Source organism: Pagrus pagrus (assembly GCF_965226575.1).
Source record: "Pagrus pagrus genome assembly, chromosome: 7".
In the NCBI taxonomy this organism is placed as follows: domain Eukaryota; kingdom Metazoa; phylum Chordata; class Actinopteri; order Spariformes; family Sparidae; genus Pagrus; species Pagrus pagrus.
In genome coordinates, this window is record NC_140191.1 from 10,111,610 (window position 1) to 10,396,960 (window position 285,351).

A 285,351-nucleotide genomic window follows, 5' to 3' on the forward strand; every position below is an offset into this window, starting at 1 on the left:
ATGTATATATTTATTTATATAATGTATCTTTGATGATACTTAAATTCAAGTTGTAATAAATGGCAGATTGATATTGATAATGCATTAGTTAAAAAGAAACTAGTTCTCTGAGTAGTGTTTGAGCAGAATACTTTGTACTTGTACTTAAGTATTATTTTAAGACCAGTAGTTTAACTTGTAATTGAGTAGTACTTCAGTAATATCACTGTACCCATAAGTGAGTGAAGATTTTCAGTACACTTTCCACCACTGATGATTAAATTAGGGTAATTAAAGTTTTAAAGGGGCACCATGTAGTTTTTTCGGAGAAGAAATTCATACATGGAATTTAAAATGTTTAAATTTAAATGAGGTAATGATACTAACTCACATATTATAACTTTATAAACAAGCTGTTCTAAGAGAAAATAAGGTCCCCAGAACACTGTTTGAAGCTAGAAAGGTAGGGCAGGGTCCGTCACATATAAACGATCTTTCTCTTCTGATTAAAAATGTCTTACTACTACTACAGAGTGCACCTTTAATCAATGACTATCTGATTGATGGGTTGATCTGCGGATTATTATCTTGATTAATCAGTGGATGTCTATTCAAACAAAAAAAAAAAGGCCAAGGGTGCTCCATCAAATGTCTTGATCACCAAACAGAACGGCAAATTCTCACATTTCAGTGCTTTTCCTTTTAGGGCATTTTTGCCTAAAAATCAAAGATTGACGACTACTAGATTAATCGCAGCTCTAAAAGCTATCCAAGGTGTGTTCTGTATGAAAATCCTTAACAAGCAGTTGATGGAATAATTATTACAAACTGAGAACTAAACTTTAACTAGGAGAGCAAAAACTCCTGGACCATAAAAAATCTCGGTCAGATAAGTTAATGTTCTTAAACATCCTGCGGCTTCAGTAAAGAGTTGGAATAAGTTTATTTAGAAACTAAAGGAGTGTGTTGAACTGTATTATAAGATTAAAAAAAGGAAAACTGGATGTTAAGAGGTCGAGTAAACATGCAAACCTAATTACATGTAATTTTCCTGCAGTCGGTCGATGAACGTCACCGTGAGGCTGTGTAACACATCTTCTATGCTGCTGAAAAGAGGTCCAGATGCTCCAGGATGGATCAGGCACTTCCCAGCCAGAGCTCAGCTTCGGACCTGCTCCAACCAGACAGCGAGGAGCTCCAGCTCAGAGTGGACTTCTTCAGGAAACTTGGTTACTCCTCAGCAGAGGTGAAGGCTGCTCTGAGGAAGCTGGGCCTGAGCACGGACACCAACTCCGTGCTGGGAGAGCTGGTCCGGAGCAGGACCAACACTGCACCCAGCACGTCCAGTTCTGACAGTGATAAGAGGAGCACAGGCCAGAGGGACTCTCTGCTGCCTCCCAGTTGGGCCCTTGGACCCTGCAGGATCACACCGCAACCCGGGGACCAGAAGAGTACTGACACAGAATTGAGGCCTGTCGTTATTGACGGCAGCAATGTTGCCATCAGGTAATCTCAAAAAGCTTTTTTCTCTCTTTTATGGGATGAAAGATCCTAAATTAGAATTCGTGGCTGTAATGTTTTGCTACTTTGAACCACAAAGCAGGTCAAATACCTGCACACATAAAGTGACATAACACCTGTATACTGACATGTCTCAAACAGCCGTCAATCATCACCTCGTTGCTATTCAGCCATGACCTTATTTTCCTCCAGTGTCATGTCAACGACTGTTTCAGATGGGCGTTCACCACCCTGCCTGTGCATGTTTCATAAAGGCTATGGCTAATATGCAAATTGTAGGCACACACCTCAAAATCTCCACCTCTCGATAGGCAAGACGTGTTACACACCAAGTAATAATAGCCTGAAGGAAGGTTCCCTGAAAGAGAACACAGACAGGCATGTGGTGTTTACACAGACCAACTGAAGTTTTGCCTCTCCCTCCCATATTATTTACGGTCAGATTATTTCTATTCATGTTCTCCTTTCAGTCATGGAAACAAGGAAGTGTTCTCATGCCGCGGCATCCAGCTCGCAGTGAACTTCTTCCTTGACAGAGGACATAATACCGTCACTGTGTTTGTTCCCACTTGGCGCAAAGAGCAGCCCAGACCCGACGCCCCCATAACAGGTGAGGATCCAGGAAATGCACACGCAAGCACACAAATGGTTCTGATCCAGCAGATTGGAGTTAGTTTGGCCACACACAAACATTTCCCAGTCAAAGAAGGAACTATTTAATTGTCAAAATCTTGAGCAAATAGAGGCTAAAACTCCCATTTATACAGTGGTGGACTCGGGATGTTTGAGGGGCATGGGCAGAAAAACAAAAGGGGCACCAGTTGTATGCGATGGGGCACCAGCGCCCAGAAAGTTGTAACACATACAGTGAACTGGGAGGGGCACTACAGGGCACTTTATCACATTCCTTTTTTATTTTTATTGACCTTTGCAGTCATAAACTTGAGTGGTAGGCTAACTAGCTTACTTTTTCAGTTTATAGCCACGGCACTCTAATTACGAGCATACAGGACATAATCGAGGTAGAAATAATCAGTTCAGGTCAATTCAAATATTTATAGTCACTGACCGTTTGTCACCTGACTAAGTGAACACATCACAATCTGTACAGCACTGTCTGTTGCAAGTTTGAGTTGTCATGTTCAGTTCAGTACGAAACTAGCTGCTAAAGCTGCTGTCAGCACTGTTCATAGTTTTTATGTGACTTCCTGCCTGTTTTTGCAGTCAGCAGTTCCCTCCCTCCTCTCTCCGTCACCACATGAATGCTCAGTCACCCGTAATCGCCAGACATAGCAGCAAACAGGAGGATCCTGCTCTCTGCGTGTTCACGAGCAGACGGGACCGCCTCTTTATGGAGTTCTCTGTCCTGATTGGATAAAGTGAGCAGGGATGCCAGAAAATGATCACACATTTTGATAAATAAATATCACTTCCAGCAGCTTTAATAGCTCTGCAGCTTAATTTTTACAATTGAGCTGTCAGATTATCGAAGTTCCTGTGGCTTTGCAGTCTTTAATAAGCATTTAACTGTGAAGTAAGGTGCTGTGCAGTGCGGCTAAGCTAACAACGGTCAGTGACAATACAGTTCACATTAAAAACTTGTTGTTAAACACTGATTTGTACATGCAGGCTTACTAAACACATCTAGAGGGCAGTTAAAAAAAGAGACTTTCCTAGCCTGGAGTGCCTTACGTGAGCAGCACAGCAGATACCAGCGTCTACCAGCTGGGCGGATGCCAGTATGCATATCTTACATGATGTTAATCTTTTCTGGCTCTGCTTAAATCAAAGGGACTTGTCACAGACTATTTTGATGAGTCACTCTCAGTCATTCACAGCCAACGAAAGAAAGCAGTCTCGCAAGTCTCATGTCTGCTGATGAAAAATACTGATAGGTGAGAAACTCAAGCTTAGCTGAGGACAAAGACTGGAAACGGGGCAGAACAGCTAACCCGGCTCACAGTAAGAAAATCAGCCTACCATCACCTCCAAAGCTCGCTGATTAACACATTATATCTAATTCGGTTATCTGCGCTATAGAACCGAATTTCAAAAACTTCAATTTACTATTTTACAAGGGACGACCCCTCCTTTATCTATCTCTTTGCTGGGATCAGTAACTTCCTGGAATCACACCCACCCAAGGGAAAGTCCGGCACAAAACACCCATAAAAATGAATTGTCCTTTTAACTCTCAAAAGTTCACTAATTAACAAGATGTGTTAATTATTGAGCCTTAGAGGTGTTTGTACAAAAACATATAAGCATGTTTCCAAAATGTGGAACTCTTCCTTTAGTTAGAGAGAAATCAGCAGCTTTTGTTTCGTCCGACTGTAGAGCTTCTCCTTTACCAAGAAATGTGAATGCAACCACTGCTTAAATCTCCCCCAGCGCTGTAGTCATGCATATTCCCGTATCTGTGATTCATTCCCACAGCAGCCATGAGATAATGTTTCAATGTTGTCAGAGGAAGAATTACTGAATGTAGCCTGTGGGCAACACAGTTAAGATTGTGAAACAGTGGTTAACCCAAGTGGATATCAAGTTATGTTCCAAGATGCCAAGACAGCACCAAGTGTGGGTATACACTAAGATTGATTTGCTGTTTTACACTTTCGGTGTGGGTGCAGTGTGAACACAATAAAGGGTTCTACATTTCTGGCAGCTGAGTCAGAAACGTTTTTGGGTGTATCTGACAAATCCAGATTAATATCATGTTCACACCACACCATCCCCGATGTTAGAGAAGCTGCCTTTTCTTTCAGGCTTAATGCATCAGGTTTTCAAGCCAACCTTTGAGTCCCTACAGCTATACAATAAAGGGCGGACCCTCCCTTAAAAAAATTATGTATCATCGCCTTGTGGCTGTCATGATTTAGTAGCCACGCAGCCCACGTGGTGCAATCCAAAAGCCTCTATTTTAAACCAGCGAACAAGGAAGTAAAAATCAGCCTGCAGTCATTCGTGGGAAAGCCCCACCAGGAAGTCCAGCTGTGTTTTTTCTTCCACACCTTGCTTACTTGCTGCAAGCTGTGGTTAACTGCTGACAATAATCTACAGAAAGAGATCATATAGAGCGAGAGGTTAAGTGATGACAGACCAGACAAACGGAAGCACTTAGTGAGAAAAGTACCTTTTAAGTGTTTGAGTGTATTGTTCATTTAAGCAAATTTCATGGTTCATTTCACTTCTAATGACACACAGTGAGTGTCATATGCCTTCATAAACTCACCTTGCAGGTACTGTAATATGATACATTGTACACAGAGATAGTTCTGATGTTGGCACAGGTGATGTAATACCTTCTCCGACGTCTTTTGCTCTCTATGATTTATTGCTGGGGCTTTGTAAGATGCAAATTACATTTTTTTAAAAGCATTGTGGTTTTTGAATCTTGAACATGCGGTTGTGGTGTGATGACAAATGAATGTCAAGGGAAAAAACATAGCTACCCTCTTGATACAGTACTGTCAATCAAAAACTGCAATGTAACCGCAGTTGCAAAACAGTTTTGGATAGAGAGGCCAAGTCCTTCTTCTTCCAGTGGTGAATGACAAGAGAAGAATATAGTTGTTTTTTTTATCCTGTTTGAATTGTGCCCTGAATTACGCATGTGAAGTGAAGAAAGCACCAGCACGCAGAAAGGGCTCAGGAAGGGCACCATAGAGGGCACTTTATCATGTTGTATCTACCTTAGGGGCATCCAAGAGGGACATGGCCGTCACATAGGCACAGAAAAAGTATTAAAAAAGATGAAAATTGCACTAAATCTGGCATATTGACAACTGCAGTTATGCAGCAAAAGAAGAGTTAGTCAGTTCTGTAAACTAGCTAATATACGGGCCCAGCTCTACAAGGTTTTGGGTGTGGGTTTTGGTGAGCATTAAAGCAACTAATCTAACTTTTTTACCTTAAAATAACAGCTTCAAAATCATTTCGATGGTACAGTGATTTATAACAGAGTGAATGGTGTCTCTGTCTCAGCCACTCCACCCCCCAATGACTTGTTTCTGCACTATGTAACTTCAGTGAGAGGGTGGCGTTACAGGCAAGATACAAGTTTTCAACACATAACATTGTTATGACATAATGAGTTTTGTTTGCAGTTAGCACCTACATTCATTCAGACAGCACTTACACAACATAACATAATTAAATAATTTCACAGTCTTTTACTTCAACAGTTTTATGACAAACTGCGGCTTCCTCAAGCTGAAAAATGATCTTATTTGTAATTAATCGCATCATTTAAACAGGATCCAAAAGTTATTTGTTTTTTCCAAAATAAGGTCCCTTGGTGGTCCACTGGACCCCTTCTGACTTCGCCTCTCTAATAGAAAAGGGTAATACAACTACCTCCTATACACTACCTCTCCACAGCCATCTGACACACGACTGTTTGCACTTTCAGATCAACACATCTTGTTGGAGCTTGAAAAACGTAAAATAGTGGTCTTCACTCCATCCCGCCGCGTTGGTGGTAAGCGAGTGGTTTGCTACGATGACCGCTTTATCGTCAAGTTGGCGTACGAGTATGACGGAGTGATCGTATCCAATGACACCTACCGTGACCTCCAAGGAGAGAGGCCCGAGTGGAAGAAATGCATCGAGGAGAGGCTCCTTATGTACTCCTTTGTGAACGACAAGTAAGCAATTAGCCTGTTTTTCTACCTGAGCCTGTGCAGTTTCTCATCTGACTTCCATGAAACCTGTTTAATGTTGCTCCGGAGGGCATATTGCATCCTGAGGGTGTAATCAGGGAAACATAATTATGCTGCACCCAGCTGATTTCTCACAAGGAAAATGAAGAAGTCAGCAGTCAGTCATGTCTGTTGTTATTTTTTGGCCAGGTTCATGCCCCCAGATGACCCTCTGGGTCGCCATGGCCCCAGTCTTGACAACTTCCTTCGGAAAAAGCCTCTGCCTACGGATCAAAAGAGACAGCTCTGTCCTTATGGTAAGTTATGAATAGCACAGAGCTCAGGAAGGGGAACTGTTTTTGCTACAGTATGCAGTATTTTTATGCAGATTGTGAGACTTTTGAACGAGGAAAGAATGCACTTCCCAAATGACATGACCTATAACTTTTGTTTGTGCGTGTGTCTTCCAATTTTGTTTTCCCCAGACAAAAAGTGCACTTACGGCATCAAATGTAAGTTCTACCATCCAGAGCGGACGAACCAGTCCTACCTCTCCTTGGCTGATGAATTGAGAGAGAAAGCCCAGATTTCGACTGTAAAAGAAGAGAGAAATGCCAGATTATCACCCAGACATCTTCAATCTGAGCCTGGGCCGGCTCACAGTGCCTGTTCCCATCATCAAGACGCTAACACAGAGTACGTCAGAGACCAGAAAGGTTCTCTGCATCCTGGTCAGGTTAGTGAAAATAGACTGCTGTACAGGGAGGATTCTAGAAAAAGTCCAAATCATATGCCCTGCTCTGTGACAGTCAACCATTGTCAGAAAGACTGGCCCGGGCTGCACACGATGCCCAATCATTACTATGCCAACATGTCTCACGAGTACCTGGATTCTGGCCTTGGCTCTTATGAGAGTCAGTACTCCGACTTTTGCCTCAGCAACTCCCACATGCCCATGCCCCAACCTCCAAGTGGCCTCGCCGGACCCAGACATGCCTCAGTGCATTTAGAGAAAAATAACACCAGCCAGTCCTGCAGGTGCTGTTCACAAGTCCCACACTCAGCAGCTCATCAGCAACATCACGGAAACCTGGACTCAAAGGGTCAACCCAAATATGACACCTACCCTCCCCACATGTTCCCGCCTGGTGTGCCACACCACGGCAGCCTCCCCAGCCATCTCCACTACAGTGGAGCCCCACATCATCAGCAGAATTACTGGTCGGATCCCTTTCAGGGGATGCCACAAGCCAGGACGTCACACAGTCTCCCCTCCTCGGCCCATACCTCACACGGCCACAACTCTTGCTGCTCTCACGAAGGCCAGCAGTACCCTTCTTGGGGCCAACAGCAGTCTTCCTCTTCTGCTTTTGACCCACAAAGGTTGGATCTCCGCAAGAAACTGCAAGCAATCTTCAACCCGCACGAGGTGGATACAGTCATGCAAATGTTCCCACATCTGATGGATGCGGAAAAACTGGCCGCAGAGATCCTCAAATTGAAGGCTCAGAGAGGGATATTCTGAGGATTTTCTTCTGTTGTGTCCTCTCCAGTCAGAACTAACATGGTACTTATGTTGACGCTCAGTCATAGCAAACAAGGAATGTATTGAGAAGTTTGTATCGCGTCTGTCGTTGAGTGATTTGAAAGCTGATTGCAAAGATGTTTCGTTCTGTCTAAAGTGCCATTATGGAATTGCAATGTGCCTTCATATTTATGAAAAGCTCAGATAATCTGTTCTGAGTTTCATGCATTTGTATGACATTGTAGTCAAATGTGACCTTGTCATCCATGTTCTGGATGAAAAGTGCCTCTAGACCGAATAGTTACTGCTGAGTTTCTAGAGTTTTGACTGTTGATGCATATTGTGTCAAATGTGATGTATGTTAATCGTTGTCCGACAGTAAGTTCTCATCTAATCATGGTTTAAAGTATTATTTCTTTCTGCTAAGAGCCACCGTAGTTCTCCAGAACAACTTGCTGTTCAATGTTATCTCTGTGAGGTGTGACCATAGTGTATTTCAACATGCCGGATTTACAGTGAAAAATCCTAACCAAACAACAGAAACTGAGAATAAGACGCTGACAGCAGCGAGAGGAATTTGCAGTTGTGTCGACACCTTTTTCCTGTAAACCAGAATCAGTTTCGTGAAACGTTCTCGGAACAAGTGTTGCTGTAACATTATACAAGTATTTGGGTCAGGGTGCGATTGAGAAATGACAGTAGAAATGTGAAAATGTAGTTCTCATGAACATGCAGATTTATGTTCTCTATGAAAATCATTTTTTAAATGTGTACTGCAAGATGAATTCATGGTAAGCATGTGTAGGAAAAACTATGTCAAAAAAATTAAAACATGTCATGTGTCAGATATTATGCGTCAGTTGGTCTAACTCGTAAGGTTAGTGCTGTACATAGCTACTGTTTCTGTAATCATGCCCCTGAAGTTTATCAGGAAGTGAGGGACTTGGCACTCACTCACGCTTGCATCATAACATATTGCCTGAAATTCCCAATAAACTCCCTTGTTAAGTATATGCACAGACCTGTCTGCTCCAACAGTTATTCTAGGGAGAGCCCAGGGATTTTACAGATTACAAATGTCCTCTGCAGCTCATGTTGCAAGCTTGAGCAAATCATTTTGTTTTTATCACAGGAGAAAGGTCAGCCTGTGTTTGTGTGCGCAAGTATGCTCATGTGACAGACAGATGTCAATTGAATGACGTAACTGCTGAATAACGCAGCTTAATTTCCTGAAAATATGCTAAAACGGACCTGAATTTTCGGTTGGTTTGTTCCAGAGTGAAATATTTTGACAAGTCTTTGATGGATTGCCATAAAATCTTTACACAGACAATCTCTGGGTCCTTTGGATGAACCCTAAGTACTTTGATAATCTTCTGACTTTATCTCTAGTGCTACCATTACTTTGACAATGCTTTTTGTTTTAAACTATCTCAACAACTATTAGCTGAATTGCTGTGAAATCTGGTAAACACATACATGGAAACACAAGTAATCACCTAGGTCCCCCCCTGACTACTTTGGTATATGGCTAAACGCAAAAATTAAAGACACTGCCATCAGCTGTACTTTGTGTTTAGTGCCAATTAGCATATTATAACACCAACTTACTCAACAAAAGAACAGCAATGACTTTGCGCAAATGTAACACCACCGTCTGTCCAGGGTCACACACTTGAATGGAATTGTGTTTTTGTTTTTCTTTTATTGTGAATAACAGACAAGAGACACCTTATTTATGTACTTTTATACAAAGATTTGTCTCATTATAATAAGCTATTAAATCCATGGCTGCAACTACTGTTCTGCATCCAGTTGGCCCTCTTTCCATGCATCCAGATGGGGGCGTCTCGACATGATAGTCTGCGCTGTTGTCATTCCCAGGCCATCAGCAGCTTGTCGAATGGTACAAAGGCACCATAGCCAGGCTTGCTAAAAGGAACAAGATCAGAAAAAAGAAAGTATCACAGCGATGGGCTTGTTTGAAGTTAATTTCAAATCAAATCTTCCAAAATAAAAGAAAAAGCACATAGATGTGGTTTTACGTGTTCACTTGAAGCTTACAGTAAAATGTATTGTATTTCACTGCATGGGCTTATGAAGAAAAGACTAGATGTAAGTCCCATGGCAGTCAAGTGAGTTCACAACCCGCATCGCAAGTTAACGCTTCACTTCTTAGATATTGTTATTTGAGCATGCCAAGTTTACCTCAGCCTGGGATTTGCATATTGAGCTCAGCCACTAAGTGCGCAGGATTTGCTCAAGTATGTCTCGAGGCATTGTTTGCCTGTTAAATACCTGAGGGCCACAGTGTGACGCCTTCGTTCACCACACGGCACTTTAATGTAATTGTATGTGTTTAACGCCGGCTTTGGGAATACTTTAACGATGGATGATCCTGCCAAAACATTAACAGTTAATTAAAGTGCGCTGTGTAAATTTGCAAAGTAATAAATCAACTTCTGGTCCACAAGCTCTGAAACACAATAATAAGGATTTGTAGGAGGCATCTGAATTGTCAAAATTCAAAAAAGCAGTGAAATTATCCCGGTAAAGCGCCGCAGTTCAGCACTGAATGTCAGGTTGATCACCCTGAAGAAGCTACACGTTGTTTGTGCTCCAACAATATTAGATCAGTTACCATTCAAAGTAGCTGTGTCCCCTGTGGCTGCCATCATGCAATCCGTGATCAGGTGTCAGCAGCTCCACCCCGAGGTGGAGCTCTGCCTCCCCCTGCAGGTGACCCAGGAAACGAATCGTTCCTGTGCTGATCCGTCCAGATGGCAGCATGACCCTGACACGGTGACCCAGCTCCAGGTCCATGGGAGAGTGGGGTACAAAAACCCGGTGAGGCCCATGGGACGTCCTCCATGATCTCACACTGGAGGAAAAGAGGGTTCAGCCAGTAATGTCACAAAAATTGACGTGTATATGATAAATTCTGTAGTACTTTAATTGACAGTTTTTTAAATATTTGTGATATACAGGGGTGTTCAATACCGCTTTCATGTCTGTACAGCAAATATGAAACAACAGTCAGCTATGGAGTATATTTATGTTCCCAAGGTCCTACGTTCCCAAGTTTAATATTCTGTTAACACACATGAACCCTCCTATTGTCTTGGGGGTCAAAACCCTAAGCCTAACCTTGGAAACACAGGACCCTGAGAGAGCACATAATGTGGAACTGAGGCATGTAAACATAGTAGTGACCCCTCAGAAACCAGTTAGCTTAGCTTAGCTTAGCACAAAGACGGCTCTGTCCAATGGTAGCAGAATCCGTAAAACCAAGTTCACCAATTTGCACAGTATCTCAGTTGTTCAGGCTACACAAAAGCAGACTTTTGAGGAGACCTTGAGACAATTTCCAGCCGTGTTTGTGCTGACAAAAACTGGATATTTTTTGACAGGCAATAGCAACGTCTTCAGCCGAATTTGTGGCAATGAAACCTGGTGTTTTTCATGAGGCCATCTCCAGCCTTGATTGTGGTGACCAAAGCAGGTATTTTAAGCCAAAACATGATCTTTTCCTAACCCTAACAAAGTGTTTTTGTGCCTAAACCTAACCAGATCCAAAGAAACAACAACATAAAACAGAGAATTGAACCTAGAAAAAAACGTAGAATTGCAACATAAAGAAATGTCAAGTGGGAACATATCCGTGATTTTGGAAACAAACATTGCCAGCAGTTATTCTAGGAATTGGGTTGGTTGTCAGGCAGCCTGTGAAGACTACAGAAAGATACCGCTCCCTCCCAATCAGGAAGTAGTTTGGTGCACAACCCCTCTGAAACCTTGATATGGTTAATTTCACTCTTTGGGCTTTGTGTAGATGAAACAAATGGCAGTGATTCCTTCAAGGCCTGTACCTGGTGGCTGAAGATGAGGAGGAGCCAGCTCTTGAGCTCAGTGCCGACAATGAGGACAACTGGCTGCCTGACAAACTGCTTGTGTCGCCTCTTGATGACACATCAGACCCTCTGTGTTGGAACATCGCCCTCGGGAGACCGCCTGTTCATTAGAGAATAGCAGTTGTCGTCATTATTTGATTCAGAGGCATGGATAGGAACTTCTGAATGATCTCAGCGTTCATTAATTTCATTTACTTGAACACTCCTCGAAAACGCCATTGTCTACTCCCGACTGGTCGTCATGACTGCCAACTTTCACTAACCCTCCAGCCTGAGAGGCCAGCGAAGGAGAGGGAGAGGGAGACAAGTCATTATAAGTGAAGTTATCGACACAACTCCGACCACACCCACACACACACACACACACATACACACACCTGATTAAGTAGCTCTTCCTGTTTTCTCTGCAGCTCTGCAAACCTCCTTTCCCATGATGCTCTCTCACAGGCGATCCTGGTCTTGAGTGACAGTATGTCTTTCTCGGTTTTGGTCAGTCTTTTATGAAGTGCAGCTGTACGGTCAGGGCTACCTGGAATGGCTGCGAGCCCTTTACTTTCAGGACCTGACAAATAAAGTCAAATAAGGTCATCTTAGCTCTACTTACACGTGTGCTGATTAGATCTAAAGCAGATTTACAATAGGATGTATAGACCTTTGGCTCCATAAACTAGATAAGACATTACAACTTGTTGTTGGTTTACATTTGACCCCGACAAGTGTGATAGAGCGACTTTTATTCCATAGTAACAGTTGTTTCCGAGGGCAGGCATCCTTTATGATCGCTGCCAAAAAGGGCCAATGCACATTTAAGGCCCAACACACCTGCCTCCATGAATTGATTTAAGCCAGCTAAATAAAGATTTTTCAATTAAAAGTAGAGATTTTTTATGAGATCCTTACCCACAACTTGTTTCAGCTGGCGGCTTGTTTCCTTTGTAATGTGTCGTTCCCTTGGCAGGAATTTGATTGCATTGTATGGGCATATCTGCAGTGCAAATAAACCTGGCTTATATATTCGCATAGAAAATCCACCTTTATGTGTTATTGACGAGATATCCAAATGTCGATACAAACTGCACGGAGCAAACACTCACCCAAAGGAACCTGCAGGTGCACAGTATCCCCTTGAACGTCCATGTAAACACGGTCCAGAGGATGTATGTCGTCATGTTGAAGCATGTTCACCTCACATTGTGGTATGACTGGGGGGAGAATCATCTATTACAGCCAGTGGTGGGATTACTTACTTAAATAGTAATTACACTGACTCAAATTTTTAAGTATCAGTACCTTATTTGAGCAACAACACATTCTTCTTCTACTACATTTCAAAGAGAAATATTGTACTCTTCACTTTTCACCCAATTTATCTGACAGCTTGACAAATTGAGATTTTACATACAAAACGTTTGGGGAGCTTTTAAAACGTGATGTCGTGTGATTATATTACATTTCAGCCCTAACTGTTAGACGACTAATCGATGAGTTACATAATCAATTAAAATTAATCAGCAACTGTTTAGACAATCAATTAATCAAGTAATCTTGTCAAAAACAAAACATTTAGCTCATTTTCTCTTCATTAGGTTAATTTAAACTGAATGAGTTTCAGGTTTAGACTGTTAGTTCGATAAAACAAGACATTTGAAAGTGTCACTTTGAGCTTTGAGCTAATTGTGATAGGTAACTTTTCATATTTAAAAAAATATATAAATAAATAATCAAGAAAATAACCTGTAGGTTAATCTATAATTCAACAGAATCACTAGTTGCTGTACAAAATGAGACAGCCGAAAATTAGCTCCAACTCAACAACAATAAAATTCTGCTTAAATATAAATGCTTGAGTGGAAGATACAAGTGATCATAAATGTATATAGTCTATAATGAGATTATATTAATTCACAGGGAGCATTTTTCTGCATTCAATAAGTTTACATAAGTAACATTTCCAATGACTTCTACGTGTAATTGAGTATTTGTATCTGAATACTTCCTCCAACACTGATTACACCCCGTAATGAGGTGAAGTCATTCAGGTGAAATGATACCGGATCTCTACATTGCATTGTACTGATGACTGTATTGATTTTATTTCTAGTGAACTGTGGTCAAATGAGTCCAAAGAGTCCATCAGGTGAAGCGTGATAAAGATAGCAGGCTATGCTATATGTAGGTGGCTGCCCTGCTGTGACCTCATACACAAACAAACACACATACAGCAGAAACATAGATGGCAGTGTGCCACAGGAGAATGTACAGACGGAGCTGGACACTGACCTTTGCCAGGAGCTCAACTGTAGGATGGGAGGAAACAATCCCATGTAAGGTCAGGAGGAAATTGTAGCACTCATTTCTGCTCAACGTGTCTCTCCTAGTCCATGGTGAATGCTAATGTGGCGCACAGGGCTCACTGACTGACCTGTTGCTATGCACCGAGTGTGTGTGATGCAGTGCTGCTGACGACTGCTGGGTAGGTAAATCTTGTCTAATCTTCTTACTTGTGCAGTTAACACAGTCCATTTACATCCAGGCAGCTTAATTTGGTCCACTGAGCCTCATCTATAAACAATGTGAATAAGCCTCCACATGCAGTGCAACTGTTACCCCTCTCTGTCGAGGATTCAGTGTCGGCATCCATCTGTTCTGAAGAAATAAACAAATGTCAGGCCAAAAATTTACAATTTACACTTTGTTCCCCATTTAATTTATGACATGCTTTACAACATCACATATATATATCCTCTGTTTGCTTGTTCCAAGTGTTCAATAATGTTTCCTATACTGAGTAATATATTAAAACCCAACTGTCTTTGGACTTCAGACTCTTCTTTCTTCCACGATGACCCCTCAGAGGTATGTGGACACAGATAAACATAAAGAACAGACGAAACATATATGAAAGTGCACAGCGACACTTGTTGCCCAGTATGAGCAAATACAACACGATAAAAAATAAGTAAATAAATAAATATACATCTTTGGTATCTGAACCAGTGACGGGTCCAGTAGAGTTAACAGTGAGCATGTCTTAGGGCGGTTTACATGGTTGAAAAGCGTAGAACTTGAAGCCCTTTATGTATTAAAGGTAGGGAAGGAGATTCTGGACAATCAAATACCCTTTCTTCTGGATTGCCTTCCCTACCTTCAGTATCGTGGCTCTGTGAATAAAGGGCTTTAAGTTCTATGATGTGCTGGACAATGATTTTGAACATAATGTTCTTCTGTTGTATTGCTCTCTATGGACATTGTGCCCTTTGTTCAGTCATTTCAAGACAAAACTTCCAGGGGAATGCAAATGATTTCTTTCATAATCATATATTTCTCATTTTGTGGTTTTGGGTATCAAACTGGAACAGTGGCCTGGTGTGGCACACATTTAAACCTCTGCATCCTGGAAAGTTATACTGCTGTGAATATACAACGTTTTGAGAGTCAAATAGACCTTGATGGTTAGATTTATCTGATTTCATGTAAATAAACCAGTGTATCTTTCTTTTCACATGTAGATAGTGGTCATGAATGGGATTATTTAAGAGGTGTTTGTCCGACCGAAACCGCTGCATTCATATATCTAGCTCTCTGGGAAATTAGGTGTGAAAATGGTCTCTGCTTCTTCCTAGTTGATAATCCTATTGATTTTACAATACAAGAGTCTTTGGTTTCAAGGTAAAGCTGGGCATTCAAGTGAAATGTGAGCCGACAGGCAATATCTACATGTGTGTGAATAGGCCTATAAATTCAGCTCTTACATCAACAGCTTCTGTACAGGTTTGTTTTGTTTATCTGTTTTATAGAGACAGAAAAACATTTTTCATTTCAAGTCATATGCACACAAACAAACAGTAATGCTAAATTCCTCTTCTCATCCAATGACGACGATGTCTCACTTATGTCATCGTTCATTTGACTGAATTTGCAGCATGTGACTATATTAGACGATAGTGTTGTCATGAGAACTTTTTGGAATGCAAATGATGAGGATATTTACATAGAGATATCTGAGTCACATCTAAGATACCACTGTGAATAAACGACTCTATGGATGTTAATGTGTTTGTTAGGATATATTACGTATGGTTATGTGTGTTTTTCCATGTAATAAGTGTACATGTCTGAAACCGAACCCCCAAAGACAATAAAGACTTTCATTTTGATAAAGAATTGCACATGTAGGGATTCTTAATGATTTTTGAGAAGTACATTAAAAGAGCTACTGGTTAAATAAACAACTTCATACCCAACAGCAGTGATAGAGATTGTGTGGGCACATAAATGCTAACCATTCCCACATAGTCTGGTGACATGAAACCATATTTTGTTCCTTTATCTTTAAATATTTTAGATTATAAAAATTCCATAAAACAACAAGATGACCCTAATTGTCAGAATAAATGCTGGCAATGTTTTGGGTTTTTTTCCGCAAAACTTGGATATGTTGAAACATTACATTTCCTTGTGTTTTTAATGTACGTTCTTATAGGTTCAGTGTTTAATATTGACTTGTGTAAATGCTGTGCTCATGCTCTGGTTAAGTTAAGGCACAAAAACCACTTGGTTGGGGTCAGGAAAAAATTATGTTTTGGCTTAAAATACCTGTTTTGGTCACCACAGCACAGCTGGAGATCTTAGTCTTAGAGTCTTAGTAAAAACACCTGGTTTGTTGACACAAATCTGACTGAAAATCTCACGAATGTCACCACAAACACTCAAGGTCTCCTTAAAATATCCAGCAATATCACACTTACAAATGTTGAAACGCCGGGGTCTCCTGTCAAAACTATGCAGCGGTTTAACCTTTACAAATGTTGAAACACAGTCTCGAAACTGGCTTAGCAGCCATCTCACCTGTGATGTGATCATGATGTGACACACTGTGGACATGTCAATATGCTACGTAGCCTATGACACATCAAATGTTAACGTATCAGTGGTTTGCAGAAATGTCAACTGCCAACATTTCTGGCAACTGGGCTAATAGGATAAGGTATCTTGGATTCATAACAGAAAAAGTCATATTAGTCGGTGACCTCTCAGTCCTAAACAATTGATAGATAAAGTAAGGAGCATGTATCTGATGGACAAACTGATGTTTTCCTTGAGGAAATGGGGGAAGACCATTCCCAGAAAATAGAGAAATGGATCACCTCAACTGCAACATATCTCAATCTGGATAAATCACAGGGATAATATGGGCATAAAGTCAGTAGACCAAGAAATGTTAGCCCATTTGTCCCTATGCCTTGTTATAAATTGTTACAATTAAAAAGTGACCAAAGAAAAAAAGAGATTTTGGTCATTGTTGCTACAAAAACATGCTTCCAAACATGATTTGATTGTAAGTGATGGGAAACAAAACCAACAGTCCTTTTTCAAAGTAAAGCCAAAGCTAATATGTGGCAATCACTCAAATTTGGTGGTTGTTTTCAGTCTTTATTGTGAGAAATGCCCTATTTTGTACTGCTGAGAGGAAATGTTGTGTTAAAAAGGCCGTAACTTTGGTAGATAACTTTGATGGTCTTAGTCACGGTTATAGGTATTAAATTCTCATGTTAGCTTTAACTTTAAATTCCATTTTTGCACAGAGCAAGGACCCGTCTCTTTTTACATCTTCTATGCATTGAACTCAACAGCAATTATCATAGATACAGATGATACAGACTGAGTGTTTTTGGAGTCTTTAAAACACAAACACATGACACACAAAATCATTACAAATAAAATCCAAAGCTTGATAATTCTCTGGTATGCATCTTTGGTCACAGCGCCTTGAATAAGCCACACCCAGCAGACAAAATCTCATGTGTGTCATGCAGCTGCAATGAAAAAAAAGGAAGGACTTCTGTCACCTGAATTGTGCAAGTGCCTTTTGTGCAGTGCCCAAGAATTCTACGTTCTTTTGGCCACAAAGAGGTAATTGTAGTCTGTGGGGGCTGTATGGCTGGCAGGGAGCAGGGGTCTGATTTCACATTGTGTTGAACAGAAACTAGCAGTTTCCTATACAATCGCCCCACAGGGCACTGAAACCTCACCTGTACTCTTATGCGTTAGCGAAGGCTTAATCCACTGAGTTATTTACGTGAATCTTAAATTACTGGGTGCACAGTTTTAGTTAACTTTCATAAAAGCAACCCGACACTTTGAGGTTTGGATGTAATGTAATATCTTCTTTTATGTAACGCTGACATACAGTAAAGTGGCATTAAAAGAGATATTTACAGAATATGTTCAAGTATTTTTAACCTGTTAATGAAGCACAGTCTTACTAAATGTTTGTTTTTTTGTTTTTTTTATTACAATGGAGTAATCTGTTCTGTAATTGAGTTAGTTTTTAATTTCAGCATTTAACTTGAATTTCTCCCAGGTCAACCAGATTTAAAATTCATGACCGTCATAATGGGATAATTGTGCAACATGTGCTTTCAGTTTTGACATGTGATGCTCTTACTTAACCTGCATATTGAGATAATACCCAAATGAACTTCCGGGAATCATTACCACATCAATTCTGGGGCATCTTTAGACCCACCCAGCAACAGCGGGGCCGTTAGTCTCCTCCTCTCACGCTGGTGTGGCTGTGCAGGTGAGAGTTTCCACTTGTTGGGTCGCCACTACAGTGCTGTCGGCAGGAAGAGGAGGGGGGAGGTGACAGAGAACAGCAGAGAGAGAGAGCTCATTCACTTCAACCACAGCTGACGAAAAACCCTACAAAGTGCACCGCAGGTGAGCGGACTTTTAATGGAAACATCACTGATTTTAGATGATGAATTTTGTGAGTCTTATTTAAATGTAGCTTAATAGAGCTTTGACGTGTGTGCACAGGGAATCACAGGTCGATGCAGGTCAACAACAGTGGTACCATTGTAGCCGGTGAATGATGCAGCAGGGAAATGTTTGTTTTGAGGTTTCCGTTAAAGATGTTTTATGTATGCACCACTAATAAGTTGTATTAAGAAAATGTTGATCGGTAATAGTCATTTTGATGAATAAGAGTGAATTTTTCTAATCAAAATATATTTCAGTCAATTTAAGACTCAAGCAAAGAATTTCTATTTTTTAAAGCTGCATTTATCTAATCATTTTCCTTGATGATTTGAATTTGTTTGACTTTATAAGTCTCAAAAATGACTCAAAAATGACTCAAATGATTCTATTTTGACTGATTATGAAATTATTCACAATCATTGTCAGTTTTCTGTTGGTAGCATCAACACATAGACACCATTTGATCACATTACACTCATTGATAAAATAGTGTCTTATGAGGATAAGACAACATATTGAAAATGTACATGGGGAGATTATGTAACAAGACCAAAGGGAAAGTGTGATTAACAGCATTATGATTTAGCACCTGAACGCCTCTTGAGTGTCATGAAAATTAAGTCTCATCTTTACTTTTTCCAATTAAACTCTCCCATTTTGACCTGGAAGCCAAAATGGCCACTGTTGTCAGTCAGTTTCCAGGGTGTAGAGCCCACAGGAGCCCGAGCTGGGATCCAAGGGAGAGGGGAAAAAAACAAGCCGTGCCGCTTCGCAATTCTCCCAAGGGAGCAGATAGAGGAACAAACACATTTTAATTATGTTCACTGATAAACCACGTGAACAGAGAGAAGCTGAAATAATTTTAGCAGGAAAGACCTCAAGATATTTAATGATCTGACCAATTCAGGCTTTGGTTCTTGGTGTCACGACTGTGAGAAACGGTGTGTAAAAGTGTGAAGACGTGAGCTTTAAATCTCACATTTATCAATTTCTTCTACTGTGACTCAGCCAAACAATTAAGAGATCAGTTTCAACAGAACAATTAGAGGATTGTAAAAAGAGGAGGCCACAGATGACTTAGCTCTCACAGATCAAAAGAGCTGCCCGGGTGAGTTACAATGAGTGACCACGGCTGTAGTTCAGAGACTGTTAGCATGAGTAAACTGTTTGTATTGTACTCACATTACCATCCGTCAAACAAATCTTTTGTCAGCGCACACATTAAATTAGTGTTAGTGCTCAGTTTATTCTGCAAGCAGAGATTTGTCATTTGGTCTGCGTCAAACTTTATGGACAGTAATAGCAGAGCATCCGTCGGCCGCTTTATTCAAGTGAATTGTTTGTTTTACTCTTCCCTTTTACAAGGATTTTGACAGATGTGACTTCATTACAGGCTGGACAAAGAGCTCCCTCCCTTTCTGCCAATGTGATAATGGCCTCCACCACTTTTCTAAAATACACAGGTATGAGTGTGTTTGCTTATTTAAAATCACTGTCATGGATCATATAGATGTCTGCACTCAGAGGTATACTGTGAATATGTTCTTTCTGCCAACCTCGTCTGGCAAGTCAAGTCAATTGTATTTATGTGCAGCAGGCCAAAATCACAACTTTGCCTCAAATGGCTAAATCAATATGTACAGCATTAGACACCCGCATTCCTTAGACCCTTGTTCAGGTAAAGAAAGGAAAGAAGGTAGAAAAACGTATATTTAACAGAGGGAAAAACTCAACAATCCTTCAACCAGGACAAACACATCTGCATTAGATGTCGTATGTACAAAGAAGAGACAATTAAGGAAAAAACAGAATGAGAGTGACTTATAGGTAGACTCCTGCAGTACAGGGGCCTCATTCATGAAGTGGACTTGATCGATTTTAAGTATGACTTAAGCTGGTGATGTCAGGGCATTGCATGAGCAATGAACAACATGTAGTGGTAGCAAAACTCCCTGGCTGCATGTTTGGTTTTGTTTGTTAACTCACTATTTAGTCCACTAAATAATACATATTTCCTTCAAACTTCAAACTCCTCTACCATCGCCATGATCTCGTTTTGGATTTTCTCTTTTGGCCCACAGCTATTTCTGACTGAACCCTCCTTTGTGCTGCCATTACATGAGGGGAAATCGCAAGGCAGATGCCATCAGTTTAGGTTGGACAAGGCTTAAGCGAGGGTTTTACGCTCAGCATCTGTTATGAATCATAAGCACACCGTTGGAAATTATCTTAAAATTGAGTTCAAGTATAAATGTAAGATCATTTTCATAAATGAGGCCCCACGTCTTGCTCAAAGACACTTCGGCAGGCTACATGGCCAAATGTGGTTCAACCTGAAATCTCCTGCCTCTTGAGCATGCTGTTCATTCATGTTTTCTATCTAAAGCATCATATGAATTCAATATACTGTAAAGTGTATATTTAGTCCCCTTTATCCACATGAAATCGTACTCAATCATAGATATCAGCCACCTAAATACAGCTGATTCTTTTCAAGATCCATGCATTATTCCCTGAGAAATAAATAAAATGTAAAAAACATCTATCTCGCAGTTTTAAAGAAAGTGAGAAAAAGATCCTGGATCTGTTCCTTTATCCAGATCCACACCAAAAGTTAATGAGGTCTATTCTGGGCCGAGAACATCCTCAGTCCAAGTTCTGTGGATGTCATTTTTGCGTAATCCTGTCGACAAACCAACCAACCTGCAAACAGGTGGAAACAAAACCTCTTTGGCAGAGGTAATAACACACTAAATGGGTGTTTGTCAAAAAATACATGCAGGTAGAAGCTTTGAAACACTGGGACTCCACTGTCACCGTCCCTAAAGCAAAGATGTCATACTGTAGCTCTCTTATGAATAGATGTCACATGCATGTTGGCATAGCTACTGTACAGTGCACCAGGGCTGCACGTGTGGCCTCGCACGTACACAGATGCACGGTTAGATAAGTTTAAACTCTGTCTGCTTCATCTATTTCTTTGTTGCTCTCTTTATTTACATTTTCTGTGTGTTGAAGGTGCTGTCAGTCATCAATCAGTTAAGTAGATGTTGAGATGTGTGAGTGAAAACGCCAATTAGGATTCATCCTCTAACTATACAGAAATATCTTCATGCTAACGGTCTTGTTTGATTATGTAGGTCATAAAGGTGCATCAGAATTTACTTGAGACTGTTTCATAATCAGTTAAAAGTTCCTTGTAGTACATTTAACTAAACAACTAAGTCAACCTAATGATGGGAAAAGGCAGGAAAGTAAGGAAACTACCAAAATCAGTAGGCGTTACCTGCAAAGTTTGATGGCAATCCCTCTCTGGCTATAAAGTTTTCTAGCCACACTTGCATTTCAGTATCACCAGAGTATTTCTTGTTACCTTACAATCACTATTCCACTATTTATTTCTACGGCAACCGAAGAGTTAAAAGTGTCTGGCTAGGCTAAATAACTACAATTGATTTCACGTGTTCTGCTTCCTGTAAACTAAAATACATGTCTTCCCATTATGTTTTCCAACAGGCTTCACTGGCATGCTGGGCCTCCTCCTGTTAGGAATACTTCTGCCATCAGTATTATCAGTAACTACCATGGCGCCCAACACAACCTATGCCGGTAAGGCAATGACCGCCACCAACCAGTCCCCCACAACCTCCATAAAAAAACCTGGAGGCACAGCAATTAATGTTGAGCTGTTTCAGGCAACTTTTAAAGAAAAATACTGTTACTTCTATCTCTTTCCTTACCCTTGATCTTGACATCCATCTTTTTCCCACAGGTATGAATGGAACCGCTATGTCAAATACTACATCAATGAGCATGGCAAGTCGACCTTATTAGAGTGAAGTGTATCGTTGTGTTTGTCTGTTTTCACCCCTTCTTCTTCATCCCATTAGCCTCTCATCTTCATCATTATCTTCCGTCTCTCTCAAACAGATATACTGCCCCTCGTTCATGTGTAACTACTCAGACTGCTACACGATGTACAACAGTCAGAATGCCACTTGTATTACTTGGGCCTTCTGTCAGGTAGGTGGAGCAAAAGGCGCTGACTTCTCTTATCCGAAGGGTCAATCACTGTTTTTGGACGGCAAAAATTCAAAAGCGATCATAACGTGTCTTCTAATTTATCATTGTGCTATGTATCAGCTGTTGAGACAGACGGACATATGCTACGTTGCTAGCTGCGTCGCCTCCTGTGCTGATAGCTGCGTCAACGCCTCTCAGACCAACTGCTCTGTGAACTGCTGCAACTCTACTGGCTGCCTCAACGGCACGTTTGCATCCATGATGACGATGACAACAACCACAGGTAAACTCAGACCCATCTTCCACATCTTCAACCTCCTCCTTTCACGGCTCTTATAATTGCTGACCATCTCCGGTAGCCACTGCATCTTCCACCAACTCATTCCCAGGAATAAATGTTGGCTTTGTACATTTCTGTAAACAACAGATTTGTTGACTGTCTGGTTAGGTTTAGGCTTGGTTAGGGCTAGGAAAAGATCACAATTTGGCTTACAATACCTGTTATTTTGCCACAAACACAGCTGGAAAATGTCCCAATCAGCCAAAACATGATCTTTTTCTGACCCTAACCAAATGGTTTTTGTGCCAAAACCTAACCAGAGCATAAGAACAACTTTGCCAAAATCTAAAATTGAAAATTGAAAATTGAAACGTAAAGTTGCAACATAAAACAACAAAGTTGCAACGTATCCGTGCTTTGCAGAAACGTACAATGCCAAAATTGATTCTGCCAATTGGGTTGCCCACCAACACTACCACCTCCGGAGGCTGTGCATTCACCATTACCACCCAGTCCCCCACAACCACCTCAGCAAGCACATAGTCTGGCGCTAGCACAACCACTGCATCTTCGACACCTATCACCTTTAATTCAATTAGTGCTTTTAACTCAGGAACACCCTCTGCTCCCTCCACAGTTGGACCAACAGCCATGACCCAGTCCAGCCCCACCATGACAACTTCAAGTTCAACCAGTTCATCTTCCGCTACAACTTCGAGCTCTGGTTCCTCAACCTCAATGAATAACTCCAATGGTATGTTTTGTTTCACCAAATAACTGGATGTTTTCTCTTTAGGATTTGTTCTTGAGACTTTGGGACGTATTCCAGCCATGTTTGTGGTGGCAAAACTGGGTGTTTCAAGCCAAAACATGATATTTTGCTGACCCTGACCAAATTTTTTTTTGTGCCAAAACCTAACCAGAGCATAAGAACAACTTTGCCAAAATCTAAAATTGAAAATTGAAACGTAAAGTTGCAACGTATCCGTGGTTTGCAGAAACGTACAATGCCAAAGTTGATTCTGCCGATTGGGTTATCCACCAACACTACCACCTTCGGTGGCTGTGCATGCACCATTACCACCCAGTCCCCCACAACCACCTCAGCAAGCAAATAGTCTGGCACTAGCAATAGCACTGCATCTTCAACATCTGTCACCTTTAATTCAATTAGTGCTTTTAACTCAGGAACACCTTCTGCTCCCTCTACAGTTGGACCAACAGCCACGACCCAGTCCAGCGCCACCATGACAACTTCAAGTTCAACCAGTTCATCTTCCGCTACAACTTCGAGCTCTGGTTCCTCAACCTCAATGAATAACTCCACTGGTATGTTTTGTTTCACCAAATAACTAGATGTTTTCTCTTCAAGATGTTTTTGAGACTTTGGGATGTATTCCAGCCATGTTTGTGGTGGCAAAACTGGGTGTTTCAAGCCAAAACATGATCTTTTTCTGACCCTGACCAATTTTTTTTTTGTGCCAAAACCTAACCAGAGCATAAGAACAACTTTGCCAAAATTGAAAATTGAAAATTTAAACGTAAAGTTGCAACGTATCCATGATTTGCAGAAACATACAATGCCAAAATTGATTCTGCCGATTGGGTTGTCCACCAACACTACCACCTCCGGAGGCTGTGCATTCACCATTACCACCCAGTCCCTCACAACCTCCTCCGGAGGGTCAATAGTCTGGCACTAGCACTAGCACTGCATCTTCAACATCTGTCACCTTTAATTCAATTAGTGCTTTTAACTCAGGAACACCCTCTGCTCCCTCTACAGTTGGACCAACAGCCACGACCCAGTCCAGCGCCACCATGACAACTTCAAGTTCAACCAGTTCATCTTCCTCTAAGACTTCGAGCTCTGGTTCCTCAAACTCAATGAATAACTCCAATGGTATGTTTTGTTTCACCAAATAACTAGATGTTTTCTCTTCAGGATTTGTTCTTGAGGCTTTGGGATGTATTCCAGCCATGTTTGTGGTGGCAAAACCGGGTGTTTCAAGCCAAAACATGATCTTTTTCTGACCCTAACCAAATGTTTTTTTGTGCCAAAGCCTAACCAGAGCATAAGAACAACTTTGCCTAAATCTAAAATTGAAAATTGAAAAGTTGCAACGTATCCGTGGTATGCAGAAACGTACAATGCCAAAATTGATTCTGCCGATTGGGTTGTCCACCAACACTACCACCTCCGGAGGCTGTGCATTCACCATTACCACCCAGTCTCCCACAACCACCTTCGGAGGGTCAGCAAGAAAATAGTCTGGCGCTAGCACAACCAATGCATCTTCAACACCTAACACCTTTAATTCGATCAGTGCTTTTAACTCAGGAACACCTTTTGCTCCCTCTACAGTTGGACCAACAGCCGCGACCCAGTCCAGCGCCACCATGACAACTTCAAGTTCAACCAGTTCATCTTCCTCTATGATTTCAAGCTCTGGTTCCTCAACCTCAATGAATAACTCCACTGGTATGCTTTGTTTCACCAAATTATAAGATGTTTTGGTTGACATTACAGACTTTTTTTCCCCATGCAAATAAAAGAAAAATATTGTTTCTATGTCTTTCCCTACCCTTGATTGTGACATCCATCTTTTGCCACAGGCATGAATGGAACCACTATGTCAAATACTACATCAATGAGCATGGCAAGTCAAACTTATTCAAGAGAAGTGTATTGTTGTGTTTGTCTGTTTTCCCTTGTCACTCATTGTTCTCTGCCCCTTTAGACTCTCATCTTCATCACAGTCCTTTCATCTCTCTCAAACACAGGTATACTGCCCCTCGTTCATGTGTAACTACACAGACTGCTACAAAATGTACGACAGTCAGAATAGCACTGCATGTCCTTTGGGCTGCTGTCAGGTAGGTGGAGCAAATGACACCGAACCATCTTACAAAACAGTCATATGCATTGACCTTAACAAATTATGATAAAATGTCCTAAGATGCATCAAAACCTATGCACAAATGTACTGACATGCACATATAGCAAAATAAACTACAATTGTTATACTGTATTAGTAATCCATAACATTACATTTAAAGGAAGAAAAGAAAGGCGAATGCACCTAAAATGTGTCTTTTAATGTGTCCTTCTGCAATGTATCAGCTGTTGAGACAGACAGACATATGCTACATTGCTAGCTGCGTCGCCTCCTGTGCTGATAGCTGCGTAAACGCCTCTCAGACCAACTGCTCTGTGAACTGCTGCAACTCTACTGGCTGCCTCAACGGCACGTTTGCATCCATGATGATGACCACAACCACAGGTAATCTCTTGACTCTTATAATTGTTTTATTTTTTTTATCATCCTCGCACTGTCCTTGATTAGATTTGATCTTAAGAGTCATGCCTGCATGTTTACGGGTGTGCTCTTTTAGTCTTAAGTCTGGAGTTATTTTCATATTGTACACTGTTCCTTGCATGATTTTAGGAAGAACAACAACAATGACAACGACAATGGCAACAACCAGACCAACAACTACGATGATTGCCCCCAGTACAACAGCAGACAATGTAAGGACAAAAGGCTGCATGTGTGAGTGTGTGCTGACGTATGAACGGATGCATAATGTAAAAAAAAACAGAGGAACTCATTCAATTCTGCCGCTGAAAGTCAGCTTGCCAATTCCCAGTGGATGTAATAACAATCTGCCATTCATCTGATATTTTAAATAGAAAGATGAAACAGTTTGCCATACAGTGTAAGCCAGGCCTGGTGACAGATTGGTATCATCCTTTTCTTCTGTGCTGTTTTTTCAGGGAAAGAAATGCCATCAAGGTACATGCACTGGTTCAACCTGCTATACAGATTTTGCAAACATGCAAACATGCTCCTCCACACAGCCACACTGTCAGGTGAGAACAGACTCATATAACGTGAAAGATCCGTCAAGTTGAACAACTTAACACAATGTACTACAATTCTAGCAAATTCCTGAATATAAGACTGAGATGAAAATGTCGAAACCTCTGGAGTCGTGGCTTATTTCAGTAAATATTTGACAGCTTTCTCTGCATTGGTTTTTGTCTTAAACTGTCCTTCCCCCACATGCACAAACTCAGCCATAATACTAATCATTTGATCAATTTAACAAAGTATAAAGCTGCCAGGAAACCAAAATCCAAGAATAATGACGCAGGCTTCTCTTCATTTTTTGTGATTATCTCAACTCCCAACAGTCCCCTTAAATTCGATCAAACCTAATCCAATATCAGATAAAATATAGTTACTTTTATTTGGATCGGCATCAAACTGATACTCTCAGACTTGAATAATATGCCTGATTTGTTTTTTCATTAAAGCCTGCCTACAAATCACTGAAAATAGTAACACACAGTTTTGGTTTCCTCAGCTTGTCTCTACATGATATAAAACAAATAAAGTTAAGTGACTTTTAATAAAACCTGGTAAGTGTATCCACCAATAGGTACACGGACTCCAGTGGGTTTAAAACTAATATCTCAGTCTCACATTTAGACTTTCTACCACTTATAGGTCCCGCACTGTTCTTCTTCACTCACTTTTTTGCCTTTGCAGCTGAAAAAAGAGACCGTAAGTTCCAACATTCAGTGGACAGCAGGCTGCACCACCAACTGTTCATCCGAAACCCCATGCAAGAAATCCACAACCCCTCCATGTCACCTAGAGTGCTGCAACGCCACCATGACCTCCTCCTGCCTATGGCTGAATGGCACGCTGAATGTCCCCAATTCCTCCACAAGAGGTCGTCATCTTAACACAGAATTGGTCGCTTCCTTACTTTGCCTGCTCGCCATCACCTTGCTGCTGTAAGTGAATGCCAGCATGCTCAGCTCAGCTGCTGTGTGGATCATAAAGTAACCAGAGCTTTGTTTAATTCTCAGTCCCGCCAGTCGGGGAAAATAAAAAAGCTTAGCAGCGCAGAGGTTAACACTACATCATTTATCACACTGTTGTTCATATGTGATTGTACTGTATATATGTATGGAATTATGTAAGGTCTCAGTTACAATGTTGATTTTAATTCTTGTTTTTATTAAAAAATTCCCCAATCATGTTTAATCTCTGGTTCAAGACCAATGAAAAAATGTCTTTGAACAGTATTTCTGAATGAAAATCAAAAATCGAAACATGGCAGAGGCAACTCGGTCCTCACATCATTTCAGATTCAGGGTGCAAATCATGTTTGTAATTACCAAACACGAAAACATTTATATGAACTTTCATCTCAGTGAACTACTGAAAACCTCGTCATTTGTTTTAGCCATGACCTTGCCCATAACTGGAATTAAATCCAGTTGTTGTCTTCTTAAAGAAAGCCAAAAACAGTTTTTTTGTTTGTGCCTTCCCACTTTCAAATGATTGTAGACTAATTTCATTTTTTGGAATTGGGCGAGTGAGCCTAAAAAATAAACATCTCTGTGAACATATTTTATTACCGAAAGCTCTCTCTAGATGATCTTTTCCTCAAGCCATTGTGAGAGTGACGCAGCTATGACTCTAAATGCACTTTATGAAACACAAATGTTGAGCTGTTACAGGGTGTCGTGAAGGTTTGCTGAAGCATTTCTGTAGATGTACTCGTAAAAGAGATAATATGTGAATCGTGAGTTGGATGTTTATACTGTGTGGTTTACAAAGTATATTTTATGGTATAATGGTGTTGTGTAAATGTTAAATGAAATCTTTATTAATCTCTTATTCTAGTTCTGTGTGCTGTATAAAATATACGGATTGTAAGAAAAATTAAATAAATTACATGTACAAATGGATATTTATTTGATTATGTCATTTTTTTGTTATTAAATTCAAAATTCTGCAAACAGGGCTGCTGATAGTCTGGCTTGTGACATTTTCACCCTAGTATGTTTCAGTAGGAATCTGAACGCAGGCTCTTTACTTGTAATAGAGTATTTTTACATTGTTGCATTGGTACTTTTATTTAAAGCAACATTATGTAGAAGAGATTTGGCGCCCCCCACAGTTTCAACAACAGCACTGTCGTGAATACAAATCCCAGGTCTGTTGTCAGACGTAATGTATGTGCTAACTACAAACAAAATTCATTACGTCATAACAATGTTTTGTGTTGAAAACTTGTAGTAAACTTGAAGTAAACATGTGTAATGCTGTGATCCTGCCCTCTCACTGAAGTTACATAGTGCAGAAACAAGCGATAGAGGGGCGGAGTGGCCGAGACAGAGACACCATTCATCCCATTACAAGACACTGAACCATCAACATGATTTTAAAGCTGTTATTTTTGGGTTAAAAAGTTACATAATGTTACTTTAAGTACATCTGATATCGGATACTTTTACTCAAGTACTATTTGCAGGGGTGACTTTCACTTTTACCAAAGTAATATTGTGACACGATGCCTTTACTTTAACTCAAGTCTGACTTTTGGGTTTACAACACTGTCCACCACACAGTAGAGGTGAGTTTAAAAAAAATCTGAGATATGTGTGAAGATAGTAGAAATTCATTGTATACACCTGTACAATGACAATAAATGTATTCTATTATAATATAACATTATCAGATTTTTAAAACATTATCTAAAACAATATTTAAAAACCTCAAAAATCCAGTATCAGCATTACTGTGTGTAGACCAATGGGACTCTGCAGCAGAGATCCTCCCTCTTCAGGTTTATGCCAAACTAGGTCAAAGATAAACTAGAATATGTCAGTATGATATCAGTTCATCCATGTTTGGTTTAGTTCACTACTGAGCAACAAAACCGACCCAGGAGAGCAGCATGCTCCTGTTAGTTTAAGCTGAACACATGTATTGCAGGTCCAACAAAACACCACTTAAATCTCCGGACCTGGTGGCTCATCGGACCTCCTCGAAAGCTCTGATAGAACTTTGTAGTCACTTTATAGGCTGCTGCTCCATTGTGAGACGTAATCCTCTTTGGATCGCCCGCCTGAGGCCTAAATCCAAACCAAACTGAGCTGATGACAGCCCAGATGTGACGTCACTGCGGGCGCACAGAGCGATTCGGGATTCAGTGCGTGGCAGTCGGAGTTGGGTCGGGCCAGCAGCGGAGGAAAGAAGAAGAAGAAGAGGAGACAACATCTGGATCTAAAAGGGGAAATAATGCGGGATTACGCGGGACTCCTGCGGCTTTCACACGACAGTGTCAACTGAGCTGGTTGAAACTCCTCCAGGTATTCTCGTGAGGGGCAGAAGTTGTCACACAAGTCTTCAACATGGATCAGTCCGTCGCGATTCAGGAAACTTTGGAAAGGGAAGAAAACTGCATCATAGTATCCTTTTGTTTGTTTGTGCGAGGGTTTATGGTTTAACAGCAAAAAAAAGAGGAAGAGTTGGAGTCTGTTGGAGAATACCAGAGCTGGGAGTGGAGGCCTGTCAGATTGTAAGACTCTGCCCCACACATGAGGACATGTCTCTGAGCAAACAGTGCAGCCGCGTTAAGGCTGTGATTTAAATCCGATGTATACACAGCGCGTGGAGCTTAAAGCACGAGTGTAGGTTTAGTCGGGTGTGACTTCCCAAGGAAGTGGTCCAAGGCTTGTAGTAACACCTGTCATCCACAAGGTGGCAGCTGTGTTTCACCAGCTGCAGCTCTCTGAGTATCTGTGGAGCCTTTACTTAAAGGGAAACTCCACTCATTTTTCACAGTAAAGTGTGTTTACTAGTCTCAGGGAGTACTGCTGCATATGGGGGGAAAAATGTTGTATAAAGCCTTTTGTGGCTCCAGAGGAAGCTGCGTGCAATCTGATAAACTCCCTCCAGTGATGCCATGTCCAAGCATTGTGGGTAATGTAGGCGGAAGATTTTGGAAAACAGTGTTGGACTCATTATGGACAGCAGAACCAGAGATATCGGCTCGTCCACTCCACGCATTCGTCTTCCTGTTCAAAACCTGGCGCCTACATTACCCAGAATGCAACTTAGCCAGTGAGTGACATCACTGGAGTCAATTTATCAATTTACATGCAGCTTCCTCTGGAGCCACAAAAGGCTTTATGCTACCTTTTTTTAACATATGCAGTGGTACCACCCAAGACCTGTAAACACACTCAATGAGTAAAATTGGTGGAGTTACCCTTTAAGTAAAACTAAACACTAACTCAAATCACATAATAATGTTAAGGTGTACTCTCAGGAAAATGCCCTTCACCTATCAAAGGTAAAAGTATACTTCATTTCAGTATTATGATATGATATAATATAATATAATATAATATAATATAATGAATAATATGTGAAATATAGTGGAAATGTTATAAAATAAGTACCTGACTAAATGTATTTAGTAGGGGAGAACCTGACAACTATTTTCATTAACAGTTAAGTTGTCATTTATTTTCTCAACTAATGGTTTAGTCAATAAAATGTCGAAAGATTGTGAGAAATCACACATTTTTTGTTTTTTTACGTCAAACCAACAAGCTAAAACTCAAAGACTCTTCGTTTACTGTCATTAATGATGAAGACAAGCAGCAAATTCTTACATTCATGAAGCTGGAACCATCAAATGTTTAATTTTTGCTTGAAAAATGACTGAAACGATACATCGATCACAAAAATAGTTGGGAATTACTTTTATTTCAGTCGACTAAACCATTGCAGCTCTAGTACTTAGATCCGTTTTTATAGTTATAGGTTGCAAAGAAAGTTTCAATTTTGCTCACTGTACCCAAAATATCAGCTGAAATGAGAGGAAGGTCATATTATCTGGTGAAATGTTAAAGGAACACATTTCCAGTAATATCCTTAACTGAACGAAACATGCTGTCCAATGTGTCGTCCTCTTCGGTGACATTGCAGAGAGCAGACTGCTGGGACTGGTGGCGTCTACAGAGGAACATGCGTGAGTTTTAATGGATAGTACAAATTAACATGGCTTCTCCGTATCACTGAACAATATAATTGTGTATTATGAAATCCAGGGCAACAACACAAACTGGCTTAGAGAATGACCACAGAGTTGCGTCAACCTGTCTGACGCAGTAGTCTAAATTATATCTTATTTGAAAAGGGTAGTATTTACTCCAGAGCTGTAAGGCTGTTATGTCGGCTTGCGTTATATTTTACTACAGGTGTCTTTTTGTTGCATCCGGCGCTTCATCCTGTCTTGTAATGTTTTGTAGAATCTTTATTTACACCCATCGAAGGATGGCCATTACTGCTGACGACGTGTCACTGGAGGACGTCATACCCATCTGCCTTGACTTTGCTGTTGTAGAGGGTGAGCTGCCTTCATATGTGCGCAAACAGACTACAGATAAAAAGGAGGCTGATAGTCAGATAATCTTAAGATAACCACTGTTTCTTATGAAATAATGGCACTATGGTGATATCTCTGAAGCATCCTGACAAAGTTTCTCATTCTCTCTTTCTAGTTTCCTCACCAGAGCAACTTGCGGTTGTGGGTGAGTTGCCCTCGTTCTCGTCACAGCACAGCACATTTAAATATGCCACACAGGCGCTCCACCACATGAAACAGAGAACATGTGTTTTCTTTGTTCTTCATCTGTTTCTAGGTGGTGACACCAGAGTGAGAGTAAGCTACCAGGAAGAGGAGTTGGAGCTCAGACTTCCTTTCGGGTCTCACTCGCGGCTCTTCCTCGGCGAGGTCAACAGGGCGTGGAGTGGTGGGTTCATCCCTCAGAGACATACGTGTGTGATCTGTCAGCGTGACATCCTCACAGCCTTGAAACGTACTATTTGACAGGGTTTAGTAGTTCACAACTTCAGATATTCTATTCTGAACAAAGTAGGAGGGACGTGGGCGTGAACGAGCTCAAATAATCTGCTCTTATCATCTGTTTGGAGGAAACCTGCTCAGCCAGTCTTCAGTTGCCTTGAGGTGACATCACGTAGCCACAGATAAACTTAAGATAGATAGAGACAGAGATATTCTAAAAATTTGACATTACTTCACCAGAAAATACATTTAAAAACAGAAATAGAAAACACAAATACATTTGTGAGACTGCTGGCAGCTGTGGTTGACAACTTGCATCACTTTTAGAGCTACAAACCGGTGGTGTCGGTCCATCTGTCAGTCACTGACGGGGTGTACACGACGCATAGCTGACGAACAAGGGAGAGAGAGAAGGGGTGGAGTTTGGATGGTGTACTCTGCATAGTTTCTTTTTTTGTCATGGCGAGCACACAGACAGGATGAAAACAACTTAAAAAAGACGTGAAACTTCCTCTTCGGTGCTTCTCTCGAAGTGCTTTTTTTCACTTTCTGTATCCTGTTCGGCTGAATGGGGCAGGCCATTGAGAGTCTGATGGACAGTCTGCTTTGTTAGGGATGCGTCACTCTGGTTACCAGATCACTGTTTTTCACCATGGACCCCCGACGTAAAAAGGGATGAATACTGTCGTTTGCGGTACATTTTTCGTGGTACGAGCCGCAAAGGCCTTCAACCTGGTGAGGGAAACCAGTGATGGACAGATTAAATGACCTGGCACCTGCTGCTGTTAAGAGGAGGAGTGTGAGAAATGGTCAAGGTAAGCAGATAAAAGACCAAGAAGTTGGAAGCTGTTCATGCCATGAATCTTACCATCGCTGTTGCTCTAGCTCCTCTACTTCTGACTAAAAAACAAAGCGGAAAAAGCAGTTTAGATCAGGCTATTGTTGTATTCGTCACTCACACACTATTACCGCCATCCTAACTAATCCTAAGTCTCTTGCTTTCTCTGTCTGTCTCTCTTCAGATGTGTGCAAGTCTCCCACACAGGTACCAAAGTTTGAATGGATCAACAAGTACCACAAAGGAACCAGAGGCCAGGGAGTTGTCAAACAAGCACTCGCACCCCTGAGCACAACGCTCAATAAACTCAGCCAGCACCGGAAAACAGGTTTGTCCTCTTATTTCCCGTAGTAGATGTTCACAGCCTGCGTCATGATTTCCCATGAATGACACTCAATTGCAAAAAAAGGTCAATGAGCATTTGTGCTGGCGATGACAGGAAACGCTCTTCTTTTGTCTCTTCAGTGTTCGCTCAGTTTTGTGGCATGATACCCTCGCAAAGATAAAAGACTACATCAAAAGTGTTATGTAATAAAAATAGGTGGTTTTGCAACTACCACTTCCTCTAAATGCACTCGGCCCCAGTCCGCATCCGGGCTGCGAGAAATGTACTCATTCCCAGCAGGGTGCCATGTGGGGTTGGCCTTTCTCAAGACAGACATTTTGACATGTCTTAGCAGAAACATACAGGTACGACTAATAACATTAATTATACGTGTTGCTCCATTCCCTTTGCAGGGATGTTACGCAGGATTCGTCTGTTGCTGTTTTACACAGAATTCAAAGTTGATTGTCGAGTCTTATTGGCAAGCCACCAACCTAAAACGTCAGTATTTGATGACCTGGGAATGAGACTCAACATGCAACGATGGGCCTCCAGAGTCGCTGACGCCCAGAAACGTCCCAAACACAGCAGAATAATCAGAAAATAAGTAAATACAGGCAGAGGGCAGGGTCTCTGCAAATACAGGCAGTGAGAGGATTGTTTTTGTATGAGCCAATACGATTTTTACATAGCATACCTTTAAGTGTCAGAGTAATGGGGCTGGCAGAACAAAATGGAATTCATTCTGTAGAAACCTTATTAGTAACGCCTTATCCTGCCTGCCATGACATGTGGAAATGACTACTATGAAATAGCAAAAGCATGATCCTCTTTGTTTTTAGCCTGGACTGTGGACGGCATCTGTTTGCCAAGTCTAAGGAGTGTAGAGACAGTACTATTCAGCTGGCGGCCTGTAAACCTAATGTAGCCCTTTGATCATTGTGTGAACATGCTAATTAAGCCCTTCATTAGTTACGTCTGTTGCCAAGCAGAAACATACACCTATTTCATCAAAAAGATTTAACACCAGGCCGTTAAAGCAGAGGAAATCAATCTGACGGCCTACTTCTAAGATTTTAAAGGTACGTTTTTAACTATTCTTTTTCAAAATAAAATGAAAACTAATGTCTGACATAGGGAATGTAAAAGTCTGTCCCCTTTACACTTAACACTTGGCCCTTCTAAAAAAAAAAAAGGTTGATTAGGCAAATAAGGAGTTAATGATCAAACATATAAGGGAGCTAAACAGTCAGGGCTTTAAAAGTAAAGTAAAGTTTCAACCTATCAAGTAATTAAACAATATACACATATATATATAAAAAAAAACTCTGCAAAAAGATTCATTATGAGATGAGTCATGCTGTGAAACATACGATTTGTATGCCTTACATGCTAATGGGCCATTTCGCATGGATGTCATGCAACATTATGCTTTTGCATGCTCGGTTAGAGCCGTGCCGATTATTCATATGCATGCAATAAACAAAACATATCATGTGACAAGTATGCCAATGCAAAAGAGCAAACAAAAATCTAATCTTCATATACAAACACGTTTTTTTTTTATCAATATTTGCTTTTCACAGTGTTTAAATAGACAACATGAAACATTGCCTAAGGACATTTGTTGTCCTTAAGTCACACAGTTACATAAACACAAAGGCTATTTACAGATATGATGTGCTTCTTGGAGTGCACCAGAGTCACTTCCTCACAGTGCTGGTGTGCAGTAAAGCACTTCCGGCTGTGTTTTGTGCACAGTGGACTGGCGTGTGTTGGCTCAGCCTCCTGTCTCTGCAGCAGGGGAGCGAGAACTCCTCCTACTACGGCGCTAGCATGGGCAGGTCTCAAACACACTGGACATTGCTCTGCTGCACAGTATGCGTGGGAGCGGTGCAGGGAGATGTCTAGGGTGATGAGAGACTCTGGTATGAAAACTATTCCTACATTTGTCGATGTCAGAGGCGGTGAGAGGGGACGCCGTTGCCTCACTTTGTCAGCACTCGGTCTGTCCTTATTAGGTAGCTTCGTTGCTAACGCTAGCGCGGACAGTGGTGTTATTATTCTGAACAAGCTAACTTTAGCCAGATTAGCTTGAGGGCCAGTTGTCGCAAAGGCGGAATAGTTTGTAGTTTTGAAATGTTTGTAGTGTTATTAATGTTGTCCGTTGCTGCTTTAATATCAAGCTAATGTGAGTGTTGGCTCGTTTGACGGTTGGTACTGTGTTAACTGCTAACCATAGTCCAGGCTAATTAATGTGTGTAATGTTTTTGGTCGCCACTGTGTGTGACAGAAAATGACACACCTGCTGTGGTTGGTGGAGCAATAACGTGTTTCAGTGACAGTGAATTGTGTCAGTCATTGAGACACTGTCTCTGTCCTGCTTCTTGGGCAGTTTTGCTTCTTTATTCTCAGGCTGTTTTCAGTCTCAGACTCTCACTTGTGGTTTATCCTCTTAGCTTAGCCTGTTAGCTTTAAATCAGTTGACTGTAAACTTTCCCTCTGGCCTCCTCTCAATGAGATCAAGGTGCTTACTGTCTCCACTTGTGAGAAAAACTGTGTCATTCATTGGCAAACCATCAAAGTGTTTTAAAAAGGCGGGATGGACATATTTTTAAAAGAGGTAGATTAGATCTTTAGTTGGGAGTAAAATTAATTCACTGAAATGGTTCCTCTGCAGTTTTATTACCTGTAGTTTCAGATCACTAAGGGAAGTTGTGTAATGCTGACCTTTGTGCAGATGTGGTTGAAAAGCAATGGCAGTTTTAATTCGGAAGAGTCTGAGGCCCGATATGGCAACTTGACATTTGCTACCGATCGCAGATAGAAAGGTGTGGGGTCTGTGAAATCGCTTTTAGTCAGACTTCATGCCCTGCACAGCGGTTGATGGTTTAGTTAAGCTCATTAGCTGGTTAAGAAAACTGAAGCTTGTGCATGAATGTGAAATATGCAATGTAATACAATAACTGAGCTACTCACTCAAAGGACCCTCACGAGGCTCTCCTTCAAGTGATGGTTGCAAAAAAACAGTCTCAGTATTGGGAAAGTATTACGTTTATTATTCAGCTCTAAGGTGAAAAAAGATATGCGCCATATTTTTTCAGCAAGACTATTATCTTGTGGTTGTGTTCAGCGGGGTGCAACGCTTTCACACGTTCTGTTTTAATGACACCACAAACTGTGCTGTCAGGGCTATTCATCTGAGACCGTGTATAAGTTAACATTTTCTGATAATAACTACCATATCTGGTTTTATATATCACTTTTCATCCACCTTGTATACAAATCGGTTTAGAATGAACACTTTGCTTAAAGATACAAATTATAAACTAGGAATATCTATCAAAATGAGTCCTTGCAAAAGGTTAGGGTAATAATTACTCTGAAGATCTTTTTATTTCTTAAGTTGAGGGTTGAGTCACTTCAGTCTTGACTCGTGAGTCAGTTTGACGGTTACATGTGGGGTTTTCTATGCTGGAACAAAGATTTTTTACCATCTGAAATGCTCTCTCAAAAGTGTTTCACAGTTTGCTGACAGTTTTCTCAGTCAAACAAAAGGCCTTTTTTTCCTTTTCCTGTTCACACGAACTACAGTGTCACTGGTTTTGAAGTCAGACTTCAGTTGATTCTTCTGGGCTTCTTTCAAAAAAAGGAAATTTGTTATATGGTAGTTGACCTTTCATTTTATTTTTTACAAAATGAAACGAACAGCGTAAGCATTTCTGACATGTTGACCTTTTATGGTACACAGATCACAGCCTGTTTTCTTAGAAAAGTTGGACAGATAAGAAAGTCCTTTTATAAAACAAAGTTTCAGTAAAAATAATGTTTTATGACCACTGTGGTGAGAATGATAAAAGCATAGTTTTTTGTCATCACTGACTCACACTTTGGTGCTGCTTTAGACATAGCTGCGACAAAAATTGTACCTTTGTGGCACAAATTAGATTTGTTTTTACAGTAGATATCCATGTCCAGTCACTAAATGTCAGTGTACTAGAGACACATGTTTCTCACAATGCATGCTGCACACAAACAGATCTGTAAAGTGCGTTACAGATTGTGAATCAGTTTTAAGAAACAAATTTCTTTCAGTTTGGAAGTTATACTTTCTTACAACTCTTCTTGTTACATTATGTTTTATTAACCAAATGTTTTTGGCTTTACATCTTTTTCTTTAAACATTCTATTTACAAAATCCCCTAATCCTTGATTTAAATTAACCACCAGTCACTTTGATAATTCAGTTCATCGGTTTGGGTGATTTGTGGGGGAAAAAAGTCAAACTTTCGTTGAATCCAGCCTCTTAAATGTGGATATTTACTGGTTTCTTTACACCTCTATGTCAGTAAACTGAATATCTTTGTCTTTATCTTCATCTTGAAGTTGAAGTGTTGTGTCTGTATAAGGAAACTGGAAACAGCCTTGAGCACCACCCTGATGATGGCAAGATAGCCATTGTGTGGCATGTTTTAGCTTTGGACTGAAGCCCACACTGGTCTTAACCTTGTTTTGTGTATGCTCTTTTTATTTTTTTTATTTTTCTATGAACATGACCTCTCCTTGATGGATTAAAAACTATTTAAAAACATGTTAGGTTTTCTTGTGGGATATATGTCATTAAACAGTGCTGTTGGTCATGTGCACTGCCACAACTTTGTCAAGTTAAATTTCCTGCTCAAAGAACCTGACTTTCCCTTTGAGAGGAGCCAGCTGTGCTCCCTGCCAAGCTGCAGGGGACAGGGGCCATGCTGTCTCATACTCCACACTCACCCATTAAATCCAGCTACTTAGGATGCAATAACTGTAACCGACTGCAAAAGACTGCCACAGTCGATTGAGCACAACAACTGAGCCCTGACTTGGCACTTTTGTGATTGACTTTTGTGTTACTGTGAGTGTAAATGTTTATTTTAAGACACATTTGGCTTTAAGTTATTGTCCATATCAGTTATTAAAGGTGAAATATGGGTTTGCTTTGGGCTGGGTTGTTTTTATTAGAGTGAGTTGTCCTAGGGCAGATTTTTTAGGTAATGTTAATGAGTAGGTCTACAGCAAGACACATTGATAAGTTGTCTAAAGATATTAGTTTGTGCGTCAAAGTGCAGCCAGTTTTGATAAACATGGTGCAGAACTGTACATTTGCATTTATGGTATTTGTTTTATTACCGTGAACAAGGAAACTAAACACATACTAAAACAATCTCCCTTTTCTCTCCTCCTGCTCTTCCCTAACAGAGAAATCATCGGACAAAAAGGGAACTTCAGAAAGGGAGAAAGGTTCTAACAGTGGCACACAGAAGTCCAGAGCACCTACCAGCCCAGAGAGGTAAGACCATTTATTCATTCACATGTACATGTCCAGTAATACTGCTAAAGTGGAAGTGGTGTTAATCCTTGAGGCTTAACAATTTTGATAACCAGTTTTGTTTATATCCATGATGACTTGCTAGCTGTATTCTTCTTCCCTTCCTTTTGTTTTTGCGGTGCTGTGTTTCTTGCCCAGTGGAATAGTTTGAAAACACTGGCAGGAATGGATATTGCATGCTTATGCAGGGGCACAAGAACAAACACAAAATGAGGTCAAAACTAAAAGTTTTAAAGTAGATACTTTGAAGATGAAGCTGAGTGAAGACTTAACCATGTACCATGTAGCTCGTGTCTAAAGTACGAGTGATACGAAAGCAGCATTGCAGTGATTTGAGTACTTTCCTCAATACAACAATAACAATTGTTTAACATGATTACTCCTTGACTTTGTAAACATCACATATTTATTGAACTTGAAAGATATTTCAACTGGAAAACGAAGCAGTGTCTTAGGATAAAAATATATATATAATAATAATATATAGAATATATAATGGCATGAATTGATGCACATAAAAATCCAAACAGCGGCTGGCTTGACCGTGTTTTTGCCAATGAAAAGTGAGCCACTAGACCGCAGTGAGCTGAGGTAAATGTGCCACAATGTAGGACGGACAAAGTGTGCCGCTATAAAGGAAAGGGTCGCACTGGATTTATAACAACACGAGAGCATCATTGCGAAAGGGAATGCTGCATAATAGCTTTCATAATCTTTGGAAGCCAAAATCATAATTACCCAGCCCTACTTTCCTCCACAAGTTTCACAAACGCAAACGTTAAATGCATTAAAAAGTTGTTCAGGTGTGAATTGTGAGGTTGTTCCATTCAGTTGTTTAACCTGGAAGCCACTGCTGCCACTCTTGGAATGAAGCCTATACCCCAAGATGGAGTTTAGTTACAGTATATTCCTGGAAGATTACAGGGTCCAGACATATTACATTTCTTCCTCTCCCGCCAGCCTCATTCCATATTGACGGCATGGAAATAGAGCTTCTCTGCATAGCTTGGGTCACTGTGGCGATCTACTGTACATTAGGCTTCACGCCTGGTGCAGAGTGTAACGCCTCTGTTATGCCATAATCTGATTTCTCGCTTTAAGGAGCGGTTGATGCAGTTAAAGTGGAGTATCCTGAATGTGACCTGGCAAATGTAGAAAGCTATTTGAATAGAAAAATCGAAACAACCAGGCGATGAAAATCTATTCCCTCTGAGATCACGCCAGTGTGACAAAATGACCTTGTTTCTATCTTGGTCCGTCTCCACTCCCTCCCACATCTAACTGTTACTTCTCCTCTCCCGGTGTTCAGTCGAGAGGACCGGGATGACCTGGTGCGATCCTCCAGCCACACCCCGTCTAACAAAGCTCAGATACTGGCCATGCCGCAGTTCGGCCTGCGCGACAACCTTATCAGGTGTGAGCTGCTGAAGAATGAGGACCTTTACACTTACCTGGAGGACTACAGGTATGTTTTTCTGTATTGCTTGTTGTGTCCGTTTTGAATCTGTTTTGAAAATGTACACATGTGGCAGGATGTAGAACTAGATGATAGCACTGCCATCGTAGAAAGTCTTAACATTTTTTCCTTCCTTGACGTCATCAATGCTTTGATACCTAGGGTGAAGCTATAGGTGCTTTCATATACTATTTTATCTAGAGGAGGAGTGTGATATGCTCCCGGGCTATTTTCACACCATATAGTCATGTTGAGCTGTCCTCTGCTCACCAGTTAAGACAGTTTTTGAAGGAACAGCATGAGCCCACAGTGTTACTGTGAGCACAGTTTGGTTCTCAGAAGTGTCATGTAAAAAGAATGAGTCAACATCTGTGGTGTTGTATTTGCAGTGACTTTGCTCTTTGCTAAATTAAGCCCCTCTGTCTCAGACGCTGTCAAGAACAGCACCAGCATTAACATACTGGAGCTCAGCTTGTTGCTCTTCATCTCATTTCTTATTTATTGCAGAAATTAATATCCCTGTAGAGGTCTCGGCATCCTTTATTAAGGCTGTTTTGAGCATTGAAAAATAAGCATTTGCTGAAGTCAGCATCACGGTTTAGCTCTGAACTACACTGCCTCCTGCTGTTAGATCTGTGCCTTAATATTTACACCCAACATGGCAAAAAATTAAAAGGAATCTAGACATAATGGGAATGGGAGAAGGAATGTTGTTAAATTACCATACGAATATTTTGCTAATATTATCGTACATCTTAAATTACTTTAAGATGTAGGATGTGCTGACTGGTTTATAAGCTACAATAGTTTATGTGATACAGCAGATTCACCTGAAAGGTTACATTGTGCTTGGACACATGTTTTCATCTCATATTACAATAAATGCATAGAATGCACTCAATACACATGCTGACGTGCAGATTCAGAAAAAAGCTCATGAAAGCAGAAGTCCAGGATTTTTGTGTAAAGACAGCTTCAGCATCTTTCTAGGTAGCTGAGGGTAGGGCCATTAGGGTAGAAAGCGTTGTACAGTGCGATGACAGTCAGCACAAAATAAAGAGCTCTGTGCTGCGCCTGTGCAGCAGCATGAGCAGGCCAGCAGCTGCCTGAAGGTCAGAGAAAAGGGCTATTGAATGAAAGGAAGCTGCAAAATAAATCTCAGTGGAGATGTAAATGACAAGGGCTTGGCCCTCTTACCGTTCCTCACAATTGAGGTGCCCTTCAGCAAGGCACTTAAGTTTCAGTGGTCAACAGATGACCCCTTTTGTACTCTCTATTGTCTCCTAGCTTCTAGTTTTAACTGTGTGTGTGTGTGTTTAAAGAGGCAAGGGTATACACAACGGAAATCAAAAGTTGTAATGAACAGCTGTACCCAAAGGCAGACTGACAAGCTTTCTGTCATAGCGGGGGATGGGAACAGTTTTTAGATGAGCAAAAGGATGGGACGTGTAACACAACACCGACAGCGTGTAGTCTGATGTTTTACATAAGTGTCTGGCAGCACTTTCTAAACAATGGCATAACATGGCACGAACAATCAGTTAACGCCCCTGTTATAAATGGCGGTTGATTTCATCCTCTGACCGGAGGGTAAGTAGCGCCCAGACCTCACATTGTCCCCCCACTTTCTTGGTTCTTCTTTGGTTGATGTTCTTCCTCTTTTGAGTTAGCAGCTGACTGCTGCCAGCTGCTTTTTAATATGTGTTGCCCACATAACCATAGCTGTCAAACCGTCACACCATCATGTAGCCTTGTTGCCTCACTCTTTTTACATATGCTCATTCATCGCTGTCTCTACCTCTGCTGCTGGCACAGAGGCAGAGGAACAATGACCCTCCATTCTGAGACTGTACCTTAGAGAATGAATGACGAGGCAGAATAATTGCGCAACAGGCCCACCTTAAACAGGCCGAGTAAAAGATGCAAGCAACACTCCCTTGGTGCTTCGAGTTCCCAGTCCATGCAGCATCAGCTAAAGGTGTAGTGGGAGGGGGGTCCTGAAGCTTTACAACCATCTGAGATCTTTTGATTAGAACGGTCCCTTGAATTAATAGGAACATGGCTGAAAAAATGCTCATATAGCCTCCATAAAATAAAATCTCTTGACATGAGCTGGTGAGTTTGGCAGTAAAGCAGCAAGGCTTCAGTTTAATATAGATTGAGGTCATTGTTTTGCTATTTTAATCTCCCCTGGTGTGAACTGAAAATGACAAGAGACCCACACGAATCAGCAGGATGAACTCAAAATTGTAAGCACATGTTTAAACAATCTGCCACTGCATTAATCTCCTTTGTTTCTCATTCTCATCGCTCTCCATTCTGTTTCAGCCTTTTCCTCGGCACATACAATGTCAACGGACAGCCACCGAAGGAAACCCTCAGTCCTTGGCTGAGTCACACTCCCACCCCTCCTGACATATACTGCGTGGGGTAAGTCAAATGTACCCTGCTGGAGTAATAGCCTTGCAATGTTCTTGCTTAATCCCATTACACAGACAGGCATATTCTGCTCCAACCTCTGACAGACGTATGCAATATTGATCTTAGTTTAAGTAGGAGAACATGGCCACCCACAGATTCAGCACTGAGTCCACTGATCCTGCCTACGTTTCTGTTTACTACTTTGGTGTTGGGGAGTGAGAAAGTTTTGAGAATTCATGAAAGCACGGGGTCGAAGCTCAACATGTGCGTCAAACTCTCTTCCGTTTGTCCTTCTTGACAGTTTTCAGGAGCTTGACCTCAGCAAAGAGGCTTTCTTCTTCAATGACACCCCCAAAGAGATGGAGTGGACGAAGGCTGTGACTGAGGCCTTGCATCCAGATGCCAAGTATGCCTTAGTAAGAAAGTCTTTTTTTTTCCCTGTAACCTTGTTTATCTTGTGTTACTACAGCTCTTAACCGCTTATTGATGCTTGGATGGGACCTATTAATTTAACAGCAAAGTCTGCAGGGCTTGTTTAGCTCTTTTTTCGCATGGAGGCTCGTACCGTATTTAGTTTTGGCCATAGCATCACATCACATGAATTACGACACTGGATAATCCGAAGGAACAGTTCTGATACTCCTGTTTGATGAGCTTAGTCAGGCCTTGTATTTTTGGTCCTTCTCTTTCCCTCATTCGCTTTCAACCACTTCCGTTTTCTCAGACTGCTGACTGCAGCTTATTAGCTTCCCCTTTTCTTGGCTAGGCTGTTTTCTTCTAGTCATTTTGGGGCTTACAGGATGTCCGTAAGTCACAGAGCCGATATGATGACGTGTCATTTCTTCATCCACAGTTGATGTTCTTACTAAAGCACACTAGGCTCATCTGTAATTGACACTGTAAAGCTCAGCAGGCTGAAAAATAAATGTTTTCACCTTCATACTTGTTGGTTTATGTAGGGTTGACAGAAAGTCTTATAAAAGTGCTTCACATTCTGGGATGTATTTCTTTCTTCTGTTTTCCTTGAAATAGACTAGGTAGTGAGACTAGATGTCTTCAACTTTAAATAAAGTCGTTTTTCGTGGTTGCAGTTGATATAAGCAGCAAAACTGCATTAAAGCACTTGTACACTTTATGACTTAAAATTTACAGCAAATTCTCACATTACATTACTTTGAATTGTGTATCTTTTCCCTCTCCTTTCTAACATTATATTCTACTCGTCTTCTGCTACAGGTGAAGCTGGTGCGTCTGGTGGGCATCATGCTTATCTTCTATGTGAAGAAGGAACATGCAGAGTTCATCTCCGATGTGGAGGCTGAGACTGTGGGCACTGGCATCATGGGAAGGATGGTAAGGACTGATTCTAAAGGCCTTATTCTTTCATGCACTGGTCCTCATGTAGGTTTGCTGCTGTTGTATAAAGATATTATTACCAATTTTACACCAAAATTAGTGTGTAAATGCAGGATTTTTAAAACCTGGGTGTCACGTTTGTCATCACCAATGTGCCATTAAAAGCAGGGAACAGCAGAAAGCAGCAGATCATCTACTTCATCAGACTGCATCCGGAATACATCCAGAAATGCCGTTTAACAAATCTTAATCAATATTAGACATATGATTTTTTCCGGAGCTGATAACGGAAATTGCTAAGGAGTGAGACATCTCGTTTCTTTCACATCTCTGTTGAAAGTTGCGCCACCAACAACTGTTACTTTTTTGATATCTTTTATGTCAGATGTATTAAAATGTCTTTCATTGTTGTCGAGTTTCAAACCAACTTTCAGGCAAAAGGTGCAAAAAATGATTAAACTAGCCTTTGTAAATACATTTTGTTGACTCTGCTTCTCGTAAGTTAAGACCTCCCATTGCCTTTGTACTGAAATAGATTCATTATCGCACACAAGAAGGAAGTGTTGAGTAAGTACCAACTGTAGCTTCACACATCAACATTAGATTATCTCAGCAAATGATCAAATCAGAAAAAAATACAAATTTAGGTTCCCACAATGACAATGTTGTTTCATTAGATAACAACTGCAGGCAAATCGCAATATATAGGGCCCAATATTATGCGCAAAAGGTTTTGTTGTGATGATAAAATGCCTTCCTCTTTTGGATTGCATTTCACTTTAGAGCTCATTCTTCCATGAAGCATTAAACCCAGCAGCTCAAACTTCACTTGTCATGCACTGTTGCCGAATATGTTATTCTTGTCTCGTATGCGGCCGTGCTTACTTAGCAGTCCCTGCACTGTCAAGCAGATGGCTGGCTGGTGACCAGTGGAGGCCTTTGTGAGGTTGCTCCATCCTTTCCTGCAGTAATGAGAGCCTGGTTTATATGATCTGCACCAAGAGCCATCTGAAACACGCCGCGTATCAAAGTGTTTGCATAATATCGGCTTACTGTCAAGCAAAAGGAGTATATAGCTGCTTACTTTATAAAACTTTTTCTCTTCATCTTTTTGCAGGAACTTTCAGTTGTGTTGCTTACATAATGCTGATAATTCGCTCTCTCTCTTTCTCTCTGTCAATCACTCATTGATTCGCAGGGAAACAAGGGCGCTGTATCGATCCGTTTTCGCTTCCACAACTCCGATATCTGCGTGGTCAACTCTCACCTAGCTGCCCACATTGAAGAATACGAGAGACGTAATCAAGACTACAAGGACATTTGCAGTCGCCTCCAGTTTCGCCCGCTTGACCTCACCCAGCCTCCACTTACGATCATGAAGCACGAGTATGAAACCTTGAGAATATTGTGTGGTTACAGTGACGTATGTATTAAAGGAAATAATTAACGAAAGGACAGACTAAGAATTTGTCATTTAAAATCCATTTTGCTGCCATTATTGTTTAAAATCCAGACATGTTTAGATTTATCTGTAGGATTAATGTTTGTACTGTGATGATAATTGATACATATTTAAGTTGTTTCCATGTTTCTCTTCCTTTAGTGTGATACTGTGGATTGGGGACCTCAACTACAGGATAAGCGACCTTGACGTCGACAATGTGAAGGAGCTAATCAGCAAGAAGGACTTTGAAACGCTGCACAGTTATGATCAGGTAATCTTCTTAAATCAAGTCTTAAATCGTCTTTCATTCATGTTTATGAGTGGTTATACTTACCGGCTGCATATGGTCCTCAGCTCAAGCGGCAGATCGACGAGGAGGCTGTGTTTGTCGGCTTTGTGGAGGGAGAGATTGATTTCCAGCCCACCTACAAATATGACACCGGCTCTGACAAGTGGGATACAAGGTAACTTCATACGAACGCCTGACTGTAAATAGCAGGATATAACATTTTTAGTAAGGCGATGACTTTTCAATGATACGATTCTTGTACATGTTCTACTTTAAAACCTCTTAAAAAAGAGCAGCATTGAATCAGAAAGCTACAACAAACTTTAATTTGCACTTGTGGCCCTAATAAATCACTTCAGCCGTCCAGTTTAACGCTGTTAATTAAAGTTATCAATAAACACGCCTCACGGTTAATGTGGCCCTAAATTGGAGGAGCAGTGTTGTGTGATATCTTCTGCTCTTTCCCCTCCTGCCAATAGAACTTCCCAGCAGAGATCAGGTCATTAACTTTGTTGAAGCATGTACAAATACACTGTAAAACAGATGTCATTTCTGCCTTATTTATTTTGATACTAAACACTGTAATGATAAACATGCTTGAGCATTAACATCTGTTCTTCCTTCTCCTTTTAGTGAGAAATGTCGTGTGCCTGCGTGGTGTGACCGTATCCTGTGGAGAGGGAAGAACATCAAGCAACAGCACTATCAGAGTCACATGGCTCTGAAGACCAGTGACCACAAACCAGTCAGTTCCCTGCTTGTCGCCGGGGTAAGCGATTTTGCCTTTTGACCGATCTCATCTAAAATATCTTTCAGTTTCTTGTTGTTTGATTCAGTGGTCTTCTTTTTGAAACTCATGCAAACTTTTGACAAATAGGGGAGGGAGAAGAGAGGTTGAATCAATGAGCAGTACATTGAGATTCAACTTTTTTCGCTCCCTTCCCATCAACAGGCCATATAAAATATCTGTTGCTGTATTATTTAAAGTTTATGTAACACACAGTTATATGCTGCATTGCCATTTTTCTCATCTGTTCCTACAGATCAAGAGAATAAACACTGAAGCCTATAAGAAGACGTTTGAAGAGATTGTACGCAATATAGACAAAATGGAGAACGAGTGTATTCCATCTGTAACCTTGGCCAAGCAAGAGGTAAAGATTCCTGTTACACTCAGTCATATTATATTGTAATGGAGGCTGTAAAACCTCTCTGATAGACGTGGTACAATAAACTGCCTTCTCATTATGTTCCTTTGATGAATTCGGTAAGATCGCAGGCTGTGAGCCTAATGTAGATATTTAAAGGATACATTTACATGAAATAGAGTAGATTTTTTTTTTTTCCTTCCTCATGGCTCCCTCTCTTCTCTTTCAGTTCCACTTTAAAGACGTGAAATACATGCAGCACCAGGCAGAGACATTGAGCCTCTTCAATGACGGGCAGGTCCCGTGTCAGTTTGAGTTTATCCAGAAGCCGAATGAGTCCACGTACTGCAAGCCCTGGCTCACAGCCAACCCCCCCAAAGGCTTTATCGCTCAGGGTGAGTAGCACTGAAAGTCAAGAGTTTCATCCTGGAGTCAAAGATTTGATTTTAATAAAACATCATTGTCATGCCTTTTAGGTTTTAGAAAATTGTTAAGTACACCATGAGCTATGAGGCCAATCTCTCTTTGATATTGACGCACAGAGGCAGTCTTTGTGTCTTGCAAGATTAATTTTCTTCGTGTTTTCCAAATCCCAACAGTACTACCAACTGAATTCTGACAGTTCAGCCATGCCCTTACATTTTTATGTGCATCTCTCAACATCTAGGCGGTTCTGTGGACATTGAGCTTGAGGTTTTTGTAAACCGCTCAACAGCACCTGATCTCAACTCTGGCAAGGAGCAGATCGAAGACATCCTCGTCCTGCACCTGGAGCGTGGCAAGGACTACTTCATCCCTGTGACAGGAAACTACCTGCCCAGCTGCTATGGCACCTCTATCCATTCCTTGTGTCACATGAGGGAACCCATCCAGGACATGCCACAAGAGACCCTCCGTAAACTGGTGAGTGCTCCCATGAGCAGAGCAGGGGCGGTGTCCTTGAAATGCCTCTGCTCTGTTCAGGGTTGTCTCCATAAGAAGCATGGTCGCTTTTCTTATAGCTTTGCAGATTTGGGGTAAAACAGAGTCCATTTTGACTTAACTGCTTCTCTTTGCTCTGTTTGTTCTCCACATCAGGCGGGGTTGTCGGTAAATGAGAGTGCAGCAAACGCTGAAAAGCCTCTAGACATTCCTAAAGAACTCTGGATGATGGTGGATCACTTGTTCCGCAATGCAATCAAACAGGTCAGTTGTTTGTTTTATGGCTCCTTCCTAAATGTTTTGTTTTTCTTACAATGACAAATACATAAACTTTTCTGCATGCAACAGACATTTAGAAAAGTGAAAGTCTGAATATTTTAAAGACTTTCTTGAGGCTACAAAGACAGTGGTGTTCGTACCTGCCAGACAAGTAGCTTTGCAGAGCCACTGCATTGATCTGGTGGAGGTGATTAATCTTCATTTTTAAAAGCCTTAATCCAGGTAATTTAAACACAGGGTTGTGCCTTTTAATTATTTAGTTTCAATTAAATAAAAGTCAATTGCAGCTACACTGCGCCTCAAACCAAAAGAGCAAGAGCTCAGGTGAACCTGTTTGTTATTTAGCTCCTTTGCCTAATAAATGTGTTTTTAAGGACACAAAGATTTAACAATGATTGTCCTCTATTTGCAGGAAGACATATTTCAGCAACCTGGACTCCGGAGTGAATTTGCAGACATAAGGGATTGCCTCGACACTGGCATGCCAGATTCTCTTCGTATCCTTCCAAACTATTACCATCATAATCATCGGCTGAAAAATATATTGTTTATCTTTATGTAATATTTTAAAAGGGAAAGAAGTGTGATCCAAACAGATTTTTTTGTTGTTTTGACACTGTATCCCCCTGAGGAGACATAAACAGGTACATTTGCGACACTGTTCAGTTGATGTGGATATAAACGGAGCTGAAAGTCAGCACTTTGCCATCATAGTCATTTTTTCATTTCAGATACGGTATGCTGAAATGCTGAGGCAACAAAACAACAATGTCGCTTTCTAACTACTGTATTATATATCTGTCAAATCTGTAAATAGGTCTGATGTTTAACTCACCCCCTTGAATGAATCCTGGGATAAAACACTATTTGATTCCTTTTTTTTGCACCTACTACATTTCAAAACATTGCAGACTCTGCTGAGGAGTTATGTCCTTGACTCTGTATTGACCTGCAGCGGGTAGTAACCACTCAGTGGCAGAAGCCTTGCTTCTATTCCTAGATGCCCTCCCAGAGCCTGTGGTTCCCTTCTCCTTTTACCAACAGTGCCTCGAAAGCTGCTCCTATGCCAGTCAGTGTGAGAAAGTGAGTGAGACGGCCCACGGTTAATCAATTATCACCATTATTCTGTTCCTAGATGTGTTAATGCTTGTTCTTTTATATTATTTTTCTCTACAGACAATATCCATGCTACCTCAGTGCCATCAAAATGTGTTCAACTATTTAGCTGCCTTTCTCCGTGAGCTATTGAAGAATTCTGCTAGCAACCGATTAGATGCCAACATCTTGGGTGAGCAAAGGAAGCAGGTCGCACTTCATTTGTAAATGTGTTGGGTTCTTTTAGCTATTGCTTTGTATTTTGACCAGCTTGTTGAGTAAGTGAAGAGCAACTTACGAATAAATCGATGGAAAATGAAAATTAATGAAAAAGTGGTTTATTCTTCTGTTTAGGGACGTTAAAGAATTTAACTGATTTAAAAATGTATTCACAAACAATCAGATTTTCAACAAATTATTTTTGTTGTCAAGTTTATCAATCAAGTGTTTACTTTATCTGTTCTTCTAACTCTTAATGTAGCCTACTCTGATTTAACATCGAACATAGGTCATGTCAGGGTTAAAACAATTTTCTACCGGTAAAAACATCCGACATATTTCATACATTAAAGCATCCAACTATCGATTAAAGAAACTGCAAAAAATGTGCATCCTCGTTCTGTTAATAGACTGTTTGCACTTATTACCTTTTTCTAAAACAGGCAGTCTTTCTAAAAGAGAATGACCCAACGTCCCACGTATGAATGTGGTTAACAAAAGGAATTGTAGTGATTATCTAAATATGATAATTATATTAAAAATGTTCATTTATTATGTTGAACCTCTTCTCATCTTCTCGCTCACATTTGTTTAGATAGTACAATACTACAACCAAGAGAAAGAACCCTTTGTTATACTTATAATAAATAATTCATTTTTTTCTTTCTGCACAGCCACCATTTTTGCCTCCTTGCTCCTGAGGTCACCAACAAAGCAGGATCTTGCAGAAAAGCGGAAGACTCAGGAGTTCTTCCAGCACTTCCTGACTCAAGGGTCCACCTAGACGGAGGACTGAAGCTGAACACTAAAAAGAAACTGTACAGTCCAGTATTTGAAATAAATTGTAATGACTTGTTATATTTTTTAGATGGCTCTTTGTATAGATACAGAGTATAATTAAGTGACAGTTCTTAATCTGATATTAGGTTGTGTCAAAGCAATGTTTGTCAGCTGTTGATGCACCAAGTTTATTGTATATCATCGAGCATCTGTAGAGATAACAATTTTTAATGTATATTTTATTTAAAAAAAAATGTATTTTAATGTTTCTGATCTCAACATCATGTTGTTTTTCTATATAAAACTATTAGAAACAAGGTGTGTGTCACTGTGTGTTTCATTATCAGCCCATGTTGCCAGTCACAAGTAAAGAAATTAAGAATAGATAAATATGACTTGGTTTTCTCATATTGTGTGTCAGAGAGAGAAAGTACCAGTCCCTACATTCAGATTATTGAATGACAATTGCCATATAAAAAGTCAAAATTGCATCATTTTCATGTTATAATGCAACATTGGGTTTGATATTTGATTTCCCATAATTCATCACGAATAGCTCGAGCCTGTGACGTTGTGGGGAGGAGATAAGTGCTAAACATCAGAGCATAGGAATAAGGCTTAAAATTTATCACAGGTAAATATACTTCATTGTCATGTCAGTTCAGTCGATGAGCTTAAGCGTTTGCATGCCAGTTTCTCACTGGGGTAACGTGAAACGTGTTATCCTTGCAGGGAGGATAGGTTATGTCAATTGCCGACAGTAAACAGGCTAACGTTACTAGCTATCTCCCTAGCGTAGCTTGCTAACTGTGAGCAAAATCGCTGCTAGCTAGCTAGCGAAGCTATCATGTGTAGGGAGATGAGTGATAGTTGATTTCGCTAGCGTATAGCTAGCTAGCTAGCTGCTTACGTTATTTTCGCAGGACAACAATTGTTAGCTTTTTATTGACTCGGTCGAGTCAAGAGGTGCGAATACCAATAGACGTTTTATTTAAGATAAGAAAAAACGTTATGTTTGATAGATGTTTGTAGCAGGCAGCTAGCGACATGTCTCTGAGGCTATTAACGATGTAACAGTGTGTACTGTGAAGACCGTGAGGTTAGTGGTCGAACGGACTCACCCAGCCTGCTAACGGCGTACGTTTAACTACTATTTCGGTACCGGGACATAAAGTTAGGTACGTGTTACTTCACTGTCAGTCAGACAAGGTAAAACTCAACAGTTCCTGCGTGTTTATCAGGCCACTGTTTTTGCTGGATTGTAAAACGTTAGCTAGCCATGTCTAATATGGTAAAGTTAACTGGTATTGTGATGGGGAGTGTGTTATCTTTTTATACGTTGCTCATGACGGTTTTTTTTTAAATATATATATATAAAAGCTAAGCCTGAGGGGTTTAAAATCGAGGTGAAATCATAAAGCATGTATACGTTAACTCGGCTGAGTTTAGCTGCTGCTGCTGTCTCGTGACTTCTGTCAATGAAATCCGAAAGTTCGAGATGTCGTTGTTTCCTCCAAACACGGCTAACATGTCCCCTTCACCGCTGGGTTACAGGCGAGCTTTGCGTATTATCTGACACACGGAAGTCAGCTCTAGGAGTAGATGCGTATATTTACATCGGCGTTTAGTATCGCCAGAGCCCCTCTCTAGATATAACACCACATATTTAATATTTATGGCGCTGTCTAGCCAGTTGGTAATTGTTCCTGGCTGTCAGAACAGGCCTTGTAGATGTCAGCTCTTTCTAGGAACATATAAGGTTGTTTTTATGATAAATATCCGTGCTGAGCTCTTTCAGCTAGTCACTTATCTGGTTCACTGCCATTGTTAGACCTGCTGCTATGGTAGGAACTGTCCAAAAACCTCTCCAGATAATTTGGGACAGGTTTGCTGCTCCAAGAGTCGAGCTAAACATGGATCACATATCTAGAGACAATCTCCCCTTAAATCGTGATATCTGCTCCAACACTCTTGACCGAACAGGTCCAGTGTGGAGGATTTATTGGATGAAATTGAATTAAATATTCTAATAATGCTTCGCTAGAGTATAATCAACTACATCCTACTCACTGGTCCTTTCAAAACCTTGTGTTTCTCTCTGTCTTAATGCCTTTTTTATGTCTTATTTAAAGCTCTTTGAATTGCCTTGGCGATGAAATAAACTATGCAACTAAATTTGAATAAATACATTTGCTTATCTTCCAGGCTGTAACGTAACAGTGTCAGTGTGCAGTCCTCCTTGCCAAGGAAGGAGAGGCACCAGGGACCATGAGCGAGAATGGCCCTCATACAGAGGCGCCCATGTACTTTGAGGTGGAAGTGGATCCCTTGGGAAGGGATGACGAAGAAGAAGAAGACAAGATCCACTTTGACAAAGACGACGACCTGATCCCTGAGCCTTCGTCGTCCTCCGGTCGGGTGTACGACCGCACCACAGTGCTCATTGAGCGGGACCCCATCCGTCTGGATGAGGAGGGCGAAGAGGAGGGTCACTGCGGCGGGGACGAAGATGGGGTCACCTTCCTTACAGAAGGGGAAGGCGATGGAGATGAGGAGGAGGGCTCAATTACGTTTATGACCGACCCTGATGGCATGTCGCAAGGTTACGTGCACCATACCATTTCTCCAGACCAGATCCAGTTCACAATAAATCCAGGCTCAACCCCGATGCCACGCAACATCGAGGGGGCTACACTCACCTTGCACTCCGAATGCCCTGAGACCAAGCAGAGAGAGGTAAGCCCAAATGAATAAATGTTTAATATGTAGTCCACCTAGTAATATATGGCGTGAATGAGCCGTCACATACCAGTTACAACACAGATGGTCAGAAGAATGTGGTTAACCGTAATGGCTGAAGTAACACTTGGTTTTGTTTGGTTATTGCTCAACCATTGCATGGTTATAGCTGAAGTTATTGCTTGGTGTGTTCAAAACCCAAAATAGCTGGCGATTAATTTAATAGTCAATTTATTGATTTATTGTTGCAGCTCTAGTTTGATTATTAATGACGTTATTGCTCGGTTTGGTTTGTGGAAACTCTTCAAATCATTCCAGCTAATTGCCTCACAGAGCCGCTGATTGTTTTAAGTTTTTTCTCACATGCCTAATGTTCTTACAAAAGATAAGATGCATTATGTAACAATATAGGAAGTAAATACATTGATGTGCTAGATTGTCTTTAATAATGAGCTTCCCCAGCAGCTTGACCCTAGTTGCTCTTTCAGCTTAGGTACAAGCTATCGCCTCAGTGCACCAAATTCAGCTCATGTCTGTCGGTGTAGTCACACTCCTTCCACAGTGTTTGCACCCAGTACTAGACCTTGTCTTAGCCACTTTGCCTCCTACCTGTTATCATGTGGTAAATCTACCATATTTTGACACCTAACCCAGCCTAATAAGTGGAGTTTGGACTATCAAACCTCAGCTAGTGTGCGCTGGTAAAGCAGCCAGTTGTGGCTGAATGAGAAGCAGGTCGTTGAAGGACTGCAGGAAACAATGTAGTCCTTGGTCAACAACTCAGTCCTGTGTTTAGCCAAATGTCAGATGACTCAATGAAAACAGCACATGTGGTTCTTGTGACAAATGCATGAAAACAAGAAGTTGCTATAATGAAGAGTGTTGAAAGGATTGTAGTAAATCCGGTTCCTTGAGTTGTGCATAATACATTTGATCCGTTACAGTTTTGTATAGGAGGGGCAGAAGATGCTAGTTAGTATGCTGTTTGAAGTTTACAATCATCTTTATAGTAATATCATGAAGCAGTAGCATCATTAGATGGGTGGAGTGCATGCAGTGTTTTTCCCTGACGTTATTAACACAGAAGCCCCACAGGGGAGCACCTTCTCTCCAGTGTTGTTTTTAATCTGACATTTTTCTGGTGACAAAGCCATTGTTGCTTTGAACAAAGAAGATTACACAAGATATTGTGGATGGACTGATATGTTTGTTGGTTGGTGTCAACACAATTTTCGAACGAACCTTCCTTGGAAAAGAAAGATTTTATTGAATTGTTTACTTAATTACACTACCGCCAGCAACACCAAGAAATATTCTTATGAGGGTAAGAACAAAGGACAGTAATAGAAACATACTGTCTGAGACTTGGTGGTACCTTTTCTCATCTGTAGGACTGCACAAATAGTATTTCCAACAAGACTTCATCAACAAAATGGTGCAGTGCTGTTCTGATGGTTCTGAGTCACAGGAAAAGGACAGTCAATTCCTGGTCACGTACTACATCTTCTGTTAAGTGAAAATAATTTGTTGACATGTCTTTGTAAAGGGGCCGTCCACCCCAAGAACGATAAGGATAACGATGCGAGCATCCGCTCTGATGAACGATAGCGTTCTGTAAACAAATGCGCCGAGCACACGTTACACTCTCCAGCTGTGTCGGCTGCTTAGGAAAATGGATTTTGATGACCTGTTACTGCTGGACCTTGTGCTGAGGAAAAACAAGAAAACCAGAGGGAAATGGGTTTCAAGGAGCAAGGAGTTAGAGTAGTCATATGAGGACAGTTTGTTGGCATGTCTCAGGTAAAATAAAGGGGTTATCTTTACACGTATTTTGCAGCCTAAAATGGCAAAAGCATTTAATGAGTTGTGCAAATGACGCCCTCTAATTTCAGCTCGATTTTGATTTGCCTGTTAGTGTTTCCATCGTTCGCTGTCGTCGTCATTATAGTTTTGCTGTGGACTCTGCCATCCACTTGAGTAAGAGCACCGTAACTCTCTCAAAACCCACCTGTATAATATCACTAAACAAACACAATTGTGAAATATGGTTCAATGTGTGTGTGGAGGTCAGTCTGTGTTACTGCTGAGCACGGAGCAGTGTATTTGTTTAAGCTGTTTGTATTGCTAGATTGTCTTGCTCGGCGTCATCAGGCCTGCATTTTTGGTTGGATATGTTAGATTTATCTGTATTGTCGTCTTTGTCCATGTCATTGTTATGACGTTATGACTTGATTTGCTATGACATTGTTATGATGATTTGCCACGGGCACAGAATGAATTTCCAAGAGGACAATACACTAAACCATATGAGATACTTCCCTCAGTGGAGCTGCACACTCAGGGAAAAAGGCAGAAACATATAACAAAATTAAGCTCCAAACAAACTTGAAAAGCATGAGGAGAGGAGAGAGGACACACGAGTGGCTATTCCCTGCGAACAACAAAAAGAGACTTGCAGCCTCTCGTGCAACAGGTGTCCGGAAAAAAAATCTAATGACGAGCCACGTCATGCACTTAGTGATATTACTGTAAATACTCTCGTGCAACCATTTCATTTTTAATGAAGTGGTCTTTTCCACAGTGCGTGTGAGAGCCTACAGTTCTCTCTCACAATGAATGAACTGATGGTGGAGAAGAGTCACGACGGTGTGGGAGATGAATACAGTACCGAGCTACAAGCTTTAGCAGACTTCCCACGGTGGCTTTGCATGGATGTTTGTTTAACAAATGGTCTCTCCCACTTCCTTGAAATCAAAATGAATGGCCGTCGATTACCCATCACTCAGATTAGTGTTTGTTAGTTAGACCGATGGGAAAGTTAATCAGCCTTATAATCACTTTTTCTTTATATATAACAGCTGAGTAGGGTTTGTCCTTTTCATGGTATGATTTAAAATATAAGTAGGTGTGTCCTCAAGTTAAGAATTGAGATTGTTACAGCATATAGTTTAAACTGTGTCCGTTATTTTCCAAACAAAGACATCACTTAATGCACCATAAGAAATTAAGAAACATTAGCACTTCTAAACTTCTTTCTTTCTTCTAAACTCTTGCGAAAAAAAAAAGGTCTTGCTTCTGCTAATTTTCCCACTTTTCTAGCTACTCGGCAGCGGGGAACTATCTGATCTAACATCGCCAGGGCTAAACATGCTGTCTTTTGTCTTGAGAGTCATGCTTATGGGAAACTCTATGGTGAGATCCCAGAAAAGGATCAGTTAAGGACACTAAGCTACAGGAAAAATGTTAGCTGAGAAAGGGGATTCGCTTGTCTAGGTGGTCAACCAAGAGCTTCCTCCTGCTGAATTTATGTTCAGTGCAGCATAGCATTTTTTTTGAAGAGGAGAATGGACTGCTTTTATCCACAGTGCCCCAGGGCTTTTGTGTGAGGAGAGAGCAGGCGACTGCCACACTGCAGTGGAGATTGGTGCTGTGAAACGGAATTGGATGGGATGTATTGCATGGGGGGTTAGTCATCATCGCTGTCTTTTGTGCACACCCGCTTCATGTGCTGATGGCTGGCTGAGTCATTGAGTTCAATTCCCATCAGAAAGGTCATACTGACTAGGACTGTCGCTTCATAGTATTGCAAAGCTGCTTATAACTGAGATGAATTAACAAATTACTTTCTCGCTGCCTTCTTGAAAAACAGGGTAAAGACTCCTTAATTGATTTTTAAGAGGGGTGATTTTTTTCTTTTTGCCTTTGCTTCAGAATAATTTCATACAGTAGAGATGAGTTCAGGCGCTGATTTTTCCCCTCTTCTTCCTCTATCAGGTGAAGCGCTACCAGTGCATGTTTGAAGGTTGCACAAGGACGTACAGCACGGCAGGAAACCTGCGGACACACCAGAAGACACACCGGGGCGAGTACACCTTCGTGTGCAATCAACAAGGCTGTGGAAAGGCCTTCCTCACCTCTTACAGCCTCAAGATCCATGTCCGCGTTCACACCAAGGAGAAGCCGTTTGAGTGTGATGTGCAAGGTTGTGAGAAGGCCTTCAACACGTTATACAGGTAATCCGTCACATACCTTTTGTTGCGTTGTGTTTTTTTCTCCTTATGGTGCTGGAACTTCAACCTTTTAATTTCCAAATAAAAGAAATGTATGTGGTTAGAGATGTAAAAATAGACTGAATCAGTGCAAAAACACACACAAGGAAAAACCATAGAAACACGCCACGAAAGAAACAATACCAAGAAAAGCTGAACATTGTCACATCAGGGAGCTGTGTCCTGTATGTTCTCCCTCCCTAATTGCTAGCTTTCCAATTATCCATTATTCTCCCAAAATGAAAATAGCCTCCTCTAATCCACACACTCGCACACAATGCTGGAACTTAACACCAATAACAAAGGATTTCCTAAATCCTGTAGTTTCCACCTCACATTGCAATTTTTTGGCTCAAGGGAAAACTTTGCTAAGGGTGTGAGTTTGGTCATTTAAAACGTTTTGTACCTTTTTTCAAAATAAGGTAAATCTGTTGTCTGAAAATCTGAGATTGATAGTGCAGAAAAGGGAAATAACAAATCTATATCAAATCTACTTTGACCAATGCCAGACGGGGTCTTTGTTCGTAGCATTTTTCACCATTTAGAAATGTTCCTGTGATCTGAAGTAGTCCACATCCGAGCCCTTTGGCCTGTTTTGGTTCAGTTGCTGTGACAACAGGTCCTGGGCTTGGTGAAGCTGTGCCACTGCCATCAACTCCCTGTCAGAGGTTGTTACTCAGGGCAGCCAACCAATGCCACACATGGGTAGATTTTCCTTTCAATTGCCTTCCACCTCCCATCTCCCAAACCACCCAGATTCTACCACCATGCTATTGTCACCTGAACGTGGACCTTGTTTTCCAGATGCTTTTTAGTCGTTCTTGAGATAATTGCAACGGGAATCGCCACCTGCCATTTAATGCCACTGTGCTTTGTTTGTTTCTCTCTCTGCATGTGATTTAATGAAACACTCCTGATTGTCCCTGCAGACTAAAAGCACACCAGAGACTTCACACAGGCAAGACATTCAACTGTGAATCAGAGGGATGCACAAAGTACTTTACCACACTCAGCGACCTGAGGAAGCACATTCGCACACACACTGGGGAGAAGCCATTCCGGTGAGCATTTCTATTATCACACCACCAGGTTTAATCCACCTGTAGTAGAAGATAAATGAACTGTGATCCTAATACATATTCACTTACAGCTCTTTCAGTCCTTTTTGAAGTTTGATTGTTTACAGAAATACAGGGTTTAGGGTTCATATTAAAACATTTCTACTCATACTGTCCTTTACTTTGTTTTGAGAGCTGCATTATGGTTAGACAAAGGCCCAAAATAGTGGTCTCCCATCTGCCGACCGTAGTATATTGTTGGCTGTATGTATACAGTGAGTCGATGGTGCTCGCTATTCCAGCAGGAGCATGGCTTTACTGTATGTGAACTACTTGCATCTGGTTTTAAACATATCTGTTTTATGTTTTCATCTGTTTCTTTGTAACCTTCAGGTGCGACCACGATGGCTGTGGCAAAGCCTTCGCAGCAAGTCATCACCTAAAAACGCACGTACGGACGCACACAGGTACATATTAAATGTTTTATGTAGCCCTGATTTGTAAAGGGATGCTTGACAAAGGACATCCTTATTTTTCAGCTATGCCTAATTTGCATTTACATTGTTACCAGTGCCTCCCACACAGTTAATTTGAATAGTCTCACCAAATAGATTTTTACTGCAGCCTACAACATTATGTGGTTTTGTATTTACTATGTCTCCTGTCAGAAGTGTAGATAAAGGAGCAGTAAATATAAAGGCTATGTCAATGTATACTTGCATTGATTGGACAAAAAAACCTGATTATAGTTGACGTTCGCTTAGAAGCTAAATTTATTAAATTAGCCTGTCAAGTAATTATTTTCCCTTGTTTTGTGTCCCTTAGATTATTGAATTTTATTTTCAAGAATATTATTTTTTAGTAGTATGTTTTTTTATATAAATTTCCATGTTTTTTGTGTCTGCGCACCTTCTTGAAAATGAGATGATTAATCTCAAGGGTTTCACGTCCTTCCCAAAGTGCCAGCTACTGAACAGATAGCCAGCTACTTAATCATGTCAGGGAGGTTTCTAATATGTGGTTCCCTATATCTAGTTTTCAGGTGGATGTCTCTCCCAAACTGTAAATTTAAAATGATGTCCTTCCTGTTCCGGTGATGAAGGACTGACATGTGTTTTTGATGCTTTTAATGTGTCCAATACAAAAAGTGAAACAAAAGTAAAACTGAAGAAGCTGCTGAAAATACATAAAGTTAGATTAGCAACTGTTATATTGGCTGACTTTTAAAGATTATTCTGTGAACATTAGCTCTTTAATCTCAGTCTCTCTGTCTACTCGTTCTGTAGGGGAGAAGCCATTCAACTGTCCCAGTGACGGCTGCGAGAAGACGTTTAGCAGCCAGTACAGTCTGAAGAGTCACATCCGAGGCCACGACAAAGGACAGGCCTTCAGCGTCACCCTCACCCATCCGCTCTCTGAAGTGAGTCACAGCACAGCAACTTGTCAGCGTGTCCGACACTTTGTCGCTCGCTGTTGGCACAGTTGTCACGTTCTCCATGTACAGCCTGTGAGCAACATGACACCACAGTCCTCATGTTATTCACTTAATTAAAAACTTGTGAATGTACAGTCTTGGGGGCATTTCTTGAATTGATTAACATGCACATATTCACACAATTCTTGCGTTATGCTCTCACACACATACCATTGCATGTCTTATTACTAGATGGGAGGTATTCTAGAGTGCATGCTCCTTTCAAGTAAATGCTTAATTTTTACATTAACATACAGTAGATGTCGCTTTATTTTCTAATTTCGCTCCCTGTCTTGTTTGCATGACTCAGCACTTGATCCCATACCAGTGGCAAGTATAATTAGGCCCTGTTCATCTGTTAATTACAGGATGCAAATCACTCGCTGTGCCTCAGTGACTTGAGCCTCATCTCTACAGACTCAGAGCTGCGAGAGAACATCCATAATGTAAGTCTGGCCTTTTTCTTCAGCTTTGTCAAGCAGACTTTGGATTGACGATGTTGAGGAGCTGTCAAGATAGTCAGTAAAGATGTCAGTTAACAGGCAGCTACGTTGACACCCTAAGTGTAACTGTCACTGTAATAAGATTTTAAGAAGTAAAACAGGAGTTGTTGTAATGCTGTAAGGTCAAATTTATTAAGTTTTATTTTTATTACAGGCTCAAAATTTGGACCTCAACAATGTGACCCCCGTGAAAATCTTTGAGCTCATGTTTCAGAGTCCTGAAAATAGTGTCAGCCAAGATGACACCCATCCCAACGGTCAGTACATTTCAAAACCTGTCAGCTTATATTGTGTCACACGTTCTTGGTCGCTGATGGAGTCTTTTCTCTCCTTCCTCAGAGAGCTTTGTTGAACGATTCAGCCTAGAGACCTGTAACCGACAGGGAGTGACTGATGCCTCAGCTATCATCTCTTTCTCTATCAATCCTACCTCCTCATCTTCCTGTTCCCACTCAACTGCAGTCATGGAGGCTCCTACCCAGCTCAGTCAAAGCTCTTCCTCTCAGACCTCTGCCCCTGCCTCTGTCACCGCTACTGTAAGCTCCACACAGCCTCCCCCTTTCGTGCAACTAACCCGGCCTCAGCAGATCTCTGATGTGCCTGCTCAGGCTTCTGTCCAAGCTCCAAACCACGTCACCCCCCAGCACTATGTGGCACTGCCACCCACATTCCTGCAGCCAGATAGTGCCACCCAGACCACCCCTCTACCACCTCCACCGCCAGTGGCTCCAGCACTGACAACCACAGCACCAGGCACTGCTGCCGTGCCTGTTGTTGCAGCCACCACAGTAGATGCTCCAGCAGCTGTGGTCCAACCTGTGCCTTTGGCCAACAACCCTGTCCCCAACTCTGGCCCTGGTTTGCCTCCCACCCCTGCCACCATCACCATAGCACCCACCCAGAACCTGCTGCAGCCCAGCCTAGTCATGTCTGACCAGAACCTCCAGTGGATCCTCAGCAGTGCTGCCAACAGCCAGCAGAACCCAGAGCAAGCAGTGAGTAACGTTGTCACACAGTGTTTGCACTGACTCGATTTGTTATAGTCTTGACTTTGTGATTTGTTCTACATTTAAAAACACATTCATACATGCATGAAATTAGGGATTTCTTGCGTTCTGTTTTCTTATTGTTAGTATGTTCAGGATGAGCTAACAACATTGCGCCATGCATATGAGTAATTATCAGAAAACTTAAACAAAAATTTTAAAAATTAATATGTTAAGTAAAACAGTGTAGATGTGGCTTTTTGCAGCTTCTTCAGCATCGACTCTGAAAAACGAAAGGCGTTAACACTTTTAATACAGTGTGTTGTATTACGTAACATCATTATCCCTTCATTACAATCAGGTGCCACTCAACTACATCATATAAACCTGAACTGTGTTGTTTTAATGTTTATTCACAGACACATCAAGGAGGTCCAAAGGTGGAAAAGGTTTTCTTCACCACAGCCATACCAGTTGGAGCAAACGCTGGTAAGTTAATGAGTAGTGAATTATTATATTTCTTCATGTTGCAGAGATCGGTCAAAAGATTGTAATGACATCATACATTTGTTTTGACACCCAGCACAGTACTTAGCTTTGATAGGATTAATTAAATAGTTAGATTGATGTCCAGAGAGCACCACTTTGGTACTGTCGCAACAACAGTTTATTATACAAATTCATTTCCAAGACGCTGACACTCAATTAATTCACAGTGCTTGAACAGATGAAACAGTATTTCATTATAATATTTGATAATAAAATTGACAAGTAACAGCACAGGAGCTGTATCATTCTAAACATTCAGAAACTTTAAGTGTTGTTGGATAGTCTTACAGTACAAGTGATGGATTTGGATTGTTCATTTAATTTTTAAAATGTCAAAGTAATTAAGGCAAATCTTTAATTTGACCCCAAGACTCGTCTTTCAGTGTTGGACCAACCGTTGAAAACACAAAAAATATTGAATTTACAATTATGTATAACAAAGGAAAGCAGCAAATCTTCAATCACATAATGTTTTATGCTGAATGCACTTCAATGCTTAATCAATTAGCTAAATTGTTGTAGACTAATTTTCTGCTAATTGATTATCCTCTTCAAATAAGTTGTCTGAATATCTCCGATTGCAGTTCTCATAAATGTTCAGACATGAACTCTTCTCAGTCAACTTCTCCAAAGCACTTCGTAATTTCTACCCTTGCATTCAGCATACTGTAACTCATACTCGCTTTCTTTTCATATGCTTTGCAGGACATTTTAAAAGCAAATGATAAAAGACTGTTATCTACTTAGCCACTTTGTTTTGTATTTCTGTTTTCAGGCAACTCGGTCCAACAGATCGGCCTCAGCCTGCCCGTCATCATCATCAAACAGGAGGAATCCTGCCAGTGCCAGTGTGCCTGCAGGGACTCTGCTAAAGACAAGAGTTCAAAGAGTGCCTCCTCCATTGTTTCAGCCCCAGCACAGCCGCAACCATCAGAGCCCCCTCCTCCTCCTCCACCATCGCAGCCCCCAGAGCCTCCTCACAATCCAGGCCCCTCATCTCCCTCATGCTGTCCCCCTAAGTCTTCCTCCAAAGTGGGTGAGGTGAGGCCAGAGGCCCCCTCATCCTCCTCCTCCTCCTCCTCTTCCTCTTCTTCTTCTTCTTCTTCCTCCTCCTCAGCTCAGACTTTCTCCAGGATAGTGAGCGGCACTGCCCCCAACCCTCCCTCATCTGACGGGTTAGCCAATATGGATGTCTCGGACTTCCTCGCCCTGCAGAGCCCGGAGACAGCTGCCAACATTGAGGCTCTGCTGCTGGTCGCTGATGACTTCAACATGGCCACTGATGGCAATCCTTAGAAGAGCTGCCTTCTGAGTCTGGCGCCGTGTGTTTGTCTGTTGCACCCACTCATCCACAGGCATCAATTCCACCCACATCTCGAGTCATTCTGCACAGCGACGCCTCTTCTTTCTCCCTATATAGTGTGCGCATCGAACCCCCTGTACCTGCAGTGCATTCTGTTCTGTATGGCATTGCTCAACGTATATTCACGAACTATGAATAATTTTTCTGTTGAGTTCATTGCAGTAGTTTTTAAAAACAGGACTAGTTTGCTTATTGAGATTTAGCCATTTTAATGCAGGGAAAAGGCAGTAGATCCTTTTTGTTCTAATCAAACTGTATATAATGACCCTCGATATCCAGTCTGAATTGATTGAATGAAACAAATGAGTGTTGTCCAAGCACTGATAACTTAAGAGTAGGAAAACAAAACTTGTCTGTATATCTTTGTACTGTACTACAGGTCCTAACAAATGCTTAAAGCTGGTATGCAACTGACCAGAATGCACTGTATATTAGAGGAATCTGCTTTAATTGTATCAAGCATTGCTCCCAGCTAGAATTGGACATTGTCGGCCACATAGCCCCTCATAAGGCTGTCATACAATATGAAGCGTTTTCCTCTGTACTTTTGTTTCCTAGAAAGACTAGTGTAGTCCTTGAAATGTGATGATTCTTTTCTACTTATTTTGACAGTTATTTAGCAATTGAGAAAAAAGAACCTGTGACCAGATCTGCCTGTCATGTTAAGTGAAATTAAGTCAATTCATCATTAAGTTGCCTATAACTTAAACTAATTTAAAATTGTACATGTTAATTTATTCTAATGCTTGATTCTTGCGTTATACTGGTAATATTATCTTCAAGATAGCAGAGAAATCTATTATTAATTTATTCCAATCACGTGTATTTTTAAGTTGAGCTGTTTTTATGTTACTGAATTGTCTTTTCTTTTTTTTTTAAGAACGTAATGGGTATTGCTAAAAGCACGTTTGAGAAACGAGGCACCTATAGCAGACTGCACAGTGAAGCAAATTATCCTCTAGGATCTGCTTGTTTGCAAAGAAAATTGTCCACATTGAAACAGTATGGAACTACTGTCAACATCCCATGTTTTATAGGGTTGTGACCCTCTCAGGGATGCATCAAGTCATAACTGATCCTGGTTCCCCTTAATTTGTTACTCAGACATACGGTTTTCTCACCAGATGCCCCAATCTTGCAGTAGCCCTACGTTTTGCTGCACTCTTCCCTGTTTATTGCACACTGACTTGTAAAGTGAGTAATCTGACAGCTTGCTAGCTGAGGTGCAGCACCACTACAGACTTTTGTATACAACTGCTGTAAAGTAGCATTTAAAAGATGGTGTCCTGGCGACAGTGTAAATACATTTTAGTGTAAACATCTTTGAGAAAACTTGTAGATTATTCTAGAATTTGTATTTTTGTATAGACTTTTGAATTACTAACTCTCAGAGTTTGGAGCTAATGTATCCTTGCATTCCCCCCCATCCAGTCACATTTATGCAGAAGAGTTTTTGCCGTGTTTTAGTTGAATAGTTCTACTAGCAGCTGGGCTTTTGTACAGTCCCCATAGTAACAAAATATATGTAACACATAGCCTCCTCCACAGAGTATAATTTAACAGTATTGTTTCACATGGGACACAATGCAATGAAGATAAAGCGACGGCATTAAGCCCTGTATACTAGAGTGTAGAGCTACTTGGCCTTACAACATTACTGTTCTATGAGCCTCCTTGCCTTGACAGTCTCTGCTTCAGACTTGCCATTGACATGCCAACACACTCATCGTCATTGAGTCTCAGGCAATCACTTCCAGCAGCAGATCACCACAGGCAGAAGCATGAAGACAAGAAAAGCGTGTGGTTTTTCTTAGAATCTGTACCGTTTTTCAGCTTTTCTGTTTGGAAATTCATTAATGGATATGCAGCATTGCTAAAAAATATAATCAGCTACAGATGCAGGTGATGTGATTTGACATTTTTAGGTTTAGGTGGTTCCAATCAAAACCAAACTTACATGCATGTAACGTATCACGTCTGGCTTTATTTTCTTTGCCATAATTCAGTAGTGGAGCTTTCCTTTGATTCACAGGTGCCAAGAAGGCAGTGAGATAGGTTGTGAACGGCTCCAGTCACACGTTGTCCTCGACCATTCCACTTATGCAGTATTAAATATCAGGAGTGTCTCTACTTCGCTCCAATGGACTGCAAAATCGTAAAAGAATTTACACACCATTTCCCTGTTAAAGCATCCGGTAAAAATACTGCCAAGAGTCAAGCTCATGCCATCAAAATATAATCATGTCATTGAACACAACTATGCAATTTAAGTGTGGCATTCGCGAGTATAAAAAGTGATTCCAAGACAAAAAGATTATTTATTCCTCCCTCCATTCACAAATGATATTCTGCTACCGTATATGCAGAGGCAACAGTTGCCTTTCGAATGCATACATGTTAAGCATGCTCGTTGAACTCAAGTATATTGCATTTCATGTTCCACATTTGGAGTGGTGTGAATCTGGACTTCGTAGTGTCCACTCGAGTAGTGTTCCCATGAATGTTGCACCGCAGGTTTACTTTTACATGCTGTTTAAAACCAACTGGATTTGTTTGAAGAAGTACTTAGTGAATGAATGATTCTGTTTTAAGAATTATTTTTTTGGTCAAATGTGTGCAGCTTTTTTCCTTTTTGTTTTTATTTTTGATGTTTCATTTTGGGCTCACTCCATTTATGTAATCATCTCAGCCTTTCACATATTTGAATTTGACATGTGGATAGTCTGTTGGCTCACCTTCACCACTGAAAATCAGACTTGCAGCTGCAGTTATTCGTTTTAACCAATAAGCAGAGATTTCCTTTTATTTTTATTTTCTGGACTTGTGGCCCAGGTTTGTCTTTCTGAAGTTGACCAGAAATGGTGAGCGTCAGTAAATCACTGATGGTGACATTTGTTTGGAAGCACATTGTTTGATCACAAATGTAAGTGTTTTTGGAAATGGAGAATTTTCCAAATGGGCAATATTTAAAGACAACAAGAGGAAACTTTATGCTTCCAAAGGAATGTCTTGACTCCCAAAGAGTGAGGAATTGTTGAGGATTTGTATTTTTTAAAGAATGTATAATGTGAAAATGTTTGCTTATGCTTGTTTCATATAAAGTATTATGATAAATAACTTTCTGAATTGAGAGCAATATAATACTAATAAAACCTTATCCTTGTCACTGAAATGTTTCTTCTCTGTAATGAAGTGTTTTTACTGTTCAAATTGACAGGCTGGTCTTAAATTAATTTATTTGAATCATATAAACATTTTTAAAAAAAGGAAGAAAATAAGGCTGTTCTGCTTCTGGTCACTTCTTCTGCGGTAAGGTCACATCCTGGAGAGATTTCCTCTGTGGGGCAGAACCAAGATTCATTTTTAAAATCTGCAATCAGTCAAAAAAGGTCCAAGGAGAGAAAAGAGAGCTCACCACGAGAATATCACTTAGATCCTTTAAGTCATCCAGGACCTTGTTGCACAGGGTGATCTTCTCAGACAGAGTCACCATTCTGTCCTCAACGTCCTCCAGTTCCTGAAGAAGACAAAACATGTTGGCCAACGTTTGTTTGGGGCGGACAGAAGTTCAAGCTTCAGGTTGTGTCTGACCTGTGTGACCTGTGAAACGCTCTCATCAGTCTGCAGGGTCATCTTGTCTTCTGGTTGATCTGCAACTGTTTCACAAACATACTTTGAGAAACATATTGATAATGTAACAACTAAGCCAAAAAGCTGCATGTTATGTTACCTGTGTCGGAAGCCGTGACCGCAGACATTTTATTTGTCCTGTAGCCTCTGAATTCCCATATTATGTGTGCCTTCTGTGTTTTTAAGGAGGGGCCCACAGGTGATTTTAATTTCTCTGATTAATGAGTGACAAGGAAGGCAGACAGGTTAAATGATATACAATATGTGAAAAGGAAGGCCAGAAAATGCAGTTCTAGATATTGTAACATATTTCCCACATTATTTTTTTTTTTATTTAAAAATAAAAATAAATAAATACATTTAAAAAACACAACATATAGCGCATTTAAGGAGCAAACCTCAAACTAGATTGTTTATTTATTTCAATGGCAAAACCGCATGAAACCAAACTTATACAACAGAAATGTGTCAAGGATTCAAGGCTGACCAAAAAAGAAAAAAGTAATTTAAAACAATGGTGGCGCAATCCAAGTGAGCCTGATGTTGTCATTTAGTTATTGACGAGATCTCGAATTTAATAATATCGTTGTCTCAGGAAAACAAAGTTTCGTTATCTCGAGATCTCATTATCATGATTGTTAAACACTTATATTTAATTTTTGCCATTTTTATTTTTGATTATTTGATATTTAGATGTTATATTGTTGTTGCCAGATAAAGGACACTTCTTAAAAGAAAAATTTAAAAAAAGAATATTTAAAAAAAGGAAAAAAAAAAATTAAAACATTTTTTTTCAGTGTTTTTTTTGCGGTGGGGGTTGGGTATTAGTATTATTCTTTCATTTTTGTAATTTTATTTTTGCTTAAAATTTAATTCAATAACATCAATGGAGTAATGAAGAAACAAGCAAAATACATTTTTTAATATCCAAACAGTTTTTATACTTAACATCTCAAACAGTGTTTCTTTACTTCTTCTTTATTACAACCATGCAAACAGCAGTGAAATCAACTGTACATATAAACAAATGATAAATAAACAATGGACTATAATAAGAAATAATATTTAAAATAAAAACAGTCCATCAAAAATGAAATGTAAAACAAAAAAAACATGAAACAGAGGAAAAACAAACATGTCAGGGATAAATATAAACATATCAAGTGAATTTAAACATTAAAATAGGGTCTCACAGTCTTTGCAGCTTTTTGGTTGCTGCTGGCCCTTTAAGAAAGTCGGCGTCATTGTTTGGGGGCGTAACCCGGAAGACGTTATTTCATCAGGCGGCGACAACATGCTCTCCCCGGCTGTAAACTGACACATCCGCGGCTGTACGTTTGATTTTATGACGTCCGTTTGTAACATCGCTGTAGGATTAGTGAAATCCAGAGGAGCTCACAGTTCAGCCGCAGCTCGTCGACTCGGAGCAGACATGTGTAAAGAGCTGAAGACCAAAGTGCTGCGTTTGCTGCCGCCGACCTCCAATGGGCCGTCCGTCCATCCGGAGAGCCAGACAGGTTAGTCTGTCATGCACAGCAAAAGTGCACGTGGGTCACAATTGAAAATAAGTGAGTGACTTTCATTAGTTTTAGCTTTTAATGAGTTAAGATGTGCATAAGACGTTGCACGTGTGTTGCATCAGATTCCGGTTTTTCCTGTCATGTCTGATGGACCTGCCCACACCCACCAGAACTTAAGTCACAGTCCAATGATGTTGGACAGTAAAATAAACTAAAAACTCTTTTTTTCATAACTGACTAAACAAGCTGTTCTCAGAGATCACAATTTAATACTGTTTCACCTTGTTTATATGTGACGGACCCTGCCACCTTTCTAGCTTCAAACAGCGTTCTGGGGACCTTATCTTCTTCTGAGAACAGCTTGTTTTTATTCACTGATGGAGAAAAGTTTGTATTATTACCTCGTTACCATTTCTTCTCCAAAACTACGTAGTGCTACTTTAAACTCAGAAATATAAGGTCCCCAGAACACTGTTTGAGGCTAGAACGGTGGCAGGGTCCGCCACATATAAACAGAGTAAATCAGTATGAAACTGTGCTGTCCTTTTATGGTCAGTTTGTTTATTCAGTGTATTCAGTCATGGAAACAAAGAGAGTTTGTTTATTTAGTCTGTTTAGTAAAAAATGTTTTCCCCAAAACTACATAGTGCTCCTTTAATTTAAAAAAGGAATACAAGCAATAATAGGTTTTTAAAATGAATGTTTTGAATACCCTTATAAATGTACGTACAGATGACAGCAGATGTGCTCATGTATTGGAAGTGAAAGGACTCGATGAACTATGGATCTGTTATGACGGTGGCTCATTATAAAGAGTGGCCCCTCACAGATCGATACATCACTAATGCATTTATGTGTAAGCATCATTTTAATGCAGCTACTTCGAGTATACCGTTGAGTTGCAGAAACAATAGCTATTTATCATATTGATCACCTCACTTTACTCTTGTTTTGCATGCAAATCTTTCGACTGCGAAGTGACAAGCAGGTGAACCACAGCGAGGCGATGAGTGTTGCTGAGGAGGAAGCGTATTGCCTCTGAAGTGCTCTGCAGTAGATGTATGAAGAAGCACAACGAGTCTATTAGTATTCAAGTGATCAGTAGAAAAAAAATTGATGTTTACGTGGATCTTTAAAACATGGATAATGGATGGATAATGGAGTCTCGGCCTGGAATAGTATGATTTTTTTTTTTTTTTTATCGACACGTTCTTACTTTCCTCAAATTTGTGTAGGAAAGGCTCCTGTTAGCGCTGCTGTTCACTGTGTGTGAAGTCTCATCAGCAGAAATCAGTCGGACCTGCCTCGTTTGATCGGAATATTATCAGCCCTGTCAGTCATTTGGGGGGAAAAAATCAGTTGTTAATCTACTCTCTGAAGTGTGTTCTGTCATTTTCTGGAGGCGTTTCCTCATCACATACATACAGTATGTTGGGTTTTGGTGTGTTTTTCTATGCATCACCCATTGACTTCAATACACTGGGCACCGCAGTCTGGCCCCAAAGCGAGATTTGGCGAGGTAATGACCCTTCCTTCTTTTTTAGGTTCCTTCAGTTAAGTGCCAAGATGTCTGAATCGTACACTTCCCATGATGCCACTCAGTAGCTGTGCTACACACAAATCAGTGGAGTGCCTTTTATGTGCAGTGCTAGATTACTGCTAGTTTCTCTCTCAGCTCTCCTTTGCCCCAAAATGCATTCACAATCTTCAACTTCACCTCTTCATCACCTATGTTCTTTGACCCCTTGATATTTGGTTTATCACGTGCGCTTTGTGGTTGGTGACTCCTCATCGACCGCCCGTGTTGTTCTTGAACTGCAGATGCGGAAATCCTGAGTTGCACGGCGAAGGCTTTGAAGGAGGGTCATGTGGTCGCTGTGCCCACAGACACCATCTACGGCCTGGCGTGTCTCGCCCAAAGCTCCGAGGCCATCGGCAAAACCTACGACATCAAAGGACGAAACGCACAGAAGCCGCTGGCCATCTGCGTGGGAGAAATTCAGGATATCTATAAGTAAGTTCCGGTACGGGTACAGAACAGGAGGATGAACATTATATACTGATGATTTTAATTTTAGTGGAGTGGAAGTAGAAAATGTGTGAAGTGCAAGTACCTAATATTTGTACTTGAGTAAATGTTCTCGGTTACATTCCACCCCTGCAGATGTATTAGTCATACACACAAGAGTCACATGCAGAAGAGGCAGAGAAGACATCTTCACACCACAGAGACACACTTTATATTTTAAGTGACAGGAACACCTGCTGTCACAGAAATGAACAGTATTCATTAATTAATTTGTTACATCCTGCATGGAAAGTAACAGACTAAAAATGTCAAACTCTTAAAAATCACTGCTCAACATAATCTTGTCTCCAGGTACTGTAAGGTGCCGGTGAAGGAAGCGTTGTTAGGTGACCTGCTGCCCGGTCCCGTCACTCTTGTGTTCGAAAGATCCGAAGTACTGAACACAGATCTCAACCCCTTCACTTCAGTAAGTCCACTCCAGAAAATAAAAACATCATAAGTGGCTTATTAATGGATGTTTAATCACGTTTGGTTTACACGTTCAGCTCGTAGGCGTACGTATCCCGGACCACGTCTTCATGAGACGCCTCTGCCAGATGTGCGGGGAACCCCTGGCACTCACCAGCGCCAACATCAGCTCACACACCAGCACCGTGGCCGTACACGTGAGTGATTCATTCTTCATTTTCAGTCCGTTTCCCAGCAGATTTCTTTGTTTTCTCTCTTTGTCAGTCAAGTTTAGAAAATGGTTCTTTAATCTTTGATGCCGCCGTGTTTTTCCTCAAAAGGAGTTTGAGGAGCTCTGGCCCAAACTTGCAGTGGTGGTGGATGGCGGACCAATAGGGGGCAAGAGCCGCCTCGGATCAACAGTGGTCGACCTATCAGTGCTCGGCAAATACCGCATCATCAGACCCGGCTGGTGAGTTGGTGCCGTTACTTGGACCCAATTAGATTTGACTTACCAGAGTTACATGTGCCTTATTTTCTCTGTAAATGAAATCATATCTTCAAATAATATCCAGAAAATGATGTAAAGGAATGCTAAAATTTTAAGAGATTATATATTATATTATTTTTATTTATATATTTATATATATATATATATATATATATATATATATATATATATATATAATTTTATTAGATGCTTTTTCAATGACCTTTATTATGTTTTAAATTAATGTGATAAAGGTCGCATTTTACCACCATGCAACAAAACAGCCCCACACTCAAGGATGAAGTGTGATGTGTGAGACTAATGCTGCAGTTTGTCATCCGATAGTCTAATATTGAACAAAACTATATCATGGCACATCATGTGAAGGTGACTTCAACACGATGTAGTCAAGCATGTGCAGACAGAATATGTAAAAACTGATCATAGACAGTAATTGAAGGTATTTTTGCATTATTTGGTGTCGAGTATAACACGTTTACGTCACCGTTTCACCCAAACCTCCCACACTCCCTCTAAAGGAGACTAAACAAGAAATGACTTCTCTTTTCAGCGCCCTTTCTTCTACGGTTGATGTGCTGGAGAACAAATATGGACTGTCAGAGGACTCGGGGGAGCAGTGACCCTTGAACTCTCCACACTCTGCAACACATGCTGAGACGCACATACCAGCTTTGACCCAGGGGCTTCGTCAAGAAAAGATGCATCCTCTCCGTGCTCACATGGAAGAGTTCCTCTTTTCCCGGGAAAGACTACAACTCAGGAACATCGAGAGTCAAACCCTTGATATTGTTCTGATGACTTAATTTGATTTCCATATTATCTGCCTTACTGCGTGTCTACATTATGGGATTATGTGGGATTTTAAATGATGTCACAGTTCTCTTATTTATTCAGAAATATAGATCAAGGTGAGCTATATAGTATGGGATTTTTTTCTTTCAGGCATAAAAAAATCTTTTTTTTGTATTGTCAAAACAATATTTTTTAACTGAGAATACAACGGTTTGAGTCTTTATTTCTGTTGCTAGAAATTGCATTGACTGTACTTCGAACTATTTTTATTAAAATATGGATTAACCCCGCTGTATTTATTTTATCTGCACGGTCACAGTTACAATAATGTTGTTTCATGCTGTAGCTTAAACTAAAGTATATTTACAAGATGGAAAATATTGTAATAACTCGGTGTTGTTGATACGGTGTACAATCTGCCCACTTCATCAATTCTCATCACCTTCATATAAAGTTTTTGGATGAATTGTACAACCTTGGCACAAAAGCATTAAAGATTTCTGTATCATAGTCTTATTAATGCATCAGAAGCTATTCGAGACATGCCTCTGTCTTTATTTTTAGGTGTCTGGCTTTCACTCATAATTGATTCTTAATGGAGTGTGAAATCAAGAGTCAGATTGTAAATGTTAAAAGAAGAAAATAATTGAAGACTCCACTCAGAAGTGCCCTTCACACCCAAAGACACATCGAAGAGTACTTTTATCCTCAAAAGTGCCTTTTACTTTAATAGACAGCAGGATTTCATCAAATGTAAATCCATGAATCCATTTAGCAGAGTGCATCGTTCATATAGTCACTCAGAAGTAGCCTTTAAATGTTTTAACTTCTGAATGTGTTTTCTTTTACTGAAGTAGAAGAAGGTTGTGTGCCCATGAAGGCTTATTTCCATAAAGGGAATTACACCAAGATTCAGATTATCAGGCAGGTTTGTCAATATTAAGAAAAGTTGTGCAAAATTCTGTTAATGTTTTCCTAACCTGTAGGCCAAAACCTTTGGTGACATTTATTGAAGGGTATTTTATTTTACTGACCAGCTCATACACTTTTCTTGAAGTTTCCTAAAGAGGGCTTTCACCGATTCAGCCCCTGAAATGATATGACACCCTAATTGGGTTGCATGATTTGAAATAAAACAACAGTTTGACGTATTGGGAACTAAACATTTTTACTTTCTTGCTGAGAGTTCAATAAGAAGATTGATGTAATCATAGTGTAAACACTAATTAAATGAGTTATAATGTGTTGATAAATTAATTTCAGAGTTGCTGATAGGTGCATTTTGGTCCTGTCACCGTGCGCTCATGTGCAGTCAGAGCAAAAATGTAGAAAGTCGGAAAAACTGTTGGTACGCGAGTTACTGACATGATGCTGAAACATGGTGGACATAAATAAACACTGGTTTGATGGTAAGACACTTTAACAAAAAAGTCATGTATTGTACAGTCATTGTATCCTTTCCTTTTTGTGCTTCCTTGTTACTCAAATACTGGAAACAGCTGTCAATGTGTTGTTTGACGCTTTGAGCAATAAAATGCAAAATAGCTTCTTTTCGGTGTCCATGTTGCACCGACATGACGCACATGGACACAATGAAGTCAGAAGAACGACTTCCCAACTCAGGAAATGGGACCATCTGAGGAGCACGTGAATGCAGCATTAGACACAACCAGGTTAGCCGTTTCCTCTTGTATCCGGTCTTTATGCTAAGCTAACTGGCTGCTAACTGTAGCATCATATTTCACAGACAGATAGTGGTATCAATCTTCTCATTTAATTGTTTGACAGAAAACAAATTTAAAGTATTTCCCAACTGAATCAAGTTGAAGATGTGGCCACAATAACCTAATTTTACATGCTCAAAGTCTACTTACATGTTTCAACAAGCTCCGACTTAAAGGGAAGATCAACATGAGTGTCTCATTGTCGACACGTAGTACTTACGAATGTAAGGCAGGAGTCTGTTTGAGGCAGTTGTTCAATAAGTTGCATTAAGTGAACAGAAAGAGTCTTTAAGAAGTCTGTGCTGTCAATGGAAAGATGGAACAAATTCCCAAGAATAACCCTTTAATGCAGCTGTACCTGAAAACCCAACAAAGACAGTCAACACAACCAACACGAGTCCGAATCTTACAGATCAGCATGTGTGCACAAACACACACACTCATAGAAACTCTCACACCTCAAAGGTAAAAGCGTGTCCTTACGCACTCACGTCTACACCGAGCAGTCTCTACATTCACTATCTTTTGTTCTTTCTCTTTCATGTGTACACACACTTCCACTAGAGCATGCTCTTTCAAGTCAGTTCGATGAAAGCTCACATGAGCCACTGCTCCTTCTCTTTGTTGAACTGCTCCGCCCAGCGCCGGGTCAGCTCCAGGTAGTGATCGGGTCCATGTGGCTGATAGTCCAAGTACACACGGGTCACAGTTTTTTTGGGCACGGCCCTCTCTATCTGCGTCCCTTCGTGCCATTCGTTAAAAGACGTGATGGTGACCATCTCCGGCCTCACATTCAGCGCCGCCTGCAGGGCCGTCTCATAGTAACGACCGTTCACCCTGTTGCGGGTGTTGTGGTTGTTCCACGGCCGGATGCTGGTGTCGATGTAGCCCGGTCCAACGCTGGGGATGAAGAGGAGATTGTTGCCGTCGCAAAAAGCTTTGATGGCCTTCCAGTTCTGGTGAGAGGAGCCGAAGGAGAAACCGTTGGAGGCAAAAAAAGTGTACATGCCATCAAAGCCACTGGCGAGGATGTCGTGCTTGTGGCGCTCCTCCACGATCAGGGCAATAAAGATGGAGTCGTAGGCTGAGCCGCGCACGCTGTGGGAGCCGGTGGGAGTCAAAAACTCAGACCAGGACTCTGGTGGAGTCAGGTAGGAGTCGTAGACGTAAAATAGAGGAAGACTCTTTCCTGTGCTGGAAGTGAACTTGTAGAAGGCTCCATGGTCACCGTACCTTTAAAGACAATAATAAAATCAGTACGTTAGTGCTGAAACAATGTATTGATTCATGATTGTTGATTAAATCAAGCGGCTGCAACTGATGATTTTGAGAGGCTGGGTCTAAAACTGTAAACTTTTACAGAAGAGAGGGGTCATTTAAATCGATTCAAAAAGGGTTTATCCCCTGAGGAGCCTGAATGGAACAAGCTCGCTGAGTGTGTTTCAAGCTGAGATGAGACATAAGGAGAGGAAGAGGACAGAGTTTATCCACAAATCTACAGAAGCCGACGGGCAAGTGAAGAAATCCTTTTTTCTGGTGATCCATTTTCTAAGTCTGATCTCATTTGTTTTCTCTCCTGTGTTTATAACTTGAGAACTGGTAGAAAATAAAGTTTTGCTCACATGATCTTTCAGAGTTACTTTTTTTTCTTCATCTGTGAAATTACATGAACCAAAAATCAGGAGAATTTTTTTGAAAACAGTGAAAAATATTTTTTCCAGGAGAAAAAAAATATGCGTGGAACTGAGTGATTTTGTGTTTTTTCATGTAAGAAACTCGGGGAAAAGTACAAATAAGGCTATTTTTTTGTGTGAAAATTGTATAATGTGTGGAACTGGGTGAAAAAACATTCAGGAGAAAACATTTTTTCATGTCTGAAACCAAGTTTTTTTTTTAAAGAAAATTTTTTCAGAAGACAAAAAAGTGTTAATGTGTGAAACGGAGTTAATTTTTTAAACGGAGTGAAAAACTTTTTCCCGAATTTTTTTTTTCTTTTTCTCATGAAATTGTTTTTCTTTTTCTCATGAAAAAATCTCCAAGAAAAAAAAATCTTTTTCCTGATTTTTTTTCCCTTTTTCTCATGAAATGTTTCACAAAAAAAAAAATCTTCAAAAAAAATTTAAAACATTTTTTTTTTCAGTTTCACACATGATAATTTTGTTTCTCCTGAAAAAAATTTTTTTCACTCGGTTTACATATGAACAAAAAATTCCTCTGAAAAAATTATTTTGTTCACGTTCTCGCAGATTGGAAAAAAATATTAAGGAACTTATGAAGATTATCCTAGCAAAACATTTTTTCCCACCAGTTCTCAAGTCATAAACACAGGAGAGAAAAACAATTTAGATCAGACAGGAAAAAGAAACATTCTTCACTTGCCCCTCAGGGCTTCCATACGAATCTGCTCAGAAGTCTTTTTTCGGTATGTTTTGGGAACGAGTGGATATTTTGGCTTGATGGCACTTAAACCTCTTAACAAGCAGTTGGCCATCATGGGTTAGTCCTCACAAACTCATGCTCTGCAGTCATATATTGTTCAGACCTAAAGAGCTTTATTTTAAATGCTAGTGGTGATACAAAAGTTTTAAAGATGCAAAATATCTCTGGTTGAATTGTAAGAAAATGTGTATAAAATAAAAGATAGTGCACAATTATGGAGAATATTTTAATTTAATGGAAGGTTGCAGCCATACAAAACATGTTGCGTATTTGTCTTAATGGATAGATGAGGAATATTCAATATATGATAAAACTTAAAGCAGTTATAACTGATATTTTTATAATAATGTATCAAATCACAATATGAAAGGGTTTGCTCAATGTGATAAACCTACAGAGAATTATCAGCTGAATCTGCAGCTGCCCCTCAGAGCTTTACAGTGTGTTTCAGCTCATTGATTAACTGTCTGGCCCCCAACTTCGCTGTTTAGGCTGCAGCAGACAGCTGTTTTTGGAGAAAATGCTCTAACGCTCACTGTACGCTACCTGCTCAGCATTAAACAGCAAACAGACACAGTGGGCGACTACCTGGTTCAGTGGAGTCAGTGGAGCATTTAGCAGCTATTGAACTAGATTTTTCCCGGAGCAGTCGGTGGAGACCAAAAACAGAGCTAAAAGAAGAGTGAATACTGGACTTAAAATCGCCAGGTGTGAGAATCACGGTTCCAAATGAATCATTTAAGTTGCTGGATGTGTAAATAAGCAGCCATTTGCTAACAAGATCAAAATATACACTGAAAAGGTGAAGAAATGTCGATGTTGTGCTCAAGTTTTGTTCCCGTTGCACACATTTGGCAAAGAAAAGTCAGTTATTGCAGTTTTAAATACTACATAATGGCAAACAAAAGGAGAAACTTAAAAATGTATCCTCTGGCTACCATGATTGTCCAGAAGGTGACGACTGACTACTGGAAGTCACTATCGAGGCAAAATATCACCGGTTCTTTTTTAAATGTGTTGCAAACTTAATCTCTTTGGATGTTTTGGGGCTTTGGTGTTTGTATGTATGAGCAACCTTGATACTAAAGGTTAGGAAAAAAAGCTTTTCCTTCATCCCTAAGTCACGAAACTGGCCTTATATAATCCAAAAATGTTTTCTCAAACTATTACAGATTTCTCACTACTGTTGTTTCAACTGTGCATGAAATCTTCAGAGTTGAGTCAGTGATGGAAGAAGTGCAGCCAGTCAGGTGCCTACCTGTCGATGATATACTTGATGTTGTCGTGCACACTCTGGTCGTTTCGTCCTCGGTACGGCTGGATGTGAAACGCAACCTAGGAAAACATGCAGAAAGACACACGCCTCATTGGTTTCCATTCATCATTTTACCGCCATTAAAAAATTATACCACACTCAGCACTTACAGATGACCTTGGCAATATTGACTCAAAATTAACATTCAGCTTCTGAGGAGAGGCTCCTTATAAAAAGCTGACAAATGCGACAATATGAACCTCTGGTTTTTCAAATAAAAGTGTGAGAAGTCGCCAGGGAGAAAATAGCTCAGCAAGATGCATATTATATGAGAGTCTGTACCGTTGTAAATGTGCAAAACAAGTTAGTCATGCACCGTTTTGACCTTATGTGGCCCTAAAGCGTAGCATGACATCAGGCGTCTGGTTTACTCCTGTTACAGATGACGTTACTTGTTTACAGGTTTTCTAAAAAAAAAAAAAAAAAAAACAATGAATAAAAATGTAAAACACTGACTTTTGCCACCAGCGCAGCGTACCACTGTTTGTGATTCAAGCAGCTCCTTTTGTACAAGACGTGACTGTTAAGGACCGTGTTTTCAGTCTTTCACTTTCAGGACACATTCAGTCACACTGTAGGAGATGTTTTTCACCCTACGGTGAGTGGTGGCCCACTGGAGACGCAGTTAATGGCTCAGTCAGACATGAGTGTTGGCAATAGATGAACAAAAGCAGCAGAGGAACAAGGGACCTGAAGTGACACGTACATAAAAAGTACTTAAGTTGAATATTTTAAGGCACGGACGGAGAATTCAGCGACTTTGAATAATGTATGATCAAAGTGAAACACTTTGACGGAGTGGACACCCAAGGGGAACAAAGTGAAGGAAAAAGGGCTTTTTAGGTTGGAGGAGGCCAACTAAATGGATGCAAGATGTCACTGAGTGAGCTACATGAGGCTGACATAACCAATGTTGTACTATGTCTGTCTTGTTCTTGAGAAAGTCTGCTTTTAGCTCAGCATTTCACTGGAATAAGAGTGAGAGTCTGCAGCCTTGTGGTTCTGTGAGGCTCTACTTTTGCTTTGAGCTAAATGCTAACGAGCTCTCAACGACATCACTAACTTGGTGATTTTAAGTAGGTAACAATGTCCATTATCTTTAGCATGTTAATAAGCTAACGTTTGCTAACTGGCACTGAATGTAAGCACACAACATACAGGGTATATATCTTGTCTTGTCTAAGCTCCATATATAACCAGAGGGGGGATGGGTGAGGACGCCTTCCCCCATGTTAACCTGTCATGCTCCCTCTCATCCCCTAGTAGCAGATAGACAGAGAGGGAGACCTGAATGGGAAATGTCCTTCAGAGAGGTACTTTTTACTTTTATACTTATAGTACATTTCAGAGCCTGTACTTTCCTACTTTTACTTGAGTAAAGAAGTTGAATCAGTACTTCTACTTTTACCAGAGTCTTTTTTTTAAACACAAGTATCTGTACTTCCACTGGAGTAAAGAATGTGTGTACTTTTGCAACATCTGATCACCAGAGTTATTCACAATTCATCTTGGGAGGACGTGAATGTGTGTAAATTTCATGGCAATTCATTCAATAGTTGCAGAGACATTTTACTTAAAAACACAAATGTCTGCAGGTAGCGGTGGAGTGAAAGTCAGGGGATTACAGAGTCATTAGGATTCATCCTGTGGGTGCCCCGAATGTTATTTCAGTCAATTCACAATGATGAAAAAGGACATTTTCCATTTTTCTTCAAATGTAATCTTTGTTGGTGCAGTTTGTAATGTTGTGCCTGTTGTCTTGTTAAATTGTGGAAAAAGCGCTGCTGGCCAACCGAGTGTGTCACTGTGACATTGAGCGTAAGTGTACTAATGGATTAAAGTGATGTTTAGAATAGGCAGAAGCCAAGCAAACTGTTTTTAAACTGCAAACGCCTGAAGATGAAGGAGGCAAGAAAAACAGAATCACTTGTGTCACTAATGGAGACTCTAAGTGCTCTGAAGTGCCATAAAATGTATACTTTGATGGTGTAAGATGCACATAGCTGGCAAAATATCAACTTGAAGAAAGATAGAGGAAGAGAGATCCCGGCCATCTGAGTAAATCCTAGCCTGAGATGTTTATGAAGCCATAATTCTCTGGATTTCATGTAAAGTTAAAGTCCAATAAAGAGAGACTGAATATGAACCTATTTTGAAAACTGTGGAGGTATAAAATGATGTGAAGCCACATAATTATCATCCACGGTGGGGGGGTGGGGGGGGGCCTCACCGCGGCAGATTGCACTCGACTAGAAAACGCAGCTCATTTTCCAAACACGCTGGCCCATTACTCTGTGGTAATTTAGAAGTAAATGAGACAGAGCCGACGCATTTTAATACCTCATAAACATTGACAGCATGAGCCTGGAACAACCCCAGCATGATTTATGCTGAGCAGAGTGTAATTTAGTGCCATGTCATGCAGAAAGAACAAAGGGGGGTGGGGGATATTAGCCAACACACCGATAAAGGTTCGGACCTTCACAACAATTAGATCAATTTCAACAAAAGCTGAGCACGTTTCTTTATGCGAAAGTGTCAAGTTTCATTGGGTGGTCGAAGCCTGTGGACACACAGCGTAATGGAGGTTCATGTAAGATTGAATCTGTGCATTTAGAAACAAGAAAGTGTGGCTGATGCCATCAGAGGGCACCCATGGGCCATATTCCCCCGTGCACATGCAGCTACATGGCCTACTTACTGGATAGAACTTTTGCAGCCCCTCAGGGTGCAGATTGTTCAGGGAGGCAAACTGAGTCATGGGACCCATGATGCATATTTCCCCTCTGCTCCCTCCCTTACAACCCGGCCACCCCCACCCCTGTCCCCACCAAACCGCCCCCACCCTCCCCTGGGCGGAAGGACTATTTCAGCTCCACTTCAAACTGAGGTCGAGCAGCAGCACCGCTGTGGAGGCTCCATGTGATCTGCTCTCCAACTCTGTACACTGTACAAAAAAAAAGTACACGAGCGGTGTGTGGGCGCTGCTGAAATACTGTTTAACTTATATAATAAAAAGGTACATCGCTTTCTCGAGCAGCATTACCCAAAGAGGGGTCAGTGTGTTTTTAGCTGCGCGGTGTGGGATTGAGAGTGTGATGGAAGTCGGATTTGTTTTTAGTGAGCCAGCTCTGCTCCAGTTTCCATTCATTTCCATTTCAAGTTGTAAACGTGCATATGCAAACTGGGATTTGAGGGCGTATGAGATGGGATGCTATTGACCTTATTAGCTGAATTATAAGAATACATCCCCCTTGTTAACCTGCCATCCTGCCTCTCCATCCCCCTAGTAGCACAGAGAGTGTGCAGGGCCAGCGGGGTTCATTAGTTAAATATATTAGTCTAGTTTGTCTGACTCATTGATCCTTTATCTGACTGAGGTTTGTGCAAATTGCGATCTATGGCCCCGACCACGGCAGTGAAACATCAGTAGTGCAACTGTGTTGTGTATTGATAAATCTATGGGGCTGTCCGCGGTGCTGGAGTAGCAGATGGATTTGTAATTGTGCCTTTTTTTTCCTCTCAGTCCCACCTTCTGTCAGATACGACTTGAATCTATAATATTCTCTAAACTGAACACTATGAATACTCAATAATATACTATACTGTAGTCTATATGCGCTATAGAGTAGTGTCCCCTTCCTGACCAAAGTGGCAGAAGAGCGAGAGGATCATAGAGACACACTGCAGCCTGTAGTATTCTTATAATATTCCTATAATCTATGACCATTAAGTAACATCTGTGCTGCTGATAATTCATACAAAAGATTTTAGAGAAGACACGACTACAGATGCAGTTTTTACTGTTTCCTAATCTTGGCAAGGCTGTTTCACCGACCAGGAAAAATGCAGTATAAATACATCTGTGTTCATTTATCTCTTGTTATATACCACAAACATGTCCCCCATTTTACAGCAAAATCTCTTCCTTTTCTTTTCCTGTGAAACATTCAAATATTGTTAATAACGTCTTAAACTTGAGGGGTGTATAAACAAGGGGAGTGTTGAAACGTGTGACTTTAGGCAATGTAATTAGGGGATCGTATGAGGTCAGAGTAGATAATTACAGCAGGAAAAAATTAGAATAATGGCGCATAACAATACATTTAAATCTAATTTGTAAGTTATTATTTCTTGGTGCAGACCTTTTTTGGCACATTTTAAACTAACTATGCTTTTAAAAAGTGTTAAACTTGGTTATTTCAGAAGGTAGTGGGGAGATTTATGCTTGTTCATACTTGACAATATCAGTATCATGGTAGGAGTTGTGCGTTTGGATATCAGTTAGCAAAAACTTAGCGAAAGTCTTTCTCATGCTCTAATTTTAATCCAATTTTCCCTCATCCACCTCCAGATAAGAACGAGAACAATTTAAATTGGATGCCACTTGTAAATAAACGCCGCCCACATATTCTGTATCACTCAGACACTATATCACATCGCTGAAGACAAAGACGCTCTAGCTTCTGTTTCACTATGATTTTAACTGGTTTGTATCCAAACTCCAACTGATCCATAGAAAGATAGCAATTTTAATAATCGATGACGTAATTTTTTGGGCCAAAACGTGAGGATTTACGATGATAGGATAGTTTGTACTGTTGTATGAATAAAACAAGCAATTTGAATATATCAACATGAGTGGTCAGGCATTTTTCTTTGCGGTCAATATGGGCAAATTTTTCCCCTCCGGGCCCCCTAATAGGTTTATCCGCCCGTGAATCTTGGAAAGGTTAATTCCATATTCATGCCCCAATGAGCTACATAAAACCAGTGTAAAGACTCATTCACATGCTGCCTTAGATTGCTCTGTCAAGCAGTTACTTAGGAAGCGTGCCGAGCTCACTGTAATCCTCGTCCTCGGGAGGAGTGCTGCTGTGAGGAACAAGACGAGACGGCGCAGGACGACAAAGGACAAACATATCAGATGGAAAGCAAAGTGCATATGTACAGGTATCTGATCCCTCGTTCACAGAATAAAAGTTTGGATTGTTGTTGAAGATTTCTGAGGGTTTATCCTTGCTCTTGGTTTCTGCCTCATCTCGGTATCATTTCCTCATCTTTTTTCAGTAATATAACACCATTTTGGAGTAATTATACAGACCCTCCAAGGGCCTGATGTTGCAAAAAAATGCTCATGTATTATCACAATGCATTTCAGAGATTGGCTGGCTGCCACTTTGATACTAAAAGCAGATTGCAAATATATGTGTTTCCTGAATCCTGATCTAATATGTTTTTGGCCGTCTCCACTGCTCCCGTGGGACCATCTGTCCTCCCGACTCGGGCTACGCTCCTTCCTCTTAGCCTGCCCTTCAGTCGGAAAGAGCAAGAAAATGTTTTAAGGATGTTGCTTTAGAAAATTTGCCAAATGATGAGAACCAAAAGATCTTTACCTTGTCAGCGTTTTGCTGAAATTATGCAAGAAGAAGCACTCCAAAGATAAATGTCCTTCTGTGCAGAGGGAGTGGGAGGAGTCCATCGAAACAAGAAGAAGTGGAAGAGGATTGCTTGGAGAGAGTACACACTCAACATGCTGCTGTACACAGTAATTCTATTTGAAGGCTTTCTCTGCTCTGTTCCCTGATTGTGACCTTTAAGTGCTTTCAATAAATCAGAAAGATAAGCACTTCCTTCTTATTTCAACGAGACATCGAAATGCTCCGTTGATTTGCAGAAAGCATGTCACGGTCTGTTTTTTACGCACACACGCCTCCTCCACGCTTTTTATGAAAATGTCATGCTTGCTGGGTCACTGATGACAAGAAAGTGTGGCATTAAATTCAATCTATTAGCTTCTCTCCTGACAACGTTATGTGTAAAACCTCATCAGCTCAGCGTTGCATGCCTAATCCCAGCGTCCCTGCCTTGCCCTCGCAGAGATACCTTATGTCTTAGCCCGCAGCCAAACAGCAGACCAGACAAATGTGATATCAAATCTGACAGACTGGCCTGACAAACCTCCTGCCTCCCATCAGAGTTGATTATACGGAAGCCAATATGTGTCAAATCGCTGCTGGAAAATAAATTAACTTTATCTGCACATCAGCATACAAATGCTGGCATCATAATGAATTGTGTTGCAATAATAATCCTTCCCACTACTTTGCTTTGTAATTAACCTTGGTGATAACTTTAGCAAGATGTAAACATACAAAACAACTTTTTTCCTAATAGGTCAGTGACTGGTTATTTTTGAAGTATCACATATGTTTCTATTTTGACTTTTACAATGGTTTTAGGGTGAAAAATTTCCCGAATCCTGTCCTAATTGCCCCAAAAATGAGACTAAACCAGAGTTTTGATTAGTTATAACCTAATAAAACATTCAATGCGGATCGTTGTGAAACACTTTTTTGGTGTCATCCTGCAGTTGGCTCTGCATTGGCTACAGCATTTCTTATCCTACATGAATTATGGCTGTTCTGTTTTTTTATTGTTGTGTACAGAAGTGCTGCAAATGAATAAACAGCTGCAAAGGCAACGTTATAATGTTGAATTTTAAAAAAAAACTCATGTGTTTTACTGTTCATCGCCACCGCGACCACATGACCACACCCACCCCCAGGACATGCAAAACATTCATGTGGTGTCAGAATAATGAGAAAAATTAGTTCCCGACTGGGAAAATTCACATGAAAGCTGCCTCAAGGTGAAACAACAAGGTTGGAGCTCTCTATATGGCGGACGAATGTAGATGTTTGGTTGATGGTGAGACACTTTTTTTTAATAAATTCTCATATTAGACATACATTTTTTGCTCATATGTAATTTGCTAAATGGTATTAGGTTGAAATCATTTGTTATCGACGTAGAGTGACCTACATTCATTTGCAAAAAGTTGTAATAAAGCACATCTTCTTTGTAGCGTCCATGTTGTTCCCACATTACAACTTAAAAGCTCATGAACACACCGTCAGAAGAATGACTTCCTGACTCGGGTCATGGGAACATCCGAGGAGCAAAGAGCAAGTCAGAGGAACATAACTTCAAAAGGCTTATAAAAATACAATTACATATCTATATATCATGGGCTTGGATGCGTTTTCTAATTAAAATATTAATAAATAGGATGATGAAAATGCCTGTTGTGGCTTCCCAGCTGACATCATAAATTGATCTCAAAGGCAATGCAGGCACTCCAAAAAAGAAAATATCAAGAATGGAGGGAGGAAATATTGAAAAGCCTTTATTGCCATGGCTAAATCATTAAAAGGGCAATCATTAAAAAAGCCAACATGTTTCGACCATTAGGTCTTAATCAGGGCTCGGATTTGGCTTTAGAGATGATGACCTAATTACTTTGTTGGAGGGCCTGGATTGCCTTTGAAATCACCCTTTTCTCCCGTCACACTTTTTGCCTACATTGGGTTTAAATGGAGGAACCAGTCACCTTCTCTTTTTTCTGACATCTTGAAATGTTTTGTTCGACCAACAGTCCAAAACCCAAAGATATTCAGTTTACAGTGATACATGATAAAGTAAAGCAGCAACTATCATATTCAAGGGGCTAGAACGAGAGAATAGTTTGTCATTTTTTGCCTAATAAACACAAAATTATTATTATTATTGTTCTGTTGATCGACTAATCAATTAATCACCTCATCGTTGCAGCTCTAAAAATCATAGTAACTCAAACAAAACTTAGTAATGCTGATGCTTTAATCTGGTTTCTGCCCCCATAGCCTGTCAGCTGGCTGATTTTAACTTTAAAGATGTAGTGTGTTGTGCAAATGCTGTTGCTGCATTATTAATAGCACCTGCTCTGACATAGGAAAACTCTTCACAAGCCTGTCTCTCTCGTCATTTCACATTCATACTCAAAGATAATCTTGTATTTCTCTTTTTCCCTCCAACTGCCTTCCTTGACCTCCCCTCGCTCTTCGTATCTGGAGAGCAACGGACATAAATTGTATCGCATTACGAGCAGGCGTCCACTGTAAAAGTTTAATAAGCCTTCGATATGGTGACAGGAAGCAGAGGGGCCTACATGGACAGTCATTACCCTCAACATGCTTTTTTCCAACCTAATTGGCAATTGGTCACATGGTTTTGCAACCCCCCACCTCTCCGCCGTGCTGATGTGCTCCCGCGCTCATTCATTCCTCACTGAACAACTGATCCAGCAGCAGCAGCAGCGCTTTGACCTGTTTTTTTTTTGCTCTAATGCTGGAGATGTCACTACAGCTCCAAACATCCGGAGTCAAATCCCTGAGTAGCAGAGACAGCTTTATAGGAGGCAGCAGAACAAGTTCAAAAGCTCTCAATCTTACTCTCCTGTGACAAAAAGAAACCGCTGCTTCTGTGTATAACTCACCGCAGCACAATGGCTGCTTTGAGCTTACCACCCCGAGCAGTCTTAAGCTCTCGGCTCATTTCTGTGAAGCATCAATAATCCTTTGCTAGCTCCTGTGTCACTGTGCTCTTAGTGAGGTGAGGGGATGGAGAGATCATGGACAGAATCATATTTACACCTCAAACCTCAGCCACACTCATTTTCTTGCTACCATTCGGACATTGACATTTGATTTCAATAAAGATTTTACACCGTTAGTCCACTTTTACACTACTAAACATCGCAATCCCTGTGCCCGCATTAGCCTTTTTGTCTTTTAGTTTAGTTTTTAGTGTGTGAAAGTCGATGGGCACAGTCCAAGCTGGCTTACTGTACTAAATGGAGTGCCTCAAGGTTCTGTGCTTGGCCCGCTCAGTGCACATATGCACAGCAGATGTAGAAAGCCGAAACAACGTAACACGACAGAAAAAGAAGGGGAGACTCGGCCCTCCAGCCCTCTGCCTGGATTTTCTTATTTTCTCATTTTCCTGCTGTTCTCAGGGAGGCTTTACCAAATCAAAATGTCGGTATTTGACACTCTGGGAATGAGACTCAGCAATCAACTATCTTGTTTATAAAAAAACTTTGGTCAAATCCTACTGCTTCTACCTTTAAGTTTAATAGTCTTTGAATTATATTTATATGACGTGAGGTTCAGTTAGCTTTGTACAAAAATGTCCTTCAGAGGGATACCTTCTTACTTTTACTTGAGTGAAGAAGTTGAATCAGTACTTCTTCTTTTCCCAGAGTCTTTTGTACTTGAGTAAAGAATGTGAATAAGTTTGCCGCCTCTCCTTAGGAGGAATATATTTCCCTTAATAATTATTTGTTTTAGTATTCACTGTATTTCACTGTTGTTGGATTTTTGTTGTTGTTTCATCTGCAACTTTTTATGATGACGTTTTCTGCTTCAAAAGAGGCTGGTTCAATAGGATTGATAAAATAAAGTTTGAATCAATAAAAATAGGGAAAAATAGGTTTATGAACACCCGCTGCAAATGTCAATACTAGCATGCTTGGTGATAAAAAACCTCTTCACTCGAAAGCTGCTGACTAAAGAAACTGGACAAATCACTGAACAATCAAAACTAATTTCTGTGCGATTTGAAGTATGAAGTAAAAATTGAGCTGAATTTAATGCCTCTCAATAGATTTTCGTCTTCTACTTTGTTTCAGGTCCTACACAAACACACTATCAGACATACACCCTCAAAATGTGCTGATGATTTTTACCTTGAGGTTGTGCCTATATGCGGCATCCAGTACAGCTGGTACCAAATCCTCAGCGGGTTCCCCATTGTCGTCAGCCAGGCCGGGAGGATACCAGGACAGGACGAGAACCCCTGGAGAAACACAGAAACTCATGAGTCTGATCATCCATCCAGGAGCGAAGACACCGGTTAATACCTCAGAGAGCATGTTTGAAACGCATATGAATCTTTAAAAGAGCTATTTCATGCAATCTTGAAATGTATGGATTTCATGCTGATTGTAAGAAATGCTGACAATCCTGTGGGGAGAAACAGGAGCAGAAAAACTTTCGCAGTCATTTATTTACTGTGAGGTTTCCATGCAGCCCTTCACACAGTTTTACAGACCTATTTAAGACCATTGAATGAACACAGTCAGTTGCTCTTTTATTGAACACGCTGTAAAATCTCTGCCCTGGTAATCCATTAGGGTAATTACCGCACATATTTTACAGGACTCAGACAGATGCTGGTAAAAGTTTGTGGCAAGATGCCATTGGCAAGGACGGATTAGGGAGAAAAGGCACGGATATGTAAAATCATTGAGTGTCTCTTTGAGGTGGTTTTGCGTGTCTTTCGGTCACTTTTGTTCTCTTAATGATGGTTTTGCAGTTGTTGTACATGTCTTTGTGGTTGTTTTGTGTCTCGGTTTTCATTAAGTGTATCTTTGTGGTAGTTATGCAACTTCTTTCTGGTAGTCTTCTATATCTTTGTAGTCTTTCTGCATCTCTCTGTGGTGGCTTTCATGGTTTTGCGTGTCTTGTGCTCATGTTGGTTCTCCATTATGGTGGTTTTACTGTTGTTGCGCATATACTTGTGGCTGTTCTGTGCGTCTCTGTGGTTGTTTTGTGTGTCTTGTATCTAAACGCCTGCCTGCCCATCACCCACACACTCTGCAACTGATTGATGAATATGCATCTGTCATCTTTCCACTATTTATTATGTCTTGTTTTAGTGGCAATCTCTCTGCGCAGCTCGAGTGTATGACAGCTCATAAATTTCAGCAGAGAAATGCTCCCTCATACTCTGATGCTGCGAGAGAAATAACTCCATATCAGCCACAGCAGTGCTTGGCACCAGAGAGGATCTGGCACATCGGATATGCACTCGGAGCTAATTCATTAAACTCATGTCCGCTTGCTCCGGAGCTGTGGAGACTATTAGATTACAATACCCAACTATGTCTGTGTGTATTAAGAATATGGTCGCTGCTATTCATCTTATTTATGAGCCTGAAGTGGTGGGAAATCAGTCATCAAGCCAAGTGGAACTATTCAGAGTTTGGCTGGCTGTGGTGTCTAATTAAATGGATTGTTTTAACTAAGAATTGCGAGGCAGCACTCCCATGATCCATCTGTCGAGGCGGCGAGGTTTCAGAGGGGGTGGGATGTCTGGTCATCACTCAGGTTGGTGTACAATGACCCACTGAGCCGCAGGACAGAAACATCAGGGCCTATCATGTGTAGGCTGCTGACGGCTGGACACGCCGGGCTGTCACTCGATACAAGGCTACAGGACTCTGCTGTCTTTTAGGGAAGCAATACTATGACTAAGACTAGCAAGAGACCGATTAATATTTCATGAGATCTCAGAATAGACATGAGTGACATCAGGGTTGGGTGACAATTTAATACTGTGCAGTATCTTTTTCAAATCTTGTAACTACAGTACGCAATCCGTGACTTCTTCCTCTTCTTGACGAGATTAAAGCTCTTTTATCAGATGTGTTTTGTGACCGTCATCCCTGTTTTTGTTAAATCTAATTGCCACTTGAGTGTTGGTTGCGTGGCTGTGGATGTTTTTTTCTTGAATGCTTGACTTTAAATGTCCTCAGGTGGTCTCACGATAGATACATCTCAGTTAAATTACCAGTTTAAATAAAGTTACAAAATGTAATCTTAGTCTTATATAATTTCCTGATATTGATTCCAACCACAACTCCAAACAGACTAAACTGAACCACAGTTTCCTGACTCAATTTTTTTAATTATGACAGTCAGGAAAGCGAGAAGTTGATCTCTTGATTGCTGAAGTTTTTTAAAGTCATGAGATTTCAGGAGAGGCTCAGCAGCAGATATGGGCACTGAGTGTGTGTAGGGAGCTGTCCGGTGGATGTGTGGTGCTGAAAATGTTTTATGCCCCTTCAAGCAGTAACCACGCAGCTTTGCGTTAACTCGAGCCAGACTTCTGTGCAGCTGCTGAGCATTAAAAACAAACACTCAGCTCCTTTTTGGGGGTTTTGTTTCCATCCCTCCCTTAGAAACTCACGCTGCCCTTATTGCATCTCTGAACCCTACCTGCTGCAGATGCTCCGATCTGCTCCATGTGGGACTCCAACACGTCCGGATCCCTCGAGCTGTACGGGTTGAGTTCGGGGTAGAAACTGGAGCCGATGTCCTCCGGCGGCATGTGTCTCCCTCTCGGGTAGCTGGACGCGATTTTGGGGTCCCAGTGCGGCACCAGGATGTGGTCCCAGTGGATGTATTTGCCGTCTAGGTGCGGGTTGCCGTACCAGGTGTAGTAAAAAATATGAACATCGTAAAATATGGTCCCCTCGGGGCCGGAGTTGGACAAAGCTGCTTTGGTGTTGCTGCCAGCCGGGCGCGCTTGACCCGGGGACGCGGTGGCGTCACGGGACACGGAGCGCCGGTCCACCTTCCCCCCTATCATCGGCAGCAGCTCCACACCTGGAGCCAGATCCGAGAAGCCGTCACTGGGCTTCAAGGTCCTCAGTCCCATCATGGTCCCAAAGACGAACAGCGTGAAGAGAAAGAGAGCTATGCACGCTTTCCTCCGTAGTCGTGCCATCGTTGCTTCCGGACGAGGACCAGGAGCGCAAATATAAACCTCTCCGTGCTCTCTGTCCTGCTTCTGCTCTTCCAGCACAGCTACTCTTCAAAGTGTCCTGCAAGTGGCATATCCTTCTGACTTCATCACTGAACAGTGGCTACATGATTGCAGTCCAGTCGCAGCAGACTACCGGACGCGGCTGGTTGTGACATGAACTTTCTTCTGCAGCCTCATTGTGTGCATCCTCCTGATCCTGCAACATAAAGTCACTTCCCACAGCGCTACTTTCTGCTCCTCTCTCTCTGGTTTTTACCGCTGTGACCGGGCGGATGCTCCCGGTGTCCTCCCCTCAACTCACTGATGTCCGAGCTGTCACTGTCTGAGCAGCTTGCCTCCTCCAGCTGGCGGCCGTTGTCCCGCCCAGAAGCGGATCCATCCACCTGACACCGGACAGATGATCGGCGTCGAGATGCTCAGTGATGCAGTCTCTCTCTCTCTCTCTCTCTCTCTCTGTCCCCGGTGGGGTCTCCCAGCTCCCTGGTTGGTTGGTTGGTTGGTTGTTTTCTCCTACACACAGTCAGTTTTAGACCTCAAAGAGGCGGGACTCGTCTGGTCTCTGGTATCTATGTGCACAGCTGTAGAGGCTTGTAGACACAAATATAACGCTCACGAAAAGAAACAAAAAAAAAAAATCACCATATATTCATTCATGCAAATCAAGTTAGGATTTATTGTCATTGTGTCAGAAGCGACGTCACAATGAATCCTTACAGAGTCGGTGAAGTCTGATCTATTGAGCTGGAGAGTTTTAATATTGTCACAGTCATAATATTGTTTTTAAAGTTTGACCTCCAGTGTTTGATGGTTTGACTCTGTGGCATCAGCTGCACGGTGAGTTCAGGGTTATACTGACATCTGGTGGTCATTTTACAGAGCACAAGGGCCATTCACCATGCTGCCTTCAGGAACCGCCGGACCTTATGACACTGTCGATGTCTCGATGTTGTTCTTATTAATTATTAATTTAACTGTTATTATTGTGGTTGTTACTGTTGTCCTTTTTATTATTTGTATGATTATTATTAATATTACTGTTATTATTGTTTTTCTTGTTGTTTGTATTGTTATAGGCCTATTTATTGTTATGAGTTTGATTGTTATTAATTTATTGTTATCATTGTTTTTTATTGTTATTAGTATGATTGTTATTAATTCTGTTATTATTATCGTTATTATTGTCGTTGTTATTGTTGCTGTTATAGTTACTGTTGTTGTTGTAATTGTTACTGTTGCTAAATTGTTATTAGTATTAATTTATTGTTATTGTTATTACTGTTGTTGTTTCATATTGCTAGTTACTGTTGTTATTGTTGTTGTTGTTGTTACCGTTGTTTCACATTGCTACTGTTACTGTTGTTGTTGTTGTTGAGTTATCGAGTTATCGTGTTTTTGTTAAATTGTTATTAGTATTATTTTATTGTTATCATTGTTGTTGTTGTTGTTGTTGTTGTTAGCCTACATCCGTGGCGGAAACCAGCCAACTCTCTGACGTTCTCATTCATATTTATATTTCTTATTTCTAATGTTATTTTCTACTTCGATCAGAAACTAAACATCTCTTAACTTGTATCTCACAACAACATGAAGGCACGTAGAAGGTTTATTGGAGAGCAGCGCGTCACCAAAAGCGCGTCCTGTGGTCTTGTTTCATCCACGAACAGGAATCAAAATTTCAGTTTAAAGACAGAAATTGATGTCGGGGGGAGGCGGCCATCTTTGCAGTCCATTAGCTTGTTGCACTTGGCTCGAGACCAGGAGTGCGACCCAAACACTTTGGCTTCCGGCCAAAATAATCTGAGGCAGCACTTGAGCGCCTCGCTGACCCCTCCACTGGAAATGACTTGCTGAGACTTCATTCATTACGCTGTTTATACAGAGCAGTTTGTCCAGGCATTAAATAACTGTGGTTTAATATGAAAGTCAATCTAAAACACCATAATTTATATAACAGATTAATATCTCAACTTCATCCTGACACTGGCGAGCAGATTTCGATCCAAGACGAGAGACAAATGGAGAGCGTGATGATCCATCTTCAGACGATGCCAATAGATCTTGTAAATTAATCCAAAACGTCTAAAAATATCTTAAAGGCCAGTAAAACTAATGCACCAGTTTACAGTAGATGTTGTGCGGCGTTTAAGGATCAAAGTAATTATTGAGCAATATGCGCCAACATTAAAGGAGCAGTCTGTAGTTTTGGAGAAGACATTTCAATTGTAAATATTTATAATACTGATGAATGATATAACGTTTTTCATAACTGAATAAACAAGCTGTTCTCAGAGGACAATAAGGTCCCCAGAACACTGTTCGAAGCTAGAAAAGTGGCAGGGTCCGCCACATATAAACAAAGTAAAAGATTGTGTTGTCCTTTAAGATCAGTTTGTTTATTCAGTCATGAAAACAAAGAGTTTGTTTATTTAGTTTGTTGAGGCATTAAAAAAAATCAGTCAATGAAGATCTTTCTCTTCTGGTTATTTCTTCCTCAAAACGACATACTGCACCTTTACTTTACATTCAGATTATTTGTTTAAATTACTAAAAGTTGTATTTCATGTTGTCTCATCCAAAATCTATTTTAAAACGACAAGAAGCAGTAAAAAAGGGGGGATGGCAAGGTACTTCATAAACGTACCATGAACTCGAATAGAAATATTATCATGCAATGTTTCAGATTAAATAGAAAACACATTAAAAACCACTGTTCATCTATCAACATCTCATCATTATGGACTCGCACTTTCCCTGGAAACAAATCACTAAACAAGAATGGTGCAAAAAAACAAACAAACCAAACAACAAATCAATTCCTGGTTATATTAATATGTTAATTAAAATCTATGTGGTGGGAACATAAAGTCTTCAACATCCGCACATTCAACACCATGTTAATATAAAACAATGCCAATATCATATGTAGAAAAAAGGCCCTCCAATACATTTTAGTCCGCCATTTTCACTTGTTATCATTTCTTGTTGCGAGCTGTAGTTAAGTTCATTTTACAATATAACTCTTCTCAGGTCGCGAAGTCTATTTTATAAACACATTAAAGTTATTTCCATTTCTTGAAATCATAAACTTGCACTGAACACATTGATATGGGGGCATCCCCTGATTTGCGCTGTTATGTGTATTTATTCTGGGGATTTAAACGCTGCCAGTTATGTAATGTTTTGCGTGTTTTGCGGGTCCACAAGGGGTCGGTGTGGTAGTTGTGATGAAATCGACAAGTCACCTCTGAAACATCCATCAGGCGGGACAGAGCCTACATACAGAGGTGGAGCTGTGTTTCCACTCATCCAAAAATAAATAAATAATAATAAATTAAGTAGAAAATAAATAAATACGTAATAGTTACGGGAACGTTCAATTTACTCTCCACAGATAAATGTGTGTAATTAAACTCCTCAGGTTGAAAATTAAGCTAAACGTTTCTTTCAAAGATAAATATAACAAATGTAACGTCAGAACGAATATATATATTTTTTTACCTTTTTATATATAATTTTATATCTTTTTTTCATTATTCTAATTCTTTAATATCAGCTAAAGTGCATCACATTCACATTAGGTTCTATATGTTTAATGCGTCCTTGATTAATAAATAATAATAATAATAATAATAATAATAATAATAATAATAATATTTCTCCTGCTCTCAGCTCGGTTAAATCACTTCCCTCCGTCGTTGTTTCATCTATCACTCCACAAGGACACGAGTCAACATCTTAACGTGATGTAATCAATCACTATCGATCCATCGGTTCGTTTGACCGGCTTGGCTTGTTTTCATGCTGCCATCTCGCACTGGCTGTTGTTTAAAATCAGATCTGTGTCCTTTTGTTTAGTTCAAGTCCGCTTTCGTTTTTGCTTCAATGGTTTTTAAAGTCTCCACCTCGATGGTTTGGCTGAGTTTGGCTACTTCCCCCCTCCATGTTTCAGCTGGATTTACCTCCACAAGGCTTCACCAAGAAAACGACTGCACACATGATGAAAAAAGGAGAAGACATTAATGTAACAGTTGGCTTTGATTTAGTCAGATATATACATGATTTACAATACCACGAATCAAACCCACATTAAGTTAAAATGAATGTTTTAAAACAGACACTACAGGCTCAACAAGGCTGTTCTCCTCCCTGGCGTCACCCCCACCTTCAGTTCATGTGGTGCAACAACATTTTATCCAATTTAATCTCATTTTAGTGTCAAAAATCAAACCCTTATTTTGAAAGGTCGTTTGAGAAATGTCTGAATAAAGGCAGTTTATTGTGTTTAATGCAGAATAAGTGCAAATAAAACACCTTATTAGTGCTGCAAACGTCTGAAATCAGAGGATTCTGGGTGGAAATGCAAGATTTTTTTTTTTTTTGGTTCAATCCGATTGGGTCTCTTCCCCACATCACATTTGGGCCCTTCCATCACACAATATGCAATCTATACCTTGGGGAATATAATTGTGAATCACGTGGACGTGACCGAAGCGTGTGGGGGGTTTCGTTGAGAGGAGGATGAGAAATTGGTCATTTGTATTGACCAACAGAGCTGACCACCGCAGGACAGAGGCAGAAGGACACGGCAGCAGCAGCAGTGAACACTGGGAGCAAACTGGCCCTCAAACATGGCAGAAGGTATGTTGGGAGCTTTTGTGGAAGTTATCTCTGGGAGTGGTTGGAGTGGTTTCTGGAGGGGCTGTATTGTTTTTAGGGTTTTTTTTTTTTTAAAAGAGGGGGGGATTCTTCAGTAAGAAAAAAAAAATCTTCCCTGTGACCCCCACCCCCCCTCACCCCCTCATTGTTTAGGGGGAATAGGTTGCCAGCCCCCTTTTGTTTACCTCCCCTCTCCCGCTTTCCCTCTCGCTGCGCAGTTTCTGCTTTTCACTGCATTTTGCATGAAAGTGGCGATCTGTGAGGATTACCCAGCTTGAGGGCAACAACAAAAAAAAAAAAAAAAGAAAGAAAGAAAGAAAAAGAGGATACTGTAGCTTGGGTGCTGATTTTGACTCAAGGCGCAAGTGAAGACATGGGCTCCGTTTCAAACCAGGAATTCCCAGGTGGAGTAACAAAAACAAGATGAAACTGACTTTTTCTTTTTTCTTTTAAAACGAGTTAATTAAGTTGTCTTGTGATGGAGTGTCTATCTGATTATATGGGAGCATTTTAAGAAGGCATTGTTCACACACGTGATCCGTGTGTGCACCAACGCATTAATCGCTCTTTAACTATCCTGACACCGTGCAACCGGCAAGATTTTACGCAAAGGAAAGACGGCACTGTGTTTGGTTGTTTTGCTTTTTAAAAAAGAAATGTATTATGATTTTATCTCAAATTAAGCAGAACAGCCTCATCTTGTTGCTGCTGTGTTCCTCTCATTGATCCATATTGATTGGTGACGCAGCAACGCGAGAGAAAAGAGGAGAAAGTTTATAAACCAAGTTGAAATTACGCACATTTTTGGATACGTTTGGTTTTTGTTTTTTTTAAAACGTCATCGTCCGTGTTTGCAGAAGTACAAACATGTTTTATTTGGTTTTGTAATTGCGGTCACTTTTTCTTTGTGCAGGAGTGTGTAAGACCGATGAGGATGAGGGACCGAGCACCGAGGAGGACTCACAGGCTTTCCGCGGGGGCGGCATGTGTAAATGGTTCAACGTCCGCATGGGCTTCGGGTTCCTGTCCATGACCAACCGAGAGGGAGTGCCACTGGAGGAACCGGTTGATGTGTTTGTCCATCAGGTAGGACTGCTTTCTGCCCCGAAGTCTTGATCCACTCTTGAAAAACCCTGAATAACTTGCAAAAGTGTCATGAAGTCTGAAAATGTAGGGTGTGCTTTCTTACCAGCAGGCAGGAGGTAGATCAGCCCACCTGTTTCCAATACAGCTTAATTAATTTAGGGTTTTTTCCCCCCCTCCGAGTCTTCGAAACTAGGCATGAATGACTCATTAACCTTATCAAATAAACAAAAAATGCAATGTGCGTTAAAAACTACATAAGCAACCCACCACTAGCAGCCATTTTGGCATGAAATGAAGATTAAAAAATGTGATGTGTGTGAACTGATCCAGGTTGGGTGCTTTTTTTCGCAGTGTGGTGGGTGTTTCTCCCTCAGGGGGAACACGTGTTGCAGCCAGAGGAGAGCTGCGGGGCTCCCTCGTGGTGGTGGTGCTCAGATGCACACTGATATGTGATGGAGATATGAGAGTGCGTTTAAGATCAGGATAAATCATAGTGTGAAATCATAGGTTTGTTTGAGAAGCAGAGAAGGAGTAATTGATCCTCTTCTGAAGCATTTGAAGAGATATTTAGTTCACTTGGCAAAAGAAAAGCTTTTAAAAATGATTCAAATGGTTTTGGCTGACCTTAATAATTATTAAAATCTTTTGTTAAGGTTAAAATATGCTTTAAAACTCCCTAATTACATGAAAAAATCATATTTTTGTGCCTTTGAAACCACATTACTTGACATATTTACATGAGATTACCTAGGGTGTTTTACTCTGAGGATGGTTAATGTGGTCATACTTCCTGCTGCCTGATAATCTTTTACTTTTTCTCACACACCAAAACCTTCATACACCTTCGCATATACAACTGGTGGTGGTGGTGGTGAGGTGGGAGGTACAGTGGGGGGTGGGGGTAGCATTTCCCTCCTACTTCTCATGTGAGTGAGCGCCTCCATTGCTGTCTGATAAGATAAAGACTTAGCATGTGAATGAGAGGAGTCCCCACTCGCTGCTCATTCACCTCAAGGTTCCTGTCATAAAGTGATTAAAGGCTCTTAGCTGTCTGCTCAACCCCCTCTGTGCGTGCGTGGGGCGCTGTGTTACACTGGCTTTGAAGAGGAAAGGGGCTTGTGTTAGGTGAATTTCCTTGTCCAAACCGTGCCACCACTCAGATTTAACTTTGTTTGCCAGCAATACATCCATGAAGTCAGGTCTATTGTCCACATTTCATTCTTAAAAGCTTCCACACTTGGTTGAACTCGCTCGAGCAGCAGCTCTTACTCATTTCTGTCTTTCGGTTGTTTTCTTTCTGGTTATGATGGTGCAAATGGGGAGATGCCTTTGTTCCGAGCAGCCGTTGTAACCGAAATGTTGTTTGACTATACACAGGAAGTTAGTCGCCGACTAATCATATTGGAAACCAGAAAATGAGTTCAACTGGAGACAGAAAGTCTACAGTTTGGTGTTCCAACACAAGGAGTAAAAAATAAATATGATAAGGCAAACTTTCATTATACGAGGCTTAAAAAGTCCAATCCAGTCAGAGCTGCAAGTTTTAATGGATTAGTTTATCATCTATTAAATGAATCACCATCTATTTTGATAGTCGATTAATCAGTTTGCCATTTTTTAAAGGACAAAAATCAATATTCCAGCTTCTTAAATGTGAATATTTTCTGGTTTCTTAACTCCTCCATGACAGTAAACTGAATATCTTAAACAAGACATTTGAAGACATCCTTTTCGGCTTCAGGAGACACCGATCACCATTTTCTGACATTTTATACGCCAAACAACTAATTGATCAATCAAGGTTAATCGGCAATGAAAGTAATCGCGAGGTGTAGCCCTAAATCCAGCGTTCAACCCCTGGTGCCAGGTCAAACTAAGAGAGAAAATAGCTGCAACTCTCACATCATACTCTCATTTAATCCACAAGAAATGCGTAGCCAATGACTTATTTCCCCCTCTGTCCCTATAAAAGGTAGACACACGCGTGTCAATGATGGATGCGTAGGGGTTATGGCAACGTAAAGGGCCTCAACCCTAAAATTAGTGGCCGCGTGTCAAGGAAAATTAACTCCCAGGGTCCTCTGGCCTTTGTGCAGGTGGACAATAGAGCCATACATCCGAATGAAGCACCCCTCGGCCGTGACCAAGCCCCTCTTTGTCTCAGCAGCAGTCCCGCTATTGTCCCTCGCTGCTCTGATGTCTTTCTCTGCCTCACACGGCTTCCAGACACATTCTGGACAGAGTTTACAGTAGACCACACTAATGACCCCTCAACATCAGGTCCTTGAAGTGAAAGGCCCCACCCGGGTCTGTACCTGTGTTTGTGTATACGTGAGAGAGAGTGCGAACGTGTGTGGATAACCTGATGTGGGGCATGTGGCTGCTGATGGTCCGTTATGGGGGTGGGGAAGGTCACACATGGGAGAGGAAGTGGGTTAACGGTCACCAGGGCAGAGAGGCCTGATGGGATTGGGGCTCTGCGGACGTCCATGTTGCCACTCAAATGTCATGGCTCACCAGTCGTGTGTCGTTGCTGCTCAGGAGTTTGCGGCAGATGCTCAACGTGGCAGGATTAGAGAAGATGGGGCCTTTTGTTTGTTTTTGTTTTCATTGCAGAAAGCGTTGCTAGTGTGCATCTCACTGGTACTACTGGCTGTTTTAATAATGCGTCCAACGTACATTTTGAGGGCTTAACTGTCCTTCCTTTTTGGTTGATTGATCCAAAGCTGCGTCTTTGAGAATTACTACCTGTATCTTTTAAATGATAACCTATCATGAGGGAGTCTCCTGTCGGATTTTGTTTTCAAGCAGACCCCAGACTTTGCTTTGAGAAGCTCAGTGAGATACCTGGTGGTTTTGGCAAACGCGGAGCGCAGACTGTTGTTCATAATTAGAAGATAAATGGGAAAAAATGAAAGAAAAAGGAACAGGATTAATGTCTATCAAAACAAACCTGCTACATGACGGATCCGTCTTCCTAAGCCAGCAGTCTGCTATAGTTGTGATAAGTTAATCACACGGTCGCACCAAGGGAATTTTAGAAAGGGGGTTCCCATGTTGTGTTAGCCAATCACTAGGTTTTATCCTCAAAACCGCACCACACCTTCCCTTCCTTCACCTGTCTTTCCCAGAAACGGAAATGTTTCTGGTAAGACGCCAGTATAAAGAAGAGCCTCCATAAAGATCATGTCCAGGAGCTAAAAATGCGGTTGAGAAGTGTTTACTCTGAGCATATTCGAACCTCCAGATCAATTGTTCCTCCTCTGTTGATTAATTAAGCTAACGCACCGCGTAAATGTTTCCGTTCGTCCACCACACCACAAAATGAAACCATCATGTTTCTTTCACAAAAAACAGATGTCATGTATGCAGACACTGGAATCAAAGGGAGATATCAATCATTAGCGCTTTACCTCAACTTTTATCTTCCACGTCTTTCTGCCAAACAACTATCCAAGGAATGTCACCCTGACCCCCCAACCTCCCAGAGAAGCCACGCTGCCTTCTCACCCCACCCCCAACCGTAGTACTAACCCCTGCATCCTGCAGTTTAGGGTTAGTGGTGGTGGTCAGTGTGTTAGTGGAGCTTTGTGATGTGGGTGGGAAGAGGGGATGGGGTGGGGGCAGCAGTGTGGAATGCTGTTCCTCCGGAGGGGGGGATGGGTTGAAGGTTATCCTCGTCAGATTTACCACTCAAACACAGCAAAAAAAAGACAAAGCAGCCTTACGGCATTAGTGCCTTTTATGCAGGGCAGTATGTGTGCTGACTGATGGGTAGAGTGGGAACAGCAAGCTTTGTAGAGCTTGTTTGTTTATCAGGTGAGACATAATGATCACCTTAAAATTCCACATACCTGATAAGAGCTATCAGGCTCTGATGGTATCAAGCGGTGAAGAATAGAGGGGGGGTTGTTCTCGAGGGTCAAAGTATCCACAAGCTCAATGTGGAGGCGATTTGCTAACTGGTCGTGTAATATGGCAGGTTTTGACAAATCTAATTATCATTACAGATATCCTGCTAATAATTATCTGCTGTCTGTCTGTGATGGGTAAAAGAAAACATTCATTGATCCCCTTTGTGGTTTGAGTCTTCCTGTCTTACTTATTAGGCCTTAAGTCAGGTTAAAACCGGAGTTCCCCAAACTCCAAACAGTAATTTTGACGCTGAACCCTCTCCCTATGTTGCCTTTCAGAGCAAGTTGCACATGGATGGCTTCCGCAGCCTGAAGGAGGGTGAGGCGGTTGAGTTTACCTACAAGAAGTCATCGAAGGGCCTGGAGTCGCAGAGAGTTACCGGACCTGATGGCGTCCACTGTGTGGGCAGTGAAAGGAGACCCAAAGGCAAGAAGGTCCAGAAGCGACGTTCAAAGGGAGATAGGTAAGCAGGGTGGGCGGTGAAACAACAGTAAAGACGTATAAGTGGTATATTGGTGTCAAGCAAACTGTGGAAATGAGTATAGTGCAGTGTTTCATTGTGCTATGTTCAGAGTTTGTACAAAGTCTTGAAAGTTTGGATAATGCTCAATTTTAAAGTTAGGAATATGCTTGAATTCCAATATACTTCTTGAAAATGGTGACTGGTGACACAGCTGATCATGTAAACCAAAAAATCCTTCAATATTTAATATAAAGTGTTTCGGTCTTCATATTTGAATGTCTCCTGGTGCTCACACAGGATGTGGAGCGAAGCAAACCGGAGCTAGATTGACAAAACATAAAATCAAAATATGAACACCTGGTGGACAAAGTGACAATACACATTGATCGTTCTGTATATAAAATAATTCTTTAAACTTTGTTTTCTGCAATGGCATTCATAGTATCAACCAGATGTGATGATAAATGCTTCGAGAGTCAGGAAAATTTGGCTTAGGTACCTTGAAAGTGCTTGAAATGCGCTTGAGTTTTACTCTTTTAAAATCTGTACGAACCCATCGGATGCCAACTCAAATATACCAGATACCAGACAGCGTTCTCTAATTTCACAGACTAAAATATGCTGAGAAGATCCCACACAAAGCATCCTTTTGAAAGACATGGCTTTAGATCAAAAGACTTGAAGTAGATGTCGCAACTCGTACATCGTCACTTTACCATTAAAACCCTGCATCAATCAAAGATCAACTTTGAATAAAACAATAGGTGTTTTCAGAGATCATTGGTTTTCATTGAATAGTGGCAAATTATGCACCCTTTTATATTTAGGTGCCCAGAAGCTTTATTTTCAGTAGTCCACAAACCATCAAGGTTGTGTCCAGTTTGGAACGGATAAACAATGATGTTTAGTTGCTCCCCATTTTCCTTCCTCTTCCTCGACCCCAACCCCCACCTCAAGCACTAGCAAGGGTCACACCAGCAGGCTTGACGTGTGACCTGGATCAATAACTGTTTAAATCTGCTGGCCCCTAGTGAATTCACACCCACTGACTCTCTCTTCCTAAACCTCATCTACCAATGTAATATGTACCTCCAAAGCCAAACTAATAACTGCAGAAATCGCAATGTGAATGAGTTTATAGGTAATTCTAGCTCTGTTTATGATTACAAATGTAGCCAACTGTAAGTGATCGGAGCAGCCTTGAGCGTGACATACTACTGCAAAAGCAATCTGAACCTGTATATAATCCTTTGAAAAGTACTTCCTGGAGTTATTAACAAAAAGCAAAAACTTAGTGATCGATCTGCAAATACATCTTATTACTCATGAAACATCTCTTCAGAGGATTGGAGAGTTTCATGCAAAGGACCGATGTCCCTCCCTCAAACTGGATAAAACAAAACCTAGGGGGCCTCGATTTTTTTTTTTTTTTGGTAATTCTTTGGATAGCAATATAGCACAGGGTTAGAGGTGTATCAACTTCACCCTCCTGTCAGTTGTGATTAGAGCCAGAGAGTAGTCAGTGTGAGAACAGAGATCATTACCGCCTCAAAGAGTCCTGGGAGGCCCGCTGTGGTTCAATAACTCTCCCTAGGCCACACTGATCCATTGATAAGATATCGTTCCCCTCAAGCGTATTTCATTATGCAACACTGGATGGCGATTCATTGGTTTCGCGCATGATTGATTGATCAGCTTTTATAACCAATAGTCAGATATCTTTAAGACAGGAGTGAGGAGTTTCATTCCAGTTGTTAGTTTCAGTCTTCAATTTATAGACCACCATCTTGTGTGTGTGTGTGTGTGTGTGTGTGTGTGTGTGTGTGTGTGTGTGTGTGTGTGTGTGTGTGTGTGTGTGTGTGTGTGTGTGTGTGTGTGTGTGTGTGTGTATGACTGAGGGTGGGGAAAAAGCTTCTGTCCATTTAATTGATAACAGATGTAAGAGCCCGGGCAAGGGGGTGAAAGGTCACTGTTGTCATAGCAACAGTGTATGAGTAAATGCAAGAAAGGTTGGGGGCTGGGATGGGATTGGGGGTTAGAGAAGTGAGGAGGAGGGGGGCAGGGTTCAGAGGTCATTACTGCAGCTTTTTTAGACAAAGGGACCACTTCCCTTTCCCTCCTGATGGATGCTGATGTAGGGAGCTTCTGTGATGTGACGGTATAGACCTTGACACCACCCCAACGGCCACGGCCACAAAGCCAAACTGACCCCTGGGCAGCCGCCCTGTTCAAACCTCATCTGCTGCCACAATGGTGGCAGCGGGTCCGCAGTGGCACAGGCTGACCGCCCCACGCCCACCACCCATCTGTCTAACGCCCCTGCACGCGTGGCCATTCTATAGCTGATGTCCGAACAGAGGTGGCCGATGGCACCCCTTGATGGCTCCCGCTGACCCCTCATGGTGTGCATTTCTAAAGTTCAATGGCAATGAAAGGGATGTTTTACTGTGATACAAAAGAGTGCAACGGGAAGTTTTTGGCAGTGACAAACTGACAAGCTGTTCACGATATCTAGAGATAATATGAGTCGTAGCGAGTGGGTGATCTGAAGATTTTTAATGGTACAAATGGAGTGATAACGTTTGCCATTTCAAATCTGGCAATAGCTGACAGGGCATTTCATAATTGAGAGAAAAGGTTGCAACTTATATTGTAAATGCAATTATATAAATTGTGATATCATTTTTTGGCCAGATTGCTCACCCCTAGAGCCATGATAACCATAACAATACAAGATCCATGGAAAAATAGGAGCCCTGCAACTTCATTCTTGCAATTCTGTAGTCCACTATACCTTACAAAAAGTCCTACTTGTGCAAAGGTAAAGGTTAAGTTTTTGACCGTCTAAGAAGCATAGTATGTTCTGAGATGTTTCGACCTAGTGTGTTCGTCCGGAGAGCCACGTGGTTGGTGTGTGACCTGGAATGCCCTTGCTAGATTTATGACCAAAGGTAAACTGAAGGCATTCCAGGTGAAATGTGGCCATCTAGTGGCAAACAGACGCAACTTAAAGATCCCTCAGCAACATAAAAATGTGCTTCTTTTGGATAGTTGTCACCAGAAGGCTGTTTTTACCATCATCTGCTGAACGAGGAAGGTTTCTCTGTCGTTACTGCAGTAGTTGTAGTTTAGGAAGAGAAGGTTTCTATGAAGAACGATACATTTTTCTTTCTTTGACTTCAAATATTTCTGGAGGGGATCTTTAAAGCAGCTAATCAATGTTTTATTCTTAACTACAGATCAGATGGCAACTTCTATGTAGGCTAAAGGGGGTCACTTGTATGAGCCACATAGAGCCATTTCCAGTTTCTCTCTATTGAGCTTTTTTAGCATCTTTCAGCTCTTTGTTTTGGCTTTGTGGCTTTCAACTTGACTCTTTGTTTCACTCTCACCACTAGAACTGCAACGATAAGTCGATTAATCGAATGGTTGATCAAAAGAAAATTAATCACCAACTATTTTGGTGATCGATTAATCATATCAGTTATTTTTCTAGTAAATACAGCAAACATTTGCCTCTAACAGCTTCTTAAATGTGAGGATTTGCTGCTTTTCTTTGCCATTTATGACAATAAATGAAGAGTTTTTGCATTTTGGACTATTTGCTGGGCAAAAGAAGTCATTTGAAAAAAAGGTTTTTAAGTCCCATCTGACTGAATGTTCTCTGCTCTCGTAGGTGCTACAACTGCGGAGGCCTGGACCACCACGCCAAGGAGTGCAAATTACCACCCCAGCCCAAGAAGTGCCATTTCTGCCAGAGCATCGACCACATGGTTGCCAACTGCCCAATCAAAGCACAACAGTCCTCGCCGGGTTCTCAGGGAAAACCGTCCCCCTCGAAAGGAGACGAGGAGGAGCACAGCCACTCGGCACCGCCTCCCGAGACCTCTGATTAAACGAGAAATCGGGCAACACTGACGCCGGGGAAGCACAGAGGCCAATCACACTGCTTTGATGGAGAGATGGGACGCACGAGCCCCTTCCACCTGTTGAAGCTGCTTTTGGAACTACCTCAGGTTCAAAAATAATTGCTTATGAAGAATGTTGCTGAAGTTTTTTTTTTGTTTGTTTTCATTTGGTGTAACACTCAGGAATACTGCTGTATTATTGCACTCAGGACGCTTTTTAAATGTTTGAATCACTGCTGTTCTTTCAGGGATATGAGATTGTAGTGAGCAATGCCATATAACGGATTATCTTGATGAGTTTTTGTAGGATCTGTGTTTTTTCGTTTCATGTGATACTTTGCCTCTTGTGGGCGGTATACCTCTGGCGTTTTTGCTTAATACTCAGTGCGTTTAGTATAGAACTACACTTTCGCTGCCTTACCATTTAGTCTCCTTCCTGACTGTTACACCTCACTATCCGACAAGGCAGAGACGTGACAGTTGGTACCTCTGTAATGAATGTTAGTTTGCATATGGCATGGGGGAATGGGAGGGAAAACACATGGGACGGGTTTTAGGGTCTAGCTATAGGCAATGTATTGGCATCTGCCAATATTGCAGTTGACCATCCAGTAATCCTGGGGCCAAATGAATGTCGGACCAGAAGTGATTTCCAGCTTTTGGTCAGAGTTATTTTTTGTCATTTCATTATTTTCATCCAGCGTTTTGCTGGCTGTCTACCTCATCGGTGCATATTTGGTCTGATACGTAAACCATCATTCTAACCGCTGATGGTAAACCAAATGTTCTCAGAATACAGCTATGGAGATTGTGATTTGAATTGGGATTAAATCAAATCCTTTTTGCACTACAGTATTTCCACAGCATCACCATTTAACCAGCATCACAGCTGGATGTGGTCAGGCGTGGTCTGTTGTGCCGGAAAACATGTTGTCACCACTATTTGGCGGGAAAAGCCAGATAACTTGAATGATTGTAGCAGAAGGCTGAACCTGGAGAGGGCAGCAAAACACTGCTTTCCAGTCTGGTGCTAAAGAAGACCTCATTCAGACCAAATCAGGTGTCACGGCCGTTAGCCTCGGGTTGTGAGGACACAATTGGAAGAGTGTCATCGACATTAGTGGAAACAACTCTTCCACCGTGGCAATGTTTCAGGCACCAAACATTACAATTGAGCAATTCAGTGGACCTCTGAATCTTTGTTCAGGTGTCTTTTTTTTGGCCTACACAACTGGTTTTATAAAGAAAGTGTAAGTGGCTTGAACAGCAATACTGTTGACCAGCCAGTCTGATCGCCAGTTTATGTGATTGTCTGCCGTACAGTGAGACTGTGTTCACCTGATTTGATCTGAATGGGGCCTTAAGTTACTCTTTGACCTCTCTGGCAGATGAAGCGTGAGGCCGGTCAACTTTCCATTGACAGTATATTCTCATTTTATTGACTTCTGTGTGAAATGCTGCTGCTTTATAATTACCTCAACTTGGATTTGATAGAATTCCAACCAACGTGATACAAAACCCAATACAATGTACATCATCACCTCTAATAAGATACTTGACCTGGACTGAGTTGAGTCCAGCTAGCTCTCCTCTTGATACTTGAATAAAATGAGGCAGAATCAACTATGATGTTGCCGGTGGGAAGGGCTGGTGTTTTTGTTTATATCCAGTGTGATCCATTTCTAGGTAGTTATTTAAGACATAACCTCCCTATGACCCTCTGTAGGGTGATAGTTCAGGAACACCAAGCCTGCACGGAGGAGCATGTAGAGCTAGCTAGCTAATCAGCATTTTACTCCCGTTTTACAGGAGAAGCTGAGAAGACTTTTTCAGCCAATTAATATATATGTAAAATTATTCTAAAGCCTTTTTTAAAAAAAAAAATCTTACTAATTTATTTTCATCCAAGAGTGCTGCCGCTTCCTCTTTCTGCTCCTGCTGAAGCCTCTCAGCAATCAACGGTAGACATCAAAAAACTGCCAAATGTCACTCAAAACTCCATATGACATGAGAATATATTTGGGTAACCCATTTTCACCATCAAGGTACTTGTATTACTTTGTACATATGTGCTCGATAAATCAGTCATTGTCCTTTTTAATTCAATGCAGTACGAATACAGTATAGATTGCAACCCAAGAGTAACAATATACAGCACATACTGTACAGGTACATAGTATTATGAGGACTGACGAAAACTGTGAGTTTGTTTTTATTTTCTTTGCCTTGTATGATTTTTTTTAAAAATTCTTTTGTTATTCTTATCTATGCCAAAACCAATGCAATGTTACTCTGCACTAATCATGTGTAAGATGCATTAATTTTTTTTATATATTCAGTTTAATCTCTTTTGAATATATGTTCCATATTTTATATTATATATTTTTTTTTTTACATTTTCATATACCACACAGTCAGTTGCTGGTCGGAAAAAAAAATACCTCCACTCTTAGGCTCATCTCAGGAAATGCCAATCTGAAAACTCAGGGAATACTTCAGATTGATTTGAAGGAGTCGAGGAGTGATTATTCAACACAAAGGAGGGACTGAATGCTCATCGGCACGATGTGAAGCATAGGAGAAAGTAAAATGCAACAGCTGTTCTTTTTACTTTTAAGAAAAATACTAAGATTGAAGCAAAAAAAGGCGATGATAACAAATGACGTGAAACAATTAAGATTGAGATTTTCAAGCTTTTTGAATCTTATACTTTGTCAACTTTCCATGCATCCAGTGTGATGATGATCTTTTTTTTTCTCCTCTTTGACATTGCTTGCCATGATATATGATGTGAAGAAAATGTTCCACTATTATTGTATTTTTTCCTCTGTAATCGTTGTAGATGGGGACGTAGTAGAATATTGTTAAAAGGGACTGGGGCTAGTAGTATATAATCCGGGGTTGTCTCATCTTAACACATGGCCGATACGTGGTGTTTCAGACTATCAATGCTTTTGACAAAACGAATGTGTCGCTGATGACTCAAATATTGTTTCACACTTTGCCGTTCGGTGGTGTTTATACAAGTTTAAAGGTTGCAGAAGCAAACACTGTTTTGATAATTCCACTCAGGATATGAAAGGATGAAAAGATTGTTAAAGTAAGTGCTCTGATTAGATAGGATGGTTCACTTTTCTGTGTATTTTTTTTTTATGTTGAATTTACCACAATGATTGCATTGCCAGTGTTGTATTTTCTGACTTGAACATTTTCCTTTCTCCATTTAAAAAGGGAAAAACATTGAAGATTTTGTTATCGATATTTAAAATCCATCGATTTTCTCTCTCAAACTCTTCACTGGATTCTGACACCCACTTTTTAGGTAAAGGTTGAATGAAAAAGTGTTGTATTATAGTGTTTGCAATATTCTGCTGTACTAGGTGATGTTTTCAAAGTATTATTCGGAAACTAAAGTCCATGGAAGACATTCTGATTGCAGCCAACCTGTTCGACCATTCTGTGGTGTGTTATTGTGATATGATTGTCGGGTGCTAGACGGGTTAGAGAAGACCTGTAAAACTATGTGCTCAGGGTAACATTTGAAGCACATTTAAGCATTATGTATATCACAGTTTGCTTTATGTGACGCATCTTGTTTGTGACCATCAGCCATTAAATTTGTGATGTTGTATCTGATCAGATAAATGGCTAGAGCTACTTCCAAAAAATGTGCATTTATTACTGATGAATGTATCAATGTTGACTGCCATAAAACTACAAACATCTCGATCTATCTTATCTTGATTTAATGGCTATAGTTTGTCATTGATGAGCAGCATGTAGGCTTTTCAAAGTATTACTGTGATTTCTATATGTAAAGATCTGCTCCATTTCCTAGTAAATATGTCAATATTCATGTGTCTTTTTATTGTCTTCTTGCTCTCACGACAAAGATTGAACAAGAAACATTACAACTAAAAATACTGCATGCAAAATCTTACTGAAGTAAAGGTGCATAATGTATCAGCAAGATGTACTGTAGTATCAGAGGTAAAAGTAGTCGTGTAACGCGACCGTCACGATACTAGATTTTCACTGCATGGTTATCATGGACAAATTCACGATATATCTAGAGAAATGTGAAAAAAGAATGCTAGCAATCAAATCTATCTTTAACTTTGTTAATGGACTGTTTTTTCTCTTTTTTTTTGCAAAATACCTTCAAAATACAAGTTTAGGGAGGTGGAGAGAGAGTTTGTAATCATAACTGTAAAGAAAAGTGCAAAAAAAACAATTACTATATACTACTCAATTACTAGTGAAAAGACAACCAGATAAACTCAAACAAGAGATGCACAATGCCAAAAGATATTATAACGATATTATCATAGGTGCATTATTAACACGTTATCAATATTTTACTTTTTAGTATCACGGTTATATAGTAGTACCAGATTCTCAAATATAAAGATTTCCTGCCCTTGTAAATTGGATATCTTTTGGTTCAGGACTAACAAAACAAGACAAACAACTATGAAGATGCATGATTAGGAGAAAGATTGATGGTCATTCTCTGTTAGTTTTAGACATTTCCTGGTATAAACAGATTAAAAATATATGTCAGTCTCTCGTATCACACTTACAGTACTAACTTCTGAAGTGTGGGGAAGCGGAAGTACAGTATGTGTAAGGACATGTATGGTCATGCTTTCTGTAGGACTAAGAAATAAAGTTGGTGTGAATGAGAAACAAAGAAGTTCACAAGCTTTCAAAATAGTATGCGGGGCTACATGAAGTGAAATACCGAACAGACAATCAATTCCTCTTTTCTGTGCCTGGTTACCCTGTGAAACCCAAAGTAAACCGCCCAAAATGGGTGCATTTATGCATGTGCATGGATATGCAATAAATGTAGGGATGTTAATGATTGTATGATTGATTTAATGATTAAACACCATTAAGAATTTAACCGATTACAAATGTCTTAAGAGATGGGCACAATACATCAAAGAGTATCTTACAATAAGAGATTATAGATACTTGTTTTTCAAATAGATCCAAATAAAACACAAAATACTGGTATGAGAAGTCACTTGTAATTTAAAAAATACAAAAAGACATTTTACACAAACTGATATCACATTTTAGCCATTTAGTCGCTTCAGTATTGGTTGGATTTTGTTGCCAGTTGTTGAACAGTGACCGACGGGAGCTTTGTGATTAAAATGAAGTCATTATTTTGTGTTATTTCATTTAAAATTCAATAACTTTATGTTTGATTGATCTGTTCTTTTAGCCCCTAATGTATCCGACTCTGATTTCACATCAAACATAGATCATGTCAGTGGTTAAAACAGTTTTGTAAAGGAAAAATGTTCAACATATTTCACGTTATTAATGATTAATCGATTGTTAAGGCAGCCGACTATCGATTAAAAAAAATTACTTAAAATATGTATCCCTAAATACACAGGATAAACAATCAAGTGAGACACTAAAATATCCCTGATGCTGATTTTAACCGGTGTGTCACCATGGTTACAGCTAAAGGCAGCGACTTCCGGTATCCATCCGCCGGGGGCGCTGTTCTCTGTTTATGTCTCAATGACACAACCTCATGGGTAAATCCAACATGGCCGCACAGGAGGAGGAATGCTATCACAACTGTCACTCCAAATGACAAATATCATCGAGTAGCGGTGTTGTTTTTACATTTTGAAGTTCAGTCCGGTGTCGCGATGTGGCTGCCACTCCACACAGTCTGTTTAAGAGGCCAGACGGTCCGCGGAAGGAGTTTAGTCGCTTCCATTTCAAAATGTACAAGGCGCAGAGCTAATGCTAATGTTGCCCTCTTCAGCCATTCAGCTGGACTTCGAGCGCAGACATGCACAGCTCTCCGGTTCAGAAAGCACGGAGACCCCTCTCAAGTCGTCCAGTAAGAGTCTCTGACTAAATAAACATAAAGCGTATAGTGTCATTCCTGTACTGTCTCCACGTTAACGGCTAAGAGAAGAGGCTAATCTTTAAAGGAGGTTGACCGGACCTACGTTTGCCAACCCAACCACTCAGTCCTCATTCTTGAAGTCTTTCTTTTCTTGTAAAACTAAAAGAGGCAGTTTGATAAAAACGTATAAAGCATGAAACGCACCTTTTTATTGCTTGACGATTAAGTTTTTTTCTTCTTCGTCGCCTTATTTTGACGCGCCAGGCCGTAATTGGCTCATTACTGCCCCCCAGCGGCCACAAGAGGCAGCAATGAGTTGTGTATTTATTATATGCGAAAAGGTATCAAGATTGTAGACTATTTGGTTGGTTTTCCAAATGTAGCCTTTGTTTGGTTAACTGCCAAGCATCCTCAATTATGAGGAGTTAATTTTAACATTTGTTTTTCTGGTTGCCAGGTTGGAGAATGTAGATCTGCCCCCCCTAGGTGCAAACGACATCCTGGTTAAAATGCTGGCAGCTCCAATCAACCCATCTGACATCAACATGATTCAAGGTATTTGGTGTGTTAGTCACCTCCACACCACAAATCAACAGGAGCAAAGATAGCCAAGAAAACCAACATAGTATTTATTTTTTTGTAAGGCATGAAGATCAGTTGTTTATCTGACAGTGTTTTTTCAGGTACTTATGCTCTCCTGCCTGACCTCCCAGCTGTTGGGGGCAACGAGGGAGTTGCTCAGGTTGTCGAGTTGGGCAGCCAGGTGAAGTCCCTCAAAACAGGAGACTGGGTCATCCCAAAAGATGCTGGTCTAGGTAAACTACAGCTTGAATCACACAAATCAGTCCACAGGGTCATAATTATTTCTCTCAACATGAGATCTTATCAAGTTTGTGCCTTTTGTGTGAGCAGGAACATGGAGGACAGAGGCAGTGCTAGCTGAGAACGATGTCATCTCGCTGCCGAATGACATTCCCTTGTTGTCTGCTGCCACACTGGGGGTGAATCCCTGCACTGCCCTCAGGATGCTCTCTGACTTTGAGGATCTCAAGCCAGGTAATAATTTCCACACACAGGGTCATAACGTTAGTTTCCTTTCCCAGAACTCCAAACCCCTGGATTACACATACAGGGGGAGACAAGGAAGGAGTCCCTTTTTTCCTCTTTAGACAGGACATATTGGTTGAATTGCTTTTTGAGTAACCAGACTGATGAAACCATCACCCCCCTAGTTGCAGAAACTTTCAGTAATGATGTAACAAACAATAATTTATAAGACTAGAAAGGTTTTTTTTTAGCAGGTATGTTTCAAAGAGACCACTTACAAACACACTTCAGTCAATAAAATTAAAGCCACTGCCTTTGTCAGGTTTACGGCGTGAACTTGCACTTATCAACAGAACCATACAAGCTGGAATGCGCAATGACAACACACCCAATTAAAGTGCCAATAAAATAAATATCTAAATGCAGATTAAAGGATCCAGTATTCCTACCTAAGTTAGCTCTACTAACATGAACCTTCATCATTCATTCACCCTCCATCTGCTGTCCTTGCAGGTGATAGTGTGATCCAGAATGCAGCCAACAGTGGAGTTGGGCAGGCCGTTATACAGATTGCTGCTGCCAGGGGAATAAACAGTATCAACGTCGTCAGAGACAGGTGAACCCTTCAATGGGTGTTGTGGGTAGATAACTGACTTAGAATAAAAAGACAAAACTTGTAACAGTTGGCTCTTTTTTTTCTAAAAGTAACAGGGGGAGAGAGTTTTGTGTGCAAGAATTTATGACTGTAATGAACTTCTTCATTGTGTCTTCTTTTCAAAGGCCAGAGTTCACACAGCTCAGTGATAGGCTGAAGGCCATCGGAGCAACTCATGTGATTAAAGAAGAGGCACTGCGGCGACCTGAGATTAAGGAACTGTTCAAGGTCTGTGGGTCTCATACCGGTTAAGAGATATGGTCATGTGGCTTTAATGAATAAGAAGAATCCCAATATGACTATTCCTCTTTTTTTCTTTCAAAAAAAAAAAAGATTTGTCCAAAGCCTAAACTAGCATTGAATGGAGTTGGAGGCAAGAGTGCAACAGAACTGCTCCGTCATCTACAGTAAGGATACTGAATGATCCAATATCTGACACTGAAGAGAAATCTGATACTGAAATAGCACATTCCCATGTCTTCCAGGTTTGGAGGATCTATGGTGACATATGGAGGGATGGCCAAACAGCCAGTTACTGTCCCCGTGGTGAGATGAAACCTCCTAATTTAACATTTCTCAGAGACAGCTTTTCTCTTTACACACTTGATAAACTTGTTCTCTCCAGAGCGCTCTCATTTTCAAGGACGTGAAGGTTCGGGGATTTTGGGTCACACAGTGGAAGAAAGATCACTCAAACGGTGAGTCAGCATGGACTTTTAATACATCAAGAGACCCACATAAGTCTTTCGTTATGAATTTAATGAGACTTTCTCCTTAGATGGAAGGGCATTTAGGGTAATGCTGGATGAGCTGTGCAACCTCATCAAGCAGGGGAAGCTGACAGCTCCCGCCTGCACCGAAGTGGGCCTCCAAGACTACAGCAAAGCTCTGGACGCAGCCATGCAGCCTTTCACGTCAGCTAAACAGGTCCTGATCATGTGAACGCACTCAACGACTAATCACTAAACTGTCATGAGCCAAGTGTACAAACTTTAATAAATGTGTCTCCACCGCTGGCTCAAAGTCCAGTACGTGTCACGTTATGAGTTATGGGTTTACTGACAGTAATTAAAGACTCATTTAATCTTAATATAGCCATATGATGTGCTGGAAGTTATTTAGAACCCAGATAATCAGCTTTATCTGATATGTTTAGTAACAGCTTGAATTGTTCCTATAAGTTATATGGGCATTTAAGTGCAATCGATGTTAATCAGCAGATTTACTGTTGCGATAATACTGGCACTCACAGGGCATTTATGCTTGCTGTTAAAAAAGCATTCAGCTAATAAACGACTGTTAAGACATTTCCGGTTTTATTACATAGATACAGTAGAACAGAAAGGAAAGCTTCAGGGAGAGAAACATTTAACAAAAGTCTGAATTTGACCCAGAACATCACATTTTAATAAAATGTACTTTTTTCTCTTGAGCCACATGATTACCACACAGTTTCTCTAATGACTGGAAATGAGATATTCAACCAGTACCAATAAACCACGTTAAAGAGGCCGCACCAATCACAAGATTGCTGAAGCCAAAGGTTGCTTTTTTCCCTGCTTAAGTACATCTAGTGCGTGACTCACATCATGGAAGTCATATAATTTAAAACGTGACTGTGAAATATTGTCAGTTAAAAAAAAAATATTTACATTACCACAATGCTTGTGATGTTAAATTTCATTTTTTGCGATCAGATGATCATTACCGATTGGCCAGCACCAGACTTACAGCCACAGAGAGGACAGGCAGCAACCCACCGGAAATAGCAGCTGCCCCTTCTTTTACCAGACACTCTTTATACTCGTCAAAGTCTACCTCTCTGGCTGCACACACGTGGTCAACACGGCAGTCACCGTCACACTCCTTCAGGTCATAGCTGACAGAGTTAAAGTCATAGTACTTCTGTAGGTAGCAGCCATCTTTAGCAATGCGCTCCAGAACCTGATGCATGGAGGCTGGGGAAGCGTCTGGTACTCTGAAGCTCTCTGTGAGGCGATACTCCTTCTCCCAGCGTCCGCGAGCTGCGTTAGCTTGAGTGAGGTTCAGGTAATAGGTGACCACATCCTGAGTGTGTTCAAGCATGTGGTTTAGAAAACAGAAACTAGAACAATCAAAGTGTTAAGCGCTTCTGTGAGAGTGTCACATCAGATTAGAGCATATATTGCAGCTTAGAAAGGCTCATGAACATATCTTAATGGAAATTAAACAAATTGGCCTTGACTTACTTTGACCAGGAGGGTTTGGGTGTCATATTCAAAGACACGGATCCCAGGGTTGTTGGCTCCGTCATCAACTCCAGGAAGTGTTGTTTTCCACGGTGTTACACCTGGGCTGAGGAACATTGTACTGATAGGAGAGCCTGTGGAAAACATCACTTCTGATTATCACAGTATCATGTGTCGAAGGTAATAATAGATAAGACAGGACTCAGGGCATCAGCAGGTCCTTTTAAGTTCAGTTTTATAAATATTAGGCCTTAATCATTTAATTATTTTTTTTCAAAATTAGTCAAGTTCTTCTGTTTGACATTCCACATTTCTGATGTTACAAATGTTTAAACCTCCGCACGGGACCACATATAAACTGCTTTCCTTTACACTTTCCCACGAGGCTTAAATGAGAAAAAGATAATTTGTCCACAAATTACTTTTAAAAATTAAAACATTAAAATGTCTGATAACTGTAGACACCAGGGACAGTCGGTTTAAGCATCACTGCACATCACAGTCCAGAGTTTGAAAAATAAAAATAAATTAAGTAATCATCCAGTCACCAAGCTTTAGTAACAGCAGTAGTATCACAACAGTCCGGCCTCACCTGCGTTGTAGAACATTCTGAAGCTATCGGTGTGATGATGGCCAAAGAACTGTCCAAGTATGACTGAATGGTGCTTCTGAATTAAATCCATGTATCGCTTGTTGAATGAAGGCGTGAACCACGGTTTACTTCTCTTCTTCTCAAAGACACCTGGAGGGACATGGCCGATGATGTACACCTGGTGGGGAAACCATTGCAGAGTTAGCAGCTCACGTGTTTGCAAGGCATGGGTTAATTCAGGTCGAAAAACTCTGCCAAGGGTCAGAGACTGGTTGTGAAAGTTTTCCATGAAATAATTACTAATACTGGGGATGTAAACTGAAAGTATTCTTCCTGTTTACCCTGGTAACCAGTGTTAAAAAGAGGAATGAGGTATTTATTCTTGCGCTCATTCCCCTGTAGGTTGCAGTTTAAACATGACAGCAAATTTAAAAAGAAGACAAGATGCTTTGCCTTTTCTTTGTTGTTGGCAGCCTCTGTAAGAACCTGATCTGCCCAGCTAAACTGATCCGCTGGGTCTTCCATATTCTGGGTAAGCTTGTTCTGGTCATAGTAGAGATTTGTGTTGAGCACCAGCATCCTGAAGCCTGTTCGATTCAGCAGCTTTTCTGTGTAATATCCACCTATGGAAAGAATACAATTGCAGAATATTTATGAGACAAATAAATAATTTGTGTATTATAAGCAATTTGTGTCACAGGGTGATTTACTGATACGTAGGAAGCAAATTGTGTTGATGTCAAAAGAATGAATCTGAAAGTATCACAGGAGGCTCTGTTCACCTTTTTTAAATGTTTTTTGGGACTCTGGATCCAGCCAGTCCTGCCACATTACTGCTATCCGGTCATACATGTGGTTTGGGGCTGCAGGAAGCTGACTCTTAGGGTGGTAGTCATGGTTGCCGAGGGCAGAGTACACTGTAATGTCTAAGGAAGGCAGGGAATGTAAAGATTTCTTTCATTTAATATGAATTAATCGACGCTACAACAATACAGCGGATACAAAATGTCCAATGTTCTTTCCTCCACTCACTTGGGAAAACCTGGTTTAGAATGTGGGTGAGGTTGCTGATTATGTTGAGCACTGCTTCTTCTCCCAGATCCTCATTGGGCACATGTGGTGTGTCATCTCTGAGAAGCAAAACAAATAGCAAAACAAATTGAGGGGGGAAGTGATGATTTCTTGGGCCCCACAGTTAGAGGGCTCACTAAGGTAGAGTAAGAGTATAGTTACAGGCAGTGTCATCTCAGTGGGAGAATTAGTTCCAAGCTGTGTCCCTAACGCATGATATCTCTTTTTAAAAAACATTTAAACAATGATTATGAAGCAAGCATTTGTCTCTCTGATGATGGACTTGGGACTCAAAAAGCCAGCATGGTTCATAAAAAAATTACAGTCAGCCTTAAAGCACATACCCTGTCCATACGATGAAGTCCGGATCTGGCAGAATATCCTTCATGGCATACACAGAGGAGTTAATAAGGTGCCACGGCGAGTCACAAACATAGTCTCCAAACTTCCCCGCATTGGCTGCAGGTCGTTTACCGCTTGACGCGCACACAAGTTCAGCATTATCTGTCAGTTTGTATGTCGGGTCCCAGTGCTGATCCGTGATGTGCCAGAAGCTCCCTGGATAAAAAACGATGCGTAATTACGCACGGAAATGAGTTCTTTAAGAGACATATCGTAAAGTTGTACACTACAATATGGTATTTTGAATTCTTACCTGACAGCGCAGGAACCTCTTTGAAAAGCAGATAAGAGAGTATCAGCCTGAACGTGAACATGTCGAGGTCTTTGAAGAAAAGAAACATCAGACAGAAGTCAGGTCCAGGTTTAAGAGGTAAGTCTATAAAGGGCAAAGCGAGATAAGATACAGCTTTTCCTGACGCGTCTTTGACCTGGAGGTGGCCCGTGTCTCTGCGAGTTCCCTCTATTGTTCAAATTTCAAATATTAAACAATGATTGACAGCCTACCTTTGATAGCCTAACATGTGCTACACATAATAGAGAAGTCCAATCCTACAATTTCTTTAATTAAAAGAAGAAGTAAACGCTGTATTAACAGAGTTTTGGCAGCAGGCCCAAAACAAAAGTACTGTAGAGTAAACAGGCTGTGGCAAAACAACTCTATCATGTGGAAAGATTTAAAACAGAGACTGCAACAGTGTAATAGACAATGTGTAGGCTATTTATAGGCCACAGATTTGATATTGCCAAAAAAGGCATCATCACTCCGGGTACTCGAGTGCCAAATCCCTGCATATTTTTTCCCCCTACGTAGATTAAAAATAAAATCAGTTTAACCCACTTTTGCAGTTCACTTGGTGTGTAAATGTTTCCAATACATTTTAATGTAAAATATCTTTGAATATAAAAAGGCAGAACAGTTGCGTATGCTGCCTTCGAGTGATGCTCGTACTTCCTGTAGAAGAACTGTAGACAATTGATTTCTTTAAAATTGCTACAGGAAGCATTTGTCTTTTCCTTACAGTTGAATTGTGACAGTCAGATGTCAATCAAGCAACACAACATTAAAAAGTAGAACTTAGGTGGACATTTTAATAATTCCCAAATCGTTTAAGATTGAGGATTATACCTGCGGTTATTTTATAAATATACATTGATTCATATGCCTTTTGCTGTTTGAGACATTGGGTCTGTGAGGATAACGACATTATCATAACGTTCACAACAGCTGCCGTGAATGCAGCACAGTGGGACATCTGTGCGCGTAATGTTTCCAACAGGACGTGAAGGCAGCAAAGGCTGTTGCTCTGGTCCCTGATGCTTTTGCCCTGATCAAGGCCTTTCAGGCACTATTTCTCTTTCTCCGTGAACCGCCCCTAATAAGCTTTACGAGCCTACATTTTGGGTCAGTTGAAGACAACGTATATGCATATGACCATCGTTGTGAGTTTGAGTCGCTAATTGTAGCGACAAGAGAGTACGGACTGCCTGACAAGCGAAATTTAGGGCTTAAAAGTCATGTAACCCTCTGTGTAGCTTTCGCGGGACTTCTGCTACGCGCATGCGTTGTACATTGAGTTTAGCGCGCGAGACTACACAAGGAAGAAGCGTACAATACAACTTGCGGCTGTTGTCCCTGTCCCGCTGTGTCATTTACGTTTAACACTTTATTTGACTAACTCATCAACAAGGTGCCGACATGTGGAATCAGGGTGAGTTTAGCATTCACACTGTTGTGTTCATAAAGTTGTCGGGTCAGCGTGTTGACTTGTTGTGGCTGCGGCTAACGTTAGCTTGACTACTTGCCTCTCTGTTGTTGTGTCTCTGATGTTAACGTCAGTTGGTGAAACTGTGTGTTTTTAAGTGGTTAGCATGGAGGATAAACGTCTCCTCATCGCAGCTGTCACTGCCATTTTGCGTTTCAGGAGGGTACAATGACTCGAGCACGGTTGGAGGTTACACTCAGTCTCCTGGAGGGTTTGCATCACCGTCCTTATCCCAGGGAGGAGAGAAGAAAGGGGTTTGTACTGAAGTCTGACTTATTTATAAATCACTGGAAACCTAAAACAGATGTAAGACAATAAAACTGAGTTAAACATAAGTAAAGCCACATATTCCTTACAAGTGCACTCTCATTTAAATGTATTAAGTTTACCAAACTGTGATCATCTTATTCCCTCCTCCCTATTCACACATGTGTGCAGATATTTATGATTAACGTTACTGAAATACAGGCAGACAGTTGGTAAGGCACAGCAGCCAACCTGTGTGTGTGTTTGTTTTGCAGAGAGCCCGTGCCAATCAGATTATCCCCTGCACAGTGTCACAGATGATGTCTGCCTCCCAGGCTGATGAGGCCTTCAAAGTAGGAGATGTGGAAGTTGCCCAGGTAAGCTGAAGCAAAATGAGGTGGCAGAACATGAAAATAACTCTTAGTCATGTCTAGTTATGAAATTGCACTTGGGCTGTAACTGATGCCTTTTGAAATTATCAGTTGATCTGTACATATTTTTTGGCTTCTTCAGGGGGCATGACAGAAAATATGTTAGAAAGTGGTGAAGGACACTAATCACAACTTCCCTGATGATGTCTTTCAAATTGCCTGTTTTGTCTTAAACCCAACGATATTCAATTTACAACTATAATCAAAAAGAAACAGCTGTAATCTGCTGGCATTATTGTTTGAGAAAAAACACCTGTTGAAATGCACCAGAATACATGATATGCCAAATACACAAAAAGTCTCAGGGAGAACCCCGAAACCTCTGATCAAATTGTCCCAACCACATTTTAAATGTTTCCTACGCCCATGATCATTGCAGTAATTTCACAAGCTAAAAACGCCAACATTAAAAAGTTTTAGTTTCTCAAATGTGAGGGTTTATTAGTTTTTTTCCCTTGATGGCACAGAATATGTTGTAGTTTTGGAATGTAGGCTGGATAAAAATACAATATGAATACATAATCTTGGCATTGGTGCTATCATGAAAATAATCAGATTAATCAGTGATGAAAAACATTGTTCGTAGCATCCCTAGTTTTCGGATTAGATTTCTGTGGTTCAATTAATCAGCTGCTCGTTACAGCACAAAGTTGGGCATAATCTATAAGGGACTTTTTTTTTAGCTTTTGTGCAAGTTACAACCTCCCAGTGAAGTTTCTCTCTGTCAGGCCTAAATACGTGGGAAATTTCAAGTTGCTCAACAGGGTGTTAACAGCGACACAATGAAAAATGACAATTGGGTATTATGGGAATAAGAAGAATATTGCCCCCAAAAACCACAACCTGCATTGATTAACTATTTTTCCTGAAGAAAATGAAAGATGTTAATTGTTTGATACCACATGTAGTAACTCAAGACATGCAGCACATTTGACATCCTTTTATTAAGGATGTTTTAATTCCTTGAGTTCACCGTTGGATAACGCTTCATGTTTTGTGTCATAGGTTACCATTGTGGGTGTCATCAGGAGCACAGACAAATCCATGACCAACATCCAGTACAAGGTCGATGACATGACAGGTGCCCCCATGGATGTGAAGCAGTGGGTAGACACAGAGGTCAGTGAATGTGATTTTACACAAACAATCTCTATATAGTGGACTGTTGTATTCATCTCAGTCACAAGTGAGAGAAGAAGTGTCTTTAAAATACAAACAAGTGGTAAATAAAACCTAATACAGAGAAGGCCATCTTGTTTGTGGTTTCCTGTTAAAATGAGGCCAAGCCATTTAAAGGTTGGGCTCCTGACCATAATTTCTGGTTAACAAAGAATATCACTTCTCACCCTCATCTTTATTATAAACCTGTTAATCTTTTTTTTCTCTGCGGTAGGCAGTTAACACATCATCATAGATCATTGGATGCAATAGTTATGACAGACATCAGCGCACAAGGCAGTGTTGTATAAAGTCCCCAAAAGTCATACTTTAATAAAATTAAAGATATCATGGTAAAACAATACTTTGGTAAAAGTGAAAGTCACCCATACGAATAGTATTTGAGTAAAAGTCTTAAAGTATCTGATCTTATTCCTTTTCAGAAGCAAAGGCATATCTTTATTTGGTAACACTGTTGTTTTGGTTTGTATAGGACCCCGGTGTGGACAGCACCGTCCTGCCTCCAGGCACATACGTCAAAGTTTCTGGCAATCTGCGCTCTTTTCAGGTGAGTTATTGTTCTGAAATCCTCTCCACACTACCCAGACACAAAGAGAAGTTTAGCACTATGATCTTGGCAAGGTTGCATGCCCATGTGAATTTTAAAGTTGCTGGTAGATACAATGATAAAGCATGTTGTACTCTGAATGTTTTGAGTTTTGAAGGTGTTCTTCAGTTTGATAGCACATGTGATTTGACGTGCCATTTGTCTGAAATTACTTGTTCCATTTGACACTGACCAACATAGTTTTTGTTTTGTTTCTGGAAATACACAGTATGAGGAGGTTTTTTGGAGAAGTCTCACCCCTGAAGTTCCTCTGTGCTTTCAGCAGTATCACACTGACTAAGTGCCAGGGTTATTTGTCTTTCTGTCTCAGAACCACAGATCTGTTGTGGCGTTCAGCGTCAGGCCCTTGGAGGACATGAATGAAATTACCTCACACATGCTGGAGGTTGTCCAAGCACACATGGCACTCGGCAAACCTCAGAGCATGGTGAGAAATATTGGCGTTAACCTCGGCAGCCTTTGTGCATGGAAGTCAAGTTTGCTTCTAGCTCTGATGTATGTGACAAAAGGATGCCTCATTTTAGTTTGTATACATGCCATCACTTACAAACTGGCAACACCACATCAATGTGAACATTCTTAACATTATGTCGGTCAACTCCTTTCTGAGAAGACTACACTGTAGCTGGTTTCTGCATGTGACATTGATGTGTTCCCATTTCAGAAGATGCTGTAGTCACATTTCTAAGTACTTACGTTCAAGGATGTACTGTGTGCCATTACCAGTAAATGTGTCAAAACAGTTTTGTTTCTCTTTCAGTCTGGTGGTGTTGGGGGAAGAATGAGCGGTAACGATACCCCCATGTCGCGGTCGGGCATGGATAACAAGGGAGGGAGCTATGAAGGAGCTAACGACATGACTAACAATGGGTTAAGCGCAAACCAGAATCAGGTGAGCCAAAATATTCTATGATTAATAAATAGACTTTTATGGAAAAGGGGAATTCTGGGGGATTTTAAAACCAGGTCCTATATTTACATGTTTGGCTGTGTGCATGATTCATGCTGGCAGCCACGACACAGCTGCAATCGCAGCGTAATCCTTTGGGGTAACTCCGACTCGACTAACTGATTTTGACAATCTAGATGAGGCAACAACTGTAACCGCTCAACGTACAAGATTTTAGAGTGAGACTTCTCCTCGAACGAGACCTTCTGGTTACAAAAGGGATCACATTTGTTTAAGAATCTTTCCGTAGGAATTCGTCTCCATAACATCAGAGACTTAAAATAACAACCTCGGCCTGTCAGTGACGAAACAAACACTTGTAGTGGACTTAATTTTGAAGGTCGGAGTTAGCCCAAAGGAATACACTGCAGCTGTGTACTATCAGCTGGACAGGTTCCAAAACTGCTGATAAGTATGAATAATTTATACAAACATGTAAATGAAAGGCCCAGGTTTAAAAATACCAGAATTTCCCCTTTAATTTATTTACTTTGCAATGAAATCTGTTTTAAAACTTAAAACAAAAAAAAAGCCATAATATTACATCCACTGACTTTTTAACTTTTAAGAAATTAATGTGGACACGAACATAAACTGGACCTAACACTGGTCAGTGACCTTTCAAACCAGAAGCTATATTTTCACATGTGCACAGACAGAGAGGCACCAAAAAATTACCCACAGTCACATACTTCCTGTCCCTCCTTTCTATGAATATGAATTACGTAAAAGTAGCTTACTCAGGGAAAGGAGTCATGGTTTCACAAAGATTTTTTTGTGCATGTTTTAATATTTCATTGTTCCTCTCTCAAGGTGCTGAGTTTGATAAGAAGCTGCCCAGACGCACAGGGCATCAGTATCCAAGACCTGAAGCAGAGACTCAGTGGCATAAGCCTGACTGTCATCAAGTAAGAGACATTCGGCCTCCAGTCCTAAAAAAAGAATAATCTTTCTTAAAACAAAATTTACATTGTGGTTGTTTTTGTGAATTTGGACAGTATAGTTCAACCATAGAAAACCCTCCCTCTGAGCTGAAAAGCAGAACATTGAATTATTGATATCATTGGGTGACTTTATTGAGATGACTCATTGGCACTAAATGTGTGATATGCAATGTGGTCTCAAAGAATTTGTCAGTGCAGCTTAAGAAACAGAAACTCAGCCAAGTTAATGTCATCTAAGGCTTAATTTGTCTTCTACTTATGACTCATAATGTTAACCTTAACTGGCTTGACCACAGATATACCACAGATCATTCTTAGCTTAATATGTTTAAAATGATCTGTTGCATGCTGCCTCAACCCAGAATTTCCCAGGATCCCATATCTACATGGAAACAGTTTTTGCTTGGTGTAATAATACCTTCTGTTTGTGTTGTTTATAATAACTATAATGAGAAATTATGAATCATTATCAAAACAGTTGGCAGCTGATCTTCTCACCATTGACCAATCACTGCTGCTCAAATATATCAGTTGTGTATGTGTCAAAGATAGTAAAAATCAGAAGTCTCAGACTGTGTAACAAGTTCAAAAGTGTTATTTGCATTGCTTGAGGTTCATATAAAAAGTCTAGTAATTAGTGCTTTAAACTAACTATTAATATTTTTCTTTGTCCTCTTCACAGGCAAGCAGTGGAGTTTCTAAGCAATGAAGGTCACATCTTTTCCACCATCGACGAAGACCACTACAAATCTACAGACAATGATGATTAAACACCTTCACCTTCCAAGCACCTTTGGAGTTACTTTTGTGGATTTAAGCTGATACAAATCTGTAGTGCAGGTTTTCTAACTGAAAACTAACTGGAAACTCTTCTGACCTTGTTAATTCCGTAAGACTGAGAAAAATCTCCTAAGTCCTTCTATCTTTAGGTACTGTGGTTCATGTTAACTGAAAAGCACATGGTTCAGGGCTGTGAGAACATTGGTTCACACATCCTTTATTCATTATCTTACTTCTGCTTTGTGCGTCCCAAAGGTGTTGCTGTTTAAGAAGCTGTCGTTAACAGTAAATACTGTTACCCTGTATCTGCCCCCCCCCCCCCCATTAGCAGTAAATACTGTTGTCCTGTATCCCCCCCCCCCTTCTTTTGTAAAGCATTTTGTAATTTTAAACACTTGGAATTAGTGAATTTATTTTTGTCTTTGTATCTTAAGTCTGCTAACATTAAAAGATTATACTAAACACAGTGGGGTCATCTACCAGTATATCTTTAGTTTCATAATGTACTCATACACAACAAACAAGTAATTTATGCACATTTATTACGAGTTAAGTTCAGAAATACTTCATGTCTTCGCACCTTAAGCTGCGAGATGCCACAAACTGAATTTAGCATCTTCTCATACAGGGTCACATTAGATGTTTGTTTTCGCTTGGCTGTCCATCTGTTGCAAACACAGTTGAGTGGGCGTGATGCAGAAATGCAAGCAACACAACAAATCTGCCTATAGGGTCCCAGTAATTGACATGGTAAAAAGCTATTAACAAAATATTAATATATTTAGTACAAAGGCCATTACAAGGCAAAATTACTTGCAGTATGTTTGTGATTGAGATAATGGTTACAACCTTAAAAGAAATGGACATGGTGCACAAAATTAACTTGCACATTCTTAGAAAAGAAAAGATGCAAAACCATTTCTACGGGAAAATGTCAATACAAAGTACTCGATTGCAAAGTAGTCCGCTAATTCAATGACAAGTAAACTATACATCTGTATTTATAGTTTGACACAATGTTTAGCACCTTTTCGTACTCTCAGATCATCAGTTTGCTGCAACGGCTAGAAGTTCTGCTTCTGCTAGCATAAGTAGCACGGTAGCATAAGTAATTCTTGGCCACGCGAGAAGCCACACTGGGCATTTTGTCGTCTTTGTGGTTTAGACTTGTCTGCCAGTAAAGACTAGTTTGAGCTCATTTGTTTAGAGTTTGCATATATGCTATAAAAGTTTGTCATACATTACATGCCTGTACAATCAAATACAATCCATTATTACCCTTGCAAAGCTTATAAATGTGCACTTACTTGTCCTTTTTAAGGCTATTTACTGTGTCATATTAGGCTACATACTGTAATTGCACAATATAATGGTATAATATGGAAAACTACAAACTAAAACCAAACCAAACTAAACCAAAACCACCATAAGGTTGGATCAACTATTTGCTGACAAGTTTGAACAAAAAGTATGTAGGTACTTTCATATTTCAACAAATACTACAACAACACATACTACTAGGGTAAGTAGTACCAATAAAAGTTTGAGGATACCGTATGTGGCATGTATAAAGACACCTGCAGTCTCGGAGAGAGTAAAGTGGTCTTAGCGAGATGAATGATTGAAGAAAGGGGAGTTTCGCTGACCACATGAGAAGCAGTGGTGTCTGATGGGTGATGAAGGATGATGTCATCCCCACGCTTTTGCCATAGTGTACATGTGCATGCTGGTAGAGCGTCTGATAAAAACGCACTTCTGTACTGTGTCACTACTGAGCAAAAGCTGTAACTCTTCAAAGAGCCTTATATATTTGCAATATATTGTCGGAATTTATAGTTGAATATCATACTTGACTTAAATATCTAACCTTACGTTGACCCAGTTTATTTTCAGCGTTAAATTAAAACCACGAGTTTAAACGAGAAATGAAGGATGTCTCACAATGCAAGAGTATGCCTGGGTACACCGGCACAACATTCAAGATGGCAGAGCTTAAAAACTGCAAACTGTGAACTCAGCTCCCACCGCACGCGTGTGATATTTTGTTGCTGCAGTAGAACATCAGTTTCAGTAGTACATGACATTCTCTTGTGCTGTCTTCATCATCGACAGCAAAGTCTCGTCCACGGTCTCATAGTCGTGGTCGCTGTCCACATCTGCCTCAACTTCACACGGCGGCACTGCTGTAAGAAGAAGGGTTCGGTTCATTCATTAGAAATGTTTTCTTTTTTTTTCTTTTTTTTACCATTTTATTTAAAAAAACTCAAAATAAGAACAAATAATATGCAGTGCAGGAAAAGGAAGAAAATCCAGTGGTCTTATTTGAAGTCTCGACTTAAACAGTGTTAAGATGTCAGTCGTAGAAGACATATAATTAACATTTAGAATAATATATTTGTAAACTTAAAGTTAAATGTGTGTGTGTGTGTGTGTGTGTGTGTGTGTGTGTGTGTATACAAAGGCTAAGTAACTTATTAAAAAGAGGGGCACTGTAGCTTTTAGCATTGTCACTTAAGCAGGGGCAAATAGGGCATTTGTTTGGGTCTATTTTCAGTTGTGGATTAATACACATTTGGTGCTTAAGTAAGTATTTATAGCACCAGGACAGTGTGTGTGTGTGTGTGTGTGTGTGTGTATGTGTGTGTGTGGGATTGACTCAAAGAAACTGTAAGAAGTATTTTTTACTCAAGCACCAAATGTGTATTAATCCACAACTGAAAATAGTCCCAAACAAATGCCCTATTTGCTCCTGCTTGAGTGACAAAACTAGAGTGCCCCAGTTTTTAATAAGTTACTTAACCTTTTTTTGGTTAACTATTTGGGACTTCTTTTTTTTTTTCAAATATTTACACAGGAAGTGGTACAAATGGGCTTGGTACTGAGTGCTACAGTCAGGGCAGGAAGCGGGAAAGTCCACAGAGAAAGCCTCACCTTTCTTCTTTGACTCCTCCATTCTCACGTAAGTGTTTGGCAGGGCCTTGCCTGACGTCGCTTCGCCCGCTGAGTGCTTTCGGGGTACAAGTGGCGGAGGCTGATCATCTAGAATAGCCTGCATGATAAGATGAAGAGGAAGAAACATTCAGTTCTACAACTGACATTTTCACCACAATAAAAAGAGGAAACATCTTGTTTTTGCATACTTCAATACTTCTAACCGGTTTATTTCCTGAAAGTGACATAGTGAGAAAATGCAGTCACACTTTTTACAGACCCATGATGAGAATACATGTTAGAGTTGAACCACAGTAGCTCTGGGAAATATAACGCATGCTGAAAAGCCATACTCACTGGAGGTGGAGGAGCTGGAGGCCTTTTTTTGCTATTCAGAGTCAGATCAGCGACCTTTTTGCTCAGGGTGCTCTTGTCAGGTCGATGTTTGGATGATTTCTTTGAGGCTTTTGACGAGGATATTTTGCAAGACACTGAAGACGACAGATTTCGCTTTGGTGGCCGAGGTGGAGGAGCTGCATCTGAGCACTCCTGTTTGCGGAACTCATAAAAGAAGGTGTCAGTCACTTCAGTAACTCTGTCCACATGGCACTTAGGTGGACAGCCACTGGGCCATGGCAGGGGGTCCGTGGTAAAAGCAACGGACATAGAAAGCCACTGGGTTGGGATCTCGAAACAGTGGTCTGGCCTGTGTGGAAAGCTTGCCTGGATGATGGGCTCTAACATAGCCGCCTCTATTCTGAGACACGCAAACCCAGCCAATGGATCAGTCTCCACTTCTGTATCACGGCTCACCACTTTTACATCCAGCGGCAAACTAAAGTCCTTCCCCAAGTCCCTGAGTCTGTACTTCTTGTTATCTTTCAGCACCTCCACAAAGTGACCCGTCATGTACAGAGGCAGAAAAACTTCCTGTTTCTCCTCCTCCTGCTTGACTTCCTCTTCGTCATCATCATCATCATCATCATCATCATCATCATCCGGATCTTGGAGACGATGACACAAAAGGGCCTCGACAGTCTGCTTCTGTGCAGTGTGGCTTTCACAAGGCAACTCGATCCTATCGCAGCGAACAACCTCCAGCTGGTCCCCCACACTGAGGCCGGGCAGGCCCTCCTCCTCAACTTCCTCACAGTTCCTTGTCACACTGACCTTCAGACCCGGCGCCTGCATTGACGCCACATAGAGCTCGTACACCGAATTAAACTCTCTTGGCCGCCTCCGGAGTCGTCCACCGTATTGGTGAGAAACCAGGAAGTACTGCTGCGCCTTTCTGCTCTTCAAGCTGGATAATAAAACCATGGCGGAGGTTCCTGTCCTGTGGAAAACCAGGTGGCTGCTCTTGCTAAGTTCTGGCAGCCAGCTGCACTTGAACAGAGAGCGAGTGTCCGGGCCTTCCAGTATATTCACCACTGCAGGGAAGGATTCATCTGGCTGGGAGAGGACCTCTGGCAGACTGAGCGGGGTCACGAATTTCACGTCCTTACAGAGCTCGGTGACATCCACCACATCCATCTCTAAGCTGGACGGAAACTTCATCACATTCTTCCTCACTGTACAAAAAACATGAGAGAAATTATGTTAGAAAGTGGAGTAGAGGCACTTTAATGAAATGAACTGAAAAATGAGAACCTTTGCCAGATGTTCAAAAGTATATTGCCAGTAAAAAATAAATTAAAAAAATCAATACAACAAATAATGTAAAAATCTCCTGCATTTAAAATCTTATTCAAGAAAAACAAACAGCGATATTATCATCATCAAAGTGTACCAGTACTTTACTCAGAAGTAAAAGTACTTATGCAGAAAATGGCACCTGTGAGTGTTACATGACACTATATCAGTGGTTCTCAAATCTTTACTGGCACGCTCACACTCAGGAGCCAGAACAGTTCATGCCTCCCACCCCACAAACTTTCTCAATCATCAGTAACAGTCCCGTTTTCCACTTTGTGTCAATGTTTGGAATATCTCAGAGCATTTCAACTGCAGGAACCAGGGTCAAAATTAAGTCCCGGGTCATTAATTTACTCCTCAAAAAGTCCCCTCTCTCCAGAAATAAAAGAAGTCTGGGGGTGGGGCTCACAGCCCTGAACATTTCTGATTGGTCGAGTACTTACAGCATTTTATTTCAGCCACCATTTTTCGAAAGCTCTGCAGCAGCACATCAGTTTATTTTTTGCTCCTTGCACTTTGACACATTAACATGGACCGAAGGCAATAATGAATGCATGGTCTGCGAGAAACTCACATGTAAAAACAGCCCCCTTACCACTTGTCAGTGGACTAATGTGCCTGGTGTGCGCAGTTCTTTAGACATAGGTGGAAATAAACATCAACGTGCTAAAGGAACATTATAATTTTAGATTATTATCTGTGAAAAGTAGTTTCTGGTAACACTCCTCTGCGCTGCCTCCATACCACTGGTGTGCCCCCGGTTTGAGAACCACTGTACTGCTGATGCATTGATATTCATTTAACGCTGGGTCATTTAAAGGAGCACTATGTAGTTTTTGGGAAGGAATATTAATCAGAAGAGGAAGATCTTCAATGACTGATTGTTTTATGCCTAAACAAACTAAATAAACAAACTCTCTTTGTTTTCTTGGCTGAATAAACTGAATAAACAAACTGACCTTAAAGGACGACACAATTTCATACTGATTCACTTTGTGTATATATGGCGGACCCTGCCACCTTTCTAGCTTCAAACAGTCTTCTGGGAACCTTATTTTCCTCTGAGAACAGCTTGTTAATTCAGTTATGGAAGGAAATACACATCTCTGAGTTCATATTATTACCTCATTAATATTTTAAATATTAAAATTCTTCTCCAAAAACGACATAGTGCCCCTTTAATCTGTAACAAATCATCATGTAGAATCTTAATCTGCACACACATAATAACTCTTCACTGGGAAATAAAAGTGGCCAACGTTCAATGTTTGCCTCTCAATTGTAGTGACGTATGTATATTTTAAAAAAAGCATAAAAGGGAAACACTTTTTCACACTATTCACCCCCATACCAGTGGAAAGTCTGGTGAAGTTTCATAGTCCACAAAACATTTCTGGCGCTGCACTGCAAAACAGTGTTGCAGCATTCTCCTAAACAACTGAAGCAGATGGGGACTTGTTTAAAAAGAAAAACACTCAAAAATGGCTCCAAGTCACTGAAAGCAAGATCCCAAATTGATTTGAAAAGACTTTATTTACACCCTTTTCTAAGCCAAAGTCTTCACTGTAGCAGTGAAGCTTCTCATCAGGGGTGTTAATAACTTCTTCTTTTTTTATCAATGAGCTACTGGATTACGGCGGGCGAGCTGTATGAGACATTTTTTGCTCCAGAGCTGTTTTGTGGACTATGAAACTTGGGTGAACTTATCCTTTAAGTACAAGTACTTGAAAATTGAAGAGCAGTACTTGAGTAAATAAAAAATTGAATTCCCTGCTCATTTACACACAAATTACAGGGTAATCTAATTGTTAAATGTGTGTTAATATGTAAGAAGAATAACTGTTACATATGTAAGATGCAGATAACTTAAAACTCTCTTTTAATAAAAATTTAAAAGTAGGTTTTGCTCACAGTTCATGACGGCGTGGACCTGGTGTATTGGACTGAGGTCGAGGGGACGCTGACACTTGGTGGTGTTTTCGAAGCGAAACCTTCGACTGCGCAGGCAGGGAGAGGACATAATCTCCTGCAGCGTGAAGCACTCCTTGCTCTCACACTCAATGAAATCCCCGCGTGTAGAAAATGGGATACACACTTCGGCAGAGACTTCCTGTTGTCCTTGAACGTGGCAGCGCAACCGATCCTCCTCACCCTCTCGCCGCTCTATGGAGAGCACTGTCAAAGCTCTCCCGGCCCCCAGTGTGACATTGTCAAAGGTCATCTTGGAGCGGCTGGTGAAAGTGAAGGGAAGGCAGGACTCCAGGCCCACAGGCCTCATGCTCATCATCTCCTCGACTGTGCTGAACGGCATCTCATCCTGAACAACCTTGAACAAGCCTGAGAGACAGCAACAAATTTCAGTGGTCAGCTACGAGACAAACTCAGCTGTTCTCATCAGATTCTTGTCTACAGCTCAGACCGACCTGTGTGGTTGATAGGCAGCTCAAACTGCACATTGTTGCTCAAGTCTTCACAGCAAACTGACAGCAGCTCAAGGCCAGTGACCTTTATGAGATCGCCAGTAGAGAAGCACACTTCACTTCCAGATATTTCATATATTGAGCCTGAAAGAGAAAGTAATAAAATAAAGTGTGCTGAGTAAAGAAGGAACAAAACACCAAGATCAACATTCAGCAATGATCGAATATATCGAGCATGAATCACATCAGTTCTTGTTTCTCTTAACTGGAACACAATCTTACGTACTCAGATACAAAATACTTCTAAGTACAGTATTATTTGGACACAATAACCTGTGATTTGGGATTAATACAGAAACCTAAACATGTAACGATCTATATAACTGGGACACAATCTTCATTTATGTACTGGAAAACAAGAAAACATGTATACTTTATAGATATAAATGTATGCGCTAGATACAGAAACAATACAGACATCCAGACACGTAACCTTTTCAGATAACCTCGAATCACTTGGGCTCTATCCTCATCTACACTCACAATCTCAATTCACACTGAATCAAGTGATAAAGGCCTACCTTGGAAGTACACTCCAGAGCAAACTTGTAGAATTTTAGGCAGACAAGTGTCGTCCAACGATGCAATGAACTGCTGAAGCGGCAAAGCAGTCACGCCTGCCATCGCTGCTGCCTCAGTGAGCTGCGATCAAAAATGAAGGCAGCCAGCAAATGACAAGAGCAGCATAAATGGGGGATGCTTTGTCAGTCAGAAACCACAAAACTGAATGAGGAAGTCGCAGGAGTTGTTTGCACAATGCTTGCATTCACAGACGGAGGCCGAGCGATACGACTTAAGACTGGATATTGTACTGTGAAGTTGTAAAAATGAAAATGTCTGCGCAATGATTCTGTTAAATGATTGCATCATAAACTATTGATTTGCGATAACTCCAAGAAATAGATCAGGACACTTAGATATATGCCTTTATAAGGAAATGTGTCACATTTTGCACGTGTGTGTGCGTGAGTCAGTGTGGGAAGTGAAAATATTGACATTGTGCACACCACATTCCTGAGGGATTACATACTCCTCTCTCAAAGGGACAAAATCAATTATCTTGCAAACATTTTATAAAGTCTGAAAGATCCAAAAGGCCCTAGTCTTGTTTTTGCACGTCTTGTAGGTGGACAACTTGGTCTTCTTTGGTCTTCCAAGCACAAAGTTTTTGTGTCACATAATAACTGTGTAGAAAGATGACACAGCTCTGAATATAATGTATCCCCCAGCCTGTCACACAGCCAAACACTAACAATAATGCTTGATACTTGACAGGAAGGACAAACATTTTTGGCCTAAAGGAAAGGGTTCCCTCAGCTCTTCCTCTTCAGTCACTGTGCGACCGTTCTCTCCAAACGTATTCTGATCCCAGGGGCCTTCATACCCCCATGACACAGTCTTCCTACAGGGCGTTTACCTTCTTTTCTTTCACATGCATGGTATAAAGAGACACTTCCTTCTGCTGATCTGCACTGTCAAATAACCTAAGCATCCTCCCACCTCCGTGACATGACAAGGCAGCCCCTCAGCTTCTGACAAAACCACAAAACTTTCCAAATGAGCCCTGCAACAGCCTAAAAGTTCAACTTGGTTCCCCCCCTTTCCACGATCCAACTAGGTGACGCCATCTTTAGATTCTGTCTTGACAAAAAACGTTGACTCATGACGAGAAAGCGTAAAAATCTGCTTTTCTTTGCACCTCAGTCGGTGCAAAGCCCTCACGACAAATATAACCCCATGAGAACCTGCGTTATGGTTCTTAGCTCTCCACAATAACACGAATAAGGTTAATTTCAAAACCACTTTTTGACAAAATTAACACCAGCCACCAACCAAATACTGCTAAAATATGCAAGTGGCTGGTGGATTTGGTCAAGTTGCTTTGTAGGTAATGTAGGCACCTGCTTTTGAAAAGCAGTCCACTAATGTAGCATTGCACTGTTGGACTCATTATGGACAGTTTAGAAACAAATAATCAGAGATATCCCCTTCTTTGTTCCACCCATTCTTCCTTTTCAAAACGAAGCGGCTACATTAACCACAATGCAACGGAGCCACTGAGTTACATCACTAGATATAATTTCATCAGATTAAATGCAACTTCCTCTGAAGTTGACTGGGTTTCGATACTATAGGCTTCAAGGGCCCATTACAAATAAGAAAATAACAGTTGAAAATATGAAGAATTTTAGCCAGAATGGCAGCATGTAAAGTTTAGACCACTGATGAAAGTTTTAAAAGCATGATGAATTCTCTTGGTGGGATCTGAACCCCGCTCACGCGACTGAGAGGCAAAAGATTTAACCACTGGATTATACCAAGTGTAACACATCATAACAAGGGTACATAGATGTTATAGACGTCTGTGATGCCTCAACCTGCCCAGTCGTCCTCCTGGATCCATACTATTCACACATATTTGGTATAATTTACTTTTATCAGACATTCTATCAATTAAATTCATAAAATGTGATTTTGTTGTTCTGTTCTGTGCATGTAACATCTATTGCATGTCTGCAATCATCATGAGATTTCTTCCATCTTTTTTTCCCCCTCTGTTAAATGTTTTTTTTTTTTTTTTTTAACATGGCAAGTTTTTCCTCACTCAAATCGAGGGTCTAAGGACAGAGGATGTCGTTCACTGCACCAAGCCCACTGAGGCAATGTGATTTTGATTTTGGGCTATTTAAATAAAATTGATTTGATTTGATTTGAAGTTACCCTGCTGGCTTGAAACACTGAAGGTAACAATTGACGAAGATATTAAATTGTAGCAAACAGAATGAAAACTAGACAGATTTAGGGTCATTTAGAGGTTAAACATAGAGGAGATCATTAAAATTACTTTCATACCTCAAAAATTAGTTGCATGGGTGTGAGTATGAGGCAGAAAGGTATCATCGCACACCATGTGCACACTCAGTTTGCAATTTCACCCTTATCACAGTACATTTGGGTCAGATATGTGGGGTCTGAGGACACCTTGTGGTCTTTCAGGGAGCTCAAAGTTGCTCTTGTTCGCTGTAAGTTGGTTCATGTTGAGCAAAATGAGAGCATGATAAGTTCACACTATGTCAGTCAACGTTAGAGACATAATAGATTTTACCACCTTCATTTGGAGGTCTAATTCTGGAGGTCTTCTCTAATTCGGATGTACCTAACGTCTGAGAACCGTAAGACTACAACTCCCACAAACCCAAGGTGACGCTTACCCGACGTGCAGCGCGGCTTCCAGAAGATGAGGCAAGATGGCGACTAAAATAAGCAAAGAGAGTCCACCTCCTTTTGATTGTCCATCATGGTGAGAAAATGCACATGTTAGAGTTGTAACCGTGTGTTTGTAATGCAATGCCAGATGCAAATAAGCAAAGCGACATTCATCCATTTATATAATCGCCTTTACTCGGAGAGAAAACGTACAGTTACTGTAGCTAACGTTAGCAACGAGCTAGCATGCTAACGCTAACCCGTTAACGTTGCCATTCACAGACGCCCGTGGGGTGTTATGCTCGTTTTTTCCAGAAGCTTCGTCACGTATTTAATTTTAAGAGTGCCGCTTATGAAGCGCAGGCCTTCAGTGATGTAGATAAGCTGTTTGAACATGTCTAGTCTTTGTCTTTATTTGTAAAAGCATCGCTCTTGACGACTGAAGTAAACCTTTCCATTTGCTTACTGTAGAGGTGCGTCCGAGCAGTACTTGTTTTATGAATAACTCGCTCAGCACTATCAGAGAAACAAAGCAAGCACATTCATTCTTCAAATGTAATAACAACGTTTGCATGAATGCTCGAAATGTAGACTGTGTAAATATTTACAACGTCACAAAACTGTTTTCTTCCAGGGCAGGCAAGCCGCCCCCGGGGCTCCATCTAGACGTGATGAAGGGAGACAAACTGATGGAGGTAACTGAAAGCTCGGAGATGTTACTTAAGGACATGGTGGCCTTGCCATCACCGTAACGTCACTGTATACTCGTGTTGAAACATGTACTGGGTACTATTGTGGGATGTAAGTGAGTCAAATGCACCAGATACGAGCCTGACAGTCTACTTCGTCCCAGATGTCTTGCACACTGGGATTTCCTATGGCTGCATGGCTTCAAACGGTGCGAGAGCAGCATCAGCCCTGAGATTTAAGCTTTTCAGTGGGAAGCAACACTGTTGAGTTATGGCTCAGGGGCACAGGGGCATTGCAGACTGTTTACATACCTTTTTCACCAGTTGCTTTAACCATCACGATTCACTGAAACCGTCTCTCCCTTTAGAAACTGATCATAGATGAAAAGAAGTACTACCTGTTCGGGAGGAACCCCGACTGGTGTGACTTCACCATCGACCATCAGTCATGCTCACGCGTCCACGCCGCCCTGGTCTACCACAAACATCTAAAAAGGGTCTTTCTCATAGACCTCAACAGCAGTAAGACATCACTCACAATCACACCTGCATACTCATTTTATATTTAAAACCAATGACTGCAAAGGGTTGAAACTCATGTTGAGGGCTGAAAACAAATAAAACAGATCTGCAAAGAATTGTGCATACTGGCCACAGTATGAACAGGTAGTACACAATCTCGATAACCCAAAATGATTAGTTGTTTAATTAGTCAATCAACCGAAAAATTAACTTGATAGTCTGTAAATTGTTTGAGTTATTTTTCAATTTATTGAGGAAATAATTTGCAGACTAATCAATAATGAAAGCAATTGTAAGTTGCAGCCCAGATACTAATTTTTCTCCCGGCCTTTTTTCTCTGAGTTTCTGCACACTGACTCTGTGTTATCACGTGGAAACATTAAGATTTTACTAACATTAACTTATCAAAATGAGCTTTTGTAGCAGTTGTGTACTCTTGGGTGTGGTGTGATATATGAGGCACAAACTTCCAGTATTGGCTTCAACCATTTATTCTGGTTACGACAGAATGATATTGGGTCACCCACAGCCCTCTTCGTAGTAACAAGCTTCAGATAAGCTACAAATAATATCAATGGAAATAAAATGATAAACCACATAATACTAGAAAACAGAAGTTTAATAGTAGTATTAATAAAGTAAATTTACAGTAATAATAGCAAATGGAATCACTTACTCTTTATGTATGCTTTGATAGGTTCGCTGAGTGTTACAGCATCACATGCATTGCCGCCAGGACTGAATCACATTTGATTCAGCTCCCTAACAATGTAACATTGAAAAACGATAACCTGTCCCAACATGTGCAAACCTCATTTGATTGTCATTGTTTTAGCACACGGTACTTTCCTCGGACACATCCGTCTGGAGGCACACAAGCCTCAACAGGTTCCCATAGACTCTACAATATCATTTGGGGCTTCGACGCGAACCTACACCATCAGAGAGAAACCGCAAACTCAAGGCACCGCTGGCACAGGAGACAGTAAGACGGGAGACGATGAGGAGCTGAAAGGACTGCTTGGGCTTCCAGAGGAAGAGACAGAGCTCGAGGTTTATTTAGTTTCTTGATAACTGCTTATAGTTGTTTTTATAGATATGTTTTTGTAGTTTAATATTTTTTCTAACCCACACAGATCATACTCTTGTTCATTCTGGTATATTATTGTGTTGTAGAGTTATAATCGTCATATCATTACAACCACATTTAACATATTTTTCTTTTGTCTGCATCCTGCCAGAACCTGACAGAGTTCAACACAGCTCACAACAAGCGCATCTCCCTTCTCACCATTGAGGAGGGCAACCTGGAAATCCAGAGGCCTAAGAGGAAACGGAGGAACTCTAGGGTTACCTTCAATGAAGAGGACTCCATCATTAACCCAGGTACAAACCAAAGTCAACGCAGTGTTACAGAAAACACAAAGAAACACCCATACTGTAAAATAACTCTGTTATTTTGACTGACTATGCCAAACCAAGGTATTTTTTGTGGTAGATTGATGTCATTTGTAAGTGGTTCACTTGTAAATTACAAAATGTCACAAAGTGTCACAGCATGTAACTGTGAAGGAAATTACCTGCAATCAGCAATAACACTTGAATTTTAAATACTTGCAGAGGATATAGACCCTTCAGTGGGACGCTTTAGAAATATGGTGCAGACTGCTGTTATCCCCATCAAGGTAAGCGCTGGTCTTTTCTTTTAAAAATGTCCAATTTATTTCATACATTTCAGTCTACAAAGTATTAGTGTGTGTGGAGCAGTTTGGTCACAGTGCCATGTTTAAGCAGCGAGTAATAACCAGTCATGTGTGGCTCACTGTATTGTCAGAATAATCAAAAACAAGGAGTGTACTCATACAGTGTTGTATAGCACTTTGTTAATTAGTAGTGGGTTAGGTGTTTGATATGCAGAGGTAGTGAAGGTGTAACGTCAGCGGTTAAATGTATGACATGAAGTTAATACTCTGTCATCCCTGCTGCAGAAACGCAGATCAGAGGGCCAAAACACTTTGGGTCTTGACGACCTGACATCGAAACGCATGCACGGCTACAGCTTGAGCAGCGGTCTCTATGGGGATTTGCCACCCACAAGTCATGAGAACCAGCCGACAGGAGCACCAGGAGGTGCTGCTATGCAGGGAGGGCTCCCTCTGCCTTTCCCCAATCCAGCACCAGAGGTGGACCTGGCCCCGGAGGCTCCCCAGCCCCCTGTCACCCTCAACCCCACCCCTGTCACGGCCCCCTATCTACCAGAGACCCACAACGAGCCACGCAAAAAGAAGTACGCCAAAGAAGCTTGGCCGGGCAAGAAACCCACCCCTTCACTACTCATCTGATCGGTTTCGTAAAACTGCTGACACTCAGGTTACCAGCAGATACATCAGGGACTGTGACCTGGCAGATGTGGAGTTATTCACTTCTCATTTTATTTTTTATTTGTTGCGATACTCACTGTCATCACGATAAGGCCCCACACAATTTCCCTGCGGTCTGTTGCAAGATATCATCTCTGTAACCAAGCAGCAGTTGATAAGTCAGCCAGAAGAGAGCAGAATCTCGTCGACTGCAAACAAAAATACCAGTGAAGACTTGGCAGTGAGCATTTGATCCTCACAGTGGCAGGCTACGTGGATATGATGGGTCATTGAGGTATGTTTTTGATGTGTTGGATGTAAGGTTTGATTTTTTTTTTTTTTTTTTACTACTAAACATGTTTGAACTTTTTTTTTCACTCCTTTAGTAATCTGATAAAGCTGTTAAACAGATGGCAAAACAATTACTTTTATACAAAATATTTTACTGTGAGAAGTCAGAGAATCCAGACATGAGGTCAGTTTCTATAAAAACACAGGGCTGCTTTTTATTTTGAAAACCTATTGATATAATGTGATCAAGTGTTTTACTCACTGAAGCATTTCTATTGCGTTGGTTAGACCAATATAACATCAACTGAAGTGTCTTGTACTACCCACAGGCCACTAGATGGTGACTTGTGCACAAAGGTCGGAGAGTTGTCATTGAGGTTTGGCTGCAGACTGCAGGTACCATTTTTTTATGGCCTGTTGCACTAATCTGTTTGTGGCATCCCATGAAAGTGGTGCTGCAGTTATTCATTTGGATTCTCCTGCAAATAAAAGCCATTTTCTCTGTCCAAACTGTGTTTATCATATATGTCTTTTGGCATTTACCCAGTAAATTGAATTTTAATGGTTGGCCATTTTACAGTTTTCTATGTTGGAAATTAATTGTACTGTTAAGTTACAGACACAATATGGCAGAACTGGAATGGCAACACAGTAAGAAATACTAACTTTGCTACAAAATAAAACATTTGTAAAAACAAAGGTTTGGTTCAGTATGTTTTAATGGTTATGTAGCTTGTTAACATGTTTTACATGCAACATAGTACAGTGAAGTTTCTACAGTACAGTATATTGTTTAGATTTTGTCTGCCCCAGACCGACTTCAGACATAGGAACTGTGACTTTGCACAGAAGCAGAAAAACATGATAAGCCGGGTCAAACGAGAAATTAACTGGTGTAACTTCTAATTGGTTGATACAGAGTGTAATCTGGCTTCGAAATCAAACACAGACGAGGTGTTAAACTTTTACAAAATGAGCTGGTGACTTTTGTCAATGTGGCCGCGTGGTATTTTGTAATCATATGACTGTAAATAAAAAATGAATTACTTTTGACTCATAACTTTGTGCAGTTCTTTCACATGGTATTAAATGACGTTGCAATGCCCCTGCTGTGATATTATCACATTTAAGTGTGTTTACAGGTCTTGGGGAGTACTACTGCATATGTGACAAATGTAGTTTAAAGCCTATTGTGGGTCTTGTAGGCATCTGGTTTTAAACTGTCCATAGTGAGTCCAACAGGAGTGCAGTGCTCAACCAGTGGACCTCTTTTCAAAACCTGGTGCCTATATTAACAACAATTAACCACTGACTAGAAGCATTCTATCAGATGACGTGCAGCTTTCTCTGGATCCACGAAAGGCTGTGTACTACTTTTAAACAGCGGGAATTATTCACAAGCTCTGTCAACACACTTAATGTGTAAAATTGGCGGAGTTACCCTTTAACTGCCTGTAATCCAAATGTGTATAAACTGCACACTCCAGTGACTTTTCAGGAGGTGAACATTGACCGGGCGTCTCTTTCCTAGTTGACATGTGACACAGACAAACAGACATTGTAGGTCGACAATGTAGGTCAACCTGACTTTTCACACAGTGGGCAGACCCTTTACCAATATTTCTCACAGCCTCCATAAACATTCTGAAATGAGGAGAAATGAGGTCAACTGAAAACATTATATTTGATAATTCATTGACAAATGAACACAGGATTATATTTATTTTTTTCCTAACATTTCTTATTTATTACAAACAGATTCGGTGCAATTGTCCTACCACGTTATATGTCTAATTCCTTTTTCACATACAGTATAAAGTGCAAAAATGTTCCATTAAAACCCTTTAAATGTGAGAAAGTGATCTTAAAATACAAATGTACTTTTTTTCAGCAAGTCACTCAATATAAAATGAAACAATTCGTCAGTATTTCTGATTCTATATCAGAGTAAAATATTATCAATGAAAGTACCTAAATGTTCCCTTTACTGATAGATTTTCCAGGTTTGCAGCATTTCCCGTAGATTTCCCTTTACATGTCTGGCTCTACAGATTTGATCTTGATGCAGATGCCGTTGAGTGAGCGCAGTACCAGTCTAGGAATGATCTTGGGTTTGAAAGTGGGGTCCTCTATCAGCTCGTATTTCTTCAGTGTCAGGGCAGTCGCCACTTTTAACTCATTCATGGCAAAATTCTGGCCAATGCAGTTTCTGAGGAAGGAAACCATATGAATTAGCAACATTATGAGGATTATGATACATTAAATGATTATAATTTAAAACATACGAGGACAGCAACTCTCAATCAGTACCAGAATTGACATAATATTAGAATACAGTGGACAAAAATACATGTTAATTATTGCTATATATTTCTGCATTGTTAGGGAAGCCATTTTATAATCTTTTGGGTTGCTTTTTGTGAAATTTTAAAACTAGCCCCCATCTCTTTCAGTTGTTTAGGAGAATGCTGTATTGCTGTGAAGCTCCAGAAATTTTTGGTGTGATTTGAAACTTCACTCTACTTTCCATCGGGATGGAGGTGAGCAGATATCACCTGGTAGTGTGATTCTTAAGTCCCAAAACATCCGCACCTCACTTTTTTTCAGATGCACACTAATTTCATACATGGCTCTGGAAACCATCTGACATAAATTTGTCAACTGAGAACTTTGATCCCTGGGCCATAGCCCTACAGTAAATTTTGATAAAAGATACACAACGAATGTGCAATAAAATCAAATTAGTTCTTACAGCAGTGTTATTGTATTATAAAGTGTTGTTTGATGTCTTCAATTAAACTCTGTACGTGTCTTTTCTCTTTTCCTTCTATCTTTACTATTAAATTAAATCCGTATGGGGATATCAAATGTTTTCCATTTTGTCACAAAAGCTTGAATGAGACTATCTAATTAATTGTCCTCTTTGCAAAACAGCACTAACATATCGTCCCTAGGTACATTAACAACCATGCGTGATAACTAAAACTGAGTCATGAGGAGAGACAGACACACTGTATTGAACTGACTAAAAGCTGTTTACTAAAATTTTAAAATTTACAGTTTGGGAGCTCAATTTAATATTATGTCTGGTTCTGTCTGTAGGCTCCAGTTTGTTCTGTGCATTCACTGACAAGATTTACACTGGATGGATAATTAACATAGTCATATAATAAAGGTGCTATTGGTAAGAAAAGTTGATTTTTGAGCATCATTCCCAACTTGTCAAATAATGACGCTCCGGGACTGTAGGACAGATTGGCTGCCGTCCCAAAGTGTCTATTTTTTAGGAGTTGTGTGTGTTTTAAACTGGACCAATACTAAACATCTCATGTTTACTCTAACCCCTAATCAAACAGTCAAATTATATGGTGAAAAAAGGCACCGGTACCAGGTTAAACATTCACATGCTGTAAACTATTGTTAGCTAAGTGAATAGTCAGCGAGTAGCTGTAAACTGAGAACCTCCTTCTCTAGTGCTTAGTGAGCTGGGTCACAAGGTATCAGGTGTGCACAGACCTTGGCCCAGCAGAGAAGGGCACAAAGGCGTGAGGTGACCTCTTGGAAGCATTCTCCGGCAGGAAACGCAGCGGGTCAAAGACCTATGTTGAGACAAAATGGAAAAAACACTTATACCAGTGTGGCTCTAGCCAACCAGGACACGCTACGTTTAATTATTTAATCATGCAGCAATTTAATGACTATGTCACTTCTATTATTTGACACATTTTACATAAAAGGTGCTGGGCAGGCTCATCAAAGAGGGATCATACTTTTACTTTGATCGCTGTTTCTATTTATAACGTACACCATGCAGTGGGTGGGCAAGGCTGAGCTTTCACTTCAGGAAGATTTGCTCAGAATGACATCTTGACTTACATCAGGGTTCTCCCAGACTGCTGCATTCCTGTGAATCCCATACACACTTGTTCCAATAAAACTTCCTACAAAAAAGAAAAAAAAATGTGTGTTTAAGTTTAGGATCGCACAGAGACTTTAATATATTTAAGTGTGATGCAAATTGTAAAGGCACTACTACAAACAAGCAACAGCCTGACTCCTGAACAAAGTTTCATTATGGCATCAAACATTCATCCAACCCACACAACTTTGGGAAAATGTGTGTGAAATGATGCAGAAGACATCTGGATTATCTTCATTTTGTTCATAATGGGGCAGCCATAAAAAATGGAGCCTTGGATGTAAATCTAACAATCTAACAACTGAATATAAGAGTTGAGTTAAACTAGCGATACAGAATATACTCTTTGTGACACTATCAGACAATGTGCAATAAAAAGGTTGTAACAACCTTAAAGCTTTTCGCAGGGAAACAGAAAAATGTAGGTTAAAGGTGAATTATATGTTGCAAGTTGTGCAAGGCTGACGTTAAACAAAAACTAAGGACATAGGTCAATTGGGCGAAACCAATTGAGACAAAAGTTAATATTTTATCTTTTACCGCTAGGGTAAAATATATTATGTATGCAACACAAAACACAGTAACAACAAACCTGGTGGCAAAGTCCTTCCATCAAAAAAAGTAATGGGTTTGGTGATTTTTCTGCTCATTCCTGGCACAGGTGGGTAAAGACGGAGTGATTCTTTTATGCACATTGTAGTGTATGGTATTTTACTCAGGTCCTCCCTTAAAATAAGACGGACACTTTGTGTTAGTTCTTGATATTCTAAACAACACAGTGATGGCCTCAACAAGCTGTTGTGACTGACTTGCATTGTAAATAGCAATGTTTTCAACATGTAAGCCTACCACTCCATGGTGTCCTTGCCTTCCAAGGCTTGCATGATCTCTTCCCTGCACATCTTCTGGTGTTCTGGGTGGCGGGCCAGACTGTAGAGGATGAAAGAGAGGCCACTGGCCGTGGTGTCATGGCCCTCAAACATGAAGGTGTCCACCTCTGCTCGTATATCTTCATCTGAGAGACCCTGCTCCTTCTCATCCTGAAAGTGAGATAAGACAAAAATATAAAAACAAACAGGAAATAAATGACTGATTGCTAAAGTGCCACTACTCCTACAAGTATGACTACTATGACAACAACTATAACTAGCAGAACATTTTACGGTCTTTTTTATTTGTAGAGCACTCGGTACTGTGCCTAACTTTGAACCATAATAAAAGAGGATATAATATACAATAAAGATAATAGCTGTCAGGTTTATATTGCGTATTGGACATCTCATAGATAACCCAGATTGTCTAATACTTCACTAGGTCAAAAGCGGAGTTGCAGAGACAAAGGAACTGAGATAAGGAAGAAACTGGGACTAATTCAGAAATCAGGCACTCCTGTTTTGACTGACGAGATTCATTAACAGTTGCAAAGTTACAGAGGAGTTACTGGGTAGCTTATTGTGTCTTACTGAGACGATTTACATTAACAGTTGTTGACTGAAATGAGTTAGTTTTGCAAATGTTTAGATGGGCACGTGGTAACGGTCAACCTTCTGAACAGGATGGAACGAAAAAAAAAAGAAGAAAGCGTCATCTGAACAGAAACTGCTCAGAAAAGTCAGATCAAACTGTAAAATTAGGCAGTACGTAGCCTTTTTGTCTTCCCAAATGTATTCAGAAACCTGTTTTAGTGTACTGTTTAGCTCGAATATTAAGTTTTCCTACCCGGCCACTGGGTTTAAACACACACGAAGAGGATAGAGAAGAGCAATGATGTGGTGGCCAATTGATTTTCTACACACCTCTCTCACATACATGCACCTTGTTTCTCATACATAGACTTTACTTGGGCATGCCGCCCAAATAAAGTCTAAAGTGTATCAAAAGCTGGCAAAGCTTACCTTGGGCATTTTGTTTTTAACCACGTGACAAAATGATATCATCCGTGTATCGATTAACAAGTGAACAACTTCCCCTCGCTCTACCCCTCCAAACCTGTAACCTCTGGTAATAGGGCCTGAATTCTGCAAATGCAAACTGATCTCCTGTTTAATGTAGGCCTAATTATGGTTTGAGTTGAGAATGCCATTACTCTACTATATATACTGTATATTCACAGAAAATAACTGTTTTTACTGTTTTACATACTGCTGTATGCCAGCAAGAATGTTGAGGTAGGTCAGGCCGGGACAGCTCAGGCATGTTTACAGTAAGCAGCATTATCCTATATTGCTGCTTCCTCATAAGAGGAAAACATCCTGAGTGTTGCCTTTGTAAAACTAGCAATTGATATGCTGGACATGAGACAGCCTTCTTTGTTTCCTTTTGCACTGGAATTTTGCCACCTACGCATATTTGCACATTATGCCAAATCTCTAATACAAGCTTTATTATTGTTTTTTACTTTTTATCTTTGTGATTTTTAATCGCTATATTCTTTTTTTTTTTTTTTTTTTTACAAATATTTCTTTGTATTATTATACATTTTTGTGTGGTTATCCCTACTGTCTTATATGTCAGTGTGATGTTTTTAACCACATACTCTTGCCAAGAGAAGGATGTCCAGGAAGTCCAAGTTTCTCTTTGCCTGTATGCGGTCCAGCTCCTTTTCTTCCTTTAGTGCTTCTTTCCTCTTTCTTATGACTTCCACTAAAAAAGACAAGATAATGAATGAGTATTTTTGTAGACTAACTCCTTAGATATCAACCATATATACCAAAAGCTCAGTGCGTGGGTGGGCTTTTGCAAATCGATCAAATCTACCGTGAAAGATAGTTTAGCAACTGTTTAAGACTGCCATTAATCAAAGTATGTGTTCAGATCTTACTTGTATGACTGTGAGCCACCCAGCGTGCTTTTCTGTATCTGTAGCCATGTGGGCTGAGGTAGAAAATGAGGTCACTGTGGTATGGAAACGTCCTGAACCGCAAGTTGATTAGATTACTGAGCTCATACACTGCTTTGATGTATGCATTTGTTCCACTGAAATGAGAATGTAGGAAAATTAATAACTACGTCTTCCCTGCTCATAATTCACACAGCTGAAGCGGTACACAATTGAGAACGTACATGTTTGCATGTGTGGACTCACCTCTCGGTCTGGCAGTTGCTGTTGTGGCTGAAAGCACACTTCAAGATGCTGTCCAGTGTCATAAGGCTCACGTGTTCAAACAACTCAAAGGACTTGTCCGTGTTTGCATAACTCTCCCATTTGTCCTGGCAACAGTAAAGGAACAGATGTGACTTCCCAGCAGGAGATGGAAAAAACTCCAATGCACTCATTACTTGGACCAACTCTGACACTAAGTATGTCATCCGGACCACATAAACCAAGATTCTTTTTAACTTTAACATCAACATCATGGTCTTTATTTTCTCATTATAAGAATCTAAACTGTAATTAACATACCAACATAGTTTTTGTAGAATCGGACATCAGTTTTATGTAAGGTTTCAAAACATCATAATGGAAACCTGGGGTCAAGAGCCTTCTGTGACGAAACCATTTCTGACCTTTCGACACCAGTAAGCCATCTCCTGAATACACAAACAGACTGTATGTGTTCGAGTAAAGCAGCTAACCAACTATGCAACAAGCCAATATGCTCTAGGAGAATGGGAAAGCAGTCTTACCAATCCAAGACTCAATAAACCTATACGCAAGATCATCTTTGGGCTCTGTAAGGAGAGAAACAAAAAATGTGTTACATTTATTTTTTAGCTGTAAAAATGAAGTAACTAGGCCCATGAGACAGCCAGACAGATAGATAAAAAGAAAAAAAACAGGACGGACAATATAAAGCACTGAATAACTGCAATACATTAATGGTGTATAATTTCAGTAAAGATAAAAACACTCGCTCACACACCTGTTGATGCCAGTATGGTTTTCACATAATCTGGATGGTGCATGTTGAGGATACAGACAAAGGGACCAAACCATAACGGGAAAGCATAAGGGTAATGCTCTGCCCATTTCACTAACGTATCCAGGTCTGTCCCATCTTGTTTAAACTGAAAGAAAAATTTAAACAAGATGTTTGACAAAAACCTGTCAATCCTGTTGCCTGCATGCTTTCTAACTCTAATAAGTACATTTACTCAAGTTCACTCAAATTGACCCCGACAATTTTAATTGGCAGTCACACCTCCTCTAAGTTAGTGCTCAACACTGGAGCCCCCCAGGGCTGTGTGCTCAGTCCACTCCTGTTTAAAAGGTAGACCCATGACTGCACTCCCAGACATTGAGAGAAGTCTATGATTAAGTATAAAGACGACACCATCATCATCGGCTGCGTTACAAACAATGATGTTTGTGCACGGTTCAGGACAGGAAGGCTCTGCAGCAGGTGATTAAAACTGCCCAGAACTTCATGGCACCCATCTACCGAACATCAGTGATATCGGTGAAGTGAGATGTTTGCACAGAGCCTAAATGATGCTAAAAGAAAACAGCCACCCCAGACACAACCCGTTCACCCTGCTGTCGTCTGACAACAGATACAGAAGTATCTGCTGCCAGCCCAGCAGCTTCACTCCTCAAGCTGTGGGACTCCTAAATTCATCCTCTGCATTCCACCTATGTACGTTTTTGGTTTTATTAACAATTATTAATCACATTAGCCATTTTCACCTGAAGCTCACGTCTGCAGCCACAAATAATAACAGCAAGCCCGGCTAATCAGCCAAGATCTGGTGAGGCGCTGTCAATTTTGACACCCAACTCTGAGAGAGGCGTGTGCAGCAGAGTCAATAAATGCCTTATCTTAAAGCCGCCATGTGAAAACAATATTACTGTGGATTACAAAAAAATGTGAAAGGCACTGCAGATGGATACATGTTTTGCTTTTGTAATGTTTAAGTACTGAGGTACAGATATTGAAAAGATGCAGCTTTTATGTTGTAGATTGCTGTCGTCTGATTATTGGAAGGACTTTCTGAATAAAAAGGGGAATTTAAAAAGGAGCCACGTGCAGTAATCTAGATAATTGAGGATGCCATGCAGTGAGATACAGTGAGATACAGCGAGATGCATCGAGAATCGTTTTGCATTCGAATCGACTCGTGAGGCCAGTGAAGATTCACACCTCTAACTCATATGGGTGACTTTCACTTTTACCAAGGTAATATTTTAACACGATATCTTTACTTTTACTCAAGAATGACTTTTAGTCATTAGTATTGTTATGACTGAAGTAAAAGTAGCAAAACCACAATGTAAACACAATTACAATTTGAGGTCTTGCATTTGAAACTGTACTTGAATAAAAATCTATAAGTAGCCTGTTATTAAAAAAAACTGATAAAGCAGAGTGGCTCTGTAAAAAGCAGCCAAATAAACTAGTGTCTGGAAATCTGTTACTGGCCTGTGAAAGCTATACATCATTCAATAAATACTTTTAAAGGCGTATTACAACGTGTAAACCCTTTACAAAGTTGTATAATAGGTCGTTACACTCGTGCATTTCATCCTAACTACGTGTCGTGCACACTGTGCAGGCTTGTGTTTGCTTGCTGCTATGTTGCTGGTCGCTAGAGACTGAATTACCTCAAAAACATGTCCAAACAGCCAGTGCGAAGGTGGTCCCGGAAAACACGCATAATTGCGGATCGCGTCCCTCTGTTTGGCGAGCAGGATGGTCAATTTATAGACGACGGCAACGACACAAAGTAGCGCAAACAAGTGATGCATGCGAGGCAAGCACGGCTGAAGTTTCACGAGAGCTTCGGTGAACTCCATCTCCTCAGCGTGACTTGGCTCGAGGAGATGGCGAGAGATGACCTGCAGCACAAAGTCCTGCAGTCGAGAGGTCCGGCTGGGAATGACGTGATCGGAGGTGGGCGGAGCGTCACCGCCCACCGCCATTGTTATTGTGATGTTGTCAATCAAACAAGTAGGCGGTGAAGTGGATTAAAGCGGTATTATTTATTAATTTATTCATTTTTTCTTACAATCAACAGGCAGCCAGGATGTGACATTTAAAGTGTGAAGTCCTGGATATGACATTTTTTTTAAATTACCATACAATTATAATTGAGAATATTCATTTAAAATGTTTTTTTTTAAAATACATTAGAAATAGACAGTATATATTGTAAAAATCACAATTTATTTACTATGTCTATATAAGTATGTGTGTGATTTTGCTCTCATCACATGATTTACAGCTGATCTCAGATGTGTGAGCAGTATACTACATTACAGAGCGTACGCAGGAGTGAGCACAAACGGCTGTAAATGAGAAATCACACTTGTTGAAGTAGAAAAATCATTCCTGTGAGGACAACAATGTCAACATCTCGGCCAGCGAAGACAGATGGTTTGAAAGAGGAATAAAACAATCCATATGTGTCAAACTGGAACGGCCGTCTTTGAACAGAGGAGGTGGCCTACGACGTTACTTATCACCCACCTACGATGCAGTACTGATTTCCCCCCCAGACAGCTTAACAACCAATCACATCTGGGCTCACCTAGCCCTAGTAACCAACATGGAGGCCGGTCGGGTCACAAGTGGCCCTAACGACTCTGAAACTCAGAGCTCACACGTGTCCTTAACGACTCTGTAAGGACGCTCCCACGCAGAGTTTAAAAGCCTGCAAACTCCCCTCCAGTTAGTTAGAACTGAAGGAGCCACTTGGGTGAGAGGTGAAACGTCTTCAAGAAACTGAAATATCTCCAGTTGCCTATGACGCAGCACTTAGAATGACACATGTATTACTGATGCACACGTGTTCAGTCTGCGCCATTTTGGATGTTTGTGATTCAAGAGTCAAGATTAATTCATTTGTCCTGAGGGAGATTTGTCTTCGACAAAAGGCTGCCACATAACAACACATATAATACAGTACATACATAAACAGACAGTACATAGCACAAGTGCAAACAATACAGTGAGTGCCAAATACATTACACCCCTCGCCCTCATCACACCCCTGTCTTATGGCCTGATTTTAGGAGATTCACTGATATGGGAATGAATGAGTTTATGTATCTGTTCAGGTAATGATGCTGTGATGCTGTTCATCAAGCTCAAACTAGAATGGCACTGTCTAGCGCGCATCCGCCAACGCCCACCAGTCCCCTTTTGTACATCAACAAAAATGTCAAGAGAAAAAAAACACACACACAAAAAAACCTTATCCACACTTAAATCAAAGGTGTCTGTTCTGGGCCAGGAACCCATCCACCATTCAGGTTTCGTGAAAATCCACTTGGCACTTTTTGTTTAACCCTGCTGACAGACCAACCAACCAACCAACAAACAAACGGACACAGGTGAAAACATAACCTCCTCGGTGGAAGTATGTGCAATATGCATTTATTCAAATTCAGGACTGTGCAACAAGTCAAAATCATCAAAGCTTGAAAGAACATTAAAATCACAACACATTCGTAAGCGTGAGTAAGTGTTTTTGAGTGACTCACACATCAGTCATATTGTTCGTGTCGTGTAAACTTTTCTTTTGTTTCAGTTTCAAGACATTGTGTTTCAAGTCGTTTATAAGTGGTCGCTCACTGTATAATCTTTGATCTTTTGATGCACCTGCAGAGCATAAACCGATATTTTATGAAGAAAGCCGCCACTGCGAGAAACTCCACTCAAGTTTAAGCTTGGCAGATTAACTGCAGCTGTTTGACTTAACAAATGATCTCTTACAGTAGGTGTGTAAAAGGCAGTTTCTACAAACTGACACCTTTATATGTAAATGACACTTGTTCCTGTTGCACATACTGTAAACCAACACCTATGCTAATGCAACAAGTAGAATAAAAGCCACCCAATCAGAAAAACTGTGTGGGTGAAAGCCACAGTAAATTTCCTCTCCATTGGGTGACAGACCACTTATGATGCGTCAGCTAGAACGTTGACGTTACGCTCTGACTAAAACTCTGCGATGTGATTCAGAGCCTCTGATCCGAGTTTAACCACTGAGGGGATGTTTCGACCTCATCAGTATTTGCTTTATTTCAGCAGAAACGCAAGTGCTTCAAGAACGATGCAAAAAGGCTTTATTTTTCTACTGATTATATGGAACATACCAATTTTTGCTGCAGGAAACAGTAAGTGACTAAATAAATAATCGATATTACACTGCATTTAAATTACAGTTCTAGGGAGTTACTGTTGTATGGCAATACATTATTCATATTGTACAATTTCAAGCTACTATGAGTGTATAACAAAAAAAATGAATGTTTTTTGCAGCCAAAAAGCACCTTCCAGTCATGCTGGGATGTCAAGCTGTGATACCGTGTCAACGCGACAGAAGTGACTCAAACGCTTTCAAGTGGCTGTATAAGAAAGATGAAAATAGTAAAACATTCCAGCTATTTGTTCAAGATAAGACAGGAGTAGCACGCCATGGTGAGCTTTCTCGTACCAGAATGAAGGTGCTGACCAACAGGTCCCTGCTCATTCGTAATCTAACAGAGGAGGATCAAGGCATTTACTGGTGTGAAATTTGTTTTGGAGACGAATGTGAGGATAAACCGCCCGCAACCAGTCTGAGGAAAGGTCAGAGCGATTTTGATTGTCTTTAATTGTTCTCATAAAACTGAAGTACCCACACGCTTTGTATATGGTAAATGGTAAATGGTCTTGCATTTCTATAGCGCTTTTCCAGTCTACTGACAGCTCAAAGCGCTTTACAATACTTGGCACATTCACCCATTCACACACACATTCATACACTGATGGCGGAGGCTGCCATGCAAGGCGCCAACTGCTCATCAGGAGCAATTTGGGGTTCAGTATATTTAGTTCAATACATTTGTAAAAGCCCATCCTCAAACAAACATTACTTTTTTTTTTTTCAGAAATTCTGAAAGAAACTAAAAAGACAATCGACGTTGCTGCGGGCAACAATTTTACTCATCCCCCCTGTCGAGGTAAACTGACGGACTTAAAATGGACTTTTAAAAGAAGCAACGTGAATTCAGCGCAAAGACCAGAACCAAACTTTGTGACTCCCAACAAGTCTTTACACATTGTAAATGTCGAAAGAGCAGATGCCGGGAAATATACCTGCTGGACAAGTGGATGTGATGGACACTGGCAGAAGCTACTTACTATCAACTTGTGTGTATTTACAGGTGAGAAAAAAACACACACATACAATTTCTTATGTCAGAAATAACTAATAATATTGTTATTGTGATATGAGACAATTTATAGTCTTAGATTTTGGATATCATTATGTGATATGGTCTAAATGTATTACATTAAAGTGATGTCATTTTCTGAACTTACCAGACCGTTCTACTTGTTCCAATGCTTAACCTGCTTTGTCATTATATCCACATTACTGATGATGATTTATCAAAAATCTCATTTTGTTAATATTTTTTCTTTTTGTTGTATTTTGTGAAAATAATAGTCATCCATAAATATTGTTGCTATCATGATATATCGAGGTATGTGCTCAAAAAAAGTGTTTTACCATTTATGAAGTGCTTTTAAGGAAATTTCAAAATATGGAGATATACTGTACTGTATGTCATGTATTAAAAATATTCCAACATTATTTTAAGGCCATATCGCCGAACCCCAGGTGATTTTATTTTTCCTTTTTTGGCCCTTTTATAGTACACAGTGAGGATTCACCTGTTTCTTGTGATATGATGTGTGACATGGATTTCAGTGATAGCGACCCCAACGACGCATCAAATGTGAAGACAGAAACAAGGACAGTGACTGTAGACCCATATGGGTCTTTAAATTGCAGCACAAAGCAGGCTTTCGATGGAAACCGTACAGATACCAGCACTCATGGACCATTTAAAGTTTTAAATACAACAGCAGGTGGGTGAATTTGCCGTACCCTTCTTTAAGAGGCTCTTGACCTGAATAAAATTATTATCAATTATATGTTTTTTGTTTTACAGAAACACCTCCAGAGCCTGGAAATCAAATTCTTATTTCTGGGACAACAGCAGGCCTCACATGTCTTATTTTAATGGCACTTTTAATTTGCTTCCTTAGACCAAGATTGCGAGCAGGTAATGAAATGTAGCTCTTTTAAACTTCCTGTTTACCACTTGTTCAGTGGTCTCCCGCTTTGAAACAGAAGTAGATGACTGACATTGGTGTTTGTGTGTCTATGGGTCCTGCCTGACGCCGTTTCTATTTCCATCTCTTCAAGTGTTTCCTATTCACCCGTGTTGCCGTGGCTTCAAAGGAAGGGTAAGCGTTGATGATGTAATACTACCAACCATGCAGCACAAAAAAAGAGAAAAAAAAGGTAGCGCGTATGTTTTTTTGTTTGGGTGATGACATTTCTTACTTCTTACAGCAGGCAGAAGAGGAGACTTCAGTGGTTTATTCATCAGTTGTCATCAGGAGACCCGCTGAGACGACAGACATTCATAGGACTGACACTGAATGTGTGTATAGTGAAATAACATTTGAGAAAACAGGGTCTTAAATCAACGTGGTCCATAAATTCCACCGGTTTAATGACAGTCCCCACCCCCACTGTCATACGATGAAGTGATTGATTCCTCAAAAAATGACTTGTCTTTGGTGGTAAAAAATTGTTTGTGAGTTCACCCACGCAGGTCTCAGGGGAAATTTTGAAGCATTAAGTCTTTTCTGATTAGGAAGTTTTTCCTATTTGAGTGAAGTGACCCATATGAGCTTTCTACACAATAAACAAAGTACGTTATTAGTCTCGCTCTCTCTCTCTCTTTTTTTCTTTAGCCGATGAAACACATTTCTTTTCATTTCTGAAAATAGGGGACACATTTCAGATGTTCCAAAACTAAATATTTATTTTGGTCCAGAGGAGTTTCATGAGAAAGTATTTTACATTTATGCACGTACTGTTGTATTTAACTACATTTTATGGGTATATTGGAATTTATTTAAAATAAGATAAGATGTTCCTTTATTGATCCCCCTTGGGAGAAATTCACAGCAGTACAGAGGGAAATAAGTAGCAAAGAATAAAATAACAGTTGGATAAAAATATAATAAAAACTATTAGAATAAAAATAAGGGTCTGTCCTTGTGTGTACATGTGTGCAATATGTAATAAATGTGGAAAATAAATGTGCAATGTGCAGGGATCTGAGATATTAAATTAAATAACAATAATGTGCAAAAATGTGCAGGGTTCCTGAGACATTTTTGCACATTTTTGTTATTTAATTTGAATATTCACATCACTATAGCCAGAGAGAAATATTGTAACCTATTACTCCACTACATTTATTTGACAGCGGTGGTAATTTACACAGATTAAACATGGATTCAACTATATGTACAGAATAACTTGCTACACCTATACGAGGTACAACATTAAAAGGCTACTTACACACAGTGCTGGAAAGCAACTACGTGTATTTACTTAGTATTTCCATTCTATGATAATTTACGCTTCTACTTCACTGCATTTATAGAGAAATACTATACTTTATATTCCATTAGATTTATCTGACAGTGGTAATTACTTTACAGATTCAGATATTAAATATTAAACCTATGATAATCTTATTATCTTATTATAGCTACACAAGACCATATGAAGTACATACAAATTATTATGGCTTGCATATTAAACAATAACAAGCAGCAGTAATAATAATAATAAAAAACAATAATATACATAATGGATTTATAAATTGAAGAGCACTTTTACTTTGATTCTTTAAGCATGTTGGTGATGAAGATTTTGGATGCACTACTTACCTCAAAAATTCATTCATTGCTTAAATAATGTGTTACACGTGAACGCACCATCATTAATGCTATTGCAATGATATGCCTACACACTGAAAGGGGGACGTTATAGTGACACTTTTTTTCGTTAACTACTTTAGGAAAATGTTGTGTGCAGGACTTTCAGTATGCATGAGCAGCTGAGTTGAGTAATAACTACTTTTTCCATCACTTGCCTCACAGGATGATAGCTGTGCTCCAGCAGGTGGCTGTAATGCGCCTCAAAGTTGGATGCCAACCACCGCGAAAAGAACAAGAGGGAGAAATGTATGGATGCTTCTCATTCACTGTTGCCGGCTCGTTCTCTCTCTCTAATAAATAACCTGGTAGTTTGGCGTTTTTTTGTTTGTTTTCCGCAGATAGTTGCCGCCCCACGCTTAGCACATAGCTTGGGTAGCACAGCTTATTTTTATCGTGGCTAACTAATGATATCAACCTGAGCTAGCTGCTAGCTAGCTAGCCAGCTGCGTAGCTACCAGCGGTGCGTTGACTGAACAAACGAGTGAGGCCTACCGGATCCTCGGTCTTTACTGTGGAGGCTCTACCGAAGACAGTGAACAGCTGCATTTTGTTGTGCGGAGTGTTTCGGGTAATGGCGCGAACTCTTTTTGCGAGTCACAGTTAGCGTTTGCTGTTAAACGGATTAAGCTATTTAGTTAGCATTCTCTACATTTTCAGCTAGCTGGCTAGCTAGCTAACACCGGTCGCTAGGTAACGTGCTGTATTAAAAGTTGGTGACGGTTGAATGAAGACGCTGCCTCTGCGCCGCTGATGTGAGCTAGCTAACACTATTTTCCTCCCCCAGATACAAAAACAACTTACTGCCTGAGAAAAGATGGAGGCTCCACCAGTTACAGTGATGCCTGTCACCGGGGGCACAATCAATATGATGGAATACCTGCTGCAAGGTAAGCCGTGATAGAAACATCCACAGCTGAGGACACGAGATGCAACAATTAGACTGTTAGTTGTCCATAAACACACAGTGATGAAATGTAACTAAGTACATTTACTCAAGTACTGTACTTAAAGGTGCACTATGTAGTTTTGGTAGTAAAACAAACTCAGAAATGTTTCTTTTTTCCATAAGTGAATAAACCAAAGGTCCCAGAACACTGTTTGAAGCTAGAAAGGTGGCAGGGTCCGCCACATATAAACAAAGTAAAACAGTATGAAATGTTGTTGTTGTGTGTTTGTTATTCAGTTTATTCAGCCATGAAACAAAGATAATTGGTGTATTTAAAAAATACATTTTTTTAGGCATTAAAAAATAATCAGTCAATGAAGATCTTTCTCTTCTCATTAAAATGTCTTCCCCAAAACTACATAGTGCACCGTAAGTAAAATTTAAGAAACTTGTACTTTACTTCAGTATTTCTATTTTATTTTACTTTGTACTTCCACAACACTGCATCTTGGAGGCAAATATTTTACTTTTTTACTCCGCTAAATGTATCTGATAACTTTGTTACTTTGCGGATTGCATCCCAAAATCAGAGCCTAAGTAGTTCAATTTTAAATGTATTTATTTTATCAGCAACCACATAAAATAAACACTGGTTCTGATAATCAGAAAAGGGCTGAATATCAGAGCTCAATAATTGGTTGACCCTACAGTATATACATACATACATACATACATACATGTAAATATATGTCTAATTTGCTTGTAGTTTTGATACTTAAGTACATCTATTGCCAAAAAAAGTACTTTTACTATCAGATATTTTAATACTTTTACTCAAGTGCTGTTTGTATGGGTGACTTTCACTTTTACCAAAGTAATATTTTGACATGATATTTTTTACTTTTACTCCACTATGACTTTTCGTACTTTTACAGCACTGAGTGATACTAAGAAAAGTTGTGATGGAGAGATGTGATAAATGTCAACAACAACAACCTTATAGCTACCATCTACATGATGTTCTGTGTCATTCATAAAACATGAACATATCAAAATATGGCATTCCTGTCTACTGAGAACAGTAATGTGGGTGACAGATGGGTGACAAAATAATGGAAATAACATCACAAAGTGCTTCAGTGAGCTGTTGGAACACAACAAGCTCCCAGAACAGCTTTAGTGCTTTTTGGCATATATATTCTCAGGAAGTCTCGTGGCAGAATGAACACTACTCTTTCAAAAGATATCTTTTGATTTGGGTTTTTATTAACAGAGTTAGGATGCTCTGTCAAGCTTGTTTTTCCAAAAATCTTACAAATAGTCTGGCCGCATTAATATAAACAAGGTGCAGAAGATATTAGAAACTCATTAAAACGCAGCAATTCAGTGTTACCATAAAATACAGTCTTAGCACGAAGTGGAATCGCCGCCTTTTATAACCTTCATGCAGATAGGCTTTTGTGCAGGACTGTTGTATTACAATGTTTTATGAGAGTGTAATATTGCCAGCATGGCAATGGTCGCAAAACACCTTAAATCTGCTGTGTTTGTGACAAAAGTCTATTTCCTTTCTGTCTCGGCTTTAATGTTGGAGGTTTTGCAGTGTTTATAATGAAAATGTGTATCGTAATTACAGTTGTAAATAAAATATATTGTGTTGTCTAGATCAGTGCATCACATCACTGTTAATATGACCCTCATATATTTATGCATATTTTTCTCTCACCCTTTAATAATTCAGGCAGCGTGTTAGACCAGGCCCTGGAAAGCCTCTTGCATCGCCTTCGAGGTCTGTGTGACAACATGGAGCCTGAGACCTTCACAGATCATGAATTGGTTTATCTTCTGAAGGGCCAACAAGGAAACCCTTTCATTCTGCGCGCCCGACGCTCCCTCTCCCACCCCACATCTCCATGGCACCTACGCTACCTAGGCCAACCTGAAGTGGGGGACAAGAGCCGCCACGCTCTGGTGCGCAACTGTGTTGACGTGGCTGCTTCTCACAGCCTGCCGGAGTTCCTGAATGAGATGGGCTTTCGCATGGACCATGAATTTGTGGCCAACGGGCACATATTCCGCAAAGGCGTTATGAAAATTGTAGTGAGCAAGCTGTCGCGCATCCTTGTACCGGGGAACACGGACAACACAGAGCGTTTATCACTTTCGTACCTGGTGGAGCTGAGTGTGTTGGCTCCCGCCGGCCAGGACACTGTGTCGGAGGACATGCGCAGCTTTGCTGAGCAACTCAAACCCCTGGTTCACCTGGAGAAGATTGACCCCAGCAAACAGAGACATTGAATGACATCTTTGAGTACCACGGACAAATTAGACTTCCTTTTTTTATACCATGTTTACGTTCTCCCTTTGATTAAATACAATGCAACTGTGACTTAACAGCTACACTTCTGGTCGTTTGTTATTTGACCTGGTAATTGACTCTACAGTGTCGACAAAATGTTACTGTTTCCACCACAGCATGGTCACAAAAGTTTAGCCTTATCACACTTTCACCAATGAAAGTAATATTTTTAATAATAATAGGTTTTTCCAATATGGCGTATACCGGACAGCCACAGCATCATAACCACTGACAAGTGAAGTGAATAACATTGATTTCATCACAATGCAATGTTCTGCTAGGAAGACTTGGGTCCTGGAATCCATGCGGACGCCACTTTATACGCACCAACCACCTAAATACCATTGCAGACTAAGTTTACCCCCTTGTGGCAGCGGCGCTCCCCTATGCCAGGACAATGCGTCCTTCCACGCCTCAAAAACTGCCAACAGGAAGTGCAGTTGCCATGAGGAGGGGTGTTCTTGGCCTGCAAAGGTGTTTGGATGGATGGTGTGTCAAGTCGCATCCACATGAATGCCATGACTCGAGGTTTCACAGGTTTCTGTGTATAGCTCTCAGGATGGCTCCTGGAATTTTCTTTTCCTAAAAGATTTAAACTGAGATCAGTTCTTTATTATGCTCTGAGATTAAAACAATCTCTCTATAGGGCAAAATTAACGCCTCAAAAACAGTTTCACATAATTATGTATGTGTTTATATCAGCAACGGTTCCCAGACTAAGATGTTTATTGCTCGTACTAAGATGCTTACTGAAATTTAAACTGATTTGTGTTCTGTTTTTAAAGCTGTTTTTTTAAATTGATATGTTGAGTCTGTAGCTTCTCCTGAACATGTTCGTTTCACTCCACTAGGGGTCTCTCTCGTTCTTTTGTTCAACTGGCCGTCTTGCCAGCCGAACCCTACCTCAGATCATCTACGGGAGCTGTGGTTGCCATGGAAATAATTAGCTGTGAGATCTGCACATCTTTTCCCCCCACTCTAATTAGCTTTCTCAATTGCTTAATGATACATAGACCTGTGAAAGCCTTTCTTTCTTCCCCTCAACAAAAGCATTGATTTTCCCTCTCTTCCCCTCTCATTTCTACTGTTAACCCATTAGTGCCTCTTTCATGGGAACTTGAGCTGGGACTATTACACATGAAAGCACTACAGCTGCCTCAGGTTCTTCACTCCTCATGTTGAAATCCAAAATGGCCTGTTTGCTAGTGTGTCAACATTATGGCCAATCTGCTGCGGAGGCCCAAGTAACTAATGCACATCCTGTCAGTTATGATAATAATGTGGGCTATAAGACAAGAGTGCTTCTAATAATACCCCTACAGTGAGATGCATTCGCAGGGGTTTGCGATGTAAAGTGACCGTGTGCGTGTCTGGAGGGAGAGCTCGAGGGCAGATGGCTGTCTCTACATGTTGACCTACCTGCATATCAAGGCTGATGAGGACAAGCTCACTGAGGTGGAAAGGTGAGATGACATTGCTTCCACTTACATTTGCTACACCTTGAAATCCACCCATTGAATATTTTGAATATACGTTATATTGACAAGGGATGGGGACGGTAACAGATTTGATTACGGATCACAAGAAAGAAAACCCACAATAAGTTGATTGTGGTGAATTTTCATTATCAGGATAATCACGAATCGAGATAATCGTGACTATCCTCACAAGTTAATCGAAAAAGGGTTTGCACACTGTATTTCCCATTTAAAAAAAACAAGTTAAATCAGATATATTATTTGTGCGGGTCAACCTTATGATTTATGATTACTTATTTTAGATTCTCTGATTGTTTTCACTGAGAAACTGTCCTTTTCTGTGATGTGATAAAAAATATTTGTTTCTGGACAAACTGTAATGAGGTTCCAGTACGTTTAGAGCAATTTTTAGTTTTATTTTAGAAGTTTTAAGAAGATGATTATCTGAATAACATCGTGAATCACGATTATGATGGACAGGATAATCATGACATGAAACTTCGTATCATCTCATGCCTACAGGGGATAATTTCCATTTATCTGTTTTATAGGCAAATCTGATCTGTGGTCATATTCAAACGAACTTTCTAGTTAGCTACTTGATACAGAAAGTTTGCCTGTCGGTGAGACTGGATTATCGGATGGAGACAGTTTTATGTTCCAGCAAACAGAAGCAGGCTACCGGCCCTTAGGACGAAAGCATGATGTTTCAGCTCTGAGTGAATTATGTATTAAAGAGGCAGATGCCTCGTTGCCCAAGGCTTTATGTGTCCAGCATGGATCCACTACAGTATGCTGGCTTTCTTCCACTTAAACTTGTGTTTAGCACAGTGCTCTTTGGTGATGAGCTGGACTCCCACTGCACCTCCACTCCGCATTGCCTGGAGAACAGAGGCATAGCTAGGCTAATCAGTGTCTTGGCATCAGGCCTGCTCAGCTATTGTGCATGTAGCCAACCACTGACTTGCACAAGTGAGGGATTTAACTCGTTGCCAGCGGCAATATGATATTCTTCATGGTTTATTTCACAAAATTGAGAGTAGAGTGACAACCTCTTCCAGCACATGAATGCAAAAATCTAGATAATTCTGTGAATTTGGGTTTTTAACGGGGGTTCAGGTTACAGTTTGTAAAAATTGGTTGAATGTGGGGTCATGAAGGCTGTATGTGTTTCAACAGCTGGTCAATCCGTCAATGATTTTTGTTCTATTATTGTATCACTTAGCTTAAATTACATTTTGACAGTCTTAACATTGCTTTTTTGTAATACTGATTTTAGCCCAAACCCTCAAGATGTCTTACTTAAAATTAAATAAATCAGGGAAATGCTGCAGATCCTCACATTTAAGCAAATGTTTTAGTTTCTTTTATTCATATTATACCTCAATAATTCATAGATTATACTGTAGACACCTGGTGAAACGGTACAATCCTATCTTACTAGTGTATTCAAGGTTTCACAGATACTCATATATATATTATAGAGCCTATACATGTAGTGCGCAATCTCTTCAAAACAACCTGTCCACTCGCCCCTGATGTCTTTAAGCACCGTTGACATCATCAGTTTATTATAATACAATAATGCTCCCTGCACTTTTGGATATGAGAGCACCTCGTGCTGATTTTCCTCTTCGGACTGTTTTGTTGTTCTGGGTCTTTAACTGTTAAATATAATTAATTGGCTAAGGCAGATAGTGTTAGTTAATCATATTTTGTTAGACCTCTGAAATGGGGATTGAAGCCATTACCTGCACATGCCTTTACTTTCCATTCCACAACACAGTCTTAATTAAAAGTCTTGGCAGCAATTGTCTTTGCTGCCTCTGAACATAATGTTCATAGTTGGCAGCGCAGATGCCAAGATGCCACAGAAAAGCTGGCTCTTGCTCGGGGCAGGAAGTCTCTAAGTCAGCCTACTTTGGGCCAATGCCACGAAGGGGTGAAATCCAGCTTCGCCTACTCAGAAACCTTCCCAATACTTGGATTTGAGCCCTCTCCTTCATGTGTCATTGAGAGCCCATATGCTTGTTAGAGTGTGGGTTGTTTGCTGAGAGGGGAGGAAAAAAAAACCAGGGGAGGTGTCTTCCCAGACAAGCATCGATCTCCCAAGGGTGTTCTTGTGGCTTCTCCAGCTTCCTCTCGTCCTAATCCCACTGGGCAATGGGGCGCGGGGATAAGTTGCACAACATCATGAGGTTTGCGAGGGATGTCTAAAGTGGCGGGGCCAAGGAAACGAGGATGGGCCTCGCAAGAAGTGGGTGGAAAAAATGTGTCCCTTTTCCTTATGTGAATGAAATTCCAGAGCACTTTTTCAGGGTGCAAATTGACAGGCACAAAGCTCTGCCTTGTTGTTGATGTGGTGCTGTGCCTTGCTTGTGGCTGGCTGAGGTGATTACTGCTGTGCAGAACATGCTGTTCCAGGATCAGCCACTCAGAGCCTGAAGCCAGCCACGCTGCCTCTGGAATGTCTGGTATGGGGACAGCGTAGCAGTCAGCCTGGAAGGGACCGAACGCATACATAGTTTTTAAACCTGCTGCCTGGGCCTCCCACCTCTCTTGCCTGTCTGAGTCCTCTCCTCCTCCTCCTCTTCCTCTCGTTCCCTCCGGAGATTCAAGCCTGCTGTGAGCCTCATCTGTCTTCTTGATGTTCACAATTACTTTTCTTTCACTTAATGTGTAATCAAGACACATTGTGTAATCTGGTGTCATCAAAATTCTGGCACTCGGGCGTTTTCTCACGAGTAACACCTTGTGTTGGAGACTAGAGGACGCGAGAGGCTCGTCTCTCTCCAGCGCCGGTTCGAGTTGTTTAAGTGACCGAATGCTGATGAAAAATAATAAATAGCTTCACATGTATCACTTGCGTGGGTGTGGTGGAGATTGTAGTCACACACAAACTATTAGGAACATGGCATTTTAACCATCTGATCCCGCTGATGCTCAGTCATCCCATGACACACGATGACACATCCTCCTGCATTTCAAGGGGTGCTATTTTTGACACAAATTTCTCAACATTAGTCATGTCTGAGTGCACGCTGTGCGGCAACGTTGTGCAACTTATAAGTACAGCTTCCCCTCCATGCATACTCTTGCATGACGAGGGTGGGGGATGCTCAGACAGCCACCTTGCTGCACAGGTGCTTGTTTTGACGCTCATGGGCATGCGTCACTGTAAAATATGTCGAGCAGAAACCCTCTTGTGTTAGGTTTCTGAGTTTTGGGTCTCAGAGAATGCACGCCTCTGTGTTAAGAGACAATTTATTATTCAGCTGTTGAATATTTTTTTGCCTGCAATGCATTCATAGCAACGTGCCCTCATGGGTCATAGTGATTACCCATGGGCGGTTAAAACGCTTGCATGGAACGGCTGTCAGACTTCCGAATATTATCAGAAATTGTAGCTGCCTGCGTGTTCCTGCTCCTGCTCCTGTGTGTGTGTGTGTGTGTGTGTGTGTGTGTGTGTGTGTGTGTGTGTGTGTGTGTGTGCAAGTATGTCGAAGCAGGACTGCCTGTGAAAGTCCATGAATAAGTAATATTGTCCCCACAGCAACCATCAGCATAACAGGTGTGAATGTGCATAAAAATTTGAAGCAGACTCTTGCTGTAAAATCACTTGTGAGCTCAGCAAATCTTTTTGTGATGGATACAGGTGAGGTACAGTGTGAGGACACCATCACTTTTTTTTTCTTTTTTTGCTTATAAACGACAACTAATAGTTGCCTATTTCTGATGGGAAATAAAAAAGCCAATGGGAATGGAGCACCTGTGACAGTGTGCCCGCCCTGCTGTCAGATTCAGGGAGGGGGTGGCGGGATGGAGGGGCGGGATCCCCCTCGGTCAGTGTAGCAGAATTACGCACACGGGTCTGACCAGAGCTGTGTGTGTCAGAGCAGCGTGTCTCTGGCGTTCAGGCTCGGCAAATGCGATTTAATATGTTTTTTTTTCCTCTTCACTTTGGTTGGAGCGTGGAGCAGAGATGATTTCTCATTCTGACCTCTGAAAAGCCCCATTTCACCTCACTCCTCCCGGATTAAAAATCTAGGGTTACCTAATCTCTCTTAATCTGAACTAAATCTGTCTAATCGGCATAGAAAATTACACTCACTGAGGTATAGCCCGAGAATAATCAGCAAGAGAGGTGAAACCTCCTGCGCACGGAGAGTTTCTCCCTGGAGGGCGTTTTCGACGCTGCGCACAGACGCACAAAGAGTGGTCAGACAATGTATTTTTAAAAGACAACAACAACAACAACAACAAACCCATGTCGGGATTTTAGCAGGAATTTCCCCTCAGTATAGTTCTCACACTGTCTTGCTTTATCGCGGCTGGACGTGGAGGCTGGCACACAAGAGAGATCGTTATGCAGAGTTTTGATTAAGAATTTGGGTTTTGCGCTCCCTCCGTTCATATCAGAGATGCTGGAGAGCGAGAGAGAGAGAGAGAGAGGGGGAAGAGCATGAGAGAAGACAGAGGAAGAGAGGGAGAGAGAGTTCGGGATTTCGCTGTAATCATGTTCGGAGAGTAGGCTATTGATTTCGTGAGCGCACTCCAATTGGCAGCATCTCCACTACAGCGCCGGCGCGTCATCCTCGGTTCACATCGACGGAACGAGTTGTAAGCAAATGAGAACATGTGTGGGATCTGAGAGAGTGAGAGAAGGCGAAAAGGGGGGATCGAGGGGAGCGAGAGGAGGAGTGATAAAAGCCAGTTTTATCAACCTGACAAGTGGATACGAAATTTCTGATTGCCGGACTATATATATATGTATTTATATTTCTTCTCCCCCCCCTCCTCCTCTTTTATATTTCTCAGACTGGGAATTTATCGATTCGTCACATGCGCACGCCTCTTCATTATAATTGCAGACAGTTGGGTGCTGTTCAGGCTGAATGGACTTGAATGTGCCGCTGCCAGCTTAATCCGCGCAGACTGGAAGATTTAATAATTCACGGTAATCACGCATTATCGCCTCACTGGATGCTCTCAACACAGCCCTGGTGATTTTTCTCCCCCCCCTCCCTCACACCCCCTCTCTCTTTTCCTCATTCTTCCCGTTGTCTTCTGGAGGATTTATCGACGACTGCCTTGCAGATATGCTCCTTATCTGAAATATCATCTGTTGCTGCAACTGGATTGTGAAAAGCTCTCCATGACTGGCGCTGACACGCGTTCGAGACGGACTGTCTTCAGGTGATGTGGACTGTTGAATGAGAAGCTGTTGATTTATTTTTTTCTTTTTCCACTCCAGGTAAAATGGACGAAAAATTATTATTACTTTTATTACTTCTCTTATCTCTACACGCGAGGCTGTGATTTTGCTTGAGACCCACCATGATCCTTCTACTCCGTTGATTTGCCTCTTATTGATTCAGACTGTGAGCGTAATAGCGGTGTTACGAGGCGAATTTCAACGTGAATTTCACGTGAATTTCACTGAAGACAGCGGGACGCGGGGATCGTGGAGGTATTTCCCCTCCCTCGCTCTTCATTTGATTCCCCACGTTCTCAACTGAAGGGTAAATGTTGATGATGGAGGACGACGAATTAGACGCTCATCAGGTTGATTCGGATTTCGAGCCGCAGAGCCGGCCTCGCTCCTGCACCTGGCCGCTGCCTTGCCCGGAGGATTTCCCCGTCGGACACGAGGTCAGCGGGGGTCTTCCGCTGGCCAACATCAAGGTGGAACCGGAGGACGTCCCGGCTTGCAGAGCGGGGCTCGTGGGCGGAACGCCGGGAGAGCTGAAGCATCCAGCCGGCGCCCCGGCACCCACAGGCGCGACGCACCCATGCCTGGCTGGCGCGGCGCTCGATGTGACCGGACCGCTGCGCAAAGCCAAATCCTCGCGGCGGAACGCGTGGGGGAACCAGTCCTACGCGGATCTCATTACCCGCGCCATTGAGAGCACCCCAGAAAAGAGACTCACGCTGTCACAGATATACGACTGGATGGTCCGCTATGTGCCCTATTTCAAGGATAAGGGCGACAGTAATAGCTCAGCTGGCTGGAAGGTAAGGCATAAAACACACCGGCCGGCATGATGAGCCTTTTTTGACGTGTTAATCACAAACTGTCAAGTGATAATATTGAGTATTATTCTTCTCCACTAAGCCTTTCTGATTATTTTTCCACCCCTCGTGCCATACACATGTCACTGAGGGATTCCGTGTCGGTTACGCATGAATGGTGCCATGCGTTATCTTGTCTTAGTTCATTACTGCCGTCAGTCATTCTAATAGATCATCGATGGCAGAATGTAATGGACTGGAGTGGAGTCACTCGTGCTGTGCTCATCCCAGCAGCAGAGAGCACCTCATGGCAGTAGTGCATAAAAATCCTTTCACCAGGACCACAGTGGGTTCCTGATTTATTTCCACGTCTGCTGTGGATAAATGTGGCAGTTAAACAGACGATCCAGTGAATTTTCATGCTAATACACGTTCCCCCTTGCTTATCAGCTCAGAAACACATCTGAGAATCAACAGAGGGACACTTGTAGGAGACCACAGGTCAGCTGTCCACAATGTAAATATTCAGAGGGCTGTTCACAACTGACCACAGTCCACCAACCGCTGCCCGTCTGGCTGAGAGCCTAGAGTAACCTCCTGGACATCTGCCCATATTATCAGCCCTCTGCTCCCAGCCACATCTTGTTTCTATTCATTATGGCCATCTGAGGACGGCGAGAAGGGGCAGGGAGATTAGCAGGGGCAGCAGCAGTGCGTGCCCTCATGGTGCACCCTTGCTGAGCCGAGACCTTGAGACTGTACATGTTATAGTTTGCATCATTACCATGGCGATGTGCGAGGAGCTAGAGGCTGTACAGCATGAAAGCTCTTTGTGGATGCAGTGTCAGTCACCAGAACCTTGCTCCAGGCTGCTCCTCATGTCATATCTGGGTCTGTTGGATCTCTGTTTTTCACCGAAGCAACAGGATTAAAGATGACTTCACGTTGGCCAGCTATACCTATTTTCCAACTTAAACCCATTATTGAATAGACAGCTAATGCTTACTGCTAAATATATCCAATTAAATACTTACAGGGAGAATTATTGAGTTGGCAGGATCACATGATTTTGACTCACTCAGATTACAGGCATGGCCTTCATGTAATCAGATTCAATCAAAGTCTAAAATAACGGCACATGCATTCACATTTTTCATACATCTTTGGAATCTGTGTGTAGTTAAAACTTGTTGTGTTGCTGTTGCACAACCCAAACTCTGTCCCCGCTCGGAGTCTCCTCAGTTGGCCTCAACCTTAATCACAAGCATCTGACTGACACCTTAAGCCTGGCCCATTAAACTGAACCCGGCTAAGGTGTGTCTCCAGGTAGACTTTGTTTCAGTTGGCCTCCACTTGCACCAGGAGCCTTCAACCGCAGGGCCTCTTTATCTTTAGCGCACAAAGTCCCAGTCTTAGTCCCTGCTATTTATGAAACTGCAAATTAGGGGAGGTCGACAGCGGCAGTCTGAGGTCCTGGTGCTATTTAAGGCCACAGGCGAGACATGGGGCCCATTGCAGGTAATGACGGGGCATTAGATAAGTCGTTTAAAGCAGGCAGCCATAATGTCAGTAACAGGGCTGACCTGGTTTTTGGTCAGAGACAGGATGGTAGATGTAAACATACACTTAGGAGACACATGTGTAGTTTACAGGAACCGGACAAAGAGCAGATTGAAATACTGTCACAGGGAAAAATACGCCTGCATGCAGCTGCCTACCTGTGTAAATGTGTTCAACTTTTAAATGAACTTGGCTCATCAAGTGAGAGTCCAATTTGAATGTGTGGGGTTTTGAATACATTAGGAATCCATGTTGAATATGTGTTCTTGTTTCGAGTGTGACAGTAAATCGTATTCTTTTGCATACTGTCGTGAGAAGATTTTCCACTGCATGGCATGAAATTTACATGAAAGTTATTTCATTAAGGGAAGTCATGGAATAAAAAGAGTGTGGACACCTTAAACATCCAGACTAAGAGTAAGATTGCAGGTGAAGTCGGCTTCTAACAACAAGTCTGACAAGGTTAATATGAAGTCACACGGTCAGTTTCAGTCCAGAATCGTGCCCCCCCTCACTCGCGCTCCAAACAGGTGCACCCTCATACATGTAATTTAACAATCATATCAGGCAATTATATCTGACAGCGGCATTTGCGCGTTGGAAAACACTACTTGTATCATCCACTACATTTTCATCTCAATCAACAGCATCGCGCACGAGCAGAGCATTTGATGCAAAACGGTCTGCTTTTGTCTGTTGTGACGGGGGGGAAGAAAAAAGATAAAAGAATCGCTGCTGATGAAATAAAATGAAATTAAGTGTTATAGCATGGCAGTTTGAGGGGGAGGGGGAGGGGAGCGGGCGGACGGGGGGTTTGGGTTGGTGGTGGGTGGACGACCAACTAAAAGCAAAGGCTCTTGAGACAGTTCATCGAACCAAAGTATACACTGCGGTTCTTGGAAAAATGATCTTCAAAAGCAGACAGTGTATTGTAAATTATGTTGCCATGACTGCTATTGGAAAGAGATGTGATGCTGGCTTGATGATGGGCACTAGACAGCCAGTACACCGAGACAGTACCATTAAGCTCCTATAAATACCTAATGGCTTCTGACTTCTAGGAAGGCTGCAGTATTTTGAGGTCACGGCTCCCTAATCACCTCCTTACTAAAGGGAGGTTACGCAGAATCGCTGACTTGTGAACCGATTACACTTTCCACTAGGGTGCTTGTCACTACTGTTTTATAGATTAGTGGCATCCTCGCCATTAGTGGCCTTTATTTTCCAGTGTAGCTAATCTGATCCAACATAGAAACCTGCAGGGTGCTGAACTAAAGTTAGAGACTGATACTGTTCTGAAGCCCTGTATGTATGTGTGTATGTATGTATGTGTATGTGATTGTGTTTTATGGCTTTATGGCTAATTATATCTGAGTGCAAGCATCCGCGGGTGCATGCTGCATTTGTGCGTGGGAGAAGCACATGTCAATTGCAACAAAGCGTCAAGGGGTTGCTAGTGTTGTGTGTGTCTTTGTGGGGGCTAGTGCAGGGGGAGGGGCTGTCTGCTTCTATAGGCGTGTGTGTTTAGGCCCGCTGATTGGTCTGACAGCATGTCACTGCAGAGAATGGTGCGTAGTCTCGCTCCTGACTTCATAATGCCTCTAATGGTGGGGTTTAAAGGGAACTTGGTGTTGGGATTGCCCTGTAGGCGCCCAGAAGTTCATTAACTTCAAGGGGTTAGATAATGCCATTGTCATGCTGGCGGGGTTCGCTTTATTGTATATGTCAGCATGGGTTGTTATGGGATACAAAAATCCATCATACAGCGCTGCTTTTGGTGTGTTTGAATAGAAATGTGTGATGCTCACCTTCAAGATACCGTCACGCTATATTTTGTGTGTGTGTTTCTGCCTGCTTCAGTGTCCAACACATACTTCTCCCCACATGTGCTTACAGCGCAGGGCTTTTTTCGGCGCTCGGGGCAGTCAGATGCCAGGGGATTGCGCAGCAGGTCGACAAGGGTGCCAGGCAGTCACTCAGACACTTTAATCCAAAGCGACTAGACTGTTATTTATAAAGTGTCTTTAGGTAGCGGCCCGCGCGGGGGCCAGCGGGGCAAAAGGTCACGGGGCTTCCTTTATTGGCAGAAAATCAGACAGGGCAGAAAGATGGAGCTCAAAAAAAGAGGAGAGAGAGATGTGACAGCGACTGCAGAGAGAGGGAAAGACGAACCACATGTGAGGAAATGAAGAGAGAAAGAAAGATGTCTCTCGGTATAGTCTTATCTCCTGTAAAAGCACATAACCCCTGTCTCCACAGGCAGTAGTATTTATAACAGTGCTGGATCATATCACTTTATCTAATTGATTTATAGGTAAAGAGACAGACAGACTCTCGTAATCCTGTCACTATGCACGGGCTCCAGCAGCTGCAGTGGAGAGACACTTGTCAAACATGAGGGATATGAATGTCAAATGTGCAGCAGAGAGTGTGTTTGACAGAAGCTTAGCACAAAGTGGAGAGACTTGAAACTTTTCTGAGTGTGTCGAGGTGTGTGCGGGAATGCGTGCTCACGTCGCTCGACGACGGCTGGGGGAGTCTGGAGAGACTGGAAACTATCCTAGACTTCAGCTGATTCATATTTTATCCTCCGTCTTGGCTCAGGGGAGCAGAGTAATTTGAGAGTGCGACAGACACACATGCGCACACAAATGCACACTCAGAAAATGAGAGCATATGATGCACGCTGGACAGATTTATGGCGCTGGATTATGAGCACCTTACATCTCCCCTTGGCTCCTGCAGCCGGAGCCAGGTTGGGTTCAGGCAGTATATTCAGGTTGAGTCGGGTATCTGGTGCCAAGAAGCCCGCTCTCACTGCCTTTTCCCCTGCAGCCTGCAGGCAGCCGTGGCAGTTCATTTCTCACTGAAAATGATTAATGTACATGCAAATTACCAAAGCATGGGCACGCATTCAAATATGGGAGACAGCAATCAGCAGACAGTAATATGAAAAACAATATAATTTTGCCTTTAATATTACTTCGCTCTCTTTTTATCACTCCATCTAGCAGACACCCGTGCTATCTCCTCTTTAATCTCCCTGCCCTTCTCTTTCCATCCATCCATCGAATAGACATTCTATACGTTGTTTTCTGTCTTAGTGGGTTTTGGCACGAGGGCCAATTGAGGTGAAGAGTGTTTCTCAAGGGAGCTGTGGCGTCAGGATTTTGAGCTCTAGCAGTCTCCTGATCGAGACCTTGCCTTAAGCAGCGTGCCTCCCTCTTATCTAAGAGAAATCTCATATCTCACATTATCTCAGAGATAATAGGATAACAATGCTGGATTTTCCCCCAGCTCGACTCCTCTCAGCCACTGGGTCTTTTGGAGCAGAATACAAGGGGATGAGACCGTCAAGTTCCCAATTCGACGGGGTTGAACTAATTTGGATGTTCTTCTCAGCTGAACTGAACCTCAGCTGTTGAAGCATTTCAGACCAAACCTATTACCCATGGCTCTGCGTTTTTACTTTATTTTTTTTCCACAGCCGTTTGGTGACATTTCTCAGAATATTAAATGCTCCTTTCGGTTCATTCTTTCCCCTAAACTGAAGAGACATAGTGAGGCATAGAGAAATTGTCATTCTTTTCCCATTGCACTATTTAGGGTGATGTTTTCCACTATTCCCTCTGGCTCATGCGCACACACACACACATTTGCACGACACACACAACACACTCGTGCCTCCTCGAACCACCCATGGAGGAACACTCTGTTCTTGGGTGGGGTGAACCATTTTTTTGGGGGGGGGGGGGAGGAGGAGGAGGAGGGGGCTGACCGAGAGCGGAAGCGACTTTTTTGCGGTGCCGTGTTGCTGTCTTGATTTGTTTTGAAACCTGTCTGACTCGCGGCGATTGGCTCACGCGGAAGGCGTGGCACTGTTTGGTAAACGCCTGCGGATTTTTTGGCAAAAGCGTTCACAGCTGCAGGGACAGAATGTGGTGTGTGTTTGCCTCTCTGAGGCTGTGTGAGTTTGATGTCATGGAGATTTGATGGGAGGGGCGCAGCCTGTAGTGTTGCACCAGTGCTGGGTGATTAGAACACATCTCTTTTCATTTCAAGGGAACTGGTTATGAAGTTTGCGAGGAGTGGAGGGAACAGAAAGAGGTCTTCTCTCTGTCGAGGGGTCTGTATGTCAAGCTAGCAAGGCCGGACACGCAGTGAGCTCTAGGCATACCCACATTTCAATAAAAATCAAAGTAAAAGTCACTGTGTTTCTCCTCAGTTGCCCTCCAGCCACGTCTTATTGACACCAGTATCCCTGCGACTTGTATTCCTCCTAATAAAACCCTCATGTATTGCTCATACTCCGCTATTTTTTAGTGGATTTGCTGAACAAGAACAGAGGGAGGGCTTATAGATCTTTGTCAGCCGAGTTAATTGTAATATTACTCCCAGAATACATTCTTAGAATAAAACATTTTTCATTCATGACCATAAATACTTGCCAAAATGACTAATAGGCAATAAATGACTCATCATCTAATAACTGGCTCAGAAATGAAATACCTCGGCGTGCTGTTTCCCAATGTCACGCGGTTAAGAAGATGCCCGTTGTTATTACACATGCTTGATCGGCAGAGTGAGCTGAATGGACAGGATTCACACATCAGAAGGGTTCTTCTAATGTGCGAGATATTTGCCGATGTGTAATGTTGAAGGAGCTTATTCTAATACAGAGAAGAGTCTGTCAGTCTCAATCTGATGGCAGCGGCGGATGATCTCGTCCCGGAGAAATGTTGTTTGTATTACAAATGCTGTAAATGGCTTTGGATATTCACTTCAGCGTGTGAATAAAAAGTGTTAGCCCTCGTGGTGGTGCTGGAAAATTTCTGGTCTCCGTTTGTGGCAGCTAGCATGCTTGTTGCTCATCTGTGTCGATGTGCATAATGTGTGATTGTCATCGTGTGTGTGTGTGTGTGTGTGTGGGGAGTGTGTTTCTCGACCCTTTTTCCCTGCATCAGTGTACGAGTGTGTGTCTGTGTGTGTGCATGTGGGTGTGTTGGGGGGGGTTGATGGGCTCAGTGGGAGCCCGGGTCCCGGGGGAACAGCTCTCGTTAATAATTCAGACGAGGCTCATTATCAAGGCAGCGCAGATTTCTCCCTGATTCCACCTTAATTGCAGGCAGGCTGCTCCACTCAGGCAGGCGGTAGTCACGCTGGGTCGACTCTCTCTGTCTTTTTCTCCACCACTACAGGGCCTGCTCTGCTCTGCTCCACTCTGTTCTGCTCCGTCTCCAGTACTCACCCCTATCACAGCGAGACGGCCTCGGGCTAGCCATATTAGCGCACACCTTTAATAGCTGTAACATACTATGAACATGCGATTTATTCGTACGTAAAGAAGTGCCTCATATACTTCTGATTAGATACAGACCGTGCAATGTTTGGGCAGCACTATGGAATGTTTTGTTATGTCTGCCAACAAAGACGCAACCTGCAGGATGATCTGGTGGGTTGCAGAGCTGAAACAACAAGTAGATGCATGGTTTTAGTGAGGCCTGTCACGATGACTGCTTCTTGTCTCAGAAATCATTGCGATAAACAACATTATTTTCATTTTAACATCTTTTTATGCCACTGACATGATAATAAAAAGCGATATCCCAAATTTAAATCACAATATTGTCCCGCCTGAATACCGCGATAGATGATATGAACGTCTTTTTTTAATGTTTCAGGGTTATTTATAATAAGTAATTATAGTATTTCACTTTTTATGTTAATTAGGAGTATAAATAGTATGAATACATTTAGGACTGAGAGCTTGATTTACTTCTCCCTTTTGCAGAAACACATACAACACTTATATAAATATATATAAATAACAAAATAAATGAAGAAAGAACTCTTAAAGTCGAACTTTAATGAATTGCAAACATAACAGAATAGCCCACAATATCACAGGTAGTCTGCCTGGTTCCCTTCCCTCTCAACTCCAGAGGGCCAGCTAAGTGAGAAATAACACTCTAATAGGTAAGGAAGGTAAAGAATCACACAGCTGTTCGATATTCGATATTGTCAAAAGTATTGCATGTGACGGCAAATATCATGATATTCGATAATATCTAATATCGGCCCACGCCTGATTCAGACATTAAAAGTGGAATACTAAGAAATATAAACACATCCTTCATAAATAAAACAAATTAAATAAAATCAAGCCACACATTAAAAATGTGAAATGTAAAAAGTCCTATTTATGGGAGCGAAAATCTTGCTAGTTATTCTGACATCATGTAAAAACAACGGCCAATATCGAGATCAGCACAAATGGTCGAGGTCATGTGCATATATTGAGTTAAGACATGTACAATAAGTCAATAAGATAATCATTGTGACAGGCCTAATATTAGCTGATCAGTGTAATCATCAACAATTTTGATAATCAATGAATTCCAGTCAGGTGTCAAATGTTCCTCCTTTTCTTTGTTCTCTATCCTTTATAAATCGAATGCTTTTACATTTTAGACGGCTGGTTAGAGAAAACAAGCCTTCTCAAGGCGCCATAATCATAGCTTTCTGACATTTTATAGACTATTTATCGTAAAAAAACATAATAATAACCTCAATTCATAAGGAAATAAAAATAATAATAAAAGTAATCATTAGTTGCTGCCCTTGTAGGTGATATGATTTACGGTTCATTGTGATTGAAGTACCATTTGTGTACTTACAGCTCCATCTGAAACATCAGCCATATAATGCCCCATGATGATGCACACTACACGACGCCTAATGTGTTTTGCTTTGGTTATACGCGTTGTGAAATATTATAATGGCGGGTTTATCCTTGAAATAGCCTATAGCAAATTATCATACTGATGACACTGTAGAACGTGTGCTGCCATGATTGATATCAGGCTACAATAACACTCCTCTTCATGCCCATCTATAGGCTTATGTAATGTATCTTGTCTTTATAATTTACACTGACTGATGGGTTTCCATTCAGTCCTTTCAGTGAAGCCCCGCCGAGAGAGCAACATAATGGGCCTGATCTTGTCATACATGTATATGAATATTTCAAATCAAGTCATTGTAACTAGATGGGGGCTTTAGATAAACAACACAGATGCTTCTTCCTCTTTGCTCTCGCTACAAGATGAAGTGTGCTCCGAGCTGTATTTCTCTCCCGGCCACAAAACTCGCTTCCCACAAATCATGGTGCCCATATTTCCTAATTCAATTTTTCTCTTCGTCGGATATCTCTTCCTGTATGCAAGGGATTGATGGTCGTGTGCACGTGCATGTGTGTAAATGTGTGTGTTTACCCGCACGCATATTGCCATGTCTGTCCCTGAGAAAGAGATGATGTATGCCGAGCTAAACGGTGTATTTCACAACGCTCCATCTCCGGACCCTTCCTGGCAGCCACGTGCCGGGTCTCTCGCTCGTCTCTTGCCTGTCCATCAAGCCTCCTGTCATGAGCCGAAGCTTTGTGGGAGGGGAAAGGAGAGCGTGTAAGGGCCGTCGATCAGTTTACCTGAGCTTGGCGGTCCCGGCAAGTGATGGAGGGAGCCGCCTCACAAAGGGAAACGTAGTTAACGTTGACTGATCGGAGCAGGTGGATAGGAAAAAAAGAAGGGCAGCGTCCCAAGAGTTATGTTCAAGAAAGATGCTTGTTATGCTAATGGCTGGTGAATATGCTGCGGCTGAGCCATGTGCCCACAGCTGATGGATGGGGCTCTGGAGGTCACCTCGGGTAGCAGGCTGCCGGTCAGGAACCGGCGCGGCGCCCTACTGAGCTGTAATGTCTGCTCACCTGAGCTGAAAAGAGGAAGCTGACCTTGGAGAGAAATCCCTTCGCATGTACGGTTCTGCCTGAGCTTGTATGTGTAAAACAAGCCATGTGTGAGCAAATCTGTGTGGGAGCCAGCATATGTGTGGGGAGGTTACAGGATTGGGGCGAGGTTGTCGGGGTTATGAGGTGACTGCGAGACCAGCTGGGATCGAGGGGGAAGGGGGTGTGTGTGTTTTTGTGTGTTTCAGGGAGGTATGGGGGGGGGAATTCTTCCCTCCCCGATTGGATTTGTATGTCAGTGGCATGAATCTGGGTCAGGACACTGGGTCCGGTGTTTAGTATGCTGACCGTGTGAGGTCTGAACTCCGAGTCTGCTCATAGCCCTGAATGAACCCAGCACGTCTGCCTCGCTGTCTCCTCTCCCCCCTTTCTCTCTTTCTCTTGGACCCTTTTCTTTTTTTTCATCTCCGTCTCTTCCCCCTTTTTTCTCCTTCGTCGTCTCTCTGCGCCCAGAGCCTTTTTTTCTATCCCCTCCTCTGTCTCTCTGCCTTTTTTTTTTTCCTTTCCGTACCCCGGGCTTTTTTTTTTTTCGTACCCTTCTTTCTCGTGCTCTCTTTTTCCCTGTCAGTCACTCACGGCCTTCTCTTCTCTCCTCACTTGTTCTATTTCACACTCTCAGTCCTCCCCACAAAGTAGCCTTTTTATCACTCATTTCCCTCTTCCCTCGCTCATTTCTCCTGCTCCTTTCATGTGCTTTTGAAATCCCCTTTTCATCTTTAGCTCTCTCTCTCTCTCTCGCCTGCTCTCTCCCTCACACACACACACACACACACACACACACACACACACACACACACACACACACACACACACACTGGCTCATTCAGTCATTCTTTTATTATCCCAAAACTAAAGTGATAAATGGCTCTCTTTCTTCTCCGTAAATGTCACTCGGGGAATTGTCTCTGCTCATTGATTGACTGGAGTAGAGGGCTGGCCACACATGCACATGCGCCAATCGCGCACACGTGCACACAGGCTAAAAAGAGAAAGCCAGTAGAAGAAGAAGAAGGAGAAGGGGTGGAGAGAAAGGGAAATGATCTATCATTAGAAGTGCAGCTTGGCTGGGACTGCAGCCGTCAGGGTTGACATCTGGCCCTCACAGGTCCAGTTTTCTCTCCGAGGCTGATGCATCATTTGAAGAACTTGCGCGGCTGGTTTATAATGAAGCATCAATTCTCAACAGGACTTGGCATTCACAGGAGTGCTGGGAAGCTGGAGCTCAACGAGGGATCAATCACAGTTAAACAATCAGAGCTGGCAGGCCGGGCCGGTCTCGGCATTCTTTTCTTTCTAAAGTGACGTGACGCAGAATGCATAAGTGTTATTCCCAGTTTTATCGTTTGGCTGTAGCTTATCCTTAACTGTCAGAAAAGTGCCAGCCAAGGAAATAGGCATCAGAGGCATTATTCAGACCAGACAGTTGGTGTGTGCGTGTGTAAGTAAACAGGGGTTAATAATGCTCAGTCATTTTCTTAATGTCTCATTCACCCTGCCTCAGGCGCCGGAGCTTGATAAAGGTCAAGACTACTGGTGGTTACATGTCGTCTTCCCTTATTTCATCCTCTTCGCTGCACAGCAGGGAAGGAGGGGAGGGGAACCGAGCAGAAAGGAAAGTCCACGGCCAGCCAACGACGACGCTGATCCGTGTGTCTTCATTCTTAGAACGAGGGTAAAGAGATTTAATAGGGAGACAGTGGGGAGACGGGGGCGGCTGGCTCCGTCAATGAAGAGGGGATGAAAATATTAAATTGATAGAGAGAGACGGAGATAGAGAGGGGAGTGAGGAAAATGGAGAGGGAGAGAAAAGAGAGCTAGAATAGTAGAGAGTAGATTATAGGGCTTCCAAGCAGGACTGGAAGCCAGACTTGGCTGCACTTCAGCTACACTCTGCACACTTCAGCTCAAGTGTGCGTCCATTAGTGCACTCCCATTGCACTCAGAGAGCCGTGCACTCTGAGATGCAACACACACGCGCACACATGCTATACACACACACACACACACAGTAAATTTCTTATACACTCTTCATACATGCAAAGCCCCACAGACATGCAGCCCGGTTAGCTTACAGTAGTGCTGCCCTCACACACATTTGCCCAAAAAAAGCTACACTGACCTAGTCTTGCTCCGTCCCTCTCTCTCTCTCTCTCTCTCTCTCTCTCTCTCTCTCTCTCTCTCTCACTTTCTCACACACATGCACACACACATTCACAATCTCTTCACTAGCCACCAGATTGCTTCCCGTCAAAATAAATAATTAAATGCCTGCAATAACAGCTTCCGAAAAAAGATCCCTCAATTAGTGCAAAATGGGTAAATGGCGTGGGGTAGGGGCTGCGGGGGGAGTGGTATTTCGGGAACACACACACGCACACACATACACACACACACAATCTATTACATAAGACAAGTCATGACCCAAGAAGGGTTTTTACGCAGTTGTGCAACGGTAATTTGCCCCCCTCCCCTTTAGCAATCAGCTTAGCGAAGTCTTTTCTCAAATCCTTACAAGTGATCCATGCCCAAAGAGCGGCCGGAGAGAGATCTAGATGAGTGGAACGGAGGTGCAAGAGGGGCAGCTGAGGGGATGATGCTCGGGTCAAGGCTGTGTGTGTGTGTGTGTGTGTGTGTGTGTGTGTGTGTGTGTGTGTGTGTGTGTGTGTGTGTGTGTGTGTGTGTGTGTGTGTGTGTTTGGGGAGCTGTCATTGTACGTTTCCAGGGCTGTGTGTCTGGAATAGTGATTAGGAAAAGGTTGTAATTCATGCAAGGTAATTCGTGTGTGTATGTGAGAGAGAGAGAAAGACATACAGGGCTGAACACTGATGTTCCTGTAGAGAAAGGTGTATGTGTGTGTGTGTGTGAGCAGAGGATGTGTGATAAAGGTGTGATGTTACCTGGCTGCGATGAGAGAGCAGAAACTGGAGGATAGGTGGGTGTTTAATGGAGTGGTCGGTAGCTTTCCAGCCTGTTTGACCATGGAGATCAGTAATTACTTCGGATTCGCCAAATCCCCTCATGGAAATAAAAGCATGATTCAGCTCTTAAATAGGCTGCAACTAATTATTATTTACATTACTGCTTAAGATATGGATTATGTTAATTAATAGATTAATTGTTAAGTGTATAAAATGAAGAGCGAGGCCAAAGACGTCCAATTCAAGCATCCAAAGATTAAGGGATCTTCTTTAAATTGTTTATTTTGTCTAATTTTATTTTGGCTCATATAAGTTAAACGTCTTGGAAACAACTTATAGTTACATGAGACAGACAATAGACCATATTCACACGGCGGCCATTTTCCTCTGACATCACGCTCACAGTGAGAAGGTCAAATGTCGTACTGCTGTGTTCAAGGTGTCAAGTCGTGTAAAAGCAGGAAATCAAACAAAGCTAGGAAGCTAGTTGAAGTATGACCCAATATCCCTCCAGATTTGCAGTATACGTCATCTTTGCAATTGGCGATCGATTGTCTTTACACGGCATGAAACCTTGAACACAGCAGCATGACATTGTCCTGGCATTCGAGCTCTGTGATGTCAGAGGAAAATGGTCTACAGCTAACCCCCGAGAAGAGCGTCAAGCCAGCTTTGGTAGCGGCCAAACAGTCTAATTAAAACATCACGTGATGCATTAGGGCCAAAAAAAAAAACCTTTTCCCCTTAACCTTACAGTGAGAAAGAAGCGGCTATAAAAATGATAATGAAATCTTTTTTTATCTCCATTCAAGTAAGCCAGGCGCTAAATCAGAAGTTAGCCGGCCTGGTTGGCGGAAATCTATAGTGCGCATACTTTATGGGCCACACAGCACGGAGATGTGGGTAATTTTGTAGCCGGGAAGTTGAGCTACTTCATGTGCCACTTTGCAGCTTTTATAGGAATTAACACAACACTGTATCCAGATTATAATGTAATGTCCTTGGTCAACGGTTGGCCTATCATTCTTGTTATTTCTAATTATTTTAACCATAGATTTGATTTTAAGGTCCGACTTTTTGAACGACGGAAGGCTTCTGTGGCCTCGTTTGCCTCGTAGCTGTCACACCATCCGCTGCTGCACCTGATCCGTCACGTGTTCCTTGCGCAAATGCTCACACGCCAGTTTTGTTTCTGACTCCACGCCATCCGCAAACCTTCAATCTTTCAGCGGAGCTGGCTTTGGGCCAGATTGTATTCTTGTCATCATCAGGGCAATAACGCTAAACTACGCTCACAGCAGGTGCCAAAAAGCAAGCTCACAAATGTTTCACTGGGACAAATGTATTACAGAATAGGCCTAATCTGTGTGTGATAAATGCTACGTCAGGACGGCAAACAGATGGATCCCTGAACCTGGAAACCCACTGAGTAAGCATACGAGGGGGGGGAGAATTAGCACTTGTGCTAACGCAGCTAGCTTTGTAGAGGCTGCTCTGTTAAATGTCAGGCATGTTGATTCTAGTATTCAGCACAGGGCATCGCAGCGCAGGTCACAGACCCGGAGGGATACAGGGAGATCAGAGGGATCACTCTGACTAAAGAGAGTGAGTTAGTGAAAGCGGAGATGGTGGATTGGCTGTCGACATGAAGCGCACTGACACAAAGTGTGAGACAAATGGATGGATTGATGGGCAAACGTGCAAATGAATAAGCTGATGGGTTGAAGGGCTGGCACGAACGACCGCAAGTGGTGAAGCGCCGAGACGAGGGTGAGGGAGGGAGACGACAGCGGTGAAAAGAGCTGAATGTCTCACATGTGTAGAACAGTTGTTTCACCTTGCTTGCGGTTAAGAGTAGGTCAACTAGCAATGATGCTTAGTGCCAGGAGAAGAGCGATGCAGAGTGGGTGAAAATGGGAGCAATGGGCTGAAATGGGAAGATGTTAGCGAAGAAGGGAAAGTAGGATGGATAAATCTGGAGCTGGGGAAATGAAAAGCTGCAACGCACCGTGCTTAAGTGAGGGAACGGCTTGAGAGATGTGGGGAGGGACGGAGAGGGTCAATCAGAGATGCAGAGCTAAAGGTGGGGGGGGTGGGTGGAGGGAGTGACAGAGGGGAGAAAATGACAGAGGAGGGGGCCGCGATGGGGTCTCTGCGGTGGGGCGGTTGCGTGACTGAGAGGAAAGTGCACTGCTGTGTGTGTAATGCTCTCAAGACGGATATTAAGACGCACTGCCCGACTCGCGCTGCCCCTCTCTCCCCGTTCCTCCTTTACTCTCCTCCATTCTGCTCCCTCTCTCGCTCCCTCCCTGTCCACTAATGATCCTCGCGTCCTGCCACACTGCCAGGCTGAGTGATGCCCACTGACAGTCGCACTCAGGCGGAAACGCTGCAGACCCCCCCCCCTTCCAGGAGTGCTGTGACACACACACACACATATAACATACAGAGGTGTAGCACTTTCTCACATACATGTATCAGCTCATGCAAAGCTGCTGACAGATGTGTGTGTTTGTGTGTGTGTGTGTGAGAGAGAGAGTATGTGACCATCGACCACAGACACACACACACACACACACACTGAACCCTTCACAGTCACGCACTTACAGTAAATATGCCTCTATCCAGCTGCATCTGTCTTCAGGAATTTTTATGTGATGGATAGATGTGGGCCATCGAGGTAATCACAGGGTACAGCTCGCTCGATAATGATGCTACCAGTCTCTGTTTTGGCCTGTGAGCTCCATCGCAAATGACTTTAGTAGCAGCGGACACAGTGACAATGAAAAGACAATACAAACACCGGTTTGCATAGAGGCTACGTGGAAACGTTCATTTAGTTTCTGCAGGTACGGCATCGAAGTTGCAGATTATTCATTTGACATGATGCATATGTAATCTCACTTTATTTTGCAATTCAGATGACATAATTAGACAAAAGGGGATAAATGCGTTGAAGCGTTCTGAGTTAAATTGTGAATCTCTCTTGAACTCAACCTCTTAAAGTGCAGTGAGCATTGCCAATGCAGTTCATTCTCAAAGGTTAATTCCCCTCTCAGTGGTTTCCCTCTATCACGCCTGGAGTGTGTTGGCAGTGGAGGCAGGACCGCTCAGGGAAAGTAGCTTGTGGTGCTGCTAGCTTTTTTAGTCTGTGGCGAGGGGCCCAAATGCATGGGGGCATCCTATCGAGGTGGCATTTGTAGGTAGGAAATAGAAGTCTTTTTTTAGATATATATGGTAAAGCCTTCCTTATATTTAACGCCTTTGGCTGATACCGAGGGAGGAGTACAGTGGTTCCAACGCCTCGGAACATAAACTGAGAAGATAGGGTGTGAAAAAAGTCCAGAATGTGATAAAGTAATGTTAGACACTTCTTTCGAACATTTTCCAAAAATTAACTTGTAAAAAAAAGAAATGCATTGTTCTCGTTCGTTGTATATGAAACGTTAACATGGATTCTCTAGATGTCAGGGCAGTTGTGGGAGTCAGAGAAGGTGTCCTGGCTGAACCTACCTAGATGCTAACGCCAACATAGAGTTAGCACTGCAGCTGTTGTTTATAAGTTAAATGATTGCATTGTTTCCACGATAGCTACAAAATGACATGGTTAACTTTTTTGTTTAACTTTTAACTTTTGTTACTTTATATTTATGAACGTTTTTCACATTATCCACGTGATAGAAACTGTGGACAAAAAGGCAAATAAGCGAGAGGAAAAAAAACTAAACACAAAAAAAATGGTAGGCATCAACTTTACTTAGCCTGTCAACAGGGTTAACTTTTAAAACTCAAAAAGACAGCAGAACTAAAAGCTACACATCCATTAAGTATCTATGAAATTGCAATTTAGTATTTTTGACAGCGAAGCGCATAATGTTTCATTTGTTTAGAAGAAAAGTGCAGCCCGAAGTAAAATGTGTGGTATGCGTGATATTACATGATGCACATTGGTGTAACACATTAAATTTAGCAGCAGTCACAAGATGATTTGTTAATTGTCTCAACCCCGTCACCTACATATGCAACTAATTTGCTGCGTTGAATGTTCAATATGATGTTTTTGTCTGACATGTTGATGTAAAATGGGGTAGAGTTGCAATGATTTATCAATTACGTGTCAACTATTAAAATGAATCGCTAACTATTTTGATAATCAGATAGTTTAAGTCATTTTTCAAGAAAGAAAATAAAATTTCAGCTTCTTAAAAGTGACTTTTTTCCAGTTTCTTCACTCGTCTACGACAGGAAACTGAGGATCTTTGGGTTGTTGATGAAACAAGTTATTTGTAGACGTCATCTAGGCAATTTTTCACCATTTTCTGACATTTTATAGACCGAGCGACTAATTGATTATTCAAGAAAATAACTGACAGATTAATCGACAATGAAAATAATCGTAAATTGCAGCCCTAAATTGGGGAACACCTAGTTATGTTTAATGTCGATAGACATGGTGCTTGTGTGTGAAATCCTGCTCTGTCCCCCATATAGAGGCTAACAACTTTCCATTACTTCCCATTAAAAATTCCCATCACCCATCTCCAATCCCTTTCCATTCCCGTACTTTCCCGCCATAATCCAACCGATCCGCGCAGAGGCCCCGATCCTGACTGCCGAGGAGAGGTTAGGAATTAGGTCACAGCATCTCACTCCTCTAATTAGATGCTGTGAGTGTATGCATGTCTGTGCATGTGTGTGTATGTGTGTCTGTGTGTGCGTCTGCACGCCGGGTGCTCTTAATCCGTATGTGGCCTCTATGGTAATGGAGAGAGAGTCTTGGGAAGACGCGTTAACCCGCATTTCTGCTACTCTCCACATGCTATCAGAATTTTTCTGACGTCAGCACTTGAATTGATGATGAGGAGGACAGTCGGTGATGAGGATGCCGAGGTGGAACGTTTCCCAGGAGTAAAAAAGAACGGGTCAGATTCAGCCATAAAAGATGCATGTAAAGCATTAACATTCCCAAAGAACAAGCTCCACTTCAGAGGGCGCTTTGGCCTACACGGCCCGTGTCACGGGCAGGTTAGGATTCACTTAGGACTCAAACCATCAGTGAGATGTAACTCCCAACTTCTCTGTGGAAGTAAATGGCATTTAAGGTGAAAGAGCTCTTCACCTCGCTCTCCGGGGGCCCTGCTGATTTGTTCCATCCTCTTTTTCAGAGATGTATCCACGTGGGGGGCGAGGAGAAGACATACCTCTGCCTCTGCAGTTTTAATGTCTGCTCGTGTTTTTGTTTATTTCAGGACGTGTGTGCGCGTTGACATGACCGAGAAATCGACTTGTTCGTAAAAAAGCCTGCGTGAGTCATTTTGAAGTTTTCTACCCCTGAAATGTACTGTACAGCAGCTCCGCGGGGGGGTGTGTGCGAAAGGGCAAGGGGGTAAACAATCGGCACACACTCGGAGGAGAGATGATGAGAATGAGGGATCATAGAGATTTCCCTTTTTTTTTTTAATGTGTGTGTGTGCAGGCATGCGGGCATGAGCCACAGCGTGTGTGTGTGTGTGTGTGTGTGTGTGGGAGATGGAGTATAAGAAAGAGAGAGTAGCGCGGGGCTAGTCTTAATTAAGTTTTCAGGAGGCTCTTAAAAGGTCATGGCACGCCTCGCCACCACCACCTCCACCACCACGCCCCGCCGAAATTTCACTTTCCCCCCTTTCCCTCCCGTCCTCCTCTCCCTGCCTCACCTCCCCATCGCGATCTATCCAGTCATCAGCCCCCCATCTGTGCACATTAGCCATTCATGAACACACTCATTAGGGTGGGAGTTTGAAGCGATTGTGTTCACTAGTCGGCGGCTGGAGCGTGGCGATTAATATTTCAGCGTCTCCCGTCGAGGAGCTGAGAGCAAGTTTGGCCCTCTTAGGCTAAAGAGAGAGAGAGAGAGAGTGCCTTCCCCCTCCCTTTCTCCCCCCTCAACCCCAACAAACCTTCCTCCTCCTCCTCCCCCTCCTTCCCCTCTCCGACTCTACAACTTACAGTACGTTGCCCCCCTATTTCCATTTATTGCACACACACTGATGATTTGGATACACATTTTTGCCCACACACACACACACACACACACACAGAGAAGACCCTAACTCAAACTGACTTAATTGGGCTCTTTTTTGTTTCAGGAAACAGGGGAGAGAGGAGGGAGGGAGGGGGGGGAGGAGGAGGGAGGAGGCAGGCGGAGGGGGGTGGGCAAATCCTGTCTTTTCTTGTCCCCCGTCTCCGCCTCACTCCTCTCAGTCGGTCCGGAGTGTCTTTCTCTCACTCTCCTTCATTTTCTCTCCTTATGAGCTTCGCGCTGAATTGGTCGAGCTCGAGTCGGGGTCGGAGAGGTTGAGGTGGGCGGTAGGTGGTATTCTTTACTGTATATAACCACACAGAGTTCGTTCAGACCAGATCAATACTCCCCCTCGTTCGCACTGTACGCTGCTACTTGGAAAAATTTAAGGCAGCCAGGAGCGTCGTGGGTTATCAGGCAGTCAATATTTGAAGCACTGCTCCTGAATACAGAAACCACTTTGACCCTACAGTTGAGATCTCTTCTCCTTGATTTCGCAAGCATCCTGCTTCTGAGGCCGTGTCCACACCGACGTAGATTAATTTTGAAACATGTTTTTCTGTTTGGCAGCACTTTTGATCAGCAACAGTTGATGTTTTTGAAAAAAAGAAAAAGGAAAGGAAAGGTTGGAAAAGATGGTGTTGCTCTGTAAATGTGGACGTAGTTTTTTTAGGAAGCCGTCAGTTCATTGTCATGCACGTATTGTCGTGAATCCTGATTGCACTTATTCTTCACACTGGCTCTGTAAACAGCAAAAAAAAGCACACACTAATACTAACATTTCTAAGTGGCTTAAGTGGCTTGAGTATGTTCTGTCAAAAAGACCGGTATAAAATGATCACCAAGTGCCACTGTGGAGTGAAACTTTTAACACAGTCAGGTTTTTTCACATTTAGCAACGTTGAGGACTGTCTGAGTGATGCGGTCAATGAAACCTCTCTTGTCCTTGATCTCATTCTTCTGTCTGAGGCTACGTATGCTGATATACATAAATCTAAAAACCCATCTTCTTTGTTTCGTCCTTCCATCCAATTCAAAGTGAGATTCTCTACACCGTAAAAAAAATGAAGCCTTTTCCCCAGAGTGGATGAATCAAAAAGCTGTGGTGGATGCTCATAAATGCTACCAAAGCCAATGGTACTTCCCGGGCTGTCACATTAAGATGATAGATTGTACAACCGTTTACATACATTGACAATTAAATGTCAAATAAATGAAAAAAAACAAGGATACAACTAATAATCACAGAGACGTTTGCAGGCTAAGAGGTTTTGGCTGTGTTTGGAAAAGCTTGAAAAGTTGTCAATCATGTGCGAGTGTTTTCGACAGCTCTTCTAACAGGTAGCATTTATAGCCATCATTCACAAACAAAATCACTATTTTATTTGTACAGTCTGACAACAGAAACTGAAAGATATGACAGCGACAACGTCCATAGTGTGTGTTTGGAAATGAAACAAAAAATAATGGATCATAGAAAGTCAGAGGTGGCTGCCACCCTGCTGATACCAAGTTGAGCATCCGACTGTTTTTTGTTGTTTTTAACCGTCCGTCAGTGCGTTTTGTGCGCAGCAGACTTTAAAGGATAAGTTCACCCAAAAATGAAAAGTCGTATCTTGAGTTTCGTAGTTCACCAAACATTTCTGGAGCTTCACGGCGAAAACAACCAAAAAAAGCATAAAATGGATCTATACAGCTCATCTGGCTTAATCTAAGCCTCCAAGTATCCCAGAGACCAAAAACTGATTTGAGAAGACGTTACATTTCACACCCTCGATCATGGTTGAGCTAACGCTTTTATCTTAGCATCGACAGTGAAAATTCGGCGAGTGTCACTAATGTTTTTTCCAAAACAATTCAGGATCTCGGGGGTTATGGGCTTGATTTTTTTTCAGACGTTTTTTGGACGTTTTAAACCAAGCCCCCATCTACTTCAGTTGTTTTGGAGAATGCTGCAACACTGTTTTGCTGTGAACCTCCAAAAATGTTTTGTGGAGTGCAAAACTTCACCCGGCATTGAGTAGATAACGGCTTAATTTAATTTTTTTGGTGAACTTATCCTTCAAGAAAACAACCTGAAAACATGTTAACGGCATTTTTACATTCACTTTCTTTTCTGCGGAAATGGCATGAGAGAGAAAAATGGTAAAAAAAAAAAGCTTGCAGCGTGTTTTAAAATAACCTCACAGGCTATTGGTTGCGTTTGTGTACTTTGTTGTGCGGTCTCATTGTGCACAGGGAAAGCATATGCACCATATTTTATGTGTTTGGCTGCACAGTGCTATTCTATGGTCTGAAGGATAGAGGCTGTTGCTGAAGGTCAAGGTTGGTTAGGAAGAGGAGGTTACAGAGAGAAATGCCTCCATACAGCCTTTAACTACCTCAGCTTCTGTTATTCACATCCAAGCGGGCCCCCACATTCAAGACCCTCTCCAACTCTCCTTTGTTCCCCCGTCCTCTTTTTGTTCCTCACCCACCTCTGCCCTCTCAACCCTCCCCCCGCAGATACACTAGACACCCCCCCCACCCTCCATCCCTGCTTTTAATTCTAAGCATGCCATTCACCATCTTCTTCTCCATATAGGTTTGCAAATAAGTGGGAGTCTATGGGCTGTGCGTGAGTAAGTGGAAGTCTGCAGGCTGAAGTGTTGCATGTGGGGTAGGCATTCATGGGGAGCACACTGATGGCTAATGAAGTTCCTCTGCACCTCGTAGCCCTATTAAACCGCTGCCCCCTACCTCTACCCACTTCACCCCCCACCTCCTGCTTCTCCCCGAGGGAGAGAGTTGGCAGGGAGCGAGCCGGCTGCTATGGCAACAACAAGGAACCCTCCCTCTCCCACAGGTCTCCTTAGCAACTGGTAGCTTGGCATTGCGGTAATGAGCGTGCCCGGTGTGCCAGGCTTTGTGTCATGTTGGCATGTGTGTGAGAGAGTGTGTGCATAGGTGTATGTGTGTTTGACCATGCATGTGTGGTTGTTTGGTACAGTTTGCCAATTTAGGTGAGAGTTAAAAATGTGTGATGACAAAGAGATGGGGAGCCACTACTTGGTGCCGGTCCAACAAAAAAATTGTGAGGTTTATTTTATTAAAATGTTACCAAAACTGGCACTTGACTGTATCCACTTATCTGTGCTGTGTCTGTGTTGTGCAGATGTGCGCCTGTATTCCAGTGCGATTGTGCATTGTTTTTTTTGCTGCGCCGTGATTGCAGTCATTCTTCTCCCTACTGTAAAATTGAAGCAATTAAAGGGACGATCGGATGAATTTTGCATGCCATGTGCATGGCTGCCTATGAGTTTCCTGCTCTGCTGAAATTAAATTAAACGCTGAGAATGATGTTTATTAAAGTGTGATCAGAGGTGTGCACTGACCTTTAGAATGTGGGAAATGAGATTCTCATTGTTATGAATGAGATTATGTAGAGGCCGAGTGTGAAAAAAAAGCCTGGGCCTGCATTGATTTCATTGTTGGCCGTCAGTTTCTTTGTATATAGCAGAGGGAGGTTTCAATATAATCAAATCCACACTGTGCCTGTTGGCTATTAAGTGGACTGATACACAAATATAGACACACAGGCCCTCACATAAATGCAGATTGACTTGTGCAAGCTCGCGCGCACACACATATCTCGCAGATCTTGTAAAAAGAGCTGTAAAAGCCTCTCCAGAAACGTGCTGGTCTTTAACAAAAGCATGGCAAGCCCAGTGGAAAATGTTAGTTTGCTCCCTAGACGAGGTGTGAAGTGCGAGCAGGCGGCCGGCCCCACAGGTGGCCCAGCCCAAACACCTGTTGTGTGAATTCTCAGTGGGAGGGCGTGAGCTCTGCCTACCTTGCAGGTCCCGGTGGAAAAACCACACCTATGCGATACGGTGACACGTGCTCACTCATGTGCCCACAGCCACTCCGAGGCTCCCCCGTTTTGTGCGTGGGCGTCAGACGTGATGCCCAGATTGTGTCCCCTTTGTGCCCACCGGAAACACTCAGCTGTCCCTGGCATCAGGCGAGCGGATTTTCCGATCCCCTATCCGGGTCTCAGATGCTCTACTAATCTGTCAGCATCTATTTTTACCCACCAAAGCTGCGGCAGCCCTTCTCTATCCCACACCCTGCCACCCCAATGCCAACCCTTCCCTTGGCGCCGGGGCGGGCACCGCTGATGACTCGCCAGCCATTGGATGCAATTAGTGCACAGTCAGGCAGGAATCCCCTACCAACTACATTACACCCCTCTCCACAGCCACTTCCTGATCTGAGGCTACCAGACACACTACCACACACTTGCTTTCCATTTTAAGCCTTTTTATAAATGGCACTCCTGCAGTGTTGTGGAATAATAGGGTCGGATACAGAGCACCTTTCACAGTGCTCGAATCACTCTACTGTGCAAACTCAGTCTATTCAAGTACAATGGCAGCCAAGGGAATGCACATTTGAATTGCACCTGTTCAGATTTGGCGTCGAGATTAAGTGAAAGTTCTGTCTGTAATAGGACCAGCTACTGGTGTAAAGTCCTTGAGTTGCTCAGGCTCACTTTAGCCTTTTCTGTAACGATGCTTTAAAAAAAATAAATGCCTGAACTTTTTGCTGTTTTCCCGTGAATCGTATTTATTCAACGAGAAATTACAAATGCTGCCAATCCCTCGGAGACCCCACAGTGATACACCGAGATAGATGCGATTCCTAATCCCAGGTTTATTTCTTCGCCAACAAGGGCTGTAATGTGCCTTGCATGCCAATGCAGTCGTGACCACTGCTGTGGAGGCGATGATGGCATGTGGCAGAGAAGTAACTGTTTCTCACCTCCTAATAAAAGAGACTCCTTTTTAATCTTTTCAATTTGATTGCATTCCAAAAACAGGCCTGTCTGCCCATCTGTCTCTCTTAAAGAAGCCTCCTAAAGGGATTTTAATCATCTGACTCTGGGCTTCTCAGGCAAATAGCTACATCTCTCTCTCTCTCTTTCTCTCTCTCGCACACACACGTACACACACACACACACACACACACACACACTCTCTCTCTCTCTCTCTCTCTCGCATACACATACACACACAAACAATTTCCAATTTTCTTCCTTGTACTCACTGTCATAGTCTCACTTGTCTTCTCTCACTCTGTGATACACCATATCGTCTCAGCTCCATTGTGCCGTATCTGTGCAGCCATTAGGCCCTTCAGTCCCTCTTCAAGTCCCCCTCAGACACATAAAATTCCCCCAACCCTGTCCCTATTAATCCACATGGCTCTAAATTCTTTATTTCCCTTCAAAGGGACAACGCGAGCCGTGACATCAATCATGGAAAGCGAATATTTAGCCGGCGCTAATTTCCACCAATAGCCTGGAGACAGGCTTAGCTGACAAAACTCATTCCTGTGCTGAACAAAACTGCTTGTGTTGAAACCTCCCCTCCCCCTGATCCCTCCTGCCTTCTGCACAGGCAAAAAACAGCATCACAATAAACACAGTTAGTGCTTCTGTTACTCCCCCTTGATTTAGGCTTATCAAAATGAATGTGCACCGTAGAGGGATACCCTTTGACAATACATAATGGCTCCATTCTGCATGAAATGGTTTGGTAATACCAGTCGAGTGTGGCAAACGGCTTTACCCGGTGCCACTACAAGAACAGCTGCTGTGTTCTTAGCTGGGCAAGCGCACCACGCTGCTTCACCCTTGAGGTTGTTTGAATCGGGTGAGTGGTTTCTTTTTGCTGGTTCCCAGACCCCACTCACAGCCCTTAGTTCCTCACTCAGTTCTGTTTGAATGAGTGTGCATTGGCCACAAGATGGGTCTTATAAACCGTTTGACCTGTTTCCTCGCCCCTCCGTGTGTGAGCATGTGTGTGGGTGTGTGAGCGGGAAAAAACCCTGAGTGGGTTCTGATGGGGGGGACTAATGGAGGGGGATGGGCTGAGTAGGGGGGCATTTTGAGGGCATCTCTTTGTGTGGCTTGGAGGGGCCCCTTGTGGTACCTCCATATTCCCACCCCTACCCCTCCACCTCCTGCTGTACCCCCCAGCACAGCTGTCCCCATGCCAGTCAGGTTATCCCAGATGAACCATTGGGCTCATCATAACACCCCCTACCCCCATACTACATCTAGTCCCAATTTAACGTCTGACTGACATCTTGGGAGTGGCAACAGAGGGACGCATTGGGCACCAAGCCAATGTGTGCAAGTGGGCAGAGTGGCGGTTAGACATTGTTGTATGGGGATATGGTATATTGAGCACCCATACTGGCCTCATAACACAGGTGGATTGTGTAGTTAGTCAGACCTTGATGTGCTAAGCCTCTGCAGTGATAGCCATTAAACTTCATTGATTCCCAACCCCTAAATAGGCCTCTCCAGTCCCTGAATCAAACTGAGTTTGCATGGCAGAAGGGAGGGGGAACATTAGAGCAATTGATTGGTATTGTAAGATTTACAAGAGCCAGATAAATGGTTCTTAAAGAGGTCATTATGGATGAATACCAGGACCGTGTTTTCTGCTCATCAACAAATATTGAGCCATAATCTGTTGGACCAGATTCACACAAGAAATGTCTGTGTCTGCCAGGTTGGAACTCCTCGTTTCCTTCCTTGAGCCAAACGAAAAACCTCTTACTGCTTAGTCCACCTGTGTGTTCGTGGAAAAAAAGTGTCAACATGTCAGATTTGTTGAAGAGGGCCTAAGCTTTTAATCTGAGGACAAAGAGCGCTATGCTGCAGCTTGGTAGCTATTGTCTAAATATCTAAATCAGCTATCAGGATTTTTAGGCCTTAATGAGAGTTGAACCCAAGCTGATTGTTTTCCTGCAGCCAAGAGAACTGTGTTCACCTTAATTGACTTTGATTGCTCCATAAACTATTACCTTTATCCTCTTACACTTTATGGCCAAATTAACCCCTTTCAGCCTGATTTAGTGTCTGTAGAGGATGAAGGTGGATGTCCCCGATAACAAAACAAAGAAGTCACACCACTACTTATGACTCTGTCTGTTCTTTTCAGTATTACGGGTCCAGGCAGTGCATCTCTCTGTATAAGCCCAGCCACTGGTTCATTCATTATTTAGAGCCCTCTCCACTAGGCCCATTGTATTAAAGGGGGTATGATTTGAATAGGAAGCAGCTTCCTGGACCCAGGCGTGTGATGTGTGTGTTCCTCTCTGTCATTGTATGTTTCTGTGGGCTTCATCCGTCTGGCTCAGCAAGCCAGGGGGCTGAAAGAGAATTTCCATTTTATGAATATTTAATACATAATAAAGTTTTCAATTTTATTCTATTCAACCCGTAGGGGTAAAAATGTGGCAAAGCCAACCCTCAAGGACAGAGTGCAGAGTAAAGGTAGTTGATTCGATAGAGGCATCAAGAGTACGGTTAACATCAGCTTACTGCCTCAGAAATCATCTACTAAAATGCACACACGCAAACATTAAGAGTAGTTGAACATTACATCCTATAAAGGTTTTATGATGTCCTTATTTCACACAACTCAAACTTCCTTTATGCTGTATTACTATTGGATCATAGCATATCCAGGCTACCCACTGTGGCTGCGGTGACCTGGCATGGCTCTGTGTGAGACACCCAGCTGGGAGTGCCCCTGAATCAACTTGGGATTAGCCCAGGATTGTCTGGGATTACTCGGGGATGGAGGGGGATTAGCAGTGACTGCTTGTTTCGGGGGCGTGAGGGCCATAGGCTGGCCAAATTGCCCCTGACTCAGACTCAGGGAACAGGAGGCGGACAGAACCACACCCACAGTTGAACCACCTGCAACCTGAGCTATTCTTAGATTTTAAAACACACACACATACACACACAGGAACAGGATGACAGAGAAAAACATGTGGTGGAAAACTACACGACAGGAAGCCATCAGCTAGTGATGATGATGCCATGGCTGGCCACTGTCCGAAATCTCTCAAATCTCTCTAGCAGGTGGATTCATCAGATAAAGAGGGTTTGGGATGATGACAAATCCCTCCAAGTTCAATGGGGCTGCTCTTCCCTCATACAGGGATAAATCGCGATTGGAATCAGACAGGTCACACAGAGTTTCAGCGTGAAGTGGTTCAGCTCTCTGAAAGATGCCCCATTTTTAACCGGCCGTGGTGGAATGGCATGAAAGCTTACATATGTTTTAATTCAGGCATGCTCAGGACTTGATGGGGATGGTTTGGAGTGGTATGATAGGTGGATGATCCAGCCAGGGTGAGACAGGGAGTTGGCGCGGCACGTAGAGAAGCCGTCAGAAGCAGGGAGCGGGCATCCCCTGCGGACCTGCACTGCCGAGATGAAAGGCTGTTTAGTGTTGGAGCAGCAGCATCAAACAACCGCCTCCTCTTGCATCCTTTCCCCCATCCCCCACTCTCCCTCCATCTCTCTCTCTCACTCTCTTGACTCTCACCACAATATGATATAGTTCTGCTGTTGCACGTTTACCCGGTTGCCATGGTTACCCAATGCCGGAGGTGTCACAGCGAGATAACCCAAGGAGGCATTCACAGATCACCTGAATTCAGTTCGCCTCCCATTTATGTATTCTCCGCCGCAATTTGATTTATTTGTTTCCCTGCCGTGCAATTCAGTGTGAATACAAATAATCTGCAACATAATGGAGATGGTGAAGGTGTGACTACCCCTCAATCTGAATCTATCTATTGTACCAGTATATTCCTAAACCGCAGGAGGTGCTTTTGATTTGATATTTTCCTGCTTGAGCGTCAAAATGCCTCACGCACAACAAAGAGCCGGATTGCAACGACAGACTCTGTTGCACATCAGGAACCATCAGCATTCAGATGTAAATGATAATACCATAAAAAAGTATATCCTAGGAATGACTGAGTCACTGACTGTACATGCCGGTGTAGAGGATAATTGGAAAGTAATTTGTGACACACTGTACAACTGAAGGCATAGAGATTGGAAGCGTAAGTGGAAAAGGACTGTTGTATGCAAAGTGTTTTAAATAAGGAAAAGAAAATTCAAGTCAGAAAATATGTAGTACTCAAAAAAGAAAGAGGGATCATAATACAGACAGAACACGGGAGGGGATGGCAGATAGGCAGTGAAGGTAGATGTCGGAGGGTGGGATACATCCATTAGCCTTCCTTGCTCCCGGCTCAATCTTGCGATACATCCCCCCATTCAAACTACGAGAGCGAAGGAGACAGGGCTGGCACTAAGCCAGACTGGCACCGACTTCAAACATACAGTACGCCCAACCACAGCAGCTTACATCAGCCCGGCTGAAAGGAGCAGTAGAGGAGGACAGATGGATTGACGGAAATGAAAGTGGGAGGATTGACGTGCATAAGGAGAGTGTCTTAAAACTGAGTTTCAGGTCGTTTCAGGTTGGATGACGCTGACAGGGTCTTGCTCCGTGCCAGCTGTAGCCGTCCTTAGGACATGTTTGTGTTTCTGAATTTGCTCTCAGTTTTATGACTTTGGTTGACACTGATTGCACAGAGGGTTGTGTATCTACTCTCTATCTAATAATAGACATAGAAGCGACCTGATAATTTGGCATATTATTTCTGTGACTCAGCATGTAAAGATGGAAAGATTTATAAGCGGTTGTGACAGCTGTGGTTTGTGATTAGGTTTGTCAGTATTGTTGGTTCTTATGTTTGATGTCAGACATCCTTATTTTCCTCTGGAACATTTCATGAATCTTATGCAAATTTCACTTATTTAAAGCATTTCTCTCCTCGTTTGTGTACACATAATAAGTAATGTGTGTATATTACAAGTTAATTTGGTCCATCTCTCATCATGTGTCTCTCTCATCTCTCTGCAGAACTCCATCCGGCACAACCTATCCCTCCACACACGTTTTATCAGGGTGCAGAATGAGGGAACAGGAAAAAGTTCTTGGTGGATGCTAAACCCAGATGGTGGCAAGATGGGCAAAACCCCCCGCCGGCGAGCAGTCTCCATGGACAACAGCACCAAATACCTAAAAAGCAAAGGTCGCATCAGAGGAAAGAGGGTCGGCCGTCCTGGGATAGGAGCAGGGTCTGCTGTAGTGGGGCTTCAGGGCTCCCCAGACAATGGCAGCCCACCAAGGAAAGGCCACCCAGGATCTGGAGGCGCATCTGGGACAGATGGAGAGTTTGATGCTTGGACAGACCTCCATTCCAGGGCCAGTTCGTCAGCCTCTACCCTGAGTGGACGTCTGTCACCTATCCTCGCAGAGGGAGAGCCAGAGGAACCAGAGGAGGGTGGTCTGTCCTGTTCCACCTCTCCCCACCTCTACCCCTCACCGACCAGTGCCCGCTCTCCATCCATGGGGACAGGGAATCGCTGTCCTCCCTTGGAGCAGCTGCCTCAGCTTGCTAACCTGACAGGTGCCATCAGTCTAGATGAGCAACTGATGGAGGATAGTTATCATCACCATCACCCATCACAGCAGCACCAGCAGCTTCCAGCTGTTGGCAGACATAAGCACCAAACACCTGTCTACCACTACAGCTCTGGAGTGAAGGGACAGAGCCCTTATGGGACAGGCGTCTACAGTGCAACAAGCATGGGGATGTTGTGCCACCACTCACCCATGCAGACCATTCAGGAGAACAAGCCAGCCAGTTTCTCTGGAACCATGCGGGCGTACTCCAGCACCAATGCCCTGCAGAGTCTGCTAACAGGGGGTCCAGCTGGGCAGCAGTACTGTTCCAAGGACATGATGCTGGGACAGGAGAGGGAAAGCCATCCATTGATGGGTCAAACTACTAATGGAGTAGGCTCCAACCATCACAGCCACCTCCCTGGCCACAATGGCCACAGCCACAGCCACAATGGACCTCTTAGTCACAGCTCAGCTCATAGCCATAACAGAACTCACAGCCATACTCATAGTCACAACAATGTAACCAACCACAACCACAGCTCACCTCACAGCCTCGCCCACAACGGTCACAACCTCAGCCAGAGCCATAACCACACACCGCCCCGGGCTGCGGCCCTGACCCCACGTGGCAACAGCAATCAGCTGCACACCTACAACCACAAAGCTCCCTACCTGTACAGCCCCCCATCACACGCCCACCTCCCAGCCTCCACCACCCTGCCCCCAAACCCAGCAGGTATGCTTGGCATGCCTCAGGACTCCTGCCATGTGGCCACCGCCCCACACCCCCGTCACAACCATTACCCCGACCCACAACACCAAGGCATGACTAACGGACCATACCACCACAGCCAGGGGATGGGGAATGGTAGTGTTGGTAGCAACTACCACAGCTATCACCAACCTCACCCCCATGAGAGACTACCAGCTGACCTGGACATTGACATGTTCCACGGAAGCTTGGACTGTGATGTGGAGTCCATCCTCCTCCATGACATTATGGACTCTGGGGAGGAGATGGACTTTAACTTTGACTGCTCCTTAGCCCAGGGGGTGGGCATCGGCATGGGTATGGGCATGGGTGTGACCATGGGCATGGGGATGGGAATGAGCGGTCTGGCTGGTCCACAGCAAGCTCACAGCAACCAGAGCTGGGTGCCTGGCTGAGGCCTGAGACAACACATCCTACCCTCTGAAAGAACTACCCTACCCATGAAGCACTGTGCTCAACTGTGACATTCCTGACTTGACACAGAGACTATAGGACCAACACTCCCGTCTCTCTTTGTTGTCTTGACAATTCTTCTGTCACCCTATCCTTTTTTTGATTTCCCCTCCCCTCCGAGAGATCTAGTTCATGTCACATTAGGTTTTTCTTCATATCAGCTATACTGTGATGACAATCTCTCAGCTGTGCTAGCCCAACATCGCTTCTCATCTACCATGAGAACTGAACTCTCAATGCACTTTATTGCAAGTGGGTCACATCTTGCAGTGTAACGCGTTCTCAGAGCAGCTCAGGCAGAGCTTGGCATGTTTTGTAAGGTGGCTGCAGTGCTTGACGGCAACAAATGAGGAAATCACAAGCTCCGTTGATAAAGTGTCAGATCTTGGCAGTGAATTAAAATTAGACTCCTTTTCTCATATGCTGTCATTGTCAGCGGTGCAGACAGTAATTTGTGCAAAAAAAAAAAATCTGCAGTTGCTTTGTGATTAGACCCTTGATTTTCAAATTAGTTTTGGACAAAACCTTTCGACATTGCCTGTTCCTTATCACTCACCTCAAGTTTAGGATATAATAAAGAAAAAGAAAAAAACATTAAATTTAACAGGTTTTGACACAGGTCTGAATGAATTTATACAACATATTTATAAAACCGATTCCAGAAAAGTTGTGAAAAAACGAAATTAAAAACAGATTGCAACAGTTTTCACAAAACGGTGAACCTCGCCCCATCCTTGCTTGTGAATGCCTGAGCCTTCGAGGATGCCACTTTCACACTCAATCCTGATATTTTAACCTGTTTACCTGTGGAGACTTCCAAACAGGTGTTTTTCAGCATTCAACAACTTTCCCAGTCTTTTGTTGCTCCTATTGCAACTTGTTCGGTGCTAGCATCAAATTCAGATTGAGCGTATTCTTACAAAAATCAACTGAGTTGATAAAGTAAAATATTATATAAATCGTCTTTGTACTGTTTTCAGTTAAGTACATCGTGTTCCATCTCCTTTGGAATCAGGGTCGTAAATAATGATCTGAAACCAGTTTTAATGATAATGACATTCACATGTTCATCAGATCCAATTAACCATCTTACATCAGCAGCCCTGTTATTAACAGCTCTATGCATTCAGTCCTTGGCACTTTGACTTTTCTCTTGGACGTACCATTTTGTTAACGCCCTTTTGCCATTGGTTTGAGAATATTGTCACTACATCGTTAAATGGATTCTATCATTACTGGCTAGCAAGCAATTTGGTGAATTAAAATGCTGTATCACCTTGTCTCACCTGGGCTTCTTCTGCCAGTTTCTCTCTCTCTCTCTCCTTAAAGTCTCTCTTTCTCTCTGCCTGCCAGTGGAGACAAAGTGACCATTCCTCACACCGAGCCATTAATGTGGCTTGATTGAAATTCAGCATCTTGCTTTTAATCTCCAAAGTGATGCGGCAGCGATGCGTCATTATTGAGAATCTAAAGCGTTGTCCTCCCATCTCTCACCCCGGCCGTCCAGGCCGCCGCTCGCCTCTCCGACTTAATGTGCCAAGAAAGCGAGACAAAACTGTGATTAACGCCAAGTCACTCTGCCTGCTGTCCTGCTCTGAGAAGGGGCCAATGTCACTGTCCGCTTGCCTGCTCACAGAGGGTACACACAAAGGAAAAGATGGAGACAAGGATAGAACAAAAGTCTGTTGTTACAGTGGGATCAATCATTAGCCTCAGTTTCCATGCTCTTTGGGTGTGTGTGTCTGAAAACAGGTAGTGTATTCGTATTGTAAATCATCTGCATTATCTGTATTTTGTGTTCCCCTGTTCCCATGTTTTCAGTGCTTATACCCTGAGCTGCAAAATACTCAAACAGGTGCAAAGGGAGAGATTTAAGGAGAAAACAATCAGCCAATCTGAGTGGCATGAGTCTATGTCAAACAGGGTTGTAACGCCCCACAGCCATCCGCATCCACTTTTTGTGTGTTTATTCTGTTGTCTTGTAGTTGTTGTTGTATTGTTGAAATTCTAAGGACCAACGAGGACAGCGCTGAAATATCCATGTTGTGAGGATGGAATTCAATGGTTGAAATGATGTTGGTTGTGCAGTTATGACCTTCCCTTGCTCCAATACCGTGCACCCCTCCCACATGTGCTCTGCTCAACTGTCTCTGTGTTTTGTGAGTGGGGAAGTCTGAAGCTTGTTTCTCACTGGCCTTGGGAGAGAAAAAAAGAGGACACCCCTATTCTCTAGTTCCCTCAAGGAGACTCTGTGCTTGGCCTGTGCCAAGTGCGGCACACACAAAGGAAAAGAGGGGTGGGGGTAAGGGTGGGATTGGGGTTATTATTACAGCCAAAGGTCAAGCACGGCACAGACTATCAGACCCATAATTGAGGTAAATACCTTTATTTCAGGGCCTTTAGCCGCACCGGTTCCAGTTAATCTCCATGTGGAAAATGCGTGGAATTTTCTAAGCAAATGGGCCTCACAAAGCAGTTATGTTATAACCTATGCTACAGACATTTAGCAATGCCCTGCTATTGGAAAGAGAGCTATATATGATGTCTAATTTTCCTATATTTATTTATGAAAGAGATTGGTCTTTGTCACACCTAAATGTGGTAGTTGTTTGAGTCAACTCCTATCCCCTTCCTCTTTTTTTCTCTGTTTTTTAAGATGTCACTCTCCCTTTGCCCCTTTTACTGACTTTTATTTTGTACAAAATCTATATATTAAGAATATTGTATAATAGTTTTTAAAAATCTCAAAATAATAATAACAGTTTTGTTGTCTATTTCTTTTTTAAGAGAATGTATCTCATCATCTGGTGACTGTTAAATAAATGAAATTAAAAGAAAGACTGTCTCTGTCGTCACATTTGTGTGAATATCACTATGAAGAAGCTTGATGTTTACTTCAGATAAACTTTGCAGGTAGCACATTGGAGTTATGTAACAGGGCAATAATGAGCCAAAGAACAAAGGGTTATAATGGCTGCACACATTTAAAGATCAGCATAACGCCTTTAACATCAGAAAGAAATCTTGGAAGTCAAAATTGGTAATTACTTAAAATATTGTAACTCATCTCCACTTATGTTCCAAACATTTCCTTCTATTTCAAGGTGATGCTCTGCAAATTATATGTTTAATGATATAACTTGTTACCTGGAAACATTTGGGAGTGTAAAGTTCTTAGAAGTAGTTTTCGTGCAGTAACCATGAATTGTGTAGTAACAAATGTATAAAGTACCTGTTTTCTATTGGATCTCATGCTTATATTACCAATTTTGTCTTCTAGGACTTTTCACATGATTTTGAGGGTGTTACACTCATAGTTTCCTAAAATATTCTAAAAACCATGAACCGGTATTACCTCATGATTATCATCTTATTACCTCATGATTATCAGCTTATTACCTCATGATTATCAGGTTATGGTTTTTATTTTATTACTTCATGATTATCAGGTTATTACCTCATGATTATCAGGTTATTACCTCATGATTATCACGTTATTACCTCATTAATGTCAACATAGTACCATATTTTGATACAAATATTGCACTGACATAACAATTTTAGCATTAACAGGTCACTATACTGTACTTACTATTACAAAATATTTATTTTCTCATTGCTATCTTTAAATGCCCATTATTGTCCTTTGTTTTTGGCCCCTTATTACTGTTTCATGAAACCACAAAAAATGTACCTTTTTCTCCATTCACACCCTCCGTTGGCAGACGTGTTTGACCAGGACACCAAGTTGCTGCGTGGGAGGTAGAAAGAGTGGGCTGTATGAATGAAAAATGAGAAAAAAATGAGAAAACTACACATATGTTGGGAATCATCACTTGTTGGAGAGACTGCATGAGAGAGAAAGAGAATGATTTTTACTCTGTGCGTATGTGGTTGCAAGACAGAGAGAGACAGAAAGATGGCTCCTGACGGACAGACAAAACATTGATAGACAGCCAGGCGAAGTTGCCAGGATTGGAGTAATAGGTGTGTATACGTGTATGTGTGTGTGTGTGTCATAAGGCTTGTTATGGCCCACGAAGCGGTATAGGTTGGCCACAGCTGTCCCGGTCCCATTGGAGGCGTTTTCACAAGAGGCGCGTGCAACACTACAGCGCCATACTGCCAGGCCCCAGGGGAGCCCCCGCCTCTGTGCTCAGTCAGACACTTGCACATACACAGACACACACACACAGAGACACACATACATTTGAAAATACCACAAATTCACACATTTACACAAAGATGCACGCAACGCAGCTATGGAACCATACGCACCAACACACTCCCTCAAACAGGCATTTCTCACTTAGATGTACAGTTTTAATTGACTCCACTTGGCAGAGCCTCTCTGCAGGGAGAGAAGTGAGGAGTGCAGGGAAAGAGAAACATATAGGTGTAGTGTGTGTGTGCAAGGCAGCGCATATTTCAAGCTAAAGACGCCTGACACAAAAGTGCATGAGTAAAAAGCATCTCCAAGTGTCTGGTGAGCTCAAACATGGTCCAGTAGCTTTATGAGATGTTTCATAATTTCAAAATTAGACCAAACCGAGTGTGATTGAGTGTAACTGAGACTGAGAACCTGGCATATGGCCAAAGTCTCACTCTTGTCTGCCTATCTCCTGAGAGAGATAGAGGTTGAGGTAGACAGGAAGGCAGTCCGGTCCAGGTGCTGTGCCTCGGGGAGGGTCTGCTCTTCTGTTCCTCATTATCAGAGTGAGACAGAGAGAGAGGGAGAATCTGTGTTACAGTGTCATTATTCATCCACTCAAGCATCTGGGAGCAGGTCCTTGCTTACTTGGCCCAGTGATATCGTTGTAGAGACCGCCCTTGGAGCTAGGGGCTGGCTGGGGACACCGCTAACTGGTAACAGACAGACCCACCCAGGCGAGGCTCCAGGGTACTGATGTCCTTGAGTGCTTATGAGGATTCAGCATTTCTCGCTTTCCGGCCAAGCTGCGAAGTGAAAAACTGCTATATCTCCAAAATTCAATTGTTCATTGAAATGATTAATTCACCACAGTGGAAGGGTGGAGTGTGATGTAATGCCTCCAGAATGAGTGTCAAGACTTTCTCAGCTACTGCAGCCACTGTAAAAAAAAAAATATGATAATCATCATATTGCCAATAACAAATGCAAGTTTCATGTGGTATTATAAAAGCCGAACCCAACAGTTTTAAGCCGTGTTTATGTTCTGTCCAAAACTGAAGTGAAGAAAGACGGTTGAAGGTCACCAAAACTGAAAAAGATTGAAAATCAAGCGCAGTACTTGTATCTGCTGCTAAACTCAGGCCAAGAGCAGTCTTTGTGTTTTCTTTCTAAATTTATTTTGAAAGATATAATTTAGCCTGAACCTCAAGCGCTGTAAAAGCACTTAAAAGACGGGCACAGTTCATAGGATCAAGTGTTTGAGACTTGTTTTATTAATGGGTTGCTGATCCATTGAAGGTTGAACAAGAACTAAAGAATGAGGCTGTTCTCTCATGAAAACTGACAGCAGACACTCAAAAACAACAGATCAGAGTTTTTTATATAGTGACAATAATATGTAGAGATTTTCTTAATAATATTTCAAATTCCTTTAATTTGAAAAATATTGATCAGTCATTATGTTACACTGTGCGTTTGTGGCATGTCTTCTATTTTTTTTTTTGCTCTCCAAAGCAGCGACAGCATCAAGTATGTAGTCAAAGGAGAGGTGTTAAAATGGTGAACAACCTCCTTGGGGTTGCGCTGAGGCACAGTGGTAGTGTTCGAAGAGGTTGTCAGAAAGGCCTCTGAGAATTTTCTGTTGAAAGCGGAGTTAAAAGCTGCAGGACTCGTGCACAGAGACCGGCGTAATTTGAGACGATAGCAGGTTATAAACTGACCCGGACAAATAGAGAGATTTCTTCGTATGCAACGATTCACAGAGAAATTCAAAGCGATAATAAAATTAATAGCACGGTACTATATAAAATATTATTTTAATACAATGTACTGCGGTTACTCGGGCTTGACAGACTGCGCACTTTAGTTTTAAGGCTCTATAAACTACACCACAGAGAGGCCTTTGCATCACTTCACATACCTTGAATTTCCCTCACATTGATGTAAACAAACCTTAACAGCATCAGCAAACATTAATAACTTGGACTCAGTTGTTGTGTACAGTTAGATCCTGTATTAAAAGACCTGTCAGTCTATCTGGGAGTGATGGGAGTTTTTCAGTCCAGTGTTTTTGGTAGCGAGGAGACTCCTTTCTTTATTTATTCGCCTTACCCAAAAAAAAAAGTGAGCTGGCAGATCTCATGAACTAATTCTTGAATGATGCTGTCTAGCTTTCTCATAATAGATGCTTTGGGATATCAGTGCATCAGTCATGCAATCAACTATTTCTTGTCAGCTCCGGCTGAAAAATAGATGGAATACATTAGCAAGTTAAATCAAGGCTTGTTATCTTGAAACAAGTCTAATAATCCGGTGCATATGTTGCTTGATTTAGTAGTTACAGTATTTGGCTTTAGTTAAACAAAAAGAAAAGATCTTACCCTCCTAAAACCAGGTCTTGTGACTTCCTTTACTTTGTATTTCATAGTGCAGTGAGCTCTTTGTAAGCATACTTTATAGCTGCCAGAAGGCAAGATGTCTATCTTCTAAAGTTTGGATTCAACCCAACCACCGTGCACATTAAAACAAGGCAAAAAAATAAATAAATGAGAAAATGAATGGTGGACACAGCTTCTTCAGGTGGACCCCAGAAGGCAAATGCTCAAGGCCCAAGCCTCCACCTTTCCGGAGTGTCCCTAAACAAGACAATGAATCCCTCCATCCCGGGTCCCTTTCAGCTTCGACTCACCTCCGCAGGCCTGTGGGGGATGGGTGGGCTCGCTGTCGGGTGATTGATCGAAGATACACAAGAATCAGTCACGAGAGATGCCCAACAGTTACTTTCAGGCTGAGATACACTGTAAAGCAATATAACCTCGTGGAATCTGCCTCAGGACTGGGTTGCGAGAGCTATTCATAAATCTGTCGCTAACTTTGTCTTCGAAGTTCAAAGTTACCACGTGCTACTTACAAACTCTTTCCTACACCACTGACACTTAAATGTCTTAAAGATAAAGATACATCTGCAGTGCTAATCCGCGCAAAAGCTATCAACTATGTAAGCGTAATGTCACATAGCCTACTGTATGCCTAAAATAGCCCGCCCTCCGAAAACAGCCAAGCTTTATATTGAAGGTGATATATAGGAAAATTCATACGCAAAACAAATCGGGAGCCGCATAGTTGTCTTTCGGAAAAACAAATCCAACCGTCACCCGCAAGCAATGTATATTGGGATACAATGGGCCGCGAAGGAGGCAACAGTTGGATCCTTGGATCCTAAAGTGGCACGGGATAGGAAGGTTGCATTCCTCTGCTGCATTCCAACTAGGCTTTGAAATTGGATGGCCTTGTTGCGCCGCTGTGACACATTTGGTCTTCAAACGCAGCCTTCGAAGGATGCAGCCCCTAAACTGAGATGTAGCTTTAAACATTTACTGTGCTCTGGCTCTCTTTCTTTCAATCTTTTTCTGAAAACTTACATTATGACGAAGCAAATTACACTTAGGAACAACTGTTCCAACTAGCTTTAAATGCTACTAATAATGGCAGCTGTAAGTTTAAAGCCATCTCGGAGCCCATGTAGTTAGTTATTTCTAAAAAAGAAAAGTTTATTTTCCATTAAATTATCCGACCAAAAATAAAACAGATTACATAATCAAGTCAATCGTCCCTTGAGCGTCCACTGAGTTTTTTCTGATTAAAAGAAAATGACCTACAAGGAAATCCTCCTATCGCACTCCTTCGCGCCTTATTAAACCAATCACTGTCCTTAATGACTCCATACCCCCGCCCTCCCCTCGCCTCCCCTCCCACCTCCACCCTCTTGTCCCCATTTCACCCTCCTTCAGTGCAGACAGACAAGACAGATCTAATCAGATCTTTTCTCTCCTCATCCGCCAGTGATCCACTCATCAAGAGTGGGAGACGAAGCGAGGTTGTGTGTTTGTGTGTGTGTGTGAAGGGAGACGGAGGGTGGGGGGTGCGACCTAAAGCGGTGATGACACAATTAATGTCAAATTAATGCTCCTCCTGAGCGTCGACATCACCTCACCTCCCTCTTGTATCTCTCCCCGCCCTCACCTCACTACCTCTGTCCTCCCCTCCTCTCCTCCTCCCCCTTTATTTCCACCCAACACACATCCGGCCTGCCCGCCTCACCCATCCCTCCCTCCTCTCCTGCTCTTCTCCTATCTAACCGCACGCAGCCTAATCTCACACATGGGGGAGCTCATCTCAGCATTGTGCTACTGTGCAGCAACTAGCTTAGCTCACTAGCACACAGAGAGACGGTGTGGAGTGCTAATAGGGAGTGGGGTGGGGGGCGGGGGAGGAAGGGGAAGGGTAGCAGAGCGGGGGCCTGATTGGTGTCTCTAATTACGGCTTGATACTAAAGAGTAATTAATGAGTTTGTGGCTGATGGCAGCAGCTTTGGAGCGTCAGACTCGATCGCAGGAGATAAGAGCTGTTTGTGCCGAGGCCATGCGGGATCCCACGGGACCGGCATACATACAGGCTCGCAGAAATGTACGCACACATGAATACATTGAATATGCTTACTATTATTATAACTGCTACGCCTTTCATCTTTTCATGAGGTAGACGGCTGAGGTGAATTCAGGTAAAGAGAATGTATCTCATTATTTCCTTTATTGAACCAATCACTAAGGAGGAAAGGAAGATAATGTGGATTAGACTGGTATAGCAGTGATCAATTGATTCATTTCCCAAAAAATAAGCCTTTCTAGTGTTTAAAAACATTAAAAAAAATTAACTTAAAACTGAATTTTCTGGACAGTTTATGGTACAACCACTTTTATTTTGTCCTGACAGTCGATTCTCATGTTTTAAACCGGTGATTACTCTTTAGTTGCTCTCTTATGTTGTATATTAGTTATTTTACTCGCTGACTCTCACGTACAGCTGAAGACAGAGACATATAAGCATTTATAAAACAATATATAAGTGTAAGCAACCTCACCCACATCCAAAAGAGTTTATATAATGTTGCACAACACATCACATATATCATGCTGAACTGTTTTTGTTTTACTCACATGACACATCATGAATTTACCATATGTGTAAGCACGTTTTAAAGCCGTCTGGCACAGGGCCGCCTACAGGAGGGAACACTGGGTCAGTTACCTCAGGCTCTGGGTCTAACTCTTAAAATAATCTTCTGGGCGGGCCTTCAGAGATCATTTTGCCCTGAGCAAGTGCAAGATTATGGGCGGCCCTGCTCTTGGATGTTCCTACGGTAGGCAAAACAAGGTCGCGTACCCTCTATGGTGGCACCTTAGCCTACATGCTAGAAAATTATTTGGCCTATATGCATCTAAATGTTTAAATAGTTCATACATACACATAATAAAACAACCTTAACCAGGGTTTTGAACCATAAATGCATCACAGCTTTTATGCGCATGCAGCTGTTGTCCTTATTTGCCCTCAGACAACCTGAGTCCGCCCCTGCTCACAACAACAAGCCAGAGACATGCTGCGGCAACATGCAACAAGATTTCCAAGGCTGGTCCAGTATACTCCCTCACGTATTTGTCCTGGCTTGGTCTGCCACCTGTTGAGGGCAGTTTTTGTGGTTTCTGTGCTTTGGATTTGCTTTGATTCAATCCACCTGACTCTTTTTTGTTTTTAGCCTCAAGGGACTCTGAGACTTTACTTTAAAATGAAGTGATTAGTTCTCCTGTGCTGCAGGAAAAAAGATTTAGATGTGAGGGGATAAAAATCCTGGAGTAATCAGAGTAAAATCAAAGCTTTTTTGGGTGAAAATCTGTAATAAACTAAATTGATGAGCCTTGTGATAAGTGGTCTTGAGAGACAGATAAGGAGAAATAGCGAGAGATAGAAAAGATGGCAAAGAGAAATACAAAGCTTGAAGGACAATGTATGTGCCTGCGACTGTGTGTGTGTGTTTGTGTGTGTGTGTTTGGCTTTGTGAGACTGCGAGAGAGGCTGTGAGAGAGAGAGGGACAGAGAGAGACAGCGTGCTGAGGAGTGTCTCTAAAACAGGGGCAGCTGTAGTGTAGTTAATGAGGCCTGCAGTCGAAAGCTCAGTGTGTGAGCACATCGCGTATGTGTGTGTGTGTCAGTGTGTGTGTGTGTGTGTGTGTCTGAGAGAGAGAGATCGAGAGACAGTAAATGTGTGTGTTTTCGAGTGAGCGAGGTGAGTTACCCACTGTGCAGTCTTGCTTGACCCTCAGTAAGCCTGTCACCTGGAACCAACGGGCCTCAGAGAGGAGAGAGCGGGAGGGAGGGCGTGGGGATGAAACAGAGACAGTGAGGAAGAGTTTTTTTTTTTTGCTTTTTTTAAAAGGAGGCGCCTCTCACTCAGCCGAATAACTGTAGCAGACTTTCAGCATGGCTGCTAACAAGCTCTCTGTCTCTGTCTCTCTCTCGCTCTCTGTCTCTCTCTGCTTCCTTTCATTTGTCTCTCTCTCGTTACCCCTCCATTTCTTAGCCCTCTCCGGAGTGGCACTAATGAACAGAGTGTGTGCGTGCGGCGGCCAGGTTACCATAAGAGATGCCTCACAAGAGCCCCTGATTATAAAACCCATGTAAAGAGACAAAGAGACGGAAAGAGAAGGGCCTCTAGTGAGACAAGCTCCAGCTTTTCACAGCTCACCCCCACAGGGAGCTGAGCTGTCAGGCGATATGAAGTCCACCGCACTCATAGTAGCATGCTAGGCTAGCCGCTAACAGCTGCCTCCCTTAATGGACTTTTTGTTAGAGACGGTCGCTATAACAACAAAGCAGCACTGAAAAATAAACCTCTTATTGAGCCATTTTGGGCTAAAATTGAGTCCTTTCTTATTTTTTTTTCTTTAAAGAATTTCTAAGTCAGGAATAAGGAATATTATATACATGTTCGCTGACTTCAATGAAATCATGTGTCGCTTATTCTCAAGCAAATCTATCCGAACTTTGGCAGATAAATACTGTCTTCATGGAGGATCCCATCTCTATTTGAGAGACTGATTTAAAAAAGAAAAGTGTTTTCTGTCCACCTACAGTACTGGTATCTCGAGTGCTACCCCATTTACATAATATCATGTTTAACCCATACATAAGCAGAAATGCAAATACGGCATTTTGTGGTTTTAGAGAGGGTTTGTGCTCTAACTATGCCTTTATGAATATGAATCCATCCTATCACTGAGACATACCATCTCAAATCTTAAATTTATGTTTCTATGCTTTATGTTAATGTACAAAAAAATCATGTTTTTATGGTGTTGTAGATGTATCGTATATTTCTTCGTCTTTTGGTATCTCTTTGTACCTTCTGTGTATAGCTTTTCTATATATTTCTGTGTTTATTACAAGCTATGTTTTCAAAAAGATGTAGTATATATGTAAATATGTAAAATGATGATTGTGAGGTTTGCTACAACTGTACTGACACCAATCAGCGCCCACTATGTCTGGGCTATTTAAGGTGGAGACTATGTATCAGAAGCAGCCTGAGGGAGATCTGTGATTTCAAAATGTCACCCAGCAAACAGGAACTTTGTAGTGCGGGGATGTCTCTCTTTTCCAACAACAAAAATCGTGACCAGGATGTGTGGTGTGGTGTGGTCAGCTTTGGAGGAGTTGACCGGTGAGTTTTGAAACTTTGGATAGCGGCAGGCTCGCTGTTATGCTGTGTTGTCAGTCAGGCTAGGCTAGGCTAATCACCTCCGTGTTTCACTTTTGGAGCTATCGCACACATGCAGTTGATATCGATCACACTGTGAAAGAAAGTAAATCAGATTCAATCTATTCTGATCGACCAATCAGATTTCCCAAATGTTGCACTACTCCTTCAAACAAATGGCGATTTTTCCCAGTGCAGTCTGAGTATTTCCGCCTGTTTCTGACGCAGATCAATTTGTTTCAACTACTTTTTGAAATAGCAGCGGCTTCAGCTGGCGGCCCTTGAACGATTATCATATAAACTGCTTGATAAGGTGGAGGAGTATAACTTGAAATGGGAACAGTACCGCTCTTATATATCAAGCGGTTGATGGCGATTCAAGCTCGTAAAAATAGCAGCAAACGACTGACAAAAAAATGTGAGTAACTGAGGGTTTAACTTTGTAAAAATACTGATTATCAAGCGACGCTGTAAACTCCTGAGCATTTCATGAATCACTGTCAAACTGTTTTATTGTTCTCTATGCATAGATAATGGATTTATTTTCCTTCTTTTCCTGTTTAACCTCTTTTTCCCCTCTCTCGTTTTACTTCTTAATTGTCCATATTTGTCTTTGTCTTGGATGCTTGTATTCATTATGGCATCCATCTTATTTTGGTGCTCCATGTCAACTTGTTACAGTCAATTGTTATTGAATGTTGTGGAAACAATAAAATATTAGTAAGAAAAGAAAAAAAAGAAAAGAAATAGCAGTGACTTGCCTTATTGCTTCAAAACAGATGGATATTTCTGGAAACAAAATAATATTCACACAGCGTGATGAAAAACAAGATTTTCAGGACTGAGTTACAAAAGAAAATCATTTGCTAAGATGGAGAATTTGGCCACGTGGCCTCACGAGGGAACAGACGCAGCTATCTATCAAGCTTCCTTTGTGGATTTGGTGGCAGTATGTTTTCTATTTGTACAATATTGTGGCAGCCTTGTGGGCTAATGGAGACAAGAGTGGAGATGGATGCTGGGAAACATGTGTAACTGAGTACTTCTGATGACTTTGCCAGTGGAGAGGTCTCACCAGAACAACAGAGGTCCCCCTGGTGTAAGCAGAGGTCCCCGTGGTGGAGCTCCGCCATGGGGCTGCCTATCAGTAAAATAAAAGGGGGCTCTGCAGTATGATGGTGAGATTTGGAGGGCAGATTTTTTTTTTTGTCAGCCTGTGAGTAGAGCCCTAACAGGCAATCACAGTGGAGGAGGGTGTGTGTAAGGGCATCCATCATAATATTGTCTGCCCAAGGGCCAGTTTCTCACACACTCAAATTATAGAGATAGCACTGACAGTAACACACACTGTCACTCGGACATGTTTGTGCACGTTATACACAAACAACACACACTCATCCCCCCCCCCCCAACAAAATGCTGTTCTGCCAGTGTACCCCTCAGACACACACACACATGGCCATGCCAGTGCCTTCAGATGCTGCTTCTACACACCTCCTAGACACACACTCTCCTCTCTCAACACACACAAACCTTGCCTCTCGCTATTCCCGCAGCAGCAGCAGCAGCAGCAGCAGTAGGCAGGCGTGCAGACATGGTACAGTGTGTAGTACAGTGCAGAGTGGTGTGGTGGTGGTGGTGATTCTTTGCTGAGAGGAGCGGTCCAGTCTAGACGGAGGCGATAGACATCTCATTAGGCTCTCGCTTGCTCTCCCTCCTCTACAGCACCCGCCGGCTAGCAGCCTGTCCTCACTCTGAGGGCCAGAGCAGAGAGGGAAAGGAGGGAGAAAGACGACGGAGGAGAGGGAAGGTGGGGGACATGCAGGAGAGAAGAGGGAGAGATGAAATGAGAAGGATAAGGGGAGGGAGTGAAGGAGGGGAAAATTAGACAATGATGATAGCAATAATAGTCTTGATCCTCCAGGAAGCCCACTCCCAGAGGCTCTCTCTTTCTCTCCCTCTCTCTCTCATTGCTCCTTCTCTCCTCCAGTCCCTCGGCCTCCCTCCCTCCTATCTTGCCTCCTGCTGCTGTTTCACTCTTAATTAATTTCTCACTACTCACCAGAGCCCAGAGCTGCAGCTCTCCTCAGCCGGCCTCCGAGACTGCTCTCAGATCAGCGCTGCCGTTGCCTCACAGCCACAGAAGCTCATCTCAGCCCGTACCGCGTTTGGCTTCAAATCAGTGCTGAAGGTAGGCCTGCGCCGTGACTTTGCCATGAGGCATGGATTTGCACTCAGATCAGTTTCACTTGCTTAAGTCACTGCTGGGCTATCTGGTCTGTCGGTCCATTAGACTTTTACGGGGGTCAGACGATATGCACTTTGGAGTGCGGCAAAGTCGAATGCCCTCCGCTCCAACACATTTTATTTTTCTCCTTAAATGCAAAGAAGTGTGTGAGTTTTATAAACTATCCCTGTCATGTGACCGCCTCTGTTGGTGCTCATGTAGAAAAATCCAGAGAAATTAAATCTAAGAAACAACCTTAAACGAACTGCTTCGCCACACTTGTCATTCAAACTGCCCGACTGCTGCTGCACATGCACAACTGACAACAGAGATGAGATAAGAAACAAGATGTCTCACTCCCTCACAACTTCCATCACCAGCTTCCGTAAAAGCGACAAGTCTAATTCAGAACGTTATTGAGAGTTTTTAAAGCCAAAAAGTTTAACGTCTTGTGGATGTATGACGAGGTATATGATCTGCTTTCTTTCTACTTTTCCCTGTTTTTTTTGTTATCATGAACATGAAGAAGAAAAGCACCAGGAAAACTTTCCTCCTGGCAACAGAACATCTCCTATTTTTAGCGAGTGTACCTGAGTTTAAATAACCTGCGTACACATGCTATTTTTGGTGTAAAAGCGGTTTTAGTTATTAGATTTTTTACAACTTGGATGCTTCCTGTGAGTACTAGTGCAATTTTAAATTAAAGATTTTTAGTAAAACATGGTCTGAATCGAGTTCCACTTCATAATTAGTGTCCAAGGCAGTATTTGTCAGTTTTGGCCTTTTCTCCGCGAGTTAAGCGCTATTTTGCAGCTTATGCTAGATTAAGCTGTATTTCAGTGAAAGAAGCTTTTTTTGAGCAAGTTTACTACCAAGACCTTCACTTTTTACTTACAAATGAATTGCTATAATCTGGGATTTCAGCAACGTTACTAAAAAGAAGTTTGACAGGGAAAGAAGCAAGCTCTCAGATAATCACACAAACAAACCTCCAGGTTAAGCAAACTGGTGAAAAAATGAAGCAAAAAACAAAATCATCGCCCAAACTGTCCGTTATAAACACGATTGGTTCCCAAACTTTTCTCGCTTGCAATCCCCTTAAATGAAGCAATGTCACCTTGTAATCCTTAATCACAAGTTATGGCCCTAATGTGTACATGATTGGTGAGCGGTTCAGCCAAAGAGACAGAAAAGTCCGAAAAAATTAGAAACCACTATCCATCACAGTTTCCAACCCAGCTTCTTCGATCTACGGACAAATAACACGACTGCTTTTTCCAATTGTGTGCATCCCAAGAGTCCAATTTTGCACGCACAGAGCAGATCCATCGTCAGGTGACGGTTGATCCAGCCAGGTGCCCTTTATCGTCAAGAAAACAAAAATACGTAACAGTTACAGTTTTGGTTAGATTTAGTTAAGTTAGTTCTAGTAAAATATTTTCTGCCCATTAACATATGGACGTAAGTTAAAACAAGTCAGCGCTGAGTTTTGGTTTCATGAACACTGGTTTTCCTGACCGTCCATCAGCCCAAGCTTCTACCCTGCTTAGACTTTCTCACTCTTTATACTACATCACCAGGCATTTTTATATAAGAGGTATTTGGACACATCTACTTTCCACAGAACTTGACAGGAAGGATTGGCTTATCATCTGCACGGAAGATTGTTAGTTGCCGTTAAGTAGGACACGTAATTTGAAAGGCTAAAGTCTTGTTATTTATAGCAGGTTGAAGTCACTGGGCTGTACAGATCCATTTCCCGAGTCAACTCCGACCTACAGCCCTTGCGTCAGGTTTCCCTGCCAGATCTTCAAACAAAGTCACTGTGTCCCCAGATCTCTGCATTATGGTGTCACAATTTACACAAATAATAACCAAAAATATGAAATGGAGAGCCGAGTTGTATCATCTCCTAAACAGTTGCTGGACCAGTTCTATTCTCAGGGCCAAATGCACGTCATATCTGCTTGCATCAGCAGCACCTAAACTCTCACTCTCTCTCTCTCTCACACACACACAAACACACACTCAAACATACTGAAACCCCTACACACACTTAGCCCTCCGACCTTTGCCTTCCTCCCTAATTCCCAGCCCATGGTAATCCTAGCCCAGGGCGCACCCTAAAGTGCTCACTGAAGCTTTTTTCTGCCAGCTACTGCATCAAGAAAAAGAGGAAGGGGCCCTGACCTAAGGTTTACCACCACCCACACACACACAAACACACACACACACACTCTTACACTATATACTTATATCTCTTATACAGAGCTCTGGGTCTCTTCCCTGAGCAGGAATTGAGATTCCTTTATTTTCCAAGCTTCCTATAGCAGTAATTGTTCAGTGAGCTAGAGGAAGGATGGTTGGACACGAAACAGAGAAAACAAGAAACTGAGCAGACACTCTCAAGGTCGCTCTGCAGTGTGTATAGAGACAGGAGAAGGAGAGAAAGAGAATGCATGGATGAGCCCAAGGCCACATGTGTATTGTGACCTTCCTCAGGGGAACCAATCACTGTTGGCCTTTAGGTTTGACCTTTAACCCCCGTGACCACCAATTTAACTAAGAGTAAATCCTATGTAGCACTGCGCTCTGTTTTCTCCCAGAACCTACTCCTCACAATGTTTATGTCTCCCTTTGAGACCACTTGGCCTCTCTCTCTCATTCAGGGCACTTTAGTCACCTGGATATTCTCAGCTGTCTGCAGTAACCTGATTTTCTCAAATGCCACATCACGAGAACCGCGGTTTGCTAGAACGGGGTAAAGGATGAAGACAAAAATTGGTTGACGCAGCTATTTTTCTGATAGAGAAACCTGTCTTCTTGCTCATTAACTGAGTTTTAATCAGGTGTTTTTTTTCCTCACATATGTAACTTTCAGCGATGTGTTGTGGGTCCAAAGGGATTTGGACTAAAACTGAAAAACTCCCATACAGCCCAGACACCAGAATAAAATGTTGGCATTGTATGTTCTTGCAAACCACGGTTATGTTAAATGTATATCTATAACATGTATCATATCATGGTGGTGGCATAACAGCTGGGTGAGATGACTGCCAAGCGAGAGACCACTGTTTTCGAGATGCTCTTTCAACATCTGTAAGCAAGAAACCACTGGATGCTTTTAACGAGATGTCGTGACATTTTCCAGCCGTGTTAGTGGCAACAAAACCAGATATTTTTGACAAGATGTCGGGACAATTTTCTGGTGATGTTTTGCTAACCCTAACCAAGTGTTTTTTTATGCCTAAACCTAACCAGACCATTAGCACAGCGTTGTCACAACATCAAATTTAAAAAGATGCACCTAAAGAAATGTTGCAACAAAAAGAAATGTAAGGTTTCAACATATCCGTGGTTTGCAGAAATGTACAGTGCCAACATTTTTTTCTGGAAATTTGGGTTGTTCCAGTGCTGAACACTGTTCGCATGGGCACAAAATACCTGATTTCGCCAACTGATCAGGTTTCTTTGTGCATGTAAACATAGTTGTTATCTCCTTTTGACCAAACCTTGCTCCTCTCCTCTCCTCTCCTCTCCTCTGCTTCCTTCCCTGGTTAAATGAGCCACAGGGGAGCATCAGACAAGCCCTAACCTAGCAGCTGGAGCTTCCAGCTGGGTTGAGAAGGAGAACGAGAGGGAAACTGAACGAGAGACAGAGCAGATTCTGCTTGTGGAGACGGCAAAACACAAAGCTTACAGGGAAAAAAGCCTGGTGCTTAAAGTTAAATGTGCTTTTTTATGTGAATACACATTTTTACAGTGTATCACAAAAAACATACTCTTTTTTTTACTGCTCTCTATGTTTTTTTCCTGCTAACTCGTCTCCAGGAGTCCCCCTTTTTTTTTCCAGAGTGCAGTTCATCGTATCATAGTTTCAGAAACACAGATTAAACTGTATTACTATACTGAGACACCTACATATACAGGCAGGATTACTCCAAGTTCAATCAGGAAGACAATCTTAATGCTCATTCATTCATAATTGGGTGTGTTAGTTATACCAACCAACATTATGTCAGCATTAAATCAACCAATCATGAAGGTGCCGTCAAACTTTCAATCTGTTCTCCTCTCTGCTGATGTCAGTTGTCGTTTCAGTGCAAAATTGTTGCAACCCTCCTCCACCCCATTCACCTCCATTTCATTATATCCAGTGCTCAGGTAGAGCTCACCAGAGTCCACCTCATCACATCCAGAATCTTCAGCCATCCATCTTCATCCCATCTCCACCACCAGCATTAATGCTCCATCGGGGGGCTTCACCTTCCCTCTTAAAATATGATGGACGTCACGATGGGGCCAAGGTTTTTCCAAAGACTATATTTCTCAACAAATGTCATTCATCTGCTGCCCTTCCTTCCTGGAATAATGAACAGAAGCACCTGAAATTGTCAAAGTTGATTACGAAATTGAAGTAAATTCTGACAGATCGTGTAAATAGTGCTCTTGGTTAGTGTGATTGTACTTGAATTTTTGCTGAAATCATGTTTTTTCGCCATGTAGGACTCTCAAAATTGTGTTGTGTTGCTTCCCACAAATGGTTGTGAGGCCCTTAAACCCCACAAGCACATTCCTGAACAGAAACATCTCTAATCAAATACTGAAACCATTTCCACGACCGTATGGTCTTGGAAAGGCACGGGATCACTGTCAGTGTTTGCAACCATAATACAAGGTTACAAGGTAAATTTATTGTCATTTTTTTAAAACACAAGGGTTTGAAAAACAAAACTATGTTTTGAGTCCATGTATTTTAGAAAATGCCACAAGATCCAAAAAATAGACCTTTTTTAACCCAAGTTCAGCTTTTTGCCCACTTTGTTCTCATGTCACTTACATGATTTACTTCATATGTGTTGGTCTCGTGTCTCCTAACCTGACGGAAATCAACTTGACTTGACGAGAGCAGATCTGACGAAGCCAAAGTCGCCACTTGAGACTTGTGATCTTAGTGTGGTTTCCAATTACTGCTTTAATTTGAAAGACTTCTCTGCATGGTTGGATTTGAAATCACATAAAGCTATTAAGTTCAGCATGATAGTGCTTAAATGCACGCCACTGTAGCCCGAAGCCATCACTTGTAATATACAGTGTACGTCAGTATAAATCAGATAATTAGAAGAAATAATACAATATGTTATTCAAAGGGTCTAATAAGATAAGGAAAGATTGGACCAATGAATGAGTCGAGCGGTCTGGCTCTGGTAGTAAAATTATGTAACCATCCTGCTGGTCCTATAGGTGGGATGTTGACACGGGGGGGAATACTTAGAAAGGAAGTGGTAATCCAGTTAATTTGGACTATTCTGGATCACCCAAAAATGTGCAGCTTCTCATACCTTCAACCATAAATTCCCACATCACTTAAGTCTTACGATAATGAGATTTGAAATGAATAATAAGATTTGAAAAAAGAAAACATGCAGAAGGGCTAATCTGGGATTGTTATTTTTGATGCAGTTTTACACATTTCTGCTACCATTTAATGTTTTATGACAAGCCGACCTCACCATCTGTGCGCCATGAAAACCATGATAAATGTTAACGTCTGACTTGAACGTGCCATCCCGTGGGATTTTTATTTATCCTGCGTGTTCTCACATTTCGAATAACACAATTATCACATTCGGGAAATTATATCAGATCAAACCGCTGCCTGCAGTAAACGATGGCGTCTCGTTCATTATGAGTTGAAAAGTGAACCTGAATCGGACCTCCTATTGTGTACTGCAGAGGAGGACGGGGAGGGGAAAAGGTAAGGGGGTGGATGGCACAGGCCAAGCATAAGTAGACAGGGACTGCTCCCCAACCTCCCGCCCGTGAACACTGACACTAATTGAGAGGTCTATGAAATATAGATGATCTCCGTGGTGGGCCCCCCCTTCTCGCTCTCCCCATCCTCTATCCCCACGTCCTCTGTCTGCCTGCTTGAGTGGCTCAAGATCAAGATTGCATGCAGACACCGTGTTGGCATGCGCATGCCCCGCTGCACACGAGGTATATCAGGGATGGTCCAACGGGCATGATCGGTCAGCCCAGTCGGTCAATGTGTGTTTGTGTGTGAGACAGAGGCAGCATAGCGAGGGAGGAGGCACAAGTGAATGTGTAGGATTGTTATAATGTGTGATAAAGAAAATGTGCAAAGTAGAGAACAATTGTAATTATATAATGAGTATATTTGCCTGTCTGTGTGTGTTCTTGTTGCTGTTCTGTTTGTGTTCTTGTAATCATAAAATATCCCGAGAGAAATGTGAGAAAAGCCTTTGAAAACAAAATTCCCCCTACTATTTTAGTGCTAGGTCTAGGTTGTGGTTCGGTTCTTTTTGTTCCCGTGTTGAACGCTGTCCACATCAGAGGGGGCATCGCGGCGGTAAAAGGAGTTATGGTGGGCAAGAATGTGGTGGTAGACCGGAAACATACGACCCAAAGGATGCTCTCAAAATTCTCACAACAATGTTGACCAATTTTAGGTGACAGTAGTGGGTGGCAAATAAGTCTGTGGGAAAGTGTTGACAGCTTCCTTCCGCCAGCCTCAATCAGACTAGAAAAGCCCCACATTGTTGTGGTCGCAAATCTGCCACTTTGCATGTGGCTCAGTATTCATAGAAATTATGATCATATCGGATGAATCTGCAGTTTATGATTTACTTGTACGTCCATCGCCTAAAATTCATTGTCAACCCGGGAAATACAGGAGTGTGTAGGTACTGTAGAAATGTACATAGTAGTGCTTTTTAACTGGAACCACGATCCTTCCTTTTAAAAGTAACTCGACCTTTTGGCAAATATGCCTTTTCACTTTCTTGCTGGAAACAGCTGTCAAAATGACAAATTGCAAAGTTTCGACCCAAACTCTGATAACCATAATCTCCTCTAACGCTGCCATTTTTATCACTTTGTTTTTTTTACACAGATTAAAAAAAGAAATAAAAGAGAAAAAACATTTTTTTTAGGTTAAGTTTTCTATGTCTCTTGACGTAATGCTGTGCTTATGCTCTGGTTAGGTTCAGGCACAAAAACTACTTGGTAAGGTTTAGGAAAAGATCAGTATTTGTTTTAAAATACCTATTTTGGTCACGATAAATATGGCTATAAATGTCCAGAGCCTACCTTATAATAGTTCAGTTTTCATCGTTTTGTTCCAAGATCTCCTCTACATCTAGTGGTGGCCCTGGTCCTTCATCAGAAATATCCAGCTGTTTGGGGCACCACTGTAGCTCAGTTGGTACAGTGCACGCTCCATGTACAGAGGCTGCGTCCTCGCTACAGAGTCCGACCCGTGGCCCTTTGCTGCAGGTCATCCCCCCTCTCTCTAATCCCGTTTCCTGTCATATCTCAAGCTATCCTATCAAATAAAGTCATAAAAAAGCCCCAAAAAAGAGATATCCAGTAGTTTGACACTTACAAATTTCAAAGCGTGAGCTCCAGCTGTGGTCACCTGTTAGGCAGCAGCCTTGTTACCTGTAATTGAATGTACTTTGCAGGATTTTCCAATGCCAGTTTTCTCCCTGGTGATAGGTTTGGTACAAACATGCAAATTGAATGTTGTTTCATTTTTCTTTCGTCTGACAAATAATTAAACTTGAACAATATCAACACAGCTTTCCAAACAAGGGCAGGAGTTCAGGAGGGCACTTGACTGTAGACACACTGACCCTCACTGAGTCAGGTGAGCGATGGGGCTCCATTCTGACCCCGGTTATCTAGGAGGCCCTTGGCCTCATCATCACGTACGTAGTGTGGAGGTTAGGGTCAGAGGTCAGTCTGTGAAGGTCTTCACCAGTGTAATTATACAAACGTGTTTTCATGTGTGTGTGTGGGAACACAAGGATGGAGAGGTCACTAACATGCCCTGCAGCTACAGAGGAGATGTTCAAAGGCCAAGGGGAGAGGACGGGCGGAGGCCCGTTGCCACTGTGGTTATTTTTAGGGGTCCACACCGAGAACACGTCCACTGAGGAATTACAGTATAACCTTGTTTCCGAACTATTTCTTTTCTCTTATTCTCCTTCAACCTCCCAGTCTCTCTCATTTTTGTCTTTCTTTTATCTAAATGTTGCTCATTTGCTCATCTTGTAGTATAATTTGCTTATTTACCTTCACTTCAGTTAAAACGAAGCATCCTTTTTGATATAAATCTTCTATGAACATTGTAAAAGAAAGATATCAATAAGTTTATCTTTAGAAGTAGTAAAAAATTCACTGTTAGGATTGTAAAGCTGAGCCTCAGTGTGTTTATCTTGGGCACACACATACACACACACACTCTCTCTCTTTCCCACACACACATATATACACACACACTCCCTCCTGTCCCGGCTTTCGAGAAATCCAGGAGAATGTTGCTTACCATCAGCACTTTGCCTTGGCTGTCAGTCGCCTCCCTGCTCCCTCCGATGGCTCACACACAAGTGGGAAATCGTGCCTTTGTGTGAGTGTGTGTGAGCGCATGTTGTGTGTGTGTGTGCTCTCTCTCTCTCCCTCTCATGTGCACATGCACTTGACTGTTAGAGTACATGCGTGGTTGTGCATGATCAGCTGAAAAAGCCTGGCGTCGTTCTCAAAACTGCTCCGTGGAACAGTGTTGGGTGCATCGCCGGAGACGGAGCCCTCTCCGTCTGGAAATAAAAGATCTTAGTTTCGACGGAGCGGCGACGCTCAATTTTGCCCTTTAACAGATGATAAGTGACATAAGCTGACACGGGGGTCAGCCATGCAGTCAATTGTGGAGCTGTGGAAAGTCATTCTGGTCCACTCCAGCGGTGTTAAGCCCCTTTAAATCTCATTATCTCCCTCATCGGCATCCGCATTGCATTTTCCACCAAATGTCACATTATAATTTGTGAGAGTCCAAATCAGCCATACTTTTCTTTATAGGTGAGTGTGAGGAAATCAATGAATTGAGCTACAGGAGGAAAAAGTCAGGGCATGAGAGACCAGAGCAAAAGGACAAAGGAGGGTAGTTGCTGTGAATGTGCTTTCTTAGTGTCCATTAATTGTTATTTTCCTCCTTTGTGTCTCTTGCTTGTTTTCTTCCTGTCACCGTTTGTTTTTCTATTTATGTTACTACGGCCTGAATGACTCTGCGTTCTCTTCCTCCTTTCATTCATTCTCTAAAATATCTTTTCTTCGTCTGTTTTGTCCATATTTATTTTGAACATGAACAAGCTCAGGGTGGAAAGTACCCAGAAGATACAGTAGTTTGGATACAAATCTGCTTTAAAGGCCCTGCACATGCACTCACAGGTGTTTTCAATTACCCAGTGTGATTAAACCTCTAGTCTGGTTGAATCTTGGTCGATCTGTGCTGGTATTTAAAGTGTTTTTACTTGCCTCTCGGATTTTCCCATTTCCCAAGTTGGTGAGTCGTTCTTCTGACTATCTTTAAGAAGCACAGGTGTAAAAAACAACCTTGATTATCGGCTCTGCATCGGTCCAACACCGCCTGACAACATGGAATGAAGCAATTATTAATCTCACATGTGCAATCTTGTGTCTGACAAGTAAGTGAGAGGTCTTTTTTCCGTGGACTGTGGTTCTTGTCACCGCTAACTCCAACTTTTCGGTCCGGGTGTGGACAGCCGCGGCTCACACATGGAGTTACAAACACATGGAGTCGTCAGCCGCTTCTTGAGGCTCACTGCTAAGGGTGTTACATGAACAAAGGCTCACACTGCCCCCTCAAACACATCCCACCCGTCTTCTGGCATTCCCACCTAAAACACTTGGAACGCACACTTATGCTGTGTCCACGTCATAGTGGACGGATGGTAGGGATGAGAAAGATTCCCACACCTCGCAGGGGTTGACATCATCAAGGCCGCTGCATGAAGACAGAGTTGGTGGTGTTAGAATTAAAATACCACCGCTCAACAAAAAGTTTGGGATATTTGGATATGGGCTGGTATATGCATGTGCATGGATAATGCAATGAAAGTCGAATGAAATATCCCTCGCTGATTTTGAGTAGAACGAGTTGTGCTCCGTCTCATTTTGTAATGTCAAATTATTAAAGAAAAACCAGTCAGTCAAGCCAGTAAAATAGGAAATGAAAATGGCTACGGGTAAATTAAACGAATCAAAATTTAGGTTTGTTACTGTGATACAGCTGCATCCTAATAAACCTGAACGTGTTTGCAGTTATAATTTCTCTCCTGCAAAGCGATAAAAAGTACTTCCACAAGCCACTTTTCTCCATTTTCCCGACTTCCCTCCTCCCTCGTGTCGTCTTTCACACAGGCCACAGTCTCTCCATCCACCTCGTCAGTTTCTTTCTTCCCCCGATCCTCCCCCCTCCTCTCTCCCTCCCCTCCCTGTCCTCCGATTTCCCCTCTCCCTCCTCACCCAGGTTTGTCGTCTGCCACTGTGGCATGCTAACACTCTGACAATGCAGGCCGCTGAATAATTGATGTGTGGATGTGAAAGTTTGATGCCTGACTCGCGGGCAGATTGAACCTGCAGGCAGCATGCCTTTGCCCATCAGCCGACTCCCTGCTCTCTGCGCCACTCAACACTCTCTTTCTCACACACACACACACACACACACACACACACACACACACACACACACACACACACACCTTAGCATACAGTACACATAACTCCCAATGGACTCCTCCACCTCTTCTCTCAAACTCATTGTAAAACCTCTCAGATATTTGCTGCAGGATTCTGTAACTGTAACACACAGAAACTGACCTGAATGTCTTGTATTTTTACCAATACTTGGCCTTTAACCTCCATACTGATAGGATAAGACAAACGTAATATTTCCTGGAACACAGAAAATAATAGAGCACAAGTTGAAAACACCACCAATGTGTGGACAAAGGAAACACATAATTTCATGAAAAAAAAATGAAAATGTAGTTAAAATCTAATAACCAATGGAAATTGGGTGAAGTTTCGTAGTCAAAAGCGTTATTTAAACCCTTTTTAAAGCTGAAATCTTCTGCGTAGCTGCGAAGCTAAACGCGTTAGCTTGCATTGAGGGTGTAAATAATGTCTTTTCAAATCAATTTGGGATCTGGAGGTTGTTTTTCAGTTGTTTTTTGACGTTTTAAAACAAGTCCCCATCTACTTCACTTGTCCAGGAGAGTGCTGCAACGCTGTTTTGCTGTTAAGCCTCAGAAATGAGACAGAGACCATTAACAAAAGTTACATAATGTTATTTTAAATAACAACAGAATGCATTTAAGTTGAGCTACAGAAATCTTAGGACCAAAACTCACAAGGCGCTGATCATTTGACCCCTGCTGCACACACTCGAACGGCATGAACAGAATCTCACAGCCCGTAATATGAAGCGTAATATAACATGCAAAGTGAGAAAGGAGTGCTACACCAGATTCATGAGCCTTTTGTGTATCATTTCACATGATTTATCGCCCGAAGAGCCGTTCTCTCCTGTAATGGCTAACCAGGAAATGTCTCTCTTAATATCACCTCCATAAAAGTAAGACTGCCTCGTAGAGGTCCGGATATCTTTATACCTCGACGATCTGCTTCTCCTTGACAGCTACAACCTCCCAGAAGAAGACTGCTACCACCAAACTAGAGAAGTCACTAAGTGCTGCGTGACTTCAGGATTTAATTGTCAGTAGCAGCTCAAGTAAACTTAGTTGACTCACATTTCCCAAGTGATAAGATTTGCTGCTTTCTTTAATTAGTTATAATCCGAATACAGGAACTGGTTTACTTAAGAAAGTCATTAGGATGTTGTCTGCATGAACAGATGAATAATACCTGCTAAAAGTCCGTCTCTTTGTGAACAAAAGCTGATTAACCCACGAAAGACAACCTGTGACTGCGTTCACTAAATCTTAAAGCATTCAGTAATAACAATAGACAACTGCTTTTATTTCATCTTTTTCAGCACCTGCAGAAATTAAAGATGAAATCAGAACTATATTTAGGAACAAGTCATTTTCTTTTGCAGCTAAAAATAACTTGCTCACCACTTGTTTTTTTTTTTTTTTTAAATGCCAGTGCATTATTGCATTTACATGAACATGCTCACACTGTTCACGCTAAAGTGTAACTCTTACTGGGTTTGCAAATGATGCTAATCAACCTTTCACTCATCTGTTATATTGATGGCTTGAGATAAAGGCTGCAACTAATCATTATTTTCATTATTGGTTAATATGCAGTCAATTTTCTCACTTAATAAATTAATCTTTAGGTCTATAGAATATATACAAAAATAATAATAGGAAAAATAATTGCCTCAACCCCGAAGTTACTTGAAATTGCTTCTTTTGTGTGACCAACAGCCTTAAACTAAGAGATGTTCAGTTTACGGTCACTTAGAAAATCACGTCACAAAGAAAAGTAGCTAGCCTCTCATTCAGAGTGAAGCTGAAACCATTTTTGTTTGAAAAATAAACAAGCGCTTCTCACTAAATTTCTCTTGATAGACTGTTAGTCAAGTCACTGATTCAGCTTTACTGTAGATTTCAAGCTGTTATAACCTGGCAGATTGGGCATGACTCATTAAAGCTTGGGATGCTCCACATTCCCAGTTCCCCTGAACTACCCACCACATGCTTTGCAGTTTGCTTAGGCCTTCTGCAAAAACCTAAACTGATGTGTGCAACTAAAAGGTGGAGGAAAAACAGTGTTATGTGGATGCTCGTCTTTGCTTGATATTTGTTGTCAGGTAAGAAACTCAATGTGGCTAATGTTAACCTCAAAAACAACAAAACAAAAACATTAGCTAGCCACAGCCTTAAATCCATTTAATCCATCCAAAAAAAGTTGTTTGCTAGCTGCCTCTAGCAAGTTATCGCTGTAGTTACCTGAAATTGCTGCTTGATATTAAGGGAAAACACTTTACTATTTATTTTCTTTGTGACTGGAAGTGGAAGGAAAAAAGTTAAACATGGATACGCTCTTTGGTCAATGTAGCTAATGCTAACCACAGACAAAAACAAGCAAACTAATTTTATTTGTTGATGCGACACAGCAAACATTAGCTAGCCACAGCCTTGAATCCAACCACAACCCATTAACATTTTACAAACATTCAACACTGTATTGTCATTTTTGATTTAGGCTAACACATTCGGGCTAACGCTGATACAAAATACATGGACAAGACTCAAATGAGAAGTATGCTAACCTGCCACTTGCAAGCTAGCAAAATTGGCCCCTTGCCCGAGCAGCGTGGCACCACTACAAATTATATAGATATATAATTATTAATATAATTCATTTCTATATGAAGGCTCAAGTTGTCTCTTTAGAATTTACAGCTGCTGCTCGATGTTAAGGAAAAAACATTTGACTAATCACGCCTTCAAGCATTAGCCTCACCGTTCGCACGCTCAGATTTAAAATGCCTCGATTTTCTTCCCTTTAATCTACAAGGCCTCCTAAGTGTTTGCGCTCCTTTTAAATATACTGTGGAAATGACTGTTTATAGCTTCAGGACTTGCGTCTCGTATTTCTCCCTCAGGTCAGAATTGAAATGGGCCAGAAACTCTGCTTCATCTCTGAGGAACTGAAATGGCTTCGAGCTGCAGGAGCCGACCTCCAGGTGAGTTTAACCTGTTAATGAGAAATCTTATGGCACCGTCTACAAAGAGCCGTCCTCGCTCTGTTCAGTTAAGATTCACCCAAGCTTGACTCATGTGAACCTGTGTGTTCATGGACTACTGCCAGTTGGAACAAATACAACATTTTGACTTTGCTTTCACATGCTACAGTAACGCACATTTGAGCACTTTGCACACATATTGTTGAAACTATTGGGTGTCTGTGTGTTTACAGTTCAACTTAAACAATTAATCAATGAATACATCGATTAGTAACATTACAGACAAGTGATCAACTGCAATTTTCCAAGCAAAATGGACAGAAATTCATTGGTTCCAGTGCAATTCAAGTCATTTTCAGATGCATCGTAGACAAAGTGATTAATAATCTGCCGAAAAACTGATCAAGAAAACAACACGAGTGTATTCGGTGTATTTATATGCACTGTGCTTTACCTCCTGGCATCCTTGTCCTTCCCGTTCTCTATCTTCCTTGTCCTCTGTCTTCTGTCTACTGTATGTGAATGTGTCATGGAGGAGACGTTCGGGCCCTGCCTGCTGATTTATTCATGATATGACTTTTAATATCATTTACTGGGACATGGGAGTCTGCATCTCAAATAGGCCTGCAGGCACCTTTGTGTGCCGGCGTGCGTGTGTGCGTGACAGAGGAAGAAAGAAACACAATGCACTTAAACATGCACATGTGTTTGTGTACTGTACGTGTGCGCTTTGTGTGTGTGTGTGTGTGTGTGTGCAAATTGGCATATGCATGCATTTCGTCTGGGATGAAATCGTGACAAATTGGGTTTGTAACAAAGCGTGTTTGGGCCGGCAAAGAGGTGGACTTCATGATGATTGCCTGTAATAGGGTTGTGATTGAGTTATCGGACAACAGTAGGAAGTCATTGTGTAATGGGCAATAGCTGGCGATGGGGGCCGATACCAATCTGTTAAGCAGCATAGGGTGTGGAGAGGAATGTAGGAGGAGGTGTCTAGTTTCTGCGGTGGGTGACTGTTTTGTTAGCCAACGTGCACGCCTGCTTGTGTGTGTTTTCATTTTGATTTATTGCTATGTATTCGTCGGTACATGTTCGACAGATACGGTAGCGAAACCACTGCAGACGTAAACCCGCAGCCTGTTTAAAATTAGTTTTTAGCCCAGCTACATGTCGAAATCCAGGTCCCGTGTTTTGATCTCACTTCTCGATGGATAATTCAGTTTGAACAAAGAGATCTTCCGTATATGTTTTTGCCGGTTTAGCTCCATATGTGTGCAGAGGTTTTGTATTTTGTCTAACCATACCTATTAGTGACTATAATTAAATGATGAGGAATAGGTGGGTGGATGGAACAGGAGGCAGACAGAGAAGGGGGCGGCTGGAAAGCGTGATTTAATTTGGTTATGATCTAATTTGCTTTGATTAAAAATGTATGCAAATCCCTCTTAGCATAAGGGATCAGTGAGGAGAGGCGACACCTCTCTTGCTCTCTCTTTCTCTCTCTCTCTCTTCATCCCCCCTCCTCCTCCTCCGCCATCTCTACGTCCTCCTCCTCCTCCTCCTCCTCATCCTCCCTCTGTCTGTGGCCACTAATGTGAGATGTGTGAATTGGAGAGTGCGGTGTGTGTACATGTGTGTGTGGCGTTGTCCGAGGTGTGCTCTTTCTTAAAAGCGGCCAGAGGAACCCACTCACATTGGGTGTTATTGCACCTCATATCTGTTGGCTGAGAATCTGCTACAGGCTGGCTCCGGGTGTGGGGTGTTTCTTGCGTGAGTGTGTGGGGTTTTTTTTGTGTGTGTGCGTGTGTGTGTTTGTTTGGCCTGACCCCGTCTGCACAGTGAGCCCTGTGTAGGAGTGACTTTGCCAAGCCGCCCATGTCTCCCAGAGGTTGATCCTCCCCACAGCCCGACACTGAAGGTCACGCTGCTGAACACAATCTCCTCTTTTCACTTTCCTTCATCATTCTTCGTTCCTTGTTGATCTTTCTTTCTTTCTGTTGTTCTTTTTCATGTCTTTCTTTTCTTTCGCACATGAACACACACACACCACCAACTTACCCCCCACCTCTGTCCTCCGTGCTCCCGGCCACTGGCAACCTTCAGCCGTAGAAACAAGCCTCCGACACATGCACCTCCACTCTGAATCTTTTTCCGTGTGTGCCGCTATTCTCCATTTTGTGTGTGTGTGCGCTTGTGATTGTATGCCATTGTGTCTGTACGAGGAGGGGGGGGGGCACCTAGGTAACTGCATCTATTTGCATGGGGGGGCTCACAGTATTCATGTCACTCTCAATTTCTTCCCGACTCTGCACCCTCTCTCAGCCTGTCACCACTGCCTCTGCAAGTTTACTGTAATGAACTCTGGTTTGCCTCCGTGCTCCCCTCTCTTCTCTCATTTTTTTTTTCTCTCTCTCGCTCTCGCCCCGACTCCAGCCAGCCAGGCAGCCAGCCAATCAGACGTTTAATCAGACATCCAGGCAGCCAGCGTGCCTATCAGTCATCCAGCTTCAGTCGGCGAGTGAGTCAGTTAGCTTGACAGCTGTCACGTCAGGAGGATGGATAGTTAGTTGGTCAGCATCACTGAGCTGGTGAGTCAGGGCCAAAGAATGGTTGAGTCAGTGATGGTTAGATTTAGATATCACAACTAGGCAGACCAAGTTAGACCAAGTTTATTTTAAAAAAAAGTGCTTTGCTTTTACTGCTTGAAGTGGGACATCACAGCAGGGAGGAGGGTATTATTGGATGTGAGGGTTTCAGTGCTGAGCCACAGTTTGCCTGAAGGTCATCTGCGTCCTCTTGAAGTTCTCTCTCTCTTCACAGTTTTGCATTTTCCTCCAATTTCTCGCCTTTTGTTTGCAAATTCAAGCATAATTTTGGGAGAGGATATGTGTTTTTTTAAAATCTTTTATGGATGTCTGTTTCTGGTTCGGTACAGGGACACATGAGAATTCATTCTCGCAGAGTCTCTGGGATTGACTGTAGGTTTTTTTTTATCTCCTCTTAGTTTTGCTTTTTTTTTCATTTGACGGTTGTCAGTGTAGAGATAGGCAGGAAATGGACAGGAAAAGAGAGACGGGCATGATTGTGGTGATTAAGCATCTTAAAGCTTTGGTTTGTGAGCTACTTTACGGGCATTTTTTGTAGAAAATCTCTTAACATCCTGACAGCAATCAGTAAATCAAATGCTCTGACAAAAAAAGAGAAAAAAAAAAGTCTCTCAGCTGTCACAGGCCATTCAGTCATTTCGTCCAGCCTTGTCTGTCTAGCTACATGGTACACTCTTCCCGCTCACTCGTTGCGCATGACCTGAATCTTCCACAAGCTAGCTCGTCGCTCAAGAATAGAAGATGAAGTGCAGCCAGAATTTTCCAGTGCTAACAGGCTAGCTTGACACGGGTGAGTACTGACAATAACCACGTTTGTTTTTTAGCTCATTATGCTAATATTAAGTGTTTTCTTTCTTGTCGAGTGAGACTTACGGTTAGCGATGTCAACGATATGCTGAAGAATGAGTCACTGCGGCAGTGACGGACTCTCGTTTAGCAACTAACCCAGTTAGCACAAAGCACACACCCACAGCAGTGAGCAGAAACTGCCTAGCAGGGGAGTGTTTTTTGACTGAGGTACATTCCTGACAGCTATTTTTTTTTTTTTTACATGATTTGACATGATTGTGGCATTCAACAGAGTCTTTTATTTATGTATTTGTACTAAAAGAGCTAAGAGAACTTGTTGAACGTAGCAAACTAGCCGCTAACACATCTCCTGGCTGGCCTGTTACGATGCAGACAGTGTAGTCAGGTGCTCTGTGTTCATGGGGTGCGTTCCCAATCGCAAACTTTTTCTTTTTTACTTTCAGTACGTAATGCAGCTACCTAGTACTTAAGTACATACTGTTGCATACTACTTCATCATTACATTAGGCCTTGAATTTGCACCCTCTTGCTCCTATATCCATCGCAGCCTCAGCACGAAAAAAGAAAGTAGTACTTACACTTAAATGTGCCTTAATCTGTCACTGCTGTGTCAGTCATTCTGTCAAGTGTTTGTGCTCTCTTGGCAATGTTTATAGTTGCGTGACACACTGACGTATGTGACATATCTTCTGCCGCGCACAGGATTGTGGGTCAGAATAACCAGAAAAGGCATTCTGGCCTGCATACTGCAAAATACGACTGGATGTAGTAGGACATCCTGGCATTTTTGGCATACTGCGTGTCACATACTTCGTACTGGGACATACTAAAAAGTGTTAATATTGATGAAAATACTCGTGCACGCTGCTTCAATAATCTAAGAGTTTATCCCCAAGCTAAGCCGGACAGATAATCAGTCAGTCAAGTCAGCCATTCTGAAAGTCGGTAAATCAATTTGTTTACTGAGTCAGTTGGTCAGTCAGTCAGTAACTCAGCCATTCACCCAGTCAGTCAGTCAGCTCAGCCAGTCAGGCTGTGTCTGCTCTCTTACATAAGCAGGGCGACAGATGCTGAATCATGAGCTGCCCGCTGGAATGCTCTCTCTACCCAGAGGGTGCCAGGAGGGAAGACAGCACACACACACACACACACACACACACGCACACACACACACACACACACACACACACACACACACACACACACACTCAGCTAACTGTATGCATTCATGCAAACATCGTGCACACACATCGGCAAGCGCGCACAAACACACACATATTGCATGTCATGCACTATTTCACATGAGACTCACTCCTCATGATTGAACTCCCGAGGAGAGATAGTCGAGGAGAGAGACGGAGAAGAAGAGAGACACGGGGGTGAGAGAGAGCGAGAGAGGTTGAGTGTGAGACAAAAAACTGGGAGAGAGAGAGAGAGAGAGAGAGAGAGAGAGGGAGAGAGGTTTGCAGATAGACTGACAGTGAGAGTTCAAGAGAACGAGAGAAGAAAGGAGAGTGAGATCTTCCCTCAGCTGTCTGTGAGGGTTTTGATGTGGTTTAAAGGGTTTTTCATGTTACGCAACTTTGAAGGCGAAGCGTTTGATGTTTAGTTTGCTAGTTTGTTAGCTATTGGATTAATCTCTCTTCCTTCTACCTCTCTTTCGCTGCAATTTATCTGATTAGTGCTCGGGGCTTGCGTCACCCCTGTTCTTGCCTTTGTCTAGAACGATACTCAGAAGGGTGTTTTTCAGCGTCTCTTCAGAATCTTGGCACCTATCATCTATTTATGGGAGAAGCAATTGAAACTGGAATAACGGTCCTATTTGCCTGCCTGTCTAGCCCTTCAAAAACACGACTGAAATGCTGATGGAACAATGACAACTATTTCTCCCTTTTTTTTCTCCCCCCCCCTCTCATCTCCCCGTTTCTCTCACTACCTCTTCCAATCTCGCCTCTCCACGTCCCCTCAGCATGGGTGATTCATTTGTCTCCAACACAATATAGCACAACATGGGCTCGCCGCCGTCCATATTGCCACAACGCTTATTTGTCGAACGCCGAGGATTTCATAAATGTATTTCCACACTCTCTCCTTCCAGCGTTTTTCCTCTCCTCTGCCCTTCGTCGTTTTTCCCCTTCTTTCACTTATTCCCTTTCCTCTCCAGCAGCAACACACACTCTCTCCCAGTTTTCTCCCCCCCCCCCTCCTCTCCCTCTCTCTCCTCCATCCCTCTCTCATCAGACGAATGTAAGAATAGAACAGGGGAAGCCCTCTCACCTCTCCCTGCACGCCGGCTAATTAGCATATTCATGAGAGGCACCATAAATTATACATGAGATCCGGAGGGGAAACAGAGGCAGAAGAATGAGACGTGGACACACATTCTCACACACGCACACACATGCACGTGCACAGCCTCCACCGTATACAGGTATGCTCACACACACACACATAAACACACACATAGACACATCCGCACCTTCTCTTCCTCTCACACCCTCTCTCAATCACACGACGCAGACGGAGAGATACAGACAGGTAATTGGTGAGAAGGAGTGTGTGGTACAGTACATTGGCGGTGTGCAGGGGAGACGGCGTGCACAATATTGAAAGGGAGAAGTAGAAGTCACTCTTAGTCTAACAGGAAATGCAGTGCACACGCATGCACAATGCTTAGGTTGGCTCTATTTTTTTCCTCCACACTCGAAGGTAAGAGGGGTTTAGGCACTTTGAGGCTGCTAAGTAAGGTTAATGCAGCTACGGGTTAATGCCGAAAGGAGACTGGAGAATGGAGAGTGTTAAATTAACTGGGATGAGGGATAAATGAAAGGCCAGAAGGTCCCGGAGATTATTCCAAAATGTGACATCCATATAGCAGAAAAGTCAGCGTTTGAATAGGTGGGTAAGAAATTAAAACGTCTCAGGTTCTGCTGCCTTTTTTTGTCGAGCAAGAACCTTTAAATTATGTACCATCCTTCAAACTATACCATATTTGTTTTAAATCCAATTAATGTGTTTTTCTCTCTCGCATGATGGATATCCCAATTTGGAGCCAGACTCTGACTCAGCACGCTGACGGATGACTAGACATCGTTATCCACATATATCAAATTTACATACGGTCCACAATAAATGCGGTAAGATGAAAGCAGACAGGAGGCTGGAATACCTCCAAGACGTGTGCTCTTTTCCATGACACTCAAGAGCTGTGATGGTAAACTTTTTGGTTGACGAGATTATCAAGAGCGCAAAACTAATCGCTAGACAACCAGCAGTGCAGACCTTTTGTCTACTGTTTCTGGCAGTGACAGTAATTTCACAAACACTGTTGATGTGCTTACGATGCTTTATGTTCCGCATTAAACCTATTTGCTCTGTTTTCTACAGTTCATCCGCCCTTCAACTCTGGCAAACCAAATCTTTGTTGGTCGATGTAAAACACCTCCCTACTGGTGCACCAACGCAGAGAAGTTGCCGCAAACTTGGACTTAAAAGTCCCGTTCAACAGTCTTAACTGTATCAAGACATAATTTGGAAAAAGGAGTTGTGTTGAGACAAACAGTTGTTTAGATTATCAATTCATCTGTGGATATTTTTTTCAATTAATCAAGTATTTGTTTGATCTATAGAATGTATACTAAAGCCCAGATGATGACATCATATATCTTGTTTTGTCCAATCCAAACTTCCTAAACCTGAATGTATTCAGCCTATTATTATACAAGACAGAGAAAGGCAGCAAATCCTCACATTTGGAAAGCTGAAACCAGAGGATGTTCGCCATTTTTACTTGAAAAAAATGACGAACGATTAATCGAATAGCAAAATAGTTGCAGATAATTGTCCTGTCAATTGACTTATTGATAAATCGAGCAATTGTTTCAGCTCTACATCATGCACTCTTTCGTTGGCCCTCTTCGAGTCAGTTTTGGTGAACGTGCCCTCATCAAGAAATGCTGACGAGTCTGTTGGGGACCCAAGGCAAAAATTTCCAGGGGGCCCCTCCAACCAGAGTTCATCGCCATTGTGTTGTAAATAATTCAACATTAATGTAAAATACACAAAATTGATTCCTTTTTTCCAACATGAGTGGCCGTAGTGGGCCTTCTTTCCCAAAATTCGTAGAGTGGCCCCAAATATTATCCTCGTTTGCCTCTCCTGGCTCTGACAAGAAGAGATACAAGATCAGTGCTTTTTAGTCAGTCTGTAAAATCCTTTGTTTATCGGCAATAACTGATTGAGCAATAGGCTTCTTTATTCAGGTAGCATGCAAGCAGTCACATATATATTGGCATTTGTTCCACATATCAAATTAAAATAAACAGGCACAATTTACTTATTTCAAAAAGTATGTCTGCCAAATAAACAAACCACTTTAAACAACGAGACGCTCTCTTTTATACATCACAGACATAACCTGTCTTTGGTGGCAAAGTGGGCTGGAATTTAAGATTCTAATATACCTCAAGAAGATACACAGAGCACAAAATGGCAAGCAGCTCTTACACAAATTACACATACCGACTGTTAATTGCTTTCCATCTGCATTTAAAAGCCTTGGACTTGCCTCAATACCTTTCTCAATAAAACCGATTTCATCTGTCCTTTTTCATGCTTGAATCGTATATTTGTCTCCTAATTTGCACTTATTAGAAGAAGAAGAACTGTAGGCAGATGACGGGTTTGTTGAATAACATCCTGATACCTGCAAGATTATATGGCGGTCATAATTCTACTTTATTTGCATTAAATAATGTGCTTTTAAAGCTCGGGAACTGAGTGGATTCGGTTAGAGCAAGGCGTGCTGTTATAAGTTAATGCTTTACTGTGCAGATCCATAAGGCACTCTTTCCTGCCAGGCACTACCGGATGATAAAAGTTACACTGAAGTGATGTGCACATGGAGAGACGCGGTGGAATAGTTGCTGCTAAACATGACAGTATGTTAAAGTGTGTGATGTTATAGCTAAAAGGTTCCCCCTCTGGCTTGCATAATGCTCTGTCACCCTCGTAGTTGAAATCCACATCGTAGCCAACGGCGGCAGGGATCCTGCCATACATGCTTAAGTGCTCACGACAATTAGCTGATTCTGGGTGGTTTGGGTCTAATTGAAACACAAGGGATTGAGAGCGATTGAGAGATGTGCCTCTCCGGTGTCGATGGAATATTCATGAACATGTTGCCAAGAAATCAACCAAGTTCTTCAGTGTTCGCCTCGGAGGATCTGCTTTCTTTTATCCATCAGTTTCTTGATACAGAAACAGGCTGAGGATGAGCTTCCTCATATATGTGTCATACAGCGAGTTCGTATGTATGAGAGATTACACGAATCGCTATGTAAGGTTTAGCATGAATTTGTGGTGCGCGGCACGAGCTCGCAGAAATTAGAGTATTTGTCAGGCGCGTCAACTTCTCCACTGTCGTTCGCTCTTGTGTAATAAATGAAGGAGTGCATTAGGAGCGCAAAGAAGGTGCAAATTAAATTCAATCATGTGAAGGAAAAGATTGAATTCCTGCACAATGACGGCACCGAGACACAACATTTCGGCATGGACCTGCGTCAGGCATCTTATTCACAATGTGAACAACACATCTTTACACTGAAGCCACAGACTGTAACAAAAATTGGAGCCAATCAAACAACTGAGACAATTTTCACATCAGAAATTCAGCCTTTAAATATCTGTTAATACTTCCTTAAAGGTCCAGTGTGTAGGATTTAGGAGTGGAAATGGAGTATCATTTTAATAATTACATATTCATCTGGGTGCAGACCTGGACTGTGGTCGCTGTCCTGTCTGGACCCGGACTTATGATTAATAAAATATTGAGGGTTATTCAATTTTGACGGCGTATTTCTATTTTACTGGTGCATTGGGTTTCTAGATTTTTGATTGGTTCTTACAACCTGTGGCTTTTGTTGTTTCACCTTGTGATTTTTTTTTAATCTGAAACATTGTGTTCCTAAAAAGCTCAGGTGTCTTTTCATTCTATGAATTTTCATTTCTAATTTTGTTGATTTCATTGTTACAGTTAACAATTCACGCCGTTCTATGGGGCAGACCCAGTGCTGTGGCATACGGCTCTCATAACTAAAAACACTTACACTTGATACATATGCAGATATCCTGACTTTTAGTACCTAGAATGGGTCATGGTCCAAAAGCACTGGATCCTACATTTCCCATAATGCCACCTATAGCATATCAGGTTAGACCCAGCTGGTTGCTGTCTTGAGTTGTGCAAAAACACGCAAGAATGAAAACACAAAATGCACTCCAGACCTGCTGCAAGTACTAGAAAAAACTCACTTAATAGAAATTCACTTCAGGTGCGGTGTGAAATGATGATAACATGCTAGTTAGTGAGTTAGCATTACTAACGCCACCTTCTTTCTTGCATCTGTTTTGATATTTCTGTTTTTTCGGAGCGTATTTGTACTGAAGAGGCGCTATAGTTTTCACCCGAAAGCAGTTTTGCTCTTTTACATGAATATGAATAACTAATTTCACATGTGTTAGTGTGTGTGCGCCCACGTCTGCCTGCAAATGTGCGCACGCCCGTGACCGTCTGTGTGTGCGCGCGCGCGTGTGTGTGTGCATGTGCTTCTTCTAGTGCGGGTGGCAGGAGCTAATATCAGATTACGGATGTAAATTGGCAGAGTGGCTCTCTCTCATTATCACTAATAAGACTATGGCCTCGCTCTCTGCGCCCTCTCTTTCTCTCTCTCCTGCTCTATGGTCGGTTAGATGAGAGAGAGATGAGCTGATATAGAGAGAGAGAGAGAGAGAGGAGGGTCGCTGCAGCAGTGTTCCTGAAAGCAAACGCTTTCAAAAAATGGACCACATGTGCATGAGATGGCACACTCTGATATAGCACACAACACTAATGTCAGACACCACACAGCGATAGCAAAACAGGGCTCCAGACTAACTTCTTCCAGAAGGAAAGAACTGCCTCTAAACATGTCACAAAAGGCTGCTAGTGGTCCCCCGTCTGAAGCTCTCGAATGATAAGGTATAGAAAACTCCTCGCTCTAAACTCAAGCCTCTTTCTTTCCGTCTTTCTCTCTCTTGTTATCAAACATTGAGACATACCATGCGACGATTTAAGCTATTAAAAATAACATGTGCACGCCCACTCACTGTGACTGTTTCTTCACCTGTCTTTGTCTCGTACACAATTAGTACACATGTGTGCACACCGCCATTCTTCACACGTCAGTCCAAGGACGATACACCGAATGAGACATATTTATTTAAAGTAAAGCAGAGCTAACGCTTAACATACAAACTAACACTCAATTACTTTCTCAGTGCTTACTGTCACAAAGTTCATGCAAATCTCTTTATGGTGTATCTGTTTCATCATAGATATGCATTAAGATTTACGATTGCCAAGCAATTCTAATGGCACTGTGGAGACGCAATCAATCACGTGGCTGATGGGATATGAGGAGAGATATCATCGTATGTCATTCGAACATATGTGCGCACGCTTATTGACGCATAAAGGGGATTATTCTAGCACATAAACTTGGACCAGTGCAAAAACATGCGCAGAACTGTGTTTTATCGTGACACACAACGCCGGCGCACTCATTGACTGCAATAATGTATAATTCTTTTCATCTCTGCCTCTCCTTTCCTCTCCGTCTTACTTGTCTCTCTGTGGACCACATTCGTTCAGTAATTACATTTCAGCCATTATTCTCGGCTGACATTTCTGTACAGTTAATCATGCCCATTTTGCCATCACGCACAGGTCAAAGTGTGTGTGAATGAGAAGAGGGTAAGCACGAGAGAGAGAGAGAGAGAGAGAGAGAGAGAGAGAGAGAGAGAGAGAGAGAACCTAAAAGGATGAAATTACATGTGATTCATGCCTGCCTGTCAGGATATCTGCTGCACACTCTCGACTACATGTGTGTGTTTGCATCAGATCTGCATTTGCATGTATTATCATCTTCGTTTATCCATCTTGAAAATGTCTAATTAATCTTTCCGTATATGTATGCGTGTTGTACATGGGTTTGTTTGTCCCCCACACATTGTCGTGGCACAATATACGCCCGGAGTAATGATGTGTAAAGTGATGATGTGCAACCACCCACTGCCACCAGGAGGGTCACAACCCTTGGCCTTGCATGCACCCTCGCATACGCTCGTGTTTGTGCGTGTGTGTGTTTCAAGCCAATCTGGCTGGCGTCTGCTCACTCCTCTATTCACTGCAGGCCGTCTGCTGTCTTTTATTTCTGCTTTAATGACCTATAAAGGGACTGTTACTTTTTAAATAAACCATAAAGCAAGGGTCATAAAAGGGGAGTGCAATGCTGGGCACAGGCCAAGCTCTGAGAGAAGTGTGTGTCTCAGTGTGTACATGCGCGCAGGCGAGTGTGCGTGTTTGCATATGTTACCAATGTGCCACAGTACACCAAGCTAAACCCGCAGCCAAGCAGATATCGCAGTCTGAGAGAGCTCTGGAGCTTTGGATCAACTGTGTGTCAAATGTAAGTCTGTAAAATGATAAACCTACATAAGTGGTGACCTTGCTTCACATAGAGACGAGTGGGTGGGTGAGGAGCAGGTCCAAGGCTAGAGCTTTTTTTTTTTCCAAGCCACTGTCTTGAAGCTGCTGTGGTGGGTGTAGAAAGAAGCAAGCCTGGGGCGGCTTCTGTAGCGCTTCGTACGGTGAATAAAACCCCTTTACAGCAACTTGTTTCGCGGAGGACTCTTTTATATTCCCACGACCGACAGAGGAAGCTTATGAAAGTGCTTAGAGATGCTGAGGAGTCGTTGAAGCAGGTTCAACCAAGCACTACTGACAGTAATATATGGGTCTTAATAGGTGCATGCTGGTGATATCTGCAGGAGGTGTAATTTCAGTAATGCTTGTGACAGAATAAAAGAAAAAAAAGTTTAGGAAACAGTAAAGCGCCTGTCTTAGAAGAAAGGTCTCTGCACCATGCATATTTACGTCTTAGTTAGAGGAATGTGTGGGTGCAAGTCATCGCTCCCTGTCTCTTCCCCCCTCCTTATGCGCTGCGATTCTAAAGCCAAACATAAAAAAGGGGGGGAAAAAAAATAATTGCCCGTTTTAGCAGAGTGTAACGTCGAAAATGTGTGTCGCTCATGCAGAGCTTCAAACGGGCTCGGCAAGGAACAGAGAGCAAATCTTAGCACGCCGCGTTTAGGACATCAAACGGGCCGCAATCAACTGCTTCGCAGAGAGGAGGAGGAGGGGACAGGAGGGGTTCGGAGGTGGTGGCGGCGGCGGGGGGGCTCATTTGCTTTGACGTTCATGCACTTCTTCTCCCATAAGAAGAAGTTTAGTTACTTCAAGCATCTATCGAGAGAAAGAGAGACACACTGAATGTGAGACAAGGTGTTGGATGGTAGAGACATGTGGAAGTGGAACAAAAGACGTTATGCAGAAGGTTATGTGGGTTATGATGACAGCTTACGCAGAAGGCAGACGGATGGACGAGCGGCACAGAATGAAATCCTTAACTTTTTAAAAATGTTTCCCTGAGATGTCATCATCTGTTTGCAGTCTTTTCATAATTAGGCGGCCGTCTTATTTTTTCATGCAACTGACAAAGTAGACTGATCTAAAAATCTGATCTGAAAACTTATTGTGTTAATTCAGAAAAGATGAAGGGCTGGCGAAAATAGGAATTTAACAGACTGTGTTTACAAATCTATAACATCAAGGATTCAAACATTGCCTCGTCCCCGGAGCTGCAATTAACAATTATTTCATTTTAATTAATCTACCAATTGTTTTTTTGGATGAATCATTTAGTCGTTTAGTCTATGAAATCACAAAATGGTGAAATTGAGCCGTCATAACTTCTGAGAAGCCAAGATGGCATCCACAAATTGTTTTCTAACATTCTGAGGCTGAAACATTTATGGTGATAAACACAAAGGAATAGCAGCAAATCCTCACATTTAAGACGATGGACCCCTTGACTATTTTACATTTTTAGGTATGCTAGCCACATGGCTCCAGAGACGGCCACATTGGTCTGTACGTACAATCACTGATGGGTTATCATTCGTGACTTTTTTCTTTCAATACGACCAAAGATTTATACGTTATCAAAGTTTTCACATAAGTGGTTTGCACGAAACTTGGCGCAGAAATTCAAGGTTAATTTGTGCAATACTTTGGTTTATAAGCCTCAGCTGTACTTTGTGTGGGGCGGGTTGGATGTCACAGCATAACTCACATTGCGATACGTTGTCCACGATAACAATAGTATCATGATACAGCGATTGTGGAATAATTGATACATTGCACAAAAATCATTTAACGATACATCACGATATCTGTCTCAGTAAATACAAAATACCCCTAAAAAGGCAAAATGCAGGAATAATGTATTTATTCATGGCATTGTGGTGTCAGTTAATGTTTGCAATCATTCCAATGTAATTAATGTGGCAAGAGGCCAAACTGTCAGAAAGCAGAGTAGTCTTGTCGTTAAAACATTTAAATGAAGGATACATCTCGATAAATTATTTTAAACGTGTAAATTAAGTTTGTAGTTTGAAGTAGTAACTCTGGTAGGTCAAATTAACAGTGGAATCCATTTGGAGTGGCTGCATGTTTTCATAAAAACATCCATGTTTGGCATCAGGTTATCGATAATTGTATCGCGAGAGGAAGCAACAGATTTATTGCAACATCGATATGTTGTCCCACCCCTATACATGTGTAGTGCTAATTGGCACATGTCAGCATGCTAACACACAAAACTGAGATGGTAAATGCGGTAATCATTGTACATGTTAGCCCTGTGAGCATGTTAGCATGCTGATGATATATGTAGCTCAATGTGCTGTCAGGCTCTCAGTCTTATTGATTAAGAATGTAGCCCTCGGCTGATCTCTCTCATCCTGTTTCCTGTCACTCTTCAGCTGTGCTGTCAAATAAAGCCATTAAAAAATGCCAAAAAAAGAAAATAATTTAGTTTATTTAGCTTAGTAAATGTCACACAATAGTAAAAATTAAAGCATTTCTGAGAATCCACGGTATCATCTTCAAATTGCTTTTTGTCTGACTCACAGTCCAAGAAAGATGATTAAGAAGACATCAGTTTAGAAAGAGAAAAACAGCAAATCTTCACATTTAAAACTGAATGAATGAAACCAGTGAATTTTTTTTTTCTTACAGATTCTAGCTCAGTCATCAGGGTTGTCAGTTAATTGTAATTTGTTCGGCTAAGTGATTAATCGGCTAATCAACGAATGGCTTCAGCAGCTCTACATAAATACCATCTTCATACGTGACTTATATCATTACTGTTTCATTAACAGAGACGATGCATCTCGAGTGAAAAATGTGTACTTCGAAAGGATGCCTTGGTTTGACATTGACATTTTTGAAAGACCATATTCGTCAACACTTGTCACAATGTGGAAAAATCTTTCTACATTTGTCCTTCGCAATTCAAAAACGCAGTCTTAGTGCGGTTCTTGTGAGGAATGTTAACACGGCGAACATTATTTACACAAACTGCCGAACGGATGTTTTTCCTTCATTGTGACAAATATCTGCTGCCAAAAAAATAACCAAATATATTCCAAATGTCAAGGTATGCCTTTAATTCCTTTTGAAATGTACCTTTTTCAAATGCTACAAATTTGCCCTTTTATGGGCACTGCCACAGTGACAAGCTGTTTGTTGCAAGCTGTTCTTTAAAATGCAGACAAAACATGCGGGGAGAAAACCTTTCCTCTAGATGCTTGCTTCGGTGTAACAGTCTTTCATTTCGTAAACCTGCAGTAGATTGACAGGCTGACAAGCTGCAATAAAGTGTTCTTTGATCCTTCTCGCACTCAGGGCTGCACTCCGCTCATTCTAGTCTTCAACTTAACTTGTAACTTTTACATTACAAAGATCCTTGCCTCCAATCACCTCTTCAAACACATCATCTCTCCGCTAGTCGCACTGTATTCCTCCTCTCCTTGCCTCACCTCGCCTTCCTTTCTTCTGCCAAGTCGCTTTGTGCCTTTCTCTCTTAATGTTAATTCACCTGTGATCTTTCACTGCTCTCCCTCGCTCTCCCGGCTCTGTCTTTCTCTCGTTTTTTTCCCCTTCTTCCCTCGTATCCCTCCTGCACTTCTTTTGTCCTTGATTACCTAGTAGTGAGCTCCTGGCTGTGTCTCCCTGCCACTGGGTAATGGACTATTTGCATGCAAATGGCAGTGCCTGGAAAGATTAGACAGGGTGGAGTGGATGGTGGAGGAAGCAAGAGAGGAGGAGGAGGAGAACGAGGAAGGCAAGGAGACAGACAGACTTTATTGAAGGAGGGAAAGGAGGTGGAAAAGAAGCTCAAAACCAGATGAAAGGCAGGGATGAGTGCGTTCTGCTTTTTTATCGTTTTTGGCTGTCTGGAGGTCTAGATGATTGTCTTCGTTAAGACGCTGTTATTGACAGTCACTTCGATGTGTGTGCGTGCATGTGCATCGCAGTGCAGCTGTGTGTTTGTGTATGTAAGTGTACGTGACGCTCAAAGAGGGAGAGAGAAAAAGTTTGAACGCCTGTGCCTCAGTATTTGCATGTTTATGTGCGCCTAACTAGCTTAGCTCCGAACTTGGGGAAGATAGGGCACTGCGGCATCTCTATTTCTGAAAAATTAAAGCTGGAGACCAAAGGTTTTTTGTCTGGAGAGAGAAGCCCAGGCCTCGCTGCCTCCTCCCCCTCCTCCGACTCCTCCAAATAAATAAGAATTTTTGATTACAGTAATCAGGGCCATTAATAATGCAGACGCTGTGATGATGCAGAGGAGATGAAAGATGGCTCTTCTCAACCTTTCTGTGTTAGGAGCGAGGGGAGATAGCTGCTAGCTAGCCGTGCGCACGCACACACACACGCGCACAAATGCATGTACACACACACACGCATGCATGCAAACACTCACCCACATGTATTCAGCATCAGCAGAGACTTGAGACCCAAAACACAACCTTACAGAAATATAAAGTTTCAGGGCTATTTTCATCCGACTCCCAATTATATTTGGTACAACAGTCCCGACTAGTTTTACTCCTCAGAACAGGGGTTACATTGAGGCCATTTTGAGAGTTGTTGATAGACATTATAGATATAAGACACCGCAGTGAGTAGCTCTTTATTTTTTATGTTATTTCACAGAATGGATTGGTGATAGGAGAGTTGTGAATTGGATTTGTAGCATCTGATTGTTCTCTTTAGCACTTTTTGAATGCTCCCTCTTGCACCTACCTCTCCCTCTCCTCACGCGCACACACACGCACACACACACACACAGACACGAAATCAGAACATATCACACACCTCATCTTCCTCACTCTCTCTCTGCCACACACACACACACACACACACACACACACACTCCTCACACCATGTATACCTCTCCCTCCCTGAGGGTGAGTTGGCAGCAGGCCAGCAGTGGGGAGAGAATGCATAAAGAGCTATTGTGGCTGTTGTCGTTAATCAGGCCCGTATGCTTTCTGACAGCAGCGTGCGAGGAAGGAAGACTGTCTCTCCTATAGCCTCTCCATACACTCGCTCTTCTCCATTAGCTTACACCAGCCAGACAGACAGTCTCCGGTTACAAAATGCTGAAGCGTAATGGCACACAATATCGAAAGGGAAAGGGAGGCAGAGGGGAGGGCGAGACATGGGAGAGAGGTGAATAGCACCAGGGTGGCATAAACTGGATGCCCCGCTACCCCACCAGCACCCTGGAATTCATGCCAGAGCCAAGTGAGTGAACGGTGATAAATGAGGGGTTAAAGATGGAGCAGTTTGTGTGTGTCTGCATGTTGGCTGCTGATGCATCTTTTTCCCATCCATTAGCATGCACTTCTGCCGGGCACATGGACATATGTACATCTGGCAACGTGCACGGCCATGCATATGTGCGTATACGTGCGCGTGTGTTCATCACGGATCCACAGAGACCATGTCAAAGACTGTGTCTCCTACAGGTGTAAGCCCTGAACATCTGGCTGGCACATTTCAAACGCTCAGAAAGGCACGAGGGGTGGGGCAAAGCCACAGCGGAGGGCTGTACCACAGTCATTAAACAGCGGAGGGCGAGGGGGGTGGGGACCAGGACTGCACCACTACAGCATACACCTGCTCCTCGCACGTCTGTCTGCCCACAAACCAGTTTTCTTCCACGATGTGTTCGATGGCCACCCATCAAAATCGACAACAAGCCTAAAAAAGCACACATCTGGAGTCAATCTAGACCGCGATGGTTCATCAGCAGTGAAAGGGGAATACCAGTTTACAGATTTAGATTTGCATTGCAATGCATTATTTTCATGGAAAAAGGCAATCATTACCTCCATGTGTCTGCTGGTTGGTTAGTCAGCAGGAATTACACAAAAAACTAGGATGGAGGATGAGTCTCAGCCCAGAATAGACCCCCTTAATTCTCAGTGCGCATCCGGATAATGGGACGGATCTCAGATTTTTTTTCTTCATTTAAAGACCAAAGTTTCCTGTAAAAATGAACAGGTAAAGAGGGACTTGATTAGTGTTTGTAGTGAAGACAGACGATTAAGTCATGAGAGGGCTTATCAAACATGGCTGCACTCGGCCTCCGAGACTGATGGCTGCCAGTTTGGTTTTCTTATGTGGTTTGACTTCTGGCAACCTGGTGCCTAACGTTAGTCAGCTAATAGGACTGCTAACGTTAGCTGCATGACTAAAGGAGCAAGTGGTAACTGTGTAACAGCAGCTAAACTCTCTAAACCACCTTAATACTGGATGCCCTATTGTCAAACTGGCCACAGTTGTTCTCGGAGTTGATCTTCTTTTCCTACATCGGCCATGTTCACTCGGAGCCTGGTATAGTTAGACGCTATTAGCGCTCACTTTAGCAACAAGTAAAGCCATCTGTTCTTTAGGAAACTCTCAGTAAATCACTGAGGGTTCAGGCAGAGCAGCCGGAGGACATTAGGGAAAACCAGAAAACATTGTCTCCATAAAATATTATCCAGTTTGTCTCAAATGAATGGATACAGTTATACATTTGTGTTTTTGCACAGCACCTGTGAACGCCGGCTAATCTCAGCGTTGTGTCAATCACTCTCTGCTTGAAAAAGTGGAAGATTGATTGATTTTGATATTGATATCGGTTGAAACTTGTTCAAGGTTACGTGGGCGCAAGTGAGATTTTGTTTTACAGAATGAAGATGTGACTGGATTTTGATAGAAAACTACAAAGCAATCGATTTTTCTGTCATACATTGTTAAAAAGGTGCACGATGTGACTGTGGATGTGATTATGAATCCATCTGCATTGTTTAGTTGTAACCCTGATGGTCTTTGATAGGTGGTGATACAGGGCGATCGAGTTTGATATTGAATCAGGCTCTATTGAATCAAAGGTGACTGTAGGGCCTTGGCTGAGGTATGCCCTTTACTGAGTGCCATTCTGAAACAGCAACTCTTGTACTGCCCGCTGCTCTCAGGATGTGTTGAATGCAGAGAAGAACTTTCACCTACATCAATACGTTGTACCGAGTATGATTGTAGGTGACAATAAAAACTCTTCTTCTTAGAAATCAGGAAACTGTAGATGCTGCATCAGTATTGATCCAGACAGACACAACAAGAAGGAAGTGATTCGAGGATGTTCGACTAAATAAATTCAGCCAACAAAGAGAAAGTGGAGTCACTCAAGTTGTGATATCATCCCATTCAACTGATGTGAACTGACTGGCCTCATATCATGAGCTAAAAACATAGGACGTGTCTCTGTATATGCCTGGTCTGACAAGACTGTGCACATATTGTATTGACAAGCCTTCATATTGGTTACATGGTCCTTCAGACATGCTGTTCAGAGAGTCTGTAAACTGGAAAAAAGACATTTTTTAGAGGGTTGGATGATGGCTTATCTCCTGCCCAGTTTTTGTGACTTTCCAAAACTGAAAATTTGACAGTCATCCCCACTTTCTAGAGCGACTGGCCAGGTGTGGGATGGTGTGAAAATCGGCAGAGCTCCCAGCTCATTCTCTGTGCTGGCAGCATGGAAGGTGTTGCACTTTCACAAAATTGAGAAGGAAAGTGACTGAAACCTGAATCAAGTTGTGAACAGCAGCCGCGACAAATTATTCCTTCAACTCCCAAAAACAGGTATTAAACACATACTAGAAGATGCAACTACCGGTGTGTTATCTGTAAATGTGATATTTCATGTTCTGCAGCTGGCTTTTTGATCGTCTGTTTCACTGTCTGCATTTACACGCGTGCTAATATTCAACACTTTCTCACTCCCAAGGGCTTTACCAATTCCTCCAGTGTCAGTTTGGAACGTGAAGGGCATTTCTGTCAAGTTAGCACTAGTAAATACTCAGTGTTCAGTTAGGCTTGCAGTTAGGCTTGCATATGTTACACCTGTCACATATTATGACTTTTGGCCTGTAACATTGTGAACTGTGCAGTTTGGTTAAGTTTAGGCAAAAGAAAAAAAAACAACTTAGGAAAAGATCATACTTAAGATAACTACGTTCAGCCACATAATTTACGTCATTTTCCAAATGCAGCTTTTTCCGATTAAGACATCTGGCACGTCGGATATTATTCAGGTAGCCATACTGTAGTTTGCGAGGCTAGGGTAAAGATGCATGCACAAAAGAAAAGCCCACATTTCTGGTCGAAAGGAGAAACACACCCACTTTTAAGCATAATGAAAACTTTAATATCAACAGGTTTTGGTTATGTGCAAATATCACACCACAGACCTTTTCAGAAACTTGGTTAAATGAAGAGGAAGGCTGTGGTCGCTAAGTAGTATTTCATGGCTTCATGTTAACAGGGATGTTAGTGGCATATTCATTTTCATTAGCCATGTAAACAGCTTCAGCTTCAGGACTACTGCCTTTTTCTTGATTAAGGGCAAAAGCCTGAAATATTTGTGCATGTAAATGTAATCAATGACTACATCACTGCTCCACCGTCATGACTCATTTCTAGTCTTGCCTTACCTTCAAAACAACTTTTTGGACACGGTTGATGGTTTGGATGTCATGTTTCGACTCGAGTTTATTTTCTTTTTCAGAGATCCTTTATGATTAATTTGAGAAGAGGGTTTACTCGTGACAGGTTTGAGAAAAGGGACGTTATATATTAAACTTAGCCTTGTGAAACACCCCTATCATGTTTTCAGGGCATAAAACAAACAATCTTCAAAATTCCCAATGCTAAGTACAGCATAGCAATCGATGCATTACTATTAACTCTAGACTAGTATGTTTTCACCTGTGGACGTTATGTATCTGAAAGTGTCATCGAGGTTTTGCGAGCTTTCACATTGTTCATGATCAGGCAAATTAGGATGTAATCTGTTGGCCGTAAATATCAAACAACCGTATCAGTGTATAAATAGTTACTATATACTCTACTGTGTCTCTTTATATACAGTAGTAATGTAAGCCTAAGGCGATTACAGTATGTCGATGGTGATGTAACTAATGCACATTATGCGGAGGCCAGTAGTTAGCTGTGGACAACGCTTGACCTCTGTTGAATTTCGGTTACATCATCTCCAGTACACATACACAGCATGAATTTACACATGGATAATGCAAGCACAGTGCCAGATTTAACATTCACACTATGGGCCCCTACATGTCAGCACACATCAGCCGGAGTCAACTACGCTCATGGTGTACGTGATTCACATGACTGGGCGGAGAATTAGACTCTCAGCGGGGTCCGTAGCGTCGGTCACGTCAGCTTCAAACGACTCTGGGTGAGTCGGGTTGAGAGGGGCATGCACAGTCTGGGCTCTCAGTGCTCGTTCTGCTGGATCTCGCATCGAGCCCGCGCTGGTTTTTAACTCAACCTGCCTGGATTTGGCTCATAGTTGCCTGAGTTGTGATTCAGACTGATTCGGACTGGACGCCCACTCATTTTACCATCTGTTTTCATCTGACAGAGAGTCACTTTATCTGACAGCGGAGTCTCTCCACCACGACTCAGCATGAATGTGCCGGTCCAATCTACTTCAGTCACAGCCCGCGAGTCGTGTTGCATGTCATCTGATGCCTGCTGTGCCTGCAGATGCCAGGGCGGCTACCTCTGTTGTAGGATAGGGCACAGGTCACCACCCCTCTGCCACTATCCGTCTCTCTTCCCGTCTTTTTTCTCCTTTTTCCTCTCCTTCAATCACTCCATCTCACCTGCCTCACCCTCCCCTCCTCTCTCTCTCCCTCGCCCCCTCCTCTTTTTCACTCCTCTGCACTGACACGTTAGTCGAATCTGCCCATTATGCGCTTCGTTGGCCATGCATTGCTTTTTATATCTGGCATAAAGCAGTCAATGACACTGAAAAGAGAGAGCACGTGAAAAGAAAAAAAAAAAGGTCCTCCCACGGATAAAGGAGTCTCGTGGACCTTTTTAAATGTGAGCATCTAAGAACAGGCATCAGTCATCAGTGTCGCTGTTTGTTTTTCTGAATGCTTCCTCGTCATTGGCGCATACAGGATAAGACAGACAGCCTGTTACAATAATTATACACTCTGCAGTACGGCCTATCATTTGGCACAAAAGACAGGAGCATGTGTCTCAACAAGAGCACGCCAGAACTGTTTTACATGGAAACTGTTGGGCCCCTTAGCTCTCCGGCTTTATATAAACATACACTGACCATATGGACTTTATTTACATATTCATATTATCATTTTCTGGTCATGACAGAGTTGTTTATCATTTAAAAACTGTAATTGTTTCTATTGCTCAACATGAATGTGAAAATCTCACACACTGTCTATGACTTGTATTCACTTTATTTATATAATTTCGGTCCTCGGATCCTTATCAGGTAAAAACCATCATAGGTTACTTTGAAAAATATTAAATATGAAGTATTGTTTTGGTAAAGAGACTTGGGTTTCTTTAACTGGCAGAAATGGGCTTCCATACATACTTCAGTTTTAATATCAAAACAATGCCTTGTTTTTTGTAGCTCAATATGATTATGAAACACACAGCTGTCGATCACTTGTTGTTTACAACATTTTGGTCCTCAGATATTCATCAGGAAAAATTCATTGGCATATTAAAATATATATATATATATATATATATATATATATATATATATATATATCTTTTTTTATTAGTTTCCTTTTGGCAACATTCTTTATTAAATTAGTCTAGAATTTTGATTTAAATCAAGGAATAATCTGACCAGGTACTCGATGCTATGACGCATTGCCAAATCGTCACTACCAAAAGAACCATTAAGTCTGAATACTCTCTTTCAATGCCAAGCAGTCTGACGGCATGGCTTCTAAATTTCGTTCCGGGAAGCCAGTGGCCGAGCTGCTGGAGGCATAAAAGCAATTCTGGATCCTGCACAGTGTTGCAACTTTTTGAAATATAGGGCTTTGGCCGTGGCTATAGTTGCCTGTGATGGGAGTGAGCTGTGAAGACTATAATCAGTGTCAGCTCACACAGCCAGACCTGACACCGCACACTGTGAGACGCAATATCTTTCCCCGCTCGCGCGCACATGCACATTCAAACACGCATATGCACACACTCTCTTTCTCAATCTGTCTCTCTTTCTCCCCGTCTCTCTCCATCTCACACCCACACTTTCTCTCCCTCTTTCTCCATCTCTCTCTCTTTCACTCTCACACACACACGTACACACACAGATAGATGCTCGGTGCCATTACAGTGAGTGACCAAGCACACAGGCATCAGTATAGGGGGGAGACTGGACAAAGAGATTGTCACTCCACATTCAATGTGTTGAGTGTGTATTGCTCTCACCAACACGAGGATGGCAGGACTTGTGTCTATCTCTGTGACAGCGGATGTGATTCCCAGTGAAGTGTGTGTGCATGTGTGTGCGTCTGAGCGTGTGTGTACTTATGTGCATTCCTTGCCTTTTATCTGGGTATAGCCTCAGAGCAATTCACAGCCTGTCACTCACTCTCTAGGACTGGCAGTAAGAGCGAGAGGGAAGAGGAGGATGGGGTGCAGAGAGAGAAAGAAAGAGAGAGCGAGAGAGAGGCGAGCAGCCGGAGAAAGGAGAGAGATTAACGACAATTGGGAGATGGAGAAGGACAGCGAGAGGCTGAGTGGGAGGACAAGAGAAGGAAAGGGAGAGATGGTGATATAGAGAGCGGTAGAGGCTGTTTGCTCCCTTGGGTGCATGGGTTAGGGCAGCCCGCGGGCGCAGTTGGCATGCAGCTGGGCACACTGTCGCTCTGTCCCCACGGCAGCCTGTGTGCTCACTGCCTTCCCTCGGAGAGCAGAGGTCGAAGGGAAAGAGGAGTGTATGTGTGTGTGTATGTGAACGTGTGTGTAAATGTGGTGTGTGTGTGTGTGTGTGTGTGTGTGGCTGCTGCCTCATCAAAAATGCCAACACTGCTACACCATAGCCTGTATCTGTTTATGGGCTCATTGCTCAGTCCTGTTGTTGCTCAGGGGGACCATTTGCAGTCACACTTGCATAATGATAATAATAGGGTGACTTGGAGTGGTTGTGTGTGCGAATGTGTCCAGACGCATGTGTTTATGTGCATCCCGACTCCTTCCAATTCCTCCCTCGATCCGTCTGTCCATCCTCGTCCTCTCAGCTCTCCTCATCTCACCCTGCCTCCTTTCCTATAACTCCTCTCCGTTCCTGTTTCCCGCCCCGTCCTGCCTCCAACCAGCGAGCACCCACACACATGCCCTGGCATGACCCTGTGGGCACACCACAAAACTGCCGGGGCACGGCCCACTTTAACCATACACCGGACGAAAGGTGATGATTGCATCACACGCTCCGTCGGCCTTCTCGCTCCTCCGCCGAAACCAACACCCCACCACCCCATCATTAGTTCACATGCCACATTGGGCGCGCTCGTTTTTCTTCCTCCCCTTTTCTAATTTTACAGGGCTGGGATCATTTTACACCCAGCGTGTTTTTTCTTTTTTTCTGTAACCGCAGGGTGGTTTGGGCCTGCAAAGTATTTTACAGACGGAGAGAGAAAAACAGAGACACAGCGAGCGAGAGGGCGCTGCTTGTGTAGTCCAGCTTACATGCTCAGTATTATTCCGTTGTAGGGAAGAGATGTAATAAGAAGAAATTGATTAATGCGTGAAATGAAACAAGAAAATAAAAAAATAATATGAAAAGGTAGAAATAAGTTATGAAAGAAACAAAAGAAACAACATGCAAGTATATATATATATTAAAAAAAAATTTTTACAGACTTTTTCAGGGTTCAGGGAGAAAATTCTCCCTTTTTCATGTGTCTTCATAAAGGAAACAGTCACAAAATGAGGTAAACACAGTGTTTCGAGCACCTTTTCCAAAGTACACTATATAAAAAAGGAAAAGTTACAATGTAGTTTTACATTTAATAGTGAAAAGTAACTTTAGAAATGTAAATTCTGGCAAGTTCGATCGATGTTGCCAGAAAATCATAATTTTCAGAGAAAGTTAATATAGCATTTTCACACTTTTAAGAAGAAGAAGGCTCCTTTATTCCACAGACATTCACAAATGCAATTACTGTAATTTAATATTCACCGTGGGTTTGAGTGACTTTCATCAAACAGAAGATTTTTTTACTTCCCAAAAGATCTTATAAATGTTTGCGATGTGCGATTGGCACACTGAAACCTGGCTGCTGCACACTTGCCGCACAGGTGTCATTTTTGCTTCCAAGGACCAGATTCGTCTCTCGAGAGATCCTCTGCTCAGTCTCAGGGTCGTGTGTCCAAATGCCAGCCAGCGTAACAAACAGCAGTGCCTCTCTTCCTGCTAATTCACTCTTCAATAGACGAAGGACAGAATTTCTAAAAAGACGAGTGTGTTTAATCACATTTACGTGGAGCTCATATCGTCGGAGCATCTGTGCCCACATATGTGTCTGAAAAGCCAGAAAAATATGTGTCTGCCGTGCCACATTCCTGCCATCTGACTAACCACGTTCCTGCCATAGCCTGGCAATGAAAAGCCTTTACCTTCCAATCCCCACCACATAACCTAGCCCAGCAGTGAACTAAGAGCACAGAAAGCCCATTAAAATGGGAAGTGCATGCCAGCTTCTTAATCGAAACACATGTAAGCCATTAAGAGTACACTTTGAATTCTTCTCTCTGAGCTAAAGGGGGAAACGAGACACAGAGGGAGAGACAGCGAGAGACAGACGTTAACGCAGACAGAAGATTTGGGATTCTCATCTCACTTATGCAACTTCAAAGTCGACAGCAGAAGGAAAGAAACGCAGATAATAGAAAAAGAGACAGAGACAAAAAACGTAGAGAAAGTAGAGAGAAGCCGAGGGCTTTGATTAGTGGACTGGATGATAGCGGTGTACGGGGTGTTTAAGAATGAATCGGCACTCTCGCCGTGTCCTCGCATCTTCAAAAAAACCCCCTTCCACATCTTTCAGATGGTTTGGCCGGGGGTCCTTTGAATCGGGACCCTGTGGCGACAGCCCGGCTGGCGGCCAGAGCAACACTCCTCTCTGATGCTGTCTGGAAGTGGCAGGGATCACAGAAGGCCACTTCTGAGCACAGACTCTCTGTGAGGGCTTTTCTGTCTGTCCGACCGTCTCTCTGTCAATTATCACAGAAATCATCCCAAATGTCTTCTTCTATTCCGGTCGCTGCGAGAAACCAAATTAAGTGTTCTTCAAAGTAAGCTTATTATTAATTTTAAAAATCATTGGGAAAAGTGCACCGCTTCAATGCTTTCTCTCACTTATGTTGTCTCAGTCTGAACTGCTCTGTCTGTGGCTCCTTACTGTCTCATTGTCTCTTTTATTCCGGCTCTCTTCCTCGATGCGTAATTCCTAATTCAACCTCCCACTGTCTGTGTCTTGTGGTTGTTACATAAGTGAACCCAGCTTCACACATGCATGCACACACACATACACACACAGTGCCCATTCATAGACCCCTCTCTCTTCTTAGACACACACATTCATAGCATCTTTGTTCAGTTTTAACTGTTATGTAATGTTGGAGGGAAGCACCAATATTTCACGGATTTAGATTTATGACATTTTCTTGTGCAAGTAGTCAGTGTGGATTTGACCTAAAAATCTATAGATAGTGTAAATCTTAGTCATGATTTGATGCAAAATAATTGCAAAGATTTGTTTTCACCATGCGGGGTCCAAAATAGACACACTACAAATGACCTAGTATGACACGATGGCCTGTTTTGACCCAGTGTTGGTGTTATTTTTACATTTCTTGGATTCAAAGCAACCTGTATGTGGTGGATTTCTACCCATTCGTACTCGGTAAAATTAACCCAGCATTGTGTCGGTGGCCACACGGGGTAAACACTCAAATAAATGAATTTATAAATGAATGAATATTAAATGAATGGAGAAAGTAAGTAGTTTCTTAAATGTTGTCTAATAAAAATCCAATAAAAAATTTGAATTGATTAAATTATTGTTAAGGGATTCACATAGATAATCAGTAAAGTATTGATTAACTGTAATAATTACCCAATCAAATACTGTAAACTGCATAATATCCATTGTAGAACTTGTGGTAAACCACCTTGATTCCTATTCTGCCTCAAATGGTCGATGGCCAACTGGATATCATTGTAGTGGCTGAGACCAGGATGGTAAAAAATAGAAAAACTTGGCAATCTTAACAGTAGGTCAGCCAGGACAGACTTAATGAGTATACAAGTATTTATTGACAAGTGCACAATAAAGGTGAGAAATGTGAATAGTCTCCAACGATTAGACCCCATCGTGGCATCATTGTATTTCAAGGGAGCAATGAAGCCATGCGTGGTATTGGATCCCCCATAATGGAGTCTAGACACTGGTGGTGGTGGTGACTGGATGAAAAGAATGGCTGAGATCTGGATGGATGTGAAGCTGGGCTTCTGGTGACTTCAGACATGGGGCGCTGGAGGTGAATAGGTTGGCGGAGGGTTTGCGGGGATTTGCACTGCAGTGACAACTGACAGCAGCAGAGACGAGAGTAAGAATAATATGGCTGGCATAAGGAGATCAGGGCATAAATCTAGTTGGTTAAACTGAAAGAGTAAACACCCATAATCAGCTGATGATCCTGAAGGAAGTGGGAGAAGAGGAAGAGAGCGAAATATCAATGATGAGCAACATAAAGATAGTCTTCCTGACTGAGCTTGTGCTAAGTTTCATATGGCAAAGTTAAAATATTTTTACTTTAGCCGTCCTCCAACCAAATTTACCTCCAAATGTTAGGTAGCTCTGTCACACAGGATAAACAATAAAAAGTAAAGACAATGACGTAAACAATAGACTACATTACATCAGATTCATAAAACAAGATGAATCAACTGTCCCAGACTTCTAGCAACAAGAAATATGAATCTACTTGTGAACTGTTTGTCTTTCAGTGTCCTCCAGAAAAGTCCAGAGGTGCAGCACTGGCAGCTGCATGGGACACACACTACTGGGAGGGAGTTTCACCCACACACACACACACACACACACACACACACACACACACACACACACACACACATTTTATGGGCTATTTCCCAAGTTTTCTTCATCCTTTATTTTTTTTTAGTTTTTTCTTCAGTTGTCCCTTTCCTTTTGTTGTTTTGATGTCACTGATGTTTTAATATTCCTTTTCTCTCTTTTTCTTCTCCTCTCTCTTACTGTCAAATCCCTCATGCACTCTCTTTGAATGTGTGGACGCAACCTCGCATTCACAAGCACACATCACAAACACTCGTATCCTCTTTTCTCCATGACCCTCTCCTGAATATCTCCTTCTCTTCCTCTCTCCCTTAACATTTCACACGTTGTTTTCCCTTCCTTAGCATCCTTCTCTCACTCGTCCTCCATTTCCTCCTGCCTCGCTAACTCCTCCTTTGCTGCCTTTTTGGACCCTGTCTTGGTCGGCCTTGCAGTCTTCTGTGGGCTATTGACCGGGGTCGCAGCAGAGGAATTCCCATTTATCCTTCCGTCAATGCATCATAGACATCTGTAACACATGGCCTCAGTCAAACTGACAATAAAGGCCTGGCTCTCCAGCTCTGCTGTCTGTAAACTGCATACACATCCATGAAAGGGAAAATGACAAGTTCAAGGTCGTTCCTTGTTGAGGTTTGAAACACTTGTGTTTGTGTGTGCACATAGTTGGCCATACGGTATTCTGCTAAATGTCTGTATGTGTATGTGCGCATTTATTTAAGCTGTAAGCTTTCAAATACAATGTATTGTATTGTGCCAGTGTGCTTGCAGCTGTGACAGCCAACAGTCATCATTGTAAACATCATTGACTCTCATTTGAAACAAACAAAACATGTTTGGCTTTCAACTATGTGTTGTGACACTAAAGGCTTGAACATGCTTCTTCGTGCTGTACATAAGTGAACAAAGCGGAAATCGTACACCAATGGCTGCGTGGCTGTTTCTTGTACATCTCCACAGGTTTTCACAGGCTCATACGTGAGCTGCTTGCTTTTCAGCTGACTCATATTCATATATGAATCATGTATGAATCAGATTCATACAAGTGTGCACGGCATCCTCATATCCTTCTCAATATTACTCTGCCGATACCTTTACAGTACGTCAATGATTCTTCAAGACCTCATTCAAAGAACAAAGGATTTTTTACAAATCTAACTAAAATGAATTTGCTATAAATGTTAAGCTCCTTGACACAACAGTCTCTGACTGAATGGTGCAGTGATGGAAGAAGTACTCGGGTCTCTTTATGAAGTAAAATTAACAATACCACATTTTGGAAATACTCTGTCAGGAGTTAAAGTCATGCATACAGCAGAACAAGAGATATTGCCTTTTTTATTTCACGCATTTCTCTTCCTTTTCAAACCTGGCACCTGCATCACTCATAATACAACTTAGCCACTGAGTGACATCACTGGAGACCATTTATCTGATTATACGCAGCTTTCTTTAGACAAAAGGTTTTATACTACTACCTATAAACACACTTTAATGTGTAAAATTGGAGGAGTTATTCATAAATATTAGCAGCAAATATAGCACCAAAAGTTAAATTACTTTATATGCAAAATCATTATCATAAGTGGATTGTAATGTTTATTTAATGTGCACATCCCTTTAATGTTGCAGCTGGTAAACGTGGAGCTAATGTCAACTAGTTTATACAGCTTAATCTTTAATACTCACATAATATATATTGTAAAATTGCATCGACAACGTAAATCTTTAAAGTAACTATAGTAGCTAAAGCTTTGAAACAAATGTAGCGCATAATTTAAATACTCCGCCATCGCAAACACAGCATTAGCCGCTAGTAGCCTGGCTACTGTCAAAAGCAAAAAAACAACAGTTATAATCCCAGTTTGACCTGGAAACCCTGACCTCAGCACTATGAAAATGCATAGTAAAACACCTGGTTGTATAAATAAGTAAGCAGGTTTATTACGAACTGATCTCGTAGAATGAATGCCGTGAATGAACCGTGTCAAGTCCCAGTGGTGAGGGGGAACACATATCAGCAGGGTCACAGACTGTGACCCAACACCGCCGCTCTCCATCGAGTGAATGTCCGTTTAACCTCAGTTTCTATCACCCTCCCTCTTCGCCCTCTTCGCCCTCTTTTCCTCCTCCATCAGCGGGGTTCTTTTTCTTTTGTGGTTGTTCCGGTTGCTCCATCGTTACCTGGGGATAGCGACCTGGGAAAACAGTGCCTCCTCCTGTTTTTGTTGCACAATGGCAGATGTGCTTCCTTTGTGCTGTAATGCAACCTTTAATTTTGCGGAAAAAAAAGAGGCCAAATGGTCAGAGTGAAAGTGAGGTTTAGAGGGCACTAATCTATGCATGGTGTAATTTTTCTTCAGCCATTACACTGTGCAATCAATATTTACTTCAGAATGACAAGTAAAAGCTAAAAAGTTACAAGTTTAAGTACAGCACTTGGCTAAATTTACTAGATTCTTCCACTGGCACTTTTTTCCTTCTGTGATCTCTTGCAGCGTTGTTGCTTGCTAATCCCGGCAAGCGCTGACGTAAAGTGGCTTGTTTTTGAAATGCAAGTTAAATTCATTGGCGGTTTAACGCTCTGACAGGCGGTTTGTGGCGTGATGTCTGCACGTAGGGTCAGGTGGACAGTCATGTAATGAGCAGACTGAGGCGAACAGACAGAAAGAGGTGGGAGATGAGACAAAAGCTGGAGCAGATGTTAACTGCCCAACAACATAGCTCAGTGGTAATTGTACAGTGACAGGATTCCTCTTGAGAGAGCAAGTCTATATGTGCACGCATACATCCGTGTTTGTACAGTATTGGCGTGCGTGTAAGGGGTGTGCGTGCGTGCATGTGTGTACATTGCAGCCACAGGCAGACACATGGGAGCCTGAGGAGCGGTGAATATTACAGAGGAGTGGACCACAGAGGGACCAGGCCCATAGCCAACAGACAGGCCCCACTCATAAATCCTCTCCACACTGACGCCTTTCCCCTCTCTCTGTCTCTCCGTCAGTCTGTCTTTTCTTTACTTCTTCCACTGTCTCTGTTTTGTCTCGCTCACACATTTGGTGTCTTTTTCTCCCTTGCTTGGAGACGGGACTTTTCACTTGTGAAATCAATAACCATGAGTCTATCATATGAACGATTTGTAGCCCTCTAGGTCTACGACCATGGGCTTCGTAGGCTTATTTGAGTTATTGGAGTTAGCGGGGAGAAATAAGCCTTGTTCACTGTAAAGGCATCTCACTTGTAAACCCGTGCAATAACACTGTGGTGTGTGTAAAAGATTTCACTATTTAACCGCTTGTGTTCTGCGTTTTTTAATTACGAACTTCACACATGTACACGGGGTCCTGAAAATCTTGCCATTGTAAATGTAGTTTTTATAGTACCGTTGAGAAAACAGCTTTGTTATAGGTTTTCGAAGATGTACGTCTGAAAACCTAATTTAATTTATTTAAATTCTGCCAAGTTTTAACAGACACCTAGATGTACAACTCTGGAAAAAACAGAAATGCAAAATCCATACGCTTCTGCTCCATTAAATCTCCATGGATTTAATTTTAACTCCATTAAATCATCCTGCTCTGCCTGAGGCAACACATGTCCCCTGGCCAAAATGAAGAAGATGTGGCTTTCAGAAGTGTAATTGTTTTACTATAATCGTATGCAAATTAAGTCTGAAAAACTAGTTAGGTAAGAGTCATGTTGTCAAAGCTACACAGTACTATCATATCTGTCCCATGCACATCCATCAAAACTACAATATTAATATTGTTACTCTTAAAAAAATGTATGTTACAGCCAATTTCACACTTATGTTTAAGACTAACACACAAGGTCAGTGGATTAGTCTAAAAGCTTACACCCACTAAGTCGAAATCAAACAAAACTTTTTTTAAGCCGGTATCATACACACCACATTGGACATTGTTATTTGTTTACAGTCTTGTTCCTGGAAGTCGGCCACTGTGATAAGTTATGATTGGTCGGGGACCGAAGTGTAGTCTGTCAAGTGTCTAGTCCAAGGCACTTATGGATCTGTAATTACCAAACCTGACACAGGCTGTTTACACCTCGCATTAACATGCACCATAGCTGATCCGATCACGAGAGAACAGCTCTAAGTACGTCAGTTCACACCTCGCATTACAATGCATCTCCACGTGCTCGAGTGACCGCTTGTGATTGAATCTCACTTCCCTGCTCTATATGTGATGTTTTACATTTAAATTTAGAAGACAGCCAAAATAATTAAGAATTTGTTATAGATAGTGTTACACAAAGTTTATAAAGTTTTCCCGAGCTCAACTTCTCATAAATTTTTTTGCACATTTTTAAGGGAGTCTGGGGACTTTAGCCATGTGTGGACAAGAAGTAGCCCATATTGGTTACTGTGTTTACTGTATTTGTAAAATCTGACATGTTTACCATCAAGTGATTAAGAATGCATCATCCCTATTTGGCAAGTCTCTTAAAATTCAGTGTTTTTATTAAGGGAGTCCGGGGATATTGCAGTTACTAGTTATATGGTGAAATCAGTTGAAACAGACAGTGTGTTGATGTACATCTGCTGCTTATCTTGACAGATAAATGAGCCCAAACATAATTTGCATTAAAGTGAGTCTGAACCCGAGGTGTGTGGGGAGGGCCTTTCCAACTCCGATCATCCGACAAGTAGTTCTGACGGAGTATACTGGCAGCCTTCACACCAGCAAATGACAGTTGCGGGCTCCCAGTTGCACGCAAATTGCATGTTGCAGCATTTGTCGTTGTACTTTTGTGCCATGGCAAAGATCTCTCAGTTTTTCTCCATTCTTTCTTGTCTTTCTAGCTAGCTAGCATGAATATCCTTTGCGAGTGTATCTGAACAAAAACAATAGCGCCATCATTTATTGACAGCCAGTCTGAAGGTAACGATCACAGCAGAAACACTTTCTCATTGCAGAAATGATACTTGTGAGATGCTGCACAAAACACCCCAGCAGCGCAACTTTAACATAGACGGCTATTGTTCCTGTCCATCCGTCCACTTTGACTTCCTCCCTCTTCTCCCCTCGACTGAGGTGTCAGAGAGGCAGAGATCTTTTCAGCAGGCAAAATGTGTTGTGAGTGGCAGAAATGAGATTGATTTTAATCAGAGAGCCTATAATTACATTGCTGCTGTTGTTGTCACTGATGCTGACAACAGCCAGCCCTCCTGTCTGCCTGTCCTTCAGTATGACTATATCTCTTTGTCTTCCTGCCCGGAGCCCGTCTCACCGCCAGTCTGCCTGTGTCTCACTCTACCTCTCTGTGAACCTGCTACCTGCTCTCCTGTCTGCCTTACTCTAAGTCTGATTGTGTTTCCCCTCTTTAAGCATGTTCTTTTGTCTGTTTCTTTGAATCTCCATGTAATAAGCAATGTAATTACTTGTTTCATTTCATGTCCCTCTGACACACACATACAGGAATGCTTTTTGCCAGAAGGGACAAAGGCAGCACAGCAGCCTTGGAATGGCAGCTCAGAACACATGACCTTCTGCTGAAGTTTGTTTGTCCTGCTTCCTGTCTGACTCGTCTGCGTGTTTACAGTCTGTACTCTCCGCTGTAATGAGTGACCTTGTACATAGCAAGACTTCCTTTTTACAACACCTGCCTTTGAGTCCACCTGCGGGTCTTCACTCAAAATATTCACATTACTCAATAAAGCACCTCAATTGTCTTCATTCAGTGCTCATTTACGCTATGTAGACAAGCAGTCTAGTTTTTCCACAATTTTTTTCTTTTTAACAATGGTAACTGCAAATGTCTACTTAATACAAACCCACACGCAGCCCAAAAAAAAAAAATTGTGAAAAAGAGCTGACACATGTCATACAAAATATATTCAGTTGATTTATTTCAAGGTACAATATGTTTAAGAATGGGCCACCTTGACTTCATACTCCCAAAAAATAAGAGCAACATATCACCAGAGTAACTGCTAACTGCTGCTGACTGCATTCTGTTTATACCTCCATGAGCGTAGCTACTGTTAGCTCGTTAGCTCTAGTTAGCCGAGCAGCAAGGCGGACTACCGAGGGGGTGTCGGTGTGGACAATGCAAGCACAGGAGCTTTGGACTGCTGGGAGAAAGTCGTTTTAAGGCCCATGGCTAGTGTCAAAAACAAGAACTTCAGAAGATTTAGCGATGTTAACATGCCATGTGTTATACTGTACCGCAGCAAGTGTAAGCATTGCATTATAAAATTGGACTGTAATGTGTGTGGGGGTCACAGCTAACTGATAAGAGTTACTGCTGCCACTTATGGGTACCCAAGATGTTCAGTATGCAATCATTAAATTTAACATCATAAGTGTAAATCATATGAATCAGTGAAGCACGATAATATTCGATGATGGCTTTAAATGGAATATTAGCAGCGTCCCGAAATGAGCATTTCTGCAGGTGGATAAGATGATGCTGTTGTCTGACTAAGATGACCACGTAGTTTTCTTCTTTTGGCCACTGGATATGTACATTTTGAATAGAAGTGTCTGCTAGTAGGCCATCTCAATAAGAGAAGACATAACAACATGTTAATTCCACAACAGGAGAGAATTGATGTTTTCTGTGATTAGGTGGGGAAAAAAAATGTTTTTATCAGCCTCTGCAATCAGCCAAAGTGCTTTGGAAAGTATCGGCATATTGGATATCGACAACAATCTTGTGTATCCCTAATTTTAATAAATGCATGCAACAAGAAACCTTTCAAAAAGGACATTTGCAACTTAAAACTGCTACAACAAAATAAAAATGATCTGAAAATATAAGCGCATGAAATCATTTTTCATAATCATGACTTTAAACATTTAATGGACTATTCACAATTTTGTGCTCATATTGCACTTTTATTCTTTATTTATTCATATGATTATTTATTTCATGTTGTCATATTTATTTAACATTAAACTGTTTCGACACTGTGTGGGCTGGACAGAGCTTCCACGTCTGAGAGTGTAAATGTTGATGAACGAGGTAAAGTGTGAGATGGAACGGGAGTAAAAGACAAGCTAAGAATTAAAATCTCGTTGATGATGAATTATACAATTCAAAAATCTATTTTTAATTGAACATTTACTAGCAGAATTAGGAGACTGAATAATTCATTTGCAAATTTAATGATTTTTCTTCATTTGGAGTTTTTGTACGCATAAATCAAATGCAGATTTAATCAGCTGATTTACAATTGCTTTTCTAAATTTATCAATTTATAAATCGAGTGTAATTAAACAATAATATTATATAATCATTCTGGTGATGCACTACAGACTCAATAGACCACTTAAAAAAGGTTTTAGTATTTTAAAAAAATGTGATACAAGATTCGATTCTCTCTCATTTCCAATAAACATTCACATCATTTAAGCTCCTCTTGTATTCTGCCTTTAGTCATTCTAGTTCAGCAGGTGCAGCGGCATTGATTTTGTGTCACTAAAAATGTCAGGAAGATGCAAAACTTTAAATCGAACAGGATCTTCTAAAATTAGAGCTGCAGGTGTCCATTGTGGTCGGGGGCCAAGAGGTCCCGTGGCCCTCCTTGTTCAGGAGCCGGTGCGTCCGTCTGCCTGTTGGTCCACTTTCGTGTTTGACATGGCAGGGTGCAGCGTGGTGAACTCTGCTGCCTGGTGGCGCAGAGGACTTGTGACACTGCTTATCCCCCACACATTGAGATGCCGACGCCGCTAGCAAGACAGGATGGCATAGGTCAACTCCTCTCTTCTCCCTCCATCACCCTCAGTGCCAGTGGGAGGAGCGGACTCCCAGTTAAATGACTGTGATTCCCTCATAAACAAGGTCAGAGAGACTTGGAATCAGAGAGTTAGGGAGAGTTTGGACCAAAGAAGCAAAAGGGGGGAGAGGACAAGCTGAGAGACGTAGCAGTGGAATAAATAGAGGATGGGTGAGTCAGGGTGGAGGAGGGGGGGAGTTACTGAGAGAAAGAAGGGGAAAAAGAGAGGGAGATTTGAGAGACAGAAGGAAAAGGCAGTATTAATATTCGCAGACTCCCAGCGCTTCCTAAATATTTTATTACTTCCAGCTGTTTGATGTTAAGGAGACTCACCAGAGAGCCCCCACTCACTCTCTCTCTCTCTCTCTCTCACACACACACACACGCACACACTAATAAAAATGGATGCATGCACACACCATCACAAAGCCACGTTCACAAACCCACATGCAAGTAAATACCAACACACACACACACACACACACACACACACACACACAAACAAAAAACTCACAAACTCACACGAACACCAGCACACTTCCAACGCGCACCCCGCGCGACACCGAAATTACACATACGCGCACAGCAGGAAACGCACAATAAAACCATGCATGTTTACAGCCCCAAACTAGTACATACCAAACCGCATGCAGCACGGATACATACCCATACACAACCATAACACACCAAAGTCAAAAATGCATTCAGAAAAACTCGCATGCGCGTACACCGACGCACGCCGCCGACTGTACATCGATCATAATCTGTCTTTAAGGAGTTCTGTCACGTTTATTCATTTATTTATTGGCTTATTTATTTATTTGTGTATTCATTATTCGTCGGACTGACTCTCTTTTTATTTGCGAGCTGGGTTCCGAGGGGAGAGCGGGAGAACATTCATCTTCTGATGAGAGCAGTCATTAATTCAGAACAGGCCCGTCCCTCGCACTCTCCCTCTGTCAGAGTGTCTCTTTCTCTCTGTCCATCAGACGGGCTCTCTCGCTGTCTGTCTCTGCCCATCAGACCGACTTTCTGCCACTACCTCTCCCGCTGTGTCGCTCTGTCTCTCCTTCTCTGGGTTTTCCAGTCGCTCCCAGTCTCAGACGATGTCACTCTCTCTCTGTCTCTCTCCGTATGAGTTTCCCAGCAATGCACTCTTCTTCTTCTGCATCTCCATGCCCATACTGAGCGGGCAAATTATGAATTTGCTGTTCACCTCTGAAAATGACGTTGATCCGACTCTGCGTTAGAGTTTTCGGGTCATTTTCATACAGGGAACTAAACGCCAAAACAGGAAAGTGGCTGAATGTCGTCTTCTGTCAGTTGATATAACACACAACTGTGCATCTCAGCCACCATCTGAGACAGATGCAGTGCGGTCACTTTGATTAAACCTTTGCTCTGTCTTCTCCTGCTCTCTATCATCACCTATACTGCGTTTTAATGCAAACGACCTCCGCCAAGGCTCAGATTTACCTGTCCACGCTCAATAGTTATCCACTCTTGGTTTGAAAAATGTCAGCTGCTCTGGGCTCTGGACAAACGACCAGTTTACTGATTTAGCTGGCTTAAACATTAAGCAGCACCAAGTTGATCATCCAAGGCCCGGTAGAGAGATACATTTATGATTTTTAAGGCCTATCAGATGCCAAAAAGACTGCACAGCAGTTTGTAATACTACAGTATGTGTATTTTTACGACTCTGGAAAGTTATCACAGAGACAATCATTTTATCTCCCAGCTCACATTACAAAGTAATCTACCAGGAATGTGCACTCGGATTTACAGTTGAGGTCCAAAGGTTATATACACTGAGTAAGGGAAATGCATTTTATGGCATATTTTATATTACTATAATTCTTTCTGCAGCTGTTTTTATTATTGAGTGTCAGAATCAAACTACTGTTGCGTCTCATGGATCAGTTCTCCAGACAAAGTTTTTTCACTAATGTTCCCGACGAACATTTTTAACCGCCCCGAAGTGAATGTAAACCTCCCCAAAATCGAAATGTTGTTTCTTTGCTTTGCAATGATCAGTTGTTAGTTAAAAGTTCAAAGCACTTACTCGTAGTACATCTATTTACCATAAACTTGTTGTTCTTTCACATTAAACTGCACTCCACTGTTTATGATTCATGGTCCTCTGAACAGGAACTCTCAGGTCTGCTGTGCGTTTAGCTCCATTACCCGTTAGCTCCTTCAGCCAAACACACCGCAGGATTCTGGTGTCCAACAGCTGCTGACAGCTAACTAGCTCCTTTCCTGCTGATTTCAACAAGATTTTGTTGTTCACAATGTAGCGCTATCAGGGGAAAAATAGGTTCATAGTCCATCTATACTGAGTTTCCTACATGTTTTTCAGATTTTAATGGATCATATTCTTCAATGGTCTTGCTGGGTAGCGAGCCAGTGATAGTAAAGATAGTAACTGCATTAAAAGACACACTCTGTTGGAGTCTTTTTGTTGCTTGTCCATTAGTCCTTCTTACCTTGTGCATTTGCTTCTTTCAGCCATCCATACATTTTCTGGCCAGATTCTGGTTGCATCTTTTAGCACCCATCTTGGCAGACGTGGTAGAGCTCGAGGTTTTTTTTGTTTTCTCGCATCGACTCGTCATTTTAAGGCATATTTACAATAAGGTCGAGGGCAGGACTTTGGAAAGGCCGTTCCAAAAGTGTAAAATACTGTGAGGAAGAATTTTTACTAGTCTGGACAGTCACCAGGGAGACAGTCTTTCATCCCTTATCTCAAAGATCTTGAGATAAACAGTAAAAACGTGGCATTCACTTTCCAAAATAATCTACCAGGAATGCGCGCTCGTATGTTGGCATTACAGCATGACGTTGCATTGTGTTGAGCCAGGTTCAACTTTTTACCTCCGCCAGGGAAATTGTGTTTTCACTCCTGTTCGTTTGTCTGTTGGTTTGTCAGCAGGATACCATAAGACCCATTAACTTTTGGTGCGGATCCAGATAAAAGGACAGATCAGGGATTTTTTTTCTCACTTTCTTAAACACTGCAAAAATTTCTCAGGGAATATTACATCGATCTTGAGATTTCGTGAGCTCAAATTATGTTTAACCACTGATGGTTGGTTTTTAAGTTAGAGTGATACAGAGTAAGTGTTAGTTTGATATTAGATTAGCCTTGATTGAACTAAAGGGGACTGTTGTCGGAGGTATGCGCTCTATTAAGTGCCATTCTAGCTGGACTATGTAACCCTAGCTCTGCAGAAGAGCCTCAGCTGACCTCAGTGGTCTCACTGGAATGAATGTGAGGGCTGCGTTTTTTCACATATTGCCATGTTGGTCTGAACGTAGCCCTCTAACTTGTATCCCCCTCTTATTCTTTCCCTCTATCTCTCCTCCTCTGATCCGTCTACCCCCCGTGTTCCCAAGCCTGTTAATCAGCAGATTGTTAATGAAGGCCCGAGTTCAAAGACGCACAGAGAGGGAGAGGGAGAGGGAGAGGAGGCACAGAGCGGTAAGATAGGGAGGAGTTTTGGACCAACTGTCTGTTTGTCAAAACATGTCCACTTGTCTGTCTCTTTGCCCGTCTTCTCCTCTGATGTGAGTCCCTCAATGAGCTCCCCGCGAGCACCACAACACAGCGTTTGCTCTTTGGGTTTTCCCTTTCATGTTCCATTAAATGTGAGCGAGAAGGAGACAGAGAGACAGCCAGAGAGTGTGAGAGAGAGATTAATTACATGTTTCAATAATGGAGATTAATTAGTATTATTTAAACATTGACAGTATCAACTAGATGTCAAGCATTTTGTGAAGCACACACTGGAGTTCTCACTTTAATGGGTAAATGCATGTCTCTCCGTGGCAGCCTAAAAGTCATCCCTTCACATATTTTCCCTCCTTCCACTGCTCCTTCAATACTGTACATCAACTTCGCTGGCATCTGAAATTGTTGTTTTCGTGCATATCATTTCATGTTTATTCCTACCTATATTAAGCTTCGCCGGCTTGGGATAGTCTTCCTGACATTTATCTTCCGCTGCTTTTTCGAGTACATACACAAACCACAGCTTTTATGAAAGACGGCAGCTCGGAGAAAAACTCTCAAAGTGGAAACGGTCAAGTTAAAAGCACTAACGAGTCAAACCCTTCCCCTCCCCTCCATTCTCCTGATGGATGCCGACACAAAAGTGAAAATACAGCAAGAGAAAAATCAAATAGTGGCGGTGAAGATGTCACACAGCCCGTGAAAAAAAAAAATGCCAGTGCTCTCTAGTCGTGGCCCCAATTTGAGAAGGTGACAGGAAGCAGCGAGGGGAGAGAGAGAAAGAAGGCAGAGAGTTACTGTAGAGAGGAGAGCGTGCAGCTCTCAAACCACAGCCCGACACCACAGGCCGACTTCACCCTTTTTAACAGCACCATATTTCCCCAAAATGTATCAGACGCAGCACGTGATAGCCAAATGGCAGTGAAATCTCTGATAAATCCAGGGACCAGGGTTTCTCCCGAGGGAAAGGCTGTCTGCTAGAATCATTTATAAGGGAGTGACGAGAAGATCTGTTCAAATAACTATAATGACTAAAAATAACTCAAACATATGGGCACTCACAGCCTTCATACATGCTCAGCCACGTAGAAACACATAAAAATGTGCACATGCAAACACACTTTCACCAACAGTGAACTGGGCAAGAACAGGCAAAGCCAGAAATAGACTGGGATTGGGACGGTATGGAAGTCATTTTTGTGGGAGTCGGATGGGACAGGAGTGAAAATCTACTCCTGTGTGACCTTATCTCAAAATAATAATTAAAAAAAATCCTCTCCTGTTCCCCAAAAGTAATTTCTGTCAGGTTCTGTTCCCGTGTTGTGTGCCGTCAATCCACAGTCCACACGTGTCAAGCACTGGTCAGGTGGAGTTTAAAAAAATATTTTAAAAAACGGCAGAACAGCTGGCATTATTCTCAAAATTAAGAAAACAGTGCTTATTCATTTTAGGACTTTATATTTGCTGTTGTTTTAGAGATCCCTGTCCCTCCTGCTGCCATTGAATCCCTGTCCTGTTCCAGGCACGTGATAAACCTGAGGTTAAGGAACCCAAAAGGGGTTGTGAAGTAAATCTGAGGGATTAATAGGTGATTAACTTGCCAGGAAGTAAAAGTATTTAATATTTATTGCTCGTGAAATCATAATTTTTAGACTTAGGGTCTCGTGAAATAAAACGTGGGTTAATTTTCAGTGGTTACAAACCCCGAAAAGGTTGGGAACTACAGCATCGACTGTGTGGATGGATTATGAGATGATCAGCTCCTGCATGGCACAGACGTGTGAGAGGCAGTCGCCTTTTATGTTTTCTGTGACATTTTTGCAGGTTCAACATTACAGTGTGCTGCTTTTGGTTGAAAACTGCAGCTGGAAATGTGTGTGAGATTTGAGCATTCCTGCTTTTTGACTGTTCAGCAAGAAATGGTACCACTTCATAAAGAGGTCCAGGCTTGAGGTCCGCTGGACCCAGGTCTGGAGGATAAACATACTGTATAACAGCAAGTATAAATCACACGTACACAGTGTTAAGTGCAATGTTCCATATCTTGAAACCTGATCCATCGACTTGTTTTTGCTCATCCAGCGAAAGATGGTCATGGGGATTTTTTCTGCACCAGCTTCAAATGTAAATCTTTACACACCCTAACCCTTGGAATCCGTCCGGTATTAACCTAAGGTCTTTTGGGTTGAGCAGCTCCGGCACTGAAGAGCAGCGTATATACCGAGATATGTTTGGTTGGTGTGAGAGTTTGAGATGTATACTGAAGTAACAAGATCTCTGGTTGAACTCTCACAAGACAGAGATGAGGGAAGTGAAGAAAAACCAAACAGCGGGCATCCGCCTCATACTCGGCTCTACGGGGTGCATTTGTGTGCGTGCGCGCATGTGTGTACGTTCGCGTGTGCGCATGTTGTGGGTGTTTGTGTATCCCTTCTCCAGCAGGACCCCCAGATCAAAACCGCAAACCCACTCTCCCTCCCCATGCCTCTCTCTTTCTCTCTCTCTCTCTTTCTCCATTTCTCCACCCCCTCTCTCATTAAAAACTGCAGGCCCTGGCTTCTAATTAAATCCCACTTGAAAAGTCTTAAAGTCAGCCTCAGATTGATTCAATTTGCATTTCTGAACAGAGAACATTGCCTAAAAGGATTAATAAATTGGACGAAAAAATGCCTTCTTTCTGCGCCACGCCGTCAGAGCTTGTAAGACAACATCCAAAGAGAAATATCCCCCCTCAACAAACGTCTATCCAACATATGCTCTTGCTCTCTCTCTTGCACGTCCCTCCCAGGATGCCAGCAGAGATGGGAAGTGTGTATCAGGACTCGCGGTGCATGTGTGTGTGTGTGTGTGCGCGCATGCATGTCCTCGTCTGTGGAACAAGCGCAGAGTCCTCTGAGGCACAGTCGGGAAGGAACACACGCAATCTGACTCTCACTGTGTGTACATGTGCATGCGTGTGTGTGTGTCTATTTATGTGTGTGTGTGTGTGTGTGTGTGTGTGTGTGTCTGGGTATTTGTGTATGTGTGAGAGGGGCGACTTTGTTGGAGCGTGCCAGAGTGCTGAAAGTGACAAGGAGACACAGTGGGAAAAAGATCCTCGCTGCTCTGTCTGTATGTGCAGAAACAGACCACGGCGGTGGAGCCATGCCATTGGCTAGAGGACACCTACAGCAACATGTTTGGACGTCCAAAAACACATTGCCAGAGACGAGAGCCAGATTCAATTAGTCCGATAAAATGAAAAGAGCAACTAAGACATTTCAAATAGACCAAAAACTGATAACACTGCCAGAAAAAAGAGAGCAAACACTAATGTGAGAGATTACATTTGCATTGACATAATAGGGCTGTTTGGAAATTGTAAATTTACAGGCTCTTTTCATAGTTGTATTATATGTAGCTGTGGACGCATGCTAACAAGATACGGGGGAAATTACCTCTGTAATTTCTTGTGATGACAGCTATCAAAAGCTTTCGCATCCACAAATCAAACGGCGTGTTTTTTTTCAAATTATTCGCATGTTGTGAGTGCGTGGATTCTGCTTTTTCGCTCGCCCTTTTCAGTGTTTGTTCACCTCTCAGATTTTATGTAAAAAATGAGACGCAACTTATCTCGCTTATTTCATCTGTGATACCTTTATCAAAAGCTGGTCTTTGTCATGTGGTTACAGTCACATTGTGCCTATCTCTCCTCATAATTTCCGTATCTTTTTCTTGCAAGTGCGGTTCTTTTTCAACAGGGGGAAGATTTGGGGAGAGATTTTATGAAATTATCGTGCACCCAAGGACTTCCGCTCACTTCCCTTGTGAGTTTTCCTTTCATGAAAATGTTTTGTGCGTCCAATTTGTTGAAACTTGGGAATGTATGATTTCTACTAGAGTCATTGTCAGTGTTGTTATTTGCCTGTCAAACTCGCTTGTATAACGGCTGATGGACTTTCATAGACTGCTGTTGGGAGCTCGGTGGTTGAAGCCTTATTATTAAAAAACTAGAACCACATGGAGACCCTGACAAACAGACAGGCACACAATATACGGTAGACATGGCTTCACTGCAAGACACTTGGTTCTCCTATAATTACAGTAACTCAGGCAGAAAAAACTAGAATACAATTAGTCCTCAAATACAACTTTAGCAGAACTGTCTGCAAAAAAGGGTGGAAAAAACAATGAATTTTACATAATAAAAGGAAGAAATATTCCTCGAAAAGGAAATACAATCCATAATCACCATTAGAACAAAAGTTTGAGAGTTTAAAGAGGATTGTGAGCGACAGAGATTATGTGTTACTGTGCTGTGCTCAAGAGGAAGCACAAAACCATCATGATGAAACAAATGTGAGGAGAGGAAAGTTGCAGAATGATCCGACCCTGCTTTGTATTAAACAACACTGACCCCTAGTGATGTTAGTCAGGATCATCCAGAAAGCAATTAGCATAATGCCTGTGTGCATGCGAGTGTGAACACACTTATGCATGAGGACGGCGAATACCAGAGAGGTGCGATATTTCTGTATGAATTGGTTCTGCAGGTGTGTGTGTTTGTATTTGTTTTTTCATGCGTGTGTTCATACAGTGTGTGTTTATCGCTAAACATATGTACAATCACGAGAACATTAGATTTAAGAATAGTCTGTGTGCAGTGCGTGCCCATGAGGTGTGTGTGTGTGTGTGTGTTGTGTGTGTGTTCTAATAATGGTGCCTGGTGGACTGGGGCTTCCTTTGATGCGATGAAGGCCGACAGGCGTGAAACAGGTCCAATCAGGCGCGTGGGCGCTGCCAATTAACCCTTTTCACCGTGTGAAACCAAACATAATTGCCTGGGGTGCAGGGGGCCACTGGGCCATGGCCTGCCCAGCGTAGGCTGAAATGGGCATTAGCAGTGCTGCCAGGTGACCATTACACACAATTGAACTGCTGGGTGTTTCTCCAAATCACATAGTTAGAGCTGCTACCCAGACCTAATTGGCATGGCATTACCAAATGGCCCCTATTTCTAATTTTCACACCCACACAATTTATCTGGAATATCTTTAGAGATATTGTACTGTGCTATGTTATTACACTACTGCAGGCACACTGACTGTATCGCAGTGATTTTTTCTCAGATTTCACTCTGGGAGCACGGATTATGTTACGTTTGAAATATTAAATTTCTCTATTTGACGTTGCCATAGTTCTGTTCAAAATGTTTTAATATTCCTAACTGGAACAAATAGTGGTTAATAAGTGAAGCTTTGTGTGCGCTGATAATCAAATTTTATTCATGTTATGCTCAAGGCAAATACCCCACATTTTTAGTCAAACACCCAGAACTAGAGCACAGTTTAAATGAAACTAGAGCAGCGCGCTGCACGGCAGTAATACTGCAATAACAACGTTTACTAAAACTCCATTCTTGTTTGTCTTCTCTTGTGATAAATTAATGATCTTTTACTGTTAATGACACTTTATTTCAAGTGAAAGGGCTGCATATGAGCTGAAAACTCAGTTTGTGCAGCATCCTTACGAGCTATTTAGCAGAGTCTGCGGTGCAATTTTAAATACAACCACTGCATGAAATTTAATGTTATGCACTTTTTTGTATTAGTGTTATTTTGCTAATTATGTACACTTAATTGAATACACGTTAAAAAAATAAACTGATTTCCACATTGTTTTATACCTTTATGTCACATTCTTTCTGTGATAAGGATATTAAGTCCCCTTTATTCATCATTAAGCTACTCTAAGGCTATTAGAATAATAATTAGTGTCATCAGCCTGTTATATTCAAGCATACAATAAAGCTCTACAGTAACTCTCATTTTATTTGCACACACTGTAAAAAAGAAAGTAGATAAATGCTCTTTATACAAACAACAAATACAAAACTACATACAATGTTTATATACACATAAAACTCACTGTACAACCGCCTGTACAAGATGGGGAAGGGAGTGCTGGAGCACATAATATAACGTATAACTTATAAACTACTGATACGGCCCTCCTGTATATATTGTAAAACAGCATTCAGAGTGGAAAGAAGAGAAACTTGTTTTTTTTAACTGTGCATATAACAAGAAACGCTTTGACTTGTAAACAAAGGATAACATGCATCAGACATGTATGCAAAGTTATGGACGTTTGTTACAAAATGCAATTAAGTCGAGCGGGACCAAGATGTGCAAATTCACCACGAGCAAAGTTACTGACGGTGCAAAACAGAGTGGAGTTTGGTTGAGACCGGCACTGTGAAGCTGAGAGTTCTCTGTGGGACAGAGGTGAGGTCTTGTCGAGAGTTATTGCTTTGGACAGGAAAGATTTCCTGTATCGCTCCAGCCTGTTAGAGAAATTGCTCCGCTGTCTCTCCAGTAAGAGGTGGAAGAGGTGGTCAGCATTGTCCATAATGCATAACAATTGGTTCTGCACCACAACTTCAAAGGTGTCTGGTTGGCAGCCTATTATAAAAGCCAGCCTTTTAAATCAGTTTAATAAGTCTGATGGTGTCACCAGCTCTAATGCTGCCCCTCCAGCATGCTAGAGCGAAGTAAATATGTAAATGTGTGGATATTGATGTATGTGGAAGCAGATAAGAACAAGAAACTGCAGTACAGAAATGCAGCTACACCTCAATCAGGCTGTAATGTAATAAGTTTCCTTCTAGACATATATTTATTACAGGACTGTTGCACTGGATCTTATTAGTTTTACCTAATTGTACCTAATAAACTGGCAACTGCATGGAATGTATCAGAAGTACTGCCTGCGTACAAAGGAATATTATGTGGGTAGTTACATGCTATTGCACAAATTGTACTATATACTACAGTCGGTAATGTAATGTAACAAAGTACATTTACTCAAGTACTGTACTTATGTTCACTTTGACTCATACCCTACTTAAGTATTTCCATTTTCTACCACTTAAAACTCCCACTCCACTACATTTTGGAGGTAAATATTCAACTTTTATCTCACTTCATTGATTTGATCACTTTAGTTACTCATTACTTTTCAGACTGTACACTGCATGAGAGCCAAATGAGTCCATTTTTTCATTAACAAAATTTTTTTTAATCAACAATCACATTAAAAACACAGATTCAGATCATCAGAAAAATGCTGAATATCAGACAGACTAGGAAGTAATGTAACAGGATTATGTAATTAGGATACAAAAAAAGTAACTGTATTCTGGTAAAGTTGCAAAATAGAGAGTAAATTCAGTAAAGAAGGGCGATTACTCACAGGATTACAATTTTAAAATAAAGATTGATGGACTAGTCTGAACCATGCACATGACAACGTAATGTTTATGAAAGTAATGTAATCTGATTACGAGCTGTATCAGAATACATTTTAGAAGCAACCCTCCCAACCCTGATATCGGATCTGCCTGGTGGTCAGGCTGATAATCAGTCGACCCATTGTATGTAGTATTTAAATTTATGTTTAATTTACTTTTACTTGTACTTTTGATACTTATTGATAGAAAATTACTTTTGACACTTAAGAAGCTACATTTAATATCAAATACGTAAAACATCTACTCCATACTATTTGTATGGGTGACTTTCATTTTTATTAAAGCAATATTTTGACACAGGATCTTTACTGTTTTTATAATTACTCAGAATTGTAACATTTACAATATTAATGAGGGAATAATTCAAACTCAGACATATTTTTTTTTCCATAACTGAAGACACAAGCTGTTCTCAGAGGAAAATAAAGTCCCCAGAACCCTGTTTGAAGCTAAAAAGGTGGCAGGGTCCGCCAAATACAAACAAAGTAAAGCGGTATGAAAGCATGTCCTTTAAGGTCAGTTTGTTTGTTGTTTGTTCAGTCATGAAGCAAAAACAGTGTGTTTATTTGGTTTGTTTTGTTTTTGGTTTGTTGTCTTCTGATTAAAATGTCTTTTTTTTTTTCTATTTTAAATTTCATATCGGTTTTTAATGCCATGCTTGAAATAAAACAAACAAAGGAACCTACACCATGCGCCTTAAAGCCACCATCACTGCTGCACCTTCGATCATTCAATCAGTAAACTTGATCACTTTTATTGCTGTTTTTATACCATTTTGCTATTTTACACTTACTATCTTTGCATTCTGTAATTATATTTGTGTCTCATGTACATACTGTTTTTGTTTTTATGTATTATTATTATTATTAGTAGTAGTAGTAGTATTGTGTACATTTTATTTAGAAATGATTATTTTCTGTGGTGGAGTGACAACAAACATCTTGAATCGTGTAGTACCGCCGTTTGGCCACCGGGGGTCGTTGTTTCGCCCTCACCCTCCTCCAGCTTCGCCTGCCCGTCTGTCTGACTGACTGCCCAACAAGAAATGTTGGCAAAACACCCCCTCCTCATCGTGTAGAAAAAAATGGCGGACAAGCGCTAAATCCACATCAGAAACAAACACACACGTTACAAAGCAAGGTAAACACCCTCGGATACACCGAGCAACGTCTCCTTTTGGGCTCGGCTTCAGCTTTGAGCCCACATTACCACCGGCTAGCCTCCGCGCGCTGGTGTACTCCCGTTGAGCTAATGCTAATATTTATAATCAGGTCAACGCTAGCTAGCGAGCCACCTAGCATGCTAAGCTAGCATCCTGGCCAGTAGGCATGTCTTGTGTGTAGCCGTGCGTAGCATAGCATGCTGGATGTGGCGTCTGCGCTGGCTGCGTGCGTGCTCGTCGTCCATTCAGTGTTATTTTCGTGTGGTTTATACACTTGAGGTCGCGCTAGCTCCCCGAGTGACCGAATTAGCGACGCCGTCACGTAAATGAGCATCTAAGCGCCCCATGCAAATACAGCACAGGAGCGGGCGGGCGGGGGTGGCGGCGGCGGAGGAGGAGGAGGGGGGTCCCCATGTGTTTGGCTTTGTGTTTTGAATGGAGCTCAACAGCCTGAGACGCGTTATTTCGGCCGTAAATGGAAACAGCGTCCCCCGTGTAGATGCCAGACGAGCGGTGCGAGCTGGACGTTGAGTTAGCAACGGGAGGAAGGTGTACCTGCTGAGCTCTCTTAACGCCTGGTCCTGCTGTCACTTTCCCAGACGGAAAAAACAAGGAGCGGGCCGCTTTAATTTGGACGCCACCCCCCCTCTTGGCGGAGGAAAAAGGCGCACTTCTATTGAAAAAAGGAAATCATCCGGAGGGGAGAGAGAGAGAGACGCTGCTGAACGGTTATGAAGTTTTAAGGTAGGTTTGTTTATATGAGCGAGCGTGTCTGTTATCGGTGTCTGTCTCGTCTTTGTCAACGCTTCCGAGCTAACTTGAGTTAATGTGTAAACAGCTCTCGTGATGCAGCTGCTGTGTTTTTTTCCCCTGACAGATTCAAATATTTGGCAGATGGTTAACAAGTGTGTGACTGTGTGGCTTGCACTCCTGGGCATGTTGTAAAAAAAGGATTTGCATGTTGTTCTTGTATCATGAACTGTATAATCTAGATTTTTGTTGTATAATATGTGTTTTTGGGGCTGTTTCTTGTTGCAGGACAGGAGAAACAGACACTTGAAGCACTTGTTTCTATCAGCTTGACCTGTTGACCTGTCATGTTGTGTCTGGCTGGAGTCACTGAGACTAAAACACATTTGCCCTTTGTCAAACATCCATCTTAGTAACTTTTACAATAAAGGGCAGTACTTTCTTTAATCAATAGGCGATAGGTTGTGATTGCTTTTGAGATTATTGCATGGGAATCGTCAAGCCACATCCTAAAACAAGGAGGGGATGTAGACTTTCATTCTTTCAAAAACAAGCATCATGTATATTATTTTTCAGCTCTTCGTTTAAACATGATATGTTCAAACTTTGTACATTCAGCAGGGCACTATTTTCTTTAATCGATAGGAATTATGAGATTATTGCATATAAGCGATCCAAGCTGAATGATACTGACTAAATTTTAAGGGAGATGATTTATTTTATGGCTATTTTGGAGGGTTTTAAATTGAGGCATTGCTGCTGGTGTTTCTGATAATATGTCCCCTGCGTTTACATCAATTACTGTCTGGGGATTGTTTGTACAGCAAGTAGCTTTTCATGTATTTTGATCTCCAAAGTGTGAAAAAGCCAATTAAATCCATATGTAGTACATTGTTGGCATGATCTTGGATGTCTTTGTTGAGCTCGCCTCTGGTTGCCTCCCATGACGACCCCCTGCCTGGAACGAGCGACAAAGATAACAAGGAGCAGCTCTCTGGTTTCCCTTTGAAACACAGTACAGTGTGCATGTGGTCGCCCGGCCTTGGATCTGATTACCCCAGAGGTTTTATCGGCGTGATCAGTTATTTGAGTTAATAAAAGATCTTATGCTTTTCATGACCCTGTCGTTAACATCCCTAACACCAAATTTTCCTACATTTATGTCCCCTTTTTTTAAAAAACAGCTCCCAACCTGATACACCCGCAGACATACAATACAAAAAAATACATAAAAAATAAGATTGTCCCAGACATGCTGTATCTGCAATGTCCCTAGCTTACATGACGGAAATATTCTCCATATATTGTCAGTCTGGTGATGTACAGTGAGTATGATTTTAAAGGTAGTTAAAATCGACTGTACATTAAGCCACACTCGAGGGGCACATAAATCAACAAGCACTACTTACAGATTGATTTTCTCTCTGTTATAATAAATAAAAAGAACCCAAATCTAAATCTTTATCTCCTTCAAATAAAGACAGGAAACCATATCATTGATCCACTTCTTCTTCTTCAAAATAACCCTTTTAGCAGCGTCATATATATATATCGCTTGTGCCAGCTCTTCGTTTTATGAGTTAATGTCTTTTCTCCTGTGCATCTTTTCCACAAGATCCTTCCTGACATATAAATGTATCTTTGAATTAAGTTACAGTACAGAATGAGCTTGTAATGACTTTCATACCAGCAGGTCAGTGAGGTTTAAGGGGATATGGTCGCTTAAAAGTATTCATAGAGGTTATATGATGCTTTGTTTGTTTTTTTAGGGCTGTTTTACTGCATCAAACACAAATATTTCCGATGCTGCCAGTGTCATTTCTAGGAAGAGGACGGATCTGGCGTCTTTGAATTGTTTGGATCGTGACTAAAATCCAAAATAATTTGATGAATGCAAGTGTCACACAGCAATGACAAACAAGACTCACCGAGTTTCGTATTTCAGACAGTTATTTATGATCCGACACAGCTTTAACATAACTGCTTTTTCTTTATTTTATTTTTTTTGTCTTCAGAGCGAAGGCCGCTGTTGTGTTGTGAGCTTGGTCAGTATTGCTGGAGCATGAGGAAACCTGTGCCACAGAAAGGTAAGAGTTTGTTATGCCATTCTCCGTACAGTTTTTTCTTCCAAATATTTCTAACATTAGTGTTCATAATAGCTCCCAGGTAAAGGCAAAGGTATGGCACATTTGAGTTTTTCTGTGTAGTCAGAATTGCATATTATCTTGTAATAGCCCTGTAATCCCAGACAACGTTCGGAGCAGTGAGTGTGGCAGGTATTGCGAGGTACTGACTGATGTGAAAATCACCCGTAGTTGAGAGATTATTCTGTCTTTCTTGGCCCCTGCAGCTATAGAGTGGAAAGATGCCCGAAGGATCAAGCATGCCCGGAGTGGACGGCCCTCCCGGGTGCCCTCACAGTACCAAGGTAAATAACCCACAGCAGCCGGTGATATATGAAGTGAGTTTGGGGCAATTCCAGCAGGAAACAGTGCCCAAGGATTTGCCTCAGCATTGGTTCATTAATCTTGCAGACAGATTTTCCTATCAATGTTGAAAAAATTCAACTCAAAGTGAATAAAACCTTCAACATTTATCAAACTTACCACTATGCTAATATGATATGAATCTCCTGTTGCTCCTCTTGTTCTCCTGCAGGTCATTTCAGTTGGGAGAAATACCTGAAAGAGACGGGTGCCGCCGCTGCACCCTCGTCTTGTTTCAGACAGGTGAGCATTGATAGTTAGATTATCTGACTTACTTTAACTCTTCCTCCACTGTCGTTGTTATTATGCCGCCACTCTTCAACTGTAATTCTGGTCTGTCGTCACCATCCAGAGCCTCACACCTCCACTTAACGAGTTCAAGGCAGGGATGAAGCTGGAGGCCCAGGACCCACGAAACACCACGTCCACCTGCATCGCCACGGTTGTGGGCCTGACAGGCTCGCGGCTGCGGCTGCGTTTGGATGGGTCCGACAACAAGAATGACTTCTGGCGCCTGGTAGACTCCTCGGAGATCCAGCCAATCGGCAACTGTGAGAAGAACGGGGGCATGTTGCAGCCACCACTGGGTAAGCACACAGACAATCCCACCGTGGTGCTTTTATTTTAAGTTTTCTACTGGCTTCGCTGTATCTTTTCTCAGTTCCTTTTTTTTTTGTTATTCATTTTGTCCACTAGATGTCAGTGACTGACAGCACAGAATGTTAGTGTCATTTTAAAGCCTATAAATAGAGTAAGTCTCCTTCCCAGGACATTTTTGATTGAATACCCAAGGGAAAAGACAGAAGAATACATTATTTAGACTCTTACTGCAAAGTGTCATTGATCATGGCTATCAAGATGACATCTTTTAATATCTTCAAATGCAAATATTTACACTTGAGAAGCCGGAGCCAGAGAAAGATGATCAGAAAGATACATTTTTTCCTTGAAAAATGACTGAAACGATAAATTGTTCATCAAAATAGTCGTAGGTTAATTTTTATTTGATTACTTAATTGATTACTTGTTGCATCTCTGATACTATGTCCATCATTTGTCTGTGTCAGTGTCACCATGTTCATCACACAAGCCTCAGATCCAAAGCTGGTGGAGTTATAACAACAATTCTCCTCTTCTCCAGGTTTCCGTCTCAATGCTTCCTCCTGGCCCATGTTCCTTTTAAAAACGTTAAATGGAGCTGAGATGGCACCCTCTCGCATCTTTCACAAGGTACCTGTACAAGGCTCACAAGCTCAACACACACACACATTAATACCAGAATTTTCCAGAAGCTTTTGGCTCGACTGTCCCACAGCAAAACATAACCAGCATTTTGTTGATTTTACTGTACTTCCCTGGTAAAAAAATGAATGCACAGATTCTCACACATGCCAACAACATACCTGACCCCCTTTATCCCCCCTCCATGTTCCCCAGCAGGAGCCTCCCGCCCCGGAGCAGAACTCCTTCCAGGTAGGAATGAAGCTGGAGGCGGTGGACCGCAAAAATCCCCACTTCATCTGCCCGGCCACAGTGGGTGCCCTGCGCGGTGTCGAGGTGCTGGTCACCTTTGACGGTTGGCGGGGGGCCTTTGACTACTACTGCCGCTATGACTCGCGTGACATCTTCCCCGTTGGCTGGTGCAGCCTCACTGGAGACAACCTTCAGCCACCTGGCACCAAAGGTCTGTTTGTCCAAATTACTAAAAATATGACATTGCACTTAAAGCTGCCAGTATTCCTGCTGCTTTCTGAGAGCCACAAACCAGCATTTCACACTGAGAGATTGGCAAGGTGTTAGAGAAGGAGCCAGGTTTTGACTTCTCTCTCAAGCTCTTTTTTAAATTATTTTTACAGTGACTTCTATCTGTTTTCATTTGAAATTAACCTCATCTAAGACGTTTAAGTAGTCTCAGAACCTGCGCACATAAAACCAGTGACAGAGAGCATTTCATAATTATGTTCCCGTGAGCACGTGGCTCAAACGTCCACACTGAAAACGCTCGCTCGCTCTTTCTTTTTTTTTTGCATCCCTGCATCCACACTAATGTTAAAGCTTCAGGAAATGGAAAATGTGTTCAAAACGCGGTTGATTGACATTTTCCCTTCTTTACAGTTACAACTTTGGCTGTTTTGTTTTTTTTGTTGCCATTTAGAGATCAGGGACTTCACTCAAGTCTCACTTTATCTCTTACTGACTTAAACCTGAGCAGAAGCCCAATCAGTGAGGTCCACTGAACACTGAAAACGCCTGTGTGGGTGTGAAGGCCTTTAAAAACCCAAGTTTGTTAAAATGAGGTTTATGCTATACATGGGGAAGACACACTGCATTACTGTATGTTACTATGTAGGATGCATTTATATTTGTATATTTTACCCAGGTTTTAACATTATGAACTTTTCTATCTAATCTAGGTCACTCTACATGGACTGCAACTAGTGGTTACAACTTGATACCATATTATTAATTACATGCAACAAACTGATATGTAATACGTGAATTAATAAAAGGGGTTTTTCAACTAAACATTTACTTTTGCCCGCCATGTTTCTGCCTTTATCAAAATCGGGAAGTAGTTATGTACCAACTTTTTCGCTGACTTTCCGAGCTGTTCTGACATGAGAGGGCCTTCATGTCAATTTCTCAGATTATTCCAACACCACATGAATGCGCAATCATACATAAAGGGCTTAATTAATACATCCATGGCTTACTGTCACTTTGATGCTGTTTCTGGGTTTGGTGGGTGCATCACAAGTTGCGATGTGATGGAATTACATCATCCTCCTGAAGGTATCATTAGCAACAGAGCATGAATCTGCTATTTTTAATTCCTAATGGTGTCGAATCGCTCTGCAGATTACGTTTTCTTTTCAACTGTTTCTGGTCCAGTTAGTAGACACGCCTGTGGTTTTGACTGCATTCGTGACACCATGTGAAAGTGAACAGTGTTCGTTTTTCTACTCTAAAAACAAGGAGTTTTTCTTGTCACCAGTCATTTTTCCCTTAAAGCTGGAGCCTTTCAGAAGTGGTCGCCAAGTAAACTTTCTCAGAACAAGAGCCAGAAGAGGCATGGGAACCACAGCGAGCAATTTGTTATACAAGAAACCTAAAAGGAGGAAGGGGATGCAAGGGTTATCAGCCACAAGGTCAACTGTACTCATCTGTTAGAATCCAGAGTATGTGAAGGAGTGGAAAAGGAAGGAGGGAAGTGGGGAGGCAGGACATGTCTTTGTAGCCTGTTAGTGTTTTATGAAGGCCTGGCAGTCACCCAGTTGGCAGAGTTGGGCAATGACGTGGTTGAAACGAGCCCGGGTGCCCCTCCACAGGCCTCCCTCTGGCACCCCGGCTAATGGTCTGATTAGACAACTCGGAGAATTGAGTTAAGCGAGGGGATAGAAACGAAGAGAAAAGACAGACATATGCTGTGGAAGGTGGATTGTTTACATTGTGAGCAGATGGTGGGCGGAGAGAAGAAGAGAAAGGAGGGAAAAGGGAAAGAAAAGGAGGAGCGACGCAGAGGAAGAGTGTTAGAAGAGGACAGGACAAGAGGAGAGGGTGAATCTGAGGACAGCTGTGCAGACTTTTTGACTTTTGTTTGGCCAAGAGAGGTGAGTAAAGATGAAGTTACAGAAATACAGTCGGAGTGATTTTAAGATTAAGAGCGCTTGAGAAGTTATCTTCCTGTAATATGAAGCTGGCAGTGGTGGCTTTGTGAACTCAATGAACTCGGTGCGTTCTGGTGAGAGGGGGAAAAAAGAAGGGTTTGCTTGTTACGCGTTTGTTTGGCTGTATTTACAAGCACTGCCATTGATCAGTGAGCATGTAACCTTGCGCTCTTTAAACCTTTTAAACATATCACTGATTCGTCTAATCTGTGTCGGATCAATCAGGTGTCTTGTTTTTCTTCTTCTTAGCTTCACCGTGGCTCCCCTATGGAAAGTAGCAGGAGCCTGCAGGCTGAGCTTTGTATTGATTGGTGTGCCCGTGTGAAAGTGTGTTTAATAAATACAGCCCCACGGGCCAAGACCTGTGTTAATGAATGTGGCCGCTCCTCTCGTAAATCTGTCCTGGGTTAATCCAGGATGAATACCAGTGCGTTTTCGGTTGTGTATGTTGTGTGTGCGTGTGCGTGTGTGTGTGCCGGCTTGCAGGTGCATGTGAAGCCAGACATCCAGGCTATACTGTTTCTTTCTTCTGTGTGGTTGTGTCTTCATGCACACATTCTTGATGTTTTGCCAGCTGTGTTGCTTTATATAAAGTAAACCGCTAACATGGCTCTTTTTATTTAATTAACATGGGACCTAAATGGTTTTACCATGTGCACGTTCCCTCAGTGGTTCATGTGATTTCTGAAACGCTTCCTATCAAGAAAAGAAGGGTGTGTGTTCACGGGTGGGAGTGTTAGAGATATACTTTAAGACTGTCTTGCAGCTGTCAGCAGCTTGCTTCTTTATTGCTCGGGCTTTTAAAGCGTTCACACATTTCTCCTTTTTATTCTCGCCAGCAGGGACTTGAAGGTAGACCCAAAGACAGTCATCTTTAATTACCTCTGCTCTTTCTTTCAAAACGGCTCCTTCACCTCTTGCCTTATATCTTTCACTCCTTGTTTTTCCTCTGCTTTATCATCATCCTCTGTTGGTTGTTATTGCTCACAGTTAATGCAATGTAATACCTGTTTGTCTGATTATAAGGATCATAATGATAGTTTATTTGCTTATTTTTAGTGTTACCAGGCCTTGCAGAAGGTTAGGCTTTATTTACTCAGGTTTTGAGTTATCAGTCCGTTGGATTAACACCGCCATCTCAATAAATTAAGTGGAAGTGAGTGGGATCTTGCTATAGGTTCCAGTCCTGATTTGTAAAACTATTGTTTACTAACTACAGTTAGTTTACAAATAATTGCATTCTGTTTGTATTTACATCTTACGGATATTGGCAGTATAAAATTGAAAAGTTGTAGTAAAAAATGAAACAGGAGCAACTGTTAATCAGATCCACAGTCCTGGTTGTGAGCAGTTTCCAATGGAAGTACTTTCTACTGAAGGAAAAGTTGAAATGAAAACTCTGTTGTGTGGACGATCCAGAGTAATGGGAACTATTTCTCGTAAGACATGTTCTCAAAATCTGGGCAAAAAGCCTCAAACCTAATGTATGAGTAGACACCATTACAGCCTGGAAAATATATTTGTTATGTGGATGCATCATATGGATGTCTTACTGCAAGGCACCATATCACGATACACTGTTTAACCTATTATTTCCCCCTACCTTAATCTGACTATCATGTAGAGAAGTCTTGTTGCAGTGAGTCGGTGCTGTGACCTCATTTACGTACAAAAGAAAACCAGCTAAACACTCTTGAGTTCACTGAACGGTTAAAACTGGCAGAAAGAGCAGCCTTATGAAGTGAATCAGAGCGTGCACTTCTTGATGTAACCTCTCACCCTTCTTCCTTCTCTCGCTGTGAAGCACACTACAGTTGGAGAGACCTAGTCTGCTGTCCTCAGGCTTGTAACTGAGGGAAGGAAGTTCAAGTGAGGAAAAGTGTTTCACCGCTGAGAATGTTTGACCTTCTCTGCTGCTGTGTTGCTGTGAGACGCTCGAGCTCAGGTGTTATGAGCGGTCTGGATTTAGTTCTGCACTGAACCGCTGAAGGATTTTTGACTTGCAAAACGTTTGATGCTATGCAATGTGAAAATTAAGTGGTACAGTACTTGTTGTTCAGCACTTAGAGGTATTTTGAACGTAGGTGAGGGATGGTGATACCTGATGTGCCACATGCAATCAGAGTGTGTAATGTGTACAAACTGTCTTCGTGGATCGCTGAAGCTATAATGAAATGGGGACATTGCCAACAGCATAGAGGTTCTTGGCTGTGTGTGCAGTCGGGTTCATCACTCATTCAGCTGTGTCTTAGTGATATGTGCTCGTCAGGTGATGAGTTGATTGATTTCTACGATCACTCACATAAAGACATATTGTAGTCTAGGTTTCAGATGACCAAAGAAATATTTTTTCTGAACTCACAAAATGAAATTAATGAGAAAATAACTGCTCTGACTGTGCAGACATTATTACATTTCTCCGTGCCCCCTGTGATTCAATGTGGGGCCTGAAGCTTTAATTCTTAATTAGCTCCTTTTCACTGTTAAGTCACTGCTTTTTACTCAACTCGCCTTCTCGCGTGTGTCTGCCCGTCTTTGCCCATGCAGTAGTGTTGCCTAAGAGCCTTGGGGCATTGACAGACGGGAGTGTGGAGAGCCCAGCCATGCACCCCACCCCCACGGTGGGCAGACCTCCAGGTCAGAGAGGACGGAAGCCAGGCCGCAGGAAAACCAAGATGACGGGGCTCTGGAGTCAGAAGAGCTCAGCGTTGGGACCACAGAGCATCCAGCCAGGCAAAGGCCTGGAGCCCATCAAGGTCCCCAAGAAACGAGGGCCTAAGCCTGGCAGCAAGGTAGGCATGAAGTGGTTTAGTGTTAACATCAGGGACAAACGGTTGCCTTTACTTGCAAGGTCCAACATTGCAAAAAACATATTTATTCATTTACATCTAATAGTATCTAATCATGCAGATCGTTTTTGTTTTATTTTCCCCAGGTTTTGCGATATCTGTGTCTAAAATTCTTGCCTCTTCCCCCATAACTCGTGCTCAGACTACACAAGTTTTTAAATCCTAGGAAACTTTGAAATCAGGTTGCATCACACACCGAATGAGAAACTTCACAGATGTTTTCTCTCTAATTGCAAACATGCGCACACTGCTAGATTTCAAACAGCACATCACGCACTACAGACCATTATAAAGATTATCTTGTCAGCGGGAGCAATAAACTACCACACGTGATTTTAGGTGATCTCATAGGGAAGCAGATGTAAACAAAATGGAGACATGGAGCAACAGCCTGCTACAGTCAGACGTTCACTGCCATTCGAAGGGGCAAAAAAAAGTTTTATGTCCTGTGGTGAAGCAAAACTGCATCTTAGCTTTGCGTGGAGTTCAACTTTGTTGACCTATGACTGGTGAAGTCGCTGCCTCAACCAATAGCAAAGTCGTGTATGTGCTTCACCCCACATATGCACTACAAACCAGCAAAGCGAGTTCCTTGTGCCTCACATCCTGCACCTCCCACATTCAGCCCTTGCAGGCAATTTTCATTCACCTGCATTTGCGTATGTCTGACTGCAACCTAATGCTTTTTAATGAGAAAAAGGAAAAGCAGAAGACTAAATGAGTCTGTGTGAGAAAATGGCTGGGCTGACTCGTTCAACACAGGTTGTCTGTTGTGAAAACTGTAGGTAAGATTTTAATGTCAGTCAACAGTAATGTGGCAGCTAATGTTAGCCTCAAGGGCTAGAATGTATACTATTGCTTGGCACAATCGTCAGCAGCTCCAGGACAAATTAACATTTACACTAACACTAACATTTAGTCCTCTCATTTACACATACTTCTCCTTGTAGACTTGTTTTTCTCATTGGCTATTGTGATCAGCCAGATTTTCACTCCTAAATGTCAAACATGTTTGAAATTATTGAGGCAGCCGGATGAGTCTAAGCATAGTTTGGGAGGTTTAAGGCTGGATCTGTAAACCCTCACATTACCAGAAAATTTGGACTCAGCATTAGTACCTGCTAAGATCCTAGACCAGATTTCCTGTCCCCAAACTCCTGTAGTCTGAGCCAGGTTATGCACTGGAGGAGAGAACTACACTTTTGATACTTCTGTTCATAGTGACGTCTGTGAATTATCCAGAGAGATTTGGAAAGACATGTTGCTGTTGAATTTTTCACTGCTGTGAGCACCACAGACAGATTTGCTTCCACCTCAGGTTTTCTTGTGGTGGCAGGGAAACCTCAGAGAAGCCGCAAATATGCTGAAAAACCAAGAGACAAAAAAAAAAACGACTCGCTCTTCATGTCTAAATGCTATTGGCTATTTCACAGGCCTTGGATGCATGTAAAGGTCTTTGACCTTGACCTAGGGGAGCATTTACACTTGACTCTTGTGTTTCCTTTGCTCTTTGTTCACAGTTGGGCTGGGCAAAGAGAGCAGGCTGGCTGGAAGATGCCATGGCTGGCCCAGGACGACCAGTTACAGGCCCAGGGCGTACCAGGGGCAGATTGCCTGCCAACTGGGCACAGAGGATAGCACTGCAGCAGGCCCAGACTCAGGCAGATCCTATCAAGATCCCAAAGAAAAGAGGGCCCAAGCCAGGCAGCAAGGTAGAACATAAACATTATCACAGACATCACAGACCCACACAATACACCATTATAGCATTTGGCTGCATGAGATTTTAAGTTGTCCAGTGTAATCCACCTTTACTTTTACCCAAAATAAAAGAAGAAATTCTGTTGATAAGCTTATTCTCTCTGCCACATCCTGCTCACGTCTCAAGAGATTAGGTGTTAAAATTGTTGGCAACTTGGCAAAAAGGCTATCAGCATGTTGCTGTCATGGGTTAAAATTTATGAACAAATGCCATCCTGTTTTTGATGTTTTTCAAGTACGGCAGATTGAGCTGGTTTACATATCAAAGGCACCGCCAGCTCCAAAAACACAGTGGTTGTCCACAGCAAATGTTGGCTGTATCCGGTTTATATGCTGGCACCCGTCAGGTCCCAATAAATAGTGATGAGACATTAATCAGAGTCATGAATTTTTCTTTTGATCTTTGCAAATTTTGTTTTCTGATGTTACACCATGTTAGATTTACAGAAAGGCACTTTGATTTATGAGTTGATGCACGATTTGGGATTTTTGACAATATCTGATTTGCCGATTTTTTTCCACCTCATTTTGGCTAATTGCCGATCCATCGTATGCACATATTATTTTGTACCTTTATCGTGATGAGCCACTGGCAGGTGCAGACATATGATGCTTTTCAAAATGTGATGAATCCACAGTGTAAAGTAAGAAAACATCGTCAGCTTCGCGTGTCACATGCTCATAATTTAAGGACATCTTATTGACCTGTCGTATCAGCAGAAATGTCGGTGAAATGCCGATATTATCGTGCATCCCTATATATTGAACCAGTCTCATCAGATGCTGTAAAATGGTTGAATGTGTGTGTTTGTATCCAGAGAAAACCACGTGTGGTACCTAATCCAGTCCCCACGTCTCCCACCAGCAGCACCCCAGAGCCCGACACCAGCACTGTGCCTCTGGACAACGCCACCATCCCAAACTCTGCACTTCAGGCTCCCACAGGTACACGACATCCACAGCCCTGCACATACTGTAAATTGTTATTGAGTATACCTTTCTGGGATGGTTGGTGCATGTGTAAGACAAACTGTTCAAATAAACACACACAGAATCAACAAAATCGGATGGATAGTGATAATGGTTTAAAACAATCATAGTGGTCCTTATATGTAATTACAATGGATCAAATAAGTCATATAATCTCCATTATTTTCTCCTCTTCTTCTTGTTTTGCCCCCTAGTTTGTGTTTACCTAAACAAGTACGGCAAAGTGGGACCCCATTTGGACCAGCGACGTATCCAGCAGCTCCCGGACCACTTTGGGCCAGGCCGGGCCTCTTCGGTGCTTCAGCAGTGCGTTCAAGCTTGTGTGGACTCTGCCCACAACCAGGGCACAGTGTTCTCCTGCCTCAAGTCTGGACAAGGAGGCGAAGTTATTTCAGGTTGGAATTACAGTCTTACCACTCTCGTCCTTTTGTGGGAAGTCTTCATGAAACAGCATTTTAAAAGGAGTTGTTAACTTGTGTGTTCTGGTTTTATCACATCTTTGTTCAAATACCTTTGATTAAAGTTGAATGTAGTTCTGATGTCCAAGGATCTTGCCTTTTTATGTGTAATTTCTTTTGTAGTTGCCACATAAACATTTAAAAAAACCTCTGTATAAAGCTTGTCTCACATCAGTGAACATGTTGCTTTTCCTCATTTTGGAAAATGTTAAACAAAAGACCGTAACTCACTGAACAGAATATGATCCTATGTTCTTTTGCCCCTGTTTGTCCTGTCTAGCCTACTTTGACCAGCAGCAGCACACCCTGACCCTTCCCACAGTCAGCAGTGTCACCTACGTCCTCCGCTTCCTTGAAAAACTCTGCCACAACCTTCACTGCGACCCTCTGTTTGGAAGCCAGCCTGTGGCCAGAGGAGGCCTGCACTACGACAGTCACACATACAACGCAGGTCAGTGCTATTACTCACATTTACATTGTGATTTTTTTTTTTGTTGGCTCAGGTCGAAACATGTCAGTTTAATTGTTGGTCTTTTTATCGTGTGTCATTTTTTCCAAGTTCTTTTGAGATATAAACTCCTACTGCTGAAGTTGGCAGTCAGCTTGTAAATAGAGACAGAGCGCAACATGTTGTACTCTGCAAACTCTGCGCATCAGAGGGGTAAATACCTGTAAAAATGTGCAAAATGTTTTGTAGCAGTTGTGTATTCTTTCTTCTGTGGTGTGACGAATCAACCAGCTTTATTGTAATACGCTTCAGAAATTGCTGAAAAACTAAATAAAATTAAAAAAAAGAAATTAGCTAGAAATATTTCAGCTTAACTGTCAATATGCAAGTTACACCACAAAGAATTTTTTTTATAAAGCAACAATTATGCTACCAAAATCACCAATACCATGGTGAGTTAAACAAATTACAACAAACCAATGTCAGAAAAACATTTGATATTAAATTTAGAAACCCTCTTGAACACACCACCTGCAGAAATAACACTTTTACCAGCAAAACCAAACTTATTAAAGTATTTTAGCAGAGCTTGTTACAAATCAAAAAGCTTGCTGCACACATAATGTGAGGCATACTGAGTGTGAGGATCCCACAATTTTCCTATTCCTCCTGCTGGTGCCTATTACCTGTATCCACTTTTGTTTTCTTAAAGGCTCAGTTTGGTTCAGCTGGTTATAAAAACTGGGTTCTTCACCCTGTTGAGAGTAAATCCCTCATCACAGTAGCTTTTAGGTATGTTTCTGTTGTGTGCCAGCAGATGGTTGTGTCAAGGAGGCAGCTTCACACAGCATGAAGTCAATGGAGAGCGATTAATTGTTTTCCCCTCTGGTGTGGGTGGGCGAGAGGTGCAACATGCACCCCCCTGAGTGTCTGCACAATATGTTTTACACTGCTGCACGAAGGACGAATAACATGTTTTAATGTGGACAACATAAATACAATACAGAAATGTTGGCTGCTAGCTGTACTCACAATGTTCTGCACTGAAGTGGAGCTGCATGAAATATGTTATTATTTTTTATTATGATATTTGTTGTGAATGCTGTGGATCTGTGTTCATGTAGAGGGTTCAACTATTCAAATGGAGGATTGCTAGTGTGTGTTCTTGCTGATGCTGTTTTAGTTTCCTAAAGTTATTAATTAATTAATGACTAATGGTAAAACATTACTCATAATCCAATATTCACTGACAAGAACCGAAGTCAGTGTATTTAAAGGTGTATCTACTTGGAGAGGGTTGATATCCCTAGTATGGAAAATAGAGAAAATTATTATTTATTTATTATTACGTTTTTTGGTTGTTGTTGTTGTTGTTTCTTTCACCATTCAGGCTCTTTGATCAAAAGGAGAGTGTACCTCTTTCACCTCTGACTGTCTCAACTGTTTCCTCCATATTTATGATGTTTTTAGAGAGGAGAAGTTTTGGAGACAGTCTGACGACGGGTCCGGGCCGAGGCACTAAGCGCTTCCTCCAGGACTACAACAGTCCCCTTCCTCAGAAACTGGCCAAAATCCCCCGGCACTCCACTGATGGTGTGTAACTTTTGTGGTTGCCTGATTTACATTTTTTCCCTTTTCATCTCCCCTGGGCCTTTATTGCTTTATCTCATAAATCAGAAAAAAAGGTTGATTTCCTGCTTGTGTATAATTAGTCAGAGCGAGTGAAAAATATATTTCTTTGACTGTAGAGGTTGGTATTAGTAGTCATATGGTAGTCATCACATCTAGACAAAGAACAATGTGACCCAGTGTGCTCACCCCTAATAAGGCTGCTTTTAATGATTAGCTTTAAGTCAACAATTAGAACAGTAATAACTTATTTCTCCTTGGAGGATAATACGTCAGCTCTTGTGCACCCAATACTTTTTTCATTTGGCCACACTCACTTTGTGCATTGCTGGATCAATGTCTGTTTGTCTTCGCATTTATTTATATTGTATAATTGGTGGCTCTAAATGCTAATGCTGCTCTCAAATTTTATGTAAGACACTTCTAACAATGACCTACTCTGAGTTGTCCACTAAATCCTTATAGAATCATATAAAAGGAGACAGTAAAAGAGAAGAAGCGCTTGGCTCAGGAGTGAGTGCTATTGAGTTCTGGGGCAGGAGGTTAATCATTTAATCATCTTTCTATTTCCTTAGATTTTAATTAAGTTAATGGAATATTTGAAGAGATTTATGTAAAAGGGTAATGTCCCCCTTTAAAGGGCCCTACACTCACAAGGCCATAACACACAGTCAAATCACTGAAGCACTTTCTGAGGGTTACATCAAATATTACTGAAGTATACAGTGCCTAAAAAAAAGTATACACCCCTTTGGATGTTTTCCACTTTTATTGCCTTCATAAATGGAATCATGGTCAATATAATTTGGCTTTTTTGAAAAGATCTTACAACAAGAAAAGCTCCTTAATGTCGAAGTGAAAACAGATTTCTACAAAGTGTCAATTAATTAAAGATATATAATGTAAAATAAGTGATTGCATAAGTATGCACCCCCTTTAAAGTGACTGACCTAATTCATCAGAGGTCTAGCCATTTGGTGCTAATAGTCTCATGGTTAGTGAAATGGAGATTACCTGAGTACAGTGAATGTGTCTCAGGTGATAGAGACACCTGTGTCTGAAGGTCCAGTCACTGGTTAATCAGTACTCCTGGCTACAGTTACACCGTGAAGACAAAAGATCACTCCAAGCTACTCCGTGAAAAGGTTATTGAAAAACATAGATTAGGGGATGGATACAAAAACATTTCAAGTCACTGAACAACATGTAGAAATCTGTTTTCACTTTGACATTAAAGAGTGTTTTCAAGTTTTTTTTGTCAAATTATTTTGACCATGATTCCATTTATAAAAGCAATAAAAGGGGAAAACATCCAAGGGGGTGAATACTTTTTATAGGCACTGTATCATGAAAATGAGTTGCTTTTGTTATGTTGGTAATGTTAAAGCATCTATGTGTTTATTTTACTGGCGAGTCTTCTGTTTGCATTGTCCTTCAGGCGAGTCCTTCATGGAGAACAGTGTTGCGGCACCAGAGCACTTAAAGAAGAGCCCTCTCTCTCCAAACTCTACGGTACAAACTCCTGGCCTGAGGTCTCCCTCCAAGCTGCTGCATCACAACAACTCTACAGGTAGGAGGAGACACAGATAAAGGAAACACTGCCGCTCTCTATTTTATTTAAATGCTTAATTGAAAAAATAAGACACCAGAACAGTGCACAGTGGTTTATAAACAATCATTTAACCTTTATCAGAACTGCAGAAATACAGCGTTCATGTTACAAAGTAAATCTACCAGAAATGTGTGCTTGCTTGCACATTATTAATTACTCAATGTAGTATTTTGCCAGAGGACAACCCTGCATGTTTAGCCCTCTGTGTTGGTGCCAAGCTGCAACCTCCAGGGCTGAAAAATGAAGCCAACATGGAAGTGCCAAAAACTGCAGTTCCTCAAATGTCCACCTGAGACACCAAAAGCAATCAATCCGCATATACACCCATATTAAAATGCCTAAATTTAAAGCAGAAATAATCATGTTACAGCCTGGGTTTTATAGCAGATTTCCACGTTCATGGCAACTGTAATGAGGGTGGATTATAATATAACTCGTTCAAATTATATTAAGGTTTAAAGTTAAGGCTAATTGAGGGCGAGGCTGCTTTGA

General features: G+C 41.8%; 17 protein-coding genes across 29 annotated transcripts in view; 13 read left to right on the forward strand and 4 right to left on the reverse strand.

Annotated features, from left to right (window-relative positions):
• The window catches only part of zc3h12aa (zinc finger CCCH-type containing 12Aa), a 9,245-nt gene extending 733 nt beyond the window's left edge, over nt 1-8,512 (forward strand). Inside the window, exons 2-6 of one of the 2 annotated variants that reach the window (XM_084358317.1) lie at nt 1,037-1,485; nt 1,971-2,110; nt 5,912-6,146; nt 6,351-6,457; nt 6,626-8,512. In XM_084358317.1, coding sequence (XP_084214443.1) covers nt 1,112-1,485; nt 1,971-2,110; nt 5,912-6,146; nt 6,351-6,457; nt 6,626-7,665 — 1,896 coding nt within the window. In that variant the 5' untranslated portion in view covers nt 1,037-1,111 and the 3' untranslated portion in view covers nt 7,666-8,512. The remainder of the gene's footprint in view (nt 1-1,036; nt 1,486-1,970; nt 2,111-5,911; nt 6,147-6,350; nt 6,458-6,625) is intronic. The other variant, XM_084358318.1, reaches the window with a different exon arrangement.
• A 13,765-nt stretch (nt 8,513-22,277) lies between these two features.
• LOC311259292 (uncharacterized protein) lies at nt 22,278-28,351 on the forward strand. The gene is made up of 12 exons (XM_084356347.1): nt 22,278-22,364; nt 22,485-22,647; nt 23,282-23,398; nt 23,857-23,973; nt 24,431-24,547; nt 25,010-25,126; nt 25,261-25,304; nt 25,429-25,521; nt 25,769-25,928; nt 26,094-26,176; nt 26,423-26,518; nt 27,201-28,351. The coding sequence occupies exons 1-12, from the start codon at nt 22,290-22,292 to the stop codon at nt 27,453-27,455; spliced, it is 1,437 nt and encodes a 478-aa protein (XP_084212473.1). The 5' UTR covers nt 22,278-22,289; the 3' UTR covers nt 27,456-28,351.
• A 1,330-nt stretch (nt 28,352-29,681) lies between these two features.
• inpp5b (inositol polyphosphate-5-phosphatase B) lies at nt 29,682-50,584 on the forward strand. 3 transcript variants are annotated; one of them, XM_084357941.1, is made up of 23 exons: nt 29,682-29,920; nt 31,412-31,491; nt 31,772-31,869; nt 32,024-32,053; nt 32,165-32,275; nt 33,351-33,494; nt 38,730-38,820; nt 40,169-40,324; nt 42,644-42,745; nt 43,038-43,152; nt 43,973-44,089; nt 45,291-45,478; nt 45,696-45,807; nt 45,891-46,000; nt 46,459-46,594; nt 46,869-46,979; nt 47,203-47,368; nt 47,641-47,876; nt 48,051-48,158; nt 48,586-48,670; nt 49,129-49,256; nt 49,350-49,461; nt 50,162-50,584. In XM_084357941.1, exons 1-23 carry the CDS (start codon nt 29,864-29,866, stop codon nt 50,269-50,271), a joined length of 2,703 nt encoding a protein of 900 aa, XP_084214067.1. In that variant the 5' UTR covers nt 29,682-29,863; the 3' UTR covers nt 50,272-50,584. The 3 variants fall into 3 exon arrangements, with proteins under 3 accessions (XP_084214067.1, XP_084214065.1, XP_084214066.1); XM_084357939.1 differs by lacking the exons at nt 29,682-29,920; nt 31,412-31,491; nt 31,772-31,869; nt 32,024-32,053; nt 32,165-32,275 and adding an exon at nt 33,065-33,143; XM_084357940.1 differs by lacking the exons at nt 29,682-29,920; nt 31,412-31,491; nt 31,772-31,869; ... (1 more) ...; nt 32,165-32,275; nt 33,351-33,494 and adding an exon at nt 35,261-35,419.
• Nucleotides 50,585-50,825: 241 nt separating this feature from the next.
• Nucleotides 50,826-66,114, forward strand: mtf1 (metal-regulatory transcription factor 1). 2 transcript variants are annotated; one of them, XM_084356687.1, is made up of 11 exons: nt 50,826-50,901; nt 52,473-53,003; nt 56,781-57,019; nt 57,985-58,116; nt 58,507-58,580; nt 59,400-59,533; nt 59,956-60,033; nt 60,245-60,347; nt 60,430-61,085; nt 61,496-61,565; nt 62,401-66,114. In XM_084356687.1, exons 2-11 carry the CDS (start codon nt 52,536-52,538, stop codon nt 62,919-62,921), a joined length of 2,475 nt encoding a protein of 824 aa, XP_084212813.1. In that variant the 5' UTR covers nt 50,826-50,901; nt 52,473-52,535; the 3' UTR covers nt 62,922-66,114. The 2 variants fall into 2 exon arrangements, with proteins under 2 accessions (XP_084212813.1, XP_084212814.1); XM_084356688.1 differs by lacking the exon at nt 50,826-50,901 and adding an exon at nt 50,958-51,445.
• A 1,770-nt stretch (nt 66,115-67,884) lies between these two features.
• Nucleotides 67,885-72,433, forward strand: yrdc (yrdC N(6)-threonylcarbamoyltransferase domain containing). The gene is made up of 6 exons (XM_084356843.1): nt 67,885-68,135; nt 69,960-70,152; nt 70,519-70,633; nt 70,713-70,832; nt 70,956-71,086; nt 71,676-72,433. Exons 1-6 carry the CDS (start codon nt 67,964-67,966, stop codon nt 71,743-71,745), a joined length of 801 nt encoding a protein of 266 aa, XP_084212969.1. The 5' UTR covers nt 67,885-67,963; the 3' UTR covers nt 71,746-72,433.
• Nucleotides 72,434-73,672: 1,239 nt separating this feature from the next.
• Nucleotides 73,673-95,516, reverse strand: LOC311260351 (glycoprotein endo-alpha-1,2-mannosidase-like protein). Its single transcript, XM_084358065.1, has 5 exons — nt 95,448-95,516; nt 89,278-90,414; nt 86,964-87,073; nt 77,339-77,415; nt 73,673-74,874 (listed from the first exon to the last, which is right to left on the reverse strand). Exons 2-5 carry the CDS (start codon nt 89,786-89,788, stop codon nt 74,238-74,240), a joined length of 1,335 nt encoding a protein of 444 aa, XP_084214191.1. The 5' UTR covers nt 89,789-90,414; nt 95,448-95,516; the 3' UTR covers nt 73,673-74,237.
• lin28aa (lin-28 homolog Aa) lies at nt 94,367-107,711 on the forward strand. Of its 2 annotated transcripts, none has more exons than XM_084358069.1 (4): nt 94,367-94,465; nt 95,397-95,569; nt 99,763-99,947; nt 103,624-107,711. In XM_084358069.1, the coding sequence occupies exons 1-4, from the start codon at nt 94,456-94,458 to the stop codon at nt 103,841-103,843; spliced, it is 588 nt and encodes a 195-aa protein (XP_084214195.1). In that variant the 5' UTR covers nt 94,367-94,455; the 3' UTR covers nt 103,844-107,711. The 2 variants fall into 2 exon arrangements, with proteins under 2 accessions (XP_084214195.1, XP_084214194.1); XM_084358068.1 differs by lacking the exon at nt 94,367-94,465 and adding an exon at nt 94,692-94,887.
• Nucleotides 107,712-109,361: 1,650 nt separating this feature from the next.
• Nucleotides 109,362-112,469, forward strand: mecr (mitochondrial trans-2-enoyl-CoA reductase). The gene is made up of 10 exons (XM_084358066.1): nt 109,362-109,730; nt 110,197-110,294; nt 110,423-110,554; nt 110,652-110,795; nt 111,300-111,402; nt 111,567-111,669; nt 111,775-111,848; nt 111,927-111,987; nt 112,067-112,139; nt 112,220-112,469. Exons 1-10 carry the CDS (start codon nt 109,534-109,536, stop codon nt 112,381-112,383), a joined length of 1,149 nt encoding a protein of 382 aa, XP_084214192.1. The 5' UTR covers nt 109,362-109,533; the 3' UTR covers nt 112,384-112,469.
• Nucleotides 112,470-112,582: 113 nt separating this feature from the next.
• Nucleotides 112,583-116,379, reverse strand: smpdl3b (sphingomyelin phosphodiesterase acid like 3B). Of its 2 annotated transcripts, XM_084358064.1 has the most exons (9): nt 116,239-116,379; nt 115,988-116,056; nt 115,677-115,890; nt 115,294-115,391; nt 115,044-115,187; nt 114,715-114,884; nt 114,262-114,439; nt 113,670-113,803; nt 112,583-113,508 (listed from the first exon to the last, which is right to left on the reverse strand). In XM_084358064.1, the coding sequence occupies exons 2-9, from the start codon at nt 116,046-116,048 to the stop codon at nt 113,146-113,148; spliced, it is 1,362 nt and encodes a 453-aa protein (XP_084214190.1). In that variant the 5' UTR covers nt 116,049-116,056; nt 116,239-116,379; the 3' UTR covers nt 112,583-113,145. The 2 variants fall into 2 exon arrangements, with proteins under 2 accessions (XP_084214190.1, XP_084214189.1); XM_084358063.1 differs by lacking the exon at nt 116,239-116,379 and having other exon boundaries at nt 115,988-116,097.
• Nucleotides 116,380-117,299: 920 nt separating this feature from the next.
• Nucleotides 117,300-123,099, forward strand: rpa2 (replication protein A2). The gene is made up of 9 exons (XM_084358067.1): nt 117,300-117,443; nt 117,657-117,751; nt 118,019-118,120; nt 119,180-119,293; nt 119,826-119,900; nt 120,271-120,387; nt 120,721-120,852; nt 121,723-121,817; nt 122,536-123,099. The coding sequence occupies exons 1-9, from the start codon at nt 117,431-117,433 to the stop codon at nt 122,621-122,623; spliced, it is 831 nt and encodes a 276-aa protein (XP_084214193.1). The 5' UTR covers nt 117,300-117,430; the 3' UTR covers nt 122,624-123,099.
• Nucleotides 123,100-123,173: 74 nt separating this feature from the next.
• On the reverse strand, nt 123,174-130,377 carry themis2 (thymocyte selection associated family member 2). Of its 2 annotated transcripts, none has more exons than XM_084356814.1 (6): nt 130,261-130,377; nt 129,683-129,823; nt 129,171-129,596; nt 125,922-127,135; nt 125,565-125,682; nt 123,174-124,813 (listed from the first exon to the last, which is right to left on the reverse strand). In XM_084356814.1, exons 1-6 carry the CDS (start codon nt 130,361-130,363, stop codon nt 124,701-124,703), a joined length of 2,115 nt encoding a protein of 704 aa, XP_084212940.1. In that variant the 5' UTR covers nt 130,364-130,377; the 3' UTR covers nt 123,174-124,700. The 2 variants fall into 2 exon arrangements, with proteins under 2 accessions (XP_084212940.1, XP_084212939.1); XM_084356813.1 differs by having other exon boundaries at nt 123,174-124,816.
• A 2,574-nt stretch (nt 130,378-132,951) lies between these two features.
• Nucleotides 132,952-137,868, forward strand: ppp1r8b (protein phosphatase 1, regulatory subunit 8b). The gene is made up of 7 exons (XM_084357343.1): nt 132,952-133,040; nt 133,581-133,641; nt 134,004-134,157; nt 134,993-135,210; nt 135,399-135,543; nt 135,778-135,842; nt 136,146-137,868. The coding sequence occupies exons 1-7, from the start codon at nt 132,988-132,990 to the stop codon at nt 136,497-136,499; spliced, it is 1,050 nt and encodes a 349-aa protein (XP_084213469.1). The 5' UTR covers nt 132,952-132,987; the 3' UTR covers nt 136,500-137,868.
• Nucleotides 137,869-138,473: 605 nt separating this feature from the next.
• On the reverse strand, nt 138,474-146,602 carry cyp4t8 (cytochrome P450, family 4, subfamily T, polypeptide 8). The gene is made up of 12 exons (XM_084357340.1): nt 146,270-146,602; nt 144,591-144,735; nt 144,355-144,399; nt 144,131-144,258; nt 143,813-143,937; nt 143,549-143,703; nt 143,264-143,370; nt 141,577-141,767; nt 141,320-141,453; nt 140,685-140,749; nt 140,325-140,407; nt 138,474-139,017 (listed from the first exon to the last, which is right to left on the reverse strand). The coding sequence occupies exons 1-12, from the start codon at nt 146,585-146,587 to the stop codon at nt 138,840-138,842; spliced, it is 1,674 nt and encodes a 557-aa protein (XP_084213466.1). The 5' UTR covers nt 146,588-146,602; the 3' UTR covers nt 138,474-138,839.
• Nucleotides 146,603-148,578: 1,976 nt separating this feature from the next.
• On the forward strand, nt 148,579-152,175 carry LOC311259927 (uncharacterized protein). Its single transcript, XM_084357342.1, has 6 exons — nt 148,579-149,240; nt 149,543-149,818; nt 150,312-150,527; nt 150,611-150,724; nt 150,868-150,908; nt 151,018-152,175. The coding sequence occupies exons 1-6, from the start codon at nt 148,919-148,921 to the stop codon at nt 151,147-151,149; spliced, it is 1,101 nt and encodes a 366-aa protein (XP_084213468.1). The 5' UTR covers nt 148,579-148,918; the 3' UTR covers nt 151,150-152,175.
• A 446-nt stretch (nt 152,176-152,621) lies between these two features.
• med18 (mediator of RNA polymerase II transcription, subunit 18 homolog (yeast)) lies at nt 152,622-155,753 on the forward strand. 4 transcript variants are annotated; one of them, XM_084357345.1, is made up of 3 exons: nt 152,622-152,711; nt 153,250-153,352; nt 155,093-155,753. In XM_084357345.1, the coding sequence occupies exons 2-3, from the start codon at nt 153,280-153,282 to the stop codon at nt 155,647-155,649; spliced, it is 630 nt and encodes a 209-aa protein (XP_084213471.1). In that variant the 5' UTR covers nt 152,622-152,711; nt 153,250-153,279; the 3' UTR covers nt 155,650-155,753. The 4 variants fall into 4 exon arrangements, with proteins under 4 accessions (XP_084213471.1, XP_084213472.1, XP_084213470.1 ...); XM_084357346.1 differs by having other exon boundaries at nt 152,675-152,770; XM_084357344.1 differs by lacking the exon at nt 152,622-152,711 and adding an exon at nt 152,718-153,033.
• A 5,951-nt stretch (nt 155,754-161,704) lies between these two features.
• Nucleotides 161,705-195,906, forward strand: LOC311259971 (forkhead box protein O6-like). The gene is made up of 2 exons (XM_084357423.1): nt 161,705-163,203; nt 191,332-195,906. The coding sequence occupies exons 1-2, from the start codon at nt 162,715-162,717 to the stop codon at nt 193,045-193,047; spliced, it is 2,205 nt and encodes a 734-aa protein (XP_084213549.1). The 5' UTR covers nt 161,705-162,714; the 3' UTR covers nt 193,048-195,906.
• Nucleotides 195,907-268,076: 72,170 nt separating this feature from the next.
• The window catches only part of LOC311260336 (polycomb protein SCMH1), a 19,204-nt gene continuing 1,929 nt past the window's right edge, over nt 268,077-285,351 (forward strand). Inside the window, exons 1-15 of one of the 3 annotated variants that reach the window (XM_084358044.1) lie at nt 268,077-268,186; nt 268,808-268,952; nt 270,974-271,045; nt 271,309-271,386; nt 271,617-271,687; nt 271,797-272,031; nt 272,586-272,674; nt 272,882-273,128; nt 277,660-277,904; nt 279,482-279,673; nt 280,541-280,667; nt 280,907-281,107; nt 281,451-281,621; nt 283,089-283,211; nt 284,686-284,817. In XM_084358044.1, coding sequence (XP_084214170.1) covers nt 271,021-271,045; nt 271,309-271,386; nt 271,617-271,687; nt 271,797-272,031; nt 272,586-272,674; nt 272,882-273,128; nt 277,660-277,904; nt 279,482-279,673; nt 280,541-280,667; nt 280,907-281,107; nt 281,451-281,621; nt 283,089-283,211; nt 284,686-284,817 — 1,936 coding nt within the window. In that variant the 5' untranslated portion in view covers nt 268,077-268,186; nt 268,808-268,952; nt 270,974-271,020. Of the gene's footprint in view, nt 268,187-268,615; nt 268,953-270,973; nt 271,046-271,308; nt 271,387-271,616; nt 271,688-271,796; nt 272,032-272,585; nt 272,675-272,881; nt 273,129-277,659; nt 277,905-279,481; nt 279,674-280,540; nt 280,668-280,906; nt 281,108-281,450; nt 281,622-283,088; nt 283,212-284,685; nt 284,818-285,351 lie in introns of those variants that run through there. The other 2 variants (XM_084358043.1, XM_084358045.1) reach the window with 2 other exon arrangements.

Bases quoted from the DNA above. Each gene is read 5' to 3' on its own strand.
- med18 (XM_084357345.1), top strand. From the start codon at position 153,280: ATGGAGGCTCCACCAGTTACAGTGATGCCTGTCACCGGGGGCACAATC. The intron at 153,353-155,092 runs GTAAGCCGTGAT...TTAATAATTCAG, and splicing joins GATGGAATACCTGCTGCAAG to GCAGCGTGTTAGACCAGGCC.
- mtf1 (XM_084356687.1), top strand. From the start codon at position 52,536: ATGAGCGAGAATGGCCCTCATACAGAGGCGCCCATGTACTTTGAGGTG. The intron at 53,004-56,780 runs GTAAGCCCAAAT...TTCCTCTATCAG, and splicing joins CTGAGACCAAGCAGAGAGAG to GTGAAGCGCTACCAGTGCAT. The intron at 57,020-57,984 runs GTAATCCGTCAC...TTGTCCCTGCAG, and splicing joins GCCTTCAACACGTTATACAG to ACTAAAAGCACACCAGAGAC.
- smpdl3b (XM_084358063.1), bottom strand. From the start codon at position 116,075: ATGTTTCTTTTCTTCAAAGACCTCGACATGTTCACGTTCAGGCTGATA. The intron at 114,440-114,714 runs GCAAAGCATCTT...TTTCCCCACCAG, and splicing joins CTGCCAACAACAAAGAAAAG to GTGTACATCATCGGCCATGT. The intron at 113,509-113,669 runs GTAAGTCAAGGC...GAACACACTCAG, and splicing joins CCCAAACCCTCCTGGTCAAA to GATGTGGTCACCTATTACCT.
- LOC311259927 (XM_084357342.1), top strand. From the start codon at position 148,919: ATGTTTTTTGCAGCCAAAAAGCACCTTCCAGTCATGCTGGGATGTCAA. The intron at 149,819-150,311 runs GTGAGAAAAAAA...GCCCTTTTATAG, and splicing joins CAACTTGTGTGTATTTACAG to TACACAGTGAGGATTCACCT. The intron at 150,725-150,867 runs GTAATGAAATGT...CATCTCTTCAAG, and splicing joins TAGACCAAGATTGCGAGCAG to TGTTTCCTATTCACCCGTGT.
- inpp5b (XM_084357941.1), top strand. From the start codon at position 29,864: ATGGATCAGTCCGTCGCGATTCAGGAAACTTTGGAAAGGGAAGAAAAC. The intron at 38,821-40,168 runs GTAAGACCATTT...CCCGGTGTTCAG, and splicing joins GCACCTACCAGCCCAGAGAG to TCGAGAGGACCGGGATGACC. The intron at 48,159-48,585 runs GTCAGTTGTTTG...CTCTATTTGCAG, and splicing joins TCCGCAATGCAATCAAACAG to GAAGACATATTTCAGCAACC.
- LOC311259971 (XM_084357423.1), top strand. From the start codon at position 162,715: ATGTTGATGATGGAGGACGACGAATTAGACGCTCATCAGGTTGATTCG. The intron at 163,204-191,331 runs GTAAGGCATAAA...ATCTCTCTGCAG, and splicing joins ATAGCTCAGCTGGCTGGAAG to AACTCCATCCGGCACAACCT.
- yrdc (XM_084356843.1), top strand. From the start codon at position 67,964: ATGACGTCCGTTTGTAACATCGCTGTAGGATTAGTGAAATCCAGAGGA. The intron at 70,833-70,955 runs GTGAGTGATTCA...TTTCCTCAAAAG, and splicing joins CCAGCACCGTGGCCGTACAC to GAGTTTGAGGAGCTCTGGCC. The intron at 71,087-71,675 runs GTGAGTTGGTGC...TTCTCTTTTCAG, and splicing joins CGCATCATCAGACCCGGCTG to CGCCCTTTCTTCTACGGTTG.
- mecr (XM_084358066.1), top strand. From the start codon at position 109,534: ATGTGGCTGCCACTCCACACAGTCTGTTTAAGAGGCCAGACGGTCCGC. The intron at 110,796-111,299 runs GTAATAATTTCC...CTGTCCTTGCAG, and splicing joins CTTTGAGGATCTCAAGCCAG to GTGATAGTGTGATCCAGAAT. The intron at 111,403-111,566 runs GTGAACCCTTCA...TTCTTTTCAAAG, and splicing joins ATCAACGTCGTCAGAGACAG to GCCAGAGTTCACACAGCTCA.
- ppp1r8b (XM_084357343.1), top strand. From the start codon at position 132,988: ATGGCGACTAAAATAAGCAAAGAGAGTCCACCTCCTTTTGATTGTCCA. The intron at 135,211-135,398 runs GTTTATTTAGTT...GCATCCTGCCAG, and splicing joins AGGAAGAGACAGAGCTCGAG to AACCTGACAGAGTTCAACAC. The intron at 135,843-136,145 runs GTAAGCGCTGGT...TCCCTGCTGCAG, and splicing joins CTGCTGTTATCCCCATCAAG to AAACGCAGATCAGAGGGCCA.
- lin28aa (XM_084358068.1), top strand. From the start codon at position 94,857: ATGGGCTCCGTTTCAAACCAGGAATTCCCAG. The intron at 94,888-95,396 runs GTGGAGTAACAA...TTCTTTGTGCAG, and splicing joins TTCAAACCAGGAATTCCCAG to GAGTGTGTAAGACCGATGAG. The intron at 95,570-99,762 runs GTAGGACTGCTT...GTTGCCTTTCAG, and splicing joins TTGATGTGTTTGTCCATCAG to AGCAAGTTGCACATGGATGG.
- LOC311259292 (XM_084356347.1), top strand. From the start codon at position 22,290: ATGTGTAACTACTCAGACTGCTACACGATGTACAACAGTCAGAATGCC. The intron at 22,648-23,281 runs GTAAACTCAGAC...CTCCCTCCACAG, and splicing joins GACGATGACAACAACCACAG to TTGGACCAACAGCCATGACC. The intron at 23,974-24,430 runs GTATGTTTTGTT...CTCCCTCTACAG, and splicing joins CTCAATGAATAACTCCACTG to TTGGACCAACAGCCACGACC.
- rpa2 (XM_084358067.1), top strand. The intron at 119,294-119,825 runs GTCAGTGAATGT...TGGTTTGTATAG, and splicing joins AGCAGTGGGTAGACACAGAG to GACCCCGGTGTGGACAGCAC. The intron at 121,818-122,535 runs GTAAGAGACATT...TCCTCTTCACAG, and splicing joins ATAAGCCTGACTGTCATCAA to GCAAGCAGTGGAGTTTCTAA.
- themis2 (XM_084356813.1), bottom strand. From the start codon at position 130,363: ATGGCAGGCGTGACTGCTTTGCCGCTTCAGCAGTTCATTGCATCGTTG. The intron at 129,597-129,682 runs GTCGGTCTGAGC...GCTGTCTCTCAG, and splicing joins GCTGCCTATCAACCACACAG to GCTTGTTCAAGGTTGTTCAG. The intron at 124,817-125,564 runs GTGAGGCTTTCT...TTCTTCTTACAG, and splicing joins GGAGGAGTCAAAGAAGAAAG to CAGTGCCGCCGTGTGAAGTT.
- cyp4t8 (XM_084357340.1), bottom strand. From the start codon at position 146,587: ATGGCGGTGGGCGGTGACGCTCCGCCCACCTCCGATCACGTCATTCCC. The intron at 144,736-146,269 runs GTAATTCAGTCT...TTTTTCTTTCAG, and splicing joins TGTTTGGACATGTTTTTGAG to TTTAAACAAGATGGGACAGA. The intron at 140,408-140,684 runs GTAAGTCAAGAT...GTCTCAACATAG, and splicing joins CAGTCTGGGAGAACCCTGAT to GTCTTTGACCCGCTGCGTTT.
- LOC311260351 (XM_084358065.1), bottom strand. From the start codon at position 89,788: ATGGCACGACTACGGAGGAAAGCGTGCATAGCTCTCTTTCTCTTCACG. The intron at 77,416-86,963 runs GTAAAAATCATC...ATGTTTTCCTAG, and splicing joins CATATAGGCACAACCTCAAG to GTTGCGTTTCACATCCAGCC. The intron at 74,875-77,338 runs GTAGGCACCTGA...TTGTCTTTAAAG, and splicing joins ATCAAGTATATCATCGACAG to GTACGGTGACCATGGAGCCT.